Genomic DNA, 243793 nt, shown 5'->3' with positions numbered 1-243793 from the left:
AGAACTCTGTGATACTTTAAACAAAAATTAACAGGAAAATGAGAACTGTTTGTAATATTATTAAAAAGATTAAACCCTAGCTAATGTGGGCCAGATCCTCAGCTGATGTAAATCAGCATAGTTTTGCTGGCTGCCATGGCACTATACTGATTTAGAAGATCTGGAGGTATGTTTTAATTAGAATATAGATTTTTCTCCAGCTTTTCTCCAAAGCTATGTATCATGTAGGTGACGTGTGCCTTAAGCAATGAAATAGTTGATGAGCAGCCTCTTTAACAAAGCCCTTTATACCTCTGAGGTAATATGAAAATCAGAGCCAATATGTTTCACATATTTACAAAAAAACATATAAAGAACAATTCGGGCACAGAAAGAGCCATGTTAAAAAAAAGGGGTAAGCATTTAAAGTGTGGTTGATAGCCAAAAAGTGACTGCATTAAAAAACTGGCATTGTGAAGTTCTATACTTGTTTCTCAGAAATTCCCATAGCAGCTTTGCTCAGTTTAAAAGTAAAATATATAGGGCTAATGTCATCTGCACAGAAACTCCTGGAATTTACAAGTCAAGCTGTCTTCATTCTGGCTCGTGTATCACGAACCAGTAATTCAGCCTACATGCAACAGCGACAAAAATATTTAGCATATGTAATATTTGCATAAGTAGCATAGTTTACACACCATATGTTAACTCAATTAAAATAAAACTGGCCCTTTTTGTATTAATTTGCACACACATATAGAACATCCTTACATAAAACATTTTGACAAAAAGTTCTGTGGTCACATTCTAGTGAATTGCATCATGGGTGCATACTGACTCCATCTCATGCTCTTGTAATTTTGAGGGCTTTGTAGCACAAACAGGAATAATAGGAAATGTGTCACAAAACCAAGCCTGTTGAAACTCTATAACCAAGTTCTAGCACAGTACAAAAATATATAGATGTTTAAATACTAAGGTGAAGAAAATCTGTTTTGAAGAAAGCTTGAAGTTAAAATTTGCCTCTTTTCTGTAACAACTTTGTGCTCTTTAAATGTTGAAAATGAAATTATGCATACTACTTATCTTTAAAACTAGCTACTTTTTTAAAAGAGAAGTTGTGGAAGCCATTCTGAAAAACAAATGAATCATCACCAAAACAGTAGCTGTGTAACAGTTTTATTTTTATTTTACTATATTGACATTTTATGCACAAATATTTTATCAGAGTAAAAATAGAAAATAATTGTTTCATGTAAAATTACCAAAAAAAATTCAAAACAAAAGAAATACATAATTATTAGCAGAGTATAAGTGTCTTTATTTAAAGAGTAAAAATGTATGCAAAATCCCTTAGTTTTACAAAAAGTTGGGATTATACTTTCTTTTTCTGGCAGCAACAGAATAATATTGACATATAATATTCTACATCCTTTATTTAAATGAAGACATCAAGTTAGTCAGATTTCTCCCTTAGCTACAGGAAATTTGACAACAGCTTTACACTGTTTGAAAAACACACTGGTCCTATTTTAATGAAAAGAACATGGTGGAAGTGCAGCAGATCCTACCAGGAAATAAAATGCACATAGACAAACCCAAAAGGGATATCAGAGTTACTAAAAATTAAGGAGCTTCAAAATATTCAGATGTAGTTACAAGGAAAGTTTTGATGCCATCTTTCCTAATAGTATTCCATTCTGTGCATATTCAAGAGAAAAACATCAATTTTACTTATTAGCTTTGGTATTAATTCATCCTCCATTAGACTGATTTGGTCTGTCAACATTTTAAACCTCTCCTTCCTTTGTCCACTTGCAGTATTTTAGACCTTTGCTAGAAAAATTGATAAGTGTTCTAAGGGGCAGTTGTATCGTGTTTATTAATTAGCTACTTGAATCGTGGCTTGTGTTTACAGTGCCTACCCTTGTCTTGAACAGAGCTGCACAAATGGAGTTCTGGACACAGAAAATTTTTTTAGCCACACAACTTGTAGCTTAAGTTTCTCCTTGCATATGCAAGATAGTGACCCCAACTATTTACATAAGATTTCAAAAGCTTGATAAATAGTGAAAGTGGGCTACAATTTCACTACAACAGTCAAACAAGCTAGACATTTGACCTGACTTCTGACTGATGTAACCATATCTGTAATTTAGGATTTGTTAAGGGCTAAAAAGGATTTGTTTAGGTTCTTACGAAGCTAAGGTATCTTTCAGAAGTAGCATGCTCAGCCTGATAGCAAATGAGGGAGTGCTTCAGTAATGGTAAATTAGGGGTCACTGGAGGAATCTGACATGAGAAAGATACAATGATGTTGCTGGCAGTTACAGAGACTTAAATGATAGATGGACAAAACAGCATGTGAGAGATCCTTAGGCCTATAGCAGGGGCATGGAGCTGCACCTCCACTGAGAAAAAGCATTCCAACGCTCACCCTTAAAAAATTAACCCTAAAAATACACAAGTCTCACATATTTCCAATTTTTGAAAGCCCGGAAGACAGTTTCTCTTTACTTGTCAACAGCAATAGCGTAGTCCTCCCACCGCTCAGTTTAGGTACAGTTTACATTAAGCATCTCTCAGTGTAGCCAGATTCCTGACTTAAAAGGTTTAAGAGTAACTTGACCTTTCAACATGGTATTAAAGATTTTCCCTTATGCAATTATATTCTTACTACTTGTAAATTGATGCCACAGCTTCTGCTAGCGGCTCATTTAAAAAATAAAAAAAATCTGCTTGCAAGAACAGCAAAAATGCATGGTAACAATATTCATGCTGTTTAAACAAAGGGGCAAAACTTAAAAAAATGCTCTATTCAAACTTTAACAGAAGTCATCTAGCAAGTTATTAATGGAGAAGCTCACAAATCATAGACACACAGTTTTGTACACGTTAACATGTATGCGTCTGAATAAAGTAGTATTTATACCAGTGTCTCTGGATTCAGGATACGTTCCAATTATATATTTTTAAAAAATATATCCAAACACTTAACTGTGTACTGCTTAAGTCTTAGGAATGTGCAGTTTTGTTTCTGAGGCCTCAAGACATTATTTGAAGTTTGGAAAGAAACATTTTAAAAAAGAAACTATTTTTTTCATATTTTAATAGGGCAGACTGTACAATAATCTGGAAGTCAAACTTCAGATTTGTATAAATTTATTTGCAACTCATTTTGTTTTTGAACAGAAAAGGACTGCTGAATGTGATTAACTTAAATCTTCAGTTCATCAAGGTCAACTACAGTGCAGGTATAAGGAGAATTGGCTAATATACTCTGCAGCGTAGAGGGATGGATACCTTTTCAAATTTTTAATCACCTGACAGGAAAAACATTCAAATCTTTATTAATTTCTTTTGCTGAGTAGCCAGCGTAACATCTTTCAAAAGTTAAGTACTTGTCCTCGTATATGCATGTTATCTACATATTACAATGAAATACTCATAATCGGCTTTTGATCTAAGCCAGATTTAAACCTGGATCTCTTTCTTCAGCATTGATCTTCAGTTTGGTCTATTCTTTGTTTCCTTTGCTTATAAGCAGAGAAATTGTCTTAAGGACTTGATGCATTGTATTTTTTTTAAATGTGTCTTTTCTTTCTGCTCTGCTTGATTAGATGAGATTAATATACATGTTTAATGACAGCCCCTGCTTTAATTGTGTAAGCATCTAATTCCATTTTGTAGTTCAATAGAGAATAAAAAACAGCAGAAAGGGTTGAATTCAAATTATTGAAAAGTCTGTTTCCTGTAGATGCTCCACTTTTCTTAAAATGCTGCAACTAATATTTTGTAGGGCTGGACATACAACATGGACCAGTTCAGCTTTCCTCACCTATTTCAGCAGACTACATGCCACAGATAGCCAGTCTTCACATTGAAGAAGTTGTGGTGATCCCTTAATATACCCTGAAATATATGCTGTTAAAGATCCAAATTCATGGGAGTCTTAGTTCTTTGTAGAAAATCATGCATCATATTATATTGTCAAGGAATAAAAAGAAGCTTCCAATTCTGATAACAGTAAGAGCAGTACCAGCTCTGGGTATACAAAAGGGGCCTCAGGCTCCCATTTTCAAGTCCTAGTGCTTAATTATCTTTCTCGGTTTGCAGGGATGCTGTAGCTAGTGCCACTGCTGTGACTGGCTGACCAATACCATGGAGTTGCATCTTTGCAAGTTTCTTTTGCTCACACTCTGTGACCAACCGGTTCAGCTCTGCTGCACTATATCCAATGAGAGTTTTCAAGTCACAGACAAATTTATACACAAACCTCTTGCCTTGTACTTTGCAGATCATATCCCCATCATAGTAATACCTTAAATGAGAAAAAACAAAGCAAAAAAAAAAAAATCAGTGCAAAGTAACAGAGAAATATTCAGTCCATGAACACCCCCTCCACACACACACATCATGCTTAAGGATACTGTAGCACTAAAGGGTAGGTTCTTTTTCTCATTGAAGATCTTGATAAAGTTCTGTTTTTTTCACTAACAAAACTAGACCTCTTGTCTCTTTGGCTGAAGATTTTTTGTTTAGTTTTGTATTAAACATAAATGAGAAGAAGAGACTAAGGCAGTGGAATATGGATTCTTTCTTGAGTTATCTGGCTGAGCTGCCGGGAGAGCCATGTTACTAAAAATCAAATCAATCACCATCACCACAAATCTCAAATGGCTGCTTAAAGACTGAGCACCACCTGGAGAGAGAGTACACTGCAATGGCCCTGTTGCAAGATTTCTCTGATCACTATTGCCTTAGTGGCAGAGAGACTCTTGGCCATTTCAGCTAATTGACCAGAGGATAATTGAGGATAATTGACCAGACTATTGCAGGTGGTCGGCTTCAGTGTAAACACCCTCATGTATTGACCGCTAGGACCCATGTTACTAACACTAGTACTCCAGCTTTGCGTCTTGCTTCCTCCCTTGGTTGAGAAAGGTGATCAATTTAAACAGCTAATTTCAAACTGAACGCTGTGGTTGCTATATTAATGAATATTACATAAAGAGCGGGATTGTGTATTAACATAGCCCATCTAAAACTACAGGAAACTTTTCAATAGCATGACTGGAGTTACACTTGTTCCTTTGTACAATTTAAATACAGGACCTATTAAAAACAGAAAGTCAGAAGCACATCCATTACATAGGTTTACAATTAATTATGACTTAATTACTCTTTTATGATCAACATTTTTCATGTTTTATCACAATAGAGCTACCACCATATGCCACAATAAGCAGAATGCAGTTAAGACAACATAAAACTGTATACATGATTTATAGAATTGTTACAAAATATTTAGTGACTAAGAAGTACACTACACAAATTTAATCTTTTAGTTTTATTTTGTGCTTTCATCACCTCGGGCATTAAATGAATTCAGTTTAAATCTCACATTAAACAAGCCTGAGTAATCATTATGCAATTTGGACTTCTGAGGGTTAGTAGGATTGTGATAAATTTGTGCAAGGCACAAATACAGTGAAAGAAAATTACCTACCTATAGTTCAGTTTCTCTGAAAGTATCATTTGAATAGATTCCCATTCTTGCCTTATGCTTCTAGCATGACATAGGTGGAAATTCCCTTGGCTCTCAGATTTTCAACCCTGTGAACAGCATGTTTGTGTACAGACCAAATGCCAGGTCGTCTGTACCTTCTGGGATGTTCTTTAGTTCCTTGATAAGCAAGACACAAAAATGATCTCTAATCCTCAAGCAAAACTGAGTAAATCACTGAACTAGCTTTTGCTTCCCAATTCTGATGAGAAAGCAGATGGATGACTAGGAATCCCAGTCAAATCTCTTCAGACACATGAAATTCTGAAGACAACATACTTCAGACTAAAACAAAATCTGGAACTTTTAGAACGAGAAACATCCAAGTTGCTTTGGCAAACCACAGAGACTGGTGACGACTTCCTAAAACTGGAACGAAGTCTGACTAGCTGTACTTGTGACTGAAATGGAGCATACCAGAGGGCACTGAGCACTGACAGTTCGTCTACACACAGCAAAAGGCCAAAAGTGAGGATATCTTTGAGAGCTGCTAGAGTAGCTGTTTTATGTCTCATGCTAAAAGAGACTCGAGCTGGAATCTATTCAATATAGTAACTGCAGAGAAATATTTTTATCAACAGTTTTTACAGAATGTTGTTATAGATGCAATACTTAGTACAGAAAGTAAAACAAATAAATACAGAAAAAGAATGAATGTTTAGAAATTCTTATTCTGTTGATGTGTTTCAGATTATGCTGAAACAAAAGTTATGTATGTTTGTAAACCATAAGATTAAAAATTAGCAGTGTTGCTTTCCTATTGAGTAATGAAATAAAGACTGCTTCTTGCAATTCACAGTCAGAAATAAACATCAAAATGCAGACCATTTAATTTTTCGGTTCACTTTATTCATAGAGCATTACGTGAGCTGCTTTCAGTCTGCTTATTCTTTTGACGTCTGGATAGAATATCTACCACCTCCACCAGCAGCATCACCATCGTTTAACTGTATTAGTCACAAATTTACAAAATGGTTTTAATAAATTAGTAAACAAAATTTATGTCACTAGTTTGGTTTTTTTAAAACAAAAATTCATGTTGTCATCAATTTTTTCCCAGTGACAGAAGGAGGCATTAAATATCCCCACCGACATCTATAAATGTCAGATAACATGTCAATATTGATACAGCTGCCAAAAGAGAACAACTTTGAGGAACAAAACATAAATGTAAAATTTTTCTTATAGTGATTTATGTAGATTACTATGGAAGTATATCTTAATATCTTGGTGATTAGAAAGTTCTTCTATCTTCTGACGCTTTTTCTTAATTTGATTATAAAATAAGAAAAAAACCTTTAAAACCACTGATGTGATTTTGATGTCGCAAGAAAACCTTACAACTGCAAATGGATAGACTGTAAACTAAAATGGCAATATGGAAAAAGGAACATCACATTTAATTTATAATATTATTAGGGAATTTTATTAAACCATATACAAATTTAAAATAATTTACTCCTTTAATGTATATTGAGAGTGGAGCAATTTAAAACAAGACAATTTAAATCACATTTAAAATCACTTGGTTTTTCAAAACGTCATTGATTTGAACTAATTTGAAAATGTGTGCTATGCAGCTTCAGATTAAAAATACAAACTGCATTTAGTTCAAAATAAATTTTAAATACTTCAAGCTACCATGTCTCTTCTGAATTTTACAAAACCGCTATGAGCAAAAATTCAAAATATTGAAAAAATAAGGCCCTCTTACTGCAAACACGCTGGTATGTAACTTTACTCATATGAATAATGCTTAAAATCACATAAGCATTTGCAGAATCAGGGCTGTATTTTAGAGTAGGCCAAATTCCAAAATAAGTTGATATTAATGAAAAAGCATTTCTGTGGAAAAGATGGTAAACATGTTTTCTTTTATAATTTGAATGTGCTGAATTGAAAATGATGTTTACCAAACTGAAATTTAAGTAAAAACAAAAACAAAAAATGACTACCATCTGTAACTTAAAAAAATTAACAGAAAGTAAAGGAGAGGTACTAAATATGGAATACATTCCTAATTTGGAACACTGAGCTATCAGAATATGCAGAGAGCCATGTCTGTTGAAGATCATACTCTCTGCTTCCTCTGGTCATGTGATGATATGTACTTGAATTCTGTCAGTTTTGTATTAAGGATGACATTTAAGCTACTTTTTGGATATATTTAGTATGTAAAGGAATTAAATGTCCTGTTATTCATTACCATTCAGTATCATACATAACTAGAGCATGATATAGTTTATTTCCATAAGTTCTCCTCTTACAAAAAATAAACTATTAGCCCTAAGCACTAACCCAACCTAAAGCTGACCTTTACTTACAGCGTGAGTTGAGTGTTGATTTGGATATCTATGCCTTGGCATAAGCTATGTTCTGGTAAATATTTATTCAATATTCACGTGGTAGTTTTTAATTATAGTTATTATTGTCAAGGTATTCCACAGATGAAACATAGAGGCAGTCTTACATCTGAAGCATCCCTCAACAGTATTGTACCAACAATGCATTACTTTTGCCAACAAGTAAAAAAGGACACCCTTTTTGCTTGTAGTAAACAGGCATTGGCTATAATACAAGAGGCAACCACCAGAAGATAGAAACTTGGGGATTTCCAAATAGGGACGCAACTGATAGAATTCTAACAGCTCTTCAATCTAAATGCAGGTAATCATTACTTTGGCATAAAACTGTTATGCAATGTACGCAGATAAAGTAAAATCAGCATATACTGTAAATCCAATAAAGCTACTTCATCAACCAGTAAGTCTGAACTGCAAATCCCATTTTGTTTTACCATCTCCAAAACTTTGATAGTGCTTCAGAACAAGGTCCCTAGTGAACTGGAGTCTTTGCATTTTCTGCCAGGATAGAAGTTTCCAAACAAAATACTTTCTTCTATAACAACATTCAAAATGAACAAACAACTACTTGAGGCAGCAAATTATAAACATGAACTTAGTGTGCATATAGCTGGTGTAAGTGATCTAATAACCTTAGAAGGGGAATACCACCCTAACTGCTATAAACATTTCTCAAGAAAAGTAACAAAAACTAATCATGAAACCACTCACAGTGGTACTGGAGTTGGCAATTGTCTGGCTTGGCAATGAGAGAAAACACTGTGCAGAAAAAGGCTGGGTTTTGGAACTTTCACAGGTATGGTGGACTCATTACTGTTTTTGCTCAAATCAAGTGGGTGGAAATGTTTCATGTTCATTTTTAAGTCATATGGCAACTTTCAAAGAAAAACTTATTCTACATCTTGTGGTGCTTATGAGTTCATTGTCTTACGTGATCAATCTGCTTTGGACAGAAAAATATTATTAGTGCCTGTCAATTCTGTCATCTCCCTTTCTCTAAACTGTTGGACAGTGCCGGAGAAGAAAATGTATCAACCACTCCAGTTTACAAGACTGAACTCGAAGACAAATTTCTCTCAATGGTACATGCAGCATTGAAATAACGCACAGATATATTTGCTCATCCTCGATACCATGGGCTAAGTGTTAGTGAGGAAGAGGCACTAGGGAGTGTGCCATGATAGCCAGTGTATTCTTGAAGTAGGAGAAGTTGAAGAAGGTGACAAGCAGGACGACGATGATGGGGTTGATGATGATAAGGTTGTAGAAGTATCTGAAGATGACAAACAAGTTAAGTTCTGGCACAGGATTTCATCTATGGTGTCACTGGAGGTAAGAAGTGGACACCCAAACATGTGGGGCTTGAAAGCATCCTTCACCAGGCCACAAGTTCAAAAAAAGCTTGTCCAGATATTTTACAATGCTGAGCACACTATCAGCTACAAGGATGTAGTTCAAGTTGACACAGCACTGGCCAAGACTACACTGATGACAATGAATGAGGACGGAATAATGATCCCATCAAACTAGACTAAAGGAAGATTTACACATTTCATGGCAGATAACGTTGATACAAATATGTGTATGCTTATTGGGCAAAACACGTTTCATGCCACACATCTGATCTGATACTGCAGGACATTGAATCAACAAATCATGCTACTTTGAATGTTCCAGATGCAATGAACACTATCTTTCCTGCTAATATCACAGGAGGTACAGCAAAACCAAAATTCAATGAAGATGTCCAGAAGAAGAATTATTTAATGGACACAAATGACTGCCAGTCAGCTTTGAAAGCTCAAGAACAGGATATTACATTTTTCAACTGTCCATTTGAAAATCCAAAATCTGGTTGAACAAGTTTTAATGAAGAGCACAGTAACAATAACTCCCCACTAACTGTATATGGTTACATGCCTATTGCTCAGTCCCCAGTTCATGAAATTGATACAGTGAGTACTGTTGTGAAAAGGCTTGTACAAGTCACACATTATCTTCAACAGAAACATGTAGTCAGGACTGTTGATCAAGCAGTCTTCCCTGCTCTGATGGAGCTAAAATGGACTATACCAGAATATAAAGATATCCTGATTCCATTCTTAGGAGGTCGACACATATCAATGAACTTCCTAAAAGCGCTGGGCTTGGGCAGCATATTCAAGATAGTAGAGCGTGTGGACTGAAAGCGCAATTTTAGGCAGACAAACTATAGCGCGTGTAACTGCTGGTAAAAACTACGCAAAAGCCTCTTGTGCTTACACGATCGCTCACACGATCTGGCCACTGTTATTACCATATAATTTCTGAACTATCTACAGCAACACAAGGAACTCAAAATAAAAGCTCCTGAATTTGGCAAAATCTGATGCAGATTACAGTAACTTAGTGCCTATTTTGTCATCTGCAAGTTACCATGACCTCCAAAAGTGGCTCAATGTCACTAGTAAAAAAGGAATTATAGATATCATAAGACCAGCCTCAGCACTCAGTAGATGGGCACTCTCCTATAATCTATGTGCCCAAATTGCAGCCCAAACAAGAAAACAGTTCAGTCTTGGACCTGATGACTAAATGACTTGCTATGAATCCACACCAACATGAAAGCACCATGATCATGTCGATGAAAATAAAGTGTTAATGACACTTCAAAGATTCAAATTATTCACTAGTAAAAGCCAGCCTCCGACACACTGCAAAACACTGAAATGAATGATTTGGCTACAGAAATGAATCAGGAAGCTCTGCTGAATGCAGAAATATGTGGCCAGGAGCAACTGAATACCTTTGTTCAGAAAAGGCTTATGATGCTAAAGGAGGGAAGTGCCCATATCAAGGTCCTTGACCTGAAAAAGAGAAGGTCTCTGACGTTTTCCTATCTATATGCAGTTGGGAAAGAGAAGCAAAGCAAAGATAAGGTAATCACAATAAAAGCTGATTGTCTCATATACAGTGCATCATTACTGCCATGATATAAGGCAGGAGAGTGGATCTACACAAAATATTGCATCATGACCTAATGTCAATTCCATTTACTCTTTCTGAGTAAAGGGGTGTCTTAGTGTTGGAAATACGTCTGTTATTACAGATGTTTAACCAGAGACATCCCGTATCCTCGTGAGATAATAACGGATAGTACATCCTCTCTGGTGATTGATGGCAAGCATGCATAATGGCACTGGGAAAACTTCCATGTACAACCTTTAGTGACCTTGCAAACATTTTTGTCCAGTCAGTTCTTCATTCTGGACAGCATATCAGCAGGACTGGGGTAACCTTTAACAGATTCAGGAGTCTATTAAAGGAATGATGCAAGAGAAGTGCTCAAAAGCTTCTAGGCCAATTCAGAAAATCATTTGAAAATAGATGTGTTCCATGTCCCAACTACTGGCCAGACTTCTTGGCCCATTCCAAAAATAAGGCTGTTCTGGCTTGCTTCTTCTCTGAAGAACTAGCTAATGCTCCATAAAACAATTGTCATATATGGAGGGTTTAAAGAAGACAGTAGTTAAATCATCAACCCAACTGTGGATACAAATAAGTTGCAAACTGACCATGAAGAGGCAGACACTAGGATTGTACAAAACTGCATGCATACAGAAGCTGATCGTGTTATGTCAGTACAAGACATTTTTGTTTTTCTTATGTTAGTGGCACACTATGACAAAATGCCTCACAGTAATTTGTGGATGAAGGCTGCAACATCAAAAAAACCCCCAAATAAATTCCTGTGCATATTATTCAAGAGAAGTTTCTGCCTGTATTTCCTCAAGCAGTTACAGAAATAACACTTTCCTTCCATGCACTGACAGGCTTTGATACTGTTTCCCATATTGCTTAGCACAGCAAGAAAACTTCTTGAACAATATTCATGGAGAAACATGAACTTCTAAGAAACTTAGAGAAGGATGATCTATAGAATGAATCAATCATTTCAGCAGAAAAGTTCACCTGCAACATGTACAATGTATCTGATGAGGAGAGCTGTGTTAAGGCACCGGTGATATTCTTCTGCAAGTGTCGATCACCAGAGGCACTGACCCCAACAAATTATGCATTGCGCTACCACATCCAAAGAGCTCATTTCAAGCCATGATGTGGAGGCAGGCAAACTGCAACAATCTGATTCTGCCCTTATGAGAGAACATGAGTTGGGGCAAACACAATGGAGAACAGATACCCAAGTTAAGGTCACTAGAGCCAATCCCCCACCAACTGTGCAGAAATTGTTACCTATGGATGTGTCATAGGCTGCATATCACAACTCTGTAGCTGCAGAAATGCCACACTGGTTGCCACATGCACGAGGCTGTTAATGCAAGGGGTGTCACTGTTTGAACATATAGGACCTGTCAAATTATACTTGTCAAACAATGTGAAGGACATAGAATTATCATTTGTAGTAGAATTAAAACCATAGACATTTACTAATTTTTCAACTTTTACTTGAATTTTGAACTCCAATTTCAAACAATTTCAACAATGCTACCCAAAATAAAATAGTGTCATTTTTTGCAGAGTTCCAGAAACAATACAACATGACTGACTACAGGGGTTTCTTTTTGGTTTTTTTGGATTTTTTTTTACTGTTTAAGTTAACTTCAACACCTTAATGTGATGTTTATTGGACAAAGCTACCAAATGAAAACGTATTAGAAGATTTTTAATGGGCAAGTTTTTTCCCCCCAGAAATGATAAAGCTGCTTAGCATGTGGCAAGAATGGCAAGAGGTGGGCACTGCTGGAGCTTTTAATTACTGCCTCCTCTCTGCCAGAGCTTTTCACTAACTCATGTAGCTACACATCGCAGTGTGGACGCAACCTGCTTTTCACTTCAGCATGTAGCTACGCGTGTCCTACATGCCGCTGCCAGTGGGGTGCAAAGTGGGATGCAAAGTAGACATACTTAGACATACAGTTAAATTCTGTAACTAAAGTTGTTTCAGCAACTATTTCCTCCAGAAATTGTTAAACATATTATCCAAAGATCATCAATCACAGTATTTTCCATCTGTTTCCTAAAGGCAACCCCTTGCACATTCAAATAATGACCCACTCCTGCTTAGCTGATGGTATCTGAGGAGACCGGCAGCAGGTGACACAGCAGTCCATACCTGCTTGTCTTTAACTGATGTGCAATCACAAAAGATCATATGTAACTGGCAGAATACTACTGTTAGAGAAAAGTATAGAGAAAAGTATAATGAAAGAATTTAGTTGTACAGCTTCTTACCGTAGAGCACGACTAAGCTTCTCATAGTTCATGGTGGGTTTATTTTTACGTTGTCCCCATTTCTGTGCAACCAGCTCAGGTTGATTCAGTTTAAACTCCCCTTCATCGCCAACCCAAGAAATACAGTCTCGAGCATCTTTGTCAGTAAGAAGTTCTAGCAAAAACTGCCATAGCTGAATCTGGCCATTGTTTCCTATTGAGATAAAGTCATTAAAATTGAACAAAAATGGAATGTATTTTCTACATAGCTAAAGTTACTTTAAGATTTCATAAACTTCAGTATAGGATAGCTCAATATCCTTCTGATACAGAGGCCAAGATTTTAAAAAATATAAGACCTTATGTTAGATTATAAATGCATAATTAGGCACTTAAATAGTTGGCCTGATCTTTCAAAAAGTGCAGCGCTCCCAGTAGCTCTCACTGAAGTCTTGGCTTAGAAGACTAGTTCTAGGTTCCTATTTTTGAAAGTCTTGGCTGGTGTCACAAGACACTTTAAGGAACATGTCAATCAAGCAAAACTTAAAAGTGGTTTAGAGGTGAGATTTTTTGGAGACAGATGAAGTAGCAGAGCAATATTGGAGGACAGAAGCAAAGTAACAGGGGAGCTGATACAATATTAATGACACAAAGAGTTTGGATCAAGAAAATCTAAGGAGAATTCTGAAATTAAATTGCAGAGCCAACATGCAGTTTTCCTGAAAATGCCTTCACTTCATAGGGATTAGGAGGAATCCAATCGGTGAAGTTACCAGCTGTGTAAGAAGGGAAACTAAAGAAACAATATCCAAAGTGTCAGTTTGAATTCTGGAACATATAAGTGATTTGCCCCTCCCTCAGCTTCCTTACTGAATGATCCAATAAGAAGATAAAACCTGATCAAATGGCACTGCGTGGGAGGGAAGTGGACATATTTAAGACAATGGTCATAATCTTGGGTTTGTCTCATCTACAAGATAGCACTTCCATCAATGTAGTGTTCTTTAGCACCATGATAGGCACTGATTCAGTACTAACTCAAAAGGGCTGAGGGCTACATACTGCATCACCACTTCCTGTCACATGTCACACATCACACCTGGATTTTCCCTAAATGCCTCACAACCAAGTAAGCAACACTTAGAAAATTTGGCAAAATCACATTTTAAAGGGATTTGGCTGTATGCTGCAAATTCAACATGTGATTTAACTGTTAAATATTATAGCTTTTATAGTAAAATAAAATTGAGAAAATACCTGTTCTGTTCCCAGGTGAACTTCTGTCTTCTCCTGAGATTCTTGGTGCTCTCTGTACTTTAGCTGCCTTTGAACTGCTGTTTATTACTTTAATGGTGGTTGGGGTAGCAGGCTGTACAGATGCTGGAATAATTTGCACAGCTGTGAAGCAGCAAACATTGGAGAATAATTATAAGTTGGTACAAAACCGCACGCATGCACATCGATATTAAAAATATCTTCCCACTCTAAAGAGCCACATGGATATTCATAAATCTTCACCTTAAGTACAATTTAAGTTGTTGCTATCATTTAAAACAGAATTGGTGTTACCACTGCAATAGATATGCTACTGTTCTTAATACAGAACATATTTCTGATATATGTTCACCAAAAATGTAGTTCTGAACAGCTGATATTACAAATATTTCACTTGTGTCACATTATGGTGCAGACTGATGGAAAAGTCTATTTATCATAAAAAGAAGAAAGTTAGAAACATTAATAATTCTGATTAAATTAAACTCAAATTGGCTAAAAGATTAAAGCTTTGCTTTGAAGTTGAAAAACATGCAAAAGATGTGTTATTTCACTGTGGCTCTCCTGACTTTTTGGTAGTATCAGTGCTGAACCCAAATTTCTTGTTGACAAAACACCTGTCTTAATAATCTACAGGCATGACTACTCACGCTGATCAATAGTAACTGTTGCTATTTCTCCAGAATGTTCTTGGCTAGCCAATACATCTGCCAAGTAAAAGAAAAATATTTAAAACTTCATTCAAATCCTTACCCTAGTAAGTCAACTGAATGCCAAGTGGATTTTATAACTGAGAAAATGAGAAAGGAATTCAGAGAAACAACATAAAGGCTGTAGAGTGTATAAAGATGATGACTTGTAGGAGTAAATATTTAAAACACCATGTGAAAGAGGTATGCACAACCTTTTTTATGTCCTTATGGGCATCTGGGATGGCGCTTTATTCTCACTAACAAATTTTTAGAAGAAATATTACAAACATGACATCTTTTATGCTATGTACAGTTCACTTTTTTTATTCTTTACCCATACAAACTTTCTATTTTGCTTATATGACGTACTTTTTTCAATGTCACAGATAGAAAATCAGCATATCTAATTGTATCTAAATACTGAATACACATGAATGCACAACAAATTAGCTGCAGTGTATATAGTCTAAAGAATTAGCTTAGTATCTTTCACATTTACTTGAGACTGCAATATATATTAAATATCACTCAATCAATATTTAATTAAAAGACTGTAAAAATCAAAAGACAAAGTAAAGCTAATAATAAAAACATAAATCAGGAATTCTCAGGTATGTTGTAAGAGTCAGACCTTCTGTAACTTACTTCCTGTATTAGATTAATAGTAATAAAATTTGAGGAAAGATGGACCAAGCAGGTTTAAAATAGAATTTTTTTTGTAACAGCAAGTATTCTCATTATAACACATTCCTTTATTTTGTATTTGACACCCTAGCTTTCACTGATTATAGAAAGTGGGAAAATAACTTGGACTGCTCACAACTGTCTTTATCTTTCCACAGGAAAAAAAATAGTAACTAAATCAGTCATTGAGAAAGCTCACATACATTTTCGAAGAAGCTCCAGGTGGCTCCAAAGGATTTCTCCCCGAGGGACCCTCTGGAAGAAGTCCTCTTGATTGAGGCTACACAACTCTCGGCCTGGAATACTAAGAGTATTGAGGTCTATGTCAGTCATGCTGAACTCCTTCATCACCCATACTACCCAGTGGAGTACTTGGTCTGTTGACCACTGTACAGGGTCTAGGGGAAAAAAAAAAAGAAAAATATATTAAAGAACTGATAAAAGCTGTAAAAGGTTGCATCACTCCATCCATTTTAGACATTATGGAACTATTCCCTACAGTCACTCGCAGTAAAAAGAACCAGAGAGAAAAAACAGACGGCTGTCCCATATGATTGAAAGAAGTTACTCACCTTGTGCAGTAACGATGGTTCTTCGAGATATATCCCCCTATGAGTGCTCCACTACAGATGTGTCTGCGTCCCTGCGCTGCTGATCGGAGAACTTCTGTAGCAGTGTCCATTGGGCCCTGCAGTCTCTCCTCATGCTGTGCCACGAGGCTAGCCAGCATGCGCAAGCTAACCCTCCTCAGTTCCTTCTTTACTGCAGACTTATAAGTGACAACTCCGAAGTAGAGAGGAGGAGGGCGGGTAGTGGAGCATGCATAGGGACAAACATCTCGAAGAACCATCATTACTGCACAAGGTGAGTAACTACTTCTTCTTTGAGTAGTGTCCCTATGGGTGCTTCACTGTAGATGACTCCCAAGCAGTACTCCTCTTGGAGTGCTGGGACTTCAGAGTTGGGTTAGTCACAGATGACAGCACTGTGGAGCCAAAGATGGCATCAGAGGCAGAGTCCCCGGTGATCACGTAATGTTCTGTGAAGGGGTGGACTGATGCCCACGTTGCTGCTCTGCAGATCTCTAAGATGGGGACATTCTTAAAGAAGATTGATTTCGTGGAGTGTGCATGGATCAAGTCTGGAGGGGTCATGTTATGGATTTGGTAGCATTGTCTGATGCAATCCATTTGGAGTCTTTCGGCTGATATCGCTGAGCCCTTAAGACCTTTCTGCCATAGAGAGGAACAGTCTAGGGGAGTGGTCCCTAAACTTCTCCTCTTGCGCCCTCATCCCTTTACCAGTAACAGAATATGTCCGTACCCTCCCCCCCGGCTGGAAGCTGCAGCTGGGAATGGAGCTGGGGGCTGTGCCGCAGCTAGGAGTGGGGCCAGAGGCTGGGAGCAGAGCCAGAGGCTGGATCGTGACATGGAGCAGGGGGTAGAATGGGTCTGGGTAGTGCTCCCTCCCCAACCTACGGGAGCACAACCCACAGTTTGGTAACTACTGATCCAGGGGACTTCCTAAAGGCTTTTGTCCTACTGAGGTACAATGAAAGGGTGCTCCTAACGTCTAAGGTGTGTAGTATGGCATCCCTATAATGTCTTGATGGGGCTTGAGGTAGAAGGCAGGAAGGTGATTCATATGAAATAAGGAGGTTACTTTAGGGATGAACCTTGGATGCAGTGTGAGTATAACCTTATCTGGGAAGAACAAGTGTATGAGGGATGCGCCATCACAGTTGCTATCACCTCTATTTTTTGAGCTGAGGTAATTGCTATCAGAAAAACCATTTTCATCGATAGATATGTTAGCAAACACGTGGCCATAGGTTCGAAGGGGGACCCCATCAGTCCTTTCAGTACTATTTTTATGTCCCATGAGGGGGTAGGAAGCTGAGGTTGAGGGAAGAGGTTTATTATTCCCTGAAGGAACTGCTTAGCGGTTGGATGCAATAGTACTAAAATACCCCTCTACGGGCTGGTAAAATACCATGATAGCTGCTAGGTGTTCCCTGAGACAGTTCAGGGTCTGATTCTTTAAGGGTCAGAGCATACAAGAGTTGCTGATACTGGAGAGATTTGTTGGGATGTGCACCAAATATGAAATCTGGGCCATTTCTGCAGGTAAGCACATCATGTGCAGGAGTTTCTACTGTGTAATAGTACGTCTTGTACTTCCTTTGAGCATGAGCTTTCTAGGTGCTGGGACCATGTAGGAGACATGCTTTGAGGTGGAGGATCCTCATGTTGGGATGTATGGTAAGCCCTTTGTTCTATGGGAGGAGGTGCGGCATGTCCAGAAGGTTGATTGGCGGGCACATCATGAGCTGCATCTGGTCAGGGTACCAGGTCTGTCTTGGCCAAGTAGGAGCAATCAGGATTACATAAGCACTGTCCCTCTTTATTTTTAGCAGGACCTTTAGCAGAAGAGGAAACGGAAGGAAGGCATAAAGAAGGTCTTGACCCAGGGGAGCAGGAGATCATCGCCCAGAGAGTGCTGTTCGAGACCCACCCTGGATCAGTACGATGGACACTTCCTGTTCTGGTAAGTGGAGAACAAATTTGTGGACAGTGTTCACGACGTGAACAAGTCAGGAAGTACTGATGGGTTCATCTCCCACTCATGGTTATGTGGGAATTTGCGACTGAGCTTATCCACTATTGAACTCTGCATGCCCGGGAGGTAAGCCGCACACAAGATAACATTGTGAGAGATGCAACAGTTCCATAGTCTCATTGTTTCTGTGCATAGGAAGGGCGACCTGGCCCCTCCCTGACGATTGACGTAGTATATGCAGGCTATGTTGTCTGTTAGGATCATTGCATGTGATCCTGCTATCAGCAAAAGGAAATGCACCAGCATTCCTGACTGCTCTCAATTTGAGGAGATTGATGTGTAGGAATATCTTCGCAGGTGACAATTTGCCTTGCATCGTGAGGCTTTTTAAATGTGTGCCCCATCCTCTGAGAGATGCATCTGTGGTAAGGAGCGACAAAGGTGATGAGTGTGAAAAGGACATCTATTTGCATGTATTGGCTGGGTTCTTCCATCATTCCAAGGAGTTTTTGATCCTGGTAGGTAGTGACAGGGATTTCTCCAATCTGTCTCTGTTTGATCTGTAAACTGAACTGAACCACAAATGGAGACATTGCATGTGGAATCTGGCATGTGGAATCACAGCTGTGCTTGCTGCCACATGCCCCAGGAGTTGGAGACAGATTCTGGCTGGCACATGAAGGCTGCATTTAACTGTGTCTATGTGTGAGACCAGGAACCTGTCTTGAGGTAGGAAGGCTTAGGCCTGTAGCTCATCTACACTGGCCCCTATGAATTCCAGGCATTGTACTGGTGTGAGGGTCGACTTCTGGGAATAGATCTGTAGGTCCAGCTCTGAAAAAGCATATCCTGGCTTCAGTGGCTCAACAAACCTCCTGAAGTGATTTGACTCTGAGAAGACAATCATCCAGGTAAGAGTAGATCATTATCCCTTGTGATTGTAGATGAGCGACCACCACAGAGAATTTTGAAAAAAAAAACTCCTGTGGCTGATGAAAGTTGGAAGGGATGAGTGCAGTCTCAGAGTGAACCTGAGAAAACATCTGTGAGCCCGTAACATTGAAATATGGAAGTAGACGTTCTATAGGTCGAGGGCTGAAAACCAGTCTCCTTGTTCCAATGACAGAATGATCGTTGATAAGGTGACCATCCTGAACTTCTGAACTTTGATGAACTTGTTGAGAGCTCTGAAGTCCAGAATGGGTCTTCAACCTCCCTTCCTTTCCAGTATTAGGAAGTAATGAGAGTAGAACCCCTTGCCTTGCAGATGTTGACGTACTAGTTCTATAGCTCCTAATTGCAGGAATCTATCTATCTTCAGACATAGTAAACTCTCGTGAGAAGGATCTCTGAAGAGGGACGGGGAAGGGTGTTGTGGAGGGGGGTGTGGGAGGTGAAGTGGATAGAGTAACTGGATCCGATGAGTTCCAGGACCCATCTGTCTGATGTTATGTGCTCCCAGGCCCTGCAGAACACTGCCAAACAGTGGCCAAATAGATGCATTGGCACAGACAGCAGTGGGGAGGGGTCTCATAGTGCCCTGATCTGCCCATCAAAAGTGGTGCTTAGGGGCAGGTGGTTGGGTCAAGGATTGAGAGCCAGAAGGTTTCCATTTCATGAATTTCCCTTTTTATCTTTGGGGTTTAGTTTCATTGTGATGGGAATTGTGACGAGTAAGGTCTGTGTTGGGACTGAGGGCTAAAACATCTCTTTTGCCTCAGTGTGTAGATTCCCAGTGACCTGAGGGTGGCCCTGGAATCTTTCAAGGAGTGGAGAGAGACGTCTGTCTTTTCAGTGAAGAGCTTCATACCCTTGAAGGGGAGGTCCTTCACTGTGGTCTGCACTTCCTTTGGGAATCCCAAGAGGTGAAGCCATGATGCCCGCCTCATCACCACAGCTGCCAAGATGGATTTAGCAGCCATGTCAGCAGTGTTGAGAATCGATTGCAATGATGGTTGTGCCACCAGCTGCCTCTCCTGTATGATGCCCTGGAAGGAGACGCAAGAGCTCCCCGACAGTTTATCAATAAAGTCATTTAACTTATTATAATTGGTGCAGTTATATTTTGTTGTGAGCACCTGGTAGTTGGCATTACAAAACTGTAAGGTGGCTGAGGAGTATGCCTTCCTACCAAAGAGATCAAGGTGCTTCCACTCTCTCTCACAGGGTGTTGACCTAGAGTGATGTCAGCCACGAAAGTTCACTGCATCCACCATGATGGCATTGGGTGGCAGAGAGGTGAACAGAACTCTGATTCCTTGGCAGGGACATAATATCTTTTGTTCACCCGCTTGTATGTAGGGGCTACTGATGCCATGGTTTGCCATACTGTCTTACCTGAGTCTAGGATAGCCTCGTTGATTGGGAGGGTGATTTTGAAGCACAGGAAGAATGAGGGATGTTGATTAGGTAGTGGTGCATATATTTGACTTCCTATAATGGTATGTGGAGAGTGTCCACCACTCTTTCTGCCAGTTCCTGGAACAAGTGGAAATCATCTGCCATGGAATGTGGTGAAGGCATAACCACTTGGTCCAGGGAAGAGGACAATACACTCTTAGATATTACCTCCTCCTCCCTGTCCCCTTCTTGCTCCTATGTTTCTTGAGGCTCTAAGGCCCTGGAGGCTGTGGCTGAGGGAGCATGCGTGGAGGGCTCTCGGGTGATGCTTGGTGCCCTTGACGCTGGCTGTCGGTGTGCTGCCCAAGGGTCCCAGTATGGCCACTGTGGTGGCACAGGGCCTGGTGGAGGTGCCCATGGGTGGCCATAGCAAGATAGTGGGTGTACCATCTGCTGGCACATTCCCAGGCCCTGTTGGTAGTTGGTCCCATATGGAGCTTGGGAGGAGTACTGCGACATTCCTTTCAGTTCACTATCGGACCCCTCACCTGACAATGGAGGGGCATGCCATGATTGTGAGGACACCCTGTGATCGGCCATGGCTTGGTGCAGTGATCTCAGTACCAATGGGCGAAGAGTCAGGTGTGTGATGCTTAGGTCAGTGCAACATGCTTAGGTCAGTGGTGTGATGGAATTCCGCTGGTACCAAACGTCCTGGCATTAGTGGCAGTGCTGGGGAAGATGGGAAACCAGGCATATCCTTGTCCAAGAGGATCAAGAACAAAGTCTGTCTGTTTTTCTTTCAGGAGGAGGGAGAGGGGCATGGCCAAATAAACAGTCAGAAGAGGAAAAGAAACAGGCTTCCAACGAAGCTAACATTTAACAACTAAAAGAGTTAACAATCCGCTAATGGACAGCTAAAGGCTCCATCTCCAGCCAGGAGCCATTGAGAAGGAACTGGGGACAGTGTGAGGAGAGAGTGTGCATGTGTGGACCCAAAGGACACTGCTATCAAAGTTCTCCGAACAGACTGAAGTCCTATGAATGAGTTGTTAAATGAAAAAAACAAAACAAAACAAAAAAACTAATTCCTAAGTTTTAGTAACTAAACCTGGTTATGCTACACATATTCTTTGCAGAAAGAAACAAAAAAGGAAGACAGTGGAGAACACTGCAAGCCACAGCACAAATGAAATTTTGGTTCTCAAGATGCTATTACAAACTATTCCCATGGACCTGCTAATTTGCTTTCTGTGGCTTTGCCTGAGACTGTGCAGTATCTGGAATGCTAGGCAAGCCTCTCACTTCTTACCACCTCCTCAGATTGTTGAGCCCTCTAATGCTCTCACTACTAATTATCTTGTTTCATTCCTTCCCATATGAAACATTAGCCTTCCCTATATTGCAATGTGATACCCTTCCCTAAACACGACCTAAGTCAGTAACACTCCTTGTGCAACCAGGGAGTAGGTGAGGATATTGGTGGCTAGTGAGAGTTCTAAGCAAGGTCATTAAACTTCCTAACCATTTTAGGAGGAGGATTGATAATTTTGGAGGGGTGGGGAGTGCCTTGTTGTAACTAGGTCAATTGAGTGACCAGCTAGAATAGACAGCTGTCAAAAATTGTTTCATATGCAGGATCAATTTTTTTTCCTGATACTATTGTCATATCCTGTAGGTTCTTTAGGCTAATACTATACTCCATAATGTCTTCTGTGGGCACAGTATAACCGTGGAATCAACCTTGGGCCAAGAGAGCCATTTATCTTACAAGCCCAAAGAGCTTATTCTGGGAAGCCCTATCAAAAAACATCATGGAAGGTACAGATATGTGATTTTTCTGGACAGAAGAATGGATCAGGAAGGTTCTCTCCTCATTCCCTCCCTAGGAAAAAGCAGGAGCTGTATTTTACCTGGTTTCTTGAGAGGCTTTTGAGTTTCATGGCTGCGAAAAACATGCTTTAGCACAGTGTTTCTCAACCTTTTAAGTAGCAAGTACCCCCTAACTTCTGAAAATTTTAATAAGCACCCCATCATTCAATGTTCGACCGGATTTTATATTTACAGACTAATGTGAGCCATATGTTGGAAGAAGGACTGAATATATAAGGCCGTGATATGACAGATGTCAGATCTAGTGTGGGTAGGGTTACCACCTTTACCCACAACTCAAGTATGTACCTGGGCTAGAAGTGATGTTGGCCAAAGCTAGGAGCCAGATTTGAATGGAGGAAGGGGTGAGAGAGAGATAAAAAGGAGGGCAAAGGAGAGAGAGACAGGAAAAGAGGGTAACTGGTAAAATCTGGGGCTGTCAGAGTTGTCAATTTCACTGCTCAGGTAGAGCAGTGAAATTGACAAGTTTTCTGGGCACTGGGCTTTGAGTCAGGGAGGGGGCTGCCACCTTGCTGCCAGCCCAGGAGGTGGGTGACTGCCACCCAATCCAAGCTGGGGCAGAGGCGGCTTCCACGCCGGCTGGAACCTGGGATGTGGGCAGGCGGCTGCTGCCATCTTCAAGCCGGGGCGTGGGAGGCTGTTCCTTGTCTCGGAACTGGGACGCAGGTGGCTGCCACCCAGCTGTGAGCCCAGCTCGCGAGATGCAGGAGGCTGCCAATGGGCCCCCACCTGGGATCTGGGACCCAGCGGGACACGGGCGGCTGCCACCCACCTCCCCCAGAAGCTAGCGGCTGCTGCCTGCCTCCCAGCTGGAAGCTGTGACTGGGCAGGAAGCAAGAGGCTGGCGCTTGCTTCCCAGCTGAGAGCTGCCGCTCACTTCCCAGCTGGGCGGGAAGTGGGCAGCTGCCGTGCCCTCCCCAAAAGCCAGTGGCTGCTGCCTGCCTCCCAGCTGGAACCGGGCAGGAAGTGGGTGGCTGCCGCCCGGCTCCCTGGGACTGTAGCGGCTGCCGCCCGGCTCCCAACTGAGAGCTGTGACCGGGCGGGAAGCAGGGGGCTGCCGCCCGCCTTCCCCAGAAGTCAGCAGCTGCCGCCCACCTCCCCTTCACTCTGTTTTTCCCCAGGTATCCCCTGCCTGTGTCTTGCGTACCCCCAGGGGTACGCATGACACAGGTTGAGAAACTATGCTTTAGCAGATACTCCATTGGTCATGAAACTCTCCCCAAAGGGTCTGGATCTTGTACTCGATCAGCAGAAACCTCTCCCTTCAACAGTTTTGAAACTGGGACCACCAGCACATCCACCAAAATGTAAGAGGAATAAGCAGTGCCAGTTCTAAAAACCTGATTTTAAAGAGCTAACTTGCATTTGAAGCACACTAGTCCCTGAAAATAGTAGAGGTAATAGGAGCATGTTGGGAGGAGATGGAAAATTTTCCAGGTTAAGACTTAGCTCCCAAGAAATATTCTAGAACTGCAGGGGCCAAGGAAAGGTGGTGCTGGTGATGGGAGTTATTACCAAAGCTCTTGTAAGTCACAAAGAACCTTCTCAGCTCCAGACAGTGAGCTTCTTGTTTCTTGAAAGAACTAAGTAAGCTGTCTGCCACACTACCAAAAATTATTTACTTCTGTTGCTGCTTTGTCTGCTGTAGTAACTTTGGCTTCTCAGAGTGAAAATACAATGAACTTTAGGTCCTCATTGGTAAACTGGGGCTCCAAAAAACAGTTGGAGGCAGTTTTTCCTTTGATTTAGCATTTTCTGATTGTTCCATGCTTCCAGCAAAAACAACATGAAGGAGGAAATGACAGCTATAAACAGCTGGGGAGGACACCTGTATGTTTCTCTGAAACAAGAATGAAACTGAAAAAGCAGAAGAGATACTAAAGGGTGAAAAATTCCTGAATGGTAGTTAGTTGTCAGCCTACTAATCAGAACAAATAATGGGGAGGAATACAGAGTCTGCAATGTCATAACAAAACAGGGTTTGATTTTACTCAGAGTTCCAACTCTCACTGTCTGTTGCAAAGCACTCTGGATTCTCAAAAGAGGCAAACTATTTCAGAAAGCCTTGATGGAGTTAAAACACACTCAACTCCCATCAGAAATGCAATTTTTACATGTTTATAGAAAGGTCAGGCAAAATTAAATCTCATTTTGGGGGATCATAGAAAAACTCATTTACAAAAAGTTAGAGGCATATATTATTATAAAGCACCAACAATACATTCAGAATACAAAAGGTCCCCAAGTGCCTCCTTTCTCTCCAATTCCATGAAGTCAGGAAAATCTGAGATAGAGTTTAAAAGCAATCCTTTTTGGCATTCATTTGATTAAGACATTTCTAATACCCAGAGGAAATTATTATTCCAAAATGTCTATACTTGGGTTTCTTCATAAGAGAGGCCAATTTTGTTTTCTAGAAAAATTCTCACCTTCATGAAGAAAAACAATTGTAAACCTTTGAAAGTATAATGGTGTCACATTCACAATGCTGATTTTCTTCTTTAGAAAGCAAAGTTTTAATGCTAATAAATGTAAAAAATATGATTTGCAACAGTTTAACATTAAATGTTTTTAGTATTATGCTGAAGGGTGTAACTTTTCTTCTTGCGTTATAGCATGGCATGTTGTGAAATTTCAGAAGATATTCACTACAATGAATATCATCGCAAAGCTTTTTGCATCAAACCCTTACTAAATAATCTAGCATAATGAAAGTGAATTCACAAACCCTTATATGTCAAAGGGATCAACAAAGCAAAGCAAATCAGAAGCCATTGCTTCAGTTATTTCTCTGAGAATCTGTTAAGAATATCAGCCAATTTAGTATCTTGTTCCCTTGTAAATACCTGTGAGTCACAGACTTTAATGTCAGAAGGAACCACTATGATCATCTAGTGCCTCCTGCACAATGCAGGCCACAGAACCTCACCCACCGATTCCTGTAATAGACCCCTAACATGATTGAGTTATTGAAGTCCTCAAATAATGGTTTAAAGACTTCAAGGTACCTACAGAGAATCTACCAGCAAGTGACCCATGCCCCATGCTGCAAAGAAAGGTGAAAAACCCCTAGGGCCTATGCCAATCTGTCCTGGGGGAAGATTCCTTCCTGACCCCAAATATGGAGATCAGCTAAACCCTGAGCATACGGGCAAGACTCACCAGTCAGATACCTAGAAAGAATTCTCTGGAGTAATCCACCCCATCTAACATCAGGGCTGAATTTAATTATTTCCAAGTACCAAAACCAAACAATGGCAAAAAAAGGCAAATAATCTAAAATTGTTGTAATGGTGTTTTGTGCCATCTAGGGAGATCACTTGTGCTTCTTTAACAAGGCAAAAAAAAAAACTGGCAAGTTTCCAGGAGTCTGTTTACATATTGCAGGTTGATCTAGTGCAGTGGTTCCCCAGACGTTTTGGCTGAAGGGCCACAGATATTTTTTCAATCCTGAAGGGCCACCAGTCTCCGCCAGCAGCCTTCTCCTCCCCCGCACTGCAGCCAGATGGAAGGAGTTCAGCAAGGACCTCCTCATTGATCTCCCATTCCCCTGGCTGCAGCAGGGAAACGCCACGCATCCTGTAGCGCTGTGCGCACCACCTGGATTGGTAGACAGTGGCTCCCTTCTGAGGCCAGGGGGATGGGAGATCAGTGCTCCCCTCCCTCTGGCTCCAGCAGGGACCCCGGCACCTAGGGACACAGACAGAGCGCTTTTCTCCCTGCTACAGCAAGGAGGGGAGTGCTGATCTCCCGTCCTCTTGGCTGTAGCAATGAGCCTGCACTGGTCTCGTAGACCTGAGGCAATGCGCTCCACTTGGGTCCTTAGGCAGCAGCTCCCTTCTGCAGCCAGTGGGAGGGGAGCAGCGAGCCACTCTGAAAGACCCTGCAGGCCATGGGTTGGGAACCACTGATCTAGTGAATATCCCTAGATACACATCACAATGATTTAACAATTACTTTTCACTTCGAGAGTTCAGGGTTAAACTGTGGTATGGGTCTCAAGAAAAAGTTTCAATTTAGCCCCCAGAACACATTTACAGACATAACATATGTTATAATGCTAGCACAATTTAGTCTCTGTGGTGACCTTCTCTTGAAAAGATTATTGAAGTTTAAAAATTAAGTAGGTATTTGAATCTAAGTCTGGCTTTTTATACAAACCTGATGCTGCTAGGTGCTCTGCATCCTCCACTCCTTTAATGGGCCCTGAAGACAGTCAGGAACCCCAGAGAACCGTACCCAAAGTCAAATACATACACAAACACAAAAAGTGTAATCTGCCAGCACATACAATTTAAAGTAACTTTATGCACTAGATCAGAGAAAATTCAAATTTTTAATTTAATTTGAGTAAGATGTGGAGGAAATCTATCCTCTACTGCCAGGGAACTATTAGAAGCATTGTTTCCACTTTTCTTTCACTTACTCTATCAAGCTATTTGTACTGCACTCCTCATCAAAGCGTATGAAATTCTCATCATAGTATCTGACCCCTTTAATAAATGATGTCTCTAACATCCAATATAAAATAATTCTCTATTATTAAAAACTTATAAACTATTCAATATCTGAAAAGAGCTCCCTGCAATTGAAGGTAAGAGTGTTTTATTACCGTAGGGTATTCCAAGACGTTCTTGCTCCTTTCTGTAGCCTTCCAACGCTGCAGCCCATCGAGTCACTTGCTCAGAGGTCTCATCTGAAATTGTTGTAATGTGTTTTGTGCCATCTAGGGTTATCACTTGAGCTTCCTCAACAAGATGAGCTTCAGCTTCAGCATGGTGGGCATCTGGATCAATAACTACCTCCACAGTTTCTACAGGCTTTACAATTTCAAGGATGTTTAACTTGGGCTCTATTCCTAGATATGGATGAAAATACATAAGGGAAAATATATTACCTTTGAGCATTGCAAAAGCATTACAGGTTCCATTTAAATCTTGCCAAACATACTGTTACTATATGCTAAGAATCCGATATAGAAAATACCAGATGCATTCAGTTAGCATCACATTTTCAGAATGATTCACACTCATAAATGACTCAACATTATCAAGGATAGCAGACTCAACATGATATTCCTTCTCACTCTTCATTTAGCATACACTTATAATTTAGTAAAGTGAACATAGTTATTTTTGTCCCTTCACCCCACAATCCCATGCATTTCAAATTCAGTTTTTTTTATATACCCCCACACACATTCAACTGACAGCTCTGTACACATACCTCACGAACTATTACATTTGTCCTATGGAGGAAATCTATTCAGTCAAAAAATAGGTACCACTTTCAGTCTTCAAAACTGGTTACTTTTAAAGTGTCTTCAAAATTATTACACACATTTTGGATAGCATCCTTTTAAGACATCCTATTGGGTACACTTACATTGCAATAAAAGACCTGCAGCATGGCTGCAGCTGGCCTGCATCAGCTGACTTGGGCTTATGAGGCTCAGGCTGTAGGGCTAATAATTGCAGTGCAGATGTTCAAGCTTGGGTTGGAGCGCAAACCCTGAGGGGGAGGTGGGTCTCACAGCCAGGCTCTAGCTCATGTCCTGCAAGCCAAAGTCAATTGACCCTGGCTGTGAGTTTTTTATTGCAGCGTAGACACACACTATTCTGTGGCGGATCAGAAGACTGGAAATCGGAATGCTCAAGTTCTAAACCCAGCTTTAGCAGCAATTTCGTTCTTCGGATCTGGGTCCAGCACTTACCTTCTCTACCTGAGTATCTCCATCTTTAATGGAGATAAATGGGTTAAAATGGGTTACATAATATTTATCTATTCTGCATACGTGGTCTGAAGACTAATGTTTATAAAGCAGTTTAAGTGCTCTCTTTATCATTAGTATCATTATTATAACATTTTAACTCAGACCTTTAGAAAAGAAATTTTACAGTCATTTTTAACTCCAAACTTCTGCTCTCATCTGTCTCTCTGGTAAGTAACCCTATCTATTAATACCTCCTGAATACCGCCAGAATTCGTTCTGCAACTGGACAGTAGATCTTCCAAACATCCATATCAAACATGACCTTGATTCCCTCTTTACAGGTCATCTTAAGTCTACATTTTTAAGGGTCCACAATTCAAAACCAGACCATGAAGTTCCAGGAAGCAAGATCATACCACCCGTTTTCTCTTGAACTGCGAATCTACTCAAAATTTCTCTCCCCATCTTTTAAGTTCTCCAGTAAGACACTCTACTATCCTATTTTGACATCACAACTACTACTATTCTACCTTTCTCTCTAGATTAGTGACACTCAGATCTCAGTAGTTCAGGAGCCAAATTAGCTATCAACATTACCCAAAAGAGCCACAGTAGTGTGAATTCATTGTTTAAATATGAATATATAGTACTATAGTAAATGAAACAACATGACGGGGGAAATATTTAGTTTTTATACATTATTCTCACAGCAAAATGACTGACCAAATATTATTTTATCAACTACAGTTGGTTAATAACAATAAAAGCATCCTGATTTAATTATTAACCAATCACAATGTTTTAATACCATGTATTGCGAAGAGCCGCAGGAGACAAAGTCAAGAACCACTTGTTGCTTGTGAGCCTCAGTCTGAGCATCACTGCTTTAGAAACACACACAAAGGCAGTGTCTAAATCTTGCTGCTTCTTCCTGTGAGACATTTTGCAATCTAGTTTATTCTCTCTGACAACACCCCTAAAATGTTCATCTAGGTCCTCATCTCACATCGACTACTGCAACCTCGTCCTCTGCGGCCTTTTCAAATGCTATCTTGCCCAATTTATAGCCATTCAGATGCTAGCCCATAATTTGGCTATGTCATCAGCACTCCCTGTCCCCCTGTACCGGCTCTCCCTCCTTCATGCGTTGAACAAAAATGATTTGTCATTACGTTTAGAAGGCCTTTTATGGCCTACCACCACCCCAGCCATCATCTCTGACATGGTAATGAGACACTGACACCCATCTCCTCTGCACCAATGATGCCAGTCTTGGCTGCCCATTTTTCAAGTTCTGCCACAAGCACCTATGCACTTTCTTCCAGGGTACCTTTTCTAAGATTTCAAGTAAAAATCCACACAGCCTTTGATCTCCTTCAAACTGACCTCTGCTATTGTGCCTACAAAAACACTTCACCACTGCTGGGCAGCTAATGTGCTGTGATTACTGCTTATCACGCTGATGGGAACCATCTCACTGTTAGGTTATCCTTCACCTCCCAGCCCCAAATAGTTTACTATATAAACCTGCTGACTCATCTATATTAAGTTATTTGAGGCAGCAACTGCCTCTTTGTTATATGGGGCTGGGTCTCTTGGTGTTACTGCCACAGAAGTTAATATCTTCTGCTCACATAATTTATTTACAAAGAAAAATGCAAAATAGTGTTATAGTAATAGTTAATTCATTCTTACTCTTCTTTCTTAGGAGTATTAAGCTTTGCCTGAAAAAAGGTGACAGAATTAGGACAGGATAGGTACATATTATTTATTGTGGAAAGCCTTCTGCATAAACCCATCAAGAGACATGGGACAAAAAAATCAGCTTTGATGCAACAATACTTGATGAACCACTAGTTCTGCTGACTATTATTAAATGTTATCTGCTAATGTTTCCTTCTGGTCATGAATATTAAAGAGAACTGTGTTTTCAGGTTTAAATTAGCTGAAAGTGAGAAAACATCAATTACAAAACAAACTTTAGATTTTCTAATTCAGAGGAAATGTTTCTTTCTTCCTTTATCAAAGGTTTCCTTAAGACACAGGAGAAATGCTAAATGAAAGTGCTATCCTTTGTAGTAAAGATGCTATTTCAGTGACAAAGAAATTTCAGAAAAGTTTCCATTTAAAAAACAACTGAAGAGCACCTTTAGTAAAACAATGAAGTCATTGTGACAACTGCAACCCATTTAGAAGAAACGACATTTAACTTTAGAAATACAGATAGAATTGACTTCCAGGAATGCATTTTAAGCACAAAGGAGCAAAGTTTGTCCTATAACACTCATATATAATCTCTGAACCCAAAAGGAACACACAGAGTAAATGATAGAAGAATCTGACTACTACACGGGCCAATACACATCCACTTTTTTGTAGAAAGAACTGTATATCTAATCTGTCATGCAACATATTGAACATATGTCCATAAATAGCAAGCTGAAGCTACTGGGGTTAATAAAAATTAGTAATTAAACAAGTCAAAAGTGAACTGTATGCTATTTCTGTTTGTTTAATCAGGGTATGCCTATACTGATGGCGGCAAAGTCTCTGACATCAGATTGACCTATCTGGATCAAATGAAGACCCGCTCAGTCGATCCAAAAGTCGACACAGTAAAACCACTCCCTCAAGTGGCGTAGCGCTGTGTCGATAGGAACGCGGTTCCCGTCGGCGCAGTGCAGTGAAGACAGCACGCAGAAGGGAAGCACAGTAGTCGACGGGAGTTACTCAAACTACTCTGTGTAGCTTGCGTAACTCCCATTGACTGCCGCCGAATCGCCTGTAAGTGTAGACCAGGGCTCAGTAAACCAAAAAAAGATTTAATGGTTCATATTTTGTTTATCTGTGAGATAATGAGAATTACTGTTGTAAACAAACTTAGGAGTCTTTGGGGAATTAGATATTTTAGATATCAATAAAACTTTTAAAAACCTTTCAGTAACTGGATTACTCACCTGAACAGGACATGTTTATATTTGTGTGTGTGTATATTACACACACACACACACACACACACACACACACACACACACACACACACACACACACACACACACACACACACACACACACACACACACACACACACACACACACACACACACACCCTTTCATTTTATATTATATGCATCTTTTCATTTTATGTCTCCTTATATATATATAAAATAAATAAAAGAAAGGATGTGTATCCTTTTAAATTTCTTTAAGGTATATACAGAAAGCCTGAACTACTTATTTGTATTACAATAGCACACAAGGGGTTGCAAACACAGATCACAGTTCCATTATACAAGGCTCTGTACAAAAGAGGACACCTTCCAAGACAAGAGATAACAGGTAGATGAAACAGAAACAGGGGTTGAGAGAATGAAGTAAAAAGTACAGAGATTATTCCATATAATAAGCACTGGTCTCAGATCACTGTTGCCTATTCATGGTCATGAAGATAAGTAGTTGCACTAGTTCAGTCACCACTGTTACAAAGCTGCAGTAAATCCTGTACAAAGTATGTCATGTAAAGCATCAATGGGAAAGTTATAATCTGTTAAGTATGATTATCCTGTTTAAATCCATGTATCATCATCACCATATTTGTATAATGAATATTGGCTATGCATTTGTAACTCAAATATGTTTTGTTCTTGGGCAACACCCCCAAGGCAAATTTACAGCAAGACTAGCCATCCCTATATATTGGGCCATCCACATGTTGACGGGCTATCCATGTGTAAACAGGCCATTGAAGAGACTCCGCTCACCCAATGAGCCCCTCCTGGAGACATTTCAGAAAGCACTAAGGCAATGGATGCCCCATGATTCAGCAAAGCATATAAGGACCTGTGATAAGGACATGTCATGTAAGACTCCATCTTTTGCCAGTAACTTTCCATGGACTTGGGCTGAAAGTATAAAAGGAGACCATGATATCACTTCTTGGTCTTCAATCCTGCTCCACTTCTCTGGACTCTGATTTCTAACAACAAGGAAGCTTTGAACAAAGGACTGATGACCCTCATCATCCCACACCTTCATAACAATGCGATCCCACCAGTCACTGCTTGTTTCCCAGGACCAGAAGTGGCGCTCCACCAACTGCAGATGGTGCATGATAGCCTAGAGCAAACAGGAACTGTTTCGTACTATGGCTTGTAGCAAGGTGGCCTCTAACATCGCAATTTTTAGTACTGCAGCTCCTGTCTCGTCCCTGCAGATTAAGTCCTGATGTGTTTGTGATGCTCACAATAATAGTGCAGAGCTGATCGGGTTCCATTCCTCTCAGGCAATGGCATGCGTGCGGTAGAGAGTGAAGGGTTTGAAAAAATGGCGCAAAAAGGCGATCGTCTGTTTGTTTGGACTGGGACAAGAAGGGAAATGGGGAAGGAGTATGTTGCATCATGGGAGAACAACAACCTTCCCAAAAGCCTCTGAGGCTAGTTGCACTGTGGAATGGCTACCCACGGTACACTGCTTTGACTGTCAATCGAAGTATGGCTAGTGGAGACGCAATCCCCAGACGCAATGAGCGTGGTGTGAACACGCTCCTCTGACTTCTAAAATTCGGTAGGTCAAAGTCAATTTAAAACAAATTATCTTCACTCTGCAATGTAGACATACCCTCTGAAATCAATTGTAATGAATATTATTCCTTTAACCATTTAATTGCTCTCTTTTTTAAAATAAATCTTCAGTTAGTTTACTAACGATTGGCTGCAATGTGGTATTGGAGGAGATCCTGAAAGTATATAGTGACCTGGGGTGAACAGCCAACTCCTTGGAGTTGGAAGAACCTATTATATGTGATTTCTGGTTTTAATAATCATTTATCACAGAAGTGCAGTTGTCTGGGTGGTAAGCCCCGGGCTGGAATGCCTTAAGGGGATTGTGTTTTGGTTTCTTGTTATCTAGTGTGGTGATATAGGAGATCACTTTTGTTACCTGCTTGGTGACCTTTAATAATAGAATAAACCACAAATTTTGGAGAGTGTCTGCTCTATTTCTTACAGTCTGTCCTGAATTTGGCACACTCAGCTGTGACCCATACCAGGCAGCGTGACAAGTTGTTCCATAAGATTCACAACACTAAGTAGTATAGAACAGTTTGAAGGAGGAGAAGATAGGGGCTTTGCAGACTTTGACCAACATAAAAGGGGTAACATGGGAAAATATTCAAAGGTGTTTTGATGGAGAAGCAGACTAAAACAGAGGAAGGCTGGCATGGTTGACAGAGTGATAGTAAAGCTGACAATGTTCAGATTTCATTGGTATGGAAAAACTAACTTATAAAAGATCTTACAGATTAAGACAAACTTGTGCTTGATCTGAAGAAGATGGGAAAGCCAAGGGAGGGATATGATCAGTAAGGCAGCCGAAAAGTTTACCGTAGCAGCAGCATTTTGGATCAACACTATAATCTGCCAACCACAATGCAATGATGACAACCCCCCCCCCCCCCCCAGATATTCCACATTTCGGTAACTTGTCACACACTTCAGTTAGTTCTGTCATACCCGGGCAGGCTTCAAGATTGAAGGGTATGCTGCTGCTGTCCACCATTCACAGGTTAGTGGAGATACAGTATTTAAGTCTGTAAGACTTCAGTATCTCTTTCCCAAGTATTAAAAACTACTTAAAATTATAAAAATAGTCCTTTTAGAAATGAAATGATAGAAATTGCTCAGAAAATAACTATAAACCTAATCAAACAAAATTAGAGAATACCTATTCAAAAATAGTTTCTATACCGTAAGAATCTATAAATTGCCATGCACCAAATTTTTTCTTTAAAGAATCAATTAAAAAGAGGATTTTAAACATTGTAAATTAACATTCAAAATGTAAGTGATGACAAGATCAGCTCCCAGACTGCTGTACTGGGTGGCACAGAATGGGAAGGAGGCGAACATCCCGCAGTGCTGAAGGAACAGGTCCAAGACTATTTAGAAGGCTTAGACACACACAAGCCCATGGGGCCGGATGCAATGCACCCGAGGGTGCTGAGGGAGTTGGCTGAGGTGATTTCAGAGCCATTGGCTATTATCTTTGAAAGCTCGTGGCAACAGGGGGAGGTCCCTGAGGACTGGAAAAAAGCAAATATAGTGCCCATCTTCAAAAAAGGGAGGAAAGAGGATCCGGGGAACTACAGACCGGTCAGCCTCACTTCAATCCCTGGAAAAATCATGGAGCAGGTCCTTAAGGAATCCATTTTAAGGCACTTGGAAGAGAGGAAGGTGATCAGGAACAGTCAACACGGATTCACCAAGGGAAAGTCATGCTTGACCAACCTGATTGCTTTCTATGATGAGGTGACTGGCTCTGTGGATGTAGGGAAGGCGGTTGATGTGATATACCTTGACTTTAGCAAAGTTTTTGATACGGTCTCTCACAGTATTCTTATCAGCAAGTTAAAGAAGTATGGGTTAGATGAATGGACTATAAAATGGATAAAGAACTGGCTAGAGCATAGGGCTCAACGAGTAGTGATCAATGGCTCCATGTCTAGCTGGCAACCGGTCACAAGCGGAGTTCCCCAGGGGTCGGTCCTGGGGCCGGTTTTGTTCAACATCTTTATTAATGATCTGGAGGATGGGGTAGATTGCACCCTCAGCAAGTTTGCGGACGACACTAAGCTGGGGGGAGTGGTAGATACCCTGCAAGGTAGGGATAGGATACAGAGTGACCTAAACAAACTGGAGGATTGGGCCAAAAGAAATCTAATGAGGTTCAACAAAGAAAAGTGCAGAGTCCTCCACTTAGGAAGGAAGAATCCCATGCACAGCTATAGACTGGGGACCGACGAGCTAGGCAGTAGTTCTGCAGAAAAGGACCTGGGGGTAACAGTGGATAAAAAGCTGGATATGAGTCAGCAGTGTGCCCTGGTTGTCAAGAAGGCTAAGAGCATATTGGGCATTGCCAGCAGGACACGGGAAGTGATTATTCCCCTCTATTCGGCATTGATGAGGCCGCATTTAGAATACTGTGTCCAGTTTTGGGCCCCCCACTACAAAAAGGATGTGGACAAGTTGGAGAGAGTCCAACGGAGGGCAACAAAAATGATTAGGGGGCTGGAGCACAGGACTTATGAGGAGAGGCTGAGGGAACTGGGTTTGTTTAGTCTGCAAAAAGAGAAGAATGAGGGGGGATTTGATAGCGGCCTTTAACTACCTGAAAGGGGATTCCAGGGAGGATGGGGCTAGGCTGTTCTCGGTGGTGGCAGATGACAGAACAAGGAGCAACGGTCTCAAGTTGCAGGGCGGGAGGTCTAGGTTGGACATTAGGAAAAAGTTTTTCACTAGGAGGGTGGTGAAGCACTGGAATGGGTTACCTAGGGAGGTGGTGAAATCTCCATCCTTAGAGGTTTTTAAGCTGAGGGTTGACAAAGCCCTGGCTGGGATGATATAGCTGAGGTTAGTCCTGCTTTGAGCAGGGGGTTGGACTAGATGACCTCCTGAGGTCCCTTCCAACTCTAATATTCTATGATTCTATGAACTGTTCTATGTATTTATTACATGAGAAGCTGTGATCTGTGGATGAAAAAGCACTACATAAGAGCTAGGTATTATTATTTGACCTTATCATTAAGGCATATTGTCAACATTTCCATCAATGGGACAAGTTCTGCTTTCAGTTACTCAATGGCAAAACTAGATTCATACTGGTGGAACTGCAGAATTCGGCCGTCACTTCTACCTAGACACAGAGTGCGGAGGTGTAAGGGAGAAAGAGTAAAAAATATAGAACAAGGAGACATGAAACATATAAAAAGCAGTACCAATATTTAAAGTAGCTGATCAAACAAAGAAATAGTCATTAAGATTGATAAAAGCAAAGAAGAGCTTTATAAACCAGTTAAAGAATTTAAATAGGCCATCTCAGAATTTTTAAAAAAATATATACAGCAACTACAGGTGATTTTTTAAAAAAAGGTAAGAACTATACTAGGAAAGTCAGGAGTTAAAGGTCTCTCTTTTGAGCCCTCAAAGAATGAATCAGGCATAATAAATAAAGCTTTTAAAATTTTTTCTTCTAGAGATAACTACTCACTCTTATGATAAAAAACAAACCACTGTTTGTCAAATGACTACATGCCAAAAAACTATGAATCTACTGCTTTATCCATGCTGGAAACATGAATATCAAAAGTGATGAACGCTCTGTAGATAGATCAAACTGTAAGCAGACACTTGGCATGGAAAATACCAGCCTGAATGATTTAAGTTTAGAAAAGTTATAAGCAACTGAAAAGTAGGCCTTCTAGTTCAAAGTATCAGATGTTCTTAACATCCTGTGCTGCACATAACATCCGAAGTTATATAAGGTATGATAAAAACATAGGGGACAGAGAGTCATGCTTCAGGGCATAAGCTAATCATTAACTGCTTTGGTTAAGGAAGAAAATACACCCATTGGCAGGTCATTTCATTACAGGGTCTCTTGCACCTTTAGCTAAAGCATCTGGTTCTTTCCACTGTCAAAAAAACAGAATATTGAACTAGATGAACCACTAGTTTAATCTGACACGGGAATTCCTATGTTCCAAAATAATAGTCTTTATACTTTATGAATGCAAATGCTGATATAATGCTAAGACATGTCTCAAAACATGCAGGAAAAGTTGTAGTCATATGCTATCATATGTGCTGTTTGCATGCAAGCAACGCTGTTAAGTGAAACTTGTTCTCTGCATAATACTCCAAACCTACTGAAAATAGGCAGTGAAAACAAGGGAAATCCTAGCTCACATATGGTCCAAAAATGCAGCTGGATAATATCAGTAGGTCATTGCTGGGCCCCCCCTTAAGATGGAGATGCCTTTGAAAGCAATTTTTATGGTGGCTTCTTTGACACACAATGTAACTCTATTCCTCAGACTCTTTTCTCAGAGCTGTAGGAGGCTGAATGGAGAGCAGTAGAGAGGCTAGACCACACGCAAAATGGTGTGTAAATATCCAGTTGCTCCCTCCAATTGAATACCCAGGGAGTCCCCACCAAATTAACCAATCAAACAAAAAGAAGGTAAGTGGGGGGGGAGAGAAAACTCAACACTGCGTTTAATATTTAAAACCAAGAGGTGGGTTTGATTAAAAAAAAATTCCACCAAAAACTAACTAAAAATATAAACCAAAAATTAGAAAGCCAACCCATGACATGCATTGAAATCTGTTGGCGTTTGTATTACTGATGATCTGCTCTGACATGAATCAAGGCACTTTTGTATGAAAGACACTATAAAAGAACTGTATGATTATTTAGCAGCTGGTGTTTGTTCATTGTATTTACAAACAGCTTATATTACATTTTTATAACAGTTGAACTGACATAACAGATTGCCTCTTATAAGAAATAACGAAATCCAATCCACAATGACCATCAGCACCAGTTTATTGCACTGGAAGTTTATTGCTAGCTTACTTTTGTAATGCATGTACTGAAATCTAAAGACAACCTCAATCTAATACACAGAAACCCCAGCCACAAGATGGAAAGACTATGAAAAAAGAGCTAATTCTTGCTTCCAAATCAGTAGTTCATTTCACCTCAGGCTTCCTCTTCTTAATAATCACACTAACTTGTCAAGATAAACAATTCTTTTCCCATGTTACCAATGACACTACAGATCACTGACACTGGAAGTATTTTAAAATATTAAATTTATTTCTATCTATGCCATTTGTTTCCTCTTCCTTTCTCCAGTCTGGACAGTCAAACCCTTCCTAATCTGTTTTCCCACAAGCTAGTGAAATGCTCTTGTATCTGGGTTTCTAACACAATATGGGGGATTGTTTACATAAATTATAAATGAAGTTACAGCCACAATGTTGGTCAAGACTTGATTTGACTTTTTTTTTTTATTAAAGAAAATAGGGGGAAGAAGGAGAAGCCTGCATAAGCTATTTTGCTGTGCCCTTCTACTGTAGGTTTTTTTAAATAGAAGTTTCTGATTATAGCTCCTCTTAATGAAACTGGAAACCATAGCACAGTGAGATGCAACTTTGTGGCCTGAATTAATAGCCATCTTCTTAACCCCTTAGAAGATGTGCCTATTTTTTAAATCCCTCCCAGGAGTAGATGGCTACTATTCTTTATGTCAAATTTAGTGTGCAGTTGCTGGGTGATGTTGATGGTCTGTGATATACAGGAAGTCAGACTCTATGACTGTGTCCAGAAAGATAACACACATCTGTGTAGGAGGATCTGGAAATAAAAACCTGCACTCTGAGGATGAGACAGTGGAGCTGGGGATCTGACAAATAGAGAGTAAATGGTTCTGGAAAGGGGAATCCCCAGAACCCTACTGTGACTGAAAACAGGTAAGAGAACAAAGGCCATTTGTCAAGCATAAACCAGCTGGGAAATGGAGGTTACTTACTTGTAACTGGAGGTTCTTCGAGATGCTGGTCCCCATGTGTATTCCACAGGTGCATGGGGCACTTGTGTATCCGAGTGAGACCAGAGATTTCTAGCAAGTAGTGTCCTTTGATCTACACCTGCGCAGCTGCTCCTCTCATGCTCAGTACCAAGAGCATAAAGAGCGGTATGGACTGATGCCTGTCCAGTTTCTTCTTACCACCAGCAAAAAGGAAGGACAGATAGTGGAATACAGATAGGGGCCACACATCTCGAAGAACCATGTTACAATTAACCTGCATTTCTTCTTTAAGTGCTGGTCCCTACGGGTATTCCACATGTGGGTGATTGGTAAGCAGTGTTCAAACATGAGTAGGGTGTATAGATACAGTTGGTTTAGATGACTGTAATATTGCTGCCCAACAGCTGAATCTGCAGAAGAGGCCTGGACTAAAGCATAACACTACCTGAAGGTATGGATGGAACTCTGGGCTGCTGCCTTACAAATTTCCAGTATAGGTACTTTTTTGAAGAGAGGCTAGTGAGGTTGCCTGTGCTCTAGTGGAATGGGCCTTCATCTCATCTGGAGAAGGAATACATGCCAGCTGATAAAGAATTATACAGCCAGAGATCCACTTACGGAATCTTTGCACAGATAACATTTGTCCCGATGATCACTCTGCCGTAGTGAAAAATAATCTAGGCATTTTCCTAATTGGTTTAATTCTTTGCAGATAGAACACTAAAGCCCATCTGATGCTGAGAGATGGAAGTCTCCTCTCCTAATTGGAAGGATGAGGTTTTTGGAAAGAATACCAATAAGTAAATAGGTTGTGAAACTCAGCAACTACCTTAGCGATTAATTTTGTGTGGAGGTGAAGGGAAACTTTCTCCTTATGAAATGTGGCATATAGCAGATCAGCCATGAGTGCTCCCAGTTTAGTCACCTTCCTAGCTGGTGTGATAGTGATTAGAAAGGTGAACTTATGGAGAGGTGGCACATGAAACACATGGCCAATTGTTCAGAGGGTGGGTCTGGTAAGTTTTGAGAATACAAGATTGAGGTCCCATAATGGTGTAGGTTTCACCATAGGTCAGAAGGTCTTAATGAGACCTTTCAGGAATCTGATTGCTGTTGGGTGAGTAAAAATAGAATAGCCTTCTTCCGAAAGACGGAAGGCACTGATGGTTGCTAGGTGGACTTGCAGTGAGCTAATGGAAAGTCCTGACATCTTGAGGGTGAGGAAATAATCTCAAATAGTAGGAATACCCATTGTTTCTGGGGATAACTGGTTCTCTTGCATCCAAGTAGAGAAAGCTAGATAGCATTTTCTGGTGAAGCCTTTCGGCTTTGATTATTCATAGTTTGTATGGTCTCTGAACATGAATGCTGTAGGTCTGATGCCCATCCAAATACCAGCCTGTGAGGTCAAGAGGATCTGGACTGGGATGTCTGATTTTGCCATTCTGCTGAGATAACAAATCTGGGAAGACTCAGATGTTGATGCTGACATTTTTAAAAGGCTCAGAAACCAGAATTGTCTGGGCTAGCTGGGTGTGATGAGAATGACTTGAACTTTGTTACGATGAATCTTTTGCAGAATTTGTGCTAGCAATCAGATGGGAGGAAAGGCATACCTCCGGTGGTCTGTCTAGGATAACAGAACGGCATTGTCCCTGGAGTCCCAGCCCGAGGCTGTTCTGGAGCAGTACATGTTAAACTTCTTGTTCGTCTGTGAGGTGAACAGGTCCCAGAACAGTTTTCCCTACTGCATGAAGATTTCATTCAGGATGGAACAGTTCATCTCCCACTATTGTGGTCCAGGGAGAAATGCCTGCTGAGATTATCCACCAGAGAGTTTTGTGCACCCAATATATATGTTGCCAAATGTAAGATGTGGTTCTTGAGGCACCAATTCCATAAACTGACTGCCTCCACACAAAAAGGAAGATATATCACACCACCATGTTTGTTTACGTAGAAGACAGTAATCTTGTTGTCTGACATTACCTGGATATGATGGGACAGCATAAGTGGGAAGAACGCATCGCAGGCTAGATGGACTGCCCTTAATTCTACGAGATTAATATGCATCCTGCTTTCCTGAGTCATTCATGTGCCTTGTGCAGAGTGATTGCCCCGGTGTACTCCACATCCCTGAAGAGCGCTGGGAAAGAGGAATGTGGGAGACAGAGGAGAGAATCCTGATGATGTAAGCCAAAGTGGATGATCTCTAGTGCCCACTTATCCATTGTTATTGCTCTCCTCTTGTAGGCAAAAAGGGCCAGAGGGCCACCAAAGGTTTCAGGAGGCCATAGGGAATGGCATTAATAAAGTTATGTGGCTCTCAAGCATCCCATCAAAGTAAATCCTGGTTGGTGGGCAGGTTGAGCAGCTCTGGTTGAGGTGGGAGAAGCTGCACAACTAGATCTTTGTACCCTCTGTCATTTGCATGGCGGTTTGTAAGGGCACTGGTAGTAGAACGGCTGATGGAGGGGTCTTGGCTTATACTCTTGTTTGTGGTGTTTTATCTTTGGGGGCAGGGTATAAATGCCCAGGCAGTGGAGGGCTGTCCTGGAATCTTTTAGTGAGTGTAAAAGACTTCTCAGTCTTTTCATTGAAGAGATTGCACTCATTAAAGGGCAAATCCTCAATAGTATTCTGGACCTTCTTGTGAAACTCCTGAGGAGCACAGCCAAGATTCATGCCTCATAATTATCAGCACAGGTATAGCTCTAAATGCGGTATCAACTGTGTGTATTGCACCTTGATGAGAGGTTTTAGCTACCAGTTTGCATTCATCAATGAGGGCTCAAAATTGGGCCCTGTCCTCCTGAGGGAATTTGTTTTTGAACCCCAAGAATTTGGAGTAATTTGTGAAATCATATTTTTCTAACAGGACATAGTACTTAGCGATTCTAAACTGAAGGCTGACATACGAAAATACCTTCCTCCCTCTAGAAGATCGAAGCATTTAATGCCCTAGTCTGCAGGGGGTGCCTTGGCATGCTGTAACTTAGATCTTTCTGTGGCTGCTTGGACTACTAGAGAGATGGGCGCAGGGTGAGTAAACAGAAACTCTGCCCCTTTAGCAGGTTCAAAATATCACCTCAGCCTTTTTCGGGGTGAAAGTACAGGAAGCAGGAATATGCCAAACTGCCCTGGCTGGTTTCATGATGGCCTCGTTTACAGAGAGGGCCACCTGGCTGGGGCCAGAGGGCTGCAAGATGTCCAGGAGCCTACTGCTCACAGACTGAGGCTGATGTATCAGGAGACGGAGGGTGGCTTGCTGGCCTGCATTTGAATAGGATCTACTGGCCTTTTCCATGTGGTACTTCCTTAGTCAAAACTCCTGCTCCTCATGGGTTTAAGGAAGGAAGGAGCAGCAGAGCTGCACTTGACAGAGAGACACGAGACTCCTCAAAGCAGTCAAGGCAACAGAGGTGTTCATTACTGACCAAGAAGAAAGGGCATGAAACAGTTCTTAAACCCTGTGACTCTGGGCATAGTCCTTCTCCTCAAGAAGAGGATCTCCAAGGCAAGAAGAAACTAAACTATACTAACTAGAATATAAAAATCACTAAAATGCTAAGAATACTAAATACATACAATCATATTTACAGGTTTTGAAGACTATGTGAAGATAGCTTTGGACCCAGAGGATTCCAACTCAAAATGTGTGGTGGTAAGAACTAATTGAAGAGGTATCAATCTGTACTGTCCCTTATGGCCTTGGTATGGAGAATGAAGGGAACAACTACAGAGGTGCAAACTAACAGACACTACTTACTAGAAATTTCCAGTCTCATGAGCACATGTACCCACATGTGGAATACACATAGGGATCAGCACTAGAAGAAGAAACATTGGGTATGTGTCCAAACAGTTTAGACAGTTTTCCTAGTTTGAGATTTATATGAAGTTATTCCAGAAGACAGACACATTTTGGGCTGCAGAAACATCAGTTCATGACAAATTTTAACTGTCATTCTACAAACCTATGGTGTTCAATTGAAAAATCAGCCGACAGTAGCATGAATAGTACAGTTATATTTTCAATGCTACAGTTAAAAATGGAAATGTCTGAACATAAATATACCTACAATATGGCTTACCTTGTATGATAGCAAATAAAATGCTTAATTGCTTACCTTGTCTGGATATGACTTGTACACTAAGCTGTACTGTTCCATCTGTCTTTACTCCTTGATCAAAAAGACTGCGATCTGGGTCCAGCTTGATACAAGGAGGAAATTTTTAAAAATTACTAGTCTTGTAATTAATGCTTTTATAAAGTTATCTTATATTTTCAGTTCAAAACTCTGCATTTATGTTAAGGCATCAGAATATTTGAGTTCCTAACTAGAGATATCAAATATTTTTAAATAAAGACTCTGCAAATATTTTTAGTATCACCTACAGCATGTGCAGCACTGTACAAGTCATAGTAGACATGCTCTATACCCAGAGAAATTTGAAATCTAAAGAAGAAAAATTATACAAACTATTTAAACATATGTTATTCCTTTGTATTCAGAACAGGAACATGTTACACCATTCTAATTAACAGCAGCTCCAGTTACAAATTGTTTTTAAAGGGACTCTCAACAATTTGCATTTTAGTCAGTTTTAAAAGACATGAGTTAAAAGCAGTTTGCTGCTTTACTAAAGAGCCCCCGAAAATGCTGTATGGGAAATTGTGAAACCAACTATGAACAATGTACTGTTAAAATGCACAAAGTAAAAAAGAAACACACTTCTCTCTCTATTCTTAGATGGTAACTGAAACAATACACAAAAGTGTGATTTTTAAGTTGACAGTGTCCCTTTAATATGGATACATAATACTACTATTTAATGGTCGCTCACCACATCAATCAAAGATATTTGTGTAGACAATCTTTGCTTCCTTAGCTATATGCCTCTGAAATATTGCATCATGCCACATTGGCAGTGATTCTGATTCATCCTTTAATGCATCTTTGACATGGACTTTAACACTCTTATTGTTACAGTACTATCTTCCTTTCTTGTACACAAACTTTCTGCAGAAAGTAATTTATTTCACTAAACAGTATATAAAAAAGCAGTGCGTTACTGATTTGTTCAGTACAACAGAATTCAAAAGTGACATCTCACTCGCAAGCCGCTATGTGGAACCAGTTGGGAGCTATTTCCATCAGAGACTTACTATCTGATATCCAGAAGACACAGAATAGGGCTAACAGCCCCAATCACTCACCAGTTATAATTGCTACTGGGAACCAGATAGAGCAGTAGTTTTCAAACTTTTTGAGCTGAGTCCCCACTTTGAGTTACAATTTTTGGTTGCACCCCCTACAACCAAGACAAAAATAGACAATACCTGCCCCTCCCCTCTCAGATTTTCAGGGTGGTGGAAGGCATGTGCGATGGTGTCTGTGGGCAGAGCCAGTACTGGGCGTGGAGGCTGCTGTGATGTTGGCACTGACCTGAAGGCTGGGTGGCCTGCTGAGGTGAGTCAGGGGGTGGAGGTGGCACTCCTTCCCCGAGCCCCAGCTGGCGTTGCTGGCATGAAGCGCCTGGCATCACTGCTTGCCCCCTCCCGCCCCGGACGTTACTCTGCGTCCCCCAGTTTGAAAACCTCTGAGCTAGAGGCTGCTTCTATTATGCCATGATCACGGACATCAACGAGACCACCTTTACTTCTGTATTTTTTTCTCTAGCAGGGGAAAAAATGTCATCTTCCCCAACCCAAGTTCCATTTTAGGTGTTGGTAAAATTTTTTATGTCCTGGGACATAACATTGTGAGGTCCACTACAAAGAAGCATTTCTATTGTGAGGGAGTCATTACCTATGTTTTTGGCTCTTAAAGGAGCCTTATCTTTCCCTTCCTCTTTTCATTATTATATCAAATAAGGCTATGTCTTCACTAGAAGTGCTGCAGCTGTGCCGCCATAGCGCTTCAGTGTAGATACTCACTACAGTGACAGGAGAGGTCTTCCCGCCACTGTAGTTAATCCACTGAAAAGGCAGTAGTTAGGTCAATTGTAGAATTCTTCCATCCACCTAGTGCTGTCTACACCAGGTACTAAGTCAGCTTAACTATGTTGCTCGGTGACATAGCTAGCTTGAGCTATTTTTTAGTGTAGACCTGGTCGAAGAGACAGAAAAGGAAAGAAGCAGTTGGTTTTTCACCACTGATCTAATTAAAACCCCAAATGAGGCTAACACCACTGGGAACAGATACTTCCTTTCCATCCAGTGTCCTCCGTGATTACCTTTGGTTACATCTGCTCTACAAGCAATTAAATTAGCAGAACATAAATACTATTCCAGGTCTTCATCATATTCCACTGCCAACACCTCTCTGCAGGTGAATCTCTGCAGTAAGTTAGACTCTGCTTCAAACAATGTACTACAGAGTTTTGAAAAAACAAAACGGTAAGATTAGAGATTTCTGTGCAGGGAGTGAAAGTAAGAGCGCTAACTGGATGACAGATATAATGATTGTAAGCCTAATAAAATCCTCCATGATGAATTATGATGAACAAATATTACAATTTTGAGAATTTGAAAGTAGAGTCTTGCTGAGGATCTATTAGTTAAAACTACATCCTTTTTAGCTTTATTAATTGGTACTTTAGATATACTGAAAATTTACTTTAATCCCTTAAAATACATTTTGTCAAACATGCTGTAACTAAGTGACTAGTCATTTCACATCACAATAGCTCAATATTAGCATAATGAGGGAGGTCAAACAAAAATGTAATCTGCAGTTTTAGTAAACATAACTTTTCAATTTTTCCTGAGCTCTGAAATAACTCTTAGTAGAGAAAGTCAACTTTACTATCTGAGTTCTTTTCTTTGGGCCTTCAGACCTCAGTAATGTTTCCTGCTAAACTTAATTTAATTGAAAGATAAACTATATATTTTTTTGACTCTGACAACAAAGCCTTTTTTACTACCTCAGCTTCATAAAAATAATAATACTAGTCACTAAAGAATCTAATTCAGACATCAATATCTGATACACCTTTGTGTCCTTAATAATATATCTTCTGATAGAAATATTTGTTACAGAAAAATTAAGTTTGATTTTTTTATTATGCAAAGAATTTTGTTACACTCTGACAATGAATCTAGCTAGAAGAGATCTAATTTTTTCCTACAGTTGTTTACTTTTGTGTACTTGAATAAGGATTTGAAGAAAAAAAATAATTTAATATTTGCTATTCAATTCCTGCATTTTGCCTTTTGAAAAACTATACTTATTATTCTATAAACTTAAATGAAAAAAATGGCCTTATCAGAAAGAAACTCAGAATTACAACTTCACCTACAACTGACGTCTAGAGCATTTCTGATCAACAACAGGGAAAAGGCAAAGTGTACGAATAGGTAAAAATTCATGTTTTCTCCCTGGGAAAAGAGAAGGGTAACTTCTCATCACTAGAAATGTCACTCCTACAGCTGGTGCAATCAAGCATTTGTTAGCAACTCCTATTCTACACATAAGGAAACATGTACACATACTGTAGTAACTACCTATACAGAAATTTAGCAGAAATGCCAGAATATACGGGTCTTATGCATGGTGAATAGTAACCACACATCAAGGCAAGCAAATATCTTCCATACTTCCTTTTAATTCTCCCTGTTACTACCTAACCAGGGTTGAATTGAAGTGATTTCAATGTATGCCAATAACCTTTCCTGGAACTCTAAAGAACCTTTATGTATTAACAAGAGTGGAAAGAAATTAGAAAGGTTGCCAAGTCTTTATTTAATGGCTGTATCATTTAAATTTTATAAAAGTAACTAAATCAAATTGTATTGAATTTCAAAAATCATCATCCAGGAAACACTACCATAACCATTTATTTAAAAAACATACATTAAAAAAAATCATAATATGTTTTTGTATAACTGCAGAACAATCTTTACAACTAGGCCTGTAAACACCAGAAAACATAAAACAATGCTGTGAAAAGCTCTACTGGCTTCTAAATTCAGAAAATCTGAAAGTGCAACTCTCAGGCACCGGCAAGTGGAAAGAGTTTAAGGGAACAGTCAAGCCACTTGACCTAAGATATACCAACAATTATGTTTCAAGATATGATCCGTACTTTCAAAATTCTAATGCTTAGTTCCCCCCCCCCCCCCCCAAAAAAAAACTGATATGAGATTCTCCTACTGATATACATTTCTGACATAAACTTTGGAAGTTTTCCAGTTTTATTTGCAGTAAATTAGTAATTAATAAAAACAAGAAACCTGTAGCACTTTAAAGACTAACAAATTTAATTTCTGCAGGCATAAGCTTTCGTGGGCTGCAACCCATTTCACAGCCCACGAAAGCTTATGCCTGCAGAAATTAAATTTGTTAGTCTTTAAAGTGCTACAGGTTTCTCGTTGTTTTTGCTGTATACAGACTAGCTCGGCTACCCCTCTGGAACATAGTAATTAATGTGTACAGATTAAACAGTTGATGAGGCTGACATTTGAAAGATTAGACTCTTAACTGTAACCAATTTAAACAAATTGATGACTGAGATTCCCTATACAAACAGAATGGATGGAAAGGACTGAATATACAGAACTATTCTCAAAGCACAATTTGAACCCTCAAAAGTAGTTTTCCACCACTCCTTGATTTACCTGGATATCTTGCAGGCAGATTTCATGTGCATCCAAGGAACACTGAAGTCTTGGTTCCAACAACTTCTTAAGATTTCCAATTGGTTCATTGATGTCAATAGCCTGACTCACAAATTCTGCTGTGGTATACGTCTGCTCAACGATGCTTAAACACCAATGGATGAGAGAAAGGAGCATTAGCTGGATGTTAAACAAAACAGCTTTGAAAATGCCCTAGCTGTGTTTTTTCCTATAGTAATAAAAGCCATAGCTAGTTAAAAAAAATTGGAGATTAGCTATGCAAAAGTGAATGTTGACGCCAGAAATGTTAATAGTTTATTGAAAACCCCACTTAAAATATGTATACACAGCCTGCAGCAGCAAACCTCCCAGCCCAGATCAACAGAGGGGCTTGCAGCACTCAGGGTAGTGCTCTAAAAACAGCTGTAGACAGCCTTTGAAGTTGGGGCTGGGGCTGGAGCTGGAGCTCTGGCTCTGAAGCCTAGTGAGAAGGTGGGGTGAGCAAATGTTTTACTCAATGCCACCCATGTCTCTTTTCCCAAGTGGTTGAATTTAATTTAAATCCAGCGATCTGTGTGAGTAGTTTGAATTACAAGTAATTTAAAAAAGACACTCTGATTTGCAAGTTTGGACTTGTCTTACATCTGTATCCCATCTCAAACAGTTTGTTGCTATTTCTTAAAACTGAGCACCAGCTATTTTTTAATTTTAAAAAATTGTAATGAAGCAGTTTTTTAAACTATTTATATCTTAATAGTTAATCTTAATAACTAAGTGCTATTTTGTAAATAGAAACTGCAATGTTTCTGAATAAGTGCTTTTTGAGATTGTAAGAATTGAAAAAGGCTTTTTACAAAAAATGCTGCCCATTACCCAATGTCTACGTTGTTTTGTTTGCCCAATTATATCCCATTACAATTAAAATATGAAACATATTAAAATTGGCAAGTGCAAGAGGCAGCAATCAGTGGCAAAAACAGTAAAATGTTTTAAAATCTGCCATTTTTTAAAACAAGAAATTTGCCAGTAAAAATGAAAAATGAAAACCAAATCAAACCAAACATGATGACTAAAAATAATTATGTAAGAAAGTCAAAAGAGATAGAAATGGCTACTTCCTGCACTCTCCAAAGGTCTCCAAATACCATAACTAACTGAATTTAAGTGACCAGAATTTAAGTGACTTGTCAACAGTTAAGTAGAAGGTTTGGGGCAAAGATGGGAGCAGAATCCTGATCTCAGAAATACTAAGACAACACAATTCACTGACTTAATTTTTTTCCCCAAATCTCTAATTAGTTAGAACAATTGTAAAATGAGGATAATGCTTGTTCACTTCTATATCTTTTAAGATTAACAAATGACAAAGAACTAGATAAATGTACAGAAACCAGGTAATGCGTTTGGAAATACCCACATTTTTCAGATGGGGTAACACAGGACACATCCTGCAAGGTGCTCTGTGTAGGCAGATACCTGCATCTACACACAGCTCAACATATCGTTTTATTTGATTTTTAAAAAACCTTTGTATGTATATTTCCACACAAACAAAAAGAAAAGAACAGATTTAGGGGGGGAAAGGCAAAAAGTCAAGACACTAAAATGCCAAAAAATCATCTTGTTCAAAAACCCAGTTAAGGATTCTCTCTCTAGAGATCATTTACTAAACTCAAGCACTTAAAAGGAAAGTAGTGAGATAGTTATAATGATAAAATAAATATGATATTGCACCCATCAACATTTCACTTTCTTCATAAAATTCAGATTTTATCACAAAACAAACATAATTCTGATATAAAATACTGTTATTTTATTAGTAATAAACACAACACAAAATCCTTCTTAAAACAAGTTGTTTGTGTAGATGGCACTATGATCAGCCACAAATAAAAGTCCACATAAATACACATTTTTCCTTGGATTCCATGGATTGTCCTTGGATTCCATGAATCAGAGTTAATGGCTATTACATTATGATAAAATATCTATTTCATTATATCCAAAGTCTGGGCCATCCAGGTAAATAGATCATTACTAGGATGCATAATCAACGGTTACCCAGGACTAAATAATTACGTGACAATTCAAAATGATTAGCAACATGTTTGACTTTCAAAGCCCTTTTGGGAACTCCTGCATAATATTAATAAACTCGGGTATTTGTTGCAATAGTGACACTGCTGTTAACGTAATGAAAATATATGCCCGCAGCCAGATTCCTTCTCTCTACCCCACGCACAAGAGCAAGCAGAATGCTTTGGTGACGTCCCTTTAAACTGAAAAGGGATGGAATGCTGGAATCAGAAGGTTCCATTGCAGTTGGAAAATAAAGAGAAGGTGGAACCTCTCCCTCCTCCCCCAACTCCTCCTGGTCACGGGAGAGCGAGGAGATGAAGTATTAACAGGAGCTGGGCAGAGCACAACAGCAATACGGCTCCAGGGGAGTGATGGTGAATTGGAGAAAGGGAAGAAACTAACAGACTAGGGAAACAGAAAGAGCAGAGAAATCCACCCGGCAGGTAAGAGCGACTCCAGCATCACCTGGAACCAGGGAAGGGGATGAATTGCTTTCATCTTTTAAATAATTTTTTCTCCTTCTGAATCTCCAAGAAATTGATGAGGGAATAATTAGTCCCAGGAAGGATAAATGGGCTTCAGTGCAATAGCATTCAGGCATTTATACAGAGCACTGCAGTGACTCACTTGCACCCATGACTTCCAGAGCGGAGTAGGTATCTAGTCTCTTCCTGGTGCAAGTCTAAAGGCCAGCATATAGAAAGGACAGAGAGCCGGATAAAACAGTCACCTGTCTAAGAACATTATTCAGTGATGGAAAGAAAATGGTTATAGTATGGAGCAGGTAGAAAAATTTCATTCTATGTTTCCATTTTTGTATTAATCAAAGTTTTCATATTAAGAATGGGTCAAACTCCATGTACACTGCAGCCAATATAAAAGGATATAGGACTTTGCATCCTACAAGGAGAAACCTGAAGATTGAGCTTGGTTTTGTCACCTACTAGTAAAACTTTGTTGACACAGGCTCTTCGACATCTCAATAAGTTGTTTGGGGTTCCTATCCTACATCCAACCTTGAGCTTATGCACAGAGGGGGCATACAAAATATAGGCATGTACTCAATTTGTTAAAAATACATAAGTAGGAAATCAGACTTAGAGGCTAGACTTATGTTGTCCAGTGATGTTTTTCTCCAATACGAAGTGGCTAATACCTGAAGGAAGCTCTTCAAGCGTAGGTAACAGCCACATTTTTTTAATTAGGCAGTAGGAGCAGATTTGGACAGAAAATTAAGGTAACATGTAGAGCTAAAGACTTTTAATCTCTGGTATTTGCAGCAATGGTGGCTTTGTTGTTAACATCATGGATCTGATTATCTTCCCTTACTGTTCTAGTCACAAACTTCTTTGGGTTACATCCCTTTGATGGGAAAAGTGATGGCATGCTGACAGTGGAAGGTAGGAACCAGAAGTTTCTATAGCAGTTGGGAATGGCAGCTAGAGAAGGACATACTGACTTAACAGCTGTACACATGCTGCAGACTTCACAAACTCGCTCCTGGGGAGTTGTCAAGGAAGTGGGAGTGAAGTGAAAAAGGAAAGGAAGAGAATCAACTTATAGAACCAGGGAGAAAGTATCAGAGAAAGAAAAAAATGACTGAGAAATCACAAGCAGTACAGACCCATCATACACTGTAGCAGTATATGGAAGTCTGAATTGCTGCTTCATGATTTGTTCAGTTCTAAAAGTGATTTCCATTTCTACAGTAAGTTTGTTTTAAGGTGACAATCATTTAGTTAAGCAAAGAGTAAATGAGCTTAAGGAAGAAATTCTAAGACAGAAAGAATATTTACATAATGTGGTGAGAAGATCAGAAGTGGCAGTCACAACTAACAACAGGATACATTGGGTACTAAGTAAGTTACATCTACTGTGTTATGGCTTCCTTTCTGCATAGTAAAATAAATTATATAATATTTTTTTCATGCAGTCCGATTTTCCTATATCCAGGTCAAAAGCACTAAACCTCTATGGTTAGAAATTCCATCCTTAAATAATAGAAGTATAGCAGTAGGAATATACTACCAACCACCTGACCAGAGTGGTGACAGTAACTAAAATGCTCAGGGAGATTAGAGAGGCTACAAAAACAGAAAACTCAATAATAATGAGGGCCTTCAACTATCCTCATATTGATTGGGTACATGTCACCTCAGGTTGAGATACAGAGCTAAAATTTCTACACACCATTAATGACTGATTCTTGGAGCAGCTAACCCTGGAACCTACAAAGGGAGAGGCAATTCTTGATTTAGTCCTAAGTGGCGTACAGGATCTGAGCCCAAGAAGTGAATGTAGCTAAACTACTCAGCAATAGCGAGCATAATGTAATTAAATTCAACAACCTTGTACAGGGAAAAATACTAAAGAAACCCACCATAGCAGCATTTAACTTCAAAAAGAGGAAATATGCAAATATGAGGAAGCTAGTTAAATGGAAATTAAAAAGAAACAGTCATGAGTGAAATGCCTGCAAACTGCCTGGAAACTCTTTAAAAACACCTCAACAGAGGCTCAAACTAAATGTATGACCTCTTTCCCCATCTCAAAAGAACAAAAGTAAGAGGATCAAAAAATGCAACCATGCCTAACAGAGTAAAGGAGGTGGTTAGAGACAAAAAGACATCCTTTAACAATTGAAAGTCAAATCCTACTGAGGAAAACAAAAAGGGGCATAAATTCTGGCAAGTCAAATGTAAAACCATAATTATGCAGGCCAAAAAAATTTGAAGAGCAACTAGCAAGACAAAAGCTAATAGCAAAATATTTTTCAGTACATCAGAAGCAGGAAGCCTGCCAAGCAATCAGTGGAGACCCTGAGGGACTGAGGTGCTAAAGGAGCACTCAAGAAAGACAGGGCCATTGCAGAGAAGGTAAATGAATTCTTTGCAACTGTCTTCATGGCAGAGGATGTGAGAGAGAGTCCCACACCCGAGCCATTTTTTTTAGGAAACAAATCTGAGGAACTCTCCCAGATTGTACCAACAGTAGAGGTGGTTTGGGGATAAATTAAACAGTAATAAGTTACCAGGATCAGATGGTATTCACTCAAGAACTCTGAAGGAACTCATATACGAAAGAATAGGTTACATACTACAGTTAGTAGTTTTATCATTTAAATCAGCCTCTGTACCAGACGATTGCAGGATAGTTAATGCAACATCTATTTTTTAAAAAGGCTCATACGCAATCCTCACAATTACAAGCTGGTAAACCCAACTTCAGTAACTGGCAAATTGGTTGAAACTATAATTAAAAAACAGAATCATCAGACACACGGATGAACACAATATGTTGAGGAAGAGTCAATATGGTTTTGATAAAGGGAAATCACGTCTCACCAATCTATTAGAATCCTTTGAGGTGTCAACAAACATGTGGACAAGGGTGATCCAGTGGATATTGTGTATCTGGACTTTCAGAAAACCTTTGAGAAGGTCCCTCACCTTGTTTTCTTAAGCAAAGTAAACAGTCATGAGATAAGAGGGAAGATTCTCTCATAGATCAGTAACTGGTTAAAAGATAGGAAACAAAGGGTAGGAATAAATTATCAGTTTTCACAGTGGAGAGAGGTAAATAGCGGAGTCCACCAAGGATCTATACTGGGATCAATGCTGTTCAACATATTCATAAATGACCTGGAATAATGGGTAAATAGTGAGGAGTCAAAGTTTGCAGACACCACATAATTAACAAGATAGGCAAGTCCAAAGCTAACTGAGAAGAGTTACAAAGGGATCTCACAAAACTGGGTGACTGGGCAACAAAATGGCAATGGAATTCAATGTTGATAAATACAAAGTGATAACATTTGAAAACATAACCCCAACTATACATACAAAATGATGGGATCTATATTAGCTGTTACCACTCAAGAACGAGATCTTGGAGTTATAGTGAATAGTTCTTCGAAAACATCTGCTCAATGTTCAGCAGTAGACAAAAAACAACAGAATGTTAGGAACCATTAAGAAAGTTATTTGCCTTGTTCTGTTCGTTCCCTATGAAGCAAATGGCATTGGTTTCTGTCAGAAGACAGTATACTGGGCTAAAGGGACCATTGGTCTGACCCAGTACGCTCATTCTTACGTTCTTAAATAAGAGCTCAGTCTTCTTCCCACTGAATACAATGAAAAGACAGACTGATTATGTAGGAGCAGGACCTAAATACTAAATATGATAAAAACTGTAAGCTATTTTCAGCCCAAGTGACATAAGTAGCAAGACTGATCATAAACACATACCTTTCTTCAGTGCACTCCTGTTTCTCAGTCCCATCAATTTCTATTTCTATCAGCTCCTCTGCATCTCTTTTAGTCATGGCTAAAAAGTCTCAAAAACAGGCCTGCAACAGAAAAATTGTTAAAGTCGTTTCATGAATTATAGGTAAGCAAAATTTGAGAACTACAGTTTCACATAAAAATAATTTTCTAATTCATATACTTTTTACCAAGAACATGTTCGGCTAGAAACCCTGATCACAAAGCTAGCTTCACAACTACTGGCAAACAGAAGTAGTACGTTGGTGATTTTGTTTTTTCCAGGGAAGGGGCAAATTCAGCAATTTAAACAAACATGGGTGCAGAGATCATACATCCTAAGTTAGCTTTTGTTCTCTTCCTTTGGAGGCTTCTGTACTTATTGGATGCTGTATGAACTGGCCATGTTAACTTTTTATTGGGTAACATTTAAATTTCAGATTGTTTTAGAAATACTTGAGAGATTTTTCTGTCCCATTTATATTACATACTATCTTCTGAAGGACTATGAGAGCTGTTGACAGCTATAAAACTTTTTCTAAAATTACAATGTACTAAATATGTGGTATCATTTCCACTATTTTTTTAAATTACATTGCCCCTTACTGGTGAATGTATTCAGCATTCATCTGCAAAACACCTAATAAACAGAAGATTTTCCATCTGCAGTCTCATTACTGCTCATCTAGTGCAATAATCAGTGCATGTAGATGAAAATGCATCTGGTATAGTCACCTAATTCGTGCAGTATGTTAGTGTCAAACTATTTTTTTGGGCAGTGTTTCTTATTTATTTTCATCTTCCTCCAAAGAGAGAAGGACAGCATTTGATTAATAGCCAAAGAAAATAAAACTTTAATTCGTTTCCTAAAACGGAACATTTCTGAAAGTTACAAGGATAAATAAAATATATTGGAACTGATCTTAAAGAGCACTGCAGATGATAGAGTATATTTATTAAGCTCTTTGGGGTGAGTATCTTTGCCTTAAATCCACCTAGCAGCTGCAGAATTCAGCAGCCTGCTTGTTAAGTAGCATTTCTTTTTGTGAGCACCTCAAATCTGAACTCAAACCTGAATTGTATAGATCATAGCCTACTGGCTTTTTCATTTTAAGGTTTTTTTAACCTATAAAACCCTAAATGGCCTGGGACTGAGGTATCCAAGAGACTTCCTCTGTCACTATAAGATAATGCCACAGTTGAACAAAGTAGAGGCTCCTCACCCATACAAGAGAGAGGAGGCTGCTAGCAGGGCATTCTGTAACGGCTTAGTTAATCTTTAGGACACACTTCAAGGCTTAGCTCTTTCTCCACAGAACATGAAGAGTTAGGAAATGGGCTATGCTGTATAGGAGGATGACCAGTAATTCTGTTCAGGGGAGAAGGATATTACAGAAGGCTGCAGCCAGGTTATTGTGATCTGGAGGTAATTGCTGGAGAGTTTGTGTTATGAAATGTATTTTAAGAAACTGTCAAGGATGCCCAGAGTTTAGCATTAGGTGCTCTTTTGTTTATAGTAATAAAAATCAGAACAAATGCTGAACAAGTGCTCCAATCATAACTAGAGCCTCTTAGTGCTATTGGAATAACAATAAAAACAAGTAATTGTGAAACACACTAGTGTGAAGGTTTTCTGTGTCTATGAACTGTGAGCAAAGAAGGTAACCAGTTGATTCCCTATATGCAGTGACTCTCTGGCATGATGTTAAAGTTAAAATACTTACATAGACTGGAAACCGCAGAATGTGAAAGGGGTAGAGTCAAACAGAAATCCAGCCAAACTTTTAGTTAACATTCTGTCTTTGACTGTCTGGGCCAATTTTTGTGGTCTTGCAGTCATATTTTACGGTGTTTTAAAGTATTTTCTTCTCCCACTACTGTAGTGCATGGCACACAAAATCAAGTGTGAATGGGAAAAGGAGACTATATAGTGTATATCACTGGAATTAACTATAAGTCAAAGTATTGGGTAATGCACACAAGAATCAAGCTAAATAGAAACCAAGAAACATTTTGCATTTTTTTTTCTGATCTTATGATTCATTTGTAACTGCGGTCTGCACAAAAAACGTTACGAGAATGTCCCAACTAACAGATAAGCAGAACTACGAGATTCAGCTCAGTCGAAAAGAGGAATATTGCGTATGTTGTGCCCAGGCCAACAACAATCACGGGCCATCCATCTCCACAGTCTTCGCTTTATGACGGAACTAACACAGCGCCGGGAGGATTTGGGGACGGGGTCCGAGCACGTTCATCCATTGCCAGACGGCGGGCAGCCCTTTGCCGTAGCTGGGAGCCAACGATGGCTGGGGTTGGGGACTGGACAATGGTTCCCCCCTCGGATAGGAGCAGGCCCGCCAACCAGGCCCGGTAGCGGTGGCAGTAGCCAGGCCTCCCGATGCCTGGCAGGGAGGAGCGGGGGACAACGCGGGCGGGTTTCCCGGGCAATGCGCTGGGACTGGGAGCAACAGGCCGGAGGCCGCCATGTGACGGGGCTTGCGGCCTCGGGAAGCTAAACTCTCTCACCCCCCACCCCCCGGGACTGCACAGAGCCCGCGAGGGGAGGCGGCTCCCGGCCCCTCACCCCCGCCGCGGCGCCTCCCTCCTTGTTGTTTGAACCCGAAACGGAAATGAGACTCGCTGCGCCGGGGAGAAACGGAAACAAAACACGAGCCGCAGCCAGGCCCGAGCCCCCCGCCCCCGGATACGGAGCGCGGCGTTTCCCGCCCCTCCCCCGGGGCCCCGGAGCCCGGGCCCGCCGCACTCACCCGCCGCTGAAACCCCCGACCGGCGCGGCCCGCACACTACTTCACCGCGCCCCGCTGGCGGCGGCTCTAGAGGCTCCGCAGGGTCCTCACGCCGCCTCCCGAGCGCAGCGCTGAGGTGAGCGGAACGCGCTCGGAATTGGGCGGCCAGGCCTGTGCAGGGCCGAAGAACGAGGAGGGAGCGCGAAGACAATCACCCCCCCCCCGGTCAGACAGGTGCAAGGACTACAACTCCCGGCATCCCCCAGGGCGCCACCTTCCACCCGCCAATCGGCGGGCTCAGGGGGCGGGGCTTCGCTGTGACTTAACGGCCGGATTAATGATTTAGTCTTCCCTGACCCACAAGTAGGTCACCGCGTTTCCGGTAGTGAGTGGCTGGGCTGTGGGGGCGTGGCGGCGGTGGTGCTGCTTGTGCGGGATTGTTGTTCTGGCGGCGCGCGGCCGACTTAGGTGCTTATTCGCTGGTGGTGGGGACTGACCATGTTACCCGCGGGGGCGGGGCGGGGCGGGGCGGGCACGCGAGGAGCGCAGTTCCCAGAGTTCTCTGCCGCTGGGGCGTCCCAGGGTGCAACGCGCGCGGGGCTCGCTCGGTGCCGCCGCCGTGACCCTCTCCCCAAGGTGACTGGAGCCGCCGCCACCCGGAGCCGCCGCTGCCACCATCTCCCTGTAACGCGCCGCGGCTGCCGCTGGGTCGGGGTGGGGGGCCGAGAGCTGGGGCCAGGCAGGGAGCGGCGGAGGCACGAAATTCCCTGGGGCCGGACCTGGCCCGTGCCCTGGCTCCGCGACTGGCAGAGCGGCCTCGCCCCGGCTTCAGGCCCCACCGCCCGCCCCAGCCCTTCCCCGAGTCTCCCAGTCTCCGGGGTGGGGCTGCCTTGGCCTGCTCCTCGTTTCCCCCCTGTTGGCAGCTGGTCCACAGTGGCCCGGGGTAACTCGGCTGGGCGATGGGCGCTGTCCCGGCTCGTGCCGTGCAACGTGCTCCGCTTTAAACCGGGCTGGGGCTGGGGCTAGGCAGCGGCCCGTGGGGAGCCCGTATCCGGGCGGGGTGCGGGACTGGGGAGTAGTTACATTATTGGGCTACGTATGAAACTTCTGCAGTGCTTTCCCTGCAAACTCCGCCTCTTAACTTTAAGAGAGTTGAGACTGTCATTGGAAACGTTTCCCTTTTATTACGAAGTCAGTATCTGACTTAAAAAACAACCTGGTTTGTGGTCCGATGCATATGATCTAGGTATATGTGAGTCGCTATTGTCAGCTTTTCTTAAAAGGGACATTGTTTAAAGGCTAAAGGACAAGGTTAAAGACCACACATTTGTGACTTAGAAAAGCACAGTATTTTTATTTAAACAAATAATACCTAATTGCTAGCTTATTTTTCATGCCTGTTGTCTTTTTTATGGTTAGTGGTTTTCATTGAGAATGCAGACTCTAATCAGCTTGATTTTTGTGTCTGAATTAGTATGTCCTATGCCAAATGAATGCTTCAATGTAGGTATCTTTGAATGTTCCGTTCATTTTTTTAAAAACGTTTTGTTTTATTATACTTCTGCATTCAGACAGTTCATTTTAATGTTGAAGAAATAAGGTTTATAGGTAAAATGAGGATACATTCTATCAAAAAGATATTTCATGAGCATAATTAAATTGCCACTCTTTCATTTAAAAATGTTGGACTATTTCTCCCTGTTTCTGCTGTAGTTAGTACTGATGACATTTTTAACTGATCTACACTTTTTCTTTCTACAAATGTAAAGTACAGAAAAACTGCAAGAAACCTCTAACTTAGTGTATTCTGTTTGTTTATAGCTGAAACTTTCTGCAAGTTCATCATGATTCTCCAACAGCTATTCAGGTTTTCCTCCATTTTTCGCTCTGCCGTCTCAATACACTTGCGTAGGAACATTGGCCTTTCTGCTATAGTGTTTAATAAGGTGAAGGAACTTGATCCAGTTCAGAAGCTCTTTATAGACAAGATCAGAGAATACAACACAAAGAGCCAGTAAGTTATTGCAATGCAATAAATGTAATTCAGTATATATGGATTTAATATGAAACTTTTAGCAAACATTAATAGGGGATTATATCCTCTTATAATTAAGCTCTTGAGTGCAGAGCCTGTTAGCTTCTGAGTGGAAAGGTCCAGAGACCTGATCTTAGCACAAATTTTAGTCACTTCTGAAACCTGGAGGAAGGTGGGGGCTAGGAAATAACTCCTTACTTTGCAACTGCAGCTCCAGGTGTTGAAGGGTTTATCTGTGATTCACTGAGGAATGCTATGAAAATAAATTTTCATGAAGTGTTAGAATAACATGAAGAAATGATAGGGAAGAAATGTAGTTTTCCCCTTGAGGATTAATACTTACTCATGCATACTTTGCAAGAAAAATGTATCTAGAACACTTCAATAGAAAGAAAGTTCAGACTTAAGTATTTACTAGTTCTTATGTTTGTTATTAGTTATTGACTTTGTCGATATTACTACTTTTATATAGCTATATACGAGGGTCAGAGAGTATTGAAACAGTAGCCATAAAACTTTGAGTGTTGGCTTAGTTATGCAAAAATGTGAACAGATAACAGGGACCTTTGCAAATATTGAATGCTTTTCCTTTTTTACTGATCTTCTGAAATAATTACGTTTATTCTTTCCAAAAACAAAATGCAAGAATTGAATAAATTCACCTAGAAATAGTGGGCCATAAAATCATATAATACAAAAATAAAATCTTAAATTTGAATATCAGTATTTTGAGAGAATCTCTGGGGTTTAAGTGTCTCCATCCAGGTACTCACATATCAAGAAACTGTTATTCATCTGTTATCAGCTGGAAGAATTTGTGTTAACAGAAAATTATCTTAAACAAAAACTTCCTATTTCATTAGAAGTATTTAGCAGAGTAAAAGCTGTTTATGGGTATAAGAGACACTCAGTATGTTTAAAGGAGGGCTGGTTTTAGTCAAGCAAAAAAGCTAACTAACTGGTTAGAATCTCATTGGCAATAGACTTTGGACTGTTTTTAGATTTAATTATATTTTCCTAGTTTGTGAATAAACCCATTCAATACATGCTCTAGTGCTAATATTTTGTGCAAAATCTCTCAAATTTATCAGTGTACTGATTCTGCTGCTTCTATAGTGTGTTCTACAACAGTGATTCCCAAACTTTTTACTAAGGAGACCCACTAACTGATTCCAGCTTGGCTTTCCATCCAGGCCCTCCTATCCAGCTATGACTCTTCCAGCCCTGCCTTCACCTGCAGCCCCAGATGGCTCCTCTCCCTACAACTGGCTCACGATTACTACCAGGCTGCTGACTGTCTGCTTGCCAGCCTCTTCCTTAATTGTGGTGCTGCTGCTGCTGTCTGAATCTTGCTCTTATTTTCCCTAGACTGCAGGTAGCAGCATGGGAAGCGAGATCCAGGTAGTTGCAGTCTGGAGGAAGTGGCTGCAGCCACTGAGTGGACAGTCAGCAGCCTGGTTGTGATCGTGGCCTGGTCACGGGGAGAGGGGCTGTTTGGGGTGCAGGAGAGGGTGGCATAGCACCCATAATTGATGCTTCACTTTGCTATTAAACATTTTCCATTAAGTAGTCTGTAGAGCTGCTCTTGTGTGCAGTTTTATAGACTAAGAAGTACATCTCTAATTGTGGAAAAAAATTCAGTGTGATGAATAGGTTGCAGAATATACACTATTAAAGGATGTCTAATATTCGCAGCAAAATGCTTCTCAGTTTTCCATTTTAGACCCTCCTTTAGCTTTAGTTAAGCTAAAATACCTGATTTCAAATGATAGAAAGGAAAAATGTACCTCCTGATACGTTCTCTACCTCTGTTCATTTTTCAAAACATTTAAATTGCTTTGTTTGTTTGAGGTGGGGATTGGAAAGCCATTTATCTTACTCCATGGCCCATAAAAGATAAAACTGCAGGGTAAAATGTTTGGAATCAAAACTTTCCTTGGAAATTTTGTGCATTAGGAAATCTGGTGGTCCAGCTGATGCAGGCCCTGAGTACCAGAAAGACCTGGCTGAAGAAACTGCCAAAATTCAGCGGTTGTATGGTGGGGGAGACCTGACCAAATTTCCAGAATTCAAATTTGAGGGTGAGTCTCCAGCCTATATGTTAATTTATTCTTGCATCATAAGCCTTTTACCTCCAGGTCACTGATCACAGTCAGCCCTGTGGTCCTGGGGGAGAGCATACACTGTTGCTCTTGGGGATGGTACATGTGCAAGCTGGGTGGCACATAGGAACTTTGTGGCAGCAGAGTATGCTTAGTGCAGGTGGAATCTTTGGTGAATTTAGCTGCCAGCCTGCAGCAAGCCTCTACTTGAGTATATGTAAACCGTCTCCAACTCATCATTTCCTGCTACATGCTTACTCCTCTGAACTGCTCACCAGAGTCCACTGAGCAGATAACTGACTGAAAAGGTAAATGGTGGACATGGCTATTAATTGGCCCAAGTCTAGCAGATAGTCCTTGTCACAAAATTGTCACAATTGCTAGCTTTCTTGACAGTCTTCAACCAAAAAGTCAATGATTTGAGGGAGCATGGAGATTGAACTGCAGTTTTTAGAAGTATGTGAGATTAACAATGTAACGTGGAGAAGCTTTTATTTCTCTACCAGTACTGTATTTCTAGAGATAAGACTTCTAGTTCAACTGCTGTTAGATCTGCATTTGCACGTTTCACCATCTCAGAACTTCAATTAAGACAAATGTATAACTGCATGATGTGCTAAAGAATCTGAATAGTAAGGGGTAGGCATCCAATGACTGACTATAAATAGATGGAATATGTTTCTGTGTTTGTATTCTTGTTTTTTGTTCCTTTGAGTGGGCTTTTCCTTACTGATCTTTATCTTTCCTTATCTTCTCTATGGAATTGAGGCACAGGCTTCCAGTGTGTTTTCCCTACCCTCTCAAGAAACAAAGGGGTCATATTGTGAGATTTCAACTATTTAATTGATTCCCTCTTTGCCCAAAGAGGACAGAACCACAGTTTAGCAATTTGCAATGTTTCTTTCTCCCTTCCCTTCCACACACCTCTCTTCCCTCCCATCCACACACACACCCACACAAAGCTGCAAAGAGTAGTCAGGCCAGGAAACACTAAGACCCCCTGACTGAAAACAGAGCAATGGCTGATGTACTGTTGAATGGAGAAAGCCTTGCTTTTTTGTTCTATAGGTGACTTCTCTGATCATTTGTATGTAGGAAGATAGTCACTTTGCTGTGATCCAGGTGGTCTGAACCTCAGGAAGTGCTTCTGTGCTTTAAGCCACTTGGTAATCCAAGCAGAAGAAAGTAACCTGAAATCCCTGTGGTCCTTTGGAAAACTCTGAGTTCCAAGCCTCCTCTTTGATCTGGCTTCTTTCCTGTAGTTTTTCCTAAACAGTAGGTGTAGTAACTGCGGCTGTTTGTAGTGAAGGACTACTGTCCTTAATTACCTGGAAAACTGGATGGTCTTCCCAGACATGGCTAATTTCCTGAAGTCCAGTATTTTGTGGAATCCCATGGTTTAACTAACAGAGCCAAGCGTTCCTATGATGCAATTAAAGGATTTGTTTGACTTGAGATCAGCTTCAGCATGCAACCAGACACGGTTTTCCTTATTTCTGAATTCTTGGCCAAGAAAAGAACAAGTGTCAGCTTTGCCCTGGGCTTGTCTGAATCCAGGCTTGATGGCTGTGTGCACAGGTTCATAGCCAGTGTCACCTCAGGCTCCTGAAATGATTGTTCCTGCTGTTGAGGAAGTACTTGGTCATTCCCTTCATTTCTGAGACCTGAAATGAGCCATAGTCAAGTATACAGACAGCTGATGATTGGCAGCTGGCGCACACAAAGTGGCACAGCGTTGTTGTTTAGGAGCTGTCATTTGACAATCTTGGGACCTGGATGACTTGGCACAGACATCTGCACATTAATTCACTTCAGAAAACCAAGGCCATGAGGGTTCAGTCTGAAAATTCCACCAGAGAGGCACCAACCTCAGAGGTGTTGTAACTAGTGTCACATAGCTATTTTAAAGGATGAGGAAGAGTAGTGAATTCACTGCCAAAGCCACCAGAAGGCTCTGTCATCTGCCATTAGTATTGATCAACCCCCACACTCCATGGACTTTACAGTGACCTAAGGGAATAGGAAGTCCAGAATTCCCTACTCCAGGAGTAGGTCCTCTCTGCGTGGAACTTCATTCTAGCTGCTGTTTGGCAGGCAAGTACTGCAAAGGGTGGATGCAGCAGACTAGTTATTTCAGGAGTTCCCCTTAATTACATGAGAGAGTGCTTTGAGAGTTGCTGTTTTCTGAAGTCTCTCTTCCTCATACAGTCAAGTGAGTAACTTTCTTACCTGCTGATTTTCTTAGTACAGACAAACCAACCTGAATGTCTTTAGCATAGGGCATTGTCTGTTTCTGCTTTAAATCTTTTAGGATTAATATTCCCTTGTCTTAAATTACACTATTGTAATGGAGTCTTTTCTCTGGGAAAGAACTAATTATTCTCATTCACCTATCCTGTTTGCACTACATGCAAGTCACATATCTTAATTTTACTGCTCATTATGGTTTTTTACATGAGTCAGTGGTAGAAATTTTTCTCTTATTGCTGGTAAAATGGGTAGCACCTCAATACTAGGTACAGGTTAGTTAGGTGAGTAAGCTACCTTGGCTGTAGGTAAACATCAAATGCACATAGGATGAGCTACATGATAGCTAATTCTAAGGAAATATTTCGTATACACGAAGAAATTTTTAAAATAAAACTTGTGCTAAATTGTCCTTTGGTGCCTTCCTCCCCTTAGTCTTACTATGGCATGTTTGCAGAATTAGCTGCTGATCATTAAAAAGTAGTAAATTGGCCCATTGTTTGTATTCTGCTGGAACCTGGACTGATGTGTGGGTAGTGTTTGGAACTTGAACATCTTACCATGAAAGTAATATGATGTGTTTTCCTCCTAGAGCCCAACTTTGAAGAGTCTAAAAAATGATGGGATTGAAGTCTGCATTCCAAGCAGTGGTGTCACCTTTTCTCATGGAGTTGTTAAATAGGCCAGCAGTTGTAATGTAATGCATGGTTTCACTTTCAAATACTTGTTTCAGACTTCTGAACTCAATACAGTACAAGTAGAGCATGATCCTTGTCGACTGCCATATTCATAAAAATCCCTTTTGGAAACCAAGTGTTACGCAGTGCTTGAAAGTCTTTGTTCTGTGTTTTAAACAATATTTACTGAGATGACATTTCAGTATCCAGATAAAATCAAAGGATCACTCAAGTACAAAAGACAGTTAAAGTTAATGATACAGTAGCTTTCCTTTGGAAAGGAACTGACTATGCTTCCCTGAATTTTAATCACCAGTCACTGAGGCTTGGTCTACATTGCATATTGCCTGTTGACTGCCATCGAATTTCACTGGCAAACTACTCAAGTTAGCTCGTGTATCGCCTGTTGACTTCCTAACTTCTATATACCGTGGCTTCCATACTACGCTGTGCTCATGGGAACTTCCGGATTGATTGAATGGGTCTTCAGTGCTGCTCAATCAATCTGGCGGCAGTCAACATTACCATATATCCTAAGAAGTGTATGAAAAATATGGCATTGTATGCATGTAATCATTCTGTTACATTATTGCAATAGTAAAATTCTATTTAGACATATCCATGAATTCAAACATTGTAGCTTAAGCCACATACTATCCTCCAGTTGTGCAAGACCCATGAGTTGAAATGGACTGGCATATACAAGCCTGGAGCACCAGTACAGTCTGCTAGAGGCTATCTTGTTCTTTAGTTTTTTTAAACAGAAACCTCGAGTCCAAAAGTTTCTAATCTCTGAAGACCCCCTCAAAATATGAAAATCTTATACAAGTTCAGTCCTGCCTACCAGAAACACTAGCTGAGGTTGAACAACTTTATCAGCATTGCCTATTTTACTGCTGCTCAAAGTACATTGAGAGAAATGATCACATTGAGCTGACTGATCTAAATGGCATCTCATCATAAGGAAAAGAAACTTGTAAAACCGCGTAGCATACAGGATCACTGTTTGAGCATTGTGCAATCTGGGTAACATCTCATTGTGGTAGCAGAGGCGGACGCGTTAACTTTTTTCTAATTCCACCTTTGTTAGGAACACATGACTTACACCTTTTATATATCACAGTAGTGTAAGGTCAACGTCTAGAGTTTCATCCTTACCTGCCGTTACTCCAAAATGTAGAGTAATATACCTAACCTTTGCCTTTCTCCACCATGGTAGTTTTATGATCATTTTCCTATTGGCTCTTTCTTGTCAGGAAGCTGCCTTTCAGGGCAAATATTATAACATTATATAGAAAGTTTCACTCAGGTGCCTATCAAAATGCAACATTCTCAATTATATTACTAATGTACACGTACTCTTAAAGATTTAAAAGTATGATTGATTTCTTTAAATGAATGTCTCAGAAGTGGGCATTAAAAAAAAATTTCTCAAGTCTTGGCTTACTCCTGCACCTGTGGCCCACTGTTTAGCAGCTACATTTATATAGCGAGAGCCCCAAATGTTTTACTGCTCTTTAATTAAACACTCTTGAGAATTATTGTATAAGGTAAGCATTCATTTAAAACTTGTAGTTTGTTTTGTTAGCTATGAACTGATCACAAACCAGTAATGTCCAGACAGCCTCAATTATAGCTCATTGTGGTGAACTATCATTAATCACCATAGGGTGCGAAACAGAATCAAATGTCAATGTCACTACTCACTTTGAGCCGCAACATCCAGTTTCTGCTTATCCTAGAATCCCAATCTATCTATTTTGGGGCCAGAGTCTAAAAATGCTCCTAAAATTTTCATACAGGTTCTCTGAAAAAATTTTGCACATTAGTCCAAATATCTGCAGCATAGAAGAAGAACATGTTTGGGATAGTGAAATTAGTCTTAATATTAAAGCAGTTCAAGGCCTCAAGTAGCAGTTGTATTAATTTTGTATTTACTTACTATCTTAAATAAAGCAACGGTGGTATTTTTGCACTGCCACATTAGCATTTGAAAGGACATAGCACACATGAAGTTTTGTATAAGTAACAAAACTAGATCATGACAAGTTCTCATTGAAGTCAGTGAGAATCCAGTAGATGCTTTTTTTCATTGAAACTAATCTCCATGTGAAACTGTTTAAGAAAAATTTAAGCAGGCAGACAAAGTGCATGTTCCAGCTAAAGCATGCTTGTTAAACAAATTATTTCCCCTTCCACTTACTATGGCTGTCATTTTAGAGTTGAAATATGAAAATACAATTTTTGGAGTTAAAGGGACATGTAAGTGAAGGCAACAACACCAGGCAAAAAGTTTCTTGCAAAGCAGACTGCTCAACACGAGTGCCATATCCAGGCAACACGTTAATAGTTGCAGACAACCAAAAGCAAGTTCACAATAGACAGTACATCAGATACTATGAGTCATTTATTTGTAATACTGAACTTTAACAGAAAAATCAAGGCACTGATACCACATCAGTTTTGCTGCACTGTTTTCCTTCACTGTGTACATTTACACATACTATCTTTTGTAAAGTAACTTCCACAGATCTTAAATACATTTCCTGTTAGGAAAAAAACTACACACTTTAACATTTGATCTACAGCAGTGGTTTTCAACCTGGGGTCCCCAGACTAAGTGATCCGTGAAAGGTGGTTGTTACCACAGAACAGCGGTTTTCAACCTGAGGTCTGCAGCCTATAGGATTTCCAAAAGGATAAGCATCTCCCTTTGAAATTTTTTAAGGGTCCACAAATGAAAATGATCTACAGCATAACACTGTTTGGAGGTTCTCTATTATAGAGAGGCTGAGCCCCAGTTAGGATAACTCAGATTTATACTTTCACAGTATCAGAGTAATTGTTCACGGATTGCATGGTCTGACAGATTAGAAAAGTCATAGCACTAATAAAACAAAACCAGCAAAAGTTAGAGCCCTTCACCATTGTCTTTTAGATGTAGACACTACAAAGCACTGGGTTAGAGTGGCCCACTATGAGGTGGCTGAAAAATTTCTAATCCTAATCTATGAAGATTGTGTGCATGGATTGGTTTAGTATTGAGTCCCCTTGCTGTGTGTGTACATAAACTGGATTAGAAGAAACTTTCATACAACTGATTTATATTATCTACTTATAACAATCCTTAAATTAGAGAAATAATGGTTTTTTGAAAATATGAATACAGTTGTACAGTCCATGTTAGGTTCACATTGGATCCTAGGCATTCCAACAATCTTTTTGTTTCCAGTGTATGCCATGTCAACAAATCAAAATATTTGCACGAGTTCAAAAAAATCCCTTTGATATTTGTATAATCAAGTAGTCATTTGAAATCTATCAAAGAGGTTGAAATCTTCTAAATAACAAAGGACTTGGTGTGCTTGAAATCCTAAATGAAAAAAAGAAAAGGGTAAGGTGACAAGTTATAGTTCAAATAAATACTTTCAGCAGAATGGCCTACTTAGTATCCATTACACTTAAGCATGAGGAGAACTCCACTTGTGTCTCCAGGTTGGCAAAAGGGAGGAAGCAAACATCAAACATACAGCAACAAAAATGCTATGAAATCTTAGTAATGAGACCAAATCCCTTCCCACAGCTGCAGCATATTAGGCAGATAAACTTCTGGCCTAAGTGTAAAGTCTGGCTCCTCAGTGAGCATGCCGTTCCAATTCCCTTTGAGGAGTGGAGCCCACAAAACCCATTTGTACATGATATACCTACTACAGATCAAAAGGTATCCCACGGGGAGGAATGAAAGATCAGGCAGAAAAAGGTAAAGCTGCTATAAGTCTTTCTTTCCTTTTAAATACTCCAATTATAGCTGATGATGATGTGCAATTATACTGCAGATGATGAATGCACCCCACAACTAGAGTTTACCAATATTTCAGTGCAGAGGGAGGCAAGCCAAGAAATTTTCACCACCAAAAGAGGGGGAAATAAAAAAAACCACTGCTTAAGTTCCTTGGTGTTTGGATTTAAGGACAGAGGGAAGCTTTCTGAGATGGCCAAATGTAACTAAGGTTAAGATTTAGTCATAGGTATTTTTAATAAAAGTCATCGATAGGTCATAGGCAATAAACAAAAATTCATGGCTCGTGACCTGTCCATAACTTTTCCATAAATACCCCTGACTAAATGTTAGCTGCTTCTAGGGCGCTGCTGCTCTGGGGGACCCAGGGTGCCGAAGGCTGGCCTCATCTCCAGCGGCAGGGGTTGACTGGCCCCAGCTGCCCACTACTCTAAGGTCCCTGGGGACTGTTCTCCAATGGCCTCCAGGACAGCCCCTGGGACTGCTGCTGCTCCAACACTTCCCAGGACTGCTGTGCAGGTGATCCCTGGGACCAGCCACAGTGGCTGCTGATGGAGCTGCTGGCCTTGTGGTTGCTCCAGCTGCAGAAGTCATAGAGGTCACAGAATCCAGAAATTCAGCAGTCTCCGTGGTTTGCAGCCTTAAGTATAACCAATACTGACTGCTATCTTCTGGCTCTGAAAGCTGCTTTTGCTATTTCATAACTAGACCTGTAGGTGGAGCTCCACTCACTTCAGTTTAACAGCAGAAGCTGCATTTAATCAGCTAAGATTTTTGCCCTCCCACCACCACCATGAGCTGGGAAAATTAATTAGCTAGTGTTTTGGAGTCACTCCTGTTCTGGTCAGGCTTGTTGCCTACTGATCTCCATTCTCCCCTATAAGAATTAGGGCCAGGCCCAAAGCCAGTCCTACTCTGCCACCCTGCAACCTCCTCTCATTCCCCAGCTTCTTTGGTCCCCTCCTCAGGCCTACGGAAGCAAACAGGAGGTACATAGCTTCATATGCTGCCTCCAGCCAGAGATCCCAGCAGCACCATTGCTCCATGCCCTCAGCAAGGGAAAAGCAGAATATGCAGCCCCTCCATGGGGTCAAGAAGTAGTACTGCAAGTGGAGCAGTCAGTGATTCAGGGGCTGATGTCTAAGACATATGCTCTAGTTTTGGCACTATTGATGAGGCACATTAAAGAGAACTGAGTAATTGTGGGTTGGGTTTGGTTAGGGAAGAAGGAGTAAATGGCTGAAGTTGATGGAGCAGGAAAGAGCTAAGACGGGGGAGTAGAAGGATGACTGGTGGGTGAGATGAGATGGATAAATCGAGTGTGTGATTTTGTTGGGAGGGAGGATTTTGTTGAATAGTGAATAGGTAGGTGGTGAGTGCTGTGGTTCCCTGACGTGTGAGAAACAGTTGTGAAGTGGGAGAGGTAAAGCAAAGCAATGTAAAGTGTACGTGTGAGGAGAGAGGGACTGCCTCTGAATGCATCTGTGTGGGAAAGGAAGTTGCATATGGTGGTGTTTATGGTAAAAATGGACTAGGTAGTGTTTGCAGGTGCTGCTAAGTTTTCTTGACATATTTTACAAAGCTTAGCTAATATTACAGATCCAACATTTCTCTAAGCAAACCTAGCCAGTTGGTCTACTCTAGCACAGGGTATCTCATTTCATAGTGTACACCACGTTGATTCTCTCTCTCTCTCTCTCACTCACACACACACACACACACACACACACACACACACACACACTCTCACACAGAGTGTAATGTGTGCCTAACCACAACAATTGCTTTACATGGAAAGTGATTTAAACTTTGATTTAGCAGGTAGATATAAGGAGGAGATAGAACCCCCAACACCCTGTGACCAGCCAGCTCTCAAAAGACCAGCAGCAAGTAAGTGCTCTATGGACCACAATTTGAGAACCTCTGCTCTAAGTTTTTCTGTTCAGTTCCTGTTTGCTCCACGTGCTGGATAATGCCTGCAGCTTTATCTCATACTCACACAAGTTCATACAGACATATACTTGAATGGCCTCCGTTTTTTCAGTTAAGATGATGGCCGGAGCTGTCACTTTGGCTAACTTGCCCACAGTGGACTATTGCAGTGTATGCATGTTTAGTGTAGAAAAATCAAGATATTCTAGGTCACATGCAGAATTCCTTACATGGCTACAAACCTCGTTGGCAAGCACTGCACACAGTAAGGGGCTTGCTGTTTTACCCTCCAGTGCTGCCAGACGGGGTGAGAGGGAGGGAAGAGGCAACACTTTAGGGCTTCACCTTTCTGATCTTTCCGTCTCTGCTAAGAGACGGGTACAGGATGGAAAAAGGCCTCAGCAAGTCCCTTTCCCTTCCTCACCTCTCTACAGCAAGAGGGAGAGAAAATGAAAGTGGTAGAAACTGTGCTCATAGATCTCAAACTTGAGCTTTGGAAGTCGTTTGTTCCACACACAGGAAAAAAAACAAAAGGGATCATTGATCAAATAACAATTTTGTAATTTCTGAGATTATTATACCATGGTACACATGTAAAATATTTCAGTATGAGTATAGTAAGATAAGGCAAGGCAAAGATGGTTCCAATTCACATTCTCTGTAGAGCATTAGACTTGACTTCATGGCGTTTCTTTAATTAAAACTGTAATTTTCCTAATTTTTAATCCAAGTGTTTTCTTAGAAGTAAAACCTGAACTGCCCTTCAACCAAAAAGAACCAAGACTAATCTCTAGTCCTCAAAATATAGGAAACTTATTAATCTTTTCTCATTTTAGAACTAATGAATTGGGCACTCGTGAGAAATGGAAGCTTAATTGGTTCATAATAAGGAACTTCCCCAAATGCCCTAGATTAGTGCTGAATACACTCACCTTTTCACTTGGGGTATATTTATAGTCAGAACTCTTCTTCCTGTTCGTATAATAAACAAAGAAGGCAGATTAATGGTTTCATTTTTCTCTGCTTGTACCTTAGTTCTTGAAGAAGCTTATTTATACACAAATCTGTCCACTCTACACACTATCCTGGTTTCATCCTAGCTTTTATTTTGTAAAAGACCAGAAACAATGCTGTGCAATCAACAGGCACAGCAGATGGCTTCACAAAGTCTGGCAAAAAAGTATCTATACATGAAGGGAAGATTGAGTCTGAGGGGCTCACTGAGTATCAGGAGGAAAGCCAATGTCCTGCAGTGTGCTCTTTGAAAGGCATTCCAATCTGACTAAAACCAGATTACTGTAGGAGAATATCTTGATCAAGTACAGAAAGTTACCACCATTTCACAGCTCACAATTAACAAAATCTGTAGTGGAAGCATGAAAATACTGTGTAATGGAAATAGCTCTTTCATAAAATTTCCTTCTCTTCAGAGGCACAGACAGCAACATTTTCCATTTTATACTAGGGGCATGATCACTGTCTTCTGTTCATTACAATATCTGTGACCATTCCATGGGAAGCTTGTAGACTACAAAAATCCTTACACAATGATTCACTGCCAAACTAGCTTCCCTGGCTTGTTATTTTAAGGCTTCAAAATGTGATGCATATCTGGTTATGACTCATATAGTGATGATATATATTATATTCATGACCATAATAAAACAAGTATCAGAAAGTATTTTTAAGAAGTACCTAGTGATATCTTCTTTTAGTAAGCTACTTGCTTTTTCCTGCTATTGTCCTCATTTGAGAATGTGAATTAATATTAATGTTGAACTTTCTAAGAAGAAATGCCAGCCTCCACTTTAATGATTCAATGTTAGTCTCATATGTTGGCATGTAGCTCAGTCTATCTTGTAAAATCATCTTGTATGTACTGTATGTAAAGTTACTGATTTCACAGAACTAGCACACTTCTTTTAGGGCAAGACTGTGGTGTATATTTTCATCCTGGCTCATGACAAGTTTCCAAAATGATCTTCACACCCAGATTTGGGTAAAGAGTTCTTCTACCTAGTTTCTTCACATTCACAGCCTGGTAATGGGCCAAGCAAGATTTAGGTCTGTAGCTGAATTAGGGATCTGAATTATACCTAAAAGGTGGGGAGAGGTGGGACACAGGGGAAATTTGCCTCTGTGTATTTAACAAACGTGTTAGTTGGTTCATTTATTACAAGTGGCTTGGTGTTAATATGCAGCTTAGTAAGCATAGTGAGAAAATGCAGCCACTAAAGTAGCAGCCTAAAGATTTCAGAACGGGCTATTAAAAATAAGTTTAAGGACACAAAACACCCCTCTGTATAATAATGATGTGGAAAGCCCTGCACAAGAGTCACATTTCTTACATCATCAGAAGTGCAAATGAAATTAACTACTCAAAAGTAATATACTTACAGAGAAGAGCTTTCTTCTGGAAAAGTAAAAGAAAAAACATATTTAGCACACAGTACTTTCCCTGGCTAATAAATGTCCTTTGCAATATCTCCTGTGGATAACATTTCAATTTTGTCCTTCTCATCCCTTTAATTTCTGACAGTAGCAGCTGACCCATATTTCTCACTGGAGGATGAACAAGTGATTACCTTGGAAGCAGTCTGTCTGGATAAGCCATCAGGAAAGCTGCCCAAACCCCCCACCCTCTGGGAGTTAGTGTACTTCTGAAAATATTCAGCTACCTACTGTGGTGAATCTGCTCTCAAAGCAATCTGCAGGCCCCCTCCCCCCCCCAACAAGTTTTGTATCCTCTTTCAGACACATCCTGAGACATTCTCCTGTATCATTGCGGGTACGCTGTATTAGACTCCATAGCCCCTATTGTAAATTCCATGGGGAAATTGCCCCGCTATTATGAAATGTAATGAAAGCTTCAGTTTTCTTGACATGTACTTTCATTACAACCCAGCAAATGGAGACAGCAAGTCCATTTCCATCCGGATGCAAGTTTCAGTACTGTTTAATCTTAGAATAAATGTGACTTTGTGTATGTTAAATTGTTTCTTTTTATTGGAAAAGACAGATTTTAGAAACCAAAATCACTATTGTCACTTTAATGTACATATGCACGCACACATATTTGATAGATGTGTGTGTGTGTGTGTGTGTGTGTGTGTTATATTTACTTCATATAACATATAGGTGTAATTTCGTTGCTCTTCTTTTATGTTGATTGGTACCTTGCTAGATAAATGGGACTACTTGTGTGGCATGGTACTAGTTAACATGAGTAAATGTAGCAGAATCTGGACATAAATAAATGTATACCTAGTGTCTTTCAGGGAGTGTCTGGCTTTTCTCATATCCACGATGGCCCTCACTAGCCCTGTTATGACACGCTTTGGGGAAGGAGTTTGTAACTTTTTCCCTCAGCTAGACTTTGAACTCAAGCAGTTACTTAATTTGGGCTCTGCCTCCCCTGAGTTCAGAGTTCATTTTCTTCAAGGTACCTGTCTGTGCCGGAAAGAGCTAGCAATTCTAAGATTCAGTTCATGGACATTTGTGGAAAACAGAATTGTGGGCAAGAGAAAATGTTTAACTTTTTTTCTAATATTTTCAAAACTATCTTAATTTTGAATAACAAAGAAGTCTGTGGAGCTTATTATACTCTTGGCATTTGCCTAAATTCCCTTTCAGCAGCAATTTGTGAGTAGTCTGCCATTTCCATCTCATTTTCTATTGCAAAAAAATCAATTGGGTATGATCAAAAGAAGTCGGCAGAACAAAGAACTATGGGTCAGATCCTACATGTACTGAAGACAGATGCAATACTTCCACTGGCTTCAACAGTGCAGAATCAGACCCTACATGAAAAAGGAGTATATTCTACAGTCAGTAGAAACATTTAGTCATAGCAAGTTTCCTGATGTCTATAAGGCAGGCAAGATTTAACTTGACTTACTTGAAAAATAACCTTTTTTTTGTGCATAAAATACCCCAAGGCCACATAATGCCATTACCAGAGCCACAACTACCACAGCAGCTATGATTCCGCTTATATTAAGGTCATCTGTAATTGAAAACAAAATAAAACCAGTGTTAAATAATCCCCAAAACCAAAATGTGCCATTGTAACTGTTTTCCACTGTAAAAATTCCAGAGAGTAGTGGCAATGATAACTATACAATGCAATATGTAAATGACTGTGACATGTAAGTTATCAGCAACCAGAAAGGTTCTCAGAAGGTTTATTCCATTCACTTCTACTACCCTCCAGATCAGGGGTGGGGAACGTCTGAAATCATTTGGTCTGGCCCTGGCGGCGGGGGGGAATTTGGCGGCGGCGCGGTTTCATGGCGGCGGCGGGGAATTCGGCAGCGGACACTCAGGCCACCATCAGGCCCTTGCCAGAAAAAAGGTTCCCCGCCCCTGCTCCAGATAATAACCTCAGTTACGACAAAGGTTTTTAAACACACCTCAAATTCTTAATAGGATCCAAAAAGTTTAAGCCTAGATAGAGACATGGGGGTATTTTCTCCTCTATATGAGGGCCTAACCCCCCCCGTGTTATTCAAGTTACACATGTCAAAGGGGAATATATCCTGAAGGCTGTACATGGAAACAGCTGTTCTAGAAGATTTGTTTTAAGTTAGTTTGATTAAAATAGTAGTAATGTAACAGCTGATGAAAATGTTGACACAGAGTGATACTTGTGGCACCAAGAATTTTCATGCTGGTGAATCATATGTATAACTTAAGGGTTTCTGACATGAGTGGAAGTAAAGCTTTTTACAAACTAAACCACCAAGGCTGAAGTATTCAAACTTGGGTGCCTAAAATTAGATTCCTTAATCCAGAGATTTGGGCACCTAAATAGAAGTGTCACCACTGAAAAATCAGGCCAACCAATCTCCATTCCCACTATAATCAATGAGAGCTGCAAGTGTGCACCTTTTAGGGCGGGGGGAAAAAGATCAGGCCACTTCTACTTAGATGCCCAAATATATATTTGATTGCCTAAATGTAGGCACACAGATTTGAAAATGTTGGCCAAAAAATGTATTATTTTGTGTGTCAATAGATACCGAATTCTGACTTGGATTAATGTTTCCCCAATAGAGGAATTCTGCCTCCATAACACATAGTTATTCAAATACAACATGAATGCATTAAAGGCATGATCCAAAGTCTTTCTATTGATTTCAATATCAGTCCTAAGACTAAGTCTTAAGAGAGTAAAATATAGAAGAGCACTGTTTAAAAGATCACTGCCAAGGTATTTTGTAGAGTCCATTAAAAATATTTTCCCCCTCACTGTTGATTAAAACTTTTAGAAGCTTGAAATATTTCCTTACCGATGTCTTTCCATTACTTTGCATGCAGCTACTCAAGAGTGCTGGGCTGCTGGGATAGATTTTTTATTTTAGGCAAAAAAGCACAGATGTACTTGTTTACAAAACAAATTCTACATTTAACAAGTTACATGGATATTGCAAAAAGATAAGGCGCAGGAAACAAAACAAGTGTTAGGCCTATCAACCTTGACAGTGTCCGTTTACCCAGATATAAATGTCACATTTATTACTGTTTGTTTTTCCAGATAAGAAAATAAAGATTATAAATAGTTTTCTGACTTGCTGTATTAAAGTCTCACATGAAAATGTCTCAAGGAAAATAATTATGAAACAAGACTTGTGGATCATACTTTACAGCCTCCATAAAACATTCTAAAATATTAATATCTTATATGGATACTATTGTTCTGTGGAGTTTAATGTATTGTAATCTTCTGAAATCTGGGCACTTTGATCATTCTAAAGCACTCCGAGCTAACCAATCTTTTGAAAAATACAGTAATCTCTACTGCTGCTTTTTAGAGAGGAGTGATCTAAGCAGCCAAAATGTCTTTATAAATAGCACTAATAACAAACATCATCTAATTGAATTTGATTCCGGCAATCTGCCAGAGGAACAAGACACTATAAGACAGTATAATTTAAACCTTGTGTTAGCTTCTCACATGTAATATAATAAAGTCATTTTCATCTAAAGATTAGTTTGCCTTATTTGCTTTTGACACTTACCGACTTGCATTCGCTTCACAGAACATTTTTGAGGAAGTCCAACTCCATTAGAGGCTTCACAGTAATACTCTCCAGTGTCCCTTTTTGAAACTGTGTTAAATAGCTGTTAAATTTTAAAAAGTCATCAATAGAGATGAGTGAAATTCGGAATTTCCATCACATGGAAATTCTGATATTTCATCATTTGTTTTTTGTCCCATATTTGGATGAAAAGTTGAAATTTTTTTAACAGAACAAAAATTCCAAAAAGTTTTTGATCAGAAACATTTTGTTTCAACATGTTTTTATCAAAATATTTCAACATTACTGAAATTGAAATGTTTTATTTTGTTTCATTGAATTTGACCCAAAATGAAATATTTTGATTTTCCTGATGGAAAATTGATTATTTTTCAGCAAACTCAACATTTCCCTGTGGAACATTTCAATTTTGTGGAAACTGCATTTTCTGCTGGAAAATCATTCAGACAGAAAATTCCCAGTCATCTCTAGTTGTCAAATACTATCACCATGTGATTTAAAGCTAGGAGGTTGGGGGATGACACTGATACCATTTAGATAATTAATTCTTTAAAGTATGGATTATTTTTTCTTTTTTACAAAATGAAATATGTTGAAACTGAAGACTATTTCACAGAAATAACAAGAACGGAAGAGGTGGGGACTTTCCAAAACTCAAACTCAATGGGTGTCTTTCCTTTGACTTTAATGGGTTTTGAAATTAGGCTTGCTCTCTGAGAGCCACAACTATGCAATCAAGGCCAAGATTTTCAGAAGCAACTAGTGATTTTGGGTACTCGGTTTAACATCTTAAAGGGGCCTGATTTTCAAAGTGCGCTGATCATCCACCCTCTGGAAATCAGATTCCTTTAAGGCATCTGACTCCAATCATCTATAAAAGTGAGGTGTCCAAAATTATTAGTCACTTTGGAAAGTCTTGGACTAAAATTTATTAATAATAATAATTGAAAAGCATCCATAGAAGCCTTTTCAAAAGATGTGCGTAGTTGTGGAAAAGAGGCCTATGCCGATTCGGGGCCTGGCTGCTGCTCTCAGTAACTTCACTGGTGCAAGATTGGATCCTCTAAGTACAGCTGGAAAGTAACTTTTACATTTCCTAAACATATGCTTCTCCGATGTTGCCCTCTATGCCTGGGAATAATTCCCCATGGAAATTTGCAAAGCTGCCATGTTATCCTCTTTTAAATCCCTCCTTAAAAACATACTTGTACTGCGATGCCTGAGCTGGCACTGGTTATGCAAGTGGCAAGCTGTAACTTTGGTTTATTTGCAAAACTCTGATCAGTTATTGTTATTTCATCCTTTCCATCCACTCCCATCCAGTTCATGTATTTCATCCACCTGTTGTATCCTGCCTGATGCATGGGTTGTGAGCTCTTTGGGATAGGTACCTTTTTCTTCTGTTTTTTGTCTGTGCAATGCCTAGCACAGTGGGGTCCTGATCTTTGGTTATAGAGTAACATGAATAATACATTTAGTCTTCTTTCACATACAAAAGTCAAAAGAAAGAGTTGGACAAGATGATCTTACCAATGTTCCAGTCTTTTTATTCATGGTGTAAGAAAGGTTTCCTATTTTAGCACTGCCTGATCCTGTATTTTCCATTAAAGCAACGCCATTCCTATACCACTTGTACTCAGAAGCAGGAGACCCTTCATTTTCTTTACATCTCAGTTCCACTACCGTTCCACTCATTGCTGAGCTGGGCACTTCACATGATGGAGCTGCCGAGGCCACTGACCAATGAAAACACATTTGTTATTGGCAGTTTGAAGGTTTTAAATTAACATTCACATTTCTATTTCAATATTTATTTAGGCATCAAAGACAATTCAAATAACCCCCATGCTGTATTAATGAATAGGGTAGACAGTGCGGCATGGCCAAGAAAGGGGTTACCCAGGAGGGACCAGTGAGTCACACACCACTGAATGAAAGCACAGCAAAATCCCTGGGTTGCTAGGACACTGGAAAGGAAAGGAGCTGCTTGCTGCCAGCCCCTTCAACCTGCTACTGCCTCTCCCTTGCTCTGCTCCCTCTCACTACCATCTAAAGATCTGCTTCTCAACTGCCCCCCTCCCCATCTCCATCCTGCCAGCACAGCAGTTAGCTCAAGGAGATGTGGAGGCAGGCAAAACTTTCCATGGATTATTTTTATTTTTTCTTGAAATAATTTGTTGTTTCCAATTATTTGAAACAATTTTTGAACTGCTCTCGTCACAGTGTGGTATTTCAACCATTTGTTGAGTCACCACCAAAGGCTGAGAACCACTGAACTATGGCTTTTATTTAAAATGAACAAAATACCCACTCTGCTTTGTACTTAGTATAATATTGTTCTCTTTGTAGATGCCATCCAACTGCGGAAACATCTCCAAACCGTGTTTTATTTGTTTTTTTTTTAAGTTGGCAAATACAGGGCTTATGAGGAACTTCAGCCAGGCTTGGTACTGGCAATTGTTGAAAAAGATCCATTAAAGCCTCTTCCACATATAGGTGTGCCAGTGTGCATCAGTCCAGATAACATTTCTGCCAGTCCAGACATGGGCCCCTCTGGAAGAGAGGCAGGTATTTTTGTGGGGCAATTTTGTAAAGTGGACAAGGAGAAAAACTCTGAGTTCAATTTGTAACCTAATCAGAATTTGACGCTAGCTAGGAAAAAGTCTAGTCTGGTGCTCTAGCCCTTTTCACAGTATGTATTTTGGATTTATTCTATCAACAGAGTGATTATCAATGCACTTTAAGCTGTTATAGTTGCTTTGGTGTTGGGAAATTCAATGGGGCCTCAGCGAGTTAGGCACCAGCTCTCATTGGCTTAATGAAAGAGGGGTGCCTAACTCCATTAGGCCAATTTGAAAATCCAAGCCTGAAAATATAGGCCAAACTTTCAGAAAAGATTCTGTGATGGTTGATTAGCTCATTATTAATTATTTGTTAGAACTGGTCGAAAGAACGTAAATGCAGTTTGTGAAAACATTAAAGAGATGTCAGAAAAGAACGTACACTTTGTCATTTAGCAAACAATGTTATGAATAAAAGAGTGCATGAGGAAAAATATCCACACTGAATTCCCACTACCACCCTGCCCCCCTAGGATTGACCTCAGCAAAAACCCAGAGTCAAAGTTAGATTTCTACCCAACACTGTGAGAGTAATAGTAGCCTCTGCCAGATTTTGTCCCCGTTCAGTCGGAGCACTGACTTCACAGCGGTATCTCGCAGAATCCTTTCTGGTCACATTTCTAATCCGAATGCTTGAATCAATCATCTCTGCTCGGCCTTTAAGATCACCTGTAAAAGAGAATATGACAGTTAGAAAGATAATTCCTTGCAGATCAAGCTATAGAAACAAAATATCACTGTGTATCATTGGCTCATCTTGAAACCACACAATGAGTCTAGTCATCAATCATTGCTCACTTCTTCAATCTTGATAATCTTTGTGCCTCATTTTCCATTAAAGGACAATAAATATGTGAACTTTCCCCAAAGACACTATCAGTGCCACTCTACAAATAATCAGTTTAGGGGCAACAAGGGGATACTTAAAACCCAAACCCTACACCCTTTGTTCATAGACCAAAAGGCATCACTTATGAAACACAGCAAATCCATGCACTTGGATGGCTTGGTGAAATTTGCATAGTCTACAATAAGAAACTTAAAAGTGACATTTCTTATAGATAGAGAATGTTGGCCAAACCCACTCTAGTTAAATTTGCAAAAAACCAGACTCCTTACTGTCCCATTGCCACATACCTTTCACCTTGTGGGCTGATTTTTTTCTACACTTGATCTCCGGTCAAAGGTGATTTTTTGTTTTTAAGTTGGAACAAAATTCTTTCAGACATTTGAGTTAGGGGAGTGTGCGCGCTATGAGAGCAAAACTAATTTCCCATTGGGAAGAGAAAAAAAACCAAAACCAACTACAGCATTTTGAACGAGGCTACAATAAAAATAGCTGAAGTTTATAATTTGAACCTTGTGATGGTCAGTTTTCACTGAGGACTAATATCTTTGCTTGGTTTGAAAAAAGTTTAGCAACGATATGGCCATTTGAGAACCGTACATACTCTACAGAGCACACAGTTTTGTTCAGGCTACAGCTACGTATGAAAATACAGATACACTTAACACATGCACTTGCTGCTTTAAGGAACTTATAAACTCTACTGCCAGAACTTTTCAGTTCTGTAAATGTATAGAATGAGATGCTTATAATCTCAACCTATCAAACTTATTATCTCACAAATGGCATTGTAGAAGATCCCCCGTAGGGGGCGCCGTCGGTGGCTTTCCCTCTGCATCAATCTCAGAGGGAGGCCACACCTCCCGGCGCCTTCGCCCTTTGGGGAGTCCGAATTAAGAGGCTGCCTCCAGCCTTCAGCAGGGCGAGCCTTGGTTCAGGCCGCTCCTTTGGGGGAATAGTCTCTTGCCCCACGGGGCATGCCTGCAGTCTATGAGCCGGCCTTCAGCCAGTGACGGGCCGGCAGTGGGAAACAGCCCTCAGCAGGGCAAGGAAGTAGTCTATAGCCTAGCCTCCCTGAAGGGCAGGCCAGCAAACAGTCTCGAGCCCCGGGCAGGGTGAGGAAGCAGTCTCTTGCCTAGCTCCTCGGGAGGGCAGGCAAGCAAACACAGTCTCGCGCCCTAGACCAGGCGAGTCAGCAATCTCTTGCCCAGCCCTTCGGTAGGATAGGCGGCAAACACACACCGGCTCAAGTCCTTGGTAGGGTGAACTGCAATCTATGGCCTGGCCCTTCTGTAGGGCAGACAGGCAACACACAAGCTCGAGCCCTTAGCAGGGTGAGTAGTCTATGGTCCAGTCCTTAGTAAGGGCAGGGCAGACAGTAAGGGACAGGTTCTGGCGCTCAGCTGGCATCCACCCCAGGTTGGGGGGAGTAATGGGGGGAGGGGGACGCAAACCCACCCGTCTCCACTGCATCCCAGCCCAGGGCCCTGTCAGTAACGGGGTGTCCTGTCACTGGGTCAGCAGGGCTCCGGCCGAAACACGCTGACTCATAGCGAGTGTCAGCTCAGCCGAACTGTAGTTGGCTTCCCTGGGCTTCTTCCTCCCACGCTCTCCCTAGAGTACCTGGGGCTAGTCGTCTCCCTCCGGGTTGCTGGGGTAGAAGGTGTGCGGGAGTCCCAAGAGTCCCTCACCGTCAATCGGCGGTAGATCCGGAAACCATGTGGGGTCCTCTGCAGAGGGCAGTTCCTCTAAGTCCTCCGGGTCCCAGGCAGCAGGTAGCTCAGGCAGGCCTTTCCTTCCTTCTGGTCGTACGGTTCAGGCAGCTCCTCCAGATCTGTGGGGCCCTATGCCGTGGATATATCTGGCAGCTCCTCTGGGTGGATGTTGGGCATGGCCCTAGGCTTAAGCACCAAGGGAGAGGCATCCTTCTCCCTCGTTCGCTGGCCTCTGATTGACCGAGCAGGCTGGGTTTTTAAAGGCCTAGCCCCGCCTACCTGCTTCTGGTCAGGTGTTGTCTTTCTGGGTTCCAACCCCCAGGGGAAGTTTGGCTCTCCCTCTACATCAATCTCAGAGGGAGGCCACACCTCCTGGCTACACGCCCCCCTCAAGTCCAGCTCCCGGTCTCCAGGGCTGGTCTGGGCTGGTACCCCGTAAAGGCAAAGGGCTGGAGATCCCGATACCTGCGCATGAGGTGGGTGTTGGCGTCCCTCATCTGATGCAGCCACTTCAGGGCCACGTGGTCAGTCACTATCACAAAGGTACTGCTAAGCAGGTAGTACCTCAGGGCCTCCATGGCCCACTTTATGGCCAGTGCCTCTTTCTCGAATACCAAGTACTGTTGCTCCCTGGGGAACAAATTTTGTCTTATATACAGTACGGAGTGCTCCTCCCCGTTGATCTCCTGGGACAGGACGGCACCCAGTCTCACAGTGGAAGTGTCTGTCTGCACAATAAAGCCCTGCTTGAAATCTGGGCTATACTGCACGGGTTCTCTGCAGAGCGTGTCTTTGAGGGCCTGAAACGCCCTCTCACCAGCGGTTGGACCACTCCTCATCCCAGAGTGTAGCCGAGGTAGGTAGTCTCCCGCCACCCGATGTGACACTTTTTTGGGTTCGCGGTTAGGCCAGCGTCCTGAAGGGCTCTCAGGACGGCTGCGACATGGTTGAGGTGGTCCTCCCAGCGGCGGCTGCAGATCACCACATCATCCAGGTAAGTGGCCGCATACTCTACATGTGGCTGCAGGAGTCAGTCTATCAGCCTCTGGAAAGTTGCGGGGGCCCCGTGTAATCCGAAGGGCATCCTAGTAAATTGATAAAGACCCTTGGGCATGGCAAAGGCTGTTTTTTCTTTGGATCCCAGTTCCATGGGGATCTGCCAGTAGCCCTTAGTTAAATCGAGGGTCGAAATGTATTGGGCCTTCCTGAGGCGCTCAAGGAGCTCGTCGACCTGAGGCATGGGGTAGGCATCGAACCTAGAAATCAGGCTGACCATCTGAAAGTCAATACAGAACGAGCGAGATCTGTCCGGCTTGGGGACCAGGATGATGGAGCTCCGCCACTCACTCGTCGAGGGCTCAATCACCCCAAGTTCCAGCATCGTCTTGACCTCCTGATCTATGGCCTCTTGCAAGTGGCGCAGGAGGGGCCTAGGTGGGGCCCAGACCACCTCTCCAGGTTCGCCTGGATGCGATGGTGTACCAGGATGGTCCGACTAGGCCTTGCCGTGAACGTTCTGGAGAAGGACCCCAGGAGATGCCGGGCTTGCTTCAGCTGCCTTTTGGTGAGGGTTTTGCCAAGTATGGGCTCCGGGTGATCACCTGGGTCCTGGGGTCATGGCCCCAGCTCCAGTTCTGGGGGGTAGGGTGTAATCATGAGGGCCTCCTGTTCACGCCAGGGTTTCAAGAGGTTGACATGGTAGACTTGTCTGGGCTTCCAGCGATGGGGTTGATGTATCTCGTAGTTGATGGGGCCTACCTGTCGGGTGACCTCGTATGGGCCTTGCCACCAAGCCAGTAGTTTAGATTCCTCAGTGGGGAGGAGGACGAGAACCCGATCCCTGGGTTGGAATGTCCTGGTGCGGGTGCCCCAGTTGTAGGTGTACGCCTGAGTCCTCTGAGCATCCCTGAGGTTCTTCTGGACAATCTCCCCGGCCTGGGTTAACCACCAGGACGTACTGGAGCAACCCTTGATCCCGGGATGGTGCTTGCTCCCACATTTCCCTTACGAGCTCGAGCAGGCCCCATGATTATCGTCAATACAACTCGAAGGGGAGAAGTTAGTTGAGGCCTGCGGCACCTCCCGAATGGCCAGGAGGAGAGGGGGAAACAGTTAGTCCCATCGGTGGAGCTCGTCAAGGGAAAACTTGCAAAGCATCCCCTTCAGCGTCTGGTTGAATCTTTCCATCAGGCCGTCCGTCTGGGGGTGGTAGACTGAGGTCTAACTTTTTTATGCCCAGAATGCCACATACCTCCCGGGGTAGATGGGAGGTGAAATTGGTCCCCTGGTCCAAGATGATCTTATGTGGGAGTCCCACTTGAGCAAAATTTTTAATAGCTCAGCCGCCACGGTCCGGGCTATGGAGTTTCTTAGAAGGATGGCCTTGGGGAAGCGGGTTGCATAGTCCATCATGACCAGGATGTACCAAAATCCGCGGCGCTCTTGGGGAGGGGTCCCACCAAGTCCATCGTGACCCTCTCAAAGGGTGTTCTGACTTTGTGCAGTAATAATGATTCTTTGAGATGTGTCCCCTTATGGATGCTCCACTGTAGGTGTGTATGCATCCTTGCGTTGCTGATCAGAGAACTTTGGTAATAGTATCTGTTGGGCCCATACACGTGCTCTCTCTCCTCATGCTGCGCCATGAGGTTAGCCAGCTTGCACATGGGCTAAACTTCCTCAGTTCCTTCTCTCTCACAGAGTCATAACTGAGAACTCCAAAGTAGAGGGGAGGAGGGCTGGTTATGGAGCATCCATAGGGGCACACATCTCGAAGAACCATCATTACTGCACAAGGTGTATAACTTCTTCTTCGAGTAGTATCCCTATGGGCAGTGTTGCTGGACGAATTCCTGCACATGGCCACCCCTCACCCCCCCTTACCCATTCGGTGCTAACAGTCAACCCACGACCTGAGGGCGTTATGAGGGCGTTACCATGGAATCGGCTGCACCTTTGGCTCCCACGTCATATATGAGGAATGTAACTGACCATGGGAGATGAAACTCCCCAGCAACCAGGAAAACTGCAAGTGTCCCCCGGCCAATCCAGTGCTGGCACGAAGCCCATATCATATTCCTTGACCAATCAGTTAACCCTTCATGTCCCATTTAGTCCATAAAGAGGGGTCTTTCCCAAGCCCCCGCTGAGAGCCTCATCGAAACCAGCCTGATCATCTGGTCCCTGACTCTCCCGCTCACGTGTGTCCCCCCAGAGCGTGAAACGTGTTTTGCCGGCCGAATCGAATAATGCTGTGGATATTAGTCTGGTGAGGAGTTAACTATCAGTCTGTATTTTACAGCTACGTTGTCTGTTTAACTGCCCGTTTGTGTCTTGCAGTTAACTAACTGTGTGAAATCTCTGCGTGTCTGTGTAAAAGCATTCTGTCTTGCAGTTAACTGTCTGTGTGAAATCTCTGTGTGTCTGTGTAAAAGCATTCTGTCTTGTAGTTAACTGCTTCTGCCTCTGTGCCTTATAGTTAAACGTCTGTGTGACCACCCTTCTGTGCCCTGTAATTAACTAATTGTCTGTGTAGCATAGTGGTAAGTGTCCCTGTCTGCTACGTGGGAGACCAGCGTTTGATTCCCGGGCAGGGAACCACTGTTTGTTTAATATTAGTTTAGGTCTTTATAGTTAGTTGCCTGTCTAATACTTTCTTATATCAGTTTATGTTTTATGCTTAATTGTTTTTATATCCTTTTATATTAGTCTATATTTTATAGTTAATTGTTTGTTTAGATGAGTATAACTAGTTAAAAATCCATATTACTTCTGTGTTTGTAATAAAACTGATTTATTCCCTAACTGACTCATTATTGACTCTGGGGGATCACTAACCTGTCGGAACAAGCAATACCCCTTCTGGATAGTACACCTTCTGGTGATAGTACTGAGTACCTCTCTATGGGTTGGTGAAACACCGTGATTGCTGCTAAGTGGACTGAGAGATAACTCTGATTTTTAAGGGTCAGGGCATATTCCAAAATATGTGGAAGAGTTGCTGACATTGGAGAGACTTTTTGGGATTTGCACCAAATTTTAAACGTGGACCATTTCTGCAGGTAAGTGCGTCATGTGGAGAACTTTCTACTGTGTAATAGAACCTCTTGTACTTCCTTCAAGCATGAGCTTTCTAGGTGCTGGAACCATGCAGGAGCCATGCTTTGAGGTGGAGAATCTGTAAGTTGAGATGTAGGATACGCCCTTTGTCCTGTGAGTGGAGGTGCATAGTAGTTGGAAGGGAGATCGATGGGCACATTGCAAACTGCATCAGGTAAGGGTAACCAGGTGTGTCTTGGCCAAGTAGGAGCAATCAGGATTATGTACGCTCTGTCCCTCATTATCTTTAGCAGGACTTCCAGCAGTAGAGGAACTGGAGAGAAGGCATAAAGGGAGGTCCTTGTCCCAGGGGAGGAGGAGCGCATTGCCCAAAGAGTGCTGTCCCATCCCTGCTCTGGAGCAATTTCATGGACACTTCATGTTCTGTGAATGGTGAACAGATCTATGGATGGTGCTCCCCATCATGTGAACAAGCCATGAAGTACTGATGGGTGCATCTCCCACTCGTGGTCATGGAGGAATTTGCAACTGAGCTTATCCACTATCGATTTTTGTGTGCCTAGGAGGTAAGCTGTGGACAAGGTGACGTTGTGAGAGATGCAGTAATTCCAATAGCCTCATCACTTCTGTATATAGGAAGGGTGACCTGGCCCTTCCCTGGCAGTTGATATAATATATTCAGTCTATGGTGTCTGTTAGGATCTTCCCATGTGATCCTTCAGGAAGAAATGGGTGCAGGCATTTCTGACCGCTTTCAGTTTGAGGAAAATGATGTGTAGAGATATTCCCGCAAGTGACCATTTGCCTTGTTTTGCAAGGCCGTTTAGATACACGCTCCAGCCTATAAGTGATGCGTAGGTGGTAAGGAGCGACAACAGTGATGCCTGCAAGAAGTGGATCCCTTTCCACGCATTGGCTGGGTTCTTCCACCAGGCCAAGGAGTTTTTGATCCTGGTAAATAGTGACAGGGATTTGTCCAGACTGTTCCCTGTTCTGTAAACTGAACTGAACCCACAGTTGGAGGTATTGCATGTGAAGCCTGGCATGCGGTATCACCGCCATGTTTGCTGCCATGTGCCCCAGGAATTGGAGGCAGAGTCTGGCTGGTATTTGAGGGGTGCATTGAGCTGGGTCTATGAGTAAAACCTGGGGTAGGAACCTGTCTTGAGGTAGGAAAACTTTGGCCTGTGTGATGAAGTGGGAATGTTCTCAATGTGCATGCCTCAGTTCCTCCTATGTATTATTCAAATATTTAGGTGTTGGGTTAAGGGTATGTGATCTTTATAGTGACCATTAGAGGGCAGTATGGCTGCCTTTAGCTACCTGTGCACAGACAATGGCCAGACCTATCCCCTTGCAGGGTGATGGAGAGAAGGGGCATGGTCAGCTGACCTCCTTGCCCGGGAAAACGGACAAAGGCAAGGGGGAGGGAGGGCTGTCTGGCGAGAAGAGTGAGTCCCCTGTGGGGGAACCCAGAACGGGGGCTCTGGCACTCCCCAAGATGGGTGTTGTTATAACTTCTTAAGTCATCTTCTAACAAGTTCTTTTCTACACTCTGTTCCTGAGGCCTAACAAACACTTTTGTTTCTAACTTGGCTGTGAATCGCTTCTGACTGCAAGGGGGGTCCATGGCCCCTTTGGGGCGTGTAAGAACTCCCCAGACATCCCATCCAGGGGGACTCACTGAGGGAAGCTCCCAGAGAAACAGGGGTGCTGAACGCTCCGAGGCTAGATTCAGTGTGTATGGGGCCTTTAGGGGAGACCCACTCCACTAGATTCCTGTCTTGCTTCACCCAGAGTGGTTCCAGAGTACTGTTCTGTGGGACTCTATTACAGCTTGTAGCACGTCTAGGTCAGCCCCTATGAATTCCAGGCATTGTACTTGTGTGAGGGTCAACTTCTGGGTGTTGATCTGGAGGCCCAGTTGTTTGAACAAGTATATTGTGGTGTCGGTGGCTCAATGAGCCTCCTGGAGCGACCGGGCTCTGAGGAGACAATTGTCCAGGTAAGGGGAGATCATTATCCCTTGTGAGGGTAGACGAGCAGCTACCAATGAGAGAACTTTGGAAAATACTCTTTGGGCTGAAAAAAGTCTGAAGGGAAGGACTCTGTTTTGGTAGTGGTCATGTCCCAGAGCAAACAGAGATCCTCTGTGAGCCAGTAGTATGGAAATATGAAAGTAGGCATCCTGTAGATTGAGGGCTGAAAACCAGTCTCCCTGTTGCAGTGATGGAATGATCGTTGATAAGGTGACCATCTTGAACTTCTGAGCTTTGACAAAGTTGTTGAGAGCTCTGAGGTCCAAAATGGGTCTCCAACCTCCCTTTCTTTTTGGTATTAGGAGTAACGAGAGTAGAACGCCTTGCCTCGCAGATGTTGAGGTACTGGTTCTATATCTCTTAACTACAGGATTTGATCTCTCTCTTGATGTAGTAACTCTTGTGAGAAAGGTCCCTGAAGAGGGACAGGGAAGGGCGTTGTGGAAGAGTTAGGGAAGTGAAGTGAATGGAATATCTGGATCGGATGATCTCTAGGACCCAATGTTATGCACTCCCAGGCACTGCAGAACATTGCCAAACGGTGGCCAAATGGGTGCATGGTCACAAGTAGTAATGGGTAATGGTTTCGCAGTACCTCGATCTGCCCATCAAAAGTGCTTTGGGTTGGGACAAAGATTGAGAACCAGGAGGTTTACGTTTGGTGAATTTTCCCTTGGGGCTCATAGTGATGCTGTGATGGGAAATGAGACGAATAAGGCCTGTGCTGGGATTGGGTGTTAAAACATCTCTTTTGCCCTGGTGTGTAGATTCCCAGTGACCTGAGGGTGGCCGTGGAATCCTTCAAGGAGTGGAGAGAGACGTCGGTCTTCTCAGTGAAGAGCTTGGCACACTCGAATGGAAGGTCCTCCAATGTGGTTTGCACCTATCTTGGGAATGCTGATAGATGCAGCCATGATATGCATCTCATCACTACAGCCACGGAGATGGATCTGGTAGCCTTGTCAACAGCCGACTGCAACGATGTGTTTGCCACCAGTTGCCCCTCCTGGTTGATGGCCTGAAAGGAATCCTGAAAACTCTCCAGTGGTTTATTAATAAAGTCTTGTAATTTATTGTAATTTGTGTAAACGTATTTTTCAATGTGACCTTGGTAATTGGCAATATGAAATTATAAGGGGGTTAAGGAATACACCTTCCTACCAAAAAGATTGAGGTGCTTCCAGTCTCTGCCATACGGCATTGCCCTGGAATGATGTTGTCGTCCACAAGAGTTTAGAGCATCCACCACAATAGAATTGGGTGGGAGAAAAGGAACTCTGATTCCTTTGCGGGGACATAATATTTCTTGTCTGCCTGCTTGCACGTCAGGGCTATTGATGCCGGGGTTTGCCACACCATCTTAGCCAGGTCTAAGATAGCTTTGTTGATAGGGAGAGTGATTTTCGAGGTGGATGAAGAGTGGAGGATGTTGATGAGCTGATGGTGTGTGTCTCTGATGTCCTCCAATGATATGTGGAAGATGCCTGCTACTTGTTGCACCAACTCTTGAAACAGGTGGGAAGTCATCTGCCATGGAAGGTGGTGAAGGTATGACTGCTTCGTCTGGGGAAGAGGAGGATATGGCTCTGGGTGTTATCTCCTCCTCTGTATCCCCTTCTTGCGGCTTTGAGGCCCTTGATGCTGTGGCCGAGGGAGCATGCCTGAGGGGTTGTTGGGTGATGCTTGAAGCCCATGAAGCAGGCTGCTGGTGCCCCGCCCAGGGGTCCCAGTATAACCATTGTGGTGGCATGGGGCTTGGTGGAGGTGCCCAGGGGTAGTCGTACCAAGACGGTGGTGGTGCCATCTGCTGGTACATTCCCAGATCCAGTTAGTAGTTGATCCCATATGGAGTTTGGGAGGAATATTATAAAATCCCCTCTGGCTTGCTATTCAACTCCTCACTTGATAGAGGAGGGGCATGGCATGATTTCAGGGAGATACCCCGTGCCCAATAATGGCTCGGTGCTGTGATCTCGGTACTGAGGGGCAGAGAATCGGGTGCCTCTGTCATGCCTAGATCACCAGCTTGATGGAATTCTGCCAGTACCGAGCGTCCCGGTGTCAGTGCCGGTGGAGACAGAGACCTCGTCTGTACTGGTCTCTCCGGTGCTGGGTGTGCCATTATTGCTGACAATGCTGATATCGACTTGCGTACCGGGAGAGTTTAAGCATGTTTGCCCTTGTCTCTCAGTACTAAAGATTGGGTGCCCATGCCGAAAAGGTCCTAAGGCCTATCAACCGTACCGGATACTGACCATCACCAAGCATGGGTGCTGGATTATGATCTCAGTGCCGTGCACACCAAGTGAGATGGCGATTGCTTTTGGCTATCCCTGGGCTCACTGAGGGGGCTGTCCACTCTCTTTTGTTGAGTCCCCAGCCCATTTCTTTGATCTACTATCCTTCAAAGTCAAAGGTTGAGAAGAAGACTCATGCTCACCAGAGGGCTGTAGTCAAAGAGCTGCCTCCATAAAGATGATTTTTGGCAAAGCTCTCTGTCCTTGCAAGATCTTGGCCGTAGTTGTTGGCAGAGAAAACACTTCTGCTACAGGTGGCCCTTACTGAGGCAGCGGATGCACTGAGAGAATGCTTGTCTGTGACCAGGATTGCCTCAATACAAGTGAGGCACTTCTTGAAACCCAGAGAGCTGAGCATACCCTTGTTCAGGTGAGTCCCCCACCACCAGGGGTTGACAAAAGAACAGAGTCTTTTCTTCCTCTTCTCTCTTTTTTTTTTTTTTTTTTTTTTTTTTTTTTTTTTTTTAAAAGGCATGGCCAAATAAACAGGGAGAAGAGGAAAAGAAACACAAGAGGCTTCAAAGGAAGCAAAGTGCAAATCTAAGAGAGTTAATTTGCAAACGGACAGCTAAGGCTCCGTCTCTAGTCAGGGGTGGTTGAAAAGGAACTGAGATGGTTAGCCCGAGAGTGCTGGCTAGCCTCGTGGCACAGCACAAGGAGAGACAGCGCATGTGCGGGCCCAACGGACACTGCTACTGAAGTTCTCTGATCAGCAATGCATGGACGCAGACACACCTACAGTGGAGCACCCATAGGGACACTACTCAAGAAAGAAGCAGATTTTTTAAATTGTGCCCTAGAGTTGAGGGTAACAACATACTTCAGGTCCCTGATAGGTAAAACCAAGTGCTTTTGTTTAGTGTACTAACTGGCCATTGTGCTTTAAACAAAAATCTTTTCCAAATAAATAAATAAATAAGCACAAAAATAGACTGTGCACACTGTATGGTAGAAAAAACAACTGATCATCTTTTATGGATACATAAGGGCTTTGATAAAGAAAGGGAAAAACTTTTTGAGAAATTTAAACGGCGTAAGGTAACAAAAATTACACTATGTTATTTAGTAAAAATATCAGGAAAATGGGGTAATATTAAAAAGGTGTTGTTACATTACCTGAAAAAGACAATGCAGAACAAGAGCATACAAACCACTAAGTGCTTAGGAATTATAGCTGATGTAAGGTATAGATTATCCAGTCAAGTCTGCTCTGCCACAAAGAAAAAGAGAAAAAAGAAAGTGACTGCAGATGCTACCTGCAGCCCCTCTCTGGAATTAGAGAGAGTAAAGAAACCCAGGAGAAAGGCGATAGGGAGGATGGGGAAGGCAGACTGAAGAAAGCCACAGGGATGGAATTAATTCTGTGGTGGGCCCTTGAAAGGGGGCAAGGCACAGAAAGTTATTCCTAAGAGGTCAATGGGCAGAAGACAAAGGACTTAAGGGACCCAGGGAGAAGCCAGAGGCTTTAGATCAGAGGAGAGGCTGTGTTAGGCACAAGCTGCACAGAAGTAGCACATGGGGCTGAAAGGTGAGAAATGGCCCAGAGAAACAGCAGTGCATCCAAAGGAGCAGACCTAGCTGCTTAATATAGGGTCCCCGGGCTGGGCTGGCAGAAGGGCATACAAGCCTGATGTAAGGACTATTGAGCCCAGGATGGGGCTGAAGACTGAGTCTAAAGAAGAGGTTGAGGAATAGTTAGGCTAAGAAGAGTTAGAAGGATCTTTGTGTCAGGATGTGTCTGGACTTTTAGATGTATTTTTGTTACCCTGAAAGTGTGGGGGGAGGGGGAAAAGGGGGGCTTAAATCATGACCTGGCTGAAGAGCTGAGTCCCAGGAAGAGTCAGACCACTGGAGGACCAAAGTGGCTGTTTGTAAGGGGGAGATGGGGAGAGAGCTGCTGCACTACACCTGGTCACAAGGAGGGGTTCTTGTGGTGAGAAGTGGCGTCCCCAGTCCCCCGCCTTCACAGTAGCTTAATACTCTTTTTGTTGTAAAAATCTATATTGTAATATACACAGCATGTGTGCAGCACAACTGAATAAACGTGGCTGTGGGAACCTTGACTTTTCCATTACCTGAATCTTTGTGAATGTAACTATACAAACCCAATGTTGCGTTAACACAATCTTTGCATTTATTGTACATGGTACTACAGAGATGCATTTTCCCCTCAAAATGTAAAGCTGAAATAAGTCATTTTAAAAAAGAACATTTATTCTTACGTTTTAGTCCGAAAAAGAATGGGGGGTGTTTAAAATATGCTGCTACACTGTATATATTACTATGACATTTATGTTCAAGCCTTCAGGTTCATTTCAAAGTATCTTTCAGACGCTTGTTCTGAGGATCACAAAGTTTTCAATAAGGACAGGTAATTTTATTTACATGCAGCTCAGGTTATGGAAGGATTCAGGGAACCTGCAATACCATTTTTTAAGTCTAAATAGAACAAACAGTACAAAAGACTCATCTACATCTACAAGTTAAAATATTTAATACCTTCAAGGATATAGTAGTTATTTGCCTGAAAAGCCATTCAAGAATATACTCTTCAAAAACCAAATCTGGGAAGACCTTCTGTCATTGTTATCTTCAGAAAAGAAACCAAGCTGCATTTTAGCAGTTTCATTTTAACTCAGCAGCCTGCAAGTCTGCAACTTCTTACCTACTAAGTCACCTTTGTAGTACACAAATGAGACTTCCCGAGTTGTGAGTTTCTTCCATTCTACTCTTGGAATAGTACCCTTTCCAGCTGCATATTTACAGCTAAGCATAGCCTCTAGGGAAAACAAAACAGATGATCAGTGTTTTAGTGTCATGCTTGGCATAATTACAAGTACTGATCATAGTATTCTTCCTGTTAGAGGGCTTCAACATTCTGTGACAGTCAAATCCTGCTCTGATAATTGGTTTTGTTGTATCTACTCCAAATATATACAAGTGTAAAGGAAAAGAGAATATAGAGAGATTTCCATTGACTTCAAAGGGCTTTGAATCAGACCATCAATGTTTTAAGATATATCCTCAAAAGGGGTAAAGTGGTAGAGTTCTACTGATTTCAACTGAGCTCTGGCCATTTATATTACCTAAATGTTCTGGTTGTTTAACTAACTTTAGTATAAAATTCATTTGGCCTAACTGCTCCGGATCTAAGCTCTGTAGCTGAAAAGTTAAATGCTCTTTTTCTATTAAAATATTAGCTAATACCTAAGTAGGTGACTTTTACACTTTCAGTTAATTTTGGATTTGTTTACTTGTTATTTTTAAAAACTACCAAATTATTTGAGAACAAAGAAAAAGAATTCAATTGTTGCATGAAGAATTAGAGCAGTATGGTTTTCTAACTCTGTCTTCCAATCCTGTGCATCTACTGATTTAACCAATGCATGTTTCACTGCCTATAAATCCAACCATTAGGAATATATCTTAAGACCTACTGGAAGCCTTTGTATCAAGACTGTTTATCTACTGAAAGGTTTTGTGCACTTGCCATTGTCACCTCCATTGTAACTGGACAGCTCCTTCCCATTCTTCAGCCAGTACCTATCTCTCAGTCACATGCCTCTGAACTACAAGCCCTGCCAATAGGCACCAATACACCTTTGCAAATGTTAACTTGTCCTCTCATGTTTGAAAGCACCCTGAGGCTAGACACATTTGCCAGTATTATAACGTTGGCTAGGGGTGTGATGTTTTTTGACATTTCTATACCAGAAAAAGCCTAGTGTAGATGCAATTATACTGTCAAAAAAGTTCTTTTTGCTGGTGTAGCTTCAAAGAGAACTGTATAAGTTATACAGGCAAAAGCATATTTTTGGTGGTAGAAAGTGTTTCTAATAGGTGAGTTTGCTGTTACAGCTATACTAGCATACGTTTTCTAGTATAGACTTGGCCTGAGGATGAAAAGAATTCTAGTATTATTATGACAAATCTTTGACTACCTCCAATCTCTCTAAAATTTATCATCTCCAGTGGAATGCCTCTATCTTTATATTCTTTTTCAAGGGGGTAGGGTGGTGGAACGGATAGCTTAGGAGGATTGTAATGCAATATAGAGCCTTTTACCACTAGGCTGAGTCCTTCATGTACAGGTCGCATTAATAGGGACCAAAAACTGTTATGCCTTTGCTGGGGTGTATTCAATTTCCTGACAAGAGTCCACATATCAAAAACACACGCAACAACCTTCTTTAATTTGCATTTTTGTTACCAGTCTCAGCCAGTGAGGCTGACGACTGAGTAAATGATGGAGACAGTTACTTTTTCACCCCCTAGAGTTTTGCCCCTCCAGACTGGAGCTGAGACTTCAGAGCTCCAATGCTACCAGCCTGGCACTTTTCATGAGCAATAAGATCACACACAAAATGAGACAAGATATTAAAGAAGCAACCCAACTTTAAAGAAAAATCCAGTGACAGGGGGATATCCTGTTCCAAAGAGAAATACACTATGATCAGTGCTGAATTTTTGATGAAAGAGGTGCTGGGGCTCAAGCAATTTTTTTACTTTCATAACTGATGTGGAAAACCCAGAGGTGCCAGGGCTATGAACTGCCATGCCTAGATGTGCTGGGGCTCAGCCCTGGCACAAATTACGCACCAACAATGCTTCACCAAATGCGTGCGTGCTCTGTACTTAGCTGAGGAAGTCAGAAGTTCCTGACTGCAGGTGGAGTGGGGTAGGCGGTGGCCTTCCTGTACTTTAAGATTTATTGAAGTTTCCTTTCCCTTTTATTTTTGTTTTGTTGCCTTTCTAACAATGAAAAACATGGGTCGATTCCAGCCTATGCTCTGGGTCTTTCACTGCTGGCCGTTGCGATTTCAGCTGAGCCTATGAGCTCCTAACTTTATCTGGGTCTAACTAAAGTGGAGGCAGCTGGGTTTCAGGGTTCCAAGCCTATCATTCACCTATACTCCGGAGATGAGACTTGCATTGTCTCGCTCCCTCTACTGCCCAGAGTCTTCCATTTCAGTGCTGGGAGAGGGAAAGAGAAGATGCAGAGGCCAATATCAAGGTCACTCTCTCTGAACCTTTGCCTGTGGGGACAGAGAGAACAGAGGAAGCCCAATGCTTCGCTCACACGATGCGAGCGCTTCCTCCTCCTCCTCCTCTCCCGCTAGGTTGGGAAGGGTTATAGAGAGGGAAGAAAATGTAGCGCAGATCTCCTCAGTCTTAGTTCCCTCTCTTCACTGCATCCATTAATGGTGGGGTGGAGGTGTGAGAGGGGGAGAGACACCAAGAAAAGAGGCACTGTTATATAGAGCATGAAGAGACACTAAATTGAGTGGGAGGCAATGAAGAGAAAGACTGGACGGGGGGAGAGAGGGACAGGCAGAACTGAAGAGACAGAATCAGAGGTGGAGAAATAGGTGAATTCTATTTAAGGTATTTTTAAGGAGGCGCTGAACTAAGAACACAGAACTTTAGGGAAGAGATAGGAGAGACAATTGTGGGAAGGTGAGAGAATCGGGACAAAAATGAATGGTCGAGGGGAAAAACAAGGTTTGGGTGAACACAAAGAAGGGTGAATGGAAAACCAATTACTTACTAGTATGCAACTTATTACATGAAGGAAAAGTCACTAAAATATGTTTTGGCTGTGCTTGATTGCTAATGAAAATCCATTCACCTATATTTAGAAATGGTAATTAAGTTTCTCTAGGTAATTTAAATTTACTTCAAATTTGGTAATACATGACTGATGTTGTAGAGTTAGACTTGGAACTTGATTTCTTCATATTCCTCATTCTCAGCCTAAAATATTTTGGCATGTACTGAGTGAAAAATCTATTGTTTTCTACCTTCAGGACTTTATTAATACAGTACAAATACAAAGCTGTACATTCATAGTTATCAAACACTGATGAGAGGCTTGGGAATTGAAGAGAAGGGAGCTGAATGCCTGCACACTTCTTGCCAGGCATCTAAATCTTGCAGGTGAAAGGATTTTAGAGAATTCAGTTAGCATTATAGATTCCTGCACAGTAGCACGGCGGACCCTTCCATAGTAGCTCCTTTCCACTGGATGCAGCTTGATAAAGCTGGCACACTTCTCAATTTCCATTTCATTCTGGTACTGATGCTGCTAAGAAAAATGCTGCTGAGTAGGAGCACAGCATAGAGGATGCCAAATGACAGCTCCTTGGTTCTCCACAGTAAGCAAAAGATAAAAGCACACAAACAAAATCAGGAGAGCAGAGAGGAAGGGGACAGAGACATAGGGATTAGAGGGAATGTGCTAAGAGATGGGACACATACACAACCTGAGGACAGAGCAGATGAAAAAGAGAGACACAGGACAGGAAAAGGAGAAAATTAAGCAAAAGGAGGAAATATAAGAGCAACTTTGGAGTAACTCACCAGCTGTGAACAGTGGTGAGGGAGTAGCGTGCCTATGCCCAGTGTGCATACATTCCTACCCCACTGAATTCATGTCATAGCGATACTGATCTGGTCCTGAGGGATGCAGTTCAAATCAGCTGCACGTAGTAGACTGCTGAGTGGGCTCTAGTGTTCCTGCTCTGCTGTTAGGTAAGAGTTGGGGCGTGATCAGAACAATGTTTATGCTAAGCATTAATAAACAAGTCCTTCCCCAGCATGCACACTACAGGAAAAAAGAATAGGGGGCTGAGTCATTCAATGAGACAAAAATCAGGCAAACTTCATAAAAAAGGTCCAGTAGCCAGGGTAGCGAACTGTTCCCATTCTCTCACCCTTTCTGAGCCCTGAAAGCTTATTTAATATTTTTCTGTATTCATTTTTTAAGAAGTGACATTATTACCCTGGAGATCAAAGTCCTTTTAATCTACAGAATGAGTCTGCACAGAGAGTGGAAACACAAGCTTTCCAATATGTTTCACCCTGCTTCAGAGGACCACCTCTGGCATTACGGCAGTTCCATCTGCACACCTATTTATTTGCCTAGACCCAAGTCACCCCATTCCAAACAAATACGAAACACAGCTACTAGGATCACCTTCTTAACTGGTCACTCTGAACACATCACCAGCCCCTATAGGTGGTGCCTTACTCCTCACTAAATTCAAGCTTCTTGTCACCACTTTCAAGTTCCTAGAATGCTGTTCCTCCCTATTTACCCATTCTTGTCTTTCCCTCCACTCTGCCAATGATGCTGGTCTTGTTGCCCTGTTTTTCTGATTCTCCCACTGCGGTCTTTATGCTTTCTTTTGTGTGACTCTCTACATATGGACAGCTTCTCAAGTGACTACACCAGGCCACTACCCTCTTATTCAAGTCCCTCCAGAAGATCCAATTCTGCCATGGATCCTACATGAAATTTGCAAACAAAGAATTGGTTGACAGAAGGGCAGCTAGGACAGTTTATGCAACAAAAATAAATAAATAAATAAACCCCGAACACATGTAATTAAGACCAATATAAACCCAAAACACATGGAATTACATACCCATACAAAGTGTCATCAACTAACCTCAGCCCACTGAGACTTTTTTTTTTTTTTATTAAAGAAAAGACCTAAGAAATTACAAAACAAAACAAAAAACCTATGTTAAAAAGAACATTATTTAGGTTGCAAAGTCAAGCAAAAGTTAGGAAGTGACAGAAATAAAGTTGCCTTAATTCAGCTGTCCTTATGCATATGAATTATGATAGTCATTAATTACATGATCAGATTTTTTCCACAAGACCCCCGACTTATTTAGTGCACAGAATGCAACTGCTCTGGAGATGAATCTGTTGTCGATAGGACCTCTGCCTCATTGATAGCATATGTTAAAAGGTTTGTAGTGAATAATGCGGGGGATTGCAGGAACAGAAGGAAAGGTCTCATGGGTAAAACAGCTGAATGCTGCCCTGGAGAACCGGTTTCTATCCCTGCCTCTGCCACAGTTTGTGTGATGTTGGGCTAATCACTTAAACCAAACTTTTCACAGATGGCTGTTCCTCATTTTCTCAGTGCTGGACTTGAGACCCTGGGGTCTCATTTGCAGAAGTGCTGTGCACTGACAATTGCAAGTCAATAGGAGTTGCACTTTGAACATATAAAGCTCTATATAATACCAAGTACTCTTAAAAAAATCAGATCCTATGTGTCTCGAATTAGGTCCCTAAAATTAGTGTATACTTTTGACCCTACTTTCTCTGTGCCTCAATTCCTAATCTGTAAAATGTGGATAATAATAAACCCTCACCTTATCAGGGTGTTGAGAGAATAAATTAGTTAGAGTTCGAAGTACTCAGACACTATAGCGATGAGCACCACTGAACAGACCATGAGGAAATTAATAATTATGTCTTCAGAGCAGGGTTTGAACAATGAATAGTCAATAAGGCCTAGGGCCACTTATTCAACAAGGAGCAAGCTGCTCATTAATTGAGCATTCTTCATCTTGTACTCAGAAGGTGGTAGTGGTTCTGGGAAAAATAGTATGTGATCATGTAATTAAAGACTATATCATAATGTATACACACAGTGGGGCCAAATTAAGATTGCACAGGCAACCTTAATTCTGGCATTTCCTAACTTACGAGCGCTTGACTTTGCAACCTTAATAATGTTCTTTAAAGAGTTTCTTGTGTGTGTGTGTCTGTATATGCATATATATATTTAAATGCAGTGATGCCCATGCACATACTGTACCCTGAAACTCCTTTGCTGTAACATTCTGATTGTCCGTTTTGACAGAGATTCCATATGCTTTATGATCTGCAAGGGGGGAAAACAAAAATAAACCAATTCAGATAACAGACATTTCTACCACGCACTTGCTTCAGCCAATTTAGAGGGCAGTGCGCCTAAGCTTATTTATAAAATTCCATATGCTAAATATGGTTCAGTGGTGAGAGGACATGACTGGGACTTAGGAGACCTGGGTTCCATGCCTGGCTTAGCTACCAGCCATCTGGTTGAGTCACTTTAACTCTCTGTGCTGTAGTTTCCCCATCTATAAAAATGGGAATAATGATACTGACCTCATTTGTAAATAGCTCAGAGAACTACTAATGAGAAGTGTGATATAAGAGCTGGGTATTATTATATATCTAGGGCAAGAATAAGATTTTAAACATGCATGTGTACATTTTCTTTCACAATCTGCTATTTTCAATAGAACAGAGGTGGAAAATTTGCCTTAATCTTCAAGTGTAATTCCCCAGCTGTAATCACAACTGCCTCTGTACTACATACTTCTCATGCTGGATTATACCTGTTAGTGTGTGAGTGTTAAAAGTTACCTGAATAAAGAATCTCAACATTGAGCATCTCCATTCTCTCATACATTTCCTTTTCTCTTGAGTTCTATAGGTTCTTGGACCTCTCCTATTCTCTCTGCAACTTCACTATGTCAGCCACTAAGGCCTGGTCTACACCTGAAAATTAGATCAACCTAGCTATGTTGCTCAAGGTTGTGAAAAATTTCATGTCCTGGACAACATAGCTAGGTTGACCTAACCCCTGATGTAGACACACCTAGGTCAAGGGAAGGATTCTTCCGTCAACCTAGCTATCACCTCTCAGAGAGGTGGATTAACTACATTGATGGAGAAAAGGACGTGTTGATGTAGGAGGTGTTTACACTACAGTACTGCAGCACCATAGCTGTGCCATCGTGGTGGCTGTAATGTATCCTAAGACACAGTAACCATCACTTTCATGACAATAACTATGCCGGTACCCACCACCATATGACATGAAATCTCAGTGTACAATTACTCCTAATTTAATCTCACAAAACCATCCCTGCCTATGTTGACATAACTCCTTACAAAAATGTGGAAGGTATCACCATCTTGTTCAATCCTGGAATGGTGTCATTCCGCAGGAAGGAGCATCTCAGCCTCCTCTTAACTGTAAACTGTATTGGCTATTACTGAAAACCCCTCTATTAGAGTTTATTTTTCTGCAGTTGTCTCATGATTTCCCTTTCAGCTGTGGTGCCCTCCAGCCTCCATCTCTCACTTGTTTTGAAGCTTCAGGACCTCAACTAACTCATTCCCTTGGAAACAGGAAGTGTGCTGAAGCACAACATTGCAAATTGGGGGATTAGGGTGGGAAGGTATTTAGGGAATTCTATATATGCAGCAGCCATCTAGCACCAGACTCAGATGGAAGCACAGTCAAGGAATTGGGGATGATGCTGTTGCTAATAGATCAGCAGTATGTGTGTGTGTGGATGGGGGTGGTGGTGATAGGTAAGACGGAAGAGGCGGTTGGACCCTTAGAAGTGCAGGATTTATGCCATTCACATGCCTTTGTCACATCAAGGATGGATGCCTAGTGTGCTCTACCAGGGTTTACACCTGGAGACCATCCAGAAGTTACAGCTAGTGCAGAATGTGCCCATCCATTCATTAAGAAGCATTTTCTATAAGGAGCACCTGTGCTCCATGATCTGCACTAACCAACAGTGGATTTCCAAATGAAGCTGCAAGTGTTTCCAACAGGTTATACTTTACCACAATTTCTTCATCTGTGCATCTTGGACCTATTCTATTTCAGATCCCTACTTCCCACCTCCCTTAATGGATTTCTCATTCCAGGATGCTCTTTAGTCCCATCTACACAAGGCAAACAACTTTACTGAATCACTATATTCAAAAATAGTTTAAATGTGGTTGTGACGTAAATGGGTTACAACATGGTTTGGGTTCATCATGCTCTTTAGAGTAAGGGCTGGCTGCTCAGAGTAAAAGTGTATGTGCGCGCACGTGTGTGTGTGCGCGCACGTGTGTGTGTACAGTGTCTTGCATAATGGGGCCCAGATTCCTGACTAGAGGCATTACTGCAGTGCATATAATTCATAATAGCCATCCTGGCCAGAACCACACAAAGCAACACACCTATTAAACCATAATCACTTTTAAACTTTATTTAAAGACTGTTATTCACTACAGTTGTTTGCATTATGCAACATGGGAGCTAAAATTAAAAAAAAAAAAAACCTAGGTGACCCAGAAGCCTAAATGCCTGTCATTTTTGACAATGAGACTTATGCACTTTAGAAAAAACTTTTCTCATGTTTTTCTATCCCATTGACTGGCCACAAAAACATTTATATCACCTTTCCTTGAAATATAAGCTTTGTTTATAGTATGACTCTGTGAACAAGTTTATAGCACTTAGACAGCAGATGATGGCCAAGGAAACCTCAGGTGTGATTCACCACTGTGCTAAATCAATCTGACACTATGTCTTGTGCTGACTCCACTAGAATTAGGTTATATTAAAACACAGTAGTAGTGAACACAGTTCCCTCCCACATAAACAGAGTTGGGATTATTATTTTCAAGGAAACATTAACCATCTTTAAACAACCATCACCACCATCTTACAATATTATTTCATTTCTCAGAAGCACATTATTTTTTTCTGGGTAACAGTTACTCCAGCTAGAGATATTGAGCCTTTCTTTGTTTTCTCCTTTAAACCTTTTTAAGTTTTCCTTCATGCTTATTCCATTTCCCTCCCTTATTTCCTTGCATATCTGTTGATCCCTGCTTCCCAATTAGATTTTTAATATAATTTGTAGTTTTACTTCTACCTGAATCATATCTTTTTTCCTCATTCAATTAATGCTAATATTTCTGGGATGGGGAAGAATTTAAAAAAAAAAAAGGTGGGGGGAGATAGGGGGGGAGAAATACCTCCAAACGTATCTGTGTTTTCCCAGCCTCAGCTATTTTTCTATTACTGTTATTATAATTTCTGTTCATAAATACTACATTTTCCCCCTTGAAATAATCTCCTGCTTCAAATTTCCAGAGCGGGAAACCAACAAACAACTGTGTTTTATTCAGACCCTTTTGTTCTAATTAATGGGTTTTTTTTTAAGTTGGTTAGGAAACATCTTTAGGAACCATGGATTTGTTCCAGATTATTGGGTAGAGCTGTTTATAAAACTTAACTAGAAAGAGGATTATTTCCAAAACAGTCATCAACTCAAATGTATGTGATTCACATTAAATGCATTTTCCTATAGACTTGAAAATAAGGATTTTTTTAAAAAGGGGGAATAAAATATTCTTCTATTTCTGCCCACTTTCCAGTTCTCATAAATAATGCAATATAATTATAAAAACCTGCTAAGAAATGTAACTAGAACCACAATAAAAGAACAATGAGAGTTCTGTAGCACTTTAAAGACTAACAAATTGAATTTAAAGAGTACATTTTATGACTTCACCTGTTAGAAAAGGGTACCTTCCTTGATTAACACTATGGACAGTGTCATGATATCAATTACTTTTTATAGAGTGAACTCTTATCAGGAAACTGCTTTTGGAGGAGAATTGCATATTCCCTCTAATACACTGAGGGAGTGAGACAATTAAAAAGGGCACGAAGGTGTGAGTGAGCAATATCTTATGATCAGCACATATGACACAATCTCTTTTTCCCCCCTGAAAGGTCTTTTGTACATATTCAACAAGAATTTAAGTAGAAGCATGATATCACAGAGATATGTCTTATTAACGGCAAGAAGCCCATTAAGGCTTTTGCTCAATCAGCCAAACAAAAAGACATCTCTAAAGCTACAATAACAATTCCCTAAATAGTCACTCGAGGAACAAGAAGTTATTTGTCAGCTATTCAAAATCCAAAATGTAGATAATTTTGGACCCTAAAAAGAAGAACAGTAATGAAAAGATGCTACATAGCAACATAACTGGCTCTTGTCAACTAATTTCTCCCACCATAAGTTATATATAAATTTGGAAAACCGTTTTCACATTGCAGCAACCTGAACATGATTTGCTTATAACCAATTTCACAAAGGGCACACATTTGCCATTAAAAAACTCTACTGCAACAGGAAATTTGCTCTAGGTGATTTGAACGCTAAAGAAAAACACATACGGCACTATCATACAACATTTCCTTTGATTTGACTGCAGGAAACTAGATGGGAATAGAATCAAAACATAGTTATGGGTACAAAAGAAAACAGTCATCTGACATTTGTTTTGCTAAGTTCCAGACCACATGTTGCTTATAACAAAGGTTATCAAACGTTTAAGTATATTGTAGGTTTAGGAATTCAGTTGTTCAAAAATAAAACTATGGGAATGAGAGTTGCCTGCAATAAATCCCCAAACGTGGGTGGGAAAATAGCATCCCCATTCCGCAAGGCATGTATGAAGTGAGTTAAAACTCCATGTGTGCCCTGGGTTAAATTGTGAGGGGCAGTGTTGTGTCCATCACACAGAACTGAGACTGTTTAACTCCTTGCCATCACAGATCAGGATAAACCCAAGCCTTGCCACATTTAAACCATACAAAAGACAGCTCTGTGCTCACATCTTTCCAATCATAGAGATAAGAGGAAAGCCACTATGTTCTAATGACACCAAAATTAAAACAAGGGAAGGCTATAAGGTGTCAGTCCCATTTTGGGCAGAATTTGCTGTGAATCTTACTTGAACTGTTCCCTAGAAACTATTGTGATGGATATATTAAAATTTAATCTGAAATAATGTAGTTGAGTGACCATAATATTATTAAGTTCAATATCTCAGTGGGATGGATCATAGTAAAAACATGGTAGGGTGACACCAAACATTAAGAAGAGGGATTTGAAAAAAAAGAGGAAACTAGTTAGAAATAAAGGGAAGACAAAAATTAAGTCACCATTTTTAAACTCAGTTAGGCTACATAAGCAGAACATACTCAAGTCACAGAAGGTTAACTACATTTTCCTAGCCACAAATAGGAATAAGGAAGCAATTTAACCATACTGGCACTTTTTTGCAAGATACAAGAGATCATTCAAGGCAAGAACATCCAGCCCATGCTTCATTTTGTGGTATGTGGTATTAGTTTTATATTTGCTAACCAAAAATGGTATGAGTTTCAGTTTTTTCTCTTTTAAATATTGAAACATTCAGGATTTGATGCTGAAAATAACTGCTGCAAGATTTAGAAATTTAAGGAATTAGAAGCTTTAAGATAGCCTGAAATTGAATTAGGAGTTGATCCTTTCAAGACTCAGACACTAGAATTGTTGGAACTGTATATTTATCAGCTAGGGAAGTTGGACATGTAAGCAAGTCCTGGTGGTGTTGGCCAAGCAAAGCGAGGTCTTATACTCAATTTAATGGCATTTGTCTATCTGTAATGGGGTAACTTTTGAAGGATCATATGGCATCAGTGAAAGTGACATGTAATATGTCCATTTTCCTGTCCCTATTCTTGGGACAGATGTAAGCAGTAGCAGCAGAGGCGGGTATTGTAGCTATTTAGGAGGGAGGATCCCTCAAACAAAAGGCTGGCAGAAGGTTTGGTTGGTGGAGAAATCAAACAGAGGGAGCATTGAAGATCACTCTGAAGCAGACTTGAGGAGGAGGGAAGGGAAGAACTGAATATCCTCCCTTCAAGGAGCCACAGAGATGCAGGGAGATCTTAAAATTTGCACAATACCTAGTTAAAAAGGAGTAGGGAAAGCATTCTGGAGAAATCTCAGTACCTCCCAATTCTGTCAGCGGGGAGAGAGCACAGTGGGCAAGGCTTCACACGAGGACACTGATTAATGCACCTTGCTGGTGGTGCTGCTTTCTTAAATCTTTTTATCCTTCCTAAATTGGCCTCTGGGCTAATAGGTGTCCAGTAATTTTTTCAAGCCCCGTGTTTAGTGGTTTTCAGAAAATCCTCATCCTAGGGGGAAAAGGTTATGCTGCTAAGAGGGAACCCCCTTCCCCCACGAAAAAAAAATAATCAACCCACAGATCACAAGAAATAATGAAGTCAAGAGTTGCGGTTGCCTAGATACATCATTCCTGTTTGGCCTCCTGTGATGCCATCTGCCCTACAAGACAGCTGCTATAATAGTGTTAAAATCCCAGTTCCTCAGCTGGGTAACTTATCATAGCCAAGGTACTGTTCTTCTCCTTGCCCCAGGCCCAGAGCCACACATAATGGGCTAATCCTCTATTCTTCCTGCTTGCTCAATCCCTCTAAGCAGACAAGAATCTGAAAGCGGAGACAGTATTTAGAAGCCATGGTGATTGCTGCTATATAAGTGAACAGATAGGGTAATTCCTCCTAGCCAAATGCTTCAATGGAGAAATCTCATCAGTTTCTGCCAGACAGAGTCCCATGTAGCAGTAATCTTCCTCCCAAGGAACCACAGCCAGCTCTTTTTGGTCAGAAGGAGAATCACTGCAACATGGAGTCTCTGGGTGGGTTTTTTAGACTAAAGAGCTAATAAATGAAGCTGAAAAACTGATTGTTTTTGAAAAGGGCTCAGGATATGTTTCCCAGTATGAAGAACAGCTAGAAAGCAGATTTTTGTAGGCAGCTGGGCTGGCTGAGTTCCTGTTTGAAATGATTACTTTATCACTTCTGGGATCTGACTGTACTATTAATGTTAGAAAGTGCTAAACTTGTATAAGGATCTTTTTCACTACTTAAATCTAAATAAAATAAAAAAATCTTCCTCTCCAAGTGTTTCAGAAAGCAGATTCATGTCAATTTCAATATTCTGCATGCTCACAGAATGGAATGGGCAAGGAGCTCAGTGTATCTGTGCATCTGGGAATGTGTACAATAGAGAAAAAAGTGGTTTTGTTGAGCAGCAACTAAACCAAGGAGTAGGAATTTTTGCAGGGGAGGGCCTGAGAGAGCTTTTAGTCCTGGGAGAAAACCACGTTTTAAAAATTGAGAGAAAAAACTAATTCATGTTAATGCCTTGGATACAGAGCAGCCTAACAAAGAAAAAATAAATAAATATGAGTTCATAATGCCAACTCAGACAAAGGTTTAACCCCCCTTTTTATGTTGTTCAGTATAAACCGTAGCACTGGAAAAATCTTCTGATGCTGTCTTCACTTTTCACTTAAGGCAATTTCTTAGCCCCCAGATTAAAAAATTAGATTACAATTTCAGACTTGATTGCCTAAAATTAGTCATTACTGAGTGGTCCGATTTCCAGAGGTACTGAGCCCCTAAAGTCAGTTGAGCCACGGATGGACAGAACCTCTGAAAGTCAGAGTTCAAACTCAAGTTTGAAAATGTTGGTCCAACATTTCTCAGGCTACAGCTGATCAAAGAATGTCGTTTTTCTGGTGTGAAATTTAAAGAATCCCATATCTGCAAGAACAATTGGGAGCAGCAGGGAAAGGAAGGAAGCCTGGTTTTAAATACTTTGCCCAAATTTTGCAAAGCAAGCCCCTTTTGACAATATCAAAAACAAACAAAAGATACTTATTTTCAGAAAAGTGGTTTCAGAAGTGTGTGTACATGTCTACATCTCTTCTGCTCTGCTCTCAGATGTCAGTAGGACTGACTGCTTACCACAGCAATAAACAATAAAATATCAATAAATAAAGAATGTCCACTATAGACAGAAATGTTAAAAGATGGATTAGGTCACGTCTTCCCCCACAAAGCCAGTAGTTTATTTTGTACAATTGGCCTAATTCAGAATTTGCTTAATAAAACTATGGATTACATGAAAATAGTGCTTAAAATGTAGATCTTTCTGGAGATGCTGCCATTCTATTTTATTCTTGGCTTTTCTCAGGATAATCACAATTCCCTATCATAGTATTCCACTTCAAGAGTGTAGCCAGGGTTTTCATTGTTACCATCACCATTGCTCTGCCCCCTGAACCCTGCTTTTATTCTGAAGTTCTGAATAATGGAAGGTGTAATGAAAACATATTTCTAGACCTATATGTTATTTATCAGTTTCCAATATTTTAACATTGGAGGCCTCATCTTGCAGTCTGTTGCACATGGGCAGATTACAGCATCAACATAGTGTGCCACTGACTTAAATAGAGCACCATGGGGGCACAGCTGTCTGCCCGTGTCTAACAAAAGGCAAGATCAGGGCCTTATTTGGGACGAGACTAAGAACCCAGTCCTGCAATGAGGTCTATGCGGGCACAGGTGTCTACCCACATAGATATCATTGCAGGATTGGTGCCTGTAACACGGAGGCCTGTCTGGCCCCGCAGTAGTGGCCCTTCTTCGGGCCCTGGATCGGAGGAAGGCCACTACACCTTCCAAAAAGGGGAATGTTTGCTGCGAATACGAGTCTGGTGCCCCGGCCCTCAGGCAGGGTGGGCAGGCAAACTGTTGATCGCCCCGGCCCTGAAGCAGGGCGGGCGGGCAGGCAAAGCAGTCTATCACCCTGGCCCTCGGGCAGAGCGGGCGGGCTAGCAGTGGTTTCAATTCGAGAGTGCAGGAGACAGTGCTCACTGTCTGGGTGGCAAGGGTAAGGGGGAGGGAAGGGGGACGCAGGCCCACCCAACTCCACTGCGTCCCAGCCCAGGGCCCTAGCAGTGGCAAAGGCGTGCCACTAAGTCGGCGGGGTTCCTGCCGCAACGCGCCGACTGGGGCTTGCCACTGTCTCAGCCACAGTTATGGCCACCCCTGGGCTACTTCCTCCCCGTATCCCCAGGTACCTGCATCTGTAGGTTCCTCAGAGTCACTAGGGTAGACCGCCCGCGGCAGGCTTGCCAGTCCTTCGGCGTCTACAGGTGGCAAGGCCGGAAGTTCCTCGGCTAGGGGCAGTTCTTCCAGGTCCCAGGGGATGGCTCGGCCTCAGGCAGCTCCTCTAGGTCAGGTCCGGCCTCGGGAGGGGTCTCCCAGCCTTCCGGCTCAGGGAACTCCATCCAATTGCTAGGGCCTACGGGCTTGGCCCAGTCCAGGGGGCCTGTAGGCCTTGGCCAGTCTAGGGGACCTACCCAACCCTTAGCGGTTGGTCTCTTGGGCCGCTCCCGGGATCTCCGCCCCGGAGGGCGCTTGCTCCTTCAGCAGCCTGGCCTAGTTCAGACTTCAGCTGTAGCTGGCGGGCTGCATGTCTGCCTCCGGCAGCAGCTTCCTCCCCTTTGACCTGTGGGGCCTGCTTTTATAGTCTCAGGCTTGGCTGGGACTCTGCCCCTCTGGTGCTGGATTGGTCAGTCAGCAGGCCCTATCACGAGCCGGTCTCTCGGCTGCTGGACAGACTGGGCTGCCCGCTCTTTCTGTCTGCCCCCGCAGTAATGGCCCTCCTTCGGGCCCTGACTCGGAGGAAGGCCACTGCACCTTTCTACAGTGCCCAAAGCAAAAACTGTTGTTTTTTAAATTTAAAATGGTATCTTTGAAGAATCCATGAGACAGATATTTAATTTGCACAGTAAGACCCCAAATATGCTAATTTTGTTTTGGATTATAATCTATTTTGGTTTCTTTTAGTAGCTTTCACCTATTTGCTTGTATGTGTACATTAATTATGTACAGAAAAATCCAGAAGATCCTTAATGAAGAGGGCCCTGATCCTGCAAACACTTATTATGAGTTACTTATTCATGCAAATAGTTCTCTTGTGTTCAGGGAGTGTGTTACTAGATATGATCCTGGGTGCCTTACAAATCTATGGTCGAAGCACCTTCAGCCATCCAAACAGTGCAAGATTATTTGAATGAGGCATGTGAGTATTTCAAGAACATTCCGTTATGAAATGCATATATTTGATGATGTATAATTCTTAAATTTGAAAATAAAAATTTTGTGAACATATTAGAACTCCATTTCTATAAGCATCAAAAGGAATGCTTTTTTCTCCACAAAATTGTTTTAATTATATATTCGTAGCTTTCCAAAGTTAACATATGGTGCAGACTTGAACGGTTTTTTGGGTAGTCTGCATCTTGTAAGTGTAGCTAGGCAAAACACACACACACACACACCTCAATTTTACATGCCTTCTGAGAACTCTGCCAAGAACCTGTTGCCATGGTAACAAATAGGGACCCACCGAAAATGAGGAGCAGGGGGTTTAAACTAGTCAGGATCTCAGAAAAAAAAGCCTATTTCCAGCATTCTAATAGTTCTGCACAAAGTTGGTTTCCATGGCAACAAAGCAGCAGCTGAGATGTCAGAAAGCTTGTAAGTATAATAAAGGCCTAAAGTTGCAAATGCAATTGCTTCAACTGTTATGGATTCAGGAGCAAAAGGTTCCTGAAGTCTGTAGTTGTTACTATTGTTCTTCAAAAGAAACACACAACAACAAGCCACTAGGGAAAATACATTTTTCCACCATGCTATTTCCTGCGCTCTACATCCTCCTACCTTTTATCAGCATAATGATTTGAAGAAGCAGAAACTGGCGAACCAGTCATACTGTGTGCTGATGCTCTAGATAGCCACAGATAGATACTTTGCCAGCTCATTTGATGTCTCTTTACATAATGTCCATTTTATAATAAATACTTACACAAATATATTAAATGTGGTAATAATTGCACTCGCAGGGATTAACACTGAGGACTAGATCCACAGCTGGTGTAGGCTGGCATAGCTCCATTCAGTTTTATGGTACTATGCCAATTTATACGAATAGAAAATCAGGCCTTGACATTTTAAATAAAAAAAGAGATTACATTAAAAATTATGAGCCAAGCTTTTGAAAAACAGAAGCTTACAGTTGGACTGCTAATATCCATATTTAGGCTCTTTAAAAAGTGGCTTAATTTGCAAAAATGTTTATCACTCAGCATCTCCCATTGCAGTCAACGGGTGCACAGCACTTTTGAAAGTCACGCTACTTATTAAGAAGCCTAATGCTAAGCTCCAATTTTAAGAAAACATTGGCAATGGTTACCCTACTAAAGATAACTCAGCCTCTTGCCTACACCGTGGGCCTAAAATTATCCACCTGATTCTGGATTTAGACACCTAAATGCCTTCAGAAGTATGGATAAAAGGCCTGATTCATCTAAATCAATGAAAGTTTAGAGATTGATTTTAGTGGAGCAGGAGCAAACTTTTAGGCATCAAATTGCCTATCAGGGTGGCTAAAACATGTATTCAGACATACTAACTTCTGGCACCCAAACTGGAAAATTGGGCCCTGTCAGAGGCATGCACAGAAATAAAAATGTGGCTGCTCTTGGAGGGGCATTTTCTGTGCCTCCTGCAGTCAGTAGAGCTGGCTCTCCTCCCACCCTTCCCATGGTAGGAGGAACTACACAGCCCTGGCTCTGGAAGAGCTGTCATCTCCTGCTCCGGCCTAGTGCAGGAGGAGCTCGCTCTCCCCGCTCGGGCCCCGGAGGAGTTCGGTGCCCTGGCCGATTGGGAGGGTGCAAGCCCGTTTGCTCCCCCTTGCGCACTTCCCTGGGCTCTGTATGTGGTATTCCTTATTACATATTAAAACGGTGAATTCCACATCCAGTAATATAATATACTACCAAAAAGCAGGAACCATAACTTAGGCCCAATTTCAGGAAAGAAACTTAAGAACCTGCCTAAATCCATCCCTATTCAGGATAGCACGCCCATGTATGCTTACGTCTCATGGCTTCAATGGGACTTAAGCACATGCTTAATTTTAAGCACAAACTGAAGTGCTGTCCCGAAGAGGAACGGAATCCTAATTCAAGGCCTTGAGCCGTTGACCATAGCTGTATCTCTGTACAAGCATGCTTTTATAGCATTTATATTCATTTGTTAAGTACTTTATTTTTCAATCATTTATTCCAAGATCAGCAAGGAACAATAACCTTCCAAGGAAGGTGATTGCTCACAGAGAACAGTGTACATGTCGAGTGTGAACTTTTAGACCTGAACTGTTTCTTGGAGTTCTGAGTGGGGGAAACAAAGCTCCTAAACTCTCCCCCCTATACCCCAAGCTAGAAAACACTTCTTATGCGCTAATAACCACAACTGCTGAACACATTTTATTTATTTATTAATTAATCTTTTTAGGAACTGTCATTTCTGTCCTGGGCATTGGGGGACAAGGTTCTCAGCCCCTGAAAATTGGGGCATAGAGCAATGTGCCATCTCACTCATAACTACGGGCCACTGCTGTGACACTATAATGTTCTCCAAGGGCACAGCTTTACTTATGTGTATGCTGCCACTTAGCAAAACCCTAAATTAGTAATCTTACAGGTGTCTTAAAGACCAGTTAAAAATTGTAGTCCCAATTCTGAAATGAGATACATGAAGTCGGTGGAGCTCTATGCAGGCTCAGGAATCCACCCCCGCACATCTCATTGCCTTTAGATCAGGCCTTTAGGTTCTAGGGAAGGCAGTAAGCTTCTAGGATAAAAGATATGCTAGATCCCCATAGGGTAGTGCTTTGTTCCACTCAGAGAACACCACTTTGATAGCTACTCCAGTCCATCTAACAAACAAAAAATATACCACACTACTTATATGGCAGTTGTTCCCTCAGCTGGTCCTCCCAATCTGTGTAGGCTTATTTTAGGAGATACTTGCACTGAGAAGCAAGTTCTGTCTGAGAATGCCAAAAAAGTGTCTGACTAGACAGAGCTTTGCAGTGCAAGGAAATTTTAACTAGCTGATGGCTGCTGAATTTATGACGTACTCAGTCCTTCCATTAGAACTTAGAATCAATCACAGCAACACAGGCTATCAGCAGAGGTTCACAAGTACAGGAATGAACCAGCTGCATAGATTTTGTTTTTTATATCTGTATGAGGAAAAATATATTTAAATTGCTCCAGAGATGGCATCTTTTATATAACAATAGAAATCATGGCAGAATCCGTGGGGTAAATTTTCAAAGCATTGAACAGGCTTTTACCCATTCAATTCCCACTAACTTTTTTACATAGACTTGCTTCATTTCACATAGCACTCCCATTGAAATCAATGATAGATTTTCATAGATATCAACAGCAGAATCGTCTTAAATGGAATCACAGCTAATGTCTTTTCAATACTTTGGGAATTTAGGAATTTTAAAGCAGACATATCCAAAATTCAGTACTTTGTACATTTCACTCTAAACATGCATTTGAAGACTGTATCCTGCCTAGGTTCAGGTGGCCATTGGGGTTAATGATATACTTTAGCTTTTTAGCACTAAAGTCTTGGATCAAATTCTGCTGTTTTAGACAGAGGCAGCTTCATTTACTTCAACAGAAATTGTGCTAGATTACACCAGCAGAGAATCTGGCCCTTGAATATTAAATAAAGATTAGGCTACACTGAAGATGTATTCGTTTCAATTTTGTTCACATTACAAAATCACAACTAAATTTGATCAGGATGAAGATAATTCGAGACCAGATCAGATGTTTAGCCAACTAAAATTAAGAGGAACTAGAAGAGCTTGTTTGGAAGCCATATCTTGACCTATTGTTACTTACTTTAATATGTTCCCATTGTTCCTTTATAAAGCCAAACTTTTTATCTTGGAGACACACACAAGTGAAATAACATGTAATTCAGCTCAGTATATATTACAGGAACTCTACATAGAACAATATCCTGGGAAACAGCAAACAACAGAGCATAGTAATTTTATTTTGGGTTGTTTGTTTTCTTCTGTATTTTTGTCAAGTTCAAATACCAACAGCATGATCTTCACTATACAGCTTTTTCAGTTCTTAAAACATTTGGGAAAATTCCACACAAAGATGGACTATAAGCCATCAGGAACATTTTCCCTGATGATGATATGGCACACCTGGTAGCTGAACTTTGTGACTTGGTCCTGACCCACAACTACTTCAGATTTGGAGCCAATCTATACCTTCAAGTCAGTGACACAGTTATGGGCACCCGCATGGCCCCAAACTATGCCAATATTTTTATGGCTGACCTAGAACAATGCTTCCTCAAAACTCGTCCCCAAACACCTCTCCTTTACCTACGCTACATTGATGACATTTTCATCATCTGAACCCACGGAAAAGAGTCCCTCAAAGAATTCCACCAGGATTTCAATAGTTTCCACCCCACTATCAACCTCAGCCTGGACCAATCCACATAAGAAATCCACTTCCTGGACACTACAATACAAATAAAGGATGGTCACATTAATACCACCCTATACCAAAAACCAACTGACCACAATACATATCTTCATACCTCCAGCTTCCACCCTGGACACATTACACGATCCATTGTCTACAGCCAAGCCCTAAGATACAACCAGATTTGCTCCGATCCCTCAGACAGAGACAAACGTCTACAGGATCTCCATAAAACATTCTTAAAACTACAATACCCACCTGGAAAGGTGAAGAAACAAATTGACAGAGCCAGACGGGTACCCAGAAGTCACCTACTACAGGACAGACCCAACAAAGAAAACAACAGAACACCACTGGCCAGCCCCCTGCTACAATCTCTACAACACATCATTAAGGAACTACAACCTATCCTAGCAGATGATTCCTCACTCGCTCAAGCCATGGGAGGCAGGCCTATCCTTGCTTACAGACAGCCCCCCAACCTGAAGCAAACGGCCCACCAACCTGAAGCAAACACCAGCAACCATACGCCACACAACAAGAACACTAACCCAGGAACCTATCCCTGCAACAAACCCCATTGCCAGCTCTGCCCGCACATCAACTCTAGTGACACCATCACAGGTCCTAACCACATCAGCCACACCATAAGAAGCTCATTCACCTGCACATCTACTAATGTAATATATGCCATCATGTGGCAGCAATGCCCCTCTGCCATGTACATTGGCCAAACCGGACTGTCACGACACAAAAGAATAAATTGACACAAATCAGACATAAAAAATGGTAACATCCATAAACCAGTCAGAGAGCACTTCAATCTCCCAGGACACTCTGTAGCTGACTTGAAAGTTGCCATACCTCTACAAAAAAACTTCAAAAACAGACTTCAGCGAGAAACTGCAGAGCTGGAACTCATATGCAAACCTGACACAATCAAACTGGGTCTGAATAGAGACTTGGAATAGTTATCTCATTACAAGAAGTAATTGTCACTGTTCACACATTCTCACCTTCTAATCAATGGTTGTGAATAGGCCTCATCTACTCTAACTGAATGGACTTTGTTGACACCTACCCTTCCCATTGTTCCTTATCCTGTGATGTATATATATACCCCCTATCTGATTTCTATTCCTTACATCTGACGAAGTGGGTTACAGCCCATGAAAGCTTATGCCTGCAGAAATTAAATTTGTTAGTCTTTAAAGTGCTACAGGACTCTTGTTGTTTTTACTTGTTACCCTGTAACTCTTAACTTCTGCACGTACAGAGGGAGAAAACTTCAATAACTGGACTGACATTCATGACTCATTCACTGGCCTGCAGTTTCACAAAACTGAATTGTGTCGTCTTGTCAGCAGGCATTCAGACTAAAAAAGCTGCAGCAAAAGGGCAGATAGGCTCCCCTGCTCACACTAAACAAGACCAAAACAATGCTGAAAACTTTTTTGTTGAATGCTGAAAGACAAACCCAGGAGCTAGAATGAGATTAGTATTGAAGAGGAGAAATTTGGAGCCAGGCAGACCACTAGGAAGAGAAGGAGGGATGCGGAATTCATAAACTCATTTAAAACAATCTATACATGTTATAAGGTTACTTTTACCATTCGTATTTGTGATTTGAGTTAACCTTCTCTTCCTGAGTACAGCTTTTATACTGCAAGGAAGTCAGGTACTTGTCTCTGGAGTACCTTCATAGGTCACACATTACATTAAGATATCATTTATAAATAGTTTTTATAAATGGTTAATAGATGTTTTAATAAACTGTTAATTGTTCTAGATTGTTGTAGAGACCAACAGATCAATACGTGGTTTATAACACCTTCTGCTGATGTGCTCATACCCATCTAGGACACATACTACTCATGTCTGTAACAATTATAACATCAATTATTAACCATTATAAAATCATTTATAAATGGAACCTTAATATAAATTGTGACCATCTCACACTTACAACTCAAGGCAAACCGTTCTCCTTTCAGTTCTATGGCCTTCCCTAGCAAAGAGAGAGAGGACTCTGTACAGTAGTAACTCAAGAGTTACAAACATCTCAGAAATGGAGGTTGTTCATAACTCTGAAACAGGGGTCCCCAAACTTTTTACCCCACACCCCTCCCTTATCCCTGTCCACATCCCTTCTCCCCACCATCCCGCCAGATGGGGCTGGGAGGAGGGCCACGGGGCCGAGGCCGCGGGCCAGCCGAGGGCTGGGCACCGAGGCTGCCGTGACCAAAATCTGAGGCCACGCGCTGAGACTGGGGGCCAAGGCCGCAGTAGAAGGCTGCAGCCGGGCCCGGAGCAGAGATCGGGGTAGAGGGGATCTGGATGGCAGTCCCTTCCCATCCTCTGTGGGGGGCTGGCCCTGGATCTGGCCACACACACCCGAACATTCCTCCACGCCCAGTTTGAAGACCTCTGCTCTGAAATGTTTGTAATTCTGAACAAAACATTATGGTTGTTCTTCAAAAGTTTACAACTGAACATTGACTTAATACAGCTTTGAAATTTTACTATGCAGAAGAAAAATGCTGCTTTTTAACCATCTCAATGTAAATGAAACAAGCACAGAAACAGATTTCTTACCATGTGATTTTTTTTTTTTTAAGTTCCCTTTATTTTTTTAGTAGTGTACGTTTAACACAGTACTGCGCTGTATTTGCTTTTGGGGGTGGGTGCTTGGGGGGCGGGAACTCTGTTGCTGCCTGATTGCATACTTCCGGTTCCAAATGAGGTATGTGGTTGACTGGTCAGTTTGTAACTCTGGTGCTCGTAACTCTGAGGTTCTACTGTACTGACTAAGCGGTTAAGGTCCCAGCACTGCAACTACTTACTGATTTGCTCAGCTTTATGCCCATGACCAATCCCATTAAACTCAATGTGACTACACGCATGCATAAATTACTCACTTGAGTAAGTAGTTGTTGTATTGAAGCCTAATTCACATAATATACTGTATAGTACTAAAAGGGCCCAATGCTGCAAATATTCATGCACACAAGTAACTTTACTCAGATGAATGTTTGCAGGCATGGGCCCCATGTAATAGACCTGAGATGTATAACTGTGTTACATAGCAATGACACAGCAAGAAATAGAGTAGGAGAAGAAAAAAGAAAGAGGCAACAGTAATTGAACATATGGTGGTTAGCAGCACTTTGTTCCTAACAAGGCACTGATCACTAGATATGTACACGTTAAAAGGGACGTTGTCAATTTAAATAATAAAGCCACACACTTCTATCTGAAAGTTATTTACTCATTGTTATTAAACAAACCACCTAAGATTATTTTTCCTGGTTGGTCTTCTGTGAGTATTTGACAGCACTTTGTGTATTACTGTTTCCCTTGATCAGTCAGAGCTTGTCAATATGCAAAGTTGTAGTTTAACTAAAGGTGGCATTTAAAATTGATTTAGTTAAATTTGTGCAAATAGCTGGGTGGACATGCTTATTTCAGTTTAAGAGAGGCTTAATTTGGTTTAGTTTAAGTTGATTAGAACAGGTTTAAGCTAAATTAAAATAAGGTATTCTTAAACTGAAATGACCGTAAAACCACAAAACTTGACTGCAGGAGTGAGAAGCAGGTGTATACTACCTAAAGTTATTTTTAACTCTTTTTCTCTTTTCAATTTGTCTAGATTCCAAGGCATAGTTACAGAGCAGAAGTATCTTTTACTTTTCTCTGCAGAGAATTTTCAGCTCCAAACAACTGAGAAAGACCAAGCTTCAGAAATACAAGACCATTTCTAAGGCCTATTGTTTTATATGGATGTAAGACCTGGGTACTTATAGAAAGAGAGCTAAATATCTTTGAAAATAAAGTATTGAGATTAATTTTTGGGCCAGTAACAGTGAATGCTGTGTGCAGAAAATGTAATAGGGAACTGCAGGAGACGAAGTAAATGTAGTGAAATCCCAACTACTTCAGTGGACAAGGCATGTAGTAAGGATGACAGAAGACAGACTAGCTATTTCTTAGAAGAACATCCTCATGGTATCCAGCCTTGTGGCTGACCAGGGAGAAGATGGAGAGATAATACTGAGCAAGACCTAAGAGCTCTTAATGTGATTTACCATCAATGGGGAAAGTACATTCTTGACAGAAAGAGGTGGGAGCAAATTGTGAGACAGCCAAAGTTCTCCATAGTCTAGAGAGCCAGGAAGGAGGAGGAAGAAGATTTTAACTTGATGACATCCTTTTAATTTGGTAGTATTTTAAAAGGTGCTCAAGAGGGGCTTTAAATAATCACATTATGTAAGTTACAAAAGAACATCTCTTTCTACCCATCAAAATACCTGAAGCAGGGCATTATCAATTTCATTTGACTCTCTCTGGCCTCACTATGGCTCTTGCTAGTCTTCCTTTGGTATAAATTGGGGAGAAAAATTGCAGCTTTCTCAGACACAGGAGCTTGTCCTCATGCCATTATGTACCTCTGACTCTGCCTCCCCAGAGCTCAGGTTCTCTTTGCAGTGTTGCCAACTCTCACAATTTTCCTGGCCTTCTTATATTTGGCGTTTTCACTAAAGCCCCAGCTCTTGGAAGCAAGGAATTGCATGAGTCTCAGTTTTCTCTCTCTTTTAGTTTCTATCTCTCATAGTTGCAGAGAAATGCCTGAAAACATGAAGCAAGTACAGCCTAAATGCTCAGAAGTCAGAAGACAAAGAAAAAGAACCTAGTATATTTATTATTCTTGTTTAAAAATCTCATACTTTTATGCCAACCTCATGATTTTTGAGACCTTGGGGTTAGTCCTACTACTGCTCCTACCAGAGTTCATGTAGTTTTAATTTAAATCATGATTTATGGGCCATTTTACAGAGCACTGCTAGCGTGGCACTAAATTTAAGTTAAAATAATTAAAGTTTTAGTCAGTGAAAAATCTGACAAAGCAGGATATTTTATTGTCCAGCCTGCAATTCCAAAGCTTTCTGAACGTTTTTCCTGGGCTGGTAATCACGGTGCAAGTCTCAGAAAAGTATGTGTTTTAGTGTAACTGGAGACGCCACACATGGGTGTTGGTAGTTCGAGGGTTAAACTGAAATTAGTAATTGGAGGATTACCTCACGCTTTAGTCCAGATCATGATGTTTCTTTCTTTTGTGCTACTACTATCCATTTGTTAAAAACACATTCCTTTTCACGTGCCAGTTTCAGATGACTCACGGCTATTTAATTTGTGTTATAGAAGTGGGTAGAAGCTCCAGTTAGGGATGGGGGCCCTATTGTGAGTGGCACTGTACACACATGGAACAAAAAGACAGATTGTAAACTCTTTGGGGATCAATTATCTGAGGAGAGACAAATGGGTAAAGAAAAAAAGATGGAATGGATGAGAGAGGGGCTAGGGGATGACCTACGTTTCTCAATCTTTGAGCTAGTCAAATAGACATAAGTGGGGAGAAATGGAAACACCTTTTTTTTTTAGTTCTACTTAATATGTAACTGCACTAACGGATCAACAACTACTGTGGTCACTACATTACCTTGAATTGTTGTCTTGAAGTGCTATTTCTTCCCTCTCTGACCTCAACTACTGTATAAACTAAAAACAAATAAACCTGGGCCACTGATATAAAGTAACAAGCAAATTAAAGGTAAACTGACTTATCTTTGCCTTGTCTCAAATAAGACCCAGCAGGTGCTCCACAAAGTAATATGAAGGAAGTGAATTATTTAACTGGCTTGATTATTAAGACCATGATGTCTGAACCAAGCTTTCTGTGATGGAGATTATTACACAACGAGGTATACACTGCTGTTCAGTGGAGAGACAAGGCAGCCTCATTTGCAGAATTACATTGCTAGAACCAAAAGTTTCTTGGTAAATACTCAGGATGGCAAAGAAATTCCAAAAGACAGAACTCCGAACTAGGAAGCAAACCTTAAAAGTTCAGATTCCCTCTGAAAAATGAATCTGGAAAAAAAGAAGCCGCATGAGGTTCCACATTTATAGTTTTTCTATTTCCATATCAAATTGCTCAGTTTACAAGATTAAAAACATAATTAACTACAATGCCAGCACCCTGGAATCTTGCTATCAATTTTGTTCATGATGCACAAGTCATCCCTCCCAAATCTGTATCCGTTGTACAAAATTGTCTGGAAGAAGAGGAAAAACCTTACTCATTCACTATATTAAACAGATCTTAGATGAGGAGCAGATCTACTCATTAAAGAAGATTCTATTTCTGGCATAGTAACTTCTCAGAGTAGATCGGCACTAAGCATTCCATACAGCCTTGGCATATACAGATACAGAAATGGTCTCCTATGACAGACATCAATGACGTTTCAGTTGCTGGCAGTAGAAAACAGCTTCATGACTGTCAACAGGTGCCATTCTGAATGTATTTTTGTTTTCCTTTAGATAAGTGCATTAAACAGGATTAATCTGTTTTTGTTAGGGAACTAGGCCAAATAAAACCTCCCCCATTTGTGTTCAAAAATAGGAGTTGCTAAAATGGCTCACTGATTTGAGAAACTGGATCTGCTGAAAGTGGATGGATAGGCTGTTTAGTGGATATTGTTCTGATCTGAAAGAGATGAAAGATTATTAGATTAGGATTGGGATTTATTTATGCCCTCTAATTCCATCATGCTAAATCTTTCTGCAGGTTAGTCAATCACACTCAATAGACAGCCTAACTCAGGGCTAAAGAACTGGTCTCAAAATTCATCTCTCACAAGGAAAATTCAATCAGCATTACCATGGAAGGGAGCGTATTTGTCAGCAAGAAGGAGGATAGCATACAAGGTTATTTGGATATATATGATCCTGAAGATAAGATACAATTCTATGAAATGAAAGGCAATTTTAAAATTAATTATAAAAGGGGATGGTTTCTAAAACTAGAATATCTCACACATTGCAGAGGGTCCTGTCTCACTCAGCTGGAGCATAATACGTTAAATCCCAGGCAGGAGCCTCAGGGGAAGCCATATATAAATATACTGTATGTTTTTAAAAGATTTTAAAACTTATTCTTTATTAGAGTTGACATAAGTAGGATGAAGAGGCTGGAAGAAAACAGCCAGAATTAACATAATACATATTCCTGGCAACAACAAAAAGCATGTATTATTGCAACGTTAAAGCTGGAAAACAAACACACACAAAAACCCACAAGCTCTCAGGGTAAGGAAACAGCAAAAGTGAAGGTTGCGCATTCAGCCTTAATTCTGTCCCCTTGAGCCTATGCCTCAGAAACAAGACAGTTAGGGGTGCAACCATACTCCAGAGATTTGCATGCAGAGGGTCCCCTCTGTGCATGACTCTACTACTGCTTCCAGACCTATGCACAGTAGGCAATGGTCAGCCACCTCTATGGGGCCAGGGATCTGAGCAGGAAGAAAGCAATTGTTAGGCTGGGACCAGTAGGAGACACACATCATTCCTCGTCTCTATACGGAACAGCTTACTGAGATAACATAAGCAGAAGCTATGTTAACTTTTCTGCTGAGCCCCCTCCAGGGCAGGAATTCCCTTGGGCTAGGGAGCATGACGGGTCATGGAGAGGGCACAGAATTTGAGTCAACCTCTATGCGGGTCGCCTTGACTTCCAGAAGGTGCCTCAGGATACTCACAGATCCATGGAGTTCAGTGGAGGGATGGAGAGGTGTGTGGGGGGTGGGGTCTTGCAGTCTATAGAGAGGGAGAAAGGAAACCATGCTCTTCTAGCAGAACCGAGGGATCCTCACAGAGATTTCCTCTTGTGGGTTCTTCCCCCAGAAAAGGGTGACCTGGCCGTAGGCTCAATTTACATAACTATTTCACTCACTATAACAGTCTTATCGCTTTAAAATCCCACCTGTCTAGAAGGAAGAGAGCCCTTTGGTAGTTGATTGTAAACAGGAATGCAACGTTATGCAATAGATCATCCTGCAGGGCAAGATATCCCTTTCAGGACATGAAATTAAGGTGACAGGACTGAATACATAATGAATATACAAACTAGAATTTCTACTACCCTTTCATGTTGGCCAGTGTGTCCAAACTGAAAGGATATGAATGATACTTATATATAAAAAAAAAAATCTTCTACTGGATATGTGTAAAATCAACAAATGTTTTTTGTTGAGGAATAATTATTAAAGCAAATCCCTCTAGTAACAAAAACTAAAGTGAAGAAAGAGGGAGGATATTTATCCTTACACATTGAACTTCAACAATTCTCGGAAAAATGAGTTCAGAATAAAATACTAATGATTCTCTCAAACTTTTTTGTTTCCTTGCCATAAAGAGGCGAGCTTTGCTTCTAGGAAATCCTTTGTATTACCCTGTTCAAGAAAAAAACAGTAGTTTATTCAAACCGTTCTCAAAATTTTGCTGTAAAAAACTATGCTAGAACTGTTCCAGTAAATAAAAAGAGTTTTAGTTGTTTTTCTCCTACATTGCATCATCCAAGCCAGGTCACCGAATATATGTTCCAGATCCTTGGCAGGATGTCAGTTCCTGCACAGGAAGAGGAATGAGGGCATTTATCTATGTAACAAAATTTTGCGGACACAAGTTACATTGACATAAAGCTGCCACACTTAGTACATCGCCTGTGTGCATGCACACTTCACTCCTTGTATCAGTGCCACACAAACTCACCAAGAGAGCTTGTTTCGGTGCCCAGTGTGGTGCATCATGGGTAAGTATCCCAGTGTGCAACTCACCACTGTCCAGTGCACTGTCTTTTGAGAAGTTAGGGCGATGCACAGAGGGGCCAAAACGAGTCATATGGGGTGACTGGGACTGCAGGGTCAAGTTCCTAGCAGGCAGCTTTCTTCACCCCATAATGTCATCTCTATACTATAATTTCCACAACTATTTTGAAAAATCCCACAAACCCTCATGGGATTTCTTGTTGTCTGTCATCTCTAACAGAAGCATAGAGTTTTTACAGCTCTGCACTATTGTCATGTGCATTTCAGGTATAGGATGTACAAACCTCTGGTATTTGCACAGACACAAGAGGAGCTGCAGGGAACATGACAATCTCCTGGAGGTCAGATGGCTGTGGGACACAACAAGAACTAATTCAAAATTGTCAGTGGTATTCATGGAGCACCTGCACATGGTGGAGTGCTGCTTCTGAGTCTGAGAAACAAGCACTGACTAGTGGGATCACGTCATAATACAAGTGTAGGGTGATGAACAGTGGCTGCAGAACTTTTGGATGCACGAGGCTGCATTCCTGCATCTGTGTGCCGAGCTCACCCCAACCATTCAGCGCAGAGACACCAGTATGAGAACTGCACTGACAGTGGAGATGCAAGTGGCAATTGCACTGTGGAAACTTGCAATGCTGGGTTGCTACCGGTCAGGGGGAAATCATTTTGGAGTTGGAAAATCCACTCTGGGGGCCGCTGTCATGCAAGTGTACAGGGCCATTAATTGCCTCTTACTTCAGGACTGTGATGCTTGGAATATGCAGGACACAATGGATGGATTTGCAGCAGTGGGGTTCCTGAACTGTGATGGAGCGATAGACAGCACATGCATCCCGACTTTGGCACCAGACTATCTTGGCAGAGAGTACAATCAACAGAAAGGGCTATTTTTCAACTGTTATGTAAGCACTGATGCATCACTCAGGATGCTTCATTGACATCAGTGTTGGCTGGTCAGGGAAGATGCATGAAGCTCACACCTTTAAGAAAACAGGACTGTTCAGAAAGCTACAAGCAGGGACTCTCCCCACACTGGCTGATTACCACTGGCAATGTTGAAATGCCCGTAGTGATCCTGAGGGATTCAGCCTATCCTTTGACCCCTGGCTCACAAAGCCGTCCACCAGCCATTTTGACAGCACCAAGGAAGATTCAACTAGTCATAGATTCATAGACTAAGATCAGAAGGGACCATTATGATCATCTAGTCTGATCTCCTGCACAACACAGGCCACAGAACCTCACCCACCCACTTCTGAAATAGACCCCTAACTTATGACTGAGTTATTGAATTCCTCTAATAATGCTTTAAAGACTTCAAGGTACAGAGAATCTACCAGAGAATCAACCAACCAGTGACCCATGCCCCATGCTGCAGAGGAAGGCAAAAAACCCCCAGGGCCTATGCCAATCTGCCCTGGGGGAAAATTCCTTCCCAACCCCAAATATGGTGATCAGCTAAACCCTGAGCATGTGGGCAAGACTCATCCGCCAGACAGCCAGAAAGAATTTTCTCTAGTAACTCAGAACCCATCCCATCTAACGTCCCATCATAGGCCATTGGGCATATTTACCACTAGTAGCTCAGTAGGTTCAGAATGACAGTTGAATGTACTTTTGGTAGATTGAAGGGAAGCTGGCATTGTTTACTCAAGATTGGATCTCAGTGAGAAACATATCCCAATAGTTATAGCTGCCTGCTGTGTCCTGCATAATATTTGTGAAGCGAAGAGGGAAATGTTTCCACTGTGGTGCAAAGCGGAGATGGAGATGGCTATCTGCTAAGTCTGAACAGCCAGACACAAAGGCTACGGCTACACTGACAGTGGCAAAGTTGCCGCCGTCAGATCGATTTCTCTGGATCGACTGAGCCGTCAGCGAAGACCCGCTCAGTCAATCCAGAAATGGACGTACTAAGACCACCTTTGCAAGTGGCGTAGCGCTGCGTTGATGGGAATGCGGTTCCCGTCGGCGCAGTGCAGTGAAGACAACGTGCAGAAGAGGAGCCCAGAAGTCGACGGGAGTTACGCAAGTTTTTTGCGTAGCTTGCGTAACTCACATCAACTGCCCCCGAATCCCAGAGGTAAGTGTAGACAGAGTCAAAGACTATCAGGAGAGCTTGACGCAGAACTACACAGCTCAGGGAGGCTTTGAAAGAACACTAACAGTGACCCATAGTAATGCATTGTGGTGTACTATGCTCTACCTGACCCTGATGTTTTGGGAACCTGCTAGGAATTATGTGGTGCTTGGTGCACACTTATGAATATAAACACCAACAAGGCACCTATTAATTTTGTGATGCTTGGTGAATATTTATGACTATTATACTGTGTGCTTGTCACTGATCCTATGTGTTGTGTCACAGTGTACAACAGCAAGTAAGCGGGTGCTTTCACAGGCATTCTGCAGCATATGTTGTGAAGTAATACAGAAGAATTATTTTCCGAACAATAGAGTTTTATTGAGTAACAAACCCTTTAAAATTCTGTACAAGTTAAATACATGAGAACCTTAATAAAGGGGAAGGAACATTCATGTCCATTTTAGCTACACATACATGAACAGTGGCTCTCAGAGGTCAGTGCATGTGAAGTTTTGATTGGCTTTCATGGTTCTCAATGTGGAGTGGTTGGAGTAAAGATGCAGCCCCTGATGCCATGTGGAATGTTGTCAGGGGGTGGTGTAAGGAGGTGCTATACTGGAGTTCTCCAAGGAATGCAAAGGAAAGTGAGCCCGGGATTGCTCAACTTGGAACATCTGTGTTTGCTGCTGGATAAATCCCATTATGTCCTGGTGCACCTCCCTCTCTGATCATTGGGCCTGTATCCTGTTCACTTTCTTTCTTTCTTTCATACAGTCTGCAATATTCATCCTCCAGGACCTCTGTTCATGGTCTGTTGCAGCATTAGCTTGCAGGACGTCACTGAGCATGTCATCCCAAGTCCTTTTCTTCTTCCTCATCCATGTGTGTGGGGGGGAGGGGGAATCGTCTAGGCTGCAATGGCAGCAGCTACCAGATAAAACACACAGAGGTACCATTGTCAGGATAGTCACAACAGAAAGCGAAACTTAAGATCCAGAACTCCCATCCCTTGCTCCCCTAATGTTTTAAACAAGACAGGTTGACACTTCTGCTTTGGAGTGCTTGTGCATGGCACCACTCAGAGCACCAGCCATAGGGAGCATGGTCCACCAGAGGTGAACAAAACAAGGAGGGAATTGCTCAGTTGCATGAAACTATGAGTACAGGGCAATGGCACTGAATACTGGCACCATTTTCCACAGGCAGTGGTGATTCTAGCTGACATCTCACTCCTGAGGGTAACAGAGACAGAGAGCTCACAGCTGTTGCTGGCATCCCAAAGCCATCCAGGCTCATATGCTACAAGCCTGTGTACTGCAATGTCACCTGCTGAAGTTATTGCCAACTGGCATGAGAAAGTGTCCTACCACGGAGGAAGAAATAAGTCTACCACACCTAGACACCTTTGGGAGAGGATTGCAGAGTACTGCCATGAAAGTTTCATCACAAGCTCAGGAGGATTCAAGGGACATCCCTGCATACACAACAAACTGCTCCACACAGCCCCCTCCACCCCCCAGCTCTACCAGAGAATGAAAAGCAGATAGCAACACTACCTCTCTTTGCTGTACCGCTACCTCTTCTAATACGAGGAAATTGATGCAAAGTCATCTGCTGTGTCCTGTTAAATTGGGGATGTCATCAGTGTAATGGGAGATACATTTACCTGAGGTTCCTTCTCCGGCATCAGGCTCATCCATGCTCGACTGCTTAGTGTACGGTGGAGTCTCAAACAGGTCCTGGCATATGGTACAGCTGGCTCCCCCGGTCACATGTCCCCCATCTCCTCCATCTTCTCCTCACTGTTCATGCCAAGGAGCCTGTGACTCACACTCCTTGGAGATACCCACAGTGGTGGTGTCTCTGCCAAGATGGCATGCAGCTTTCTGTAAAACTTGCAGGTTGGTGGCTCAGCACTGGATCAACTGTTGGCGCGCTGGCCTTCTGATATGCCTGCACTGCTGCTGATCTCTGTCATATCCCTTCTCCTGCATCCCCCATGCAATCTAATCGTAGATGTCCACATTTCTGTGGATGGCCCGTAGCTGTGCGTGCAGAGTATGTTCTCCTCCCAGGCTCAGGCTGGAGTGCATCTGGTGCATGTAGCCGGCATGGTCAGCGGGGCAGTTGCACGTAACAGTGGAGAGCTGTTAGGTATGCTTGCCAAGATGGACAATCAGGAAAAAAGGCATTTTAAAAAATTGCATGGTTTTAAAGAGGGGGGAGGGGGCAGGTTTCTGGTCTCCGTGACCCCAAGCAGTAGAGTTCATAATTGTGACCACAAAGGTCTGTGTCGGCTTTTGTGGGAGAACTGCTGGAGGACTGTTAGGGTTGACACAGGTAATGCAGTGTCTGCATTTACACAGCATTGACTTCATTATATCAACCACGGCTCAACATCACTCAGGGAAGTGGTGTTACTATGTTGGCATAATGGAGAGCTTACATCAGTGTGAGACAAAGTGAAGTGTATACACATGCACAACTAGAACAGCATAAAGTGACTTACATTGATCTAACTTTTTAGTATAACTCAGGTCTGTGTTGCAAGAGTTTAAGAACCTTTATAATAGTATAACTGCCTCCAGGCTAGGGCTTATAATGGTATAACTATTTTACCTAAAAATAAAAGTCACAGCCCTAACCAAGATAATTATCCTGGAACAAAAAAACCTGTGTTTAGACCAGGCTTAACGCCTCTCCACTACTAAATCTGGACAGGAGCCAGATTAATTTCATTTTTTAAATGAAACGTTATGGTCTGCAGTAAGGCAGATTCTGCAATCATTTCCATGGCCACGGAATTATAGCAAGTATAGAGCCCGGTTTATTAACTTGATTTTGCCTTTTTCCCCACCCACTCTTTTAGGTCCCTTATAATCACGGTTGGCAATTTCCTAGGGAAAAAAATCAAGTTTTGGACAGTGGATTGATAAATACCAGTTTAAACCAGGAAACTGCAAAAAATAAAATTAGAATATATTAATGAAGATTACTGAAAAACATTTAGCAATTTGGTAATTGTTTTGCAGTTATATTGCCTGTAATTTTAATTAAAGGAAATAAAATTAAACAAAATGGAGCCTTAATTTATGCTATTGCCTTGACTACCCCCAAACAGAAATCAAAAATTTCTGAATCTGGGAATTCTCCTTCTCCATTTAGCAACACCAAATAAAAAAGAAATTTGCAAATGAAGTAGGTGAATTCCCAGATTTCAAAGTTGAAGTCTCTGTGGTACACTGACAAACTAACTGTCCAGTCCAGTCTTCTGTTTCCTGATCTGGTGTGCAACTGAATTCAGTGAATTCAGAGACTCAAGCCAAAATATTTCAGTATGAGAAAAGGTAAAAGACCACTTGACCCAATTCATGGTTATTTTGAGAGTTCATAAAGAGTTCACAGGCTTAGGTGCAGAAATTGCAAAGAAAAACTGAATGGGAATGCGGACTGTATGAGGAGACATTTTACAAAGTGCAGTGGGGGAGAATAAAAAACACAACACTCTCTGACTTCCACTAAATGTATGAGAGTACTAGCATCAGATTGAGGATGAAGATACTAATAATGATGCATTGCCATTGCCAAGTACATCAAAAGAAATCCAGATTCAGGTCAGCCACATACAACAAGAAGGAAGAATTGTGGTTTTTCGACCACAAATGGATATGTTTGCAACAAAAACAACTCCAGAATTTAAACAAAATATAGACTTCAAATTTGGAAAAAAAAAAAAATTATGGCTATAATATTTAGTTTTCTGTCATTAAGCATGCAATTTTTCAAACAATGATTAGCTGCCTAAAGCCAGACTACAAAGCACCCAATCAAAAGCAGGTAGCAGGTGAACTGTTAGATGCAGTTACTGATGGCTTGAGGGTGGAAGAATGCAACAAATTGCATGGAAAAGCAGTTACATTAACACAAGATGGCTGAAGTAATGTGCATAATGAACTGTGTGCAGATAGGGAAAATTGAGGTTTATGTATCAGTAGTTGATACTGGAAGCAGTACAACTGGAAAGCAGTAAGCTACACTGTCAAGGGAAGCCAAGGCATCAGCAAATGAACTGCATAGTGTTGTTAAGAGCTATCTGACAGACAATGAGAAAGAATGCAATGTTTGAGAAGTGAGCTGGTACAAGATGTCAACATTTTGGTTGCATAAGGTTGGCTAAATTCACTTGACAAGGTCCTTACACCAAGTGCTTTGATGAAATGTAGATTTACAAAAGTATTTCTGTATTCTCCATCAGCCTGGTTAGAAAAATGCTAAGGATCTGAAAAAACCCAAATCCCCGGTGACACACGATGGAACAGTCAAACAACATGTCTGGAAACATATATTAAAAATCAGCCGCATTGTCTCAAGATTGTGAGCAATCATGAGGCAGAGCACAAAGACAGAGTGGATAGTATAATAAATAATCAAGGAATTTACTGAGAAGCAAAGAACTCGATCAGTCAATTGAAACTGGCTGTTGTGGCACTTGACATACTCCAAAAAGGGACACATTAACAGTTGCTGTTGTATGCAAAGTATGGTTAGGTCTACTGATAAGTGGAGATCTTGCACCACACAAAGCAAAAGTACAAAAGAGATTTCATGAGGCAAATTACTCCTGTACACATGTTGGCCAACTTCCCTCATCCAAAATATGCAGGAAAGGAATTGTCAGCTGAACAAGAAGATACCAAAAGGCAGTGGTTGCTCAGCAAAAATCCTGACTGCCATATTTACTTGCATTTAAAGCAAAAGGAGTTCCATAACCAAAGATCAATTTTTCATTCACTCTCAAGGATAATGTTTCTCCCGTAACATGGTAGAAAAATCTGAAGAATGCCGATATTTCATCTGACTTCATAGAACTGGGGGTTCAATTGCATCAGTGTTCAGCAAGCACAGAATGATTCTTTTCAAAAACTTTGGATTAATCAATTCAAAATGAGAAATGGGCTCAGTCTGTCCACTACATCAAAGTCGGTCTTGTGATACAGAGTGCTGCATGGTCAAATGGACCTGGACTGGTAGTTTGTAACTCCGCATGCTTCTCATGGTTTAATGCTTCTAGCCTACAACTCTGTATTGTTGTTTTCATATAATCGAATGTTTTCAACTTTTGTTCATATAATATTGAAAACTGAAACAGGAGCCAGGGCAGGTATAACTTCCTTGAGAAAATACCAAACCAAGATGTATTCAGACATTCTGATATTCAGTATTATTATTACATATATTACAATTATGCCCACTGCAGTTTTACTTTTTATTTGTACAGCCCTAAATTAATCTCCCCATCTACTGCCTTATGTAACCACAATTTGGACATGTAACTACAGCTAAGTGTAACGTGGTGTGTGTTAAAACAAACAGTTTTTAAAACAGAAAACGCCTTACACTAGGACTAACTAGTTTTTTCCCAGGTTGGTAAAAACCCGTAATTTTACCTGGTAAAAACCACCTCTGGTAAATACCATGCCATCCCAGTTTATAAATCAAAATTTTGTATGTGTGACTCAATGAGATATTTCTGGGCAAATGTTAGGTGAATGAGACAATTTGTTTCTGACATATGGGTACTGGAAAAATAGGTGTAAATTATGTTTAAGAAATTTTTACGCTTTTTTGTCATATTTTATCTCCGAGATGTTTGGCACAGAAACTCCATATTTGGCTCATTCAAAGATTCTTGGAAATCCCTTGGGCAAAGGACCATTTTCAAAAAGTAGGAATATGTGTTTTGAACTTACTCAGCATTAAATTAGGAGGGACTCCATCAGACCTTGTAACATTTGCCAAAGACACTATTTATTGTCTTTGCACAATCCTCATAGGAACATACAAGGCCTGATTTTCCTTTCCGTTCCACTAGTTTTCACTGATGAAATACCATTCACTTCAGACTTAATCTTGATTCACACAAGCGTGCGGAAAATCAGACCCATCAGACTTTGGAAACTTCATAAAAGGTCTGGTGCACTTTTAGATTCATTGGTACCTTTCCACAATCCACTACAAATGTAGATTAATGCACTTGTTCCCCTGGATCATCTAACTGCCATATGGACACAGCTCATTAGCCTTACAAGGATTCTGGAGGGCCTTTTAAATTCTGAATGGGTAGCATCATAGCTTAGGAAGCTCACATGGTATCCATCAGAGTACATGATGTCACCCACCACTGCATCAGCCAACCTCCACCCATCCCCCCCAAAAAGGAAATCTGAAGACCCACAAAAAAGTACATTAACCTGGATGTACAACTGTAAATGTATATCACTAAATAAAGGGACAAATAGCTTAGAAAAACCACGGCTGTTCTAAAATATCCATCTCCAAACACTGGTAAGGCAAGAAATCAAATAAGGAATTGAACAAAATGCCCTCCACTCCCATGTAGGCCAAACAAACCAAATTAACTAGCCTTTCCACGAGCCCAGGGGGATTATGGGGGAGGGAAGAAAAAGAGCAAAGCCAGTAAAGGCACTTCCCACCAATGCTGCCCACAGCCCTCTCCCGCCTCAGGCTTGGCCACTCTCCTCAGCAGCAAATCTCTTACCTTGTAGAGAAGTTTTTGCTTGACTGGGGGCGAAGGGAGGTGGGGAAAGGAAGATGGTACTGCAGAGGCAGTGAGCTTTTCCCCCACTCTCATATAGGACATTGCCAATATATGCACAAGAACCCTCCCTCTGGCTAATAAGGGTTTGATCACCTGGCTTTAGGTGGCCATTGTGAATTAGTGAAATTCTGCTACATACACATTTCAGTTCAAAATGTTATTTCCACATACACCCTCAGACAAACAAACAACAGTGACAGATCTAATCTCTAAAATGATAAGAGGTTGGTGATGCCAAAACAAATTAAATGCATAGTACAAAATATAGGGTATTCAGTAAAATATGTTCTATGTACGATACATTCTTATTAGATGTCTAGCATAATTTGTTGCATATTAACCCACTGTTAATCTGAAGATTTTTCTTCCAGTGTTACTATTTCTCATGTTTATGTTTAGTGTACCCCTTGGGCAGGGCAATTTTTATTCTGATTTATTTCCTTTTTCTGTTTTGCTTTTTAAAAAGTTACCTTTTCAACCATGCTGTCAATAAAACTATGTCAATTTTCTGAAACTACAAGGGAAAGTTGTGGGGGGTTTTGTTTTGTTTCACATAATACATTAAAGCTTTCTGCAGATATCGATAGTTTTCAACTCCAACCTATTATTTTGTTTTAAACTTATTTTGTTTAAAAAAAAAAAACCCAACACCCTGAAAACTGCATTACTGAGGAAAGTGAACAACAGGCTTTGAAACAAGCTTATTTAACAGATTACATAGAATTGTTTCAATATGCTTTACATTTTTATCAGTACATGTTCCCCCCCTCCCACATTTGTACTGAAGCTGTTTGCTTTTATTTCTATATCGGATAAATATTTTGGATTTTGCTCTTGAGCTCAAAGAAAACAATAATAACTTTGTTCATTTGGGGCCTGATCCAAAGCTCTATCAAAGTCAATGGCACTCCACAAAAGCTTAGGGGTTCACCCAGGCAGAGCTATTCACAGGAACAGGAGGTAAATTTGACCCACTATTCGAAAAGACTACATTTATATTTTATTACTGACCACAGTAACAGACACTTACTGCATCACCATAACAGGATGCTTACATCAGCCAGAGACGTGCACAAACAAATTGACACAAGACAACTTACATCAACCTAACTTTATAGCATAGACCAGGCCTAAGCAATCACAGAGATGGGAGAAGTATGAGACCCTAAACATACAGACAAAACAGGTTGGTTTTTAAGGGCAAGGGTTTGCTATTATTATTTGTATTGCAGTAGTGCTTAGAAGCCCCAGTCATGGACCAGGACAACATCGTGCTAGGTGCTGTACAAACACAGAACAAAAAGACAGTCCTTGCCCCAAAGAGCTTTTATGTTTGCATGGATTTGTCAAGCACAAATAACAACCCAAGCTAACTTCCTTCTTGAGAGGGTTACTGGCCCAGTGGGCGGTGGAGTGGGGAGGGGAAGCTGTAAACAATATATCTTGACTTTAGTAAGGCTTTTGATGCAGTCCCACATGACATGGTCATAAGCAAACTAGGGAAATGTGTTTAGATTAAGTTTGTATAAAGTGGATGCACAACTGGATGAAAGATTGTACTCAAAGAGTAGCTATCAATGGTTCCCTGTCAAACTGGGAGGATGTATCTAGTGGGGTCTCACAGGGGTCTGTCTGGGGTTCAGTCCTATTCAATATTTTCATTAATGACTTAGATAACAGAGTATACAGTATGCTTATAGAATCTGCAGAGGGGTTGCAAACACTTTGGAGGACAGGATTAGAATTCAAAACAACCATGACAAATTGGAGAACTGGTCTGAAATCAATCAAATGAAATTCAATAAAGACAAGTACAAAGTATACTTAGGAAGGGGGAAAAAAATCAAATGCACAACTACAAAATGAGAATAACTGGCTAGGCAGTAGTATTTCTGAAAAGAAACTAGGGGTTAGAGTGGATCACAAATTCAATGAGTCAACAATGTGATACAATTGCAAAAAAGGGCTAATATCATTCTGGTGGTGCGTATATGACATGGGAGAGAAGTATCCCACACTCTACTCAGCACTAATGAGGCCACAGGTGGAGCATTGTGTTCAATTTTGGGCACCAAACTTTAAGAAAAATGTGGAGAAATTGGAGAAAGTCCAGACAAGAGCAACAAAAGTGATAAAAACTTTAAAAAAACTGGACATATGAGGAAAGGTTAAAATAAAAATAATCAGGTATGTTTACTCTTGAGAAAAGATGGGGGGGATCAGATAACAGTCTTCACATATGTTAAGGCTGTATTAAAGAGGACTGCTCAATTGTTCTCCATGTTCACTAAAAGTAGGGTAAGTAGTAATGGGCTTAATCAGGTTAGATATTAGGAAAAACTTTCTAACTCTAAGGATAGTTAAGCTCTGGAATAAGCTTCTACAGGAGGTTGTGGAATCCCCATCACAGGAGGTTTTTAAGAACAGGTTGGACAAACACCTGGCCAGGAGGGTCTAGGTTTATTTGGTCATCCCTCAGCAAAGGGGGCTGGACAGGACTGTGGGTCCCTGCCAGCCTGTATTTCTAGGATTCCTTTGGGGCGGGGAAGGGCCATTTTCCTGTTTCCCCCAGGCAAGGCTATGCACCTCCCCATTCAACCACGGAGCCCCCTCACTGCAAACTCTTCCCCGAGCTCCGAGGGAAAGCTTAAGGCAACACCGCGGTGCCCGCTGCCCGCCTCCCTCCTCGACGCGCCTGCACCTCCCAAGAGCCCGCATCCCTTTTCGCAGGACGCCGCTCGCTTTTTGGGGGGGCCCGCTCCCGTCCACAGCGGCCCCCGTACCAGCGGGCACAGGGAGCGGGCCGGCCCGGCTCCCTCCCTCGCCCTTGCGGTGGGGCAGGGTAGGCAGGGCACTGCCGAGGTCCCAGCAAAGCAGGGCGGGGCTCACCGCCCGCCGGATCAAAGCCGGCCAGAGCCGCAAAGCCTTGGCTGGCTCCGGGTCCCGGGCGAACAAAGGGCGCCGCGAGCAGCGGGACTGAGGCTGCGGTGGAGGGGGGAAAGGCGCCACTTACAGCACAGAGCCCCCAGGGTGGCCAGGAGAAGCGGCAAGAGGTTGCGGCTCGCCATCTTCCAGCACCAGCTGCTTCCCGAGAGCGGCCACGGGCGGCTGAGCAACTCCCCGGGCGCCGCGGCCAGCGGGACTCCCCAGGCGGGGGCTCTCCAGCTCCCTCCGGCGGGGGCTTCTCCAGCTTCTTGGGGGAGCTGCGTGGAGGCGTCTCTGCACCGCAGCCAGCTAGGCTGGGTGTGAAGGTTTCTGCCGGGTCCTAGCACTGCCCGGCAGGAGAAGCCGCTGCCAAGAGCGGAAAGGGCTGAGGCCTCTTCTCTGTGTTGCCCTTAGAAAGCACAGGCTCCCCCCCCCCCACACACACACACCCCCCCAGCCAAGGAGGGAGAGGGGAGACACCCGGCCCGACAGGGCCGGTGGGAAGGATGGGGGCAGCCTTGAAATGAAGGGAGTCAATTCTAGCTGTAACGGGAATCCCAGCTACTCTGGTTGCAAAGCCGTCTGGCTGCAATAGCTAAGCCGAGCCAAACCATCTTCCAGCCCGGTTTTCTTGCGTGCAGCTCTGAACATCCGAATTAATCGCTGGATGAATTCCTGATCCTCTACTTGGCACGCACAGTGCAGTGCAAACGTAACTTTCATTGCACACTAACACAGTGGAATCATCCCAGTTTTCTCCGCGGCTGACCCACGCCCTGGAACAATAGCTTGCAAGATCAAACTACATTCGGGGTATTCTGTAACAGACAAACAAAACATCTTTGATTCTATGAGAGGGCCGGTTAAAAATATTGCTGCATTTGTTTGTGTTCCGGTAGCACCCTCGCAATGCTGGGCTCAGGGAGAGACAGGTTCCTTACTCCAAGGACTATATAGAAATTGTTTTTTGTGATCATTGAAGTCACTGGCAAAGCTACCATTGTCCTCAATGTACAAGGTTTGACTCATGCAACAGACAAATAGTTGTTAAATGTAAAGTGAGCCTGATTTTCCCTTCCTATCTTGCACCATGTGAAGTCAATCTGTGTATAAAATGTAACCAGATCAGCACAGTTGTATTGTCCACCTACTTTACACTCATTTTGCAAAGGGTGTCAATGACTCCAAGGAGGAGATCTAAGTTGTTTTTAGATTTTAAAGATATTTCTGGGAAAACACATATCTACTAAATCACTACAAATGTACAGTGTCTTTACAAATAGTTATGAGTCAGTTCCACACTTGACATCACTAGAACTGCCAGTGATTCCTAAATTGTTTGCTCATGTTTAGAATCAAGCAAATCCCCTACTAATTTGTGAAAATAATTGTAAATCCAATTTAAACATACAGCAGTTTAATTTGTATTTCTAGTGACACTCATTACTTAAAAATATATTTAAATATAAAAGGTATTTTCTGCCAAGTGCTCAATGTATGTAGAGAAAATTAAAAGCAAATGGGAAGGATTCAGAAAGGATTCCAAATAGAAGTATGTGTCCTGGCAAAACTGAAGGATTATATTTTTCATATTCTGTTCTGGCTTCATTTCATTTTTGTGTGGTTGAGAATTTTTGAAACTGTCAGTAATTGTAGAATAAATTTCATAACTCTGATTACAAATGGGAAGAATAAATCTCAAGGAGATAAATCCATTATTCTCAATTTAACTACTGGTCAGTAGTTTAATGGAATTATCACTTTTCTCCAAAAGTGCTTACTTCTTCATATACATGCATCAGTGCCGAGACTTGAGTGAAGAAAGAAAAACATTTAAATTCTTAGTTTTAGGAATCTCATGTGAAGCCATTATTCCTCTTGGTAAATAATATCTGGTGAACTAGATAGGGATATAAAGCATGTATGTATTAAACAAACATTTAATAATCCATGAAAAAAGACTTTTAATGTCTTTTTCTTCATGGTAGCTGAACATCTCCATCATCACCACTGCACTGATTTTGTAAATTTCTGTTTGTTTTTGTAATGGTAAATTGTAGGACATTTGAGGCTGAGCTTTCTCACATCTTATTTCAGCAATTTGTTTGGTTTCCAGGATAGTGACTTCATAAGTGACTATAATCTTTCATTTTAATTTGTTTTCTTCTCATTTTTAATCACACTGTTAAGAATCTAGACATGGCAACACAGTCACTAGCTGCCTCGACCACTTGTGCATTTACTGTCATCTGCCTTCCACCACCAATAAAACCTCATCAAACATTTGGGAGCTTTCACTTTTGCTCAGCAAATTTCCATTCTCTCTTCCTCCCTCTCCCTCCCCCCCAGATCTTGATCGAGTTCAAGGAGATGCTTCTGCATGAAACTGTGACAATAATAAATGATGATTTATTGGGCTTGGATTACAACACAATCATCATTTACAAGTATTTTATGGGTTACCACATCCAGGATGGAAAGGAATTATTTAGGATGGCATAATGGGATGAAATTCAGAAGGAAAAAAGTGAACACTGAATTGCAGAAAATTTCCTGATGAGATAGAAGATTGAACTACAGTTTAAAAGATCTAAGGCTGCATCTACGCTACATACCATTTGCAGCAGCACAAAGGATATGTGTAGCTGCACGCTGCAGTGAAAAGCAGGCGATATCATGATGTGATGCGTAGCAGTGGGTAGCTGCCAGAGCCTTTCCCTGCTGCCACAACCTTTCATTGGCAGGGGAAGGCTCCAGAAGCAGGAGGCAGCTGTGGGACACTATATCTCTAAAAATAGCAGTGTAGACAGGGGAAGCGCTGCTTGGGCACTATACAGAGCAGTGTAGACTATATATCTGGATATATACCATAGGGTTCAGCTTTCTCTTTACTCACCTAAGCAGTGCCTCACCTCCTACACTGCTAAGTATATCCATGCTAGGGAAGGCATGTAGTGTATGTACTCTACATGCAGCCAAAAGGAATGTGCAATGTAGACATACCTTAAAAAAGTGGCATCTTTCAGTCTATTTATTATGTCTGAGCTCCACCCTCTCTGGCTGGTAGCCAATCAGCTATGTGGAAAGCATAACTAATTGGGTATATTCACTAGCCTTTAAGGTGATGGGGGTCCCATCAAGGGACAAAGCAGCCATTTGGGTAATGTAGGAACAGCCAGTGGAGAAGGGGATTAAGGAGTTAAGTCATTGGGATAGGGCATACAGTCATCAGGTAATGGGGTGAAGTGTACCTATTTTTGTCTCAAATGTAGTAGACTTCCAATACTAGTTGCCAGAAAAATGTATAGCTAGGGCCTAGTTCTGATAGCATGTACACAAGTTTTATACCAGCGTAACTCCATTGACTTCAGTAGAATTACTCCTGATTTACATCTCAGAGAGATCAGAATCCTCTATTTCTTTCCTTCCTGCTAGTTTGTTTTTTCTGGAAAATAAGGCAAGCTTCTCTACAGTGGATCTGAATATGCTCTTCAAGCTTATGGTGTTATGAATTTCACAGTGGTTACAAAGTTCTTCCCCCTCTCCCCACTCACTCTATTCAAGCAGAGGATAAATCATGGATTCCATATTTGATTTATACAATTGCAGGAACAAACAGCTGTTAAGTGCAGTCAGAATGTTAAACATTGAACTTTGGGGTTTTCCTTTGTTTGTATAAGCTCTAGAAGGCTGTGTGTAATACATATATAGTCCATATAATGTATATACTTGTATCTGGTTTACTGTTGAATAATAGCATTCTTAAAACTCATATCTGTTAGACAGTTCCAATATCACCAGCCATATCCAACTTATAAAGTTTTAATTTAAAAGTAATAAAAGTCATTTCATGAAAACAGCATTATTATATTACTATAACACATAGAAGCCCTAGTTAAGGACAAGGATCCCACCGTGCTGGGCACTGTGCAAACACAGAACAGGAAGATGGTCTCTACTCCAAATATCTTACAATGTAAGGCCTGCTCTACACCTAAAACGTAGGTCGACCTAGCTATGTTGCTCAGGGCTGTGAAAAATTTTGCACCCTGAGCATGGTCAACCTAACCCCTGATATAGACTCGACTAGGTCAGTGGAAGGATTCTTCTGTTTACCTAGCTACTGCCTCTCAGAGGTGGATTAATAATTACATTGGCAGAAAACCCCTTTCATCAATGTAGGAAGCATCTCTACTTTGGCGCTAAAGTGACACAGCTGCAGTGCTGTAGCTGTGCTGTTGTACAGCCTGAAATGTAGACATACGCTCAGTATAAGACAAGCAATGGCAGGTGGATACAGACAGACCAATAGCAGAGTACAACGAAACAATGAAATGATACTAATTGAGTGTGATAGGCAATGGTCTCAGCACACCAGCAGCCTAACCATTGTCAAGTTTTTTTATCGGCATCATGGCAAAGAAGGTTTTGAAGGTGTATGATGAGGTAACTTTGCAGTTGGTCTGGAGCAGAGAGGTAGATCTGAGTTGTCAGCAGAGAGATGGTAGTTGAATGTGTCTGCTGATGAGATTACTCAGAGATAAGGGACCAAGGACTGAGCCATGTAGAACTCCATCTAAAGTTAGAGGGCAGCTGAGGAAGATTCTCCAAAGGATATGTTGAAGAAGCAATTAGAAAGGTCAGAGAAGAACTGTGACTCGGTTCTCTCCTAGAAGCCAACAGAGGACAAGATCTCAAGAAGAGCATGGTTGATGATGTCAAAGGTGGCTAGATTCCACTACGTTTGACTACCCGGGAAAATTCACCAAAATAGTTATTCTTGAATAGCTCCTGTATGGACACTCTTATTTCAGAATAAGTAGGTTCATATGGGGATATATTCTAGAATACACCTTGTAGACAAGCTGTAACGGGGTGGCGCCCACCTCTGGCAAGCACCCCTTTGTCAAGTGTGTGCGTGCCTGCAGTTTCTCTTTGTCTTGTGATGGAATCTTCAGTGACTCAGCCCTCTGGCCGAGGCTCACAGTCTGTATGCCAAATATATAGAAAAACCCCAAACTCCTTCCAGGGTACAAGTTCAGCAGGATGCCTATCTCAGTGCCCTTGTTAGCAGTGTTTTCATCTGCAGCCCTCCCTGTGCTCAGGTCCTCAATTCCAGCACCCTGGTTCAGACCGTTTGTCAGCCCCTTCTGGGCTCTCTCAAATTGTTCCTGCTCTTCAAATAGTCCCAGCCCTGGCGTGGGGCCATGTCCCTCAGGACTCCCTCCCTGGACACTGTTTGCCTCTCTGGGTCTTTTGGCCCCAGATGGGCCCCTAAACAGTTTGGTTCCCCTTTGGGGAGTATACAGTCCAGCCAGGGCCTATCTCAGTACCCACTGGTTGATCAGTAGGACAAGGCTTAGAAAAATATACAGTGAAATAGTCAGCCCATACTGCCAATCTCTCTCTTGTATGCAAACATCTAGCATGTGTGAGGAGCAGTCTATTCCAACAGATTACACTTTGGAGCTCATATTATGGTGCCACAGCAACAACACCCACATAGAATCGTAGAAGTGTAGGACTGGAAGGGACCTCAGTAGGTCATCCATTCCAGTCCCCTGTACTCTAGGCAGGACTAAGTAATAACTAGACCATTCCTGACAGGTATTTGTCTAACCTGTTTTTAGAAACCTCCAGTGACAGAGATTCCACAACCTCCCTAGGCAATTTGTTCTAGTGCTTAATTACCCTGACAGTTAGGAAGTTAAGGTTATGTTAGAGTGCAGTTTAACAGGAGTTTTAACTCTTTATTTGGTAAAAATCATATTGAAAAACCAAAACATAGAATCTAAACTTTGAGCACTCTTTGCATTTTTCATGGTGGTTTGATGAAAAATGAATTAATACAGTGAGAATAATAAGAATTAAAAAATCACCCCTTTTTTCCACTGGATTGTCTCACGTTTGTTTGTATTCAGTTTGTAAGAAATCTAAAACACTATGAGATGTGTCCTTTCTTGCTTGTGATCTGATTAATATAGTATCAGTTGTACATCAGTAGTCTATAGAGCATTTTATCACTTTTTGGACCTAACAAAAAATGCATCAATGTGCACCTGCCTAATTTGATTACAAAGCTGCTGTGGCACAAATGCCATTACTCAGCAGGGGTGATAGAGAGTCTCTCAGTAACTATCCCCTGTAGCCTAGGGGAAAGTTCATTAAGCTAAAATAACAGCGACTAGCTCTCCCCTCTTCTTAAGTGCTGTTTAATTCCCATATATTTATTAATTGTATTGTTCTAGTGCCTAGGAGCCCTAGTCATGGACCAGGATCCTATTGTGCTAGGCGCTATATAAACACAAAACAACAGGACAGTCCCTGCCCAAAGAGCTAACAATCTAAGTAATTCATTATCCTTATTATTGACTTACCACTTTTACAAGACTATGATAAATTTTGCACAAAGTATGCCTTGTGAGGTATCATTTGAAAACTCATAATTTGCTGATCACTATTGTCCTGGTAAAATGTGTGGCAACATTGTATGTAAAGTTATAATGTTACTAAGGCATATTCCAAATCTGGGAAAGCAGCCCAAACCAGTTCCTCAGAGACAAAAGGCTAGTCAGCACCTCAACCAAGTGTCAACAAAATCAAATGCACTATCACCTGGGTAAGCCGCCATCCTTTGGCAGGAAGAAGGGTGTGAGTGAGAAATTTATATCTTGGCTAACAGAACCTGAACCCTAGCTGGAAATGATTCTCAAAGATGAGGAAAAGATATAAAAATGAGGAACAGAGGACACAAATCACCTCTCTCCCCTCATCTCTAGTCACACCATGAACAACATTTGAAAGACAAAGGAAGCATGACTAAAATATACATTTTAGTCATTTGTCATATTTTGCTTGTGTACCCGACTGATTAATGTATGTATGTCATGAGTCCCTCTCCCTGGTGACCCCAGAGAGGATGTAAGTTTGTGACAGCCCTCAGCTTGAGATCCTGGCTCTTTGGCACAACCTGTAATAACTCCTGCCTTTAGTTCTGGAGATCAGCTGTTCACTTGCGGGTGTTTGCCAAGATGGCAGTGTCCCCGATTGGCATGTTTGTAGGTTGAGAAGTATGCTTCATACAGGCAGGAAAGAGGGGCCTATAAGAAGAAGGATGCAACAGGCAAATCTGCTGGAGTAATACAGGATAACACACCCTACTACTGCAGTTATTCCTGGATGTATCCAATTTTCAGAAGAGGCTATGGATTGTGGCAGATGAGGGAGGGCATAGACTCCTTCCCAGTAGTTCTCTCCAGCTGACAAGTTATATTGTTATTGCTAAACATGGAGGATTGCTCTTGATATACTTGTTTTCAGTAACTTTTAAACAGAGATAAAATGTTAGACAGAATATACTGAGGAATGTCACCCTCTTCAGCAGGGTTAACATAGGAGGAGCTTCAGCAGTGCAGATTTTCCCTCTGATTCCCAGGCAGGTGCAGCTCCTCTTCCCCTTGCAGCCCCTCTTCTCCCTGTCTCTGGTGAACTATCCACTGAGGTACTCCAAAGCTGTACAAAAACCCTAGGAAATCAACAAGCAAAAACTACATTTAGTGTTAATTAAGGTTCCGACAGGACACACCTTATCTACCCAAAACCTTAGAAAAATGGAAATAAGAAATTAAGGGAAATGGCTTGTGCATTTCTTTCCACCTTCATACTGCCCACAATAGTCATTAACACACCACAACACATCATAAGGCTTTCACTTCCATTGCCAAACAAACGCAGCATTTGTTTGCTCATGTGTCTCTACCTTTGCCTTATTTAACAGCTGAACACTTTTCAGCTTTCTTCCTACTATGATGACATTGTCATTTCACAGTCATCAATAATTTGAAAAATTATAGAAGAAATGTCAAATTTAGCCAGAAACTAACTAGCTTGTCCTACATTTTTAAACTGAAAACTGGAATAAGCACAAAAATAAAAATTTAAAAGATCCTTTTTGCTGTTATTTATGACTTTTTGAAGTTGGAGGCTGTGCTCCATAGGCATAGTTTCTGCCCCAGAATGAGACACAGCTATAAAATGTGATCATGCTGTGCTCTAACCTATCAGACTGTCACAATAAATGTGCAGTTTTTTGGCAACCAAACTAAAATCATGAAAGCCAGAAAATGTGAGGGTAGAACCAAGCCAAAGGTAACAAGTGAAGAAAAAAGCTGCAGAGAACATGTCAGGCATCAGAGAGAGAAAATCCCAAGCCAAAGATGTCACAGGATTGTAGCTTTGACTCACAGTTCATGTTGTTAGTATATTAGTACGATTATTTTTGGCTTGTCTTATAGAGTTTCTACCATTGAGCAGAGGACTGGTGGTAATCAATAAAGGGTATGTTTCAAATGAATACATTGGGGCCTACTAAAACCAAAACCAAACCACACAGCAGTAGTGATTGTCTGAGAACTACTTTGATACCCGGTGTGAAGGGATTCTCACTGCTGGTGACATTTCTTTGTGGCTACATTCAGCTCTCACCCAGTCTGGCCCCCACTTTCATTAGTTACTCATGACTCAGGGTGCTGCCTCTTTATTATTTGGCCTTCTGACCAAGTCACTATATATTCCACCCATTCCAGGGTAACAAAGTCCCTTTGGACCAGCTGTCCACTTGGTGTCTCCAGTAATCCGGTGCCACTTCCTACTGGCTGTTAGGGGAACCCAAGCCCACCCTCTATAGTCGGTTCCAGCCCAGGGACCCTTATAGAGAGTAGCTAAGGTTTGCTCACTCCTACATCTTGCTGCTTTCTTTCTCTCCCTCAATTCTTCTCGAATTGACCCTTCTAGGATCCCAGGGTTTATTCTCTCTCCTGTGTTTTCTCCTCCACACCACATTGCTGACAAAAAGTAACTGCAGACTCTCCCTACAGCCTCCTTCTGCTCTCAACTTCCTGGCTTTATATAACCAGCCTGCTCCTGCCCAGCTAGGTTTCATGGTTCAGTTAAGCCTGGCTCCTCCTCCAGATGCAGCCAGATACTATAACTGGCCTGTTAGGCCCACATTAACACCTTCAAGGCCTGTGTGGGGTGCACATCCCATCACACCCTGAAGCTATGGGACTTTGGATACTCCTCAATGCAACCAGAGAAATTTCTAGATAATACGTTAACATAATGAAATTGGGGCAAGGGATTCCACTTAATGTTGGGAATTATATCATGGTAATGCTTAATGCTTTGCTGCTGGATGATCTTGGGAATATGTTAATTAGAGTTGGTTGTCTTGGAGTCATAAGGATATAGGAGTCATGATTTGTCACTTCTACATGGAGATAGAGTAAAGGACCTGTGGTGTAAGAGCCTTATTTGGTCTAGTAGTGCTTTAGGTATAGGGGGCTCCAATGACATGGTGCTAGTTTCTGGGCAGACTCTACTAGGCTTTGTTTTAGGTAGAGCCCCCTAAGTGTTTCTTACAACTATCTTAGGTGAAGGGCATGTTCACACATAAATTTGAAAAAGGATTTAACTCAATCCATAACAAGGTTTCACGCAGCTCATAATGATATTAACAACACAGCTTTACAGATAGAGAAATTGAGGCACAGGAAGGATGAGTGACTTGCTCAAGGTCCCAACGTAGCAAAACACCCTTAAGTACATCAATAGTTCCACTTAAGTCAATGGGACTGTTCACATGCTTAAGGGTTTTGCTGGATCAGGGCACAAGTGAAGGTAGGTAGGGATAGGATACAGAAGGACCTAAACAAACTGGAGGATTGGGCCAAAAGAAATCTAATGAGGTTCAACAAAGAAAAGTGCAGAGTCCTCCACTTAGGAAGGAAGAATCCCATGCACAGCTATAGACTGGGGACCGACGAGCTAGGCAGCAGTTCTGCAGAAAAGGACCTGGGGGTAACAGTGGATAAAAAGCTGGATATGAGTCAGCAGTGTGCCCTGGTTGTCAAGAAGGTTAATAGCATATTGGGCTGCATTAGGAGGGGCATTGCCAGCAGGTCGTGGGAAGTGATTATTCCCCTCTATTCGGCATTGGTGAGGCCGCATTTAGAGTATTGTGTCCAGTTTTGGGCCCCCCACTACAAAAAGGATGTAGACAAGATGGAGAGAGTCCAGCAGAGGGCAACAAAAATGATTAGGGGGCTGGAGCACAGGACTTATGAGGAGAGGCTAAGGAAACTGGGCTTGTTTAGTCTGCAAAAGAGAAGAATGAGGGGGGATTTGATAGCAGCCTTTAACTACCTGAAAGGGGGTTCCAGGGAGGATGGGGCTAGGCTGTTCTCGGTGGTGGCAGATGACAGAACAAGGAGCAACGGTCTCAAGTTGCAGTTGAGGAGGTCTAGGTTGGACATTAGGAAAAAGTTTTTCACTAGGAGAGTGGTGAAACACTGGAATGGGTTACCTAGGGAGGTGGTGGAATCTCCATCTTTAGAGGTTTTTAAGCTGAGGTTTGACAAAGCCCTGGCTGGGATGATATAGCTGAGGTTAGTCCTGCTTTGAGCAGGGGGTTGGACTAGATGACCTCCTGAGGTCCCTTCAACCCTAATCGTCTATGATTCTATGATAGCGAGTCAGTGTTACAACCAGATATAGACCCCAGAAGACCTGGTTCCCAATCCTATATTTTAACATCTTGGTTCATATTTCCTCTGAAGAGGAAAAAGTTTTTAACTGAATGCTGATTCATTGCAACTCTTTCAGTGTTTTCTAAATTAATTTTTAAATTGTGAATTTAGGTTTAGTATGTAAATTAGGCTCCATATCTTTGCCATGTTGTGATCTGGATGAATCAGTCATACACAAACATAGCAAAATTGTAACAAACTTGTCTAAGCAATTTATGTTTACTTCATTGAGGAAATTATCTTCTTACATTGACAGTCTGGGTATCAGCCTGACAAATCATTTTTGGGAGGAAATGATTGGCGAGTTTGTGGTGGAATATCTGAATTCCAACCTGTCAGTGTGCTATTAGGCCTGGATATTGCATAGGGACTGCAGCTTTTGCAGCATGATTATCTTCCTCTGGCGATGATGCACTAAGAAAGACCCAACAATTGAAGAGAGGTGATGGTTGGGAGGGACCTGAGTTATACCTCATCCTTCTCTCTCTCTAAACTTGCCACCGGGACACTGTGCAGTGCGGTCTACGTGATGGCACATCTTAAAACCCTGTATAAAATTGCAGGTAGCGCAGAATGCAGCTACTTGCTTATTAAATGGGATTTCATGTGGGAAGCACGTTACACCTCTGTTGCTCCAGGAGCCTCACTAGTCCTGAGCGTGTACAACTAACTGGGGAGAGGGGTGGATGAGCTCTGTGCTGTCGCCAGAAGGTCCTCGACTTCCCCCTCCCCCGCGAGCGGCTGCTCTTCCCGCGCAGGGACGCACACAACTCAGGTCTGCTTGGAAGGGGGGGGGGAGGGGAAGTCGGCTCCCCGAGCGGACTTGGCGCGCGCGGCCATTGGCCGAAGGTTGGAACGCGAGCGGAAGCGGATCCCGGCGCTGCTGCAGCTCGTGTTTCCGGGGGGGGGGGGAAAATCTGTGGCGAGTGCGCGCGCACACAGACGATCCAGGCGGGGCGGGGGGAGTCGGGTTCCGGAGGTGCTGCGGCTGGGCCATGGCCGCGCGCTGGGCGGCGGCCCGCTGCCTGCGGAGCCAACACGCCCGTGAGTGACCCGGCCCCTGCGCTGAGGGAGGGGAAGTGACTGTCCCCCTCCCCCCACTCGCTCCTCTGCCCCGCGGGCCCTGCCCCGAGCATGGGGGGTGGGGGAAGGCGGGTGTTGTTGTGTTGTGGGGTGCGAGCGCCCCGTTTTTTCCTTCCCTCTGCTGGCTACCGCCACAGCCCCAACTCCGCTGTGTCTACACGGAAAACGCTGCAGCTGTGCCACCGCAGCGCTTCCGCGCAGGGCAAGGCCTGGTCCGTGCTGGGGCACGCCTTGCAGGCACCCGCCTTTTCCCCACCCACCTCCCCCCTCCACAAAACCGAGCTGGATTTTCGATAAAATAAGCCCACCTCGACAGGCGGCGCGGGGCTTTGTCGGCAGAGCTAAGGCGAGGCAGTGTCGGTGTGGACTCAGCGTCCCCTTGCGTCGGGGGTGGGCCTGTCAGTCTGCTCCGGTTAACTGGGAGCGGTGAAATTTGACAAAGAAGCCGAAAGCCATCGGCTGGTTCCCGCTCTGGGCTGGGAGCGGGGCGAGAAGCCGGGGCTGCTGCAAGCCTGAGTGGCTGCTAGCCGGGACTGGGGAAGCTGCATGGGGTTGGAGCCTACTCTTCAGGGGCAAGAAGCCCCGGCCTGCTTCCCCCCGTGAACGGGGAGGAGAGAAACGCCTGGTGGCTTCCCCTAGCTCCTCTATGGGGATGGGAGAAGCCCAGGGCTGGCTCCTGGCGGGAACAGGGAGTTGAGGAGGGGAGCCAGCCCCCTTGGGAACCAGCCTGTGGGACTCCCAGGGAGCTGAGAGCCTGGTCTCTCAGCTGACACTGCCCCTCTCAGGTCGGTGGAAGTGCTTCTGGTGAGGACTCACCGACCCAAGGAGGGTAGTGTGGATGTCAGCCACAGCAACAAATAATTACTGTGACATATGTTTTCTCGACTTAGATTTTGGGTGCAGACAAGGCCCAAGTCTACACTTAAAACGATGCAACGCTTTAATGAAGATGCTGTACACCAGGAGTTCTCACAACAAAATTTTTGGTGGCCTCACAGTGCGGCCACCAGCTCTTGCAATACATGTCCAAATTATTGTAATTTATTTATGTATAGTGGTTTTTTGCAGACTCAATAATAATGTACAGTTTTCTCTATTCTTCACTGGACCTAAATAGAACAGAAACACAAATAAGGTGCTTTGCATGTTCTTGTCTTTTGTTGTTGTTTTGCTGTTTGGTTGCATTATTTTTTTAAAAAGACTTGCTAGCTGGTAAGTCTGCTTCTGTGAAAAGTGATATTTGTATGTTTGTTAATATCACTTTTCATAGCAGCAGACTTGCTAGCTAGCTAGCTAGCTAGTGGCAGTGAAATGTGATATTAACAAACATATAAATATCACTTTTCACAGTAGACTTCGCCCTGGCATGCTGGGGGACAAATTAAGCCTGGAATGGGGAGATGGGTAGGAATGCAGTGGGGTGGAGGGTGAGGGGATGGGGGAGGCAGTGACCAGATCCTGGGAGCCCACATGGAGCCCGGTGTCCACTGCCACATGTCGGGGAGATGTAGCGTGCAGCTGAAGCTTGGGGCTGGAGCCTGGGGCCAGAGGAGGTAGCGGGGGCCGGGGCCAGAGCTGAAGTCCAGTGGCTGCAGACTGTTTCCTGCCACTGCAGGGCTGAACCTGGAAGCCCAAGCCCCACTCCCCCCCGGAAGGTAGGGAACTTGCACTAGCTGCCTTTTATTCTAGCATGTGTGGATCCAGAGGGGGGTAGGGCTGCTGCTTCCTTTCCCCTCCCCCTCCATCATTGCCCAGGAGGCTGTGGTTGCAAGAAAAGCCCCTGGTGGCTGCATGCGGCCACAGTGCTCCTGTCCGCATAGTTAATCCATCTCCCTGAGAGGCAGTAGCTCTCCTGCCGACATAGCGCTGTCTATGCAGGAGATTAGGATGGTGTAACTAGGTCACTCAGGGGTATGGATTTCTCACAACCTGGAGCAGAATGGTTACATCGGTCTAGGTCTGTAGTGTAGATCAAACCATGGACACTAACTGTGCTGGTGGGAGGGATTCTCCCACGCTGTAGTTAATCCACCTCCCTGAGAGGCAGTAGCTAGGTCGACCAAAGACAGCTTACCAAGCACTATCTACAACAGGGGTTAGGTCAGTATAATTGTCTCTCAGGAGTGTGGATTTTTCACATCCCCAAGAGACGTAGGTTTACCAATGTAAATTCCTAGTGTAGACCAGGCCTCAATTATAACTCAGTGGTTTACCTGCCTAGGCACAATGTTTTCATTTATGACTTTGAAAAGCAGCTCCTGCGCTATGCAGATTTCTTTGTAACAGTAATATTCTCCCCTCACAGCACCCCTAGTGCCTGATTTCCAAAATGTTTCATTTGGTTGTGCATTGCCAGTGATCCATGGATCCTTTACTCATGGTCTACAGAATGTGAAACGTTTTGGAAACCACATGTGGTGTACATGTCTGCTCATGGTCTGCAGAATCACTTGTATAAATAATAAAATTCACATTTTAAAATAAAATGAGATGTTTGTCTTACTAAAAACAAAGGTTTACAAAATTCAGTTATGTGGGACAAATACATTTCTTTAAACAGGCAAGAAAATTATTATGCTTAAGACTGAGATGTCAGCTGGTAAATTTTCATAACTTTGCAAGGCTATAATAAAGCTTTGGACTTAGCTAATATGTTTAATTTAGTGATCTGAGGTGCTTGTGATCTGAGGTGGTGCTTATCACTTCTCGTCATTGAGTTAAAAAATGGGGCTGGATAAATGTGGACAATAGGAGTTGTAGTTATTTATGCTCAAGTACAGGTAGTCAAATTTCAGATTTCATGATCTAAGACAATTGTAGGAGTCAAAGGAATGTTTTCTCATGGACTCCATTGCATAGTTGAATTAATTATGCCTGGGTTTTTGTGTTCTTTTAAAGCATCAGTTTATTCCCCTGCAGTTGGGGGCAGTGTACAGGACATGATGCAGCAAGGATTTTCTATACAGGATCAGAACACAAGTTCTTATTGAGGAAGAATTGTCCCACAGTTCCTCTTATGTATTCATGAAGAGAAAGTAGAGTGATACAGATGCAGTCATGGCTTGAAGTAGAGTCAAACACAGAGTCTGAAAGATTTGAAGTAAGATTTTAGGTCTGTGCTAAAACTTTGAATTTAAAGGACGTGTTTAAATTTTGAATATTTAGGTTCTGATTTTTGCACAATGAGTGATCATTACAAATGTTTAGAGTGAACTTGAAGTTAGTGCCATTGCAAAATGGACACAATTGTGGTGTTATAAAAGGTTTCTTGGGTTAATGGCTCATATTTTTCTACTCATTGAAGAAGCTAATTAGTTTATTAATATCTGTTTGTGAAATGTATTGAGAAGCTCTGTGTTGCCTAATTAGATCACTTCTTTTTCCAGGATTTATTTCAATAGATCCTGCTTCTCGACTGTCAACAGCTGAGATTATTCAGAAGCGCAATGAACTCTTTACCAAGGAGAAGGAGAGACAGTTGTCTCTGTATCCACGCATTGAGAAGATCGAAGTAAAATATGTTGGCAAATCTCACCCTGGCACTTTGTTTTTAATGAACAAAGCTTTGTCTACTCCATACAATTGTGCCATGCGTAAGTAAATGGAATCACAAGTTGTTTGTCCCATTGTGTATCAGAATCACTCTGCTGAAAAATGTATTTACCATCCAAACTGACAGATACTAATATTGTAGCCATTGTAAGGACAAACATAACGGTCCAAGTAATTTTACATACAAGCATAGTAATTCAGTTTTGCATGTATAAAATACAAATAGTGGGATTTAAGGAAAAAGTCAGTTAATTTCCATGGGTTCTGATAGCATTCCAACACAAAGATTTTTCCAGCAATGATGCTTACATTTTGGTGTAATAAGTATAGAACTCTAAGTTGCAAGCTTTAGTTATATTAGAGGGATGCTGATAACTGCCTTGGATTCTTTCTTTTTTAGACTTAAGTGAATGGCATTGTAAGAAGTCAGTATTGGCGCTTGTAGATGGAGAGCTTTGGGACATGTATCGGCCTTTGACTAAGTCATGTGAAATTCAGTTTCTTACTTTCAAAGATGAAAATCCAGAGGAAGTGAACAAGGTAAGTCAGTGTCTTATTTCTTTATGTAGTTTATTCCTGTCATAGGTCCTGATTGAACTCCCATGGAAGTTTTTCCTTCTGATTTCAATTAGTAGGTTAGGGCCTTAGGTAGCAGTTTGAATGAAATTCTAGCTCTATTGGTTACATAAGAGAATGAGAGTTGTTAAAATCACACATTTCTTTTGTAGTTTGGGCACTCTCCACTGTCTCCACAAGTTTTTGCACCTATCTATAAAAGCAAAATCTTAGTCTGCACTGTAGAGAAACCAAGAGTTGTATTAAAGCAGGAAAATAACTTAAGAAATTAAGAAACCCTTTCCCTCAAGCTCCATCTGAACAAATGATAGACAGTCCAGTAGCTGGGAATAATCATGTTGAGAAGCATTACTGAAAGACTAGTAGGATGCATAAAATAACTGTTACTTAATTTTAAATTTCTGTAATAACTAAAATATAGTACATTAATATTGGTTCAATATGGAAGAAGAGTTGATTTGTCACTACATATAAGTATCTATTGCTGTCGCCAAATATATTTTATGTGTAAAACATTTATTTATAAAGTTGATCCATCAGTTCTAAGAAGTCAGGTAAAATCCTAGTTTGTAATGTAAGAATGTTTTTGTTACATTATTATATTATTGTGGTAGCGTCTAGGAGCCCAGTCATTGATCAGAACTCCACTGTGCTAGACACTGTACAAACACAAAATAAAAAAACAGTCTCTGCCCCAAATTGCTTATAATCTAAGTGTACATGAGACCACAGGTAGATACAGAAGAATAATCAATATACAAAGATTTGGGAGTCAGGACTGCTGAGTTCCATTCCTAGCTGTGTGACTTTGGCAAGTCACTTAAACTCTCTGTCTTTCCATTAACCCATATGTAAACGGGTCAGACGGTGCTTACTACATACCTTTCAAAGATGATGTGAGGAATATTACTTATATAGCACATTAAAAATGATAATACTTCACTTTTCCAGTCAGTGATGTTAACTTCAATAAAGAATCATTTTGGCTGAAGAGTACATAGCCTTTCCTCTGCATTAAAACAGAGTCAAATTGGAAGAAATAAATGGTAGTCTCCTAAACTCCACTCCACAACCCAAGTTCCATATCCATCTGCTTTCTTGAATTTTGTGGGCATGAATAATATAGTTAATAATGTTGATGTTTAAATGGTCAGTTCAGGCATCAGAGCTATTGCTTCAGATTGTCTGAATATTCAAGTAGACAACTCTCCATTAGTTTACATCTGGTTCACATTTTGAAGTTTATCTTCACATCCATAAGGGGTTAGTATCTTAAGTATTTCTCAATGGAAAATTTAGATTATGGACCATAAAATGCAGCCTCTGGGGCAAGGCACCAGCTTGCAAAATCACTGTGTACTGTTTCAGTTCGACCCCTTCCTTGAAATATTGTAAACTTTGGAACTTGCTGTGTATCTATATCTTCATGCCTACATCTTCATGTACTACCCATCCTCACCTTTGGGGTCCTCCATAATCTCACCTTTCTATACCTCTCTTTTCATTTGCTGTTAATTCTTCTCTCATTTGATATACTGCTTGCATCCCTCCCTCCTTGCTTCTTCCTTTATCTTCTCCTCTTGCTCTCAGCTTCACTATTTCTTTCATGCTGCCTTCTACACCTTGAACAGTCTGCAAGATACTCTCTCCATCCTCCTTCACTTCTCTCCCTTAAAATACTTTTCTTCCAAAAAATCTTTTGTACCTTGTTCTCTCACCTATAATTTTCCTCCTGCTTTCTTTACCTGACCAGTTGACCTGTGTCTTAGATCCTGATCCTGCAGATAGAACCACATGGGTGGACTGCTGAAAGATCTCGACTGTTGATTCAAAGCTTCTCCAGGAAGGGCACATGTGGCGTTCTGTTTTGTAAAGCTTATGTTTGTAGCACTATATAAATGATTAATAATAAAATATGTACATTACATTAAAACACTAATACACAATGGAAACTAGCAAATATTTATGAGAAATTCAATTTTAAATGAAGGTTCACTATTTGAATCAATAGCTGAACTAGTCTGGCATGAATTGGCAACTTCAGTATAGTACATTTATGTTTGAAATGCTCTTTATTGCAGGCCTATTGGCGTTCCTGTGCCATGATCATGGCATGTGTGTTAAAGCAGGCATTCAAAGATGAATACTCAATCAGTCTGATCAGAGCTCCAGAAGTGCCAGGTGATATAAATGTTTTGTGGTTGATAAGTTTGCATAGATCCAGTTTCGGTGCTTTTCTCAGAATCAATATTGCAGCACATCTAGGGGCTCTCTTTCCTACTGATAACAGGGATTTATTATTCATGCATTTCTAAAGTGTGTCACTGTAATGGCTGGGTGTTCTTCACAGGCATTTTATGTCCAAGGAATATGTACTCAGGAAGCACAGCCTTGGTCTACCTTCTCTCTTCCTCTCTCCCTCATCATATCAAGGGTCAGATGCCAAGTGATGTTGGAGTGAATTCACTAATGTGTTTGTGATAATTGGGATTTTAGAAGTGCTCATCTGAACACTTCTTTGAAATCCCACTAATCCCTGCATGAAGAAGTGGTCTTGCACCATGTCCTGAAGGTGGCAAGACTGACACAGTTTGATTTCTGCTGGCAGCAAGTTCAATAGCCTTAGACCTTCCTTTGAGGAATCAGTGACCTAGACCACTATGAGGTGTAGTTTGGCCTCTTTCAGTTGAAGTGTCCTTTCTGATCACAACTGCTTTGTCACATGCGGAAATAGGGGTGGTCTCTGAGATAACTGGGTCCAAGCCCATTTAGGGCTTTGTGTAGATGAGGAACAAGGTATTTGATAAGCTATGCAACCACTAATGTAATGTTTCTGTGAAATTTTCTTTAATGTTCCTTACTTATGTAAATGGCCAGTAGGCTTACTAGAAAACTAGCAAGTTCTGTTTGGGAACTATTGCAATAGTTAAGCATAAAAGCAAAGTGCAGTGACAATTTCTGTTAATTTCTGTAGTCTGAATTTTGTTGGGATTTTAAATTGACAGAAACAAAACATTTTCATATTTATTGTTAAAAATATATTCAGACTGCTGGGGAAAGAGCATTTTATCCTTAGTTGCTTAAGCAAAGCCTGAAATTGGCTAGCTATCTGGCAGTATGTCAAAGTACATTATGGAACTTTTAGTGTGCTGTAGCTGGGTCTGCGCAGCAACTTAGTGTGTGGCAGACTAGTATGCTGTACAATTACAGCTTGGCTTGCTGCACACTTAGTTTTCATGTAGACATGCCCTAAGTGTTTGTGTGTGAAGCTGGTAGGCAGTCTGTCAGGTTTTACATACCATACCATGATTCCAAATGGCTCTTGGGCAGAGAGGTCAAGGACTGAATGAATGTGTATGGAGACCATGCTGTCTCCTCCTACCTCAATATGTTGTCAGAGTTTGAAATTGTGTTGCTGCTGTCTGTTATCTCCTCTGTGGATATCTAAATGACTTCAGTCTTGTATACTGCCTGTCTGGCACCTGTGAGCATTCCAATCCTCTGCACAAACAAAAAGTGCAGAAATACTCCAGAGAAGAGGAGGGCCTGGCCTGAGTGTGTGTCATACGCTTCCAGAAAAAATTGTTAAACACATTTCACATATGATCTTGGAGGTTTGAGTGTACTTTTTTCAATGAGTGCACAGACTGCCATACTCTTATAAAAATTATAAATACCCTGAACATATTTTTGTGATGAATATTTAAGACACAAACAGAATCTGTCATTTGACTTTATAAAACCCAAACTGTCCATATGTGATTGTAATCCATGAATTTCAGCTTGTGATCCTTGTTATATTTCTATAACAGAAGCAGTCTTGTTTTGGCTCTTATTTAGTCACACTACTAATGTTTTGTAAAAATGTTTAGGCCGTGAAATAAAATGTATTCTTTGTCGCAAATAACAGCATTTTCTCTGGCTCTGCAGTGATCTCTGGAGCTTTTTGTTATGATGTTGTTTTGGACAGCAGGCTTGATGACTGGAAACCAACAAATGTAAGGAATAATTACTTTTCAGAAAATAAATCATATAGTTTACCCCTTCTACTTGTTTGGGTGACTTTTCTTTTTTAAAAAATGGAATAGTCTTGCTTTACTGTGGCAACAGTGTAAAGATCCCTATCTTGCAACCTGATTCCCACAGGCAAACCTTTGCCCCCATGTGCAGCTCCATTAAATTAAAGATGTCTGTAGTTTGCACAGTTTTTCTCCCAGTATAGAGAAGGTAATATATGCTTACTTAGAAATATTATGCATGTATTAAATTGAAATTGTCCTTAATAGTTTGCACTTGCATGACATATTTCAGCAGAGGATCGCAAAACTGTTTACAGACCTTTAATCAAGCCTCATGACTTCTTGTTAGATTAAGTGAAAACAAATGTATTTCACTGGGCAGGTGTTTTTTCTTATAATGCACATTCAGCAGAAGAGTACTGAAGTTTGATTTCTGGAGTGGGCAATCAGTATTTATTTATTCATGCATCAATAATGTCCATTCCTTGTAATTTGTCAGCAGCGAGGGCACTTCTAGATGAGGATTCTGATTGATCACTAGAAAACTAACCATGTATTAGCCAGTTTAGGGTTCAGTAATGGCAGGATCATGTCTATGCATATAGTATGTTTGAAGGAACTTGCAAAGCTCTTCCAGTGAGTTAGAAATCTCACAAAAAACATTTGGAAATGGGAATGCATGGGTAATAAGGAATTCCCATTTTCTTTGAGCCTGATGATTGATTGAAGTCAGTGGAAAACACACCCATCAATTTCAGTGGCATTGGACCACTGTCAGTTAAAATAACTAATGTCCTACCAATGGTAATAATTAACAAGTGTGTTGCTGGTAGATATATTTGTAGGACTTTATAGATCTACTGAGAGTACCCTTAAAAGCTTGTCGTTTACCTTTTTTACTGATAGTTAGAATATTTTTTATACTTAAGTGTGTATTAAGGAGCAGCTGAAGAACAGTGGTAACAGAGTCTACTTTTTTGTTTTAAGGACAACTTCCGTTCTCTTACAAAAGAAGCATACAATCTAATTCACAGAGATCTGCCATTTGAAACATTGCATGTTGAAGCAAAAGTGGCATTAGAAATATTTCAGCATAACAGGTCAGTGCTTATTTCAGATTTAAACAAAAATAGTAAAGACCGAATTGAATTTCTAAAGGAAATATAACCTTTAAGCATGTGACAATTGAAATATGGAGGGCTAAATCATTAGTGTAAATTAGTGTTGCTCTACTTACTCCAGTAGAGCTAAACTAATATATAGCACCTGCTGAGTTGTCCCTAGGTTTTCCTGTTAAATGCATACGCTAGGTGATACTACAGTGTTTAACTGAGAAGTGTTCAAGAAATTGGAACAGTCATGAGGTTTTGGTATTTAATATCAAACCAGTGAAATCTTGACGTTCTCAAAGTTTGTTGCTTGTTCTATACAGTGCAGATATAGATGAGACATTTAAATTCAACAAGTGCGTCCAGGAAGTTAACTTCTAAATACCATTACATTTTACCATAAGCCTTGGTTAACAGGTGACTGGCGATGCTTGGGACTCCACACAACTATCTGGGAGGCAGGGTGTTCTAATAGATACAGTGCTAACCAGGGTCTGGGTTCTATCCCTGGTTTGGCCATGATCTACTTTGTGATCTCAAGCAAGTCACTCTGCCTCTCTTTCCCCTCCCCTTCATTGTGGGGAGAAAATACTGCACACTAATGGATTCTTTAATAAAGTGGAGAAAGGCATAACAGACAGTGGCTGGAGGTTAAAGTCGGACAATTCAAATTAGAAATTGGGCACACATTTTTACAGTGAAGGTATTTAATCATTGCAACAAAGTACTGAGGGAACTGGTGGATTCTCCGTCTCTTGATGTCTTCAGATCAAGTGTAGATGCTTTTTTGGAAGTTATGCTTTAGCTAAGCACAAATTAATGGGCTTATTAGCAGGGTAACTGGGTGAAATTCTGTGGCCTTTGTTGCACAGAAGGTCAGACCCGATAGCCCCTTCTGACATTAACATCTATGAATCTAGAAAGGCTTATTTTTATTGAAGGTGTGTTTTCCACAAAATAAAATGAATATAATTGCTTTGAGGTGGCTTGACTCATCCATGACGTACATACTTTTGTGAGACATGTCAAAAAGGTTTTGAAATATGAAGGATAAGGGTTTAAAATTGCTTCTAATCTTACGAATATTGAGCACAATTTTAAAAAGTTTCTTTGATACATAACTCAAAGGTTTTCCCATTATTTTTCCCATAACATCTTAATCGTGGAGTTAAGATTAGGTTCTAAACGGCTGCGATTGATTTCAGTGAGCTTCAGCATTAGGCCCTTATAGATTACAAAGAGTATGAAGCAACTTAATTGTTTTTGCTTCTTTACATCTAATTTTTTATCTGGCAAATCTGTAAAGTGTGCTGGGTTTTTTTCTGTTTTTTTTTTAAGGTACAAAATGGATTCAGTAGAACAGAAAGCATCGCAAAATCCTGAAGGAATAGTAAAGTTACATAGGTGAGTAAAACTTGAATTTTATTCTGTAATGATTCACAATAAGGTCCAGTTACTTTGCAAAATTATATGTAACTGACTTGTGATGTATTTTTAGTTAAACTTTGCTTTTTTCACTGATGTGGTGCTTTCTGGGCTAGCTGCATTCTGATCTATCTAGGTTCTTCCACAGCACTATTATTGTTGTATTTAACTCTTGATGGGCCTCATTAAATTTTTCAGAAAACTTTTGAGATAGTGGGCTTCCTCCCCCCACTAACCTCCCATTCCTTACTAATGGTAAATACTGAAAAAACCTATCACTTTAAAAGCTTTATATTAATGTTTTAAATTAATAATTAGTTCTTAACAGTTTCAATGTATTAGAAAAATACTTTTAAAAACAAAAGCTAAAATTTTCCTTGTAAACCTTCTTATGCCAGAATCTCATGCTTTTTCGTTTTGGCAAACCGTAGCCCTGTCAGTGTTGCATTACTTACAATTATGTTTACACTGGGGTCAGAATGTGTTAAAGGAAAGAAAAGATAATGAAAGTTGTAGGAGTCTGAGTGGTGGAGGGAAAAATTGCTTGAGAGGGGAAGAAGTATTTGTCATAGTCCATGAGTTGTAAAAGGATCCATTTTTGGTGTAACCTCATGCAGGCTGTTCAGGCCACTTGATGTTTGAATGTTTCCACATGTGGTTTTTGTGGTCTGGAAGCTGTGTAAAGAAAAATAGGCTTTGCAGAGATGGCAAGTTTATGGCTAGTGTTGGAATAGTTTTTTTCTGGGGAAACTACATTTGTTTAGGGAAGACTGCAGAGCACAGAGTGGGGACTGAGGACAGAAGGGAAGAGGGGTTTGGCTGATCCTCGAACGAAGAGTTTGATGTGAAGGGTTTTTGTTTTTTTTGTTAATTTTAAATTCACCTGCATTTTGTATTTTTCCTGGTTTGGTTTATTTATTTTATTTTTTTTATTTATTTTTTTTTTAAAAAAAGCATTGAAACTTTTAGAGATATGATAGAGGAGATCCTTCTTGAAGTAATAAATAGAATCGTGTCAAAAGTGTGTGCTTTGGGGAGCAGATCCTTAGCTGGCATATATTGTCATAATTCCTTTACTTAGATTCAGGTTAGGAAAACATGGTAAACCTGAAGTTTTCAAGGGCACTTCTTTCCCAGATAGCAAGAATGCCGAGCTATAGTTTGGTTGGGGATTTGTGTGTGTTTTCTGTTTTGGTTTAGAAGGAGGTTCTCTATGATTTTCTGTAGATAGGCATTTTTAAAGTGATAATGCAAAGGAATAGGCATATTTGTAAAGCCACTTTAAAAATACATTCACCATGAGTTTTATTGTGCTCCAATTAGGTTCGGTGACTTTGTAGACATTAGTGAAGGCCCTCACATTCCAAGGACAAGTTTTTGTTTCCAGTATGAAATAACAGCAGCCCATAATCTCCAAACCAACCAGTCCGAGTCTATACGAAGATTCCAGGGTGTGTCTCTGCCAGTTCACTTAAAGGTAAGTAATGCATTCAGTACACATTTTTTTGCTTAGGGCTGGAAAGAGTGGAAGAAGGCTTTTTACATGTCTTCAACTCTTTAGTATATGCAGTGCTAGTCATAGTTCTCATTGATGAGAAATAGATGAGTGGAAGGCGCAGAATTTGATTACTTTAGGAGTGTCAACTCTAGTTTCCTGGAAACTATTTCAAATATTAAATCAAAACTCTCTGACACAGACCAGGCTCCTTGGCATTATTTAAGTGTTGTTTTTTAGAATATATTTGTCTTCCAGTACAGTTATTATAGAAATGTCCCAGAAGTGACATAACTAAAATTGTCCATCACATTTTTCTTGTCCATGTGGTTAACTGAGAATATTTACTCCATATTCTAGGGAAATGGCAAACTGCCTATTAACTCTTTTAAATGAGTGAAGTTATTTCATTGTGCATCATTCCAGAGTGAAAAATAAGAATTGCCATACAGAATCAGACTAATGGGTCATCTAGTTAGTTCAGCGTTCTGTCTATAATTGTGGCCAGTACCAGATGATTCAAAAGCAGGTGCAAAAAAACCCGCTGTAGTGACAGTTATGGAATATCCTGCCCATAATTGAAAGTTCTTCTTAAACCAGAAGCTAACTGATGGAGGTTATGCTCTGCAGCATGGCCCTATCCATATGGCAATGCCAAGTATATTCTAGTTTTAGCACTCTGTCTCTTCTTATCTCTTTCTTCCCCTCACACATGTGCACACCTTTCAAAATTGTTTACTTATGTCTTTGGAGCTACCTTTAGCCTTATATTAGCCCAAATTCCTCTCCTTCAGTTGCCAGCAGGGTAGGGGCCTTTGTCCCCATTGAGAGTCAGTTCAGCTTTCCATGGACTAATCCTTTCATGTATGCAAGATCATCTGGGGGCTCAACCTAGTGGCCTCATTATTTTGCTGAGGGCAGTATATTGCAGGAGCTATAATTTAGAAAATGTCTTGCTTAGAAGGGTTTTTTAAGTGATCAAAATGTTCTTTAAGTAAATTTAACATTCTTGTAAGGTGTGTGTCTAACAGCAGCGGCTACCTCAAGCCTTTCAGACACAGAATGTGTGGTGTGGTTAATGGACAGTGTGATTTCCCCATACAGGTCTATTAATGTGTATAAACCTTAACACAGGCTGACACTTAATTGCTGAGAAGGGTGCTTCTCCATCTCCTCTGTAATTCACTACTACTTCCCTCGGCCAGTGTAAGTGTGAATGGGAGGTCAATTTGATGAATTTGCACAAGTGCCAGTTAGATTTTTAAAGCTGAAATCGAATAAACTAGATTTGCCACTTTGAGAAGTGTAGCGGTCAATATTGACATAGAATTTAGTTACAGTAAAGGCTTTTTATGGAGTCTAGGGAGTATTAGTTTACTAATGAATGCTATGTTCTTCTCAGGTCAAGTGGAGTATTTCTCAGATTAGGACATTTAATTATTTTTAACCAATTCACAGTTTATTAGTTCACCTAGAACCACATAACTATATAGTCCACAGTTCATAAACCTAATTTAGACATAGCAAATGTTCTAGGCATGTGCTAAACACAAAATACACATCATCTTCTAAGCGATTAATAAAGACTAGTGCTGAGGTTAAGCAGTTATACCAGAGAACAAAACAAATTACCAAGATTTCTTATTACATGTACTTCATAATATTAAGTTGTCAGTTCTTTAGTGCCTCTAATACATTTGTCACACTTCAAATAATTCACCAAGGAGTAAGCATGCACTTGTCTTAAGCATTTTTGAGAATGTGGTTCCTACTATTTGAATTGTTTTGATATGAAAGGGACATGTTTGACATGTCAAAAGCAATTGGTTCAAATTATTGTTTTTCTCAGTTGGCCAGTTTTCTTGGGCTTATAAAGGTGAACATGTATATTGCATTCCTAAGGCTTGGTCTACCCAACCAGCTTATGTTGGTATGACTATATCGCTCAAGGATGTGGAAAATCCACACCCTTGAGTAACATAGTTATACTGACCTAACTCCTGGTTCAGACAGTGCTATGTCGATGGGAGGGCTTCTCCTATTGACATAGCTACCGCCTCTTGGGGAGATGAAGTACCTACGCCAATTGGAGAGCTGCTCCATCAGTGTAGGTAGTGTCTTCATTAAGTGCTACAGCGGTGCAGCTGCAGCGCTGTAAGTGTAGACAAGCTGTTAGTTAAAATTCAAAATAAGGTTACTTGAGGTCTCACTTAAAAGAATGTAGACTCAGTCAGCTAACATTGTTATTCATATTAAAGAACAGAAAGAGAAATACAATCTCTTAAATGAAATCTCACTGTTGCTTCGTCCTGCTAACCCCTGGGATGGGGAAGAGTCTCTTTCACATGGTTAATCTAAGCATCTATAGCACTTCTGGATTCTGCAGTATCTTTGTGGGTTTGATCAACTCTTCTTAGTCCTGTAACCCTGGAGGAGGAAGGAGGCAGCCCACATGAATTTGGCTAGCATCTGAGGTGCCATATGGTGATCTCAATTTATATATCCTGTTTCAGGGTCTGCTGGAGGAGGGCAGTCTTATTTTTTATTGGACACTGGCTAAAAATTGCTCTCAGCTTCCAACTCTTAGTTTCTCTGCTACTTCAATTGGTATCCAGTAGATGGTGATGGTGTATAATTTAGAGCAGTAGCTCTCAAACTTTCCAGACTACTGTACCCCCAGCGGTTTCAGGAGTCTGATTTGTCTTGCATATCCCAAGTTTCACTTTCGTTAAAAACTACTTGCTTACAAAATCAGACATAAAAATACAAAAGTGCCACAGCACACTATTACTAAAAAATTGCTTACTTTCTCATTTTATCTATATGAAATTTTAGTTTGTATTGACTTTGCTAGTGCTTTTTATGTAGCCTGTTGTAAAACTAGGCAAATATCTTGATGAGTTCATGTACCTCCTGGAAGATCTCTGTGTATCCCCAGGGTTACACCAGGTTTATCCAGGGTTGAGAACCACTGATTTAGAGTGAGGCAACATTGTTTTGGTGAATAATAAGTTAACTGAAAAATGCATTTTGGGGGGCACATACTATTCACAAATTTGGGTTGAGTTTGGTAAATAGTTTCTATCAAAAGAGGAGAACGTTTTCCAAATTGAAACGGTACAGTTTGACTACTTCGAAAGTTTAGTTTCAACTTTTAATTTTGAAATGACATTTGGATTATAAATTTAGCTGATTTTTTAGAAAAAGGGTGAAAAACACTTGAAAACAACCCAATCTGAAAGAAAAACGAAAAATTCATTTCAGGTTGAATGAATTGAGAAATCAATTATTTGCTTAACTTTAGAACAAATTTTGATCCTTTTTTTGTTGGAGGCTTTTTGTGTTTGATTAATTTGAAGGGTTGTATTTCTGAATTCTCTGGACTATTATTTGCAATTCCTCTTTCCTATTAATATTCCCAAGCTTTACACAGGTCAGGTGCTTGTATTTTTCAGTATTTCCCTTCTTATGCCATATGTCATTTTTAGACTGTAACAATCATTTAGAACAGTGGTCCCCGATGTGTGGTGTGTGCCCCCTGTGGGGGAGGAACATTTGGGGGGGCATGGCAGGGTATGGGCCAGTCCTCATGGGGGGTGGGGAGGGAGCGCCATCCAGCCCTGTACAGCCCACAACTCCATTCCAGCTAGGGTGACAAACTGACAAACTGACAATTTCAGGATAGTATGTTCTCATTTGTGGGACATTGCAGGACATGGTGAAATTAAAATAAATAAATCCCTTTAATATAACCGAGAGCGCCCTGTAGCAAAATAACCTGTTTCCGAAAGCTGTAGACAGTTAAAACAACACATTTAACTAAATTCTGCATTCAGTAGCTAGCTGCTCGCTATCCATATAGCTAGCTTGCTAGCAAGGTAAACAACCCTGCCTCGTGGTCAGGCCCCACTCCTTCCAACCGAGGACCCTTCTCACCTGGCCCTGGTCCTGCCCCTTCTGTGCACCCTGTGTTTGTCTGCCAGCCAGCCCCAAATCCCGTGTGGAGCAGAGCAGCCTGTCTGGGTAGCCCCCCCCAATCTCCCCGAACCTGACTCAGAGCAGAGCAGCCTGGCTGGCCGGGCAGCCCTGCCGATTCCTAGCCCAGCACAAAGCAGCCCGGCCGGACAGCCCCCCTCTGCCCCCAACTCCGTATTTTGCAGGACATTGTGTAGTTGTTGCAGGACGCGGGACAAAGGATCCAAATGCGGGACTGTCACACGATTTGTGGGACGGGTGGTCACCCTAGCTTCAGCCCTGGCCCCCGGCCCTGGTTCCTGGCTCCAGGCTCCCACTCCAAGCCCCTGCTCCAGCCCCGGTCTTGGGCCCCTGCTCCTGGCTCCTAGCCACAGCTCCAGCCCCTGGCTTCTGGGGAGGTGCAGACTGGGTAAGAGAGGGCGCAGACGAAAATGTTTGGGGACCACAGATTTAAAAGAGAACAAACAAAATCCTTTATAATTCCTTTACATTTAGGGAATGTAATCAGTACATTCTGTTGATTATGTATATAATGCCTAATACAGAACAAGAAAATTATCTTAAAGAAACAGTACAGATTATTTACCTAAAGAGAAATCTGGTTGGTAAAGAAGACAAATATACAGATTTTAATTTGAGGAAGTTTTTTATATTGGACTTCCTGGAGTATCAGAAAAGTTTGAGCTTTGGAATTTTCAACTTTTTGGTTCACCCACTATTCCTAACTAGCTTAAACTTATATATATATATTTTTACACTTCTCTGTAGAACTTGATTAAATTTCAGATTGCAATGGAGAGAGAGAGAGAGAGATTCTATCTACATGTAATTATGAGAGACTTGTGTTGCGACCAACAATAGTTTGTAGATTTTGTTTAAATGTTGTATTTCCTATTCCTTATGTAATAAAGATTCTTTTGATAATGTGTCTCTAAAATGTGGATTGCTGGTCTATTATTCTGAGCAAATAGAGCTGTGCACCTTGTAAACTTCTTTTATATGCTTGCTAAGGGAATAGTGAGAGTTTTCTGCTTAAATGGGTGGGAAGGGAGCTTATAGCTGTTAACAATATATTCAAAACACATTTGATAGTTATACATTTTATATCTTTTTTGGTGTAAAGAAGTCCCTAATGCTGCCAACATTTCTGTATTTGCTTAAATTCACTCATGTGAATAGGCTCATTGACTTCAGTGGGATTATACATGTGCATTTTGCATGGTTATAGCCAAGTGTGGAAGAGAGAGAGACATATACAGTTTGAAATGTAATAAAAATTAACTAATTTCACACAAGCCATCAAACTGCCTATATTTTTAGTTTTGTTTGCAGTGCTGGCGTAGCCGTACCTTTCCCAGACCTGAAGAAGAGCTTGGCGTAAGCTTGAAAGCTTGTCTCTTTCACCAACAAAAGTTGATATTAGAAGATATTACCTCACCCATCTTGTCTCTCTAGTTTTTTTAATTTGCAAGAGGACCTGATTTCGGTTTAATTATAAGTAATTCACTGCATGCATTCTCTTTTTTTCAGGCTCATCACACAATATGGCGCAGATTGCTGGAAAGATCTCAGAGACTGGTAAGTTGAAATAGCAACTAAATACACAGCTTTATTGACTTACTTTTCTTAAAGTAAAAGTGTCATACTGCAGAAGTTAGATAATCAAAGTTGGAGGATACCTACAAGTACATGTTTATTTAAAGGAAGGAATCCAGGCCAAATCTTAAGAAAAATTGAATGCAGCATTAGCAGATAGATAGAAATGAATAATCTAATTGTTTATATAACAAGGAAAACATTGGTACTTTGTGGAAGCCTGAATTGCATTAAAAATATTTCTCTGGGATACGACAGATCATGGAACTTTGATGGTGTATATGATTAATTCCTTCTATAGTAAAATCGAAAATTTTGTCAACATTAATTTGTTGATGCACATGAATAGTCTCTTTGTAAATTCTTATTAAATAGCTAAAAAGTATTGACATTTTTAAAATATTTCTAAAAACTGAATAAAATAGAATGTTAGCATCTTTGTATTTTTATTTTTCTACATGTTTAAAATTATATGTGGAAGCTGGAATCTGAGATGAAGATTTAGCGTGAACTTGAAATACAAATAAAACTAAAAAAAGGCAATGCAGAGTTTCTAAATGTACACAGATATCTGCGTTAAAAACAAATACAGGAACTTTGTGCCTCATGTATAACAGAAAACAAGTGATCCAATTTTTGTACTAGTATCCAAGGAAGAAGGCTGACAACAAGAGTGTCATAAATGCGAAGGCAACTGGAAATAGTTCTAAAAATTAAAATGTGCCTGGTATAAGGAAAGGAACCTACCAGGAAGATAGGACCAGTAATAGTGAAGCCAGTCAAAGGAAGCATCTACCATGACTGAATAAATGCAAAAAACATGTTCATGGAATAAAGGAAGTGGAACCAGACCGTAACATCTAAACCTAACTAAACTTGGGGAAATTTGGTAAGGATTAAATAGTAAAGTTTTCAGACTTCTAGAACTCCAAAACAATGTTCTGTTTGCTCCTTGAATAGCAGCAGAGAATAAAAGCATATCACATTTGTACCAGAGTCCACTCATTAAGAAGCATGTTCAGGGCTAAAATACAGTACAGTAGAACCTTGTTTATCCGACCCTCCATTTTCCAGCTCTCCTTATTAACTGGATAACCAGTGCGCACAGATCCAGAAGGGGGCAATCTCTCCTGTGGCCCCTAGATGCCGCTACAGTATTGCACTTTCCCATTCTCTGATTTATCCGGATACTTGATTATCTGATCTGGCCCCAGTCCCAATTAGATTGAATAAATGGGGTTCTACTGGTACTTCCTTATAAACCAGTTTGAAAACGTTTAATTCACATGGTATAATTTTAAAGGCAACAATAATGTCTTGCTGTACGCTGTCCTTGCTCAAGTATAGTAAAGAAGAAGGGGAGAATGTAATGGGGGTGTGATGACAGAATTAAATTACACTTAAAAACCCTCAAACACTGATGTTTTGTAGGTCACTGAAGATGGCAGACTGGAAGCAAAAGATAGAAGTCTGGAAGCAAAAACTGCATCAACGTAATTCTGAATTTTCATTTGTAAATTAAAATAAAAATGTTTTGGACATGTCTTGTGTGTTATGTTATGAAGATAAAATGCCAATTTTCATCCTGATAACTCAGTTGATTTCAGCAAAGTTAAATCAGGGATAAATTTAAGGCTAATATCTCAGTTGACTTGTTGTTTGATTTTCCACATCTGTTAAAACTACAATTAAATCTGAACTAAGTTTGAAAAGAGAAATGAATGGTTTGTGTGTGGTAACACTTAACACATTCATGGTATTTTCAGAATCCCAGATTCTGATAATCTTTATTCTGTGAATTACCCCATTTTTATTCTGTAAATATCCCAGTTTGGTACACAGAAAATAAGTGAACCATTAACTAGCAAGAGCTAGTCCATCTGCACTAATCTGATGTATTTTATTTTCATTCAATTACATGCAAAACAATTTTTGCTTAGTATTTGTTTCATCTGCCATGGAAAATAAAAACCTTTTTGTATCCACTGAAATGGTATTTCGATTTCCTATATAAATTATTTCTTAGTGGAATGTCACAAACGTACATTTCCTACAATAACAAGTCAAAGCAAATTATTTTTTTCTTCCTTTTGCAAAAAGCACACAAAGTGTCACCAAAATCTGTGCTGCCTCAGAACTCTGGTGTCTTGTACATTAATAGCAAGAAATATTAAATCTAAAACACTTAAAAATGGAACTAAGTGCTCTTGTCACCAGATTGCTTGTAATTCTTTTTTAAAAGACATTTCCTTCCTCAGAAAGCGAGCTTTAGAATAGAGTCTGATAACAATTACATATCAGTATTTTTAAATGAATAATCTCTGAGTTTCTCCATGTTGTCTTGTGTGTTCTTTCATGGCATTGTTAGTATGCAACTGCTACACAGGAGCAGTTAATATCTTATGTAAAAATCATTTCCCCTAACTAGCAGGAAAGTAGGTCAGAACTCCCAACCCTCCATCTAATAAGATTCTTTATGGATATCACTCATTTTTTTAGTCTGTTTTATATATGGTTGACTTTATACAAATCCTCATGGAGCTTCTGCTGAAAAGGGTATGTCAGAATTTCTTTCCCCTTTCTCGCTTAGGGGCCTTTTTCTTGTCCAGAAAAGAATTTGGGTCATACTTACTCTAACATTTTATTTAGGAAATGCATTCATTTGAATTCTGTCCCACTGATTCGTTTATCATTAGGTATACTTTTGAAGTTTCATTTGCTTTCTTAACAAACTCTGATATCACAGATTAGCAAAAGAGCAGCAACCATTCAATAAAATATGTTTAACTAGAAATCATAGAATAATAGAAGATTAGAGTTGGAAGGGACCTCAGGAGGTCATCTAGTCCAACCCCTTACTTGAAGCAGGACTCTAATCTCAGCTAAATCATCCCAGCCAGGGCTTTGTCAAGCCACACTTAAAAACTTCTAAAGATGGAGAGTCCACTACCTCACTAGGTAACCCATTCCAGTGCTTCACCACCCTCCTAGTGAAAAACTTTTTCCTAATATCCAACCTAGCCTCCCCCACTGCAACTTGAGACCATTGCTCCTTGTTCTGTCATCTACTAATATTGAGAACAGCCTAGCTCCATCCTCCCTGGAGAACCCCCTTTTAGGTAGTTAAAGGTGGCTATTAAATCCCCCTCATTCTTCTCTATTGCAGACTAAACAAGCCTAGTTCCCTCAGCCTCTCCTCATAAGTCTTGTGCTCCAGCCTCCTAATCATTTTTGTTGTCCACCGCTGGACTCTCTCCAACTTGTCCACATCCTTCTTTGTAGTGGTGGGCCTTAAACTGGACACAATACTCCAAATGCAGCCTCATCGATGCCGAATAGAGGGGAATAATCACATCCCCCGATCTGCTGGCAATGCTCCTACTAATGCAGCCCAATATGCTATTAGCCTTCTTGGCAACCAGGGCACATTGCTGTCTCCTATCCAGCTTCTTATCCACTGTAACCCCCCAGGTCCTTTTCTGCAGAACTGCCGCCTAGCCCGTTGATCCCCAGTCTGTAGCTGTGCATGGGATTCTTCCATTCTAAGTGCAGGACTCTACACTTGTTCTTGTTGAACCTCATCAGATTTCTTTTGGCCCAATCCTTCAATTTGTCAAGGGCACTCTGTGTCCTACCCCTACCTTCCAGGGTATCTACCACTCTCCTTAGCTTAGTGTCATCTGCAAACTTGCTGAGGGTGCAATCTACCCCATCCTCCAGATCATTAATAAATCATTAATACTACTTCTAATTAGTGGCACCAACATTTACCAATAATTGCAATCATGTCAGTAAAGTAGGGTATATCTGCACAGCAAAGAAGAACCCATGAACCCAACTCAGGCTGTGGGGCTGTTTCATTACTGTATAGACTTCTGGGCTCAGGCTGGAAGCCGAGCTCTCCCTCCGACTCCATGAAATCTCGTTACCCTGTTTTGCATAATAGAGTTTCAGATAACTAAGGTTTGGCTAAGCAAAGTTGTACTGTATAATTCTAGTGTGGGAATATTCTTGGTTCACTTAAAGGGAGTTTATGACCTTGTATATTTAAATTTTATTTATATTTATTTAAAACGTTTTAGAATCATAGACTTTTTCTACCAAATTTTAAGTATCTATTTTTAATTTTAAAACTGCAACACTATCTAGTTTTATTGAGTGTGCTTGGGTTTGGAAGCTGCACATCTTCAGCTTCACTGGAAAAAAAAAAAAAAGATAAAGTATCTCAAGTTAGGCAGCAAAAAACTGAGGAACACATCCAAATTTTCACAAGTATTCATTGTCTGTGCCCTGATCTACACTTACCTAGAGATTCAGCAGCAGTGGACGGGAGTTACGCAAACCACGCAGAGTAGCTTGCGTAACTCACGTCGACTGCTGTGCTTCCCTTCTGCACGGTGTCTTCACTGTGCTGTGCCGATGGCAACGGCGTTCCCGTCGACGCAGCGCTATGCTACATGAGGGGGTGGTTTTACTCAGTCGACTTCCTGATCGATTGAGCAGGTCTACACTGACCACTCAATCGATCCAGAAAGATTGATCTGGCGGCGGCGACTTTGCCGCCGTCAGTATAGACATGCCCTGTGTCACCCAAGGTCATAGAAGACACTTAGACACAGATGGGGAACTGATCCCAGATCTCCTGGGTCCCAAGTCCAGGCCATAATCACAAAATCATTCTTCCTTTTCTATTATTCGTGTTGTATGTTGGAAATAAAACTATACAACGATGCCTCTGAATCTTATTTTGTGGCTCTGAGACCAGTGTGAGAATCTTGCCCTCTTATGTTGAATTTCTAAACTTCAGTTGAATTTTAACATTTTAAAAGATCTCCTGCCATAAACAGGTCAGAGTCAGCAGGTTGAGAGGAAAATTAACTGAAAGGAAAAAAGCCCCTGTACAAAGTCTTTACTTTTACTTTTTTTTTTTTTTTTTTTAAAGGTCTCTGATAATTTGAGTGGAGTTAAGGATAGGGTATGTTCTAAATTCAGTAGGCATGTCTGAGGACAAAATAGAGTTCTAATTAAATTTCATTTAACCATTTTATCCACTAGTGAAGTTGTGGCTTGGAAGAAATATCTTTTGATAAATATGGCCCCTGAAGTAAATTGCAGTACTGTATTTTCATTTATCATCTGGGGCTCCCTCTGTTTGCATATTCTGCCTGTCTGGTGGAGTGAGCTCTTATCATGCAGGAGAATGCAATGGGAACTAAGTTTATTGGGGCTTTCAGATTTCCTACCACTAGATGGAGTACTAGGAGCACCTTTGGAAGAATAGGTTTCCCCCAATCGGTTTCATCAACATCTTCCCTCAAGGGGGGAGAGGAAGAAAACTTCATGGTGTCAGCTGCAAGAGGGGAAAGGGGGCAGAAGAGAAGACATCCATATTCTCCTATAGCCACTGCCCCTCACCATCTCCTCTAGACTCCATGGGGGAGAGATCCCAGGGATTACCAAATGGCCCTTATCAGTTCCCTCTCCTCTTGTGACACAGTCCATTGTGGGCAGAGAAAGTGGAGAAGTGAATGCAGGGTCAGATGAGAGTAGTAAGGGATGGAAGAATGGGAATGGAAAGGGCAAATTTAGAGAATGATGGAGGGTTGGGGGGTATTTAGGTGAATGACAGGTGCAGAGTTAAACAGAATTGAAAATCTAAGAGAATTGATTGTGAGTGGGAAAAGACTGGCAGAATGAAAGGAAAAGGTGGAGAGATGGAAGGAAATGAAGGGAAAAACTGAACACTTGATCCCTAGTAAGACCATTTTTTGTTTTAAAGTGTGATGCCAAAATATTGCAATAGAATTTCCATTAACGTTTGCTTCAAAGGTCAGGGTCCATGTTTGGATTGTATGTGGATGCTTGAGAGACCTGACTTTAGGTGATAGATAAAAACATAAACCCAGTATTCTTATGGATCCTTGTTTTTATCATGCAGGCTTCCTGTTTTTGGTCAATATGTTAACAGGACCTAATTTCCGTTTGATAAGTTAGTCAACTATTAGGTTTGTTTATTTTGTATACAATGTTCTGAACTATTTTGAATTCTTCCGAAGTGTAGGAAATTGCACCAGCAATTTCAGCATTTTTCACTGGAAAGGGCCCCCACACATTCCATTTTATTAGTGGTGTTTACATCAGTACAGATTCTTTATTCTGGTCAAATCTAAATCCTGACATTTATAGGAGTGAGGGTTAGGAGCATCAGGGATGTGCCTCCAATCAACCCCAGCTCACGCATCCTTCTGGTAGGCTAAGGACCTCTTCAGGAACAGGCACTCCTTTCAGAAACTTTTCTTCTTTGTCCAAGTTTTCATGAATTTTAAAGTCAGAAAAAACTAGTCTGCCCTGCTGTGCAACCACAGGATATAGAATTTCACCCAGTGGAGGGAGTTATTCTTCCCTGTTAGGTAAGTGAAACTCATCCCTGAGGAAGTGAATGCTCTCTTCATCATTGTGCATCCCTTTAGCAAATGATGAATGTGCAAGGTCATCTCTAGATTTCAAGTCCTGTCATGACAACCACTGGAAGGGATGACCTTCCCATTCTGTTTTGATCGCTTTTAACCACTGGTAAGTAGTAATTTCTTACTGATATTCAGTAATTGCCCCCAATACCATACAACTCTGCTAAATGCAATATGGTTTCACCTGAAGTCAAGGAATTTGCTGATTTAGGCATATTTTACTTTATTTAATTTTATTAGGAATCAAGGTACAGGAGATTCATAATTCAGACTTTTAAGAGGCTTTTCTTTTTTTGGGGGGGAAGAGCAGACAATGGGCATTTCTTGACGAACACCAACTATCTGAAAATGGTAATGCTATCATGCTGTGGTCTTTCATACAACTGAACCCCAGTCATGGACAGCATTAACATTTTTCAGAGTAAAAAGAAAAGCTATTTTAAAAAATTCCCACTAATGTGAGGGCAATAATCTAACATGCCTCTTCTGAGGAATCAGATTTGTAGAGAAAGGGATATATGCAAGTGGTGGGATATCTGGTAGATAATTCCTATATTTACAGTTCATATATACTGTGTATTTGAGGGAGAAAAAACAAGGAAGAACGTCAATATACTTTTAACACAACAGTGAATGGCAAGATCATCGCCCCCTTGTTAGTAAATATTTATTGGCATTAGAAGTAATGAATTTAATGATAAATAAAAACATTTTGACTAATGTGGTAATACTAGTTGTGAAAGCAGGAGTGGTAGGTTTAATGACTTGTCTACACATGAACATGGAGTAAGGTAGGGTGTGAATTTAAAGCAGATTAACTACCTACGTGCATGCTCTTATCCCAGAATAGGAGTGCTTTATTCTTAATTATTTTAATGCACTTGGATTAGATGAGACCACTCTCATATATAAAATTAATCCATTTAGATTAAACTAATTCAATATAAGGCAGTTTTGCTGTGGAATAGGAGCACTCACACATGGAGTTAAGCAGGAATAACTATTTTGGAATAACTCCCTGTCTAAGCAAGCTGGCACAATACTTGTTGATCAGCCTACCCAATACTGAATAGCTCACAGGAGTAGTGTCAGACTACATTAATCAAGGTTTGTGAGAGGTTCAAATGTGATGTTGATGAAAAGCCTTTAAAGAAAGATAACTCCTCACTCACTGAAGCTTTGGGTAATGTACAGTAAACTAGACAAGGCCACACATGGATAAGTGAGATTTAAAAAAAAAACAAAAAAAACTGAATAGCTGCCTCCTTCAGTAGTGACCACCATTTTTTAAAAAATAGAATGTGATCATATAATTAATACTGTATTGTAATCCATATGCTTAAGGGGAAGAGTTAAGGTTGTGGAGACAACCTTCATGACATTTTCTGTCTTTTGAGTGTTTCACTGCAAACTTAGTCTTACAATGTGGTTGTTTTTTGGTGTGGAATGTAGAAGCTGTATCAGCTGTGTCTGCTCCACAGCACCATTTAGGGGCAATTTGAAAATACTGCAGCACAGCCAGTCAGCTCACAGCGGCTGCTTCTGTTAACTTTCCCCAAGCCAGCAGGTCCCACCATGACAGAAACAACAAAGAATGGTTCAAAAGAGAAAAACAGTATGACAGCTCCCTCCTGTTTGCTGAAGGGGCCCAGAAACAAGTCACTTCTTATCAGATCACTGAATATGCCAGCCTGTGAGTTTGTCTCAGATTTGCTAATGTGCATAGTAGAGTTTCCCCCCTAAAAGTGGTGGAGGCATTGTTATTCTAACTTAAACAACAACAAAATAAATTTCAACTCTGAGTTGAGAATGAACCTCTAAATTTCAACATGAGAGGTTTTTTAAAAGAAGTATAGTTATAAGCAACTGAAAGGGAGCCTGTACATTCTGATCTTACTGCCCACATAGTGCACAATCAAGGTTTTAGAATGGAAATGCTGTGTAACCTTAATTCTGTCATCCAGGATCTGCTTATAATATATTGTTTCCTATTCACAAATTTCCAATTTCCTATTCACAAATTTCTCTTAATCCTTCAGGATAATTTCTCTCAATCCTTCAGGATATTTTATACGATTTCCCCCTAAATAAATCTTGACATTCTTAGCAACCTTCTCTTCTCCCAGTAACACAGCTAACATATCCAATGAAATACGTGGACATGTGCTTAACTTTAAAAAATTCAGAATCTGTTCTCTGTTGTGGAGGGATGAAATTTGGCTCCTGTCCCTGGCCAGCATTGTGTATATTCCCATACAGGATGCATCAGACTTAGAGCTTGAGCCTGAACACACTTACCGCTGTGAGTAATTACAAATGAGTAGAAACATTGAACTCAGTGGGACTATTCACACATGTAAAGTTACATTCATAGGCATTTGCAGACTCAGGGTACTATATAATTAACTGTGTACAAATTGTATATTACAATAGTTGGGGGTTTACCTTATTGTTAGGACATGTGGAGGTTTAAACTTACACTTCTTGCAGGTACCTAAATGTCAATCCTATTACCCCTCTGTCACCTCTGAGTTTTTTTCTTGTCAGTCTCAAGTGTTATAACTAAATTGTTGAGTTAATAAAGTGGGTGCAACCGGTCTGTGAGATTGGGAGCCCGGCTGGCTGTGTCATTCACTGTGTGTGTGAGAGCATTTCACAGCTCTGTGCCTCAGTTTTTCCACCTGCAAAATGAATATAGTAATAGTTGTTTGTTTCACAGACATGCTGTGAGGGTTCAGAATATTTGCAGAGCATTTGAAACCCTTGACTAAGATGTATACACAATCATAATTTCCTAAGAAAAGCAACATTTTAAAACTTGCTTAAGTATTCAACATTAAAAACAATGGCAAAGTATTTTCTGTTAGTCAAATTTCCTAGGTATAAAAATATTTCTTATAAATGACTACAGTGCACAGCTGGGCATGCCAAAGTTTTAATTCATCACCTCCGCCCCCCCCCAAATGGAGGTAAAATGAAGCAATGAAGTGACATCTGAAAGGCAATAGGGTAAAATAAAAAAAGTCTGTGAGCTCAAAGAGAATCAATTTATAAACCCTGCGAAAGATTAATTGATATATGAATTTTCCCCTTTTTTCTCCTTTTTTCCCCTTTTCCAGCAACCATAAATCAATACATTCTAACAAACATGCCTGTATGTAGAACAGCCCTTCTTTTTACATGCAGTTGGAGGTTTTCCCAGCATTGTAGTGACTCATTCATGCTTTCTGTCATCCTCCCACAGTGGCAGTTAGTTCCATATGAGTTCTGGTAAAAGGCATCATACAGTGTTAATGCTAACATGTAGGAGTCAGTCATAGGTAAAAACCCCTATCACGATTAGCATTAACAACATATAGCCTACAGAAGTATTCCAGAGAACGGAGCATGAGCCACAAAGAACTGAACTGGTTTTTCCCATTTGTTTACCTATAATATAAAGAGAAATGCATCCAATTAATTGTTACAGAGTAAGAACATACACCATAGTGTAAAAAAAGGATTGTAGTTGGTTATATTCAAAACAACATCTGCTGCTTAAAAAATAGTGTGATAATTTTAAGATTATTTTCATATCAGTAAGAATAAATCAGTCCATTAGGTTTACTGAACTATTTCTCCTATCACTTCAGTTTCACTTTCCTTCAGTCTTGTTTTCTAAGTTGAATTGCACAACAAGAAGGATAGTGATGTAGGGAGACTGAACAAGTTTTCATTATGCTACTTATAGTGTTTTGTATATTTTTTAATCCATAGTTAATCAAGATACTGAAATGTGCTAAATAATAAGCATCATAAAATGAGCAGGTGATCAATAATTGGTTATAATAAGTGCACCTTTTAATTTTATTTTGTCTTAAAATGTATAAAGATGTCTATCACAAGATCTAGGTTTTCTGACAAAATATAGGAAATACAACTATAGCAATTATAGCCTAATCAATATGCATTTATTGCCAGTTGAGTAAGGGCCTGATCCTCCAGTTGGATTCTGAAATCATTGGGCACCATGTAGGTGCAAGGCCCCCTCCATGAATCCAACTCCATGAATCCATACTTCAGAAGTATATAATAATTTTCATTGGGTAAAGGAGAATTGAATTTTTTTCTGTTTATTAAACAGCCCTCTGTCTAATAAACCCTTCTTAACACCTACAAGACACGAATGCCTTGATGGGAAAGAATTAATAATAGGAGAAGGTGATAAATATCATAGACCAATATAGAAAACTTTATGTTAAGAGTCGATTGTATTTATCATTTAGGTTTGTCTTCTCCTCTCACTAGGATGACCAGATCGCAAGTGTGAAAAATCAGGACAGTGGAAAGGGGGGTAATAGATGACTGTATAAGAAAAAGCCCTGAATATCGGGACTGTCCCTGTAAAATTGGGATGTCTGGTCATTCTATATCTCACCCACCTGAGTCATTTCCTGAAAGCTAGAGTAATTATGTTGCAACAAGGAAGCAAGAGTATTAGAGATAAGACACTATATATAATGTTTCAAATATAAATATATGATCAGGTGGAAATGAACCAACTTCAAAGGGAGATATCAGAAATAATCTTCTTTCATTAACAAATTATACAAACTTTAGACAGATTTCCGTTAGTTACATCAACTATGGGGGAAGAATGGTTGATTCAGCCATTGAGAACTGGCCTTTTCCAGCCTAATTAATGTACCATTCAGTGTTACTTCTCTGCCAAATCTGCCTCATTTGAAGGGAGACTCATCTTTTGATCATGGCATGATTTAACAACAGTTTAAAAGGAAGTATTGTCTCCTGGGCAGAAATCAGACATGGTTCAAGTCTGGGTTTTTTTCCCTCTTTCCAAGAACTATTTTATTCCCAAATCACAATAAATAAGTTTGTAAAGCTTGTTCTGTAAAAACATATTTTCAGAACTCTTTCTTTGTACATAAGTGACTGAAATCTCTGTGTATTTTTATAGCATTCTTATATTTGTCAACACAAGTGCAAAGGGGAAGTTAAAATGTCATGAATCTGTGGTCTAATTTAGAGATTTTAGGGAAATTACCTTCTGCTTTACTCCACTCAAAATGAAACAACTTAGATGTGTGCATGATCAAGTGAAATATGTAAGAGGCAAACAAAAATTCCACAGCGAATATAGTTTTTAGTGAGCAAAAAGTAATGGTTTGGAAATTTCCAGATCCAGGATTAAAACAATGATTAAGGGCCATAGTCTGCATTACTTATTCAGGCAAAACTCCCATTGAACCCAGGGATTGCCAGAAATGCAAATGCAGTACATCATGCTTAAGTGAGGTAAAAGATTTCTAAAGTTCTTGTGATACTTATCTCAGTACCACTGTGAGGTGAGTGTGGGATGAGAATACAAGGTCAATCTTTCATTGCTTATTTGAGGACAAAGCAACCAAATGAATTGATACTTTAGATATGAAGACATTCCAGTAATACAATTTCTGTGTTGTTTCCCATTTTTAATGTAGCTAAATTCCCTATTGCTTATTTATCTGTTGTTGTTCATCTCCATTAAAGGGCATATCTAAAGCTCATTGAAATCACAGGGCACTTTTTCCACTGATTTCATCGTATTAGGTCAGAACCCATCAGCACATATGAGCAGTGCACATCATTTTTGTCAGCCTGCATTACCTGGAATGTATCCAATATAAGCATCATGTGCATTATGCTGCCCCATCCCCAGTGTGTTTAAATCCAATTAGAGTTTTCACCCAGACTCTCATAGGTTTTACTAACCAAAACAATGTTGGTTTTTTGGCACATATCTGCAACGTGCTGTGGGAGCACTCTTCTTTTTCCAACCTGCCACTAGAGCACTCCCTTCCAGCAGGAAGGCTGAGTCAAAGGAAGTACAAAGGGCATAGCTGAGATGGTTCCCTCCAGGAGCCAGAAAAGACAGCAGCCTCTAATGGGGGTTGGGAGGAAAAGACACACACACACACACGCAAACAAACAAACAAAACAACATCATCTGGCTACAAGAAAAGCTAGAGGCAGCCGACTGGGCCTGAGATTAGTTCAGAAAATCAGTTCCTCCAACCAAAAGCTGGAGGAGAGGCAGCTCTGGCCAGCACAAAGACCCTCTCTGCGGTGCTTTGCTGCCCCCAGTGCCCATGGGATATCAGTGTGGGACTTAGGTGGTAGAGAGGGCCTTGTGTGGGCCCCTGGGCATGTGGGTGAATTGGGCACCCCATTGTGCTTCAGTCATTGTATAAATTCCATAATCCTGTTAAATGTTTTGCTTCTAAATTCAAAAGCAACTGAGCCTTACTTTATCAGGAAGTGGTGAGAAATGACGTTTCCTCTTGCTGAACCTCTGTAACAGCTTTTTGCACAGCTGTCTACTTTCCATTACATTAGCAAGATTGTGGATATGCTGTTGCCCTCTTGCCTAGCTGTAGAAACTGGCTTTTAGGTAATGGAAATGATGTTCCATCTTCCCACCCATGCTTAATAAAATCCCCTCCTACCTCCCCATGCATATTTTCATAGAAAAGATTGACGAGATCTTGTGTGATCTCCCTCCTCTTTCCAACACCCTCTCCTCCTCCTACTAGTGACACTAAAGTATCTTGCTTGCTCTCCGTCTCAAATGCCATTTGCAATCCTTGCCTTTACTTCCAACCTCCAATCCAACCTGCATCCCCTGCAGTTTGGCTTCCACTAAATTTATTCCACTGAAACTGCTCTCGCCAAAAGTCTGTCTATTTTTTTAAGGCTAACTCCTCCTCCACCTTGATCCATCTGCTTCTTTGGACATTGTCAGCCACACACTCCTCCTTAAAATCTTGTTCTCCCTTAGCTCTTTCTTGTGACTCTCTCTTCCTGCCTCTGTGATCCTTTCTTTGGTGTCTTTCAGCAGAGCTTCCCCTCCCATTCTTTGCAGAGTCTATAGAGCTCTGTCCTGGGTGTGTCTTACATCCATTCTCTGGCTCCCACTATCATGGTATTATCTATATGCTAATGACTCACAGATCTACCTCTCCACTTCTGACCTGTGGCACTCCATCTAATCCTGAATCTCAGTTTGCCTCTTTGACATCTTCTGGATGTATCATTATCAATGTAGACTTAAAATGACCAAACTGGAACTTCTTATCTTGCTTCTAAAACCTTCTCTGCTCTCTCCATTCTCTGTCACTGTTAAAAAAAAATACCACCATATTTTCTGTCAATTACATAAGTAAGACAAGGTGGGTGAGGTAATATTTTTATTGGATCAACTTCTGTTGGTGGAAGGTACAAGCTTTTGAGTTCTGTGTAACTGAAAAGCTTGTACCTACCACCAACAGAAGTTGGTCCAATAAAAAATATTGCCTCACCTACCCTGTCTGTCTTATGTCTGGGACCAACATAGCTACAACAACTCTGCAACTAACCTGAGAATCAGATAGCTACAATCCTTGTACATACCCTTATCTCCTGCCTTGATTTCTTCAACTTCCTGCTCTCTGTCTTCCCTGACATCTTCATAGCCTCTCATGGTTGGAGCTGCTAAGATCATTTTCTTTGTCCATTGCTCTGGCCTTTCCTCTCTTTGCATTTTAGTTCAATGATGCCTCTGTTTCCCTTGTATCAAGTTCAAGATTTTTACTGTAATCTTCAACATCAGTTGTAGCTCTGCCCTCCTGACTTATCTGCTGTTGCTTCATATTGTGCTGTCCCTACACACCAATGATGTCTGCCTCAGCTGCTCGCTTTCTGTGCGAGGAGTGGATAAATTCAATCTTCCTCATGCTTTCTCCTATTCCAGCCCTTATGCATGAAACTCCTTCCCTGAAAAAATCTGAAAAATTATTCTCCTCTCCTACTTCAGAACCCCCCTCTGGATCCATTTCTGCCATGACACCTCCAAGAATTCTGCTGGCTAGCTGAGGGGTGGCTAAGATACACTGATATTTAATTAGAAAATATAAAAAATAGCAAACATATATATGAAATTGTTTCCTTCTGATCCCACCCTTCATATATATATATATATATATATATATATATATATAAATACAGAATTTGTCTTCTCCAATATAAACTGTTTAGGTCAGCTGTTTATCTCTATTGCAGTGCAGTGCCTAATGCAAAAGGGTCCTGATCGAGTCCTCTAGGCACCTACTATGATAAATAAAGCATAATATATATGGCTGACTTAGCAATGAAGGCCTCTTCCACAATATGATAATTCACCATATTCATAACTTTCTTATTACTTTATATTTCAATGAAAAGCCCTGCTTTTCTAAACCTAAATTATTAGTGGAGTGTTAATAATAATAAAGATAGTGTCATTATTTATCTTTAATCTCCTAGGAACATGCAGTACCTACACATCTCTCACTATTGCTAATCTAATTATGGATTGATTAAGAATGTTTTTGCAGACCACATAGCACAACCTGCCTTTCAGTTTTGCTGCTGTTCATAACATGAACACGTGCACTGCAGACTGTGCAACGATCTTAACCCATTTAAGGTGGTGTAAAAATCAACTGTTCAGTACGCTTTAAAGTGCTGATTATGACATCCTTTGATCCAGGTGACACTTCTCATGGAATAAGACACTACTCAGAATGTGTGAGGGTGGCAGAATCTGTCTCAAATCAGATTGTATTAAGGGAGAATACAGATTAACTGGTATATATTCCAAAAGGGAAGATTAATCCATTGACTCTAAACCTTCATGAATCTGCTGCCCTGTAGTTTAAATATTTTGTCCAGCCGTTTCCTTATATGCTATGGGTGGGATTTTCAGAAGCATCTAAAGTGACTTAGAAGCAATGACTTCAACATTACCTTTCCTAATATAGATTCAGACAGTTTTGGACCTACTCCTAGTCCCATTGAATTTAATTGGAATTTTTCCAATGACTTCAGTGGGAAGAGGATTGGATCCTTTAACTCTTTAATATTAATGCAGTCTGAGAGGTTCACATTGTTCCTATGATAATTTTGAATGAAAGGCTATTTACACACACGTGCTGAAATTCCCATCAACTTCAATGGGAGCTTTGCCCGAGTAAATGCTGCAGGAGAGGGCTCTCTGTGACTGAAATAAATAAATAACAGTGGTATCTATGGAAGCCCTTGGATTGATTTTGATCTCACTTGCAGTGTTGTGAAGTATGACTAATACCACTGAACTCAATAGCATTACAGTGGTGTGAAATTAATGCAACCCCTACTCTATGTCTTATATTTTCTGTCACTGATTTGGAAAGCCAATTCTAGAGTTCACATTATTGTTACTTAAATTACACGTATACACAATGTACTTTGACTAGTCTGATGTTTCCCACATTAAATATACATTTTCCTACTAGCACAATATGAAGCACGTTATGTATTTTTGAAATACTTCATTCCATGCTTTTGAAATAATTTCCTAATCTCATATTCCTGTTTTTCTTTATTAACATATATGTAGTTGAGAATGTGAAATTAGTCTGTTTTAACTGTGCACATATTGCAAGCAACTAAATTCATCCCCAGCATAACTTCACCAAAGTCAGTGATAACTGGTGCAGTTAATGGAGGGATGAATGCCAGGAATGAATTTAGCTCTAAGTGTAAATCTGGTTTCTGAGATTTTGTTGCATGTCAGATCATAGCTTTGCATCCCTTTACAAACCATATTCCATTTCATTTAGCCAACTACTTAGCCATCAATAGGACAGAAGCTGGAGTTAACTACCTCAAACCACCTTAAGATGGGACTGCACAATGCTTCCAGCCTGAACGTTTTGTAAGCGGATTAGATCAGCTCTATTTCTTCTTGTTCACTATTATTTTATATTGGCAGCTATTTAACCTTGTCCCCAATTATGCTGTTTTCTGAACATACGGTTTGCCTGTTCTGTTTTGCCCATAAGACAAAAAATTAATTGGTCTTTGCTACCATTTAGCACTTTTTAAAGGTTCCACATTTTCTTTTCTATATTGTATAAGGGCTACTCTACCCTTTGCTTTGTGGAATTATAGTGTTGAAGCTGGTTAGGTGATACCAAACACTATCAGTTGTGGATGATTATTAATAAGCACAGAAACAGAGACAAATATTTGTTCATTTGAAAGCAAACATAGTTTTCAATGTTTTTTCCCCTAAGATATTTTTATGATGTGACGAGAAACCCTAATTTGCCAATTTAGGGTAATAACCTGGCCCCATTGAAATCAATAGTAGAACTCCCACTGACTGCAGTGGAGCCAGGTTTTCACTCAGGTCTGTGGCATGAGGTAAAAAGAGAGATTCTTAGAATGCTAGCGTGATCTCTGCTGTGACTGGTGCAGCATGTTTCGATGCTTTAGAAAAAATTAAAAACGTATTAATACAGTCAACCCAGGTAGGTTTAGATCACACTTTCTTCTGAAACTAAGAAATCCTAATCACCATGGTGCAATTCTGGACCCTTCATGTCAATAGGAGTTTTGCCATTGACTTCAATGGGGCATTATTTTACCTTGTATTTTTATATCAGATCAGTTGCCCTGGATCTAGAAGGAGAGGGAGAGGAGCTAATTTAAAAAAAACAAAACAAAAAAAACCACGTAAATACACTAATTAAGACTTCTTGAAGAAACTCCAAACACGTTTGTATTTTATTTCTCTGACATAATTCGTTTTCCAGCTCTCCAAAGCACTGAGTCATTTCAGGGAAGATAAAGGAAATGTATTCTGCAGAAAATCATTAGAACATTGCGCTTTGTGATGCTGCAGTGAAAGCTGTGCCAACACTTCCATTACAAATCCTCCTTTTTGTGGAGGAGTGCAAGGGAAAAGAAACAGCTCACCAAAGCCCAAATTCTGGAAATACTCACACATGAGTAACTTTATTTACAAACATGTTTGAATGCTCCCGGCTGTGTCAGGGCTTCATCCAAAGCCCAGTAAGTCAATGGAAAGAGACTTCTATTGACTTCAGTGGGCTTTGGCACAGGCTCTTAGTTTACTGGCCTTTTGCCTCTACATACCTGAGTTGAAATGAGACATAGATCACATGCACAATCTCAATCTCTTTCCTACTCACCAGGGGCTCAATAATGGAGGGAAAAAAATTAGGTGTGTTTGGAGGTCTTGACTGAGGTGAGTTTGCAAATGGACTGGCTGAAAAAGTTTGCAGAGGACCTGGTGTCCCATATGTCACTCTAGCTGGTGCTGCCAATCTTTCACTTTCACTAATACACTAAAAAAAAAAAAATTCACTGCCAAACTGTGGACCAGATTTTCCCATTCCTACTTAAACAGAGTAGTACCTTGCTACTCAGTGTCATTAAGGTTGGTAGAGCCTGTCTTCCATAAAAGAAAATAAGCCAAGCCCAATAAACAAAAATAAACCAATACATTTTTTGTGCAGTTATTATCAAAGCTAAAACTTGGTACAGTAAAAGAGCCTCTTTGCGGCCTATTTTCCCAAAAAACCTATTTGGCATCAGTTGTGCATAATGTATGAGTTTCAGACTAGCTCAGATAATTTCATTATCCTATATTCTAATTGTTCTAAATATTTAAGAAAAAATCCTAGTGATATTAAACTTTGAAAAGTGGGCATTAGACAAGTACAGTACTCCACTGCTTACCCATTTTGGGGTATGCATAGAATATGTCCTGTCTATATATTTACATGAAAGTCTGGAATTTCTGAGTTGGAAAGAGTATAGTATTCTTTAAAAATGATTTGAAAGGTATTTAATCTGACAGCTGTGTCCCACTCTCTTGAATAAACATATATTTATTCAAGACACTGGAAGAACTCTGAAGAAAGATGTGTTTAAAAAAAAGCAAATTTTTCAAAAGTTGTTAACTTAAATATTAAACTGCCCCCAAAAGATCTACTTCATATTATTGAATTAAATGTCTTTAAATCCCTTTAGCATATATTTCTATAAAATGTTGTATTTGTACTTTTTATACATTAAAAATCACCACATTACAATAAAATAAAAGGCTTTGAGACTGAATGCCAAACTTTAGCCCACAGTCAATTTTTTTGGCTGAGTTGTAAACTTCTGAGTTTTTACAAAGCAGGGAATGAATGCTCAGCATACAGGTGCTGTTTTGTTAATATGGATATGCATATTAAACAAGTTATAAAAAGCTCTTGTATGAATATCCTTTTCAAACATTTACATTTTAAAAAAATAATGAAAAAGGCCTTACCCAAATGACAGAAGTATATTTTGATCTTTTAAAGGAGGCATTTTTGAGTTGTGTGTTTGTAAAGTGAGGTCCAGAACTTGCAACCTCTCCATTTTAATTTGCATCCCTAAAACTTAAAAAGTCAAAACAAATCTGTAAAACAGGTTATTTTCCCAGCTGACAGTTTCTATGGCAAGTTGTAGACCAGAGGGAATACTTATGTCAGAGTCATAAACCTCTTAAAATAGGGGCTCATAACTGACATTTTATGTAACATAATCTTCTAAACTGCATCTCAAAACAAGTTAAAAAAATAGGTGGGGGAGGCAGAAAGGAGTTAAAAAACATCAACAGAATCCATCATGTATTTGTCGTCTCTAGGTGTGATGTGACTTAAGTCGTATGTAAGTATCTGAATCTATAGACAAGAATCTGATACAAAAGTAGTGATGGAGCTGGGTATGTGCTCCTGTGAGCGTGCACATCTGTGTGAATTTGTCTTTCTGAAGGTGCATCTCTATATGTGGATATGTGTGTGTGCACACACTCCTGAAGTTGAGCCTGCACTGACTAGTTAAGTTTTCTGAACTCTGTTGAACTCTGTCCCTAGGCCCCCTCCCTTGGACAGCTCCACATCTCCTGTAACACATGATATTTTCATTAAAAAAAAAAAACCAACAAAACCTACCTGCTACGAGACAGTTTCTTTACAAAAAGATGCAAGTAAAACCAATGCAGCGAGGAGGCCACAGACTTCCTTTGTTCTGTCTCACTTGTTAACCAAGAGCACTGGGCTTGCTGATTTTTTTCCTTCTTCTAAAGAGAGAGAGAGAAAGAGAGAGAGAGAGAGAGAGAAAATGAAACAAACAAAGGGGGGGAAGCAACTGAGGCAGCAGCAGTTGTATCGCAGGTCTGTTGGTCTGGCTGGTCACCCTGATATCCTTGTAGCACAAGTTAGGCAAAGAAAACCTGCTCCAAACAACTTGAGACCCTTTATAAGTCATGAAGGTGACTCATAACCAACCGACTTGGCTTTCAGTAAATCCCCTGACTTTTTTTTTTTTCTCAGAAGAGCTTTTAAAAAAAAAAAAAAAGGAAAACAGAAAACTCCAATTGAACTGAGAATTTTTCTTTTAACATCATGTACTTTCCTTGCCTTGGACAGGGACCATTTGGCTTCCACCTTTGAACCTAGTAATAACAATACATGCAAATGATTGCTAAGTAGTGATGGCAACATGTTAAACAAGTAAGGGGTAAATTGTGAGAAAGGGAGCGAGAAAGAGAAACGTACACACACATCTTCAGAAGTCTGTAACTTGACTACCTGGAGAGGGAGCACATTTCTGTGAGCTGCTTTTTACTCTTTTTTATATTACTTTATTATCCAGAACTTGGCTGCATGGATTAGAATTAAACCCAGTGGATCCTGTGGGAAAAAGGAGGCACCTCACTGAGATGGATAAAATTCCTCCAGTCCTCAGCAAACCTGCACAGAGAGACCTGGCAGCACCAGCTGGGACAGGTTATAACCAAACTGGAGTGTGACAGTAAAATAGTGGATTGTGTAACTTTGTTATTGACTTCATTATTAAGGTTGTCAGGTTCTTTTGTATGCCTTATTCTGTCCTTCCCATTCGTGACATTACTGGACGTCATCAGATGGCGCTACTGCAAATGATTTTGATAGTTCTGTTGATCTGAACATACAGGAATTATATATGGGAAATGCTTATTTTCAGCTATGACGCCTTTCTTTTTAGGACTGAGAATATCACCAGCAAAGTTTCTTTTGTCTGCATTTTGCCCTAATCCATTTCTTAGGCGTAGCTGCTGCCTACAGATTTTGCCCACCTAAACAAGTATGGAATGGTACCAGAATACTACACCCGTGCCTTTCATACAATAATTCCTTGTGGTCTGATATTTTACATACTCAAAAATCAAACAAAATCTTTTCTTACACTTCAGGGGATGGATATTTTAGTTGTTAGCATAGCTTGAGGGCTAAATTAAATTATCTGACGAAGATGAGGGAAGATGAGGCAGTGGCCACATTTGACAATGTAGAGGTAAGCCACTGCTGTAACCCTCTCACAGTTTTTAATTTAAACTGAGTAGTTAAAATTCCAGTTCCTCAGTGGAGCAAGTATCTATCACCAAAGAATAGGCTCTCAGTTTGTAGTTATAGCTTAGCTAATTCTGGCTTGGTATGACTGAAGAATACTCAGACAATATTTTTTATTTACTTCTGGACATAATTTTCAACATTTTGTGTTGAGTCCAAACATTTTAAAATCTTTTGGATTTGAATACTAAAAGTATTTTCCATTATGGTGGCTCAGATTCTGGTAGCTGCTCCAGTAGTTTCCGAATATCTTCTTTAATATAAACTATGAGTGCTAGGTGAGAACTGGTAGTTCCTATTCTCACACACTGAGTAATTCTATGTTTTTGCTTTCTGTTATCTTGAGTGGCTCTGATTTTTATCCTTCACTGCTATGGAGAAATCCAATAAAATATGAATTAAATATAATTTTGATCTGCTAGAATCCCTTTTCTGTAGCTTTGATGGTAGCAAAAACCTGATGCTGGTATTCAAAGTGTCCAGAAAACCAGCGGGAATAATGTTGCTACAAAGTTGAGGGACTGTATGGAGAACAATAAAGAAAGGTAGATTTTAGTGGAGGATAGGATAGTCTGAGGGCTACATTCTCTGACCCAATACCCTAGCTATAATACAGATCTCATCTATGCTGTAGGGAAATGCAACATTTTATATGGTAAAGTTTAAACAAACTGAAGTTGGACCCTAAAATCACCATGTTCAGAAAGTAGTCAGCTCTGTACTATCCCTAGGTTCAAGTGGGGTTCTCTTTGGTGTTCTGGTTTGCGGCAATCACTAATAACATTTTTGTCCTTTTAAATATTGAAAGGGCAGTTTCTGATTAATTTACTCACATTGAATAGTGCCTTACTCCACAGATGGTCCTATTGAAATCAATGGGAACACTCAAGCAGTAAAGCGCTACTCAGAATGTGCAAGGATAGCAGAATATGGTCTTAAACAAGTATTTAGTTTTCCAGTGTTTGAAGCAGTAGAAGAAATGAAGGATAGTCTTGTGGTTAAGGAACTAGAGTGGACAACTGGGATCTTGGCTCTGCAACAGACTTCCTGTATGACCTTGGACAAACCCCTTAATCTGTGTCTCATTTAATAAATGGGAATATGTCTTCATGGCAGCAGGTTTTGCTTAGTGAATAAGTGCAATGGGACCCTGATCTCAGATGGGGCTTATAAAGGCTACTGTACTACTACTACTAATATTGTATAGCTTGTGCCCATCATATGTATATTGATTAAAATAATGAAGGCAAAGAAAGAAGTATTACTTTGGTTTCCCCCATCAACTTCCCAGTCGCGCTGTCAAGGAATCCCCTTTGCCTTTCATAGTCTATCTCCCTTAGAAGTGTATTTTAAAATATTTGAGTAATCGACCAAGAACTCCATATAACTTTGTTTTCTCAATAAAGTGGATTTTAAAAATCCACTGAAAGAGATCTAAAGATTTCCAGGCTTATAGATAAGATAACGTGGGAAATCAAAGTTCTACCTACAAAACACCTACTTGTATGGTATTTAAATTCAACAATTAGCTGAACTGAATTTTTTTTTGAAGTACAACTATGAAATTGGATGATTGTTCTAATCCAGCATTGGTCTTTGCCTTACATATGCTTTTGCTAAAGGGCCCACAGAGGTGGCAGCTGGAAGGACGAAAAGAGAGATTGGGAATGTTTCCCTTAAGCAAAGGCTGCAGGAGTCCTAGTGGTAGTAGTTGCTGCTCATGAGCAGTGGGAGGGTGAGGAAGGAGAAAATTGCTCAGTTGCCTGTGACCAATTAGGCATGAGCTACCTCCTCCCACTCAGGCCGGCTCTTTTGAAGTGCAGCAGCTGAGGAGCTGCAGGACACAGGAAAGGGTCCTGGAGGAGCATAAAACTGAACATGTGTTTGATACCCCTCTCCTAGATGCTTCAGACTAAGTCACAGCACAGAAACAGACCTAGCAGCACTAAAAGATGACCTCCTCATGGCAAAGGATAAAGGCCACATCTCAGTGCTGAAACTACTCTCTGACTCCACAGCTTTTGGCACGGTCAACCAATACTGAGCCACTTACTGCTACAGCACGAGTAAACAGCGCAACACTGCAATGGTTCCAATCTTCCCTCATCCAGAGAGTGGTGATAAGCTTCTCTTCCACCAAGGGCTCCCACACATGGAATCTCCCAGGGATCCATCCTGTACCCACTCCTCTTCAAAAACTATCTGAGATGACTTAGAGAAGTGGTGACATGATAGGGGCTCTGCTACCAATGTAACATTAGCCACCTGTATATTTAATCTTCCACAGAAGCAACTAGTGCCATTAAAAGCATGCCGTGATGTCACACTGCCTGGAAGATCAACCCCTGTATGAAGGACAGCTGGCTCAAACACAGCCCACATAAGGCCGAAATGATGCTGATTGGAAGGAGAATACGCTCCAAGGAATTAGCTGGAACAGTCTTCTGATTCCATAGTAGGCATCTACCTGAAAACTCACTTTGCTTACCATAGTGATGTGACGTTTCAGGGACTCTTCATTAACTTTAAATGACTAGGTACCACCAGTGGCAAAAATAGCCTCCTTCCATCTTCAGGTTGCTTGGAAATGTCATCCCTCCCTCTTTCACTACCTCCCATGAAATCTTGGCCACAATGATCAATGTCTTTATTTACACCAGACTGGATTACTATAGTTCACTGAATGGGGAAGCGTTGCAGAGATTCCAGCTTGTGCAAAATGCAGCAACCTGCCACTTCAGTGCAAAGAGCTGCTGTGAACATATCACCCAGTCCTCTGTTCTCCACACTGACTCCTACTCTATTTCTGATGTCAGTTCAAGGCTTTGGTTGTGATTTTCAAAACCATGAATGGATTAGGACCAACTTATATTTGCAGCTGCAAGTCCATCTATCATTTGCCAAGACACTCACACTCTTCTGGGACAAAGCAGCTCACAAAAACCAGGACAAAACTCACAAGATCCAGGAATAAAGAATTTTTGATCTAGGGATGGAATGAGCTCCCTGGGAACTTAGACACCCGAGAGCTTACTCATCTTTTAGAGCATACTGCAATACTCTCTTTGAGAAAGCTTTCCCACCATAATTGGACAGAAACCCTCTTATTACCAGGTAAGCCAGAAGACTCCATGGAGTCCATTAGGCACCTCACCATAAAATGTAATTTAATTGGGAAGCACTTGGATACTATATTGATGGGTGCTAAATCCCCTTAGGTGATAATTCTGTGACAGCACAATTGGTGACCATTTCCAACTGAATTTAACATTTCTCTGCCTGCATTTCATCATGTCTATAAATCTCCCTTGCCTTGCTTAAGAATCTGAAAAGAAAAATCCTCTGAATAGCTCCTTTCCTCCCTGACATGTCTACCTTCTCTCATCAGCATGACCACTTACAATTCTGTCCTCTCTTCTAATCCAGCTTGGCCTGTTTAGATATCATTATTCTTTCTGACAGGAGGAGCTGTAGAGCTACTAAATTCTGCTAGAGCTGAACTCTTTCTATGGTAATGAATTTCACAGGACTGGCACATCCCACATCTGCAGAGCATCTAAGGGGTGCAGGAAGTGGGGAGGCCTTATTGCAAACCCCAACCAATTTACCCTGGAAAAACATGAGGAAGAAAATTAATGATAGCAATTTCCCTATATATTTTTGCTTCACACATTGCCTCCAAGAGAACTATAATGATCGGAGATTCACAGGAAGGCAAGGCCATCCATTCAGAGACCCATACCTCTCCACTATCTCCATTCCTTTAGTGAAGAACCATTCCCCTTGCTACCTGAAAGTGTAGCTCCAATAAGCCACATTACTCTGGCCTCCCCATGGAGGGTACCTGTTGCGGAGGCTCTGCGGAACAGATAATACAGCCCAGAAATCTCCACAGGGCACAGAGGGAAGACCAGTAGGTGGCCCCAGTTCCACCCCATCTGGAGTTGCTCACTCACTGGCCTAGTCCTTCCCCTTGTGCAGATCCCAATTCTGTGACGAGCCTTTTGTGAGTCCTAACAAGAGGGTGGATGTGTCAGAGGGAGCTGGACCCCTCTTCTGTGTGTAATGGGGAAGAGCTTTATGAGGAAGGCTCATGGATCTGGGGGACACGACTGGGTCCTGTTTGTTGTGAAAGTCATTTTTGTAACAGAACTCATGAATTTGCTCTTACTTCCTGCATAGCTTCCTAAGGGCTGAAGTCTTAAGACAAATGAATTTTGCTTAAGACAAATTCTTCTATAAATCTTGAGCAGATACTTTACTATCTCTTTCTCAGGAAATAAAACCAAACAACTCACATAAGGGGGAGAGCTGCAAACTCCAGTCATGACCTGGATTTTCAAGCCTACCTGTAAGTGACAGCACTGATGATTCGTTCTTCTCCACTAATGTAGGTTAGGAATTAGAATTTAAATTTTTACTAGCTGGAGTGTTTTGATGGAGTGTGGGTTTGTTTGCTGATGCACACATGTTTAGTTAACACTTCAACAGCCAAATTAGACTGCACAAGTCACCCAACATGATTAACTTTTTCTATTTCTGTGACACTATTTCAGTGACTTGAAGTGGAGACAGTTGGGGCTCAGTTGTTGAAATAGGAGCGCCCCTACCCACAGTATATTGTTAAACATGACAACTATTGTTAGAGAGGCAGCTATATTATATAATACCTTTGTCTTTAATTCCTATCAACTGTTTATCCCTCTTCCCAAACTCCATAATTTTAATTGAAGAACTTGTGTTCTTCAGAAATATTAGGAAATACATTATAGTTAAAAATTAAATGAGTCAACAATTAAATAAGACCCCAAATAGCCTGTTCTTAGAGATTCAAGTAGTAAGATATACTGCTAAAGATTAATAAACTCAGAGTGTATGCAAGTGCTGTAAAAATAAAGCTAGACTAAGAAATGATATATTTTAAATGGTACTTAGTGCCAACAACAATCATTTTAAATGTGTGTTGAGTGAACTTTGTACTCATGAAAAATGTCAGTGAGTGCATTAGATGCAAAAGTTCTACTAAGACAGAGGTTTTTTTACAACACGAGCAATACATTTCATTGCCTGAGCAATATTCTCCAAATGTAGCCAATCCTGTACTAAGGGCCATGTGGAGTGGGAGGACCCCTACTTCTCTGCACAGCTCAGTGCAAGGTCAGAGTTTTAGTCTGCAAGAGTAATAATTTGCTGTCCATAACCAAAACAGTTAATGTGCTCTTTCATGATTGCCTATTGTGGTTTTGTGACTCGGGCTTTTGTCTCCATCTAGTTCTTGTTGAATCATGAACCCATTTCACAAAGGCCATAAAACAGCTATCATGTAACAAGTTTTGGTAAATGTTCCTCTTATTTTCAAACAGGTGACCCACTATATCCCATTGCCAGGTCCTGGAGTAATACTGCCTTTATTCTGTATTTATATTGTTTAATTAACATTTTATTAAATGCTAGCCAGATTTTACAATGTCATACTTCTTCCACAGAAGACAGTCAACATATTTGTTTTATACCCAGAGTTGCTCTTGTTGGGCGTTTCAATGTGCTTTTTTGGAAAAGTTTGATGATTGAAATCTTTAGAATTTTTAGAACCTTAATGAATCATTTTCATGAAAAGAGTTCTCCATGGATTTGACCAGCTTCAGTATTTAGTAAAGTAAAAGTGAGACTCTGACCTCAATTATGTCAAGTGTGTCTAAAAAATCTCTGTAACCAGAATCGAGCACCTGCTTAACCAAAGCCTGAATTCTTATTTAGTGGTAGACTTATGCCCTATGCAGTGCTTAATTTCTAATGAGAGAGGTGCTGGGGCTCAAGCAATTTTTTTACATTCATAGCTGATGTAGCAAGCCCAGAGGTGCTGGGGCTATGAACTGCCAAGTCTACAGGTGCTGGGGCTCAGCCCTGGCAAGCCCTGGCACAAATTAAGCACTAGCCTCATGTATGATAATCCTCTGCAGAAGAGCCAGAATGCATAACTAAATGAACCACTATGTGTTTTAAGTGTGTGAATGTATGGCCAAGATTTTCAAAAGAGATTTTAGGGGGCTCACCTGAGACACCCTAAAGGGACTTGCTCTTCAGAAAATACTGACCATCCATTTCCTTAAAACTAGGCGTTGTAAAAGAGTTGGTGGCCAGTGTGCTCTCTTGTGGCCACGGTGCCTCTGCTCTGCTCTACCCTTTATTCTCCCTCTTACAGGCTCTTTTTACAGAGATTCCACACACATGCTTGTCCAATCGCCACCCTTATACGGTCTGGGTTTATTCAGACAATAACTCCAAAGTGAAACTCAGAGTCCAAAAAATCTGTCCCAAAGCATGGCTCTCCTCAGAACCTGGGTGAGTGAAAGGGTTCCTTCATCTAGTTTTTTTTATAAATTCTTAGGGAGTGATTTACCTGGCTTTGGTTTGCAGGTGTCCTTCTCTGAGCTGACTCCTCTGTAGACTTCCCAGAGTCAGCTCCCCCAAATAACTGCTTATAAGGAACTATCTGTTTGGGTTCTCCTTGCCAGGTTTCTCTGGTTAACTCAGTTAGCAAGATTGCTCCAGGTTTCAAGTCTCCTGCAGGCAGCTTCCTCACTTCCTTTGCTATCTCACATACCACACCCTGCCTGGACCAGGCCCATCAAGGCATTCACTTCATGGCTTGCCACCTTCATCTGTCCTGGAGAGAAAGTCTGCATTCTGGTGGTTCTTGCTGGGACAATGCTCTATACGAAAACAAAAGGGCTGTGAGGCGAGGCATTGGAATCTTTTATCTGGAGCCATTGGAGTACTCCATGGTCACTGATGAGAAGAAAGAAGGTCTGTGGCATGGCTCCAACAAACAATAGTGCAAGGCTTTCACCACCCAGAGTATTTCTAGATGCTCCTGCTCGAGGACCGAAAAGCGGGTTTTGTGGTCCAGGAGCTTCCTACTCATATATAAAATAGGATGTTCCTGACCTGGGAACATCTGGGACAGTACTGCTCCCAGAGCCTGGTGTGAGTCATCTGTGTGAAAAATCGGGGCTACACAGTATGGATTTGTTACAGAGAATCAGTTTAATTTCTTGGAATGCCTGGTCACATTGGGGAGACCAAGTGGTCTGGCGAGGGGCTGTTTATTTTTTTTTAAAGGAGAACAGTAAGAGGAGCCTTTAGAGAGGCAAACTTGGGTACAAATCACCTATAAATACCCTGCTAGCTGAAGAAATGCCCAAATTTGCTTTTTTGTTCTCAGAATGGGTGTGTTGGCTAGGACTTCCACTTTGCTGATCAAGTGTTGCACTTTAACGTTGCCCACCCTAAGATACCTTAAGTAGGTGGTCTCCTGCTTCCCTAAAGTGCATTTCTTTGGATTTGTGATTAAATTGGCTGTAGGACTATGCCTAAATCCTTGAAGTGGGTTGGCCAATCCTGACTGTAGATTACCACGTCGTCCAAGTAGATTGCTGTTTAGGGTTGATGCGGCACTGCAGCACCTGGTCCATTAGTCTTTGAAAGGTGGCTGGTGGGTCCCTAGGGAGGTTTGTCCGGGAAATGAGGAAAAAGCATCCTGATACACCCGCATCAGGGTCTCTAATTGCTTTCTCTAGCCAGTGGACAGCCCATCTTCAACTCCTACGTCGGTCAGTTTCAGGAGCTGTGATCCTAACTCCTTGTCTTTTTCTCACTGGATGAAGAGGTTTTCCTGTGCCCTCCACAGCAATAGCAGATTTACATGGTAGATCTGCTTTTGTCAGTACCAGTCCGGACAGAAAAATCTCATAATCGACCAGGCCTATCCTCTGAAGGACTTCATAGGGGGTCTGTCCTTTGGCTAGGAGTTTGCTTTCTATAGAGAGCAATAGGAGCACTCACTCCCCTAGCTAGAATACTCTCATCCTAACTCCCTTATCATACTGCAGAGCCTAGCTCTGTTGGGCCTGGAATAGGTTGGCCCGAGTGAAACAAATGAGGTGCTCCACCATCTCCTTCATTTGCAGGACATTTGATGAGTGGATCAAATCTAGGATACCCCAGGGTTGTCTTCTGTGGAGAAGTTTGAAAGGGGAGAAGTCAGTAGATGCCTGCGGTACTTCTTGTACCTCATATGAAAGGTATGGCAGCAACTGATCCAAGTCTCTGGATTCTGTCCCAATTAACTTTCTCAGCACAGACTTAGGGGTTTTATTAAACCATTCCACTAGGCCATTGGTCTGAGAATGATACACCAAAGTCTAGAGTGGTCAAAACTTTAAGCGGGACCAGAGCTGTTGAAGCACTTGGGATATAAAGTTTGTTCCTTGATTAGTGATAATCTCCAAGGGGAGGGTTACCCTGGAAAAGATCTGCAGTAACTCGTGTGCGATGGTGGAAGCAAAGGTATTCTGCAGGGAAATGGCCTCTGGGTACCTTGTGGCATGCTAACTAGTAGTAAAATAAATTTGCAGCCCAAGGCACTTTCCTCAAGGGGCCTACAATGTCAAGCCCCACTCTGTCAAATGGGATTGTTAGAAGGGAGGGGAATTAATGGGTACCAACCTCATCCCTGAGGGGCTACCTTCTGGTAGTCTAGGCAGAACAGACAAAAATCTACTACTTCCCAAAATGTACTAAGCCAAAAGAACCAGGCCAGTAGTCTTTCAAGCATCTTTGACTTACCTAGAAATCTGACCATTGGGATGGAGTGGGCTAATCTCAACAGTTCTTGGCAAGCAGGTTTGGGAACCAGGATATGGATTCTGTACTCTTCCATGTGAGGTTGATTCTTCACCTGGTATAGAATGTTGTTTTGTAACTCAAAATGGGGAAATAATTGGGTATCCTGGAGTGGCTTCCCCATTGATTGTGGCTACGTGGTTGTAACATTCTCAGAGGGTCTGATCCTCCTGCGCGGCAGTGATGAGATCAAAGATGTCATCTAGAGGTTGGTAGTACAGGGCAGGTAGGATCTCCATCTCTCTCATGGGTGGAGGTAGATAGGGGGCCCTTTGGGAGATAGTCTTCTTCTTGGGACGAATTTCTTCCAGACCTTGTGGGGGCACCCCCAGCACAGGCTCAAGACTGATTTGGCCCTTGAGAGTGACCTGGGGTAAAAGGCACTGAGTTTCTATTCAGGAGTACAAGGAAGTGCTTCCAATCATGATCCAGGATTATAGGCCAAGGAAGATGCACCGCTACCCCTATCGTGAGATGCCCCATCTGGTCAGCTACTTGTAAAATAATCAAGGTGGCTGGGTAAGAACGCTTTTCCTTATGTATGCAGGAAATCTGAACTGTTTGATCAGGTATAAGGGCCTTGGATAGGAGCAAGTATCAGCTCAGGAGCATTTGGCCACAGCAAGAGTCAATTAGCCCTTCTTCCTGGTTGCCCTATCATGGTGGGAACCAGAAAGGGTTTTATGGCCCCCTTCTATAGTGAGTTTGATGTCTTACCCTGCTGGACGAAGTAACACCTGAGATAGTCACACCCGATCATGGGGCATTCCCGCCATGTGTTCCAGCTCCCCACAATGATAAGATTTGATTGAGCCCTCTTGACCAGTTACCGAAGGCCCCGTTGGGGCCTGGAGCCATGCAGTACTGGGCCCTTGAGATCTGCAGGGAGGTAGAAATTTTGTCCCTTGATGGGGGCATAATACTGCAAGGCACCTCCTTGTTCTGGAGGCCCTGAAGCTAGGCCCGGCTTCAACAAGCCTCAAGTGACTTCAGGGAGGGGCTCTTACAACACTTGAGACCTCTGCTTCCAAAAAGTTCTCTGTCATCTCTACAGCCTCTGCAACGGCTGTTGGGCAGAACTGATGGACCCAAGGTTGTATTGCTACTGGGAGAATTTTTAAATATTGTTATAAAACAATGCTGTCCATGATGTCACCCACAGTCTTGTTATAAGGGGTCAGCCAGCAAGTGGCCAAATAGTGGCGCCGTTGGCTAACTCATGGGCGGCCCCCTTTTAGGAACAGTTCCTCATTAAACTTCTCTGATAGACCCCAGAGGAGAATCCAAGTTGATCCCATTTGGCAGCCTTCAGGGTGGAGTGGGATTGGGCTTCCTTTGCACTTAGGTCCCTGTGAGCATCCTGGGCCTTCCCAGTCAGGCAAGGGATGAACTACGTGGCCCAGGAGCTCCTCTCCCAGCCAGTGGGAGAGGAACAATGTCAGGAACACTTTGGGGTCCTTGAAGCTAGTCAGTTTGGTTAGGGGGGTCCTGGGAAAGTCTCAGCAGGGAACAACTCTTGCGAGAGGGCTCAGCGGACCTTGCACAAGCAGCCTGGTCACCTCGGCCTGGAACTTTTGATTCCTTTCCTGTTTGGGCAGCTGGGCCTCCTGTGTGCACTGCTGAGTGGCTAGTAAGGCCTCCTGGAACTGATGGTTTCACTCCTTCTCAGCTTGTTGCTGCTGTTTCATTACTAGTAAAATTTCCTTCATGGCCCCTATTGGAGGAGGGGAGGTTCTAGTCCCAGTTGAGGCACCAGATGTAGAAGACTTGGCTGGTCCCACGCACCCTCTTGTGGTCAGCATGCCTCAGCTCTGGCCTGCCCTTTATTAGGTTCCTTCCCTGCACCAGGTGTCTCTGGTTAGCTCATTTAGCAAGCCTGCTGCACGCTTCAAGTCTCCTGCAGGCTCACTCTCTCACTCGCTCTCTCACAGGCCTCTTTAAGGTGTCTCAAATAGGGCACTGTATATAGCGGGTCGCTTTTGAAAATCTTGGCTACATGTCACTCGCTTTTAAATGTAGTACACAACTTTTATACTGGGATAGATAATGGCAATGTTTAAAGTATGGCAGCGAAAGCTTCCTCATGTGGCTGTGTACATATGTTTATCACTTTCCTTAAGCTTAATTTCATGCATTTTTATTCAACTTTCCAAAGCTGAGTTGAGTGTCAGGATTACTCCTCACTAAATCCTGTCAGGTTATTTTTATTATTGATTCCAGCATAACTGCTGATCCTTTTCTTTGTTCTCCCATAATATGTGCTCCCTTTATAAAATCTTTACAGTTCCTTGTATTAAGATCATCATCCCATTCCTAACTTTTAAAAAATATTATTTTTAATCATTCCCTGGAACTTCCCCATTTCTGAATCACAACGATTCTTCTCCTCTTCCCTGCTGTTAATGTGGTCAGTTATCAGTTGTGTGTCACTTCCTTTATCTTCCTACATTCTGATCCTGTTTTAATAATTTCAGTAGTCTAAGGGCAAGCCCTTTATCCTGCTCTCTTTTCTCATTGTGTAAGTGATTTGGTAATTCCCGATAACCATATATTCCCCGTCAGATGCATGCTGCATAATAAAGAAGTTATTAAGTAGTTCCCTCTCTGGGTATTCCTATTGAGTGAATATCTCCCAGAGTTACACTCCCAGGCTAGGGTATGTGGGGTCAATAGAGAAGGTAAAACAACTGAGAAGTGTGTTTGACCTATGGTTTAGGGAGCTAGGACTGTAAGAAGAGAAAGTATTAGACTAGTGCAGTGATACTCAGACTGTGGCTCACGAGTCGCAAGTGGCTCTTTAATGTGTCTCCTGTGTCTCTTTGCAGCACATGCTATTAAAACACAGTGTGATCTAATTATTAACTGATCTAAGTTATTAATCAATCAGGATGCTTTTACCATTTATTTATTAACAAATTAAGTTAACAGCTCACATTAAGTTATTAACTTATTTGCTGTGAGAATTGTATATATAAATATATATTATATTTTCTGTCATGTTGTTTCAATATGAATAGTACTATAGTAAATGAAACAATCTCACGTGAGACTTGCTGTTAGCAGGTGTCTTACAGGGATGCAATGTAAAGCTATTCTGCTGAGGAAATCCCTAACTTCCAACAAACTGAGAATATTTCCTCTCCTTCTGTCCCAGCTCTGAGACTTGCTGCTTCATAGACATGGGGAAGAAAAATAAAAAAATGTGAGAAAAAAACTGCAAAACATTCTGACATTGTTAAATCTTCTCAGGCCAGGCCATCATTGGGCTAAAAGGCTCTTTCACATGCTATTCAGGGGCTACTGCACTCCTTACTGCTGAATAAATAGGGCAGGATATGTCCCATAGATTTTGGCACAGATTTTTTCTTGTGGGTTGTAAAAGAGACTGCATAAAGTATATTTCCCCAAGCACAGACCAGATTCCAAGTCCATAAATTCTCTTTTCCTCCTATAAAATAAGGAGTACATCTTGAGAACCAGAGAGATAATTTGTTTAGATTGTTATCTCCCAGGCTGGAGCCAACTGTTTGTCCACAGAACTAATTTTCTGGAGGATTTCTTTTGTTTCTGAGGGATGTAACTGACATGTCCTCTGGCTAAGCCAGCTTGTTGAGGGCTAGCATCTGTTATTTTCTAGGACTTCTGTGTGTGTGTGTGTGTGTGTGTATAATTCCCCCACCCCCAAGATGCACAATTTTGTTGTTGGATCAAACTAATGGAGTGTGGACTATAGCAATAATCATTAGCTGCTTAGGCCTGTAAAGGAAATATACAAAACTTTGCTGAGGCATAAGTGCACCCTAAGGTGAGTTCGACTAGTGAGGTGCTGCAGTTCAGGATGTAGGAAGATACCTATGTAGGTAAAAATCAGATGAAGAGTCAGTTTAATTTGATGGTTCCTCACATGAGAGGAATTCACAATGCTTCATGTAGGAATGATTTGGATGAAAAATAAAAATTTTATCTACTGAGTTAGAGGCATATCTTTTAGCTGTGAGTATTAATATAATGCCTTCCCCCTTCTCAAACTTGTGGCCACTCCCGGGGAAAAACTGTTTCATTCTGGCTCCTCAGCCCAGAACTGGACTGTGCCAGATCCTGATGTGGAAAGCCTCTGCTCCCACACTTCATTCATTGCAAGTTCCATTTACACACCTGCTAAATGATTTTGTTTTATTGCTTTACAACTTCATCAAATGCAATGTAAGTAAGAAAGGAGCTAAGGAGGAATATTGTGGAAGCACAAAAACGTTGAGCTGTCCTCACCATGAGTTAAAAATGAGCCTGAGTTATAAATGTCAAATCTTAGATTGCATGAGTGGTAGTTTGAATTCAGAATCTGAATTTTGCTTATTACAGAAATATCAGGAGGGTAAAGAATTCAACATCCCTTTGGGGAAGAAACCAAACTTTGCAGCTAGCTTGTTCTTGGGTGGAGCTAATGGATATGCTTTTGGGAGTTAGAATTGGGGTTTCAGATTCAGCCTCATCTCTAATTATGGTTAGAAATGCCTCAAGTCTCTGCCTTTTCTTGTTCACAGTGAAATGGAAAAGATACAATTCACGTGAATTATGAGAGCATTTCCTGAAGTGAGTGGGAGTTCTGATTGTGCGAGGAACACAGACTCAGGACCGCAGAGTTTTACATCTTCAAAGCACTTTGCAAATGTTAACTAAGAAATGAAGAATACCACATCACAGCATGACTTCATTAGATTTCCAGTCTGCCTTTGGAAACTTAGTTTGTCTGGATAGCTTGGGAAATTCAGATAAGAACTTGGGAGTGCTCATCCAAATCAAGTCTCCAAACCTTTGCAGTTCGTCTATCTCTACCTCAGGCTAGAAACGGGCATCAGTCAGAACACCCCTACAAACTCTGGAGATAGAGATCCAGATCTGGATCTGAACTCATGGCTCAGTCCCATCTCCATACAAAGCCTTTCAGTTTGGTGCATTATTGGGGGGGTGTCTGCAGGGGAAGGGTGGAAGAAGGGAGGGAGTAAAACATTTTTTGTTTCTCAGATTGAGGCCAAGCATCCCAACCTTTAACCTTGAAAGGATTATTTTGTGGAAGTTTTTTACCCAGTTGAAAATAGGGGATTTGTATAGAAAAGCCCTCTTGTCATTTTCAGCTATAGCATGATAACACGTGAACACATACTCAAATATTTGTGCCAAATGTAACAGAAAAGGGATATTTAAATGAAGGAAAAACCCAGACCTTTACAGTATCTCGTGCTACTTTTTCTGTTTTAATTACTGCACACATACTAGCATGTAAATATATAACACATGGAACGGGTTAATGCTCTGTATAAATTTATTGTGACAGGAAAACTACTTAAGTTACATTTCCTGTAACATAGAAATCTTTGGCTGTCTGTATGTAGAAAACACAAAGCATTCAATAGACAGTTTAATGGCAAGGAATGGAAGGAGAAGACCTACAAAAGCATGTTTCACAGAGAATAGTGTGGGTGGGGAATTTTTATAAGCTATTCACAACTTCAGAAATTTCTGAACAAGTCAGTCTCCAATCACTGATCTTTTAGCAAAGAATCTGGGTTTTTAAACTTTCTTCAGTGTGATGCATCTTTTCTTCCCAGAATCCACTTATTGATAGCCGTGTCAATGCAAAAGTATGGGCTTTTTTAAAGATACTCTCATGTAAATTGGTATTTTTGCATCCTAGCAAAGTAATTTTTAATGCAAAAAAGTTTACTTTTGAATGTCTTTAAGCAATCTCACAACACTTGTCAACACTTAGATTAACTGATTTTTAAAAAATGTAAATCTGCTAAGAATATTTTAAACACAGTTAAATGACTGGCTTTTTCTTTTAAATTCTTAACAAATCTTCCATAATTCTTCAGTAGAAGATCATGGCAGTGTTACCAAATTCAAGCACTGGATACTGGATGCCCCTATTGACATAAATAGTATTACTGGAGTAAATGGGATTATTCATGGGATCCAGGATTGCAGGATCTAGACCATCACTTCCCAGTACATTTTCAGAATTGGAAAATTAAAACAACACTAACAAATACTGAATGTGCTATTGGCAAACTAACAATATACCTAAAAATTTGTCAGATGTGTCTGTGTTAGTTTCTGAATTGAATTATGATTTTGGGAACATCATGTGGCATTTCAACCTCCATTTTGAATGTAAGCTTTTGTGTGACTAAAGCTAGCACAACCAGCCATGCTAGATAGGAGGAAAGATTCTGCGAGCGAGCAGCGATGTGGCTAGAGAGCCAATATGCTCCTTCTATTCTTAGCAGGAAATGGTCTGTAAGGTAGTGTAGTTAGCACCCTCTTGTGTCAGGGTGTAAGACTGCAAGTGGTCCTTGTCTCCGGCACCCCTTGCAGGCCATCTGTCTCTCATTGCATCTTTTGGGGCTTGGCCCTATGGTCAAGTTACAAAGTTCAGTCTCCTGCCAGGTTAATAAGTGCCAACTGAAAGTTCACAAATCATCTGAACAGAAAAGAGCCTACAGTCACACATTGTTGGGCTTGTATACCTCTTCCTCAGGGGCATATAGGGAAACCTAGGCCTGTCCTCTACTTTGAGTTCAAGACCAGGGAGCCTATATTAAGCAGCTAGATCTGCTTCTTCAGATATGTTGCTATTTCCCTAGGCTGCTTCCTACCCCTAAGTCCCATTTTGCTGCTTCTCCACACCCCATGCTTAACCCAGCCTCCCTTTGGTTTTCAGGCCTCTGGCCTCTACGGTGGCCAGATACAAGATGTGAAAAATCGGGACAGGGGGTGGTGGGTAATAGGTGCCTATATAAGAAAAAAGCCCCAACTATCAGGACTGTCCCTATAACTTCTCCCTTCTATGCTTCTCCCTTCTATGCTTCACTAATAAACCTTTGCTGTTCTTAGGCTACAGTGAGGTGCTTTTTCTGACCTTAGCTCAGTGCCTCCCTCCAGATGGAAGTCTAACCTGCTTCCTGTGGATCCGCCTACCTGGCTTCTTGCCTGTTAAAGCCCTATCTCAGACCTTCTCCTCCTCCCCTCATGGAAGCCTGAGCTGCTCTCTGCAAGTCTCTCGCCACAGGCAAATCCCAGCTCTGCTATCATTTCCCCTCTATTGAGTTACATCCAGGTCCTTATAAGGCCCATGTGCCCAATGATTCTTACCTAGCTCCACTTCCTCTGGCAGGAGGCAATCAATCAATCAATCAATCAATCACAGGTGCAATAATTGGCTCTGCAGCCATTGCCTGACAGGTAAGCTTCATCACATGGTCCTTTGGAGTCCATTGCCATGGTGGACTCAATAGGCACTTAGCCACTGTAATGTACACCAGGGCTGGGACTGTGTAGGGCAGGTAATCAGGCAGCTATAACTGCCTCCTGGGTAGCCATCCCTTCTTCAGTTGCAGGAAAGAATATGGCTCAGTCACTATATCCTCTTAAAGGTATCAGGCTTTTCATTTGTTTTGTTTCATTTGTAACTTTACAAAAAATAAGCCTAACCACACAAGGCATTTGAATATAAATCTGACTGTACACCTCTGTGCAGATAAGTAAATATCAATAAAAAATAATGCAAAAGAAACCTTTATATTTCCAAGGATTAACAGTCAATGGGATTTTCACATGTCAAGTGCTTGTAGGATGGGGCATGAAGAACTTCAGTAAATGTCCATGATAAGTATTATTCCTTTGACAGGTTGCATCCTTCCAAAGCAGTAGTATTTCCTTGTGTCTGACAAATATTAGGCAATTCTAATATGTATTTTCTGTTCACTAGCTGAGAGCAGCTAGGGGGCTGTAGTCACTCCCTGGAAGAAGGGAGAAGTGTTTGGGGCTATAGAGAGTAGCCTTCAGTTATTCTCTGAGAGAAGGAAGTTTGGGCTGGCAAAATGAGGATGGAGGAAGAGAGATAGGAGGTAGGAAAGGCTCAGGGGAAAAGCAACAAGGGATGGGACAGGGTAGATCTCCGCTGCTGATGAGAGGGCCTCTGAGGTGGAACCTGGAGTAGAGGTTGGGGTCGAGTTCCCCTACCAGCCACTGGGAAATAGCATAGACCACACAATGGAGAGTGACTGCCTGGGAAAATTTGTGCTGAAATTCTTTGATTCCCTGGAAGGGGGAACCATGCTGTGTGGACCTAGCCAGAAAGCTGAGTCATGAAGAGGAAGCAGGAGCTTCTGGAGAAAAAATGGGGCTGTGGACTGAGAGACAGAAAGTGAGATGGAGTGCCATCTCAGGAAGGGGTGATGGCTGCGTAGAGCTAATCTTCAGTGTGGCCAAGAGGAAGCACTATCCAGTGCTGACTAAAGCATCCTGTGACAACATGAAAAATATTTGGTAATCATGATAGGAACTTTTTTTTCTTTTTTATAGTAAACATTGATGTGACTGGAAATGAAGAGGCAGCAAAAGAGAGTAACACAAGCTTGTAGTTATAGTACACACTGGTACAAAGACATAGGGCCTTTTCTGCTCCTATTGGAGTTAATGGCAAAGCTTTCAATGATTGCAATGGTGCCTGGATGAAAACCATATAAATAAATGGTCAATTTTTTAACATGGCATAACTGGAAAAACTCTGAAAATATTTACTTCACTAGGGCACTGGAGAAACTATCTTCCTGGAACGGGAGGCAGCCAAGAAGGAGAAGGAAAAATGCTTTATTTCCTTTTCTTGTGTTAGGTAATCCTGAAACAGTAAACTTACCTTATGTGGTGAAGGATCTTTTCATATTGCCCATCCCATGACAAAATGCACTAGTAGCTTCAGAGGAATCAGTTGGCTGAAAAGTTTGCTGGTGAGAACTATGCTGATGAGATGACATAGGAGAATAGGGATGATATGACATCTGAAAAACCCTATGCAAGGTTTACAACCTAGAAGCAAGAGTGGCCTGAAACAAGTTGGATGTAAGTAGGATCAAGCATCCTTGGGGACCTTCTGTACAGGGACATCACTCAATAGCTTATTCCTTTTGGGATGTATGTGTGAAGGCTAGGCTTGGGGGAGGGCAGGTTAAGTGTATAAACACACAAAACAGTTGTAGTTTTAGGAACTGAGGAAGTACCTCCACTCTGAATTAGAATTAACATCTTTAAGGCTAATGTTGTCTCCTTGCAAAATTTGGTCCTTCTAAAGGTTATTACGTGTGAAGCAGAGTCCAGATGTGATAGTAAGAAAGGTACTTTCTGACACCATAGATAGACATTCTGACATTCATAGACGTAGACATTTCTGACACTCATAGAAGACCCTCTTTTGTAAGTGGGTTAATAAGTTTTGTATACAAAACTGAAAATTTCTAAACAGACTCACTTGCATTACATGACTGAATGCTGTGTATATGCTCCCTTCACTTTTGTTAACAAATAACGACAAACCACTGAACGTTAGGAAGCATTCCCGTCCAATTTCTTAGAACTTTTTATTGTTCCCCTTTCTTAAGAAGGCTGCCGTTATAATCATATGTCAAGAATGATTCATATAATGCAAGATAAGTCTGTGTGCGCTTGGTTTTATGTATGGTCAGTTGTTCATAAGCTTACATGGCTTATTTTTGATTTAGCCTTTATTTTCTTCCTGGATAGGTATGACTGTTCATTTATTTACAGATTTATAAATGGCACCTGTCACCTTCACACCTGGGCATTTTACATTTTAAAAAAATACACAAAATAGAGATCTAAAAAGACTTCATGAAAATGTCTGTATCCTGTGCCTCTGCGTATTGTGCCACTAATTAAAGGTCTGATCCTATGCTTATTGGAGTCTTTCTATTGTTTTCAACAGCCCCATTGATCCTGCCCTTACTCAAGTGTGCATAACTTTTGCCTTGAATCAGAGCAGAACTGGTGCCATAGTTCATAAGTCAAGTCAAAGAATGATGAGATGGACGCATCTTATATTATGTGCCAAAGCTCACCAACACAGCGTCTTTCAGAGAGCGCAGGCTGTGGAAAGGTAAGCCCATCCATAGATGCACTAACACAATTGCATAATATTGTAAAATTGTCTTTAAGCATTTCAGGTATGTAATTAGTTTACAAAACTGTAGTGTTAAATTTTCTACTTGGTTTATTTTTAATGATGCATTACAGATGTGTGCTTAAGATTTACTGTCACAAGGATCTGAACACTACATCAAGACTTCATTTAAAATTTTAAATCTGTTTAATACCAAACATATTAAACTTCTAATATCTATTTTAAAGCTATTAAAAAGGTTCAAGAGGTATACAATTTTATTTTAAAATATTTCCGATATCATTCTCTGTCAGAAGGTACATGTGGCTCCCTGCCAATGGATAATACAGTTACCAGGTCTATCCTAGTCTAAGTACAAGTACAGGGTGGGAAAGGGGCTAGCATCTCTTAATACAGTGGGGACGTGGCTGGTAGATGGTGACCATTATAAATTTGTTGGTTTATACCGAATGGTGTGCAATGCAGTAAAACTTATGGTGTAGGTTTATCAGATGGTAATACATTGAAGTGAGACTTCTGATAGTCATAAACATTAATTTGGGTCTATGCTTGCTTGGTGTACTTGTATGACCAGTTCTTTTTAAAGTCAGTGGAACAGATTTGTTTTCATTTACACCAGTCTAAATCCAGAATAAGTCAACTGAAGTTACTTTGGATTTACACTGGTATAAATGAGAACTGAATCTGGCCTACTGAGTTTAATGAGACTATTCTTGTGAGCTAAATAAGATTAAGTGATTATTCCAAGGGTGCTCAAGCACCAGGAAGATTGCTATTGCATAGCATAGCTGAACAGCAGGGCTGAAAAGATCTCAGAATATGAAGGCAGCCATCTGCTGCTGCTGATTTCTTAGAGTTTCCACTGATGGGCCCCAAGAGTGATTAACTGTTAGAGATAGTGGGCTGTGAGAAAATGAATATATCATAAAGTGATATGAAGGGACATATGATGGGAGCATTGAGGATGCTTTGAAAAGGCTCAGTATCAGTGTATTTGTGTCATTTGGGGGAGGATAAGGTTATATTTTCCAGGTTTTGATGGGCTGAAATTCTTGTCATAGCTGACATTTTTAATTATGATATGTTTTGAAATACTTATGGTAACTTTTGGGGGAAATACTGTGTTCTAAAATGGCTATTTTCTTTTATTAGAACCCAGTAAAATACTTGTCATTTGGGTAAAACTTCTTTCTAATTAAATAAAACAAAGACCAATATATGGGGATAAGAGGAGTTGTTCAAAAGCAATAAAACCTCTGACTAGCTAAAAAGATTGCCTGGGGTCTGGATTTTAAGATTGCAGTTGAATTACTTGATGTAAAAAAAGAAAGGGCTGATCTTGCCTCTCTTTCATAGCATTATCTCACACTTGGGTCAGTAGGGGTCTTGCACACAAAAGGAGTGGATTGACTCAAAGTAGCTAATGCTATAACACTTACTTGAAAAACAGCTTGGACTGCACTCCGGGGCAGAGGATGGAGTGCGCATAGAGAAATCATTCCCGTTACACCTCTGCCGGAGATATATCTGACTCTTGGGTCTGGGTGATCAGGAGCTAGTGGAAGCTGAATGCCCACTTACTCCTGCATCCTTCCTGAGTAAACTCCTTCCTTGGTTCTGCTGCCCAATGCATAGCCAGCGCAGCTGAGGTGGAGTAAGGGTAGTGTTACTTGCGGTTGGTATAGGCCTGTAGCTGGTTGATACCACTATGAAGCAAGCGAGTAATAGGGAAGGAATTGTGTCAGAGGCATAGCACTTCTGGGATGATGAAGCTTATGCACCACCCCTTGCTCCTACCCTTGCCCTTACAATGTGGTTGAGGAGAGGTAGTCTCTTGGTAAGCTGGCAAAATAAGGGTTTGATGTCAATGTCAGTTTAGGATTCAGAACATGAGGGAGTCAACTGCCACAATGCACAGTAGTGAACAGTTTCAGGAATATTGCATGTTGCATAGCTGCAGAAATTTTTTGCCCCCCAGATGTTTCTGTTTTGGCAGCCAATGAGGCCCTTCTGGGAGAAATAAAGACATCTGTGAACCAGGTTGCATTCAGTCTGAACATTTGCCTAAACAAACATGTAATATTGTGAACGAAGAGAACACATTTTCTTATCTTTTGAAATGGAGATAGGAGGATTCCCCAAGTCAGAGTCATGTCTCATGAAAAGATTGTGGAGTTGTCTCACTTTAAAAGCTTCTTCCATTCTGAAAGATTCTATTTCTTTGAGAGAGGTTCCCTATACCTAAAACGGGCAATGCCACTGAAGTTGGTCAGATCTCTCAAAACAGAAGAAACTTTATCAGTCACTGTATTTCTAACGTGGACCAAGATGTTCTGATCTATTCGGAGAGTTGCACATGCATGGGGGCATGCAGAGTGGTAGAATTGTCAAAGACAGGCCTGCTTGAGATTACAACAGAGTTTGGAGAGTTTCTGTTGGGATGACCAACAAGCGCCTGATGCTGTGAGTGGACTTCAGTCCCACATTTGATGAGAATGGAAAGTGATTCGCTCCAATCACTGCATCTTGCATCTTGGCTTCATGGGAATTTTAGAGCACTCAGCAGGACTGAGCCCTAATTCCTTTCTAATAAAGCAAATATATTTGTCAGCCAAATGACAAATGCAGATGTACTTCATTTTTTTAAAAAGCTGTGGTTATAAAAGATGGTGCTTGCATTCCCACTGTTCGTTATCTGTGGCTAAACTGAGATTTCAGTCTCTGGAACTGGTTTTCTGACACCTTTTAAATGAATACTTTTTTGCCCCCTGTGAAGTTAGTTATCTATGGAATCATCCTTCTAATTCATACCTTGAATTCTTAACTCTGTGAAATGACTTAGCAGCAGAGTAGGAAGCCAGTCTTATCTATGGATGTGCCACTGTATAAAGAGAAAATAACTAGTGTCCTATTGAATAACATTGAATCTGCTAATCCAAAGACATGTATCTAGCTTCTTTACACACAAGCCCATAGTACATCTACCACAGAAACAATCAGCATTTCTTGTGTTTAAATTTTATATTGAATTAATAAGTTTAATTCTGTTGGTCTGATGTCTGTAAAAGTCTTATTGTGTGCAAGACTCCCAATTAGCTGAATGAAAGTTAACCATGTAGACTGCTGGTTTGGATTTAATATACAGAGAAGTGAAAATATTAAAAAAATCCATTTCTAATAGTAAAAACAAAAAATATATAAAATGTTTATTATGCATATATTGGCAGGCATATTGTTAGAATTTAATAAAATTCACGAATAACCTTGCATAATCTTATTTTCTGCTGCCAAATATCAGTCACTAAGTGGATTTATCATCCAATGTTTGAATAGGCAGATGAGTGACTTCAAAAGAGATTTCATTATTTTAAATAGACATAGCCATTTTTTGCTTAGACTTGGCACTCAAGTGATATGATTTATTCAGCATTAGAAGTAGTGCACATTGTATGATTCTGAGACGATTATAGATATGCCCTATACGCTTGTTTCTATTCAAGAAATCAATATCATTTTTATGATGGCCTGCAGCCATATCATTTTAGGCTTTTATCTTATCAATTCCTATAAGCTATATCAGGGTTGGGTCCATTCAATCTCTCTGTCGAAAGGGTATGAGGAAAATCTAAATCCTTTCAATCTTCACACTGTTATAGTGAAACTCCATTAACTCAGATTAACTTGCTCATGGTACTCACTGGCAGGAGAGGAGACTAGGACTCCTAAGCATGTTTAACTAAAGTGTGAACCTCATCCCACTGAAGACAATGAAATTCCTTTCATTGACTTCAGTGGGTCTTGGAGCAGGCCCTTGGTGTTTCTGTAGGTGGAACTTCCCTGCAGCGGTGGACAGGTGATTTTTTTTTTCACTGCTGTGTGGTGGATCTTAAAAGGGAGTCAGACAAGAAAGCTGGGAGATAGGGGAGGGGGAAGCATAAGCTTCCTAGGATGCTAGATAACTGGTTTCTGTTTTTGCGATTTATGCAAGTTTAATTTTCAAGTGTAACCCTTCTGCTTGATGGATTCTACTTGATGGATTCGGCAGTGCCAAAGGCTGGGTTTACTACAAAACAGAACCAGCTCAAGTCCCCTCCTAGTAATCAGGGAAAACGTAATGCTATCCTGGGCCCCTCTAAGAGTCTCTCGCAAGCACGGAGTCTGTGTATAATAAAAGAGAACTTTTTTTATTAAAAGGAAATGGGAAACGAACATTAGTTTGGGGAAACACCATAATTACATTTAAAAGCATGTGACCACAAGCAAACATGACCACATAGTGTATTGGGCAATGTTCTTTGCCTCAGTTTCCCACCTTGCTGTGGGAAAGTTTGACAAATAAATGTCCCTTTAACACATTGCTCCCTTCTCCCTCCACTGCACCCCACTCACAGTTGGCCATCCTCAGTTAGCAAAGACCCAGAGTTAGAGGTGTGTTTCAGGAGTTCACCTTCCCCCAGAAAGAGGAGGTGCATCAAGCAATCTGTTTGTGGTTGCTGTGCACCTCTGCCATTGGCTATTTGCTGCTGCCTCCACTGCTGGTCACTTGGTGCTGCTGTTGGATGCTTGCTGCCATTTTAGTGATGCCGTGTTCTGAGGTTCCAGCACTTAACCCAGGTCTTTAGTGATTTCAGCTCTTAGTGATTTCACGAGGTAGCAGGAAATGTCACTGCCAGTACAGCCTCTGCATTGTCTTTCATTTCACCACTGCCCCTACACCAGGTCTAAGGCATAGCTCCTGGACCTGCTTATCACTGTCAGCTGTCATCATCATTAAAGAGGAAAAATGACTCTCAGTTGAGTCTAATTAGCTCTGTCTTTAAACAGAGGAGAGGGGAATGTCAAGTGATGTCTAGGACTCTTTAAACAGAGTCCACACCACCAGGTAAGAACACCCATTCTTACCCCCTTTCTCCTTCATTGGGATTTAGCAGTCTTTTGGGAAGCTTTGTCAATGCATGGTGAGGCTGAAAGTAGGAATGCAGGGGTGACTGGGATCAAGGGGTAAACTTCCCAGTGTGCAACTGTCTCCATCCCATAATGTCATCAACATAATTCTTGTGACTTTTTTCAAAATCCTATGAACCTGCACGGTTCCCCTTGCTTTCCACCATCTCAGAAGCAAGGAGCCAGCACAGCTCTGGTCCTGTTGTTTTGGGGCCTGTTAGGAACTGGGTGGTGCTTGGTGAACATGTATAACACTCTCAATACACCTATTAATTTTACGATTCTTGGTGTACATTTATGATCATTATACTGTTTGTCGCTCATCCTATGAGTCGGAGTACAAGTGGGTGCTTTCAGAACTGCTAGGCGGTCTGCAGCCCATGTTGTGAACTAAGAAAGAGGAATTATGTTCCAATTAATAGAATTTTATTCAGTAACAAAATAAGTGAAAAGAAAAATCCGTGCAATTTAAAAGCAATACATTAAAAACTTAATGTATTAAGAGAACAGAATTTATCAAGAGGAAAGAACATTCACATCCATACACATACAGCTACAGCGGCTTTCACAAGTCAGTGTCTGTGAAGTTTGGTTGTCTTTAACGTCTCTTGAGGTGGAGTAGGGGTAGGATACATGGAATGTTGGGGGATAGGGGTGAGGGAGTAGATGCTGCAATGGAATTCTCCATGGACTGCAAAGGGAGGTAAGCCTGAGATTGTTGAACTTGTAGGTCCACAAGAGTCTGCAGCATCTGTGTTTGCTGCCAGAGAAGTGCCATTATGTCCTGATGCATCTCTCTCTCCTCCTCTCTGCTCTTTCCTTCTCCAGGCTATTTACAATGTTCATCCTCCTGTGCTCATAGTCTGATGCAGCACTAGCTTGTAGGACCTCAATGAACATGTCATCCCAAGTCCTCTTTTTTCCCCTCCTTATCTGACTCAGTCATTCCATGTGTGTGGAGGGATCCCTCAAGGCCACAAAGCCGCAGCTACAGATAAAACGCACAGAGGTACCATTGTCAGGATAGTCACCACAGAAAGCAAAACTTAAGATTCAGAATTACCTTCCCTTGCACACTTGAAATTTTAACCAAGACATGCTTCTTGACACTTCTGCTTCAGAGTGCTTGTGCACGGTGCCACACACAGCACTAGCCCTAGTGAGTATGGCCCACCAGAGATGAAGGAATTGAGGAGGGAATTGCTCAGTTACATGCAACTATGAGCACAGGGCAATGGCACTGAATACTGGCACCATTTTCCACAGGCAGTGGTGATTTTAGCTGATCTCTCACTCCTGAGGGTACCACAACTGTTGCTGGAATCAGAAAGCCACCCAGGCCCATATGCTGCTAGCCTGTGTACTTCAATAGTACCTGCTAAAGTTATCGCTGACTGGCATGGGAAAGTGTCCTACCACAGAGGAAGAAATTAGGGTGCCATCCTTAGAAACCTTTAGCAGAGGATTGCAGAGTACCGCCATGAAACTTTAATTGATATAGCTCAGGAGGATTCAAGGGACATCCCTGTGTACACAAATTGCTCTGCATGCCCCGACCTCCCCACACCTAACTCTACAGGGGAATGAAAAGTAGATAACTTTGCCTCTCTTTGTTGTACCACCACCTCTTCTAGGACGAGCAAATTAGTACAGCGTTGATAGTGTCCTGTTAAGTTGGGGATGCCATCATTGTAATGGGAGATAAATTTACACATTTACCTGTGGTTCCTGCATTGGGCTTGTCTGTGCTCAACTGACTGGATTGCGGTGTTGTCTCAAACATGTCCTAGCTCATGGCATAGCTGGTCTGCGCTGGTCACATGTCCCTCATCTTCCTCCTCTATTTCCTCCTCACTGTTCATGCCAAGGGCCTATGACTCAGGCTCCTTGGAGGTCTCCATGGCAGTGTGTGAAGTGGTTGTGGTGTCTCCGCCAAGCATGGTGTGCAGCTTTTTGTAAAAGTGGCAGGTCTGAGGCTCAGCACCAGATAAACTGTTGGCCTCCCTGGCCTTCTGATATACCTGTCCCAGTTCCTTTGCTTTCACGTGGCACTGCTACTGGTCCCTGTCATACCCCTTCTTCTGCATCCCCCGTGCAATCTGCTCGTAGACTTTGACATTTCTAAGACTGATTCACAGCTATGCTTGCCCAACCTGTTCTTCCCACAAGCTCAGGAAATCCAATATCTTCTGTCTACTCCAGGCTGGCGCATGTGTGGAGCATATAGCCTGTGTGGTCAGCTGGGCAGTTATGCACAACAGTGGAGAGCTTCTAAGTATGCTAGGTAGGCCCCTCTGGTCTCTGTGATCTCTGGGCAGTGGAGTTCACAACTAAGACCAGAGCAGTCAATATCAGGTATTGTGGGACAGCTGCTGAGGACTGTTAAGGTAGACATAGGAAATGCAGTGTCTACACTTGCTCTTTGTTCATTTCAGCACCTACACCATAGCTCAGTGCTTCTTGGGAGGTGGTGTTGCTAAGTCGGCATAATGGGGCACTTACATTGATGGGAGGCAAATTTTAAGTTAAGACATATGCACAACTAGGTCAATGCAAGACGGCTTATGTTGCCCTAACTTTGTAGTTTAGACCAGGCCCCAGTGATTGGAAGCTGAAGCTAGACAAATCCAGACTAGAGATAAGGTGCAAATTTTCATCAGTGAAAGTAATTAACAAGTTACCTAGGGACATGGTACGTTCTTCATCACCTGAAGTCTTTAATCAAGACTGGAATCTTTCTAAAAGGTAAGCTACAGCTCTAACTGAAGTTATGGGCTTGATGAGGAATTACTTGGTGAAATTCTATGGCTTATGATGGTTAACAGGGTATTAGGACTGAGAGTCACCTTGCTGTCCCCCACCTCTAGCAAGAGGTAGACTGGCCCATGTTAGGCCTCTAACACCACCACTCTCAAGAACTCTCCTAGGGGCTAGGCCAGCCCTGTTTTTGCCTTGCAGGTTAACAAACACTGTGCCTCAGGCTCCAAGTCCCTTGAAGCATTCCCCCGTGATATCCAGCCCGACACCAACTACTCAGAAATCCCTGTCCCCAGTTATACCAGTTTTAATGCCCCACTCCTGTATAACATACAGCACTTATGAGCACTAATACAAGAAAAGAAGGTTTATTTAAGAAACAATAAAGATTCAGTTAGAAACAAGAGACAATGATGGAAACAAATGGTTACAAACAAAACAAAATAACAAAATGCAAACTAGGGCCCGCACTTCTAAATAGTTACCTTTCCTGTCTTATAAAGTGGGTTTTCCTCCCAAAGTTCAGTAGGTTCCCGAACTGGCTGGCTTCACATGAACCAAGATCTAAACTTTCATAGAACATCCCCGCTCCGCCAGATTTCTCCTCAGTGAATGGGTACAGATTGCCTTTCCCCGCTCTCTGATATACCAAAACAGTCTTTTTGCTTTATTCCTAGACAATGAGATCACCTCTCTGTTGTAATGGTCCTTTTTTACCTTTCATATCAAGTTGTTTCATATGTTTGTGGTTGTCTTTGATGGTTTTACATTGATTGTGCTGTGATGGGGCAAGGGTACACTACTGAGCCTTGCATTACATCCCCTGCTAATCAGGTAGGGGTGGCAACTCCCTCCTTTGTGAATAGGCCATCACAAGGGAGTCAAACTGGAAATGAACTGGAATGAGAAAACCAGTTTTCATTAGTATTTCTACCTGAACCAGAACCGAACCTGAACTGGAACTGAACTAAAAAAAACAATTGGATTACTTTTATAAATTTGTAACGAGGCGTAATCATCCCTCAGCATTGACCTCTGAGGGAGACCATGCCTCCTCATAGTCTGTGTGGTAGGGGAAGTCTCCAGAGGCAAAAGCGGGGTGGGGAAAGGGGGGATAGCAGTAGTCTATGTGTCTGGCCCTTCTGGTAGAGTGGGGCAGCAAATAGAATTGTCAGGCAAGGGTGAGCACCGACACAGGTTAGGGGCTCAGGCAGGGATGAGCACTGACACAGGCCTCCTGGCCTACTGGGGGGGTTGAGGGGGAGTTGGCCACACCAGGGTGAGGTGGCAGAGGACGGGGGTCCCAGCCCAGGGCCCTCACAGTGTGGAGTGTTCTGTCAGTGGGGCTCCAACCAAAATGTGCAGACTGGAGTTCAGGCAGGAACACAGCCGCACTGTAGTAGCCTATTCCCTATGCCCCCTTTGTGATGTACCTGTGGCGTGGGGTTGTCTTCCATCTCCCCTGGGTACGCTGCGAGAGGCAGTCCCAGGAGCTCCTCGGCATCCACATGGTCGGGCAGTTCCGGCATGTCCGGCCAGTCTACGGTGCAGTAAGGGTCCGCTCTGGCTTCCCATTCCCACAGCAGGTGAGAGACCTGCTCCTCTTCTGATGGCTCTCCTCTGACTGAGCTGCAGGGCCTGCTTTTTATACCTTCCCTTCCTGTCCCACCCCTGGGCTTCATGATGCATCCATTCTGCCCACCAGGTGGCATGCTTCGGCCCCTCGTTGACGGCCTCTGACCACCTCGTTACAAAGCTCAATATTAAAAAAAAAACCTAATATGATCTTATATTCATTATATAACAACACAACAACATGACAACTAGGCACAAGATTGCTACCAGAAAGCCTGCCCTAGTATAATGAGACTAGGAGGAGGCCAGCCCAAAAGAGGAGGGAGGGAGAGGGGCAGTTTAGGAGCTGCTTGCACACCTCATAAGACAACAGCAAGCTCCAGAGCTAGATGAACCATCTCTGAGACTCCCCACTGGAGAGAGAAGAGGTGGAATGCTCCCTGGTCCCAGAAGTTAATTGCTCTTCAAGCCCAAGGAAAAAGGTAATGGCTCCCCAACCCTTCTCCCCATTACACAGGCCACCTCCCACCCTTCCCAATCCTAGGGCAGCTCCTCCTTCTAGTTGCCCATATGAAGCAAGGCCCATGCTCCAAACTCAATTTATCCTTTCACTGCAGAATTTCAATATGGAAGAGCAAGTAGTAGAAGATGTTGTTTTAGTTTGCTCTGACAAATTGTTCATCAAAAAATAATTTTTATGTGTTTATTTGACAAATATACATAACACAAAAACGATAGGAAAACTCATGTAAAATTAGAAATAAATGAATGATCAAACATTAAAATAGTTTAATTTTTAAGCTTCAACTTTCTTTTTTGACTATATTTTCACCAAGATTGAAATTTGATATGAATCGTTCTGAACCAGTAACCAAAGTGCGTTGGCTTTTGTGGGTGCCTTGAACTGAACCCAACCCAAACCCACTGAATGCAATGGAATCCAAACCTGAACAAACCCAAAAGAAACACCGATTCTGCAGACCTGGGTTCTAGTCCCTGGGATCTTACAAAGGGACCCTTTGCCAAGGGACCTTTGTGTCATGTTTGAGTTTTGCACAAAGTCATACTTAATGACAATAATGATGCCTTCTGGCCTTAAAATCTATGAAGTTCCAGAGGCATCTGGGTGAGGCATTTGGTGTGTGCATTTATACTGCAGTGCCTGATAGTAGATACACACCTCACTGCCTGACCTGTCCCCAGGATTAATTATGGCATTGCCAAAACTTTGCATAGGTTTCAGGTCATTTGATGCCAGGGCTTAGCACTGAAGACCAGCAACAATGCCTTGAGAATTATGCAACTTTGGGTTACTTTATGGCTGTCAGACAAATGGAAAACTCCATTTCCACATGGATGTTCAAAATTTACAAAGCACTAATTTCAGATTTCATGGATTTCGAAGTGTGCTGGGGCCTATCCTGCACATGGTCTATTCCAGGACTGCAAGTAATGCAGCTCAATTGTGTATCAGTTAGCAGGGATTTCTTTATGTGCAAAAATAGCAGGCTTCCCTGAGCTTTGCACTGGTTTTTTAGTTTGCAAGTTACTAGAAGGTTGGTCACAATTAAGAGTCCCTAGTGTAGATTGTAGAAAACCAATAACTCCTGAGATTAAGGGATTTAGTATGTATATTCCCTAAAATTTGTATTAGTGACATTGAAGCAGTGCTATTTAAAGCAAACTTCCTCGTGGGCTTTTCTGGGGCTCCTAGAGTAGGGGAGTTAGTCTATGTCTACAGTACCACTTATGTCTGTATAACTCATGTTGCTCGGGGTTGTGAATAAACCACTCCCTATAAGTTACACCGACATAAGCACTGGTGTGGCTCTCCTGCCACCATAGCTACCGCTGCTTGTTTGGGATGGATTAATTATGTCAACAGGAGAGCTCTCTCCCAGCGGCATAGAGTGACTACACTAGAGATCTTACAGTGGCAGAGCTGCTTCAGTAGAGTGGTGCCACTGTAAGCTGTCTAGTGTAGACATAGCCTTAGTTTCTGGTTCAAAGAAGGATGAGTTGGGCAGGGCATTTAAGTGAGGAAGACTTACAGTGAACTCAATTTGACCTTTGGTTTCAGGGTCATTGTTCATCTGCAGGGATAGGAATTTATTAACCAGGTTTCAGTTCACAGCGGTCAAGGGGTCAAGCTTCTTGCCTTGTCTCCAAAGGTTTTTAACTCTCTTTCATTAAGGCCTGCTCTACACTACAGATTTAGGTTGATGCAAGGCAGTTTACTTGCTTTGAAGTACGTTGACCTAACTGTGTAAGTGTCTACACTAAAATTTTGCTCCTGCCAACATAACTGCCCCCCCAGCACCAACTTAATAACTCCGTCTCCACAAGAGACGTAGAGTCAATGTCGATGTAATTAGGGTTGATGGAGTGTCAGTGTAGCTGTGTTGCTTACATCGACTCTTACTGGCTCTCAGAAGCTGTCCCACAATGCCCCACACTAACAGTACAATTGGTACAAGTGTTCCTGGTGAGGATGTGCACCGCCAACACAAGGAGCAAAGTGTAGACATGCACCGGTGATGTAATTACTGCGGCAGCTGTACGCCGATGTAAGTTAGATCAATGTAATTTTTCAGTGTAGATATGGCCTTAAAACAGGAACAGCCACATTAGCTGCAATGTTGGGAAAGGGAACAGGGAATTTATAATCTATTGGGTGTCAGCAATAAGTGTTTCTGTTCTTACACGCAGGGAATAATGAGTTCAGTTTAGGCTGTCTTTGTCTGTTCATCTTCAGGACGGAATGGAAGGGATCCACTGCTGGGTGTTGAGCTATCCAGGCATGGTGTTGTACACTGGCCATGCAGCAGGGCATCTGGCAAGTGTGTAGGCTCCCAGTTAGGTTTGTCCAATTTGGTGTCTGCCTGAGGGGACAGAGAAAGAGCAGGATGTTGTGGGACCAGCTAATGTCTCTCTTATGCTCTTTATTCCCAGCAGTGACCATTATTCAGGCGGAGAATGATTTAGGCATTGCAAAATGAGTTAATTAGATAATTGGAATAAAGAAGGCTATTGGCCACACTATGGCTCTTTCTCCTGCAGAAGTCTTGGTCTAGGTCATAGATACTTTTGAGGCAGCTTTGGCAAGGAACTGCCAGATATGGATACTTCCATATGCTTAAGGTTTACATTACACAAATGCTACCAAGGGTTGGCTATATTCAGATACAGTGAAGAAAAAGTTACTTGTACATGATTCCAGAGATAAAAACCTAGTGTCTGACCCCTTGTCTGACACAGCAGCATGTACCCCTAGCCTGTTCCATTGCGGATGCATCCAAACTAGAAAGAAAGCTGTTTTTGTCCTGCATGTTAGTCACTATGTGGTAAATAACATGGTGAAATCCTAATGAAGACAAACAGTTTGTAGTTATTGTATGAGTTAGCAGGTCAAGATAAGCTCTAAACTCTCATTCTTGACTTGCTAATAGATGGTAAAACTACACACTGCCTTGTCTTCAGTAGGAGTTTACCATGTATTAGTTACCACTTATCTCCACTCATGGAAAAAAGTGTTTTCATACCATATGTGAGTTAATAAGGCATGAGTGTGTCTGTCTCTCTTTTAAGTAGGCCAGACTTCCTGTTGCTTCAGTCACTCTTCAGATAATAAGATATTAACATATTTCTCAATCCTTTTTCTCTGGAGGCTTCTTGTTATCTAAGTACTCCCTACTTCCAAACCAATTTTAACAATTTCCAGAGAATTTGAGCTACTCATCAAATGTAGTGAAGTGGGATTTAGGATGGCAGTGAGGGAGAAAGGAGAATTAAGAGCAGGGAAATCTATACCAGAGGTCAGAACCCACACAGAAGAAGGTTTCTGCACCCATGGCAAGACTGGGTGAGGAGACAGACAGGAGACTAATATTTGATGAGAAAAAGTAGCAAATAGAGAGTAAAGAGTGACAAGGTCCATAATATAGGTTAGGAAAAGTCTATGTAGAGTTGCACAAGCAGTGTGAGAACTCAGATTATCATGCTTGCTTCAGCATGTGTTTGCCATAAAAACCACAGGAATTAAGGAACTGATGCAGTGGATCAGACTACTGGTCCATCTTCTCCAGTATCCCATCTCCAAATGAGACCCCTACCAGATGCCTCTGAGTAGGGTGTAAAACCCCGATAGGTAGAGTTAGGAATAACCTGCTCATAAAGGAAATTTCTTTCTAACTCTTTTCAATTAAAGGTTGTCTTATGTTCTGAAACACAAAGATTTTTGTACCCCTTATAAAATGTTTGTTGTGGAAATGGTTAGCTTCTGCTTGGAGAAGTCTTATGCTTTTGCTCAGGAGCTGGAGTTTGCACCTCTCACAGTGAAAGTCTCTCTTCAGGCAGAAATAGCTACATTTCTACCTGGATCCTGTTTATGGATAGACATACAAATAAACACTTTTTGCACATGCATAGTTCTGAAGCAAAGAACTGGTAATTTTGTACAGATCTATCCATTCTGTCTCACAACTCCTGCCTTTCTATCTAGAAGTGTTATGCTACTTCAAAGCAAGTATGATAGAACAGTTGAATATATTAGGGATCCAATAATTATTGAAAAAGGCAAAATGTAGAACACAACCTGGGGTTTTGGATATGAATATATGTATGGCAATACATGTACATAATCACAATTTGTCTATTCAATTAAGGAACCCCTATTTATGTGGTGTGTCTTCCATGTGATAACAACAAATTTGAGAGACAAGGTGGGTAAGGTAATATCTTTTATCAAGAAGAGCTCTATGTAAGCTCGAAAGCTTGTCTCTGTCACTAACAGAAGTTGGCTCAATAAAAGATATTACCTTGTCCACCTTGTTTCCCTAATATTCTGGGACCAACATGGCTACAACAACACTGCATACAAACAAAAATTAGTCCATTTTATCTGTACCATGGGACTTGAGCGTCTCTCAGAATAAAAGGGTATGAGAGGGTTAAAGATAAATAATTTACACAAAATTATTAACTGGGACTATACCTTCAAATCTAAATTCCCCAACTGTCTTAGGTAATTTTTTTAAAAAGAAAGCACTGTCCTTTCTATAAATGAAATCAGCTTGGAAATAACCTACAGCTTCTCTGGATATAACAAATTAGCATGAGTCTCAATAGTAGTATTAATCAGATTTTTCACTTCTGTTTTGTACACTCTGTAGTACAGACAATGTTAAAATGAAACTATTTGTGGCTTGAAATTGATCACAGTTCAACATGTTACATGGAGGGGAGAAATTCAAAATTCTAATTTTACATTTACACAGTATTATAAATTTAATTCTCTGGCAAAAATTGAAAAACTCCTGAGAAGACCACAAATAATACCAAATGCCATGTTGTCACATGAAACTTGATACAGTCAATTCCAAAGTTCTCCTTTTAACTTGGAAGTATGAGTGTAGGATTTTTTTAGAATCTTGTTTGTGCTGACAGTAAAACAAAAAAGTCCACTGAAATCTACAAAAACATCAAAGCTTGTTTAGTATTTTTTTCTTGTTGTTAGAAACTAGACAAACTGGCTTAGATAAAGTAAGAACTGAACCTTCATTAAAATCTCTAATTTTACCTAGACATTCCCCACCACCTGCAGACTTTTATCTTTTTTCTCCTTTTAATTTATGTATACACTGTGCATTTGCTGGTGTAGCCTGGAACAGAAACCAGAAGTATCCTAAATAATTCCATAAAAACTGTTCCTTCAATATTTTTAGCAAAGCAGGAACCAGGAAATATCAAAGATCTCATGAGAACTGTTGTTCTCATAAGATTTCCAGAACAATTTCTATATCAAAAAGTTCAGAAATATTTGGAGAAGCATCCAGATTATTGGCTATATCTCATTGGAAAAGTAGTAGTTTGGATTGACAAATAGGGTTTAGTGTAATCCAGAAATACATTTAAAAAATAAAAAAGGTTCAAAGTTAAAAACCAATTGAGCTTTGATAGTGCTTTGGTCTCCATGGAAACCTATTGCCCCATATTAAATGGTTTTCTTTAATTTGTGTTTCCATTGTAATAGGGTGTTTTACATTTTCTGATAATATTACACAAAGGATGAGATCTGCTGACCCATTCCTGACACGCTTTTGCTGACTAGGGGCAACTGAGAAGATTGAACATTGCTGAAAGGACAGGGGAGTGATAAGGGTGTGGTCAACAGCCACTCCAGTTCTCTGACCTCAAATCCCAAATGGGAAGGAGCTCTGATCTGGGCTGCTACTACAGTTTATAGGCTATGAAAGAAGCTGTGAAAAGTGTGGAGAAGTGCCCCATGTCCCCCCTCCAAAAAGAGTCAACTTATTGATCTCCTGGCAAAGCTGTACACCTAGTGTGATATCTACACTTCAGAAAGCCCAAGTGAGGACTTTTAGGGCAAATAACTTATCACTTCACATAATCTAACCTATAGTCTTTTTCCTGATATGGACCAATATCACTAAACACAGGTAAGATCACCTTATCTGCCTTGTTTTCCTGTGAAACTGGGCATATGTAGGTACCAATGACATAGGAAAAGAGAGGAGAGAGGTCCTGAAGGCAAAATTTTGGTTTCAGAAAGCCTTTGACAAGGTCCCTCATCAAAGGCTCTTAAGCAAAATAAGTATCATGGGATAAGAGGGAAGGTCCTCTCATGGACCAGTAACTAGTTAAAAGATAGGAAACAAAGGGTAGGAATCCATAGTCAGTTTTCATAGTGGAGAGTGGTAAATAGCAGAGTCCCCCAAGGATCTGTACTGGGACCAGGGCTGTTGAACATATTCATAAATGATCTGGAAAAATGGGTAAACAGTGAAGTGGCAAAGTTTTTACTCAAGATAGTTAAGTTCAAAGCTGACCCAAGAGAATTACAAAGGGATCTCACAAAATTGTGTAATTGGGCAACAAAATGACAGATGAAATTCAGTGTTGATGAACGCAAATTAATGTACTTTGGAAAAGCTAATCCCAACTGTACATACAAAATGATGGGGTCTATGTTAGCTGTCACCACTCAAGAAAGTGATCTTAGAGTCATTATGGACAGTTTTCTAAAAACATCTGTTCAATGTGTGATGGCAGTCAAAAAAGCTAGCAACATTAGGAACCATTAGGAAAGGGATAGATAACAAGTTAGTAAATATCATAATGTCACTATATAAATCCATGGTACTCCCATACCTTGAATATTGGGTGCAGTTTTAGTCACCAATCTCAAAAAAGATATATTAGAATTGGAAAAAATACAGATATGGGTAACAAAAATGATTAGGGGTATAGGACAGCATCCATATGAAGACAGATTAAAAATACAGACTGTTCAGTTTAGAATAGATGAATAAGTGGGGATATGAAGGAAGTCTATAAAATCATGAATGGTGTGGAGAAAGTGAATAGGGAAGTATTATTTACTCCTTTATATCACACAAGAACCAGGGGTCACCCAATGAAATTAATAGGCAACAGGTTTAAAACAAACAAAAGGAAGTACTTTTTCTCACAACATTCAGTCAACCTGTGGAAATTATTGCCAGGGGGAGTTTGATGGCCAAAAGTATAACGAGGTTCAAAAAAGAATTGGATTAGTTCATGGAGGATAGGTCCATCAATGGCTATTTTCCAAGATGGTTAGGGACGCAGTCCCATTCTCTCTGAGTCCCTAAACCTCTGACTGCCGGAATCTGGGACTGGATGACAGTGGATGGCTCACTCGATAATTGCCCTGATCTGTTCATTTCCTGTGAAACACTTGGCACTGGCCATTGTTGGAAGACAGGATGCTGGTGTAGATGGATCATTAATCTGACCCGGTGTGGTTCTTAGGTTCATATGTTTACATCTGTGAACTCCATAGGGTATCCTCCTTAAACCAGTTCCAGATGCTCCTCTACACTGATAGTGAGACGCAATGAACTGGCAGGAAAGAAGACCAAACCTCTATCATACAAACTGGTGGAAGAGATGCAGTAAGGACTCTTGCATCTGCAAATAGAACTCCCCTTAGCTTCCACAGCAGTCACCATCAAGAGTCACACAGCTTGTGTGACATGATATTTGCATGCAGTCACCTCGCATGCATTCCCACAGTCCAACCTGAAAGTCATACATTCAGCTGGGATTCAGGAATGACTTGGTGTTGGGACCCATGGCTCCCAGAAGCTGCTGTGGCACCTGCTGAACAGGTAGCCAAGCGACATCTATCTGCTGCTTCCTCCTTGGATCTAGGAATAGAAAGAGCAGCTGGGAGGAACAGGCAAATTGTGGTGGTGGCAGCAGTAGCAGCAGCAAGCAGAGGTGATGTCAGGGGCCTGGTCTACACTTAAAAGTTAGGTTAATGTAACTATGGAGCTCAGGGTTGTGGAAAAATTCACACTCCTGAGAGCCATGGCTATGCTGACCTAGCCCCCAGTGTAGACTTTTTCTGTCCACCTGGCTACTGCTGGTCAGAGAGGGTGGATTAACTACAGCAATGGGAAAACTCCAGTTACTATAGGAAGTGTCTACTCTATGGTGCTACAGCTACATAGCTCTGCTGCTGTAGCATCCACAGCGTAGGCATGGCTAGGTACAAATGATGAAGGAGGCCCAGCAGTGGCTCTGGCTCTCCTCTCCAACCAACTAGCCCCTCCCCCCTTCCACTGAGCCCCTAGTTAACCCTATCTTCCCCCAGACATCCATCTTAGCTCCCCCAAAGCCCTCCCAGCCATCCCCACAAACCCAGCTTCTCACTCAAGGTACCCTCCTCCCCCTCAACACTCCCATATAAACCTAGCTTTCCCCAGCCACCCCCCAACCAGCTACTTCTCTGGACACCTAAACTTGTCCCTATCTTCCTCTCAAAGACCACTACCCCATCCACTGAGCTTGCTCCTATCTTTTCTCTCCCACATACACTTCCACCAACCCAGCTTCCCTTCGCTGCCCCCAGCTTCTCCCACCCCTCCTTGACAGTCTCCAGTTACCCTGTTTTCCGTCCAGGCACCCCAAAAACTCTGCTGCCCTCGCTTCCTGACAGCCCCAGCCAGCATCCACCTATTCCCAAGACACCTAAGTTTTGTGCAGCTTCATGTCCTAGATCCACCACTGCTTGGGTAAAGGCATATTGATCTTTGACTTTTGTTATTGTACACATTATTGGCAACGATGCAAATTTTATTAACTAGTTTTCATATTTGCAAATATTTTGCATAAAATGTTGTGCTCAAAATTGCAAGATCTTGGCCGCCATGCTCCAGCTACCAAAGAAGAATTATCTGCAATCAAGAAGAGGCTCCAGACAAGGCTGCCGTCAGGTAAAGGCAGTCAGGGTGCTGAGGAAGTTTGCACAAAGCACTACAAAGTCTGTTTTGTCCCTGACAGCCATCTGTATCAGGATTGGATATTCTGATTCTGAAGAGGCAAGAACTAATAGTAATTATAATTCTTAATTGTTCTAGCCACAGACCAATTCTTCAAGGGAGAATGGTGGGTCTAGACAGGTTTTCCCTTCCTTTAATCTCCCTTAAGTCTCACTTTCCATCCTTTCTTAGGATATGTCTTCCCACACTCTGGTGTCCCCTTCTCCTTGAGACCTCAACATTGTCCTTTCTGCACCCAGCATGGTCTCCCCTCGAATAATTTGGTTACTCCCCTCTATCCCCAAGAAATTTCCTCCCACTCCCACTAAAGCAGTCACCCTCCCGTGTAATTTTCTGTTTTCCACTCTCCCATATCGTAAGTATCCACATCAGTTCCTGCAGACTTTATAAAAGTATAGAGCCATGCAGATTTTGCAAAGCATGTTAGAAACCACTTTTAATAATTAAAAAATTCTGCCCCATGACTATACAAACTAGTTCTAGGAACTGGTCCTCATCAAGACCAATAATTAATGCATATGTGTAGTTTCCAGTTCAAGCCATTTAGAACAACGAGGACTCGCCCTTTTTTTAAAAAAAGTGGTGTGTGTGTGTGTGTGTCGGGGGGGGGGGAAATGTACCAGAAGTGAAACCCATCTCATTTTTGTACCCTGCCATTTACCTCTGAATGCTGTGTCCAATTTGCCAAACTTTTCAGAAAAATTCTACCTCCTATGCCAGAATAGGTGATGTTACCTATGTTACCATGCCATATATATGTAGTACAATACTTGCAACTTTACAATCCTTTTCTCCACATTAATAGTTTTTAAAATTGTATTAGCTCATTATTATATTTTTATTTTATTCTATCAGTTAATAGGACACCCTGTGGAAGTATGGATTTAAAGCCCCAAACCCTCAGGATCCACTAGTTGAGTTCCGTTAAAGTCCGTCTGACTACATATGGGTGCAGGGATTCTGATGCAGACTCAAGGCTTAAATGTATACCTCAAAATTGAACTGTAAACCTGTGTTTACTTCAGTAAAAGTCTTTTAAAAATGGCTGTGGTGGGGGGGGAGGGAGAGAAGAGGAAAAACTGCTTAAAGGTTTGTTCCTATTGCCACTTGCTTTGACTACATCAGGAACAGAATTAGGCCATTTAAAAAAAAGGCTGATGTGCAACTTTTCTGGGTGCAGTGAAAGAGAGAGAGAGCACATAGGGAGGAATGAAAGAAGATGAGAGAAAGAGATTGAAAGGAAAATGAAGTGATGAGGATCGCAATTAAGCCAACATTACTAAGGTTGCCTGACATTTCCCATTATAAGACCCTATATTCAGTAGGTTATAACTTTGCTAAACTTTAAATATTTGGGCTGAAATTTTAAAAGTCCAGTGTCTGCCTCAGGCTGAATGTTTTGAAAAAGTTCAGCAAAAACGGGTTAGACATTTCTAAGAATGAGATTAGGGGAAAATTCATGATTTTGTTCACATTAAAATATTTTTTATAATAATTTTACTGAGAGAACACTATCCCATTATTCACAGAATGATTGAGAGAAGGACAGAGGTGAGTTGCTCTGAGCTGCTGGTCTCTTTCTGCTCCCTCTCATTGCTACCTGTGTGGAAGGGGGAGAACTCTGCCTGGTTGCTGTAGCAGCTCTGATAGGCTGCTGTTCTGCAAGCAATGGAGAAGGCATCCAATCAGAAGGGAGTTTCCCTCTGGAAGGGCTAAAAAATTGTGTGAAGGCTGGAGCTTCTCATATTGTCGGAAGAAGGTGTCCAGCAGTGACCAAGATAGCTTTACTTGGGATTAAATTGCAAGAGTTGGCAACACTGGGTACTGTCCATGAAGCTCTTAGTTATCTTAGCTTTATAGTGGTGGTGACCTAAAATTACACCAATTAATATATGCTTTATTCTATAGTTGACTGAAAATTTATGAATTTTTACTAAAAATATTTTATTAATAATTTTGTTTTGTTTCCAGTCAATTTAAGGACAGGTTAGAATTTTTCAAAAAATTGAAATTTCAGTGGAATTTTTGGTGAAACATTTTAGAAATGTTTCGCAAAAACCATGCAGCATTTTCCAACCAATTGTAGTTTACTGTAGCATTTATTATTTTTTTCAAGGAAAAACTCATTAAACAAGCATTAATAAAGATATTTCTGCCATTAATGCAAAGTTGTAGACCAACATATGCCTACATCTAGATTGCTAAGTACACATTTGGGCCCCTAAATAGAAGTGACCTGGTTTTCAAAAGTGCAAAGCATCTATAGTTCTTAGTTATTACCCAGGACAAATCTATTCAGCAGTCTAACTTTAGGCACCAGGGTTTGTAAATCTTAGTTTGGGTTATTTGGTTAGATTAAATCCTGGATTTAATTTTCCGATTGATCTTCAACTATTTTCTTGAATGTTCAGTTATCAGTGTGGAAAGGATTTCCCCAGTGATGGTGAATTAGTAATTTAGAGGAGTTATAGTTTCTGTGGTTTAGACACTTTAAAAAAAGCCAATCAAGTTTTTTAAATGTTAAACTGTCCTTAGAACGAGAGTGAGTAAGCGTTTATTCATAAGCAGAGTATCGTTATAAGCCTGCCAGTGTGGTTTAAAATTGGATAGACTCCAAGTTGGCTCCAATAATCTTTGCCAAGAACATTACAAATATTTTTGACACCTGAAAGAAGCACAGGGCTGTCTTTCACCTTGACAACATCTTTCGCTTTTTCACAAAATACTTGTAAGTTCAGTCTCTGAAAAATCAACTTCTGAGATGATTCATTCATGAAAGTTCTTTTTTACAAATTTTGCAATTTTACAAGCCTTTGGCGCTTAACTATGAGTTCTCTTGTTACTCACCATGGGCAGAGACACGTTAATAGAAGCCCGATCTTTGAACGTTTTCTGGTGCACTCGTCTCAGGATCCCAGAATGATTTCCCTGTTCCCAATTGCTTAAATTCGCCTTGAAAAAAGATCATTAAGTTTTCTAAGAATACAAAAGCATTCACATTGGGTATTGGCTGAAAGAAGTCTGTAACTAGGGGTCACACAAAGAAATTAATAGGTAGCAGGTTTAAAAGGAACAAAAGAAAGTACTTCTTCACACAACCCACAGTCAACCTGTGGAACTTGTTGCCGGGGAATGTTATGAAGGCCAAAACTCTAAATGGGTTCAAAAAAGAACTAGATAAATTCATGGAGGATAGGTCCGTCAATGGCTACTAACTAGGATGGTCAGGGATGCAGCGCCATGCTCTGAGTGTCCCTAGCCTCTGTTGCCAGAAGCTGGGAGCGGACAATAGGTGCCTGTTGTATGCATTCCTTCTGAAGCACTTGGCATTGGTCACAGTGGGAAGACAGGATTCTAGGCTAGATGGACCATTGATCTGACCAGTATAGCCCAGTATTTCTCAATTAAATTTGGCCACGGAACCCTTTTTAACTTCTGCGGGGCCATGAGATACCCTCAGCTGAAAAATCCGGGACATCTTCCCCTTTTCAGTGGCACGGTATCGGCAGCTTTCGGCGGCGCGCGCTGTCGGCAGCTTTCAGCGGCACGATTTCAATTTTTCGCGGAACCCTGAAATTCATCTCGCGGAACCCCAGGGTTCCATGGAACACCAACTGAGAAACACTGGTATAGCCATTTTTATATTCTTATGTAATCTGACAAAAACTGATGAGAACAATTCAAGGTAAAACACTAAATCAAATGAACTGATTTGCAACTGAAGAGCTCATTTTCTTTCTGGTTAGCAAATGGTGCTGATAAGCTTCTTGTAGGATTTGTAGGATTTGACCCATTCTAGTGCTGAAGAGAAAATTTTGATTCCACTCTGGTGGTGATTATTAGGTAACCATCTTGCAATGTGGCAGCATGGACATGGTGACTGCAGAAAATATTACTGTGTGGATGATTCACTCAGTGATTAGACTAAGCAGCTAAGATTTCCCTTCTGGGAATTTAAATGTAAATACAAAAAGCAGCACCTGTTCTGCTTTTCCTGTTATGGACTGAGCCACAAACCCTACAAAAACTGTAATAGCTGGCATATGACCTAAGAAGGATTGACATTCCGATGGACTTCTTGGCATTACCCTTAGGGTAGAAATACATCTTGTTATTTGACTGTGTTTCCTTTAGTTTTCTGTCCCTTCTGCACTGTAATAGAAGCTAGAAAGAGACTCAAGACTTGCTACTGGCTTGTTGTAACCTAAATTTGAATGCTTGGATGCCTCTGTCAGAAAGGCCCAATTTAAAATAACTGGCAGAGCAGGTTTTTGGTCCAGAGCTAACTTTAGCAACCCACAAAACCTGCAATCAATGAGAGCTCTCTGGTTTATATGGTACCTCATTTTGGTACCTCATATGACATCTCATTGGAGTAGAACTGATGCATTTGCTGTTCTCTGAGTGCCTTTATTGGTATTGTGTTAATGATGACTATCATTGGTAGAACTAGTAAAATGAACATCCATTTCCATCTGTTCTGGAAAAAGACCAGACCACCATGGGAGTATGTGTATGTGTGCCTGTGTGCAGAGAGAAATAAAGCTCCATTTTCTTTCCACCTAACTGTGAGAAAAGAGAGAGGGCTAGTTTCACAAAGGAACGTAGGTGTGGTGATGCTCAGCATCTCCATGCCTTACTTTCAGGTGCCTAGAAAATCATTTGGATTCACAAAGCCTGAGTTATGTGCCTAGATTTCCTATACAATGACTGGGGAGAAAGGTGCCTCAGAACTGGATTCACAAAAGCCAGCATGCTATGGGAGGGAGGGGGAACTTCCTAAACTAGCCAATAGGAGATGTGAAGGTGTGTGTCCTAAGCCCCCTCCCACTCAGTACCTCTCTCTACTTGGAGGAGCTAAGCTGTCTTCATCTTAGGTATCTACGCCTTTTTTGCAAGAAGCTGCAGGGAGGAGAACTTCTTTTGTAACTGTTAGTGGTTCAGGTACTCACTGGGGAGACCCTCAGTTGAAGTTCCCCCTCTATTTGAGTCAGGAGAAGGGATTTGAACACAGCCCAGCTATTGCTCAGGTAATGCCCTAACCACTGAGCTATGGGATATTGTGATGTGGGGCTCCCTCAGTCACTCCTGTTGAAGCTGTTCCACTGTGGCTCAATAACTGGAGAGTCAGTTGAGCAGGGGGACTAGATCCTGGGTCTCCCACTTGCTTAGCAAGTGTGCTAACCACCAGGCTACTGTCAGTCTCGCATGTAGGCAGGTGCCTACACTCTGTCACACACTCTCCCTCCTGCTCCCTAATTACTCTTTCATTATTTGATCCACACTGGAAGAGCTTTGACAGGAAAGACTGAAGAAGACCCACATCAGGATACTCATAGTCTGGTGGTTAGGGAACTCACCTGAGCAGATCCCTGTTTAAACGCCTTCTTTCCCCTCAGGTAGAGGGGACATTTGAACCAGTGGATTCCCACATCCCAGGAGAGTACCCTAACCACTGTACTAAAAGTTATAAGGGAGGTCTTCTTTATCTCTCCCACCCCCGGCTATTTTGTATGAACTTGCCTATGAAAGCCCAATCCGGTATGCAAATTCTGAACATGCTTATTGGATCGGACCCTGCCAGCAAGTTAGGTGGAGGAACACCTATATTTCCCCAGTTCGTGCATTATTCTGGAACTTTGGTGTTTGGATACCTAGAGTGAGGCTGCAGAGCGTGTGTGCAAGAGGCAGAAACAAAGGCACGTAGGGAAAAAATTTAGGTCCCAAGAGAGTTTAGGCACGTATAGCATTTGGCAGCAGCTGAGCCGGGGTTTTGTGAATCCCAGTGGGGCTGGGTTCTAGGATTTAGGCACCTGAAGTGGAAGTTACTTCTGTGAATCTAGCCCAGAGTGAATACAAAAAATAGATGGAGAAGTGGGAGAAGAGATTGAAAAGATTTATTAAAAGGCCAAAGAGATGAAAGGAAGGGTTGACCCAGGAAGCCTGCTTGTGTCTTCAAACCTTGGCTATGAACATATAGAGCTCAAGATGACCACATTTTCATAATGAAAACCAGGGACAGCTATTACAGAGGAAAGAAGAGAGGGAAAAGTTTTGGAGTGCAGCTGTCTTGTCAAGGTTTAGACAGATGTAAGGAAGAGAGTTAAGAGAGAAAAACGGTGCTTTGTCCTCCTCCTTCCTCTTCTCAGGCAAGCTTTCAAGTTTCAGAATAAAAACTGGGGCATAATGTTCAATGTGTAGCCCTTGCTTTACATATTGCACACAAATCAAACCCTGCTCTGAAGACAGAATTATTCATTTCCTCATGTGCTCATCGCTACAGTAGTTGAGTGCTTCACAAACATGAATGAATTGGTTTTCACAACCCTCTGTGTGATAAGGGGGAATTATTTGTCCCATTTTACAAAGGGGGAACCGAGGCATAGATCAAAAGTATCCATCACTTTTAGGTAGCCAATTTGAGATGCTTAGGGCCTGATTTTTCAGAGTACTTAGCAACAGATAGCACTTCATATATCAAATTGCATTTCCCATTGAGTTCAGTTTGCATCTGTCAGTGCTCAGCACTTCTGCAAATCAGTCCCCAGGGTCTCAAGAGAGGCATACAGAAAATGAGGAACTGACAATTAGTGGCCACCTGCAAAAAGCTGGGTTGGAGTGATTTGATTAGCATCACACAGGAACTCTGTGGCAGAGGCAGGGATAGAATCCATTTCTCCAGGGCAGCATTCAACTGCCTCCATGAGACCTACCTTTGTCTTTCTGCAGCCCCTTGCTTCATTCGCTACAAACCTTCCAACATCTGCTACAAATGAGGCAGGGGCTCTTATGAATCAACAAGTGTAGTGAAAGAAGTTGTTGTCGATCTCCAGTTCATGTCCATTCTGTGCACTGAAGGAGGCCAGGGTTCTGTGGAAAAAATATGTGATTGATTATGTAATTAGGGACTGTATCATAATGCATATTCAGAAAGGGGCCAAATTAAGGTTGCAGAGACAACCTTAAATCTGGTATTTCCTAACTTTTCAGTGTTTGATTTTGCAACCTTAGCATTTAAAACATATTTTTGTGTGAAATAACTTACTTTAAAAAAAAAAACCAAAAAACTGAAAACCCCACCAGCAATTCCATCATGTAGCATCATATTGACACCTGCATGGATCATCATCGAGGTGAAACCTTTAGATCCACTGCACAGACATCTGATGAACTAACTGAGTATCTGAAAGCAGTAGCAGGATGTGGACTAGCTGCTACAGTGGGCTGAGGCACGCACACTTTATTAGTGGGTTTCACAGATTTGCTGACAGCAGCGGAATACTGAGACGTGGACATTGTGGGTTTCACTCCACATTCTGGAGTGGAGCGCTCTCTAGTGGACACAAGCCCTTCTGATTTTGTCCCCTCCAGTCTGTCTCTTTACCCCTTTGCTTTGCCTCCTCAGCCCAGTCTCTCTGCTCTGCCTTGATGCCTCATCTGACCTCAGTCTTAACCCACCCCACTGGCTGCCATTTTCCTTCTGTTTCCCAATCCTAGTTTCATTGTCCAGTCAGTCCGAGTATTCCCCCACCATCGCTCTGTCCTCCCCTCCACTCTACCCTACCCTTCCAGCTGTCAGTCCCAGGCTCCTTATACCAGGCTCCTTGTCCTAATCTATTCCTTCCACAATCCCCTCTCCAATCTATCCCTGGTTCACCTCTTGTCCTCGCTGGATTCAATTTCAGGCTGTTTCCTCCTCCTTCACAGTTCCTAGGTCAAGCAGTTGGAGCAGTGAAAGCTTAGGAGGGACAGTTTCCCTGCTCTCATTTTCTGTGCTAGGCACCACAGCAGGATCTGGGGTCTGGAAACAGTAATCACAGGAAAAGCTGAGGTTAGCGATGGCAGTTTTTGGCTGTATTATGCTTAATCATTCTCTGGGGAGGGCACATGTGTAGTCTGGTTGTACACAGGAGTGATGAGAGGATGGAGCATGATCAGTTGCTCTCTTGGTATGGCACATAGGAGCTGTAAGGGGATTGAACATGCCCAGTGCTGATGAAATCTTTGGAGAAATTAGCTGCTCAACTTTAACCAGTCTCTACTGAGGATGAGTGAACTGAGATTTTTTTAAAGGCTTATTGTTGTGTCCTAACTGAGTAGGATCTTCTGGAAAGAATCACACAGGAGCTGTACAGAGTTTGAAATTAAGATTCCACAGACCACTTGCTTAATCCTGCAGTTTACAGAACACAGCATGCAGCTTCTCTACCCCATAAACTCTCTAGTGAAACCCCAAAACTTGGAATGGACTAATGTGACCCTGCTGCTATAACGGATACTCCAGCACACCCCACCCCCGCAGCATGGACTACAGAATGAATTCTCCATAAACACTACATCCCTCGTTTTTTCCAAAAACTTTAAACTAACAACTTTAAACTAACAACAATTAATAAATTCACCACTTTGAAATATGTCCACCTTATAAATGAAACACAACAAGCATGGATTAAATGAAACAATGGCAAATTTTGATGATTGATCAGCACATCCACATCCATCAGGCCCTTGACAGAAAAAAGGTTCCCTACCCCTGCCATAGACTGACAAAATCTTGTCTAGTTTAGGTACAACAGTGTTGGCAGAACTAGTGCTGATCGTTTCAACTTCTGGGCAATAACAATAGTCATCTGTAACAGCCAGTAAATGTTTTCCATTAGGAATACAAAAATACACGCTGACTTCCATCCATGAGGATGTGGGCAGTGAAGACAGTGTTGTGGAGGAGTGTGATTTTCCAGAACTACTGCCTGGCATAGTCTGCAGGATTTAATGTGAGTTTTGTGAGGATATGTCCCTTTAAGGGCTGTACCCAATTTAGCTGAATAGATACACTGGGAAAGCTGCAAGCAGTTCTGCTACAGCCACCTAAGCAGTAACACCAGACTCTGAGCTGCTGAGCTGAGACTATAATAAATGATATATTTTGATCTTCCTAAAGTACTGATGGAATCTCCTTACATAGAGCTCACACATACTACGAATTTCAGTAAATCTATCAATCCCAGGGAGCCTGATTTTTAATCTGAGCAATGATTTTGTTTTTACTGCTCCCTGGTGAACTATGTGAGCCAAATCAATCATGAGATCCCACAACGAATGTAGAATAACAAGTCTTGTATCTCGGAGTAGGAGGTAATCGTCCGTGATGGTAAGTTCACCTTTAACATGAGCAAATGATCGCAGAACAGCTTGTATTTCAGAAGTCACACGTAGGCTATGCAGATATTCTTTGCATTGACCACTTCAAATGGTTTTAATGGCTATTTGGAGACATGTCAAACTTTGCAGCCATTTTATTTGTTGGAATGAGAGTTTTAGGAATAGTATTTGATAGGAGGGAGTTTTCATGGCTTCTGTTTTCTCCAGAGTGTTGTGATTGTTAGCTGTTGTGTGAATAGGGTGGTTGGAGAAGTAGTCAGCAGAGTTATCCTGACAAGGCGAATAGATGACCTAGTAGTTTGAGCATCCACCACTAAATGCAAGCCAGTAGGTGAAAAGAGGGATTGTTGAACATAGGTTAAAAAGGTTTGTGATCAGTTAGAATCAGGAAATGACATCTGTAAATGCATAAATTTAAATGGGAACATCCCCATGCTACAGCAAGAGCTTTTCTTTCTGTCTGAGAGTATCCTTATTCAGTGGGCAAGAGAGCCTTGCTGGCATAAGCAATGATGTACATTTGACTATGGTGGTCAACCTGTGTGAGGACTGCTCCTAATCCAACAGAGCTGGCATCTCCTAAAAGTTCAGTTTTCTTCCTGGAATCAATATGATATGACATGACATGACATCATTGGTAAGGGATTTCTTTAGTTCCTCAAATGCATCTTACCGTACCCATATGTGATCTTTCCTGATAAGATCTCTCAGAGGCTTTGTGATAGTGGCAACCCTCAGAATGAATCTGCCACAATCATTTGCTAGCCTTAGCAGGCTACCAATGCCAGAGGGGTTGGTAGGCATGGTGGCATTGTGAATGTCCTTCACTTTCTAAAGATCTACTGAGACACATCTTTAGAGAATGTGTATCCAAAAAATTCTAATGTGGGCTTATTGTACTCACATTTGTATGAGTTTAAAGTGAGATTCTGCTCCTGCAGTCATTCAAAACAGCTGCTAGTTGGGTGTCATGTTTTTCAGACATGGTGCCAAACACTAATATGTCATCACTTACATTAAAAACTCCAGGGATTCCAGCTAGTACCTCACTTACGATGTTTTGAAATATTTCTGCGGCTGAAGAAATGCCAAAACTAAGGGTATGTCTACACTGAGAAGTGAAGTCGATTTAATTTCAGTTGACATTCACCTGCTGAACTAATGAAGTCAGTTGGGCGTGATCACACTACGCTCATTGCGTCGGGTGAGTGCTTCTCCACCAGCTGTGCTTGTATTGATGAACAGAGCTGCAGGGGCTTTTGGGAAGGTCTTCGGCAACCCATGATGCAATGTCCTCTCTTACTCTCCTGATGTCAACAACAAGCAGACAAACACTTTTTTCACGCCATTTTTCTAAATCCTGGCTCTGCTGCATGTACGCCATTTCCGGAGAAGCATGGAGCCCGCTCAGCTCTGCACTATCGTGAGCATCACAAACACATCATGACTTATCCTGCAGTATTTCCAAGGCTGAGAGAGGAGTCAAAGTGTGGAAAGTTGCGACGTTGCTCAAGCTGCCCTGCTACAAGCCAAAGAACGAAACAATTCACGGTTGCTGCTGGCTGTCGCGCAGCAGGTGAATTCGGTGGAGTGCTGCTTCTGGTCCTGGGAAACAAGCACTGACTGGTGGGATCGCATCATTATGAATGTGTGGGATGACGAGCAGCAGCTGCAGAACTTTTGGATGTGTAAGGTCACTTTTGTGGAACTTTGCACAGAGCTGTCCCCAGCCCTGAAGTGCAGAAATATTCACTTGAGATCAGGTCGGTGGCCATCATTCTGTGATAATTAGCAAAGCCAGACTGCTACCTGTCAGTTCGGAATCCATTCATAGTTGGTGAATCCACTGTGGGAGTAGCTGTGATTCAAGTGTGGAGGGCCATTAATAGACTTCTGCTAAGAAGGGTAGTGAGTTTGGGAAACGTGGAGGACATAGTGGATGGTTTTGCCACAATGGGGTTCCCAAACTGTGGTGGGACAATAGATGGCACACATATACCTATCTTAGCACCAGACCACCTTGCCACAGAGTACATAAACTGAAAGGGATGATTTTCCATGGTATTGTAAGCACTGGTGGCTCACAGGGGACGCTTCACTGACATTAACGTGGGGTGGTCTGGAAAGGTGCATGACACGTGCATCTGTAGGAGCTCATGTCTGTTCAGAAAGATGCAAACCATACACTGGATACCTGGACAGTGATAAGGAGTATTTCAATAATAGGCTGAACAAGTGCAGAATGGTGGTGGAATATGCCTTTGGATGTTTAATGTCTCATGGCTCAGTCTTCTCACTAGGTTAGACCTCAGTGAAACCAATATCCTCATAGTTATATTTGCTATGTGCTCCACAGTGTGTGCAAGACAAAAGGGGAGAAGTTTCCATTGGGTTGCCTCCTGGAGGCAGATAGACTGGCTGCAAACTTTGAGCAGTCAGATACCAGAGTAACTCTGAAAGCCCAACAAGGAGCTCTGTGCCTCACGGAGGCATTGAAAACCCGCTTTTGTAATGGGCAACAATAAAGTGCGTCACTTATTTATGCTGTGCCTTCCCATTCCATCCCCCACCCTTGCAGCACTGTTCCTGCACCTCCTCTTCCCCCTCCCCATGCTTGTAATAAATAAAGAGTACTTAATTACAAAGATGTTCACTTTTATTGCACATCCGTAACAGTGGAGGGAAAAGAAAATAATTTAACTGTTAGCAACCATTCTCATGGGGCTGAGAGGGAAGAAAAAAATGATGCTTGTCTGTTCAAAGACCAAAGCCTGCACATTAAAAGTTTTTAGAACGGCCACCTTCTCTTCCTGCTCCTCTCTCCTGGTGTTGAGTGGAGCACATACTGCGTCCTGCCTACCCTTCTCCTGGAATGCTTTGGGATGCAGGCTTGGAAACAGGGTGCTTGTTGCTGTCAGTTCTGCAGGGGCTGCAGAGGGAGTTTATCCTGCTGCTGCTGTTCCTGAAGCTCAACCAGATGCCTCAGCATGTCTGATTGATCCCTCATTATATGCAGCATCTTGTCCTGCGTGGCATGCTCGTGCTCCCGGGCTGCTCTCCATGTCTATGTCCAGTTTTTTGGACAATGAAATCCTCCAGGCTCTTAGCTTTGTGTCAGCAGCCCTGAAGGCGTTCATTATCTCGTTGAACATGTCATCCCAAGATCTCTTTTTTCGCCTTCTACTCTGTGACGGTGTCTTCGCAGCAGTGGAGGATGCGCTGAAAGCCATGCTTTTCACTCTAAGGCATGCAAAACACAAGGCGCCCATGTTAGTTCATACTATGGATGAAAAGCAAGGCTGCAATGTAAAAATAACTCCACTTATTATTCTCAAGTGTATGGTAGCACTGAATCACAATCCCTACCTCTTCCACAGGTCGGTTTGGTGTGCCAGCCATGGTGAGTAAGGGGCTTGTGCCTCCAGTTTCGGGAAATCTCTGGAGCACAGAATGTGTTGTGGACAAGGCCCCCCCCCTTCCCTCAGCAACATGACCAGGGAACATAGTTTAGCCTTCCAAAATTTGTTTTTTGAAGGAGTCAGGCCTAGAGGGAATGTGTGGGGAGGGGCTGAGAGAGAGGGGGGAAATCACCCAGGAGGAACATGACCACCCATTCCCAGATTCCAAACACCCAGAACAACCTCATGTCGGGGAATATGCAGCTGAGGGACCCAATACACAATCCCAGGTGTATCCCAGGGGATCACACGCACTGTTTTTTTCAGTATGAGCATGAGTATTGTAAACTTGCACCGTCTTCAGTAGGTGACCCTATGTGATATTAGTCTCCTGAGGTAATGCAGGAGGAAAGGGAGCAGCTGCTGCAAGCGTCTGGGTACAGTCCTGGTCCTTGTGCTGCTATGCTATGTTCCACAATAATTCCAGAACATGTAATAACAGAGTGACGGGGGGAAATGTCATATCACAGTGGAAGAAATAAGGCTGCCCTCCCAAGAAACCTTCTGCAAAGGATTGCAGAGTACCTAAAGTTTCCTGGAGATACCCATGGAGGATTCTCGGGCCATCCCTGTGCATATAAACAGTCTTTTCCAGGGGAAATCCTTTGCATAACTGGAGCACCAACAAGGAAGCCCATCCCCACCACACCTAATACTTCTTTTCATATTAACCTGAACCCAACAGAGGATGTAACCCCATCACTGTGATTTATATTACATACTCACCTGATGTGCCTTCTTCAGCATCTCAGCCGGTCAAGAGGCTGTCCTGCATCCGGCTGACTGCTCCAGGGTTAAAAACAGCTCCTGGCTGTTGGGAAGAATGGATACCACACTCACTTGTCCCCGGTTCTCCTCTTTCTTCTCTTCCTTGTCCACAGTCTCATCATCATTGAGCCGGGACTCTTCCCCCCAAAGTATGAACACTGCGTCTGGGTGCACTGGTGGGGTCAACACTGAGAATCATGTGCAGCTCCTTGTAGAAGCGGCATGTCTTTGGTGATGAACCAGAACAACTATTCACCTGCTTTGTTTTTTGATATGCCTGCCTCAGCTCTTTGATTTTAATGCAGCACTGCTGCATGTCTCTGTTGTGCCCCTTCTCCAACATGCCCCATGATATCTTTTCATAGATATCAACATTTCTTCTGCTGGATTGAAGATGAGCCTGAAAGGACTCTCTCACCACAGACCGATGAGATCCAACACCTCAGGTCTACTCCAGGCTTGAGTGCGTTTGGGACATGCATTCTCCAGGATCAGTTTAGCTGGTGAGCATTCCATGCTGACCAAACAGGAAATGGGTAGTCAAAATTCCCTGGGGCTTGACCAGGGAGGGCCTGTTTCTTGTGTACATGGCTGCGGTGCACCGGAGTTAAAACCAATGTCCAGAGTGATCACAGTGGAGCATTGTGGGACACCTCTCGGAGGCCAATGAAGTTGATTTATGTAATGCCCCGCCTACACTGATGCTCATTTGACCCATCCACTTTGATTTTAGTGCTACACCTCTCGCGGAAGTGGTTTTATTAAGTTGATGTTTCCAGTAGGTTAGGTCGGCTGATCTGACCTGGCAGTGGAAACATACATTATATGGTCGACGGAAGGCAGCTTCCATCAACCTAACTTTGCAGTGTACATCAGGTCTGAGTCATTTATAATAGCATAGACCCACATGCATCATGAAGGTTGTTATGTACCTCTACTCAGGGCAAAGCTCCAGTTAATATCCTGCTTTGGGGTTGATCTTGGAGAAGAACTATGCTTTATTCAGATCTGCAATAATCTCATCTACAGTGGGGGTGATGTGTCGCTCGTGCTTGATAGCTCAATTGGGTAAACGCATATACATGCAAATTTGTATTTTGCCTGGTTGCTTTGATTTCTGGGACATTATTATAGGGGAGACCAATAGTGTAAGGCCTTCCACTTGCTCAAGGATGTCAAGCTTTTCCAGGTATGTTAATTCCTCTTCCACCAGCTTTCTGACATGGAAAGGAATATGTGTGTGTGGTAGAGCTACGGGCTGTCATTTCAACTTTTCTATTCCTTTGAATATGGTCCCTGTGAGACTGGAGGAATTGATTTAGCTTGCTAGGCTGTACCATCTGGATCATTTCTAATGCACTTGCTGTGGTATAATTAATCAGTTTATCTGTGTCATTAGTCATAACGTACATCAGACTGGTAACAGATCTGTCCTTAAATACAAAATGAACCAAGAATAACGTACACATTGTCAGTGGGTCTTTGATTGTAAAAGCAGTTTCACTGGTATGGCATCATAAGCATGCTGATCCATAACATTCACTGATGCATTGGTGTCAGTAAAAACTGCATTCTCATGTCCCTGAATGATGGTGGTGTTGTGGTTGAACACTGTAGTTAGAAGACTTTGTTCTCTTGAGGAATATTGTGAAGACATAAGAGCTGTCATCTTCTGAGGTGTCAACTTGAAGTGTGTTCACTCAATCTTTATGGCTTTGTTGGAATTTTTTCTTGACCTGTGGGAGTATAGTTGATCTACAGATGCTTGAGTGGTGGTTTAATTTTCCACAGCTAGAAGAGGGAGAGAGAACCAATCATCTTGTTGTGGGTCTGAGCTTCCACATTTGTACTATTTTACATTTGTCATCTTTGTGGTCGGACCGAGTTGTCAGGGGTTGGTTACCATCTTGAGAATGCCACGCTCAATTTCTGATTGAGTTCTTAGTGTGGATTGCATGTTCTATCTCAGTATTTGTTGCCAGATTATTTGCTTTGTTTGTTGAGCATGTGATTCTGACATCTCGTTCAGTTGAGCAGTGTCCAGTGTTCAGATGACGGTCATTTGGGGATCTCGGAGAATTTGTCTTCTCAGCTTAGTTGACAAATATCCTGTATTATCTGCCCTCTTATCTTGTGATCCACATTTGTAAACTCACATGAAGTCGCTAGACGATGTAGGCGAGCATGATACTCAGCCATGTTTTCCACTTCTTGCTGACAGGCTTGCCAGAAAGTATATTGTTCACAGTCAGTGTTTGTATGCGGTTTAAAATACCTTGTGAGTGCTGTTATTTCTTTTTCATAGTTCTTACTATCGATAATGTTCAGAAATATTTTAAAAATATGATGCACATCACTTCCTTCAAAGTGTAGGAGCATAGCATATTTTGTGGTACAGTCATCTTCTTTCACTGCAAGAAATAGATTTTCTAACCTTCCAAGCCAGTATTCACATCTGGGTCCCAGGGTGGAAAGGGATTCACGGACAGGAAACTCAGGGAAGTTAGGGACCAATTTTTTTAAGTCAAGTCTGCAGTACTGCAAAACATACTATGTGGCTGTGGGAGATAAGTTAGACACTTGATAGATTTGTTGTTATAAAACCTTCATTGGCACTCTTCTGTGCACACTGTTGTGGTTTTGTTGGGGTTTTTTGTGTTAACTTAAGATGGACATGTTCAGGCTTTCTGATGCAGACTGGAGGATATGCCCTACTCAAAATGGCTGCCACAACACTTCTGGTCTGAAGGAGCAAGGCACAATCACTGCAAAGTGCTGATAACTGTATGGCACGGAGAGTGGTTTCTGCAACTGCAAGTAGGGAGACTATGGTATCTATGGGCAGCATTGTACAATCTAAAAAGTCAACAACTAGAAAGAGCTGATACCTTTTTTCTTTTTTTTTTGTGGTTCTCATTGATCCCCATTGCCAGTGTTATGTTCTAGCTGAGTAGGATCTTCTGGAAAGACTCAGACAGACACCATATATTATTTCAGATTAAGATTCCACAGACCACTTGTTTAATCGAAGAGAATCCAAGAGAGCTAGCTGTATTTTAAAGAAACCTTATTGAGAGCACAGGAACAAACCATCCCAATGTGTAGAAAGAATAGCAAATATGGCAGATGACCAGCTTGGCTTAACAAAGAAGTCTTCAGTGAGCTTAAACACAAAAAGGAAGCTTACAAGAAGTGGAATCTTGGTCAGAAGACTAGGGAGGATTATAAAAATACTGCTTGAGCATGCAGGAGTGAAATCAGGAAGGCCAAATCACCATTGGAATTGCAGCTAGCAAGGGACGTGAAGGGTAACAAGTAGGGTTTCTACAGGTATTTTAGTAACAAGAAGAAAGTCAGGGAAAGTGTGGGCGCCTTACAGAATGGGGGAGACAACCTAGTGACAGATGATTTGGAAAAAGCTGAAATATTCAATGCTTTTTTTGCCTCTGTCTTCACAGACAAGGTCAGATCCCAGACTACTGCACTGGACAGCACAGAATGGGAAAAAGGTGAGTAGCCCTCAGTGCTTAAAGAACAGGTTCCAGACTATTTAGAAAGGCTGAACATGCACAAGTCCATGGGGCCAGATGCAAAGCATCCAAGGGCGCTGAAGGTGTTGGCTGATGTGATTCCAGAGCCATTGGCCATTATCTTTGAAAACTTGTGGCAATTGGGGGAGGTCCTGGATGATTGGAAAAAGGCAAATGAAGAGCTCATCTTCAAAAAAGGGAAGAAAGAGGATCTGGAGAACTACAGACCGGTCAGCCTCACCTCAGTCCCCAGAAAAATCAAGGAGCAGGTCCTCAAAGAATCCATTTTGAGGCACTTGGAAGAGAAGAAGGTGATCAGGGACAGTCAACACTGGAGGGCAGGGATAAGATACAGAGTGACCTAGACAATTAGAGGATGGGCCAAAAGAAATCTGACGAGGTTCAACAAGAACAAGTGCAGAGTCCTTCAGTTAGGACGGAATAATCCCATGCACTGCTACAGACTGAGGACCGACTGGCTAGGCAGCAGTTCTGCAGAAAAGGACCTGGGGGTAACAGTGGATAAAAAGCTGGATATGAGTCAGCAGTGTGCCCTGGTTGTCAAGAAGGCTAATGACATATTGGACTTCATTAGTAGGAGCATTGCCAGCAGATTGAGGGAAGTGATTATTCCCCTCTATTCGGTACTGGTGAGGCCTCATTTGGAGTACTGTGTCCAGTTTTGGACTCCCCACTCCAGAAAAGATGTGGACAAATTGGAAAGAGTCCAGTGGAGGGCAACAAAATGGTTAGGGGGCTGGAGCACATGACTTATGAGGAGAGGCTGAGGAAACTAGGCTTGTTTAGGCTTACATGATCTGGCTTTTTTACTAGATACTCTAAGAAAAAAAAAACCCGGCTCGTATCATGGAATGAATTCTCCATAAACACCACACTTATAATTTGTCTAAATGTTGGTGTTTTTTTCCACAGGAACGGCAAAAGGCACATCCCTGACACCAGCACACCCCCGACAAATGTCAAACCTTGCTCAAATAACAGGGATGCTACAGTTCTCTAAGAATTTTGTTAACATGCGCAAAACAATGTATTTTCCCTAAACTTGTTCTGAGAAATGGCTGAACCATTTTTGCTTATGGTCTTTAAAAAATGTAATCCAATGCAGATGTCAAGCATGGAGTATTTCATTCTGTACTGTTTAAGTTTGATAAAGTTATAAGCAACTGAAAACAGTCTTATAATGGGAAGTATTGGGTAAACTTATTTGTGGATGGTGTGTGACAGAGTGCTGGGCAACAGCAGCTGAGCCAGTACTCTGGTCACTGCAACTCTAATTAATTACTCTGCAGTAGACCTCATTAAGAAGAACTGTGCCTATCTGATGAGCTGAGGAGAACTTAGAGGCTAATTAGGCAGATGATACAAAAGGCACAGGAAGGAAGTGAGAAGAGAGAGAGAGATTTATCTGTCTATCAGTCTCTCCCCTGCCTGCCTCAGGAGCTGAGGGCTCCTGTAGGCGTCAGGCTGTATAGTGTGTAAGAGTGGAGGGAACTAATATTGTAAATAAACTGCATGGGGTGTTTGCTCAGCAAGAGGTCTCTGAGCTGTTTGTGGGCTTGAACAGAGGCAGGAGTGAACCGCCCCTGCCACATGGTGTTACCAGTGCCACTATAATAAAGACAAGGTAAGGTTCCTGCAGAGCCATCCCTCACTTACTTTATACCTTCACTGAATTTTTCAGCACACAGACATTAGCAGTATTGTTTCATTGTTTCCTGGTGCTGTCTGCACCTGTAGTCTTTTGGTTATTCTTAGGTTGTAAAATCTTTGAAGAAGTGGCCATCTTTTTTTGTGTGCTTTGTATAGGATTTAGTACAATGGGGTTCTGGTCCATAACTGAGGTTCTGGTGTGCTACTGCAATACAAATAAATAATGATAATAATAGCAGACCCTTTAATTTCCTTCCCCAACCTGAAGAAGAGCTCTGTGTAGCTCAAAAACTTGTACCTCTCACCAGTAGAAGTTGGTCCAATAAAAGATATTACCTCACCCATCTTGTCTCTCTCTGTAATAATAACTGGCACACAGGGATCCTCTGTGCACTGTGAGCTTAAGCCCTGATAATGTACCAATTAAATCAGTTGTGGTTGGTTTTGGTGTGTGAGGCTGGCTGGATTAGGGAGACCATTTATAATATTATGTAACATCAATGTTTCAAAATTACAATAATTCATGTGAGATAGTCCATATCAGGTACCATTAGAAAGGGTACAATTTGCTAAATATGATGATTTTGTTTATGTGTATGTGTCCTATTTGTTTTGGAAGTTATGGATTTGTTTGATATATCTGTATGTGAGTTTGTGCTGTGTTTCTGGATGACACCCCAGACAGGATGGCAGCAGCAATAAGCTGCTTAATGGCTCATTAAGTAAAAACACAGGTACAATGGGCCCAGGGAGAGAAGCTAAAACTACACCTGATGAGTCACCAGGACTTACTCATGTGACCCTGGACTCCATCTTATTTCTGTAAATTTCCACAAACAGCATAGCAAAGGCCAAGGGTCATAAAAGACAGTTGCACCACATCCATATTATCTTTAGTCTTCAATCTTCATTCTTTACCTACCTCTGGATCAAATCATCTGCAACTCAAGCTGTAAAACAAAGGACTGAGACCCATCCAGATACTGGATGTACACTAGAGGAACTATATAAGCCTGCAAACTCCACAATTCTATTGGAAACCTGATATATATGAACTTTCAAATCATTTGTATGTATCTGATTGCTTTAATCATTTAACATTTCTCTTATAGTTTATTTCTTTTCTTTTATAATAATCCTTTAGTTTTAGTTACTAAAGGATTGGCTGGCAGCATGGTATTTTGGGTAAGATCCAAACTTATAACGATTTGGTAATATGGCTGACCTTTGGGAACTTTTTTGGTAAAGTGCATAGAGTTTTAAATAACTTAGCTCTTTACTAGATCTAGTGTCTGATTGGGACCTTGAGGCTAAAATGCAATAAAGGGGGCTGTGTATATTTTGTTTTAGCTTCTTGATAACCAAGAAGCACAGTTTGCTGGCAGGGAAGTCTAACTTCAGTGTTACCCTTTTGCAGCCTGCCCTGCCCTTGGCATTTTCAGGTGGCTACCCTAGGCACGAACAGGTCACATAGTGGGAGTAGCATTGGGTATTTAGTGCTATCATTGTTAAAAATATACTGCTTATGCAATTTTCAATGAGTCATAACTCAGTCAAATCAAAACCAAAAGTTGGCTATTTTTTCAGATTTTATTTATTTTTTCTTCAGTAGTTTTGGTGCTAAATCTGTTCATAAAAGGTTGCAAGAGATTTTTTTTTAAATAAATGAGAAAGTGGAAAACATTTCACTTTATCTTCATACTTGAAAATGTGTGAGCAATTTTTGCCCAAACTTTCTATAATAATATATGTTCAGGAAGAGAACATATCAAGAAGATTTCAGCCTGAAAGGGGAAGACTTCAGAAGCTTAAGAGTGACTAAAAACAGACTTTATAATGTGAAAACCATTATGACTGATTTTAGATGTTTTGAGAACTCTCATCACCCATTGACCTCAATGGCAGCTATGAGTGTTTAGTACTTAGAAATAATGAATAATGGACTACCACAAGGCTTTGTATTCACTCCAGCACTCTTCAATGTCTCCACAAGTAATAGGCCTGGAACGAGAGCACAGAAGTTTGTGTTTGCTGATGATTTGGCACTTGAAACACAGGACCATATCTTTAAAGAACCTGAAGTGACCTGTACATCAGATCTTGAGATCACAGAGGAGTAATTCTAAAAGTGACGACTGAGACCAAATCTGAGGAAATTAGTAGTCTTTACTTTTCACCTTAAAAACAGAACAGCACAAAACACTTTAACTGTCAAGTTTTGTTGTGAAACCGTGCATTATGACCTAAAGCCAACATATCTCAGTGTCATTCTTGACTGCACACCCTTCTTTATGACCACTTCAAGAAAGAAGCCTCCAAAGTTAAGACTCGTGTCAACATTATCCAAAAGTTAGAGGGAACAAGCTGGGGATCAACTGCCCTCATGCTATGAACATTGGAATTGGTCCTAGTGTACTCAGTTGCAGAGTACCATGCACCGGCGTGGACAAAAAAGCTGCCATAACCAGCTTGTGGATAAGCAGCCGAATCAGATAGCAAATAATCCCAGAAACTTTGAAATCAGTGCTTCTACTGTGGCTTTCTGTACTAGCAAACACTGAAACTCCAGCTATTCATTGAGACATAGCCACCACATAAGAACTTAAGTGTGCCAAAGGCTACCCGAAACTTCCCATCCCATAGGGTATCCCAAAAACGCCTGAAATCATTAAACCACTATGGACGACATGTGACCACCTCATTTCTCTGGCTCTGGCCAAGGACTGGTAAAGTATCCAGACCTTATCCACCATTCCAGACAAACACATTATCACTGACCCAACAAGCTGCCCTCCCAGTTTTGGCCTGCAACACAGACTTTGGACCATACTGAATTGCAGCCAAACAAGCCATGGAAGATGTGGTTGCTTGATGCACCTTTGTGTGGCAGATGGTGAGAACATCCAAACCATCAAACACATCATAACACAGTACCTCAAATATGGATTAAAAGATGAAATACTCATAATGTCATGGAGGAGGCCTTATGGACCTACAACTGTTTTATAGAAGCTTGCTCTTCAGATGCCATATGTGAGAAAGAGAGAGAGTACTTAGGAAAATGAGGTCTTATACAACTTGACCACCATTAACTGGTTGCTGCTCCTGCTATAAATCTCTGAATAGAAATGCTACATCTGCAAGGTCTCCTCCTCTCAAATATCCCAGGCTAGTTTATTCTTCAGATGCTAACAGGTTAGCTGTTGACAATCTGAGTGGTTGGTGATTAATGCTATATTCATGCCCTCTTTCTAAAACATATATACACTTGGTTTTTTTGTAACACTGGTAAAGAGTAATTTAATTTAATTTTTTAATACTGAAATCCAAGTTCTGATTTCTGTGTGATCTAACAACCCTTATCCACAAAGGAGTGAACAGGAAGTGTTCACACTCAGACTTTCCAAGTTTATAATCTCTAGGTCTCAAAAGTCTCTATTACAGGAAGAGACACAAACTCTTAAATCAGGACTGATCTATATTTTCTGCTTCATGCTTAGCACTGATCATTCTTTCACTAGTAAAGGTTACAACTAGATTGTGCTTTTCAGCACTGTGAACATATTCACCTGCCCATGGTGAAGAATCAAACTACCAGAAAGGAGCATTCATGCAATGGGAAGCCTTCCAGTGTGTGGAACTCTACTAATAACATGCCAGACCATGTGTTAGCCACCCTTCCTAGTAAGAATCTTTCCAGTGTTGGCACATCTTTGATTATCCCTGTCACGCTGGCTGGATAAGGGGGCCCTTGAGGTGTATTCAGGAGCTCGGATTACTCCCTTCTACACCAGTCTCGCACTGGGGGTGTCACGCTGGCTGGATGGGGGGGGGGGGGGCATTTATTATATTATTTAACATCAATAGGTCAAATCATAGTGATTCATGTGAGTGAGATATGCCATGTCTGGTACTGTTAGAAAGGCTACAATGTGCCAAGTAAGATGATAATGATTACGTTCATGTGTTATATGTGTAATGGAAGTTATGGATATGTTTGATAGATCTGTATTTCAAATTGTGCTGTCTGGGTCACACCCCAGACAGGTTGGCTGCAGAAAAAAAGCCTGCTTGATGGCCCATTAAGAAATTCACAGATGCAAGGGGTCCGGGGGAAGAAGCCAGGGATATACCTGATGAGTCACCAGGACTTGCTCAAGTGACTCTGGACTCCATTTTGGTTCCTGTGAAATTCCACAAGCAGCATGGCAAGGGCCAGAGGACATAAAAGGCAGAGGCCTGGAATCCATTTGGTCTTCAGTCAGATTCAGCCTTCAGCCACCTACCTACATTTGGATCAGCTCATCAACTGAAGCTGTGAAACAAAGGACTGAGACCCATCCAGGTACTGGATGTATACCAGAGGGACTATACAAGCCTGAAAACTCCACAATTCCTCTAGAAACCTGATATATATGGACTTTCAAATCATTTGTATGTATCTGATTGCTTTAATCCTTTAACATTTCTCTTATCGTTTGTTCCTTTCTTTTTATAATAAACCTTTAGTTGTAGTTATTAAAGGATTGGCTGGCAGCGTGGTATTTTGGGTAAGATCCAAACTTATATTGATCTGGAACTGTGGCTGACAGGTCAGGAGACACCTTTTGGTAAAAAGCATAGAGTTTAAATAACTGGTCTCTTTACTGGACCTAGTGGCTGATTGGGAGCCAGAGACTGAAATGCAGTAAAGGGGGCTCTGTATATTTGTGTGCTGGCTTCTTGATAACCAGTGTGGGGAACCAGAAGTACTGTTTGTGGCTAGTTGGGAAGTCTGACTTCAGTGTCACCCACCAGTGCTGGGAGAATCTGCTCTCCTTTGGCAGCCTGCCCTGACCTTGGCATTATCAGGTGGCTACCCCAGGCACGGATGGGTCACAGTCCCTTTCAAACGTTCTTTAAAATAGTGAGAAGATTCCCCAGTACAATCCAGCCACTTTGCACCATCTATGTGTACTAGGAGAGGGAAATGGTGTATTGGGGCAAACTGAGGAAGCAGTGGAGTAGAGTGCTGCTGCCAGTCCTCCAGTGGAATAAGTCAGTACAACCCCCAGTCTACTCTCACCAACAGCAGGGTTGGCTCATGAAGAATCAAATGGGTACAACCATTTTCCTGATTCATGTCTCTCCCCATCATCATGTCAAGATGCAGAGTAGTATTCAAGTCCCATTACTGGTAATTTGGGCCAGATCCTTGCCCCTACTCCAGACCTTTTGTGTTGCTTCAGTGGTTCAAAAGGGGCAGAAAGTTATCCTATGCAGGAGCTGAAGAGTCTATTGGCATGGTGAAATTCTTGGCTGGTGTAAACAGTCTGTGCTTTCCTATGGTTTCTCTACCAACCTCGAGCTACCACTCCCTTCTCCCAAAACATGTTTCACAGAGTCCTCTAGTTTTACTGATGTCCTATCAGAAATGGAGAAAGAGGAGGAAAACTGGGCATTGCTGGCAGAGATCTGGTGATGGGTAAAACGCTGCAAAATAAAGGTACAGCAATATATTAGTTTGCCACAGCCATGAGGAGAAAATTATGTCTGACTATTCCTCTGCAGTAGGAATCCTAAAAGCCTCCCTCACAAAGGATAAACAGCTAGAAACCCACTAGAGGCCTGCTAGGCCCACTAGAAACCAGCTAGTGTTAAAGAAGCCAACTTAGGGTACAAAAGTCTTGGATAATTATTGCCTACTCTCTAATTTCCCTTTTTTGGGGGAAGAATCAGTTAGAAAATGGTTGCAGGCCAGCTCCACAAAACAGCTTTGTGGACTTCAAACAGTCAGAATTTAGCCTGGGTCATTCCACAGAAATGCTGCAGTTTTCAAGGGTCAGTCTCTTCAGGGCAATTGCCAGCTGTGAGGAGTCTCTGCTCATAGTCCTGGGTCTGCCAGTAACTTTCACCTCCTTCTGGTCAGGAATTTCCTGTTTAAAATATATTTTTGACTGAAAATGCGGTTTCTGCAAAATTGACAATGGCATTGTTGCTTCGCAAGTTTCACGAATGTGCTTG

The 243793-nt window shown here is 41.3% G+C and overlaps 4 protein-coding genes across 10 annotated transcripts; 2 read left to right on the top strand and 2 right to left on the bottom strand.

The window, feature by feature from the left end:
• Positions 1-1141: 1141 nt before the first annotated feature.
• On the bottom strand, positions 1142-56527 carry GABPA (GA binding protein transcription factor subunit alpha). Of its 4 annotated transcripts, none has more exons than XM_067538205.1 (10): positions 56380-56525; positions 53594-53694; positions 47268-47412; positions 42775-42859; positions 27175-27420; positions 15974-16168; positions 15045-15101; positions 14377-14517; positions 13141-13333; positions 1142-4300 (listed from the first exon to the last, which is right to left on the bottom strand). In XM_067538205.1, the coding sequence occupies exons 2-10, from the start codon at positions 53668-53670 to the stop codon at positions 4072-4074; spliced, it is 1368 nt and encodes a 455-aa protein (XP_067394306.1). In that variant the 5' UTR covers positions 53671-53694; positions 56380-56525; the 3' UTR covers positions 1142-4071. The 4 variants fall into 4 exon arrangements, with proteins under 4 accessions (XP_067394306.1, XP_067394308.1, XP_067394310.1 ...); XM_067538207.1 differs by lacking the exon at positions 56380-56525 and adding an exon at positions 55333-56224; XM_067538208.1 differs by lacking the exon at positions 1142-4300 and adding an exon at positions 5426-5665 and having other exon boundaries at positions 56380-56527.
• A 58-nt stretch (positions 56528-56585) lies between these two features.
• On the top strand, positions 56586-63555 carry ATP5PF (ATP synthase peripheral stalk subunit F6). 3 transcript variants are annotated; one of them, XM_067538214.1, is made up of 4 exons: positions 56586-56721; positions 58180-58372; positions 60350-60474; positions 63335-63555. In XM_067538214.1, the coding sequence occupies exons 2-4, from the start codon at positions 58203-58205 to the stop codon at positions 63361-63363; spliced, it is 324 nt and encodes a 107-aa protein (XP_067394315.1). In that variant the 5' UTR covers positions 56586-56721; positions 58180-58202; the 3' UTR covers positions 63364-63555. The 3 variants fall into 3 exon arrangements, with proteins under 3 accessions (XP_067394315.1, XP_067394314.1, XP_067394313.1); XM_067538213.1 differs by having other exon boundaries at positions 56715-56826; XM_067538212.1 differs by lacking the exon at positions 56586-56721 and adding an exon at positions 56879-56994.
• A 2253-nt stretch (positions 63556-65808) lies between these two features.
• On the bottom strand, positions 65809-132691 carry JAM2 (junctional adhesion molecule 2). 2 transcript variants are annotated; one of them, XM_067538210.1, is made up of 10 exons: positions 131853-132691; positions 97391-97456; positions 91435-91548; positions 78329-78481; positions 76722-76927; positions 75171-75273; positions 73049-73156; positions 71548-71563; positions 70083-70122; positions 65809-66792 (listed from the first exon to the last, which is right to left on the bottom strand). In XM_067538210.1, exons 1-10 carry the CDS (start codon positions 131905-131907, stop codon positions 66760-66762), a joined length of 894 nt encoding a protein of 297 aa, XP_067394311.1. In that variant the 5' UTR covers positions 131908-132691; the 3' UTR covers positions 65809-66759. The 2 variants fall into 2 exon arrangements, with proteins under 2 accessions (XP_067394311.1, XP_067394312.1); XM_067538211.1 differs by lacking the exon at positions 97391-97456 and having other exon boundaries at positions 131853-132686.
• A 10590-nt stretch (positions 132692-143281) lies between these two features.
• On the top strand, positions 143282-162724 carry MRPL39 (mitochondrial ribosomal protein L39). The gene is made up of 10 exons (XM_067538204.1): positions 143282-143394; positions 146820-147026; positions 147386-147525; positions 149643-149742; positions 151492-151559; positions 152568-152680; positions 154028-154093; positions 155438-155591; positions 161115-161162; positions 162612-162724. Exons 1-10 carry the CDS (start codon positions 143346-143348, stop codon positions 162675-162677), a joined length of 1011 nt encoding a protein of 336 aa, XP_067394305.1. The 5' UTR covers positions 143282-143345; the 3' UTR covers positions 162678-162724.
• Positions 162725-243793: the final 81069 nt, after the last annotated feature.

Source organism: Emydura macquarii, unplaced genomic scaffold (genome assembly GCF_026122565.2).
Source record: "Emydura macquarii macquarii isolate MOO-44397 ecotype Brisbane River unplaced genomic scaffold, CSIRO-AGI_Emac_v2 contig_476, whole genome shotgun sequence".
Taxonomy (NCBI): domain Eukaryota; kingdom Metazoa; phylum Chordata; order Testudines; family Chelidae; genus Emydura; species Emydura macquarii.
Note: the sequence above shows the minus strand (reverse complement) of the source record. Positions and strands in the feature narration are given on the sequence as shown.

Excerpts from the sequence above, each read along its gene's own strand:
- GABPA (XM_067538205.1), bottom strand. The coding sequence starts at position 53,670 with ATGACTAAAAGAGATGCAGAGGAGCTGATAGAAATAGAAATTGATGGG. Across the intron at positions 47,413-53,593 it reads CAGGAGTGCACTGAAGAAAG|CATCGTTGAGCAGACGTATA; the intron begins GTATGTGTTTAT and ends TTGGTGTTTAAG. Across the intron at positions 4,301-13,140 it reads AAGCTTAGTCGTGCTCTACG|GTATTACTATGATGGGGATA; the intron begins GTAAGAAGCTGT and ends TTCTCATTTAAG.
- ATP5PF (XM_067538214.1), top strand. The coding sequence starts at position 58,203 with ATGATTCTCCAACAGCTATTCAGGTTTTCCTCCATTTTTCGCTCTGCC. Across the intron at positions 58,373-60,349 it reads GAATACAACACAAAGAGCCA|GAAATCTGGTGGTCCAGCTG; the intron begins GTAAGTTATTGC and ends TTTGTGCATTAG. Across the intron at positions 60,475-63,334 it reads TCCAGAATTCAAATTTGAGG|AGCCCAACTTTGAAGAGTCT; the intron begins GTGAGTCTCCAG and ends TTTTCCTCCTAG.
- JAM2 (XM_067538210.1), bottom strand. The coding sequence starts at position 131,907 with ATGGCGAGCCGCAACCTCTTGCCGCTTCTCCTGGCCACCCTGGGGGCT. Across the intron at positions 75,274-76,721 it reads ATAAAAAGACTGGAACATTG|CTATTTAACACAGTTTCAAA; the intron begins GTAAGATCATCT and ends AAAATTTAACAG. Across the intron at positions 66,793-70,082 it reads AATATACCCCAAGTGAAAAG|GATTTCAAGCACACCAAGTC; the intron begins GTGAGTGTATTC and ends TTTTTCATTTAG.
- MRPL39 (XM_067538204.1), top strand. The coding sequence starts at position 143,346 with ATGGCCGCGCGCTGGGCGGCGGCCCGCTGCCTGCGGAGCCAACACGCC. Across the intron at positions 147,526-149,642 it reads ATCCAGAGGAAGTGAACAAG|GCCTATTGGCGTTCCTGTGC; the intron begins GTAAGTCAGTGT and ends TCTTTATTGCAG. Across the intron at positions 161,163-162,611 it reads TGGAAAGATCTCAGAGACTG|GTCACTGAAGATGGCAGACT; the intron begins GTAAGTTGAAAT and ends GATGTTTTGTAG.